Source organism: Chiloscyllium punctatum, chromosome 11, assembly GCF_047496795.1.
Source record: "Chiloscyllium punctatum isolate Juve2018m chromosome 11, sChiPun1.3, whole genome shotgun sequence".
NCBI lineage: Eukaryota > Metazoa > Chordata > Chondrichthyes > Orectolobiformes > Hemiscylliidae > Chiloscyllium > Chiloscyllium punctatum.
Window position 1 is genome coordinate 95,576,422 of NC_092749.1, and position 288,358 is coordinate 95,864,779.

At 42.5% G+C, this 288,358-nt stretch overlaps 4 protein-coding genes across 10 annotated transcripts in view; 2 read left to right on the forward strand and 2 right to left on the reverse strand.

Annotated features, from left to right (window-relative positions):
• Positions 1–54,364: 54,364 nt before the first annotated feature.
• On the reverse strand, positions 54,365–101,788 carry iyd (iodotyrosine deiodinase). Of its 4 annotated transcripts, XM_072581313.1 has the most exons (8): positions 101,660–101,788; positions 90,232–90,403; positions 89,098–89,365; positions 76,462–76,650; positions 73,126–73,285; positions 70,914–71,067; positions 63,999–64,223; positions 54,365–54,749 (listed from the first exon to the last, which is right to left on the reverse strand). In XM_072581313.1, the coding sequence occupies exons 3-7, from the start codon at positions 89,261–89,263 to the stop codon at positions 64,041–64,043; spliced, it is 852 nt and encodes a 283-aa protein (XP_072437414.1). In that variant the 5' UTR covers positions 89,264–89,365; positions 90,232–90,403; positions 101,660–101,788; the 3' UTR covers positions 54,365–54,749; positions 63,999–64,040. The 4 variants fall into 4 exon arrangements, with proteins under 4 accessions (XP_072437414.1, XP_072437413.1, XP_072437415.1 ...); XM_072581312.1 differs by lacking the exon at positions 54,365–54,749 and having other exon boundaries at positions 60,797–64,223; XM_072581314.1 differs by lacking the exons at positions 54,365–54,749; positions 101,660–101,788 and adding an exon at positions 91,576–91,591 and having other exon boundaries at positions 60,797–64,223.
• A 5,630-nt stretch (positions 101,789–107,418) lies between these two features.
• On the forward strand, positions 107,419–142,808 carry lrp11 (low density lipoprotein receptor-related protein 11). Of its 3 annotated transcripts, none has more exons than XR_011961920.1 (8): positions 107,419–108,286; positions 113,014–113,171; positions 124,607–124,748; positions 132,060–132,185; positions 132,315–132,488; positions 137,306–137,490; positions 140,790–140,891; positions 141,773–141,998. XR_011961920.1 is itself a non-coding variant. In XM_072581316.1 (8 exons), the coding sequence occupies exons 1-8, from the start codon at positions 107,767–107,769 to the stop codon at positions 141,925–141,927; spliced, it is 1,548 nt and encodes a 515-aa protein (XP_072437417.1). In that variant the 5' UTR covers positions 107,430–107,766; the 3' UTR covers positions 141,928–142,808. The 3 variants fall into 3 exon arrangements, 2 of the variants coding, with proteins under 2 accessions (XP_072437418.1, XP_072437417.1); XM_072581316.1 differs by having other exon boundaries at positions 107,430–108,286; positions 137,320–137,490; positions 141,773–142,808; XM_072581317.1 differs by lacking the exon at positions 137,306–137,490 and having other exon boundaries at positions 107,424–108,286; positions 141,773–142,808.
• Positions 142,809–149,803: 6,995 nt separating this feature from the next.
• Positions 149,804–206,137, reverse strand: pcmt (protein-L-isoaspartate (D-aspartate) O-methyltransferase). 2 transcript variants are annotated; one of them, XM_072581318.1, is made up of 9 exons: positions 206,089–206,137; positions 205,246–205,453; positions 191,870–191,974; positions 187,174–187,205; positions 177,542–177,646; positions 172,397–172,517; positions 172,062–172,147; positions 169,729–169,935; positions 149,804–150,583 (listed from the first exon to the last, which is right to left on the reverse strand). In XM_072581318.1, exons 1-8 carry the CDS (start codon positions 206,095–206,097, stop codon positions 169,756–169,758), a joined length of 846 nt encoding a protein of 281 aa, XP_072437419.1. In that variant the 5' UTR covers positions 206,098–206,137; the 3' UTR covers positions 149,804–150,583; positions 169,729–169,755. The 2 variants fall into 2 exon arrangements, with proteins under 2 accessions (XP_072437419.1, XP_072437420.1); XM_072581319.1 differs by lacking the exon at positions 149,804–150,583 and adding an exon at positions 150,599–151,199.
• Positions 206,138–241,922: 35,785 nt separating this feature from the next.
• Positions 241,923–288,358, forward strand: part of LOC140483397 (metabotropic glutamate receptor 1-like) — a 98,171-nt gene continuing 51,735 nt past the window's right edge. Inside the window, exons 1-2 of the mRNA XM_072581647.1 lie at positions 241,923–242,116; positions 242,843–243,642. Of these exons, the coding sequence (XP_072437748.1) occupies positions 242,067–242,116; positions 242,843–243,642 (850 nt within the window). The 5' untranslated portion in view covers positions 241,923–242,066. The remainder of the gene's footprint in view (positions 242,117–242,842; positions 243,643–288,358) is intronic.

A 288,358-nucleotide genomic window follows, 5' to 3' on the forward strand; every position in this document is an offset into this window, starting at 1 on the left:
CTGGCCTATTACCTGCCCTCGACCTCTTCATTTCCAACTGCCGCTGGGACATTAACCGCTTCAACCTGTCATCCCCCCTCCCCCACTCCAACCTCTCAACCTCACAACGCGCAGCCCTCCAATCCCTCTGCTCCAATCCCAACCTCACCATTAAGCCAGCAGATAAAGGGGGCGCAGTGGTAGTCTGGCGCACAGACCTCTACACCGCTGAAGCCAAACGCCAACTCGAGGACACCTCTTCCTACTGCTCCCTCGACCATGACCCCACCTCCCATCACCAAACCATCATCTCCCAGACCATACAGAACCTCATCACCTCAGGAGATCTCCCACCCACAGCTTCCAACCTCATAGTCCGGGAACCCCGCACTGCCCGGTTCTACCTCCTTCCCAAGATCCACAAGCCTGACCACCCTGGCCGACCCATTGTCTCAGCATGCTCCTGCCCCACTGAACTCATCTCTACCTACCTTGACACTGTCCTATCCCCCTAGTCCAGGAACCCCCCACATACGTTCGAGACACCACCCACGCCCTCCACCTCCTCCAAGACTTCCGTTTCCCCGGCCCCCAACGCCTTATCTTCACCATGGATAGCCAATCCCTCTACACCTCCATTCGCCATGACCAGGGCCTCCAAGCCCTCTGTTTTTTCCTCTCCAGACATCCCCAACAGTACCCTTCCACTGACACTCTCATTCGTTTGGCCGAACTGGTCCTCACCCTTAACAATTTCTCCTTTGAATCCTCCCACTTCCTCCAGACCAAAGGCGTAGCCATGGGCACACGTATGGGCCCCAGCTATGCCTGTCTCTTTGTTGGCTATGTAGAACAGTTGATCTTCCGTAATTACACCGGCACCACTCCCCACCTCTTCCTCCGCTACATTGATGACTGCATTGGCGCCACCTCGTGCTCCCGCGAGGAGGTTGAGCAACTCATCAACTTCACCAACACATTCCACCCTGACCTTAAATTTACCTGGACTATCTCTGACACCTCGCTCCCCTTCCTGGACCTCTCCATCTCCATTAGTGACGACCGACTTGACACTGACATTTTTTACAAACCCACCGACTCCCATAGCTACCTGGATTACACCTCTTCCCACCCTACCTCTTGCAAAAATGCCATCCCGTATTCCCAATTTCTCCGCCTCCGCCGTATCTGCTCCCAGGAGAACCAGTTCCACCATAGGACACACCAGATGGCCTCCTTCTTTAGAGACTGCAATTTCCCTTCCCACGTGGTTAAAGATGCCCTCCAACGCATCTCGTCCACATCCCGCACCTCCGCCCTCAGACCCCACCCCTCCAACCGTAACAAGGACAGAACGCCCCTGGTGCTCACCTTCCACCCTACAAACCTTCGCATCAACCAAATCATCCGCCACCTCCAAAAAGACCCCACCACCAGGGATATATTTCCCTCACCACCCCTTTCCGCCTTCCGCAAAGACCGTTCCCTCCGTGACTACCTGGTCAGGTCCACACTCCCCTATGACCCACCCTCCCATTCTGGCACTTTCCCCTGCCACCGCAGGAACTGTAAAACCTGCGCCCACACCTCCTCCCTCACCTCTATCCAAGGCCCTAAAGGAGCCTTCCACATCCATCAAAGTTTCACCTGCACATCCACTAATATCATTTATTGTATCCATTGCTCCCGATGTGGTCTCCTCTATATTGGGGAGACAGGGCGCCTCCTAGCAGAGCGCTTTAGGGAACATCTCCGAGACACCCGCACCAATCAACCAAACCGCCCTGTAGCCCAACATTTCAACTCCCCCTCCCACTCTGCCGAGGACATGGAGGTCCTGGGCCTCCTTCACCGCTGCTCCCTCACCACCAGACGCCTGGAGGAAGAACGCCTCATCTTCCGCCTCGGAACACTTCAACCCCAGGGCATCAATGTGGACTTCAACAGCTTCCTCATTTCCCCTTCCCCCACCTCATCCTAGTTTCAAACTTCCAGCTCAGTAACTGTCTCCTTGACTTGTCCGGACTTGTCCGACCTGCCTATCTTCTTTTCCACCTATCCACTCCACCCTCTCCTCCTTGAGCTATCACCTTCATCTCCTCCCCCACTCACCCATTGTACTCTATGCTACTTTCTCCCCACCCCCACCCTCCTCTAGCTTATCTCTCCACGCTTCAGGCTCACTGCCTTTATTCCTGATGAAGGGCTTTTGCCCGAAACGTCGATTTCGCTGCTCGTTGGATGCTGCCTGAACTGCTGTGCTCTTCCAGCACCACTAATCCAGTATTTGGTTTTCAGAATCTGCAGTCATTGTTTTTACCAACTTAATGGCAAGGTCCTAGGGAGTGTTGCTGAACAAAGAGACCTTGGAGTGCAGGTTCATAGCTCCTTGAAATTTGATTCTTAGATAGGATAGTGAAGAAGGTGTTTGGTATGCTTTCCTTTATTGGTCAGAGTGTTGAGTACAGGAGTTGGGAGGTCATGTTGTGGCTGTGCAGGACATTAGTTTGGCCACTGTTGGAATGTTGCATGCAATTCTGGTCTCCTTCCTATTCAAAAGATGTTGTGAAACTTAAAAGGGTTCAGAAAAGATTTACAAGGATTGCCCAGGGTTGGAGGATTTGAGCTATAGGGAGAGGCTGAACAGGCTGGGGCTGTTTTCCCTGGAGCGTTGGAGGCTGAGAGGTGACGTTATAGAGGTTTACAAAATTATGAGGGGCATGGATAAGATAAATAGACAAAGTCTTTTACCAGGGGTGTGGTAGTCCAGAACTAGAGAGCATAGGTTTAGGGTGAGAGGGGAAAGATATAAAAGAGACCTAAGGGGCAACTTTTTCACGCAGAGGGTGGTACGTGTATAGAATGAGCTGCCAGAGGAAGTGGTGGAGGCTGGTACAATTACAACATTTAAAAGGCATTTGGATGGGTATATGAATAGGAAGGGATTGGAGGGATTTGGGCTGGGTGGGACTAGACTGGGTTGGGATATCTGGGTTAGACTGAAGGGTCTGTTTCCATGCTGTATATCTCTATGATTCTATAACTGTATCTGCAAGGTGCAGAGAAAACCCATGGGTGAGGATTGACTTCACACACGACAGAATATCAGAGGAACAGACTCCGGAAGATGTTACACATTATCCTTTTGCTTTCAAGAATAACCCATTAACAAAGTGTTTTCAATTTTCTCTGCAGATAAATCTTTATTCTCTCTTTTTCTGAAATGTGTGTGTATATTTGTATGCGTTTTGGGAAGTTAATTGGATGGATAAGCATTTATACTTCCACATTACTGGCTGTGTTTGATAGCCAATTACTACAAGATAATTACATACATTCATTTTGGTAACAAATCCATAATTGTGTTTATTATGAAACTGGGTTGATAGATCATTTTATTCAAACCTGTGTCTGGTCAGTCATCTTGGTAATTGGAAAAAATCTTTTTGTTTGATGTTGTGACCCATCGAATGAAGGGTCTCCTTCAGCCTCAGTTGTAAGTGTTAAACAATAACTCGGTGACAGAAATTCAGTCTTTCTCTCCTGGAGAATTTGTGTCGTGAAGCTTCAGATTTGAGATTTGAGATGAGTAGAACAGAAAAGCCTTGTGTTTAGTGTCAATTGCACTGAATATGGTCATCAATGGAGGGCACAATTATTTCAAAGACCAACCAGGATCATCAATTTCATTAAATTTAACATTCCAGATTTAATCAATTAATATATTCTCAAGGACAGTGCAATTTCAAACTTTACTTTGCTAAAGGTTGAATATTCTTTTTTCAATTCATAAATACCCATGTATTCATAATAGGAATATTTTCTGAACACTATTCTTTATTTGGAATTATTTCATTTCAAACTGTGTAAATATATTGCCTAATTTCTGGCAACATTAATTGTCCATGTTTGTTCAAAGAGCTTGAACTAAGTCTGCTCCCTCTGCAAACAAAGAGAATCACAGGGGATTAATTGTTTTATATAAGAAACTGATACAAATGAAGAATGTCTGCTGCTTCAGGTCTATCTCACTGATTGGTTGCATCTTCCAGTTCCTTCCAAAATGGAGCTGATGGATCTATCAATAATTGAGCAGACAACTTTTATTTACTATCATTTTCTTGGAACATTTGGCGTTCCTGGTGAGAAACTGAAGCTGGGTATTTTGCATTTTGTCTAAAAATTCAAACTTTAATTTTGTTCTTGCTCTTGATGCATCAATCAAACATAGAATGTGAATTCTCTCTTAATGCTGCATCACGTTTAGGTCTTCCTTCATGTAGAACCCTTCCTACAATATGCAATGATGGCCTTCTTGCAAAAAACATCTTGGGATCAAGAAGATGAACAGATTTCAGCACTGATTTGTAAAAAAATGTCCCTTAGTTTAGAGGAACATGTGTTTGCAGCTCCCCTTCCCTTTGTGTTTTTCTTGTCTCATGTTTGGATCTGTTATGACTCATTTAGAGGTACTGATTGTTGTGGTTAGTCAACACCGAAAATCATCTATCTATCCTCTGGCTGCCAGGATTGTGGAATGAAACAACTTAGAGGATGTTTGTTCTTTGTCTCATTGTCATGCTGCCACATATTCTGGTTTGAGAGAAGAACTTTTCTCTTCATGATCAATACAGTGTTATCAAACCACACAGACTGTGTGAGCTTGTCAGATTGGGGAATTAATAAGAAAGAAGTGTGAGGAAAAGGGTAAATTATAATGGTGAGATGAAGTTAGATGAAGGAAGTGCATATGAAGCATGAGTAGTAACATAAAACTGTTGGAATGAATGGTTTCATTTTTACTGCAATTTCCAAATTAGACTTTGCAATTCATTTGGAGATTTGACTCTTTTCTTTGTAGCTAACTTCCTGACAAATGTCCTTCTGGTCCATAGAGGCTGTGGTCTATCCAAAGGCATCACTCTTTACTTGGTGGGCATGACGATAGTGGACTTGCTGGTCCTTATTTTCAATGTGTTAATCTATTACATACTTTATTACTATTTCCCATTTTCACTTTTACACTACACTTCCATAGTGAGTATCAATGAGGTGATCAACTATGTGCTTGTTGACTGCTCTGTCTGGCTGACAGTCGCTTTCACTGTCGATCACTTTGTCCTCATTTGTTGTCAAAAGCTCAGAGAGAGGTATTGCAGGGAGAAGACTGCGGCTGTGATTATAACAACCCTGTGTGTTGTATCGTGCATCAAAAATATTCCACTGTACTTTGCTTTTGAACCTGGCTATATAATTGACAATGTAGAATGGACTCTGAAAATGTGTTGCTGGAAAAGCGCAGCAGGTCAGGCAGCATCCAAGGAGCAGGAGAATCTATGTTTCGGGCATGAGCCCTTCTTCGGGAATGAGGAAAGTGTGCCACGCAGGCTAAGATAAAAGGTAGGGAGGAGGGACTTGGGGGAGTGGCGTTGGAAATGCGATAGGTGGAAGGAGGTTAAGGTGAGGGTGATAGGCCGGAGTGGAGGTGGGGGTGGAGAGGTCAGGAAGAAGATCGCAGGTTAGGAAGGTGGTGCTGAGTTCGAGGGTTGGGACTGAGACAAGGTGGGGGGAGGGAAAATGAGGAAACTGGAGAAATCTGAGTACATCCCTTGTGGTTGGAGGGTTCCTAGGCGGAAGATGAGGCACTCTTCCTCCAGCCGTCATGTTGCTATGGTCTGGCGATGGAGGAGTCCAAGGACCTGCATATCCTTGGTGGAGTGGGAGGGGGTGTTGAAGTGTTGAGCCACGGGGCGGTTGGGTTGGTTGGTCCGGGTGTCCCAGAGATGTTCTCTGAAACGTTCTGCAAGTAGCGGCCTGTCTCCCCAATATAGAGGAGACCACATCGGGTGCAGTGGATGCAGTAAATGATGTGTGTGGAGGTGCAGGTGAATTTGTGGTGGATATGAAAGGATCCCTTGGGGCCTTGAAGGAAGTAAGAGGGGAGGTATGGGCGCAAGTTTTGCATTTCTTGTGGTTGCAGGAGAAGGTGCCAGGAGTGGAGGTTGGGTTGGTGGGGGGGTGTGGACCTGACGAGGGAGTCACGGAGGGAGTGGTCTTTTCGGAATGCTGATAGGGGAGGGGAGGGAAATATATCCCTTGTGGTGGGGTCCATTTGGAGGTGGTGGAAATGACGACGGATGATACGATGTATATGGAGGTTGGTGGGGTTGTAGGTGAAGACCAGTGGGGTTCTGTCCTGGTGGCGATTGGAGGGGCGGGGTTCAAGGGCGGAGGAGCGGGAAGTGGAGGAGCACGGTGGAGAGCATCGTCGACCACGTCTGGGGGGGAAATTGCGGTATTTGAAGAAGGAGGCCATCTGGGTTGTTCAGTATTGGAACTGATCCTCCTGGGAGTAGATGCAGCGGAGACGAAGGAATTGGGAATATGGGTTGGAGTTTTTACAGGGGGCAGGGTGGGAGGAGGTGTGGTCTAGGTAGCTGTGGGAGTCGGTCGGTTTATAGTAAATGTCCGTGTTGATTCGGTCGCCCGAGATAGAAATGGAAAGGTCTAAGAAGGGGAGGGAGGAGTCTGAGACAGTCCAGGTAAATTTGAGTTCGGGGTGGAAGGTGTTAGTAATGTGGATGAACTGTTCAACCTACTCGTGGGAGCACGAGGCAAATACGATACAGTCATCGATGTAGCGGAGGAAAAGGTTGGGGGTGGTGCCAGTGTAGCTGCGGAAGATGGACTGTTCCATATATCCTACGAAGAGGCAGGCATAGCTGGGGCCCATGCGGTTGCCCATGGCTACTCCTTTGGTTTGGAGGAAGTGAGACTGTTGATTTCAAGCCAGTATATTTTACATGGCCCGGATGGGTAACCTTTGACTGGATTGATATAATATTAAACCCATTGTTACCGTACTTTCTCATTTTATTGCTCAACGCCCTGACTGTCCGATACATTGTGATGGCTAATCAAACCCGCAGAGCACTGCAAGGTCAACGCAACACCCAGAACAGCGACGATCCAGAGATGCAGAGCCGAAGGAAATCCATCATTTTACTGTTTGCCATTTCTGGCCCTTTCATCGTGTTGTGGATACCTGCTGTTGTATTTTTCCTCATTTCCAGGATTACAGATGGTCATTTTGAGCCGGATCAATACACGGATCCGTTACTTATCGCAGACTATAACCGCAGATATGTTTCAACTGCTGAGCTCCTGTACAAACACATGTATTTATGCATTGGCCCAGAGTAAATTCAGGGAGAAATTGAGAAAGTTAAGAAGGTATCCATTTATTGCAGTTATAAAACTCATCAAGTAACTGAAACAAACTGAAACAGATCAGCAAAACCTTCATCTTGTTTGATTGAACTTGGATTGAATGTTGTCCTCAAAATGGATAATTTATTCTCGAAGTGTCAGCCTCACTGCTGTGGTAACATTTCTCCTGTGTCAGCAAGTGATGTGTTCAGCACAGAACCAAAAACAGGTGTGTGTACAGTCAGATGCCATTTCAGATGATCAAATGATTTATAATGAATAACGCAGAGATATTAGTCGAATGCAGGAAACAAGTGCTGAAATCCCACCACAGCCTAATAGCTAGTGGTCAGCAGGAAACCGCTGCTCATTGTGTGGGTCACTAATGTCCTCTCGGAAAGGGAATCTGCTGTCCTTACCTGGTCTGGCCTACATCTGTCTTCAGACCCACAGCAATATGATAGATTCCATCAGCCCATAGGATACAGGAGCAGATGTAGCCCATTCAGCCCATCAACACAACTTCACCAATCAATGAGATCATTGCTTCTCTGAAAAGCCCCAATTCCACTTTCCTGCCCTGATTCCCTGACTGATTAAAAATCTCTCGGTCTCAGCCTGGAACATACTTCATGGCCTAGATTCAACACTCTGCCACAAGAAAGGATTCTTCAGATTCACTCGCCTCTTCAAAAAGAAATCACTCTTCTTCTGTCTTAAATGGTCAACCCCTTTGTAATGCGTCAGCAACACCAACTGGAAAAAAACATCTTTTACTGTTCAACACCAAATTAGAGCCACTATTTGTGGTGTAGATAGGCTAGTCCCAGCCTGGGACAGACAGATATCCCTAGGTCTGATTTTGATTTTATATCCAGGAATGATATCACACACAATTGGATGGTTTCTCTCCACCAGGATGTGAAGGGTTTTTTTTCCATCTATTACTCAACTGAGCCTGCTTTATATATGTTTTATGATCAGAGTCTGTTTTTTTTCCCCTCATCAACCCCTGTTTAGAGATGTTATTCCGCACCTGAGGAGCAAGTGAATTTTGAACCCAGGCTGCCTGGCTCAGAGGTAGGGGCACTATCAATATCCCACACAGCCCTGAATCCTACCAGAAGCTGTGACTGGATTTGAACACCTGCCTCTAAAGAATTAGCCTGGGTGACCAAGCCAATGGCATTATCCCTAGGCCACCACTTCCCTTCATTGGGTCTGCTTTATAATGGGCTCGGGTGATGATTTCTAGCGTGAGGCCATTGCCTGTTACCAAGGGAATACATTCTCTACAAGGTCTACAGGAAGATTAAATCTTGTTTCCCATGTGCCTTAAAGACATTCTCACATCCCTCCACCTCCAAGTCTGAGATTTCCACCCCCCTTGGTCCTGTGACAACAGGGCATCCTGTGTTGTTTTGCTCATGACCCCATTCCTGTTGCTTTCCAGGTCTGATCGAGAGGTGTATAATAAACAAGCTCCAGGTGGAGGTAGGTGTGGCCCATTTTCAATTGAGAAAATATGTGACTCCAAGCCAGACTTTCATACAAGTCTCTGATACATGGCATCGTGTATCTGACCAAGCAGGAATCTCCGTTGATTGTCAACTCGTAATCCCCTCAGAGTCGACATGTTTTACAACGCGGATTACTGGCATGGCCCATTCAACACACTGGGCATATAATACCCAGTTCCTCTCGACGTCCCGGTTCAGCCACCACTCTGCCTCATGAGGAACCGACCACGCCTTGAAGTAATTAGGTTGGGCTTCTGGGTCTAGATAGATCTTGACCCACGAGCCTTTTATCTTCTCTTGGAAAATTTTGGGATAGCGCCCAATGACTCGAAATAGATCACTGGTAGCCATCTCAAAATTCTGTTGCCAATGCAGGCAGACTTTGTGTAACCAGTTCCTTCCCAAACCATTGAGACCTAGCCCTTGTACTACCAGTGAGGGGAGTCTAATAGTCTGTTGCCTCCCTATATAACTGCGTTATAGTGGTCCCAGTAATACATAAGGTATCCTTAGTATAGTGACCAATCTAGCCTTGTGTCTTTCAAGGTTAAAGGCAAGATGTCCCATTGAAATTTCCTTTATTTATTCCCCAAAAATTGTTGCAGCAGTATCTGTGTCTCCCTCATGTCTAACGGCGTGGCCATTTACTTGACATTTTTTATTAATTGGCACCATTTTGGGAGTGGTGATGTGATTTAACAATATCAGTTCCTCATCCTTGGGCTGTTTTATTGACAAAACCCCATTTGGAGGTGACTTCACCCCTCACCCTGGGCGGTACGCATTTTTGGTAGCCTTGCCTGGGGTGAACTCTGTGACTACAAGTGTGGCATAGATTTTCCTGCTCCTCACTGTACTATGGAAAACTTCCCACCCAGTTCTGGAACCTTGCAGCCTCCGCTTCCAAACCCCCCTTCCTTGGAAACAAACAGGAGCCATGAATATTACCCACTGGGGACTTTATTCTGCAATATGGCCCTTTCCCAAGGTTGAGGACAGTACTGTCTATGGACCCCTGAATCTCCTGAGCTCCTTTTCCCACATTTTGGGGAAAAAGTCCAGTTCTATGGCTTTCCTGAGGTTCAGATCTGGATCAGTCAGTAGCTTCCTTTGGGTTGTAGTATTATTAATTCCACAAACTAAGTGATCCCTTACTATTTCCCAATGTTGTGGCTCATACTCACAGTGTTCTGGAAACTTCTACAGTGTCATTAAGAATTCAGTAACTGGTTCCCCAGGAAGTCTATTTGCTGTGTTAAACCTGTAATGCGACAGTATAACAGATGGGTTGGGGTCAGAGTGGTCCACTACCATGTCTATCAGTTCCTCAAAGGATTCTGACTCCAGGGCTGCTGGAGGGGTGGGGGGTGAAACTCTTTATGATGCTGTTAGAAGGGAATCCACAAACGCTCAGGAGAATGACTTTTTGTTGGTGATCTACCCCGTTTGCCTGAGAAAAATATCTCATTATTTCAGTGTACTGGGACAATCCTCCACCCCCGAATCAAAATGTTCCAGATTCCCAAACAGCAGAATGTTTAACATTTCCCTGACACGGTCTCACTGGGTTTGTTGAAAGGCAAGGCTGTCTGAAACTTGCCTTTCCTCTCAATGCCAAAATAATAACTCAGGAAGCCTGACTGGAAAGGAGCAATGTTTGTTGTTGAAAACAAAATACAGCGATTGCTCATGGCACACAGAGGCTAGTCCCAGCCCAGGACACACAGTTCTGCAGATCATCACCGGGACTTCATTTTTGTTTCTTTTTATTTAACGTTTTTTTAAATCAAACTGTCTAGAGATGTTATTACACCCCTCTGGAACAGGTGGGACCTGAACCTCCCGGTCCAGAGATAGGGATATCATCCCTCTGCCACAAGAGGGCCTCGGGTCTGCTGTATTTTTGTTTTTTTAACCAATTTTTCTCATCAACCTTTGCAGAGATGATATTACATACCCCTGGAGCAAGTGGAACTTGAACCCAGAACTAGGAATGCTACCACTGTGCCACAAGAGAGCACTGGGTCTGCTTTCATTTTTTGTTAAACTATTTTTCTAATCAACCTGGATCTGTTTTTGTTTTCAAACTTTCTGCATCTCCCCTGCCAAGCCTGTCAGAATCATTTGTGTTAATTAAGACTGCCTCTCATTTTTCTAAATTGCAATGTGTAATGGCCCAATCTACCCAAACCCACCTCATAATAAAACCTCTTCATCCACAGGGTCAACCAAGAAACTCTCTCAAGACTGCCACCAATCCCAATAGATCTTTACTTCGATAAGGGGAGCAAAATTATTCACAGAAATCTCGGTATTGCCTGGAATTAAAAAGATTTCTCATATTTTCTTTCCGGACTATTTCAAACAAACATCAAGACGCCAAAATACTGTCTGAAATGGACCAGCAAACCATCCAGTAAAAGGGCAATTAGGGACGGATAATCAATGCTGAGCTTGCCATGAAAGAATACCTTTATTCAAAATTCTCCCCTTTCAGATGGATGTAAACAATCCCAGTTCTGATGAAAAAGTAATGGAATCCTATCCAGCCCCCTGCTCAATAGTTTTTCCTCAACTCATACAACCACAATCCAATTTCCGGAATATACATTTGCTGCTATTTTGTCAGGCCCTGGTCTTGCTAACCCAATCTAGTCCAACCTGCTAGCACCCAGCCCACATCCCTCCAAACCCTTCCTATTCATATACCCATTCAAATGCCTTTTAAATGTTGCATTGTACCAGCCTCCACCACTTCCTCTGGAACCTCATTCCATACACTTCCCCCCTGTGCGTGAAAAGGTTGCCCCTTATGACTCTTTTATATCTTTCCCCTCTCACCCTAAACCCTCTAGTTCTGGACTCCCCGACCCCTGGGAAAAGACTTTGTCTATTTAGCCTATCCATGTCCCTCATAACTTTGTAAACCTCTATAATGTCACCCCTCAGCCTCCAACGCTCCAGGGAAAACAGCCCCAGCCTGTTCAGCCTCTCCCTATAGCTCAAGTCCTCCAACCCTGGCAACATCCTTGTAAATCTTTTCTGAACCCTTTCAGGCTTCACAACATCTTTCCGGTAGGAAGGAGACCAGAACTGCACGCAATATTGCAACAGTGGCCTAACCAATGTCCTGTACAGCCGCAACATGACCTCCCAACTCCTGTATTCAATACTCTGACCAATAAAAGGAAAGCATACCAAACACCTTCTTCACTATCCTGTCTACCTGAGAGTCAAATTTCAAGGAGTTTTGAACCTGCACTCCAAGGTCTCTTTGTTCAGCAACACTCCCTAGGACTTTACCATTAAGTGTATAAGTCCTGCTATGATTTGCTTTCCGAAAATGCACCACCTCACATTTATCTGAATTAAACTCCATCTGCCATTTCTCAGCCCATTGGCCCATCTGGTCCAGATCCTGTTGTAATCTGAGGTATCCCTCTTCGCTGTCCACTACACCTCCAATTTTGGTTGTCATCTGCAAACTTACTAACTGTACCTCTTATGCTCACATCCAAATCATTTCTGTAAATGATGAAAAGTAAAGGACCCAGCACCAATCCTTGTAGCTTAGATTAGATTTCCTACAGTGTTGAAACAGCCCTTCAGTAACTGCCATTCATCACATACCATTGCTGTTGCAAATTCCTCAATGCCTCTAATTGCCACGCCAACCAATCCATTCAATCTGATAGGATTCGCAACCAACAGCATTTATTGCAGATATAATTCACAGTAACCCTTAAACTCTCTTTAAACTCCCACATCTGACAAGAAGTGCATATCACTCCACTAAAGGCCATTTTTGCTCCTTTACAATTGACAGACCCAGAAATTAACACCTTCTTATTCCTCTACAAACCAATGCCCCAGGTTAAATTAATAGTTATGGCTTATATTTTAAGTTTAATCAAGAGACATATCTCAAAAAACTTATGATCAAGAAAGAACACACTCAACTCACTACTGCAGCCTTTCTGTAGGCCACATTTAAAACAATTCACTTATCTCTTTCTGTGCTGTTACTTCGCCCAAACAGTTCCTCCAAGATCAATTGGGAATTTCACTGTTTGTTAATGTTCCCAGACGCACTCCGATGTCCAGCGATAAATGAATTCAACAGCAAAGGCAGTAACTGTGCAGGTTCACTGTGATGTCAGTTTGTTTCCTTCCTTCCTTCTTTTTCTTTTTCTTTTTCTTTCTTTCTTTCTTTCTCTTTCTCTCTCTGTCCTGCAATGACCTCACCATGTGCTGCTTTTATGTGTTCTTCTCCCTTTTAAAACTGCTGTTGTTTTGACTTTTTTTTTCCAAAGTCCCAAAACAATGCAACAGCATAAAAAACAGTAATTGCTGCTCCTGGAATTCGAGGAAATCACCTCCAACACCTAAAGTACCTCAAAAAAGGAACAGCACTTACAGCCAGAAATTTTTCCTGTCCCCCATCTTGGATTACCCAGAATCCTTTGTGAAAGCTGGTGTAGAAATGCAGTTTGACTTGTCCTTTAAACTCTAATGAACTTGCCAATATAAGTAATTGTACAAATTAAAAACTACTTTCAGTTACGTGGTGTTCTGAATGTAAATGTAGTGCCAATAATAATCAACAACAGAAAGGTGAAGATAAATCACAAATGGAAAGACAAAGTGAGGGGAATCTTTCCGGACCTGAGAGAACAGTGTGGGCTTTGATGACTCTGTTGGAAAACATGACAGTAACAGAAAGGTGAGTTTTTAACTTCAAGAGAGAAAAGTTCATCGACCCACCACAGAGTTTAAGGCTGGATAAGAATTTCACAACTGAGTGGCAAGGGAACTGCTTGTACAAATAATCATCTCATTATTTGTATTTCTCACCTCATTTTACACAGTTTACAAGTTTCTGATCAGTGAGAAACCCCAGAATGTTGACGGTGGGGATTCAGAGAGGGCAATGCCTTTGTATATCAGAGGATGATGTTTCCATTCTTGTTGGAGATGACCACTTATCTGGTGAGAATCTTCCTTCTTACCATTTAACAGTCCATGCTAGAACCTTAAGCAGCTCTTGCTGTAAACATAAATGAACTGCTTCAGTGTAGGAGGAATGATGCTGAACATTGTGCAATCTCCAGAGAACATCCCCACTTCGAACGTTATGAACAAGAGTAGATCGTTGATCGAGTTGCTGAGAATGGTTGGGCCCAGGGCTCCACCCTGAGGAACAGGTAAGAGGCTTTGTAAGATTGGCCTCCTTGTGCGTTTTATTGAAATTTGTGGTTTCGAAGTGATTCAACCCAAGCAGGAAGGAGCATTAATAGAGAAACAGAGTCACTGGGAAAACATTTTCATGCTCAAGAACATTTGCACAATGAATCAAAACCAATAAAAAGACAGACTTGAAAAGCCAGACTTCATTTTGATGTCTAGTCAGAATTCTGGAGAAGTTCTAAAGGTAAAATTATCTGGAGATATCACGTGTGGAAATTAATGGGGCACCATAATTCAAAGCCATCTTCTAGAACTTTGGGAGAACTGCCTACCCTGTCCCAGCATGGGTCTTGAGGGGCTGAATGGCCTATTGCTGCTGCAATTTGCTTTAACAAGAAGGGACCCACCATGCCCACCATCAGACCAAACAGGGCATTCAGCTTAGAATGGGCATCTCCCAGCTGCTGTTAATTCTTATCAGTGGCAGATTAAAGCCCCTAAGTGGGTATTGATGGACTAGCTCCCCTGTCACTGGGAAAATTGTAGCAGGGATGGGTGGGTCTGATGCGGGCACAGTGCCAAGTGAATTTAATGTGTGTCCTTCAAAACTGCTGGTAGCATGACCCCCAACCTATGTCAGGGAGCACACAGATCAGAGTTTGATTGCTTTAGGAAATGTCCATTCAGGTTGTCTATAGCACTTGGTAACTTGAAAGGTGCATAATCGAGACACCAACAAACATGTATTAATAATAACTTTCTGTGAATTTTGGGGAACTGTGAAATATCTTTTGCTTTAATGCATTGTCAGATAAACTGTGTCCTTAGTTTTCCAAGAAACAGTCCGTCAGGAATCTGCAACTTAAGACACTCAAATTATCTCGTTGTCTGTTGTCATAAATCTTCTAATGCTGGTTGCCAGCAATGGCAACATATGAAGGACAAATACATATTAAGGACTTCATCTAGTTTCTTCTGGTATTAACCAGACATCTGTCATGTTAACATAAGGGATAGCAACAGATTATTTCTCCTGCTTGGTTTCACCATGAATGTAGCAAGCCCAATGAAATCTTCTACTAGTCGTCACTTGACCCTTTGTTTAATCAATGTTTGTTCCTGAACCTTTTCTCTGATGAGCTTATCTCTGGACAGTCTTGTTATGGCCTCTTTAAGAGCCACAGAGTCACACAGTCTGGAAGCAGACCCTTTGGCCCAACTCCTTCATGTTGAATTCATTGCCTGAACTGAACTAGTCCCATTTGCCTGCATTTGGACTGTATCCCTCTCAACCCTTCCCTTCCACATACCTGTCCAAACATCTTGCAAATGCTGTACTAGAACTCACCTCTACCACTTCTTCTGGCACCTCAATTCATATATTTACTATCCTATGTGTGAAAACGTAGTTTCTCAGATCCCTTTTAAATCTTTCCCTTTTCAGCTTAAACCTATGCCTCTGTTTTTGGACTCCCCTACCCTGGGGAAAAAACTTTGGCTATAAACCTTATCTGTATCCCTCATGATTTTATAAACCTCTTTAAGGTCACCCCTCAGCCTCCTGTACTCCAGAGAAAAAACTCCCAGCCTATCCAGCCTCTCCTTATAACTCAAGCCCTCCAGTTTCGGGAACATCCTTGTGAATCTTTTTACAAGCTTTCTAACTTGCTAATTCCTTGCACAAATGACACAAAAAGGTACCTTGCTGTCAGCAGCCATCTTTGAAGAGCAGTGTTTACTTTTTAGCGTCAATTTAAAAATGTTAATGTTACATAAAGTCTGTGTCTTGAAAGTTAGGAATATGACCCACTTACCGGTGAAGAACCAGGTACATTAATAATAATGGAGTAAGTTATAGTGACACTTTCAAGTAACAATTGCTTAAAGGATTTACGGCTGGAATGCTTAGGGAGAAAGAATTTTATTTTGAGTTTTGCTAACATACCTGGAGTTCTTTCTTCATCAGAGGTCAGTGAATGTTCACTATGGACATTGGAGATTCCTCCAAACAAAGATTTCTAGAAAAACATGACTTGATGAAATTGCTTACTTTGCTGCAGTTCCTTCTTGGGGTTGTTTTAAACAGTGGCTGGCTTGGAGAGGCTCTTAATTTATCTGGTTCAGTTGGAGGAAAGCCTGCTAAGGACAAGTTAGGTTTGAGGAAAGCATGTTATGTACAAGCTGCCTAGCTGTTTTTTATCTAAAAAGGGAACTCTCCGTATCAGCCCTGGACAGAGGGCTGTTTTTTCTCTCAGAAGAGTGATTGAAAGAACATCTGAACATTGTATTTCCTGAGTGAGCTGTATCTGCAAGACTTAGAGACATTATTAGTGACCTGATCACACATGACTGACATCAGTGGAACAGACTCTGGAACAGGCTGCACTTTATCCTACTGCCTTCAAAAATAACCCAATGGCTAAAATGTTTTAATTTTCATAAACTTGATCCCTATGGAGCAATCCTTTTTTCCCTGTTTTTCTTAAATATGTGTGCTTTTGTGTGTGTTTCAGGAGTTACTGAGAGGGATAAGCATTTATCCTTCTGTCTGATCAGGTGTGGTTGTTCGCCAATGTTTGCATGTTTATTAAATACGTTTATTTTGATGATAAACCCATAACTGTGTTTATTAAGATACTTGATTGATGGATTTTTTTTGTTTAAAACTATTTGATTTGATTTGATTTCAATTATTAGAATCACATGTACCTAGGTACAGTGAAATGTTTTGTATGTGCATTCAGTATGGGCAGATCAATCTATAAAAAGTGCTTTAGGTTAGAACAGGTGAAGAAAACAATGCACAAACAGCAAGATCAACATTCAATTTAAAATTAAGAAGTCTATTCAAAACAGTGGAAAGAAGCTGTTCTTGAGTCTGTCGATACATGTGTTTCAGATGTTTTTTTACCAGTTGCCTAACAGCAGTGGTATGAATAGATTATAACAGGGGTGAGAGGGATTTGATGATGTTGGCTGCCTTCCCAAGGCAGTGAGAAATATAGATATGGTCAATAGATGGAAGGTTGGTTTGTGTGATGGACTGGGCTGTGTTCATAACCTCTTAGTTTCTTACAGTCCAGGCTAGAGCAGTTGTCATAACAAGCCATATGCGTCCAGATAGAATGCTTTCTGTGGTACATCTGTAAATATTGGTAAGAGTCTTTATGAATGTGCTGAATTTCTTCAATCTCTTCAGGAAGTAGAGGCATTGTTGAGCTTTCTTGACTGTTACATGCATGTGAGTGGATCTTTGTTGGTGATCATCACACCGTGGAACTTGATGCCCTTGACCCTCTCCACCTCGGCACATTGATGTGGACAGGAACATGCCTTCCGCCTTGCTTCCTGAAGTGTGCCTACTTAGTCATTTTGGCAAATGGAAAAAGTCTCCCTATTTCATATTCTGACCTGTGGAATGAAGGGACAAGAAAATAGTACACACCTTCAACCTCAGTCATAACAAACGTTAAACAACAATTTGTTTCTCGAAATTCAATCTTTTCCTCATGGAGGACTTTTGACGTGAATCTTCAAATTTGAGATGAACCACTACATGAATGGAACAAAGAAAAGCTTATGTTTGGTATGAATTTCTCTGTATATTGTCATGAACACAGGACCTATCAGCAACATCGATTCCATTCAAACCTAAAATTCCTAATTTAATCAATTAATATATCCCACGGACAGTGCAATTTTAAACTATACTTTGCTAAAAGTTGAAAATTCTTAATTCAATTTATAAATATTCATTTAATAATGATCTGGATATTTTCAGTTGGAATTGTTACAATTCACCTGTGTAAATATATTGCCTAATTCTTGGCAACATTAATTATACATGTTTGTTCAAGGAGCTTGAACTAATTCTGCTCCCTCTGTAAATGAAGAGAATCACAAGCCGGTTAATTGTTTTATATAAGAAGCTGATATGAATGAAGAATGTCTGGTGCTTCACATCTGTTGTAACTGATTGGTTTCATCTTCTAGTTCCTTCCGAGATGGAGCTGATGGATCTGTCAATAATTGAGCAGACAACTTTCATTTACTATCATTTTCTTGGAATATTTGGAGTTCCTGGTAAGAAACTGAAGCTGAGCGTTTTGTATTTTTTCCTCAAATTCTGACTTTAATTCTGTTCTTGCTCTTGATGCATTGATCAAACATAAAACATCAAATTCTCTCTCTTAATGCTGCATCAAGTTTAGGTCTTCCTTCAATGTAGAACACTTCCTACAATATGCAATGATGACTTTCTTTCAGAAAACATCTTGCAATCCAAAAACTGAGAGATTTAAAGATTGATTTGGGGAAAATTTCCCATGTATTTTCAGATCGAAATTTCTCCTTCACTGGTTGATTCCCTTGCCTCATGTTTGGATCTGTGTTAGACTCATTTGAAAGTGTTGATTGCTGTGATCAGTTCATGAATAAAATCATCCTTCTATCCTTTGGCTGCCAGGACTGTGGAATGAGGCAAGCTAGAGGTGTATGCTCTTGGCTCATTATCATGCTGCTGTATATTCTAGTTTGAGAGAGAGAAAGACTTACCTCCTCATGATCTATACAGTATTATCAAACGACCACAGACTCTGTGAGTTGCCAGTTATGGGAATCTCAATAAGGAGGACAAAGGAATAGAATGATATTTTGATATGGTGAGCTGAAATAGGTGGGAGGAAGTCCGTATGGAGCATGAACAGTAACATAAAACTATTGGAATTAATGGTGTCATTTTTTTCTGCAATTCCCAGATTCTGCTCTGCATTTAATTTGGAGATTTGACTCTTTTCTTTGTAGCTAACTTCCTGACAATTGTCCTTCTGATACGAGGAGGCTGTGGTCTGTCCAAAGGGATCACTCTTTACTTGGTGGGTATGACGATAGTGGACTTGCTGGTCCTTATTTTCAATGTGATAATCTATTACATATTTTGTTACTATTTCCCATTTTCACTTTTACACTACACTTCCATAGCGAGCATCAATGAGGTAATCAACTATGTGCTTGTTGACTGCTCTGTCTGGCTGACAGTCGCTTTCACTGTCGATCGCTTTGTCCTCATTTGTTGTCAAAAGCTCAGAGAGAAGTATTGCAGGGAGAAGACTGCGGCTGTGATTATAACAACCCTGTGTGTTGTATCGTGCATCAAAAATATTCCGCTGTACTTTGCTTTTGAACCTGGCTATATAATTGACGATGTAGAGTGGGCTGTTGATTTCAAGCCAGTGTATTTTACACGGCCAGGATGGATAACCTTTGACTGGATTGATATAATTTTAAACCCATTGTTACCATATTTTCTCATTTTAATGCTCAATGCACTGACTGTTCGTCACATTGTGATGGTTAATCGAACCCGCAGAGCACTGCAAGGTCAACGCAACACCCAGAACAGCGACGATCCAGAGATGCAGAGCCGAAGGAAATCCATCATTTTACTGTTTGCTATTTCTGGTACTTTCATCGTGTTGTGGATGCCTTCTGTTGTATTCTTCCTCATCTCCAGAATTACAGACAGACATTATGAACCAGATGAGTACACAAACCCGTTTCTTATCGCAGACTACTCTGCAGATATGTTCCAACTGCTGAGCTCCTGTACAAACACATGTATTTATGCATTGGCCCAGACTAAATTCAGGGAGAAGTTGGGAAATGCAATAAGGTATCCATTTATTTCAATCATTAAACATGTCAAATGATCAATACAATCTGAAGCAAAACAGTACAAGCTTCATCATAGTTGACTGAACTCTGGCTGAAATGTTATGCACAAAATTGACACTTAATGACTCAAAATATCAGCTTCAGCTTGGTAGCACCATTCCCCTGTGTCAGCAAGTTTTATGTTCAAGCACATCGCCAAAGCAGACACTTGTACAGCCAGATGCCATTCCAAATGAGTGAATGGTTTCTGGAGTGGCAGGAACACCGTGGAAAAGTCACTGGATTGATAATGCAGAGGTTCAGGCTAATGTCTGGAAAAAAGGGGATCAAATCCCACCATTAATTTATAGCTAGTGGTGAGCATGAAACAACTGTTCATCAATTGGCTCACTAATATCCTTTAGTAAAGGAGTCTCAAGTGGAGTTTAATTTAGACAAATGTGAGGTGTTGGATTTGGTAAGGCAAACCAGGGCAGGGCTTATCCAGGTAATGGTAGAGTGCTGGGGTGTGTTGCTGAATAAAGACACTGAGGGGTGCAGGATCATAGTTCCTTGGAAGTGGAGTCACAGATAGGCAGGGTGGTGAAGAAGGCATTTGGTACACTTGCCTTTATTGGTCAGAGTTCGGATGTTATTTGGAATGATGTTGTTAAACATGAGAGGGTGCAAAAATGATTTACATGATTTAGGAGTGGTGGATATGAGTTATAGGGAGAGGTTAAATATGGGGGGATTTTTTTTCCCTAGAGATCTTATAGAGGTTGATAAAATTGTGCGGAGCATGGATAGAGTGAACCACCAAGGTCTTTTACCGAGGGTGGGGAATCCAAAACTAGATTTAAGGTGAGAGAGGAAAGATTTAAAAGGGATCTGAGAGGCAACTTTTCACACAGAGGACAGTGCGTGTATGGAATGAGCTGACAGAGGAAGCCCCATTTCCCAAATGCTGGGGCTAGGTTAGCTTGGGATATCTGGTCAGTGCGGGTGAGTTGGACTGAAGGGTCTGTTTCCATGCTGTATGACTCTAACTCTCAAGGAATACTGCTGTCTTTACCAGTCTGAACTACATCAGACTCTAGACCCACAGGCATATGATTGATTCCTTAAGACGTCAAGGCAGCAATAGGCCATTCAGCCCATCAACTCATTCTGCCATTCAATGAAATCAATTCTCCACTACACATTCCTGCCTTTTGTCCATAACCTTTGATTTCTTTATTGATTAAAAATCGAGCTCAGCCTTGAATAGACTGAATGACCCAGCTTCAACAGCCATCTGCAGGAAAGCATTCCGCAAATTCACTCCTCTCTGAGAAAACGGTGGCACAGTGGTTAGCACTGCTGCCTCACAGCGCCAGAGATCCGGGTTCAATTCCCGCCTCAGGCGACTGACTGTGTGGAGTTTGTACGTTCTCCCCGTGTCTGCATGGGTTTCCTCCGGGTGCTCCGGTTTCCTCCCACAGTCCAAAGATGTGCAGGTCAGGTGAATTGGCCATGCTAAATTGCCCGTAGTGTTAGGTAAGGGGTCGATGTCGATGTAGATGTAGGGGTATGGGTGGGTACGCTTCGGCGGGGCGGTGTGGACTTGTTGGGCCGAAGGGCCTGTTTCCACACTGTAAGTAATCTAATCTAATCTAATCTAAAAAGAAACTCCTCCTCATCTCTGTCTTCAATGAACAACTCCTTATTCCGAGATGATGCTGTCCACTCCGAGACTGACAAGGTGAAACAATCTTTCTACATCTAACCTGTCAAGCTCTTCTCAAATCTTTGATGATTAATAAGGTTGTCTCTCATTCCATTCAACTCTAATGTACAATGTCAAATTACTCAACCTGTCCTCATAATAAAACCCCTTCATACCTGGGATCAAATGAGTGACCCTTCTGCGGACTGTGACCAATGCCAGTATATCTTTGTTTGGAGAAGGGAACCAAAACTGTTCATGGTATTTCAGCTGTTGACTGACTCGTGTCCTGTCTAGTATTGACAAGACTTCCCAGCTACTCCCTGAAATGGACCAGCAAACCACCCAGTTAAAGGGCAATTAGGGATGGATAGCAAATGGTGAGCTTCCCGGTGATATCTGCATCCCATGAAGGAATACATTTCTTCAAAAGTCTGTGTCCCCTCTCTGATGGATGTGAAATAGCTCAGTTTTGATGACAAGCAATGGAATTCTCCTCAGTCTCCTGCTCACTATTTATCCCTCAAACAATACCACCAAAATCTCATTGCCTGAATATTTCTTTTATTGCTGTTTGGTCAGGCCTGGGCATGTCTATAATTGCTGTTCCATTTCCGAAACTAAAACAATGACAAAGTTTCAAAGTACTTAATTTGCTGTGTTGTGAAAGCTGGTATTTCAATACAGTTCAGCTTGCCCTTTAAACTCAAACAAAGTTCACGACATCAATAATTACACGCATTAAAAACTATTTTTACCTGTGTGCTATTCCCAAAGTAAACATCGTGCCAAGAATAACCAACAAAAATAAAATAGAGTAAGCCTCTGGATAATCTCTTTTAAGAAACACAATGAGATTGGCTCGGTCCAACTGCTTGTAGAAAGAGCCCATAAGCATGAACACACAAAAGACATCCTGCCCAGCTACTGTCCTGGGATAGACCACAAGTGGAACGGCGAAGGGTGTGGAATCTTTCCAGACCGGGCTATGATGAGTCAGTTGGGAAAATATGAGAGTGTTCGACAAAAAGAATGAAAAGAGTGTCTAATCACCTCCAAGGTTCCAGCTGTCTGTATCCTGAACTGGGTTCTGAAGAAGGGTCACCACACCCAAAATGTTCACTCTGATTTCTCTCTCCATGGATGCTGCCAAACCTGCTGAGCTTTTCCAGCAATTTCTGTTTTTGTTTCAGATTTCCATCATCTGCAGTTCTTTATTTTTCTTGTGTTCAGTATAATGTTGCCTCTTTCAACCTGTTTACTGTCATTGTAACGGGTTGAACTGCTTCTTCTTCAGGTCCAGGCATGAGAGCGTGCTGCTGTTTGAGATTTCTTGATTATGATTAATATGCATATTCAATATTATCTTAATCCCTTTGTGCTGCAGTATTGCTTGCAGCATACATTTAATCTAGAGACAGTTCAATCACTTGTCACTGGCTGCCATCCTGAGAAGGCCCTTTTTATCCCCACTCTCTGCTTTCTGCCAGACAGCCAGGCTTCTATCCATGCTAGTACACTGTCTCTGACACCATGGGCCCTTATCTTACTCAGTAACCTCCTGTGCGTCACCTTGTCAAAGACCTTCTTGAACTTCATGTCGATAGCATCCACTGGCTCACCTTGGATTAAACTGCTCACTCCTTCCTCAAGAAATTCTAGCAGATTTGTCAGGCATGACCTCCCCTTGATGAGACCATGTTGACTCTGCCCTATTTTAGAATACCCTTCCAACTATTCAGAAATTTCACCCTTCACAATGGATTCCAAGATCTTACTCTGTAATAAAGTGACTGACATTGACATAAACAGGTTAAACTCATGTTGGTCAGATTACCATTCTTTAAGACTGCATCAAATATCATTTTTAATGTCAGAGACTGTACCACATTAATAGTCATGTATCAGTAGTTATTTGATGTACTGCTGCTCTGTAACTGTGTCCAACTATGATGTGACCCATTGGAGCAATGTGCTGGAAACCAAGACCCACTATTCCCAGCCATCACAAAGGTCAAGTTTTTAAAAGAAATGGAAGATCCCCAAACCTACCTGATTTTCAGAGCCAGGTTGATAGAAAACCAGGTTCCTGTATTAAACAAGAAATCACTATTCATTACAGATCATCAGATTCTAGCAACTCAGAAACAACTGAAATAAATTAAGTAAACTGTACAAATTAAAACTCTAAATCCCCTATAAACTCTTCCTTACACACAGACAGACAGACAAACATAAACACAGGGAGAAAACATTTGGGCAGAGGGAGAACAATTCCATTGTCTTTGTTCACAAGATTAATCAGTTTGTTCCTTTCTGATCCAAAGGTCCTTATGCCAGATGCTTCCACTAGTTTGCAATAGACACAAGGTGGCTGATACACTTATGAAAGCCTTGGATTTATTCAATTCAAATTCATATCTTGCTGGATCTGCTGAATGAAAGATGAGCTCATTTTCTCAAGTTTAAAGTGGCTTCCTGCAGAGAACTGAGAGAGAGAGAGTGAGAGAGAGAAAGAGAGGTTTTGGATGCTGCAGATCTGCTGGATTCTCTTCTGGTCTGACAAAGCTCTCTGTCTGATTCACAATGCAAGCAGTTCAGCTCCCTGACAACCAATCACATGATAATGTTTTGAACAGTTCTGAGGAAGGGTCACCAGACCCAAAACATTCATTTTGATTTCTCTCCACAAATGTTGCCAGACCCACGGAGCTTTTCCAGCAACTTCTGTTTTCATTTCTGATTTACACCATCTGCAGTTCTTTCAATTTTTAACCAATCACATGGCTGTTGGCAGGAAGAGGACCTTTGTTCTTTGTCCACAGACCAATCAGTTTCACGTGAAAACAACCCCTTAGCTCCAGTTCACCTGCACACTGTTGGAACACACAGCTAGACAAACAGGATACACAATTGGTATCAATTTCCTTGCTTTCCAAATATGCAGTTGTTCAGGTAAATCCATGGGTTTCAATACAGTTCTTTCTCATTTCAGTTCACAATTTTAAAAAGTATAAAATTAAAGATATTGTATTTTTAAACTTCAAGAAATCTAATAGTCACAATTAGTGTAAAAGATTTCTGTGTGTGTGTGTTTTTTTAAGCATCTGAGCACTGCTTGTACCTGTGAGACTTCCTTGTTCTGAAGCACTGACAATGACTCTTAGTATTTGCTGTCAGGCCTGCTCTTTGTTGTGGCTTGTCGTGTGTGTCTTTAATGATTTAATACTTGATGAACTGAATGGTTTCTGACGCTCTCCTGTGATAAGGTTTTCCTTCCTCTCTCAGGATTTCTCTGTCATGCTTCCTGCGTTCTGCTCTGAGCACATTCTAAAGGGCTTGCTCCAAAGTTTCCTCTCCTTTATAATCTAATAAATCTGATCAACACCCATCAATGATTCCAATAAAAATCTTCCCTCTTATGGGTTCTGATTTCAAAGTTCCATAGCTACAGATTTCCACTAATCTGCAGAGATCATTCACTAAATTATGTTTGGATTCCCCTCAATGCTGAACTCTTCTGTTAAATGCTGATGTTTTGAGAGTTTAATTGTTTTCAAACTGAAGTAATTAAATAGTCTGTTAGTCAGAGACATTTGAGTATTGCTGGGAAAATGACACATTTTGTTGAAACGTTTCATCTTGCAGTTATCAAAATGATTCTCAAGAATATTAATTCAATGGGACACCAACATGAGAGAGAGGGTTGATTGGTTGGCGAGTGGACTCAGATTAAGAAGCCAGTTCAACTGCTACAACTACCGACTGACTGCAGAAGCAGGTCTTAAAGCTGTAAAGGCATTAAAGGTGTAAACATTGGTGCTGTTCCTGCATCTACAGAAATCAGTCAGTTTGGCCCGCAGAGGTGCTGCTGAGCCATTCTTGGTGATGGATGTTGATGTCCTCCATCCAGTGTTATAACTCCTGATTCATTAATCCCCAATCCACATTTTGCATTAATTTAGGTTTTTCCTTTTCTGTACAGCTCACTCCCAGATGACTCATGATGATCAATCTTCCTTAGTTCCATAATATTTTCCAGGTTTCCAAAATGTCCCTAACCTTGGCACATCAGAGCCACCCATAAGGTGATAAGAATCAGGAACTGGAGTAGGCCATTTGGTCCCTTGAGCCTAATCTGCCATTCAATAGGGTCATGGCTGATCTAGCATTCCTCATATCCACTTTCCTACTCTTTTCCCATCCTGATGAAGGGCTTATGCCCGAAATGTCAATTCTCCTGCTCCTTGGATGCTGCCTGACTGGCTGTGCTTTTCCAGCACCACATTTGCGACAGCATTCCATTAGCCTTCCTGATTACCTGCTGGACCTGTGTGCTGGCTTTCTGTGCTTCATGCACAAGAACCTCTGAACCCCTCTGTGTTGCAACTTTCTGCAGTGTTTCTCTGATGAAACAATGCTCTGTTCTTTTATTCTCCCTTCCAAAATGAACAAGTTCACAGTTTCCCACTTGCCAACTTTTTGTCCACTTACTTTACCTGTCAATATGTATCTGTGAACTGTCCATGTATTTTTGTGTCGTCTGCAAATTTAGCTTCAGTACATTACTTTCCTTCTTCCAAGTCATCAATATACATTACCAACAGTTACAGGCCCAACGCTGATCCCTGTGGAAACCCATTGGTCACAGGTCACCAACCTGCACAAGAACCCCTTATCCCCATTCACTGTTTCTTGCCCATTATCCAATTCTCTATCTATTCCAATATATTACCTCCAACATGCTTCTCTCCTTTATTATGACTTAACCTTTTGTGAAGTATCTTGTTCAATGCCTCCTGGAAGTCTAAATACAGCACATTTACCAGTTCCCCTTGATCTACTCTGGTTCAGACTTCTTCAGAAAACTCTAATAAATTAGGCAGACACGATTTCCCTTTCATGAAGCCATGTTGATGCCACTTGATTAGAATATGATTTTCCAAATGTGCTGGGTAAAAACAAGGACTGCAGATGCTGGAAACCAGAGTCTAGATTAGGGTGGTGCTGGAAAAGCACAGCAGGTCAGGCAGCATCCAAGGGGCAGGAAAATCGATGTTTCGGGCAAAAGCCCTTCATCAGGAATAGAGGCAGGGTGCCTGCAGAGTAGGGAGATAAATGGGAGGGGGGTGGGGTGGAAAGAAAGTAGCATAGAGTACAATAGGTGAATGGGTTGGGGATGAAGGTGATAGGTCAGAGAGGAGGATGGAGTGGATAGGTGGAAAAGAAGATAGGCAGGTAGGACAGGTCATGAGGGCAGTGTTGAGTTGGAAGGTTGGAGCTGGGGGGAGGTGGGGGGGGGGGGTGAGGAAACTGGTGAAATCCACATTGATGCCCTGGGGTTGAAGTGTTCCGAGGCGGAAGATGAGGCGTTCTTCCTCCAGGCATCGGGTGGTGAGGGAGCGGCGGTGGAAGAGGCCCAGGACCTCCATGTCCTCAGCAGAGTGGGAGGGGGAGTCGAAATGTTGGGCCACAGGGCTGTGTAATTGATTGGTGCGGGTGTCGCGGAGATGTTCCCTAAAGCGCTCTGCTAGGAGGCGTCCAGTCTCCCCAGTGTAGAGGAGACCGCATCGGGAGCAACGGACATAATAAATGATATTGGTGGATGTGCAGGTAAACTCTGATGGATGTGGAAGGCTCCTTTGGGGCCTTGGATGGAGGTGAGGGAGGAGGTGTGGGCGCAGGTTTTGCAATCCCTGCGGTGGCAGGGGAAGGTGCCAGGAAGGGAGGGTGGGTTGTTGGGGGGGGATGTGGACCTGACCAGATAGTCACGGAGGGAACGGTCTTTGCGGAAGGCAGAAATGGGTGGGGAGGGAAATATATCCCTGGTAGTGGGGTCCGTTTGGAGGTGGCAGAAATGTCTCCAATGCATCTTGTCCACATCCCACCTCACCACCCTCAAACCCCACCCCTCCAACCATAACAAGGACAGAACGCCCCTGGTGCTCACCTTCCACCCTACCAACCTTCGCTTAAACCACATCATCCAAATACATTTCCGAAACACCGATTTTCCTGCTCCTCGGATGCTGCCTGACCTGCTGTGCTTTTCCAGCACCACTCTAATCTTTTCCAAATGTGCTGCTATTACTTCCTTAATACTTGATTCCAATACTTTTTTTTACAATAGATATTCAGCTAATTGGCACATAGTTACTTGTTTTGTGCCTTTGTCTCTTTTTGAACTGGGTGTCACATTGGCAGCTTTCCAATCTCTGGTACTTCTCCAGAAACCAAAGGCTTTTGGCAAATTGCAGCCAATGCATTCAGCATCTCTGTAGCTACCTCTTTTAGATCCGAGGGTGTAAACCATCAGGGACAGGAGACTGATCTGCCTTTAGCCTCATTAGTTTATTGAAAACTTCTGCTCTCGTGATGATGGTGGTAGTTAATTCCTCCCCCGGGTACATTAGTATGAATGGGATGTTCAAAGTATCGCCCATCACCAAAATATCTGTTCAACTATTCTGCGTTTCTTTGTTTCCTGTACCACCTCCCCGATTCATTTTTTAGGGCCTATGTTCACTTTGACATCTCGCTTCCTTTTTATGTATTTAGTGAAGCGCTTATTGTCAGTTTAATATTCCTCACTAGTTTGCCCTCAGAGTTTAATTTCACTCTTCAGAGCTCAGTCATGATGATGACATCAGTGATGGTGAGTTTGAACAGTGCAGAATCGAGTGGGCCCAGTGTGGGATGGAGTGGGCCCAGTGTGAAATCTAGTGGGCTCAGTGTAGGATTTATATTTACATCCTTTACTGATCTGAAAATGTGTTGCTGGAAAAGCGCAGCAGGTCAGGCAGCATCCAAGGAACAGGAGAATCGACGTTTCGGGCATGAGCCCTTCTTCAGGAATCTCCTGATATCCAACATCTGCAGTCCTCACTTTCTCCTATTTACATCCTTTAGCCTGACCCAGGCTTATAATATTGTACTTCCAAATGATCATTAATCTTTCACTCTCATCTTTCTCATGTTTTTGGTTGTTTTATTGTCTATTTGATGGCCATGTGCAGGGACTTCATTGGTCTCACAGGAAGCCAATGACTCTTGCTGTAGACAGTCCCCCATTCATTTCTCTGACCTACAGGAAGCCAGCATTCTCTTACAGGAAGATGAGGGATATGCATCTTGAGCCTTTTCAGCCAATCAGTTGGATGATGGTTGTTCCTCAGCTTTAGAGGGATATGGAATGCAATCCAGTTACAGTTAATGTTAGAGTCACTGTTCCCAGTTGAGGAAGGATAGCTAGATTTGGAGAATGGAAATTATTCAGTTTGCTAACAAAACAAGAAAGTTCAGATTTTGATCAAGTTGAGTAATTGTGTAATGTACACTGTTCGAAGGGCTGTGATCCAAGGATTTAATTTGAAGATGATGAGATTATGTAGAACCACATAAAGGTACCCTACATGTTTTTTTAAAGAAGGACACTTTGCTGAGGAAAAAGGCCTAAGGACAGCACCACGACAATGTTGTATCCTGCACAGAGCAGGGAGCTTGGACTGAGTCATACAGTTTGGAGTAGAGACAACCCTGGTAAATATAGACCAGTGAGCCTTACTTCAGTGGGCGGTATGGTGGCACAGTGCCTCACAGCACCAGAGACCTGGGTTCAATTCCTGCCTCAGGCGACTGACTGTGTGGAGTTTGCACATTCTCCCCGTGTCTGCGTAGGTTTACTCTGGGTGCTCCGGTTTCCTCCCACAGTCCAAAGATGTGCAGGTCAGGTGAATTGGCCATGCTAAATTGCCCGTAGTGTTAAGTAAGGGGTAGATGTAGGGGTATGGGTGGGTTGCGCTTCGGCGGGGCGGTGTGGACTTGTTGGGCTGAAGGGCCTGTTTCCACACTGTAAGTAATCTAATCTAAAAAAAAGCATGGTGCAGATGTTAATGCACAAGAGAAACGGGACCTGATTCCTCTTCATAATGCAGCATCCTACGGGGTAAGCAACTGCTGCATTATCACTTCCCACTAAACTTTGCGAGCACCTTTTTCAATATTTTGATTCCTCAAGTGAAACCAGTCTCTGTACCTATCGGTAGTTTACACTCAGTGACTCTGGCTCTTGGAGCTCAATTATTATCTGAGATTATAGAGAGATTTCTTCTTTTTAAAATTGGCCTGTAAATGTTCCTCCCTCCCTTCCTAACAAGGAAATTGTGTGACTGTACGGCCTTGCCATCTTCTCCCCTCTCCTGCCTCCCCATTCCGCTACCAGTCTCCCCTGCCCGGCCTCTCCTGTCTGGTCTTTATCACCTCCCCTCAACTGCCTCACCTCACTCTCCAGCCTTGGCTCTCCCTCCCCTCCTCACTGCCTCTTCTTCTCTTTGCTATTGCCTCTCCACCTGAAGTCAGTCAGTGCAAGTAGTTCTGATGGATGCAGAATCCCCCAGAACGAATCACAGTATCAAAGGCAAAGAATTCAGGTTTGAGATGAGGTGAAATTCTTCACTCAGAGATTTGTGAATCTTTGGAATTCTCTCTCCCAGAGGGTTCAGGAAGCTCCGTCATTAAGTGCATTTAAGACAGAGATTGCTAGGTTTCTCGTTACTAATGACATTAAGGGATAAGGGGATAGTGCAGGAAGATGGTGTTGAGGTAGGCATTCAGCCCTGATTCAGAATGGTGAGAACAGCCTGTGCAGCTGAATGGCTTCCTCCTGGCTCCTGGGTTCAATGTCCAGCTGCTGCCTGCACTAACCAACCTCTGCCACCAGATGGAGACATAAGGTATCTTTTTTTAAATTCAAAATCACACAACACCAGATTATAGTCCATCAGGTTTAATTGGAAGCACTAGCTTTCGGAGCGACGCTCCTTCATCAGGTGATAGTGGAGGGCTCTATCCTAAAACACAGAATTTATAGCAAAAATTTACAGTGTGATGTAACTGAAATTATACATTGAAAAATACCTTGATTGTCTGTTGAGTCTTGCATCTGTTAGAATATCATGATAGTTTCACTTCTTTCATGTATAAATCACAAAACATTTTTTTAAAACTTGCATTCTCAAGTTAGCTGTAACAATCTGTGATAGCTAGACAATATGTTGAAGGCGTTTACCCCCTGTGTTCTCTGTCTATGCCATGATGTTTAGATTGATTCTAATCTAAACAGTGAGATAACAGAGTTTTACATGAATTCATTCAGTTTTTGAGCAAAGTACAATGTAACTCTGCAAGTACAAATTCACCCCACAAAATATATGTGTGCATTTGGGTCTTTGTCTGTCTGTGTGTGTGTCTGTCTGTCTGGGTTGGGGGTTGTTAGTGTGTGAGAGAGAGTGTATGTGTGTGTGTGTGCAGTAAGTGTAGAGTGTCTTAAGTCTGAGGGGGTGCACGTGTGAGTGTGGGAGCGTGTGTGTCTGTCTGGACTGGGGGTTGTGAGTGTGTGAGAGAAAGAGTGTATGTGTGTGTGCATGAATGTAGAGTGGTCTAAGTCTCTGAGAGGATGCCTGTGTGAGTGTGGGAGTGTGTGTGTGTCTGTAAGGGTGTGTGTGGATGTCTGTGTGCATGACTGTGTATATGTGTGTCCGTGTGTATGTGTGTATAGGGGTGCCTGTGCATGTGAGTGAGTGTCTAGGAGTGTCTGTGTGTGTGTGTATAGTGCAATGGTGGTCACCTGTAATGTGACATGAACCCAAGGTCTCGGTTGAGGCCCTCCCTACGGGTACCAAACTCAGCTATCAGCCTCTGTTCGGCCACCTTTCACTGCTGCCTGTCCCGAAGTCCGCCTTGGAGGATGGTCACCCGAAGGTCTGAGGTTGAATGTCCTGGACCATTGAAGTGTTCCCCAACTGGGAGGGAACACTCCTGTCTGTTGATTGTTGTTCGGTGCCCATTCATCCGTTGTTGTGGCCTTTGCTCGGTTTCCCCAATGTACCATGTCTCAGGGCATCCTTGCCTGCAACGTATAAGATAGACAACGTTGGCTGAGTCACATGAGTACCTGCCAGGTACAAGGTGGGAGGTGTTCCCACGCGTAATGGTGGTATCTATGTCCACACTCTGACACGTCTTGCAGCGCCTACAGTGACAGGGTTATATGGAGTTGTCCTGAGAGCTGGGCAGCTTGCTACGAACAACGATCTGTTTGAGGTTTGGCGGTAGTTTAAAGGCAAGTAGTGGAGGTGTGGGGAAGGTCTTGCTGAGGTGCTCATCCTCATTGATAATGTGTTGCAGGTCACAGAGAACATGGCGTAGTTTTTCAGTTCCTTGGAAATACTGAACAACGAAGGGTATCCTGTCGGCTGCAACACATGTGACTCAGCCAACGTTGTCTATCTTATATGTTGCAGGCAAGGATGCCCGGAGGCATGGTACATTGGGGAAACTGAGCAAAGGCCACAACAACGGATGAATGGGCACTGCACAGCAATCAACAGACAGGAGGGTTCCCTCCCAGTTGGGGAACACTTCAGTGGTCCAGGACATTCAACCTCAGACCTTTGGGTGACCATCCTCCAAGGCGGACTTCGGGACAGGCAGCAGCGGAAAGTGGCCGAGCAGAGGCTGATAGCTAAGTTTGGTACCCATAGGGAGGGCCTCAAACCGGGACCTTGGGTTCATGTCACATTACCGGTGACCACCATTGCACTATACACACACACAGACACTCCTACACACACATACACACACTCTCACACATACACAGGCACTCCTATACACACATGCACACAGACACGCACACAGACACCCACACACACCCTTACAGACACACACACTCCCACACTCACACAGGCATCCTCTCAGTGACTTAGACCACTCTACACTCATGCACACACATATACACTCTCTCTCACACACACTCACAACCACCCCCACACCAGACACGCACATACACTCCCACATTCACACGTGCACCCCCTCACAGACTTAAGACACTCTACACTCACTGCACACACACATACACTCTCTCTCACACTAACAACCCCCAACCAGACAGACAGACAGACACACACACAGACAGACAAAGACCCACATGCACACATATATTTTGTGGGGTGAATTTGTACTTGCAGGGTTACATTGTACTTTGCTCAAAAACTACATGAATTCATTTAAAACTCTGTTATCTCACTTTTTAGATGAGAATCAATCTAAACATCATGGCATAGATAGAGAACACAGGGGGCTAACACCTTCAACATATTGTCTAGCTATCACCCATTGTTAACAGCTAACCTGAGACTGCAAGTTTAAAAAAAAGTTTTATGATTTACACATGAAGGAAGTGAAACTATCATGGTAAATCAAACAGATGAAAGACTCAACAGACAATCAAGGTATTTTTCAATGTATAATCTCAGTTACATCACACTGTAAATTTTTGCTATAAATTCTGTGTGTTAGGATTGAGCCCTCCACTACCACCTGATGAAGGAGTGACGCTCCGAAAGCTTGTATGCTTCCAATTAAACCTGATGGACTATAACTTGGTGTTGTGTGATTTTTAACTTTGTACACCCCAGTCCAACACCAGCATCTCCAAATCACAATCTTTTTTTATAAAACATTGTGTGATGCATTTTGTTTTGTGAATTATTTCAGCTCAGAATGCAGCGCTGCACATATACAGTGAGTTATCTCAGTTTAGACTTTGCCCTTCTAGGGTGACAGATTTCGAAAGGATTCAAGTGTGTGGTGCTGGAAAAGCACATCAGGTCAGGCAGCATCCGTGGAGCAGGAGAGTCAGCATTTCAGGCAAAAGCCCTTCATCAGAAATGTCGATTCTCCTGCTCCTCGGATGCTGCCTGACCTGATGTGCTTTTCCAGCATCACACGCTCGACTCGAATCTCCAACATCTGCAGTCCTCACTTTCACCTAAATGTCAAAAGGAGCCCATTGACTCCTAAGGAACTCATGATTCACTTAAAATTGCTTCATGAAAGAGTGAATCTTCATGAATGCAGTCACAACTTTAAATGAGAAGTGTATGGGGAACATTACATTTCTAAGTCCTTATTTTGTTTTCCTTTCAGCACGTGGATATTACAGCACTTTTGATCCAAAACACCACCCGTGTCAATGTAACTGATAAACGGGCTGTCACTCCATTGCATGAAGCAGCACAGAGAGGAAGGACACAACTCGGTGCTCTGCTGCTGGCTCATGGGGCAGACCTTCCCATGAAGAACCAGGTAGGCCAGACGCCTTTGGATTTGGCTACAGTATGTTCAACATTCAAAGCAGTAAAGTCATAGAGATGTACAGCACAGAAGCAGACCCTTCGGTCCAACTCATCCATGCTGACCAGATATCCGAAGCTAATCTAGTCCCATTTACCAGCACTTGGCCCATATCCCTCTAAGGGGTAAAAGCAATGACTGCAGATGCTGGAAACCAGATTCTGGATTAGTGGTGCTGGAAGAGAACAGCAGTTCAGGCAGCATCCAAGGAGCAGCAAAATCGACGTTTTGGGCAAAAGCCCTTCATCAGGAATTTATGTACCTATCCAGATGCCTTTTAAATGTTATAATTTCACAAGCCTCCAACACTTCCTCTGGCAGCTCATTCCATATGTGCACCACCCTTTGCATGAAAAAGTTGCATCTTAAGTTCGCTTTTAAATCCTCCCACCTTATCCTAATCCTATGCCCTCTAGTTCTGAACTCCCCCACTGCAGGGAAAAGACCTTGTCTATATAACCTATCTATTCCCCCCAGGATTTTTGAAACCTCCATAAGGTCACCCCTCAGCCTCTGATGCTGCAGGGAAAACAGCCCCAGCCTATTCAGCCTCTCCCTATAGCTCAAATTCTCCAATCCTGGCAACATCCTTGTAAATCTTTTCTGAACCCTTTCAAGTATCATAGCATCTGAGCACAGTGGCTCCGTAATTAGCACTACTACCTCACAGTGCCAGGGACCTGGGTTCGATTCCAACCTCAGGTGAATGGCTGCATGGAGTTTGTACATTATCCCCATGTCTCTGTGGGATTCCTCCGGGTGCTCCTTTTTCCTCCCACAATCCAAAGAGGTGCAGGTTAGGTAAATTGTCTGTGCTAATTAGCCTGTAGTGTTCAGGGATGCATGAGTTAGGGGAATGAGTCTCGGTGGATTGCTTTTCATGGGCTGGTGTGGACTTGTCGGGCTGAAGGGCCTGTTTCCACACTGTAAGGATTCTATGACATTTCACAGAGACACCGGTTTATGAGTGAGAAATACGTGTGCACTTTAAACTCAGTAAGAAAGAATTTGACCTGCCTCAAGAGCTCCAGCACATCAACGTTCCCACTCAGGGCGGGTTTCTGGAGAGGATTGACTTGGAATCTGTTTTTTATTCTCCTATGGGATGTGGGTGTTGCTGGCTGTCTGGCCAGCATTTACTGCCTGTCCTTAGATGCCTTTGAGAAGGTGGGGGTGAGCTGCCTTTTTAAACTGCTGTAATCACATGCTGTATGTAGACCCACAATGCCCTTAGGGATTTTAACCCAAGGACAGTGAAGGAAGGGCAATACATTTCCAAATTAGGATGGTGGGTGGCTTGGAGGGAAATGGAAGGTTGTGGTATTCCCATGGATCTGCTGTCCTTGTCCTTCGAGAGGGAAGTGGTCATGGGTTTGGAAGGTGCTGTCTGAAGAGCTTCAGTGATTTTCTGCAGTGCATCTTGTAGATAGTACACACGGCTGCTACTGAGCATCGATGGTGAAGGGAGTGAGCGATTGTGGATGTGGTGCCAATCAAGTGGGCTGCTTTGTCCTGAATGGTGCCAAGCTTTTTGAGTGCTGTTGGGGTTACACTCATCCAGACACCTGGGGAGTAATCTATCATACTCCTAACTTGTGCCTTGTAGATGGAAGACAGGCTTTGGGGAGTCAGGAGGTGAGTTATTTCTGCAGTATTCCTCACCTGTGACCCATTGTAGCCAGTGTGTTTACGTGGTAAGTCCAGCTAAGTTTCTGGTCAATGGTAACCCCAGGAATGTGCTAGTGGGGGACTCAGTGTTGGTAACACCATTGAATATCAAGGGGCTCTGGTTAAATTGTCTCCTATTGTAGATGGCCATTGCTTGGCATTTGTAGTGTGAATGCTACTTGCTAGTTAGGCAAAATTCCTGATGAAGGGCTCCTGCTCAAAACGTCGATTTTCCTGCTTCTCGCATGCTGCCTGACCTGCTGTGCTTTTCCAGCATCATTCTAATCGTTACTTGCTATTTGTCAACCCAAGCCTGGAAATTCTCCAGATCTTGTTGCACTGGGAGACAGACTGCTTCAGTAACTGAGGAGTCGCAAATGGTGCTGAACATTGTGTAATCGTTGGTGAACATTCCCATTTCTGATTTCATGATGGAGGGAAAGTGATTGATGAAGCAGCTGAAGATTATGAGGCCTAGAAGATGTTTCTGAGGAACTCCTGCAGCAATGTCCTGGAGCTGAGAAGACTGACCTCCAACAACCACGATCATCGTCCAATGTGCCAGGTACAACTCCAACCACCGGAGAGTATGGTCCCTCATACCCATCGATTTCAGTTTTTCTGAGGTTGCTTGATGCCATCTTCAGTCAAATGGAACCTTCATGTCTAGGGATGTCACACTCAGCTCCCATCTGGAATTGAGCTCTTTCCTCTATGTTTGAACCAAGGCTGTGATGAGATTAAGAGCTGAGTGGTCCCGGCAGAATCCAAACTGGGCGCCAGTGAGCAGGTTATTGCTGAGCAGGTGCTGCTTGATCGTGTCATTGATGACACCTTCATCACTTTACTGATGATTGAGAATAGACCAATGGAGCGGTAATTAGCTGGGTTGGATGGGTCTGCTTTTTGTATCTAGGACATGCCTGGTCAATGTTCTACATTGTCGGCTCAATGCCAGTGTTGTAACTTTACTGGAAGAGTTTGGTAGGGTTCTAGAGCACACGTCTTCAGTGCCATGGCCGCAGTGCTGTCAGGGCCGATAGCCTTTGCCGTATCCAGTGCCTCCAACTGTTTCTAGACATCAGATGGAGTGAACCAAATTGGCTGAAGACTTTTATCTGTGAGGCTGGGGACCAATGGATGAGGTCGAAATGGATCATCCCCTCGTAATGTCTGGCTGAAGATTGCTGTGAATGCTTCAGCCTTGTCTTTTACATTGACGTGCTGGCGTCTTCCATCACTGAGGCTGGGTATATTTGAGGAGTGTCTGCTTCTATTGAGTTGTTTAATTGTCCACCAACATTCCTGACTGGATGTGGCAGGACTGCAGAGCTTCGACTGATCTGTTGCTTGGGGGATAACTTAGCTCTGTCTATCACTCACTGCTGATGATATTTGACATGCACGTAGTCCTGTTTGATAGCTTCAGAAGGTTGACATCGTATTTTGAGTTAAACCTAGTGCTGCTCCTGGCCAGCCCTCCTGCGCTCTCCATTGAATCAGGACTGATGACTGGGCTTATTGGTAATGGTTGAGTGAGGGATATGCTGGGCCAGGAGGTGCAGATTATGCTGGAATACAATTCTGCTGCTGCTGTTACCGATGACCACAGTGCCGCATAGAATCATAGAATCCCTACAGCGTGGAAACAGGCCCTTCCCCTAACAAGTTCACACCGACCCTCCAAAGGGTATCCCACCCAAACCATTTCCCATTACTCTACATTTGCCCCAGACTAATGCACCTAACCTACATATCCCTGAACGCTATGGGTAATTTAGCATGGCCAATTCACTTAAACTGCACATGTTTGGATTGTGGGAGGAAACCAGAGCACCCAGACTAAAGCTACACAGACACGGTGAGAATATGCAAACTCCACACAGATAGTCGCCCAAGGCTGGAATCAAACCCAGGTCCCTGGCGTTGTGAGGCAGCAGTGCTAACCACTGAGCCACTGTGTCACCCACAACATGGATGCCCAGTCTTGAGGTCCTAGATCTAATTGAAATGTGTTCCTTTTACCACAGTGATAGTGTCACACAACACGATGGATAATATTGTTAATGTGGTGGTGCTGCTATGGAGAGAATATTATCTAATGTTCCAGTAAGTTTAATAAGCATCAAGAAAGAGGCTTTAAGTCTTGCGGTTCGAAGTGTACGTAAAACTTAGTTTGGGGGAAGTACTAATCTATACAAACCACAGCCCACTTCTCGAAGTATTCAGGTGCATGTATGAGAAAATAGCAATGCAATTACTGATGTTTTATCTAAAGTTTAGTTTAGGAACATAAAAAGGTAAGAAGGTGCTGAGTTATGATAATTATGTCCGGTATTAATTTGTTTAATCCTAATTGTTTAATTTACTTTTAATGCTCATTTAAAAAAGCTCCAATACATTTCTTCTGTCATTAAAACTATTACTTTAATATATTAACATATTCTCAAGGATACATAGCATTTCACATCTGTCCAAGACTAAATCTTTCCATTTCAAATCATAAACCTCCCAATTATTAATGTGCAGGAAAACCCTTGGAAAGTAACCTCTTCTGAATTCATGTTTTTGGAAAAGTATTCTTCAGTAGAATATTTTTAGATTCAAACTTCTTATATGTGTTGAGATTGTGTTGCCTAATATTAGTTAAAATGATGTACAAATGTTTCTGCTCAGGGACCTTGAACTCATTCCACTCCCTCTGAACCCTAATTGAATCACAGGGGGGATGTAGTTGCTTTATACAAAGGGCTGTCATAAATGAAATACATTTGGTGCTTCAGGTCTATTTTCACGCTTGGTGTTGTCTCCACTCTCTAAAAATGGGACTGTCCACAATTGAACAGACAGCTTTCATTTACTATCATTTTCTTGCAGTTTTTGGAGTTCCTGGTAAGAAACTGAAGCCGGGTGATTATTTATTTCCTTGTTAACCGATCTTTAACTCGCTTCTTGTTCTACTTTTCACTCAGCCTCGGAAATCTCAGGTTTTGTCACTTTCAGCTTGAATCCAGTTACAGGTACTCATTTAATAAACAGAAAATTTTGCTATATATGAAGTTTAAATTCATCAGAAACTGTTTAGACATGCAGTACATGAGGATTTTACGTGCTGGTCCATGTTCGGGAGAAACAGATGTTTCCAGACCCATTGCTCCCGATGCTCTTCACTGCTGGGACTTTTCATTGTCCCATGTTTGTGTCTGTTATTGATTCATTGATTTCTATGATTAGTTCACAACTCAGTGATATCTGTCCCTTGTAAATACCAGGAGAGTGGAATGCAAACTGCAGGGAATGTGTTTTTCATTGTCTTAATTCCTAGGTCCTCAGTTTATTTCAGAATGTTTTCTGGATTGTGAGAGGAATATGATGGTTTTCCATCTGACCAGTAATATCTCATGTGCATAAACATATTGTGAAATTATCAGTCAGGGAAAACTCAATCAGGACATGAAGAAGTAAAGAGAAGGATATTTTGATATGCTAAACTGAAGTAAGGTGTGTGGAGGCCCTTGTGGATCATAAACAGCAGAATACACCTATTGGGAAGAATGACTTGAACCTTTTGCTGTAATTTTCAGCTAATAGTATGTCATTAACTTGGAAATGTTGCTCTTTTTGTTGTAGCTAACCTCCTGACAATTGTCCTCCTGTCTCGAGGAGGCTGTGGTCTATCAAAACGGGTCACTCTTTACTTGGTGGGTATGACAACAGCAGACCTTCTGGTCATCATTTTCAATGTGACCATCTATTACATACTTGGATACTATATACCATTTTCATTTCTGGACTACACTTCCATTTATAGCATCAACGAGGTTATCAATTATTCAATTATTGAATCCTCAATTTGGTTGACGGTCGCTTTTACTGTTGATCGCTTTGTCCTCATTTGTTGTCAACATTTCAGAGAAAAGTATTGCAGGAAGAAAACTGCAGCTGTGGTGATCGTGACTGTGTGTGTTGTGTTCTCACTCAAAAATATTCCCTTGTATTTTGCGTTTGAGCCAATCTATATAATTAACAATGTGGAGTGGGGCGCTCATTTCAAACCAATCTATTACACCTTGCCAGGATGGATCGTTTACGACTGGATTGGTACTATTTTGAAACCATTATTACCATATTGTATGATTTTGTTATTTAACGCACTGACTGTTCACCACATTGTGATGGCGAATCGAACCCGCAGAGCACTGCAAGGTCAATGCAACACCCAGAACAGCGACGATCCAGAGATGCAGAGCCGAAGGAAATCCATCATTTTACTCTTTGCCATTTCTGGCACTTTTATTGTGTTGTGGATGCCATATGTTGTGTTTTTCCTCATTTCCAGGATTACAAGAAATCTTTATGAACCAGATCATTATACGGATCCCCTCCTAATCGCAGATTACACTGCAGATATGTTTCAACTGCTGAGCACCTGTACAAACACATGTATTTACGCACTGGCCCAGACTAAATTCAGAGAAAGGTTGCGAGATGCCATAACATATCCATTCTGTGCACTTTTTAACTCTGTGAAGAAACTATCGTAACAAAAACCACAGCAGCTGCACTTTGGCAGCAATCTCCTGAATTGTAATTTGAATTCTTTCCTCAGACTGTGACCTGTCCTGTGTGAGCCTCAGCTCAGTAACTGTCCTCTCACTGCTTCTCAAGTACATGGGGAGCTGTTGTAATGTCTGTGATGTTCTTTCAGATGAGCAGATAACCCAGGGTCAGCCTCCCATCTGAGGTGAACAGAGTGGACATCAGAGCATCATTATGGAAAAGAACCAGAGAGCTCTTTCCATTCTCCTGTTTCTGCCTGAACCAACATCATCAGAATCAGACTGTGGGGATCTTTATCTTATTGTTGTTTGTGAAGCTCTGTGATGTATTTGTTTGTTGTTATGATTTCTACATTTTATCACAATGATTACAATAGTGAGAACACTTCAACATAATCTGATGAACGTGAAGTGAGTAGGAATGTACTAAGGTCAAAATACTTCCTTTCTAAATGTCAACTCGATCTTTCTTTAAACTTAAAAGGATTTATTATTAAAATCATTGTATTATTTAAAGCCATTTTCATTGAGTGTAATATTGAAAGTGCATGTGGCCACTACTAATAATTACAAATGTAGTCATGTAGTCTGTGAAAACTCTAAAACAGTTTGATGTAACTGTTGAAGGCGAGAGTATTCAGGATGAATACATGTGAAGTTCCATCCTGGGTTTGTAGGGGATGGATTCCAAAAGCCTCCTGGGAGTTTAGGGACCAGCCAGACACAGATCAACAAAAGCTCAGGGCTGTCACAGTCTGGCCACAGGATGACCCCATTGGCTCAGTGATACTTCATTGTGTGACCTCCTGCCAGGAGAGGGGGGGTTCTGTGAGGGTCTATCTACAACTGATGGCCCTAAAGGACCCACAAGGTGAACTACTGAGGGCTTGAAGGAAGTCTTGATGGAGGTGAGTGGCTGCAGGGTTCAACAATGAATGTGAATCCAACGCTGAAAGAGGGGGATGCCTGAACAGGAAGGAGAGGGCACAGACTGGTCGAAGGGTCTGGGCTAATGTGATCTGGCCCCAGGGGCGATGGTGACTCTGGAATGGGCTGGAGACAAGGCGACCATTCTATTTCTGAGGCAGGAATCGTAGTGACTGCTGTGGAAAGGGGGGACTGTTCAACATGACATGAGGTCACGTTGGAAAGGCTGAGCAATGTGCTCATGAATGGGAGTTGAGCATTCAGTATTACAAGAGCTAACTGCATGGAGACAGACCCTTCAGTGCAACCAGTCCACACTGACCATGTTCTCAAACTAAACCAGTCCCACATGCCTCTGCTTGGCCCATATCCCTCCAAACCTTTCCTCTTCATGAACTTATCAAAAAGTCTTTTAAACATTGTAACTGTGTCTACATCCACCACTTTCTCTTGCAGTTCATTCCACTCACGAACCACTCATTGTGGAAAAGGTTATTCCTCATTTCCTTTTTAAAACTTTCCCCTCTCACCTTAAAAATATGGCCCCTAGTTTTGATCTTGCCTAACCCGAGGGAAAAGACCCTTGCATTCTCCTTATTGATGATCCTCATGACATTATAAACCTCAGTAAGGTCACCCTTCAAACTCCTAAGCTACAGGGAAAAAGGTCCCAGTCATTCCAGTATTTTTATATCTCAAACCCTCCATTCCCAGCAACATCCTGGTGTATCCATTCTGAACCTTCTCCAGATTAATAATATCCTTCCAATAACAGAATGATGGACTGTCCTCCCCTTGGTCATCTCTCTCCCTCTCCCTTTAGAACATTTAAAGATTCTCCATCCACTGCCTTTTGTGGAGGAGAATTCCAAAGACTCAGAAAGTTCTGAGAAAAAAAATGCTTCCTCATTTCTATCTTAAATGGGCACCCCCTTATTTTTTAAACAATGACCATATGACGTAGGAGCAGAATTTGACTATTTTGCCCATTGAGTTTACTCTGCCATTGAATGAGATCACAGCCAAACTGATAATCCTCAACCCCATGTCCCTGCCTTTTCCCCATAACCTTGATTCCCTTCCTGATTAGAAATGTGTCTATCTCAGCCTTGAATATACTGAATGACCCAGCCTCGACAGCCCTGTGTGATAAAGAATCCCATCGATTCACTGCTCTCTGACAGTCAGACTATGAGATTGTGCCCTGTGCTTCTAGACCCTCCCACCGGAGAAACCCCCTCTCCATCGACCCTGTCAATCCCCCTAAGAATCGTGTACATTTCAATAAGGTAGTCTCTCATTCTTCAAATCTCCAATGAGCACAAGCCCAACATATTCAACCTCTTCTCCATACCTAGAATCAACCGAGTTTTTTATTCACTCACGGGATATGGGTGTTGCTGAATAGGCCAATACTCATTGTCCTTTTTTAAAATCAACAAAAGATGACCAAATGAAATAATAAGTTGGGATAATTAAGTTGAGGGAAAACTAACTAGTATCCTTGGAGGCAGTGTGAGCTCAGTACGGCTAAGCACTTAAAAAGACACTTGGACTTTTAACTTCATTTTTCTCCTTAATACTAAGAAGGACTGTAATGTTTAACTTTTAATGTTGTTTCTTTACTTTCTACCTAAGACTGTGTACCTAGGTGCCTTTGTACCTAAAAGGTGCTGAGAATAGTAACATTTGTACTCATGTACTCTTTACTTTAGTACACTTGACAATAAATTCTAATTCTAATTCTAATATGAAATGGGCAGTAGGAGCTTAGTGTCATAGAGTCTTACAGATGAACAGCAGGGGAACAGACACTTCGGTCCAACCCATCCATGCCGACCAGATATCCCAACCCAATCTAGTCCCACCTGCCAGTTCCTGGCCCATATCCCTCCAAACCCTTCCTATTCATATACCCATCCAAATGCCTCTTAAATGTTGCAATTGTACCAGCCTCCACCACATCTTCTGGCAGCTCATTCCATACACGTACCACCCTCTGTGTGAAAAGGTTGCCCCTTAGGTCTCTTTTATATCTTTCCTCTCTCACCCTAAACCTATGCCCTCTAGTTCTGGACTCCCTGAGCCCAGGGAAAAGACTTTGCCTTTTTATCCTATCCATGCCCCTCATAATTTGGTAAACCTCTATAAGGTCACCCCTCATCCTCCAATGCTCCAGGGAAAACAGCCACAGCCTGTTCAGCCTCTCCCTGTAGCTCAAATCCTTCAACCCTAGCAACATCCTTGTAAACATTTTCTGAACTCTTTCACGTTTCACAACATCTTTCCAATAGGAAGGAGACCAGAATTGCATGCAATATTCCAACAGTAGCCCAACTAATGTTCTGTTCAGCTGCAACATGACCTCCCAACTCCTGTACTCAATACTCTGACCAATAAAGGAAAACATACCAAATGCCTTCTTCACTATCCTATCTACCTGTGACTCCACTTTCAAGGAGCTGTGAACCTGCACTCCAAGGTCTCTTTGTTCAGCAACACTCCCTAGGACCTTACCATTAAGTGTATATGTCCTGCTAAGATTTGCTTTCCCAAAATGCAGCACCTCACATTTATCTGAATTAAACTCCATCTGCCACTTCTCAGCCCATTGGCCCATCTGGTCCAGATCCTATTGTAATCTGAGGTAACCCTCTTCGCTGTCCACTACACCTCCAATTTTGGTGTCATCTGCAAACTTACTAACTGTACCTCTTATGCTCGCATCCAAATCATTTATGTAAATGACAAAAAGTAGAAAGCCTAGCACCGATCCTTGTGGCACTCCACTGGTCACAGGCCTCCAGTCTGAAAAACAACTCTCCACCACCACCCTCTGTCTTCTACCTTTGAGCCAGTTCTGTATCCAAATGGCTAGTAGTCCCTATATTCCATGAGATCTAACCTTGCTAATCAGTCTCCCATGGGGAACCTTGTTGAACGCCTTACTGAAGTCCATATAGATCACATCTACTGCTCTGCCCTCATTAATCTTCTTTGTTACTTCATCAAAAAACTCAATCAAGTTTGTGAGACATGATTTCCCATGCACAAAACCATGTTGACTATCCCGAATCAGGTCTTGCCTTTCCAAATACATGTACATCCTGTCCCTCAGGATTCCCTCCAACAACTTGACCACCACCGAGGTCAGGCTCACTGGTGTATAGTTCCCTGGTTTGTCCTTACCACCCTTCTGAAACAGTAGCACCACGTTTGCCAATCTCCAGTCTTCCAGCACCTCACCTGTGACTATCGATGATACAAATATCACAGCAAGAGGCCCAGCAATCACTTCTCTAGCTTCCCACAGAGTTCTCGGGTACACCTGATCAGGTCCTGAGGAGTTATCCACCTTTAACCATTTCAAGACATCCAGCACTTCCTCCTCTGTAATCTGGACATTTTGTAAGATGTCGCCATCTATTTCCCTACAGACTATTTCTTCCATATCCTTTTCCACACCAAATACTGATGCAAAATATTCATTTAGTATCTCCCCCATTTTCTGTGGCTCCACACAAAGGCCGCTTTGCTGATCTTTGAGGGGCCCTATTCTCTCCCTAGTTACCCTTTTGTCCTTAACATATTTGTAAAACTCCTTTGGATTCTCCTTAATTCTATTTGCCAAAGCTATCTCGTGTCCCCGTTTTGCCCTCCTGATTTCCCTCTTAAGTATACTCCTACTTTCTTTATAGTCTTCTAAGGATTCACTCGATCTATCCTGTCTGTACCTGACATATGCTTCCTTCTTTTTCTTAACCAAACCCTCAATTTCTTTAGTCATCCAGCATTCCCTATAGCTACCAGCCTTCCCTTTCACCCTGACAGGAATATACTTTCTCTGGATTCTTGTTATCTCATTTCTGAAGGCTTCCCATTTTCCAGCCATCCCTTTACCTGCGAACATCTGCCTTCAATCAGCTTTTGAAAGTTCTTGCCTAATACCATCAAAATTGGCCTTTCTCCAATTTAGAACTTCAACTTTTAGATCTGGTCTATCCTTTTCCATCACTATTTTAAAACGAATAGAATTATGGTCGCTGGCCCCAAAGTGCTCTCCCACTGACACCTCAGTCACCTGCCCTGCCTTATTTCCCAAGAGTAGGTCTAGTTTTGCACCTTCTCTAGTTGGTTCATCCACACACTGAATCACAAAATTTGTACACACTTAAGAAATTCCTCTCCATCTAAACCTTTAACACTATGGCAGTCCCAGTCGATGTTTGGAAAGTTAAAATCCCCTACCATAACTACCCTATTATTCTTACAGATAGCTGAGATCTCCTTGCAAGTTTGTTTCTCAATTTCCCTCTGACTTTTAGGGGGATCTATAATACAATCCCACGAAGGTGATCATCCCTTTCTTATTTCTCAGTTCCACCCAAATAATTTCCCTGGATGTATTTCCAGGAATATCCTCCCTTCGAACAGCTGTAATGCTATCCCTTATCAAAAATGCCACTCCCTCTCCTCTTGTGCCTCCCTTTCTATCTTTCCTGTAGCATTTGTATCCTGGAACATTCAGCTGCCAGTTCTGCCCAACCCTGAGCCATGTTTCTGTAATTGCTATGATATCCCAGTCCCATGTTCCTAATCATGCCCTGAGTTCGTCTGCCTTCCCTGTTAGGCCCCTTGCATTGAAATAAATGCAGTTTAATTTATTAGTCCAACCTTATCCCTGCCTGCCCTGACTGTTTGACTCACTTCTGTTCTCAGCTGTACCCGTCTCAGATCGATCTCTTTCCTCACTATCTCCCTGGGTCCCACCACAAACCCACCCCCCCCCACCCCCTGCCCCCACCCCCCACCTTACTAGTTTAAATCCTCCCAAGCAGTTCTAGAAAATTTCCCTGCCAATTTAGGTGTAATCCGTCCTCCTTGTACAGGTCATTTCTACCCCAAAAGAGATTCCAATGATCCAAAAATGTGAATCCTTCTCCCATACACCAGCTCCTCAGCCATACATTCATCTGCTCTATCCTCCTATTCCTGCCCTCACTAGCTCGTAGCACTGGGAGTAATCCAGATATTACTACCCTTGAGGGCCTCCTTTTTAAATTTCTGCCTAACTCTCTCAAATCTCCCTTCAGAGTCTCAACCTTTTCCCTTCCAATGTCGTTGGAACCAATGTGGACAATGACCTCCTGCTGGCCCCTCTCCCCTGTGAGAACATTCTTCACCCTCTCTGAGACATCCTTGATCCTGGCACCAGGGAAACAACACACCATTCTGCTTTTTCTCTGCTGGCCACAGAAATGTCTGTCTGTACCTCTGACTACAGAATCCCCTAACACAATTGATTTCTTGGAAGCCGACGCACCCCTCGTTGCATTAGAGCCAGTCTCAATACCAGAAACTTGGCTGTTTGTGCTACATTCCTCTGAGAATCCATCACCCCCTACACTTTTCAAAACAGCATACCTGTTTGAAATGGGTATATCCACAAAAGACTCCTGCTCTAGTTGCCTACCTCTCTTACCCTTCCTGGAGTCAACCCATCTACGTGACTGTATCTGAGACTTTCCCCCCTTCCTATAACTGCCATTCATCACATACTGTTGCTGTTGCAAATTCCTCACCCCTTCTATCTGTCTCTCCAACTGATCCACTCGATCTGATAAGATTCGCATCCAACAGCATTTGTGGCAGATATAATCCACAGTAACCCTTAAACTCTCTTTACACTCCCACATCTGACAAGAATTACATATCACTGCAAAGGCCATTTTTGCTCCTTCACAATCTACAGACCCAGAAAATAACACCGTCTTATTCCTCTACAAACACTACCCCAGGTTAAATTAATATCTATGGTTTATATTTTAAGCTTAATTAAGAGACTTATCTCCAAAAACATATCATCAAGAAAGAATCCACTGTACCCACTACTGCAGGCTTTCTCTTGGACAGACTTAAAACAACGATTAATGTATCTAATTCTGTGCTGTGAACTTCACCCAACAGTTCTCTTTAAACACACAGAAAGGGAGAGAAGCCAAAGTGAACATCAGCCCCTTAGAGAACATCGAAAAGAGTTAAGTTCTATAAGTGAGAACCTGGCCAAATGCAATAACTTGGGTGAAGAGGTTAACAAGAAAATAAAACTAGAAAATAGACAGTACAAAAATAATATGCAAGTTTAATTTAAGGAAACCAGTTATCATTTTACACAACATAAATATTAGGCTTTTATTAATAGTCGGTGTAGGTTCTTGTCAAGAAAAAGAGGGTGAGATATACTGGAGGGTAAGGCTGGATGACCTAATGAGTACTTTGTATGAGTCTTTATTGAGGCAAAGTATTTTAATAAAACACCAGTATATTGAATATGGCAGAGGTAATGGGCAGGGTGAAAATTAAAAATTATTATGCGGTATGTAATGGAACGGCTAGGTATGGTTTGTGGATGGCTTATTTCCTGAGTTGCTTAAGGATACAGGGGAAGAAGTTAGCAGGAGAGAGTCTTCTAATCTACTCTAGGTACAGGGGATTAGAAAGTGGCAAAAATGACACCATTTTCCTCCAGTGGAGACACCAAATGGAATGGGAACATTCTAGAAGTTTAATAAATGTTTATAAAGGCTACATGGTAATTTTGGAATTTGCTCCTTCTTGGTAAGTTCTGTCTTAATAAAATTGGTGTGTTAATCAGTTAAAAGCAGACCCTGTTGTGCCTTAGTGGAATCATGAGGAGCAGCTTTCAGACATTTTATGAAGCACATCGATACTTCTATTGCATGGTGAGAGTAAGTAAATTAAAAGCAAGACATAAATGGGCAGAAAGCAAAATTCAGAATTGGAAGTTTGTTTTCTGGGGCTTATATGTACATTGGAGTGGAAATCAGGCAGAATGCCTCAAATGTCACTTGCTTCAACAATCTTATTTGAAACTGTCTGTGCTATTGCTACCTGTAAAAGGAGAGAGCTTCACAAAAAGATGCAGCAGTTTTCGAAACTGAAGTACCGGAGTGATGCCAGCTAGAATAGATTGTAAGCCTTGCCAAGCAACACCACTGACTTTTCAATATTACAAAATGTAAACATATGGATTAACCCAGAGTAATTCACTGCAACTTTTTTCTGAGCAATTTTTTTCAAATGGAATAGTTTGGCTTCAATCTCCCTGCATTCAGAAAACATGTATCACTCAAGAGGCACTAAAATTAATCACCCATATTTGTTCAAAAACCTTGAACTGATTCTACTCCTTTAGGTCCTTTGTATAAGGAGCTGTAACAACTGGGGAAAGGCTGATGTTTCAGGTCTGTCATCATTGTTCTCATTTTGTCTCCTTTCTCCAAAAATGGAACTGTCAACAATTGAACAGACAGCTTTCATTTACTATCATTTTCTTGTGACCTTTGGAGTGCCTGGTAAGAAATTGAAGTTGATTGTTCTTGTGTTTTTAATTATACTTTAATCCTGCCTTGCTGTTGATGTGTCTCTCACCATGTAAACCCTCAGTCTTTCCCTCTTCATACTGAATCCAGGTTGGTCTCCTCCCTAACCAGCACACTGCTATGGAAAGCATCATACTGGTTGGCTTCAGAGGGCAGCTCCTTGTAACCAACATTACAGATGCATTGAGGATACCTAACGCATTTCAGTGACCGTTCCTAGCCACAATAATTAGTTAGCTCCATTGAGTTTTCAGCAGAATCTCTACAAATTTGCCTTGGCATGATGCAGTTACCATCAAACAACATCCCAAACCCCACTTTTCTAGTCTGGTTTAGTTTTAGCTGGAGACCTAGAGAAGGAGCTACAGTGAAAAGAGGCTCCATGTTTCAACAGACGTCCTGCTGGAATGTTCTCTCTGAATCCTCTTCTGCCTGTAAGACCCTGTGTTTGAATTTACCTTTTTGTGAATGGGTGTTTATGGGGATGTTGCAGGAAATTGGAACAGCTTTGGTAAATTACAACAGAGTCGGTTAGATTTTCATATTGATGTCAATCTAAATTCTTTTCTCATTTGCTCGTGTTTCATTTGTTGGCGTGTAGATAAATTGTTTTACTTGAAGCCAAGTGGTTTGACCAGCTGCATCACTCCTTGGGATATCCACCCCTACATCTGAATAACTACTAAATAAGTTAGGGTTGGGCTACCTTCTTGAAATGTTTTGAGGGGTCTGGCCTGGTCCATAATGTCTTAGTTTTATCAAGAACCCCATACTTTTCCATCCCATTGCCTTTGAGATAAAGACCAACACTTTGATTGTCAGCTTTATCACTCATGAAGCTTGGATACTAGCTTTCTGTGATTCATGAACGAGGATCTCCGAATCCCTCTACACTGTGACTTACAGCTGTCTTTCCCCATTTAAATAATCTTCAGTTCTTATATCCTTCATACGTGAACTCACATTTTCCCACATTATGTTCCACTCGCTTAACTCATCTGTATTCCTCTGCAGACTCTTTGTGTGATTTGCATGAACTTGCCTTCTCACCTATTTTGTGTTGTCCTCAAACTTGGCTACAGCACATCCATCTTCTTCATCCAAGTCATTGATGCATATTTTAAATAACTGTGATCCCAGAACTGATCCACGTGGCACTGCACTAGTTACAGGTTCCCTCCTAAAATGTCTCCCTTATCCCAACTCTCCGTTATCTATTAGTTAGTCAATCCTTTATCAATGCTTCCACAGGCACTTCTCTTATCAAGTAGCATCTTTTTTTTACAGTTCATTCAGGGGATGTGGGCATCACTGGCTGGACCAGCATTTACTGACCATCCCTAGTTGCCCTTGAGAAGGTGATGATGAGCCACTTTCTTAAACCGCTGCAGTCCATTTGCTACATTTAGGCCATTAGGGAGGGAGTTGTAGGATTTGACTCAGTGACAGTGAAGGAACGGTGATATATTTCCAAGTCAAGATGGTAGGTGTTTAGGAGGGGATCTTGTAGGTGGTGGTGTTCCCATGTATCTGCTGTCCTTTTAGATGGCAGTGGTCATGGGTTTGGAAGGTGCTGTCTGAGGAACCTTGGAGAAATTCTGCACTTCATCTTCAAACTGGTGTACGTTACTGTTCCTGAGTCGGTGGTGGAGAGAGTGGATGCTTGTGGATGTTGTGCCAATTGAATGGGCTTCTCTGTACTGGATGGTATCAAGCTTCTGGAGCTGCAGTCATCAAGGCAAGAGGAGAGTGTTCCATCACACTCCTCACCTGTGTGTTGTAGATGGTGACCTGGCTTTGGGGAATCAGGAGGTGAATTACGAGCAGGAGAAACATGGGTCAGAAACAAATGTGTTAATGGGGATGTTTGTGGAGTCTCTTCCTCTGGTTATTGTATTAATGAGCATCACCAGTCCCCATTGGGCTTTATATGGGATGTGAAAACAAAAATGATAATTTTAAAATCAAGGCAGTGCTTGACTGGGGGCCGTTTTAGGTCAGTTCAGAGATGAATGGAACGTGGTGCAACATAAATATGGACCACAATGTTTTTGATGGCTGCAAGATTATGGAGGGAAGAATATGGGAAGCCAGCAAGCTGTACATTATTATAGTTAAGCCTAGAGGGAATGGAAACAAATGAGGGTTTCAGTAAGAGATGAGTCAGATATGACTCTATTTGCAGGAAGCCTGCTTTATTATTAAACAGTTGTCAGAGGGATAGAGTCAGAAGCTCAGGAACAGAGTTTGCTGCAGGAATCAAAACCAATGCTTCTGTCTCCCTCCGAGCATAACCTCCAAGCAGTGCCATGGGATCTTTTACAACAACTCGACAAGGTAGAGAGGGCCTTGTTTAAGGTTTCTTATTAAAAACTGAACCTCAAAAAGTGAAGTGCTCCTTCAATTCTACACTGGACATTTCTGCTCAAGCACAGAAACAGAAACTGGGAGAACGAGAACACTATTCAATATGACCATCCCTCATCCCCTATCCTAATGCCATATTCTTACTTTGTCCCCACACCTCTTCATATTCTTAATACCTGAAATGTGATCAATCTCTTTCTTGGTGATATTCAGTGACTTGGCCTCCACTACCTCCTGTGGGAGAGAATGACATTGGGTCACCAGCCTTTGAGTGAAGAATTGCTTCTTTATCACAGGGGACTGGAACCCAGAGTCTTGTGATTCAGACAGAGGGGATGCCAATTGAGCCACAGTTACATCTGTAAAGGAAATATTTACAGGGAATGAACAGGGGAGCGGGAATGATTGGATAATTCTTTCAGAAAAACAGCCCAAACCAAAATGGATTTCTTCCAATGAGTAAATGAAGATCAGGGAAAATCAGATCCTCAAATTGAAACTTCAGTCTAATTTCATGTTAGAATTCATTTTTATCAATTCAATTTCAGTGGAAATAACCTGAAAAAAATAAACAGTGCAAAAACAAAAGGTCTCAGATACATGCCTGATAATAGTATTAAACTGTATTGTAATAACATGACAGTAACCTCTATATCTATCATGGCATATGGAGAGTTCCTGGACTGATGCTGTAGATATGTGGTGAACAAATGGTTTTGGGGAACAGAAGTATCTCATTTCTCAGACTATTTATATTATTAGGAAACAGGAGATCCAAATGTCTGACAGGAACATCTATTCTTCATGACTTCTACATGTGGTGCACTCCTACATGTGCTTCCTCTTGCAGCCCCTCCCATTTATTTTCCTTCTGTCCTCCAAGTGTTAGTTCACAATGTCATTGACGTAGAAAAAGGTGTTTGGTGTGGTTTAGTACAAATCATCATTCTTTACCTTTGAGCTGATACAGGAAGTAGGAACCCCCTAGCCTGCTCTGCCATTTAATAAGATGATGGTTGATCTGTTTGTGTTTCTAATTCCACATTCCCATGTGTCCTCAGGAACCCTTTGATTCCATTGCTTCACAAAAATCTGTCCACCTTTATAAAAATATTCAATGACTCTCCTTCCACTGCCTTGTGAGGCAAGGTTCCAATTTGCTGAAGCCAACAAAAATCTCCTTATCGATCCAAAAATGGTGACTTCTAATTTTAAAACCTTATTATTTTTATTATGAGTATGAGCACTTTTGCTCTACCACAAATTATATCACAGGCAGACTTGATAGCTCATGGTGAATGCCAGAACTGTCCAATCATCAACAATCCAAAACATTAATCCAAATATCGTTGTGAGAGGTTAGAGAAAATTCAAAGAGGCCTTGAATTTTTTTAAAATTTCATTTTCCTTTAATACTTCTGTTTCTGGATTCTAAAGATAGTGGGGATGGGAGTAAAATTGGCTGTTTGACTGGCAATCAGGCAGAGAACTGGAACCAGTCAATATGCTGGAAATGGACCATGAAGGATTTATAGATGAGAAAGGAATATGAGGGGAGTGGGTGCTGTGGAAATAGTGGGATGGGACAGGGTGAGTCAGTATGTTTTTCCCATCCTGAGATTGTTCAGATCATTGAGTTCAGGAGTTGAGATGTCATGTTGAGTTTGGACAGAACATTGGTCAGGCAGCATCCAAGGAGCAGGAGAATCGGCGTTTCGGGCATGAGCCCTTCTTCAGAATGTTGGTGAGGCCACTTTTGCAGTATTGTGTTCCAGCCCTGCTATTGGAAGGATATTATTAAATTGGAGAGGGTGTAGAAAAGATGTCCATGGATGTGCCCAGGAATGGAAGGTTTGAGTTAGAAAGAGAGACTGAATAAACTGGGGCATCTTTCACTGGAGTGTAGGAGTTTGAAGGGTGACCTTATTGAAGTTTATAAAGGCATGAGTGGTATGGATATGGTGAATAGCTTGGGATTGACGAGTTCAAAACCAGAGGGTATAATTTTAAATTGAGAGGGGAAAGATTTACAAAGGACATGAGGGGCAACTTTGTCACACAGAGAGTGGCTCTTACGTGGAATGAACCGCCAGAGGAAGTGGCAGAGGCTGGTACAGTTACAATATTTTAAAGAGATTTGGACAGGAAATACGAAAGGTTTGGAAAGTTATGGGCCAAATGCAGGCAAATGGGATTAGTTTCATTTGGGAAATGTAGTCAGCATAGAGGAGTTGGACCAAAGTGTCTGCTTCCATGGTGCCTGACCCTGACTTTAGAAACTTGTGGCATGTATTAATAAAGTCCCAAGGTAGAAGAGATTTTAACCATTACTGTGCCAAAGACTGAACTATCTTGTTACAATTTGTAAATAGCAACCTTAAATTTAAATGTCCACTTTTCCTGTACTTATGTTTTTGGACCAAAATTCTTCAGCTGGAAATGTCATTTTCCAATCTTTCTGTGTGAATAAACATTATATTGCCTAATATCTGTTAAAATTAATTATACCTCAAACTAATTCTACTCTCTCTACCATTTAATTAAATCACTGGAGGATTTGATTGTTTTATTTAAGGAGCTGTCACAAATGAAGAACATCTGGTGATTTAGGTCCATCTTCAATGATTTTTGTCATCTCCTCTTCCGGAAAATGGATCTAATGGAACTGTCGATAATTGAACAGACAACTTTCATTTACTATCATTTTCTTGCTATCTTCGGAGTCCCTGGTAAGGAGCTCAATCTGATTATTCTTATCCTAATGACTTTTTAACTCTGTTCTTGCCCTTGATGTCCCTCTCAACATACAACACTTCAATTTCTCTCTCTCTGTGTTGAATTCACTTTCAGGGCATTCTTTCAATTAACAACGCTTTCTGCTATTTATTAAATTTATTCTCTTGCAAAAAAACATTTTGAGATTCAGCATAAGATGTTTGAGAGATGATTTATGGTAAATTAGCAATGCTTGAGAGGACTCTATCACTGATGGTTTTCCTTGCCACATATATAGTTGTAAAGATTGATTGCTATGATTAATCAACAACTCCATTATCCTGCAACAGGCAAATATCAGGATGGGCAAACTCAATAGACTTTGCTCTTTTCTATCTATAAATGCCTATGATTCAAGTCATGTTCCTAATTTTTTCCAGTTTAGGAGAGAAATTTACTTCATTTTAATCTGTGCAGTATTGCCACACCCATATAGATATGGTGATTATCAGTTAGGAGCTAGTCACTAAGTACATAAAGAAGAAAGTTACATTTTGATGTAAAAGCAAAATATTGTAGATGCTGGAAACCTGACGAAGTATTCTGAAGAACAGTCATGCTGGACTGGACTTGAAACATCAATGCTATTTCTTTCTCAACTAATGCCACCAGATCTACTGAGTTTCTCCAGCACCTTCTATTTTTATGTGACATTTTTATATCTGAGAGAAGTGACATTGGTGGAGATTCTTGTGGAGCACAAACACCCACACAGACATGTTGGAATAAATGACCTGATGCTGAGCTATAATTTCCAAGCAATGCTCTGTCATTAATTTGGAGATTTGACTCTTTTCTTTGTAGCTAACTTCCTGACAATTGTCCTTTTGTCCCAAGGAGGCTGTGGTCTGTCCAAAGGGATCACCCTATACTTGGTGGGTATGACAACAGCAGACCTACTGGTCATTATTTTTAATGTGATCATCTATTATATGCTTGGATATTACTTACCATTCTCATTTCTCGACTACACTCCCATCTACAGTATCAATGAGGTGATCAACTATGTGCTTGTTGACTGCTCTGTCTGGCTGACAGTTGCTTTCACTGTCGATCGCTTTGTCCTCATTTGTTGTCAAAAGTTCAGAGAGAAGTATTGTACGGAAAAGACTGCAGCTGTGGTTTTAGCAACTGTCTGTATTGCGTTCTGCTTCAAAAACTTGCCCTTGTATTTTGCTTTTGAACCTGTCTATGTAATTAACAACGTGGAGTGGGGTGCTCAGTTCAAACCAATTTATTACACATTAACAGGATGGGTGACTTTTGACTGGCTTGATACAATTTTAAACCCACTATTGCCATACATTCTCATATTACTGCTCAATGCACTGACTGTCCGACACATTATGATGGCGAATCGAACCCGCAGGGCACTGCAAGGTCAACGCAACACCCAGAACAGTGACGATCCAGAGATGCAGAGCCGAAGGAAATCCATCATTTTACTGTTCGCCATTTCTGGCACTTTCATCGTGTTGTGGATGCCATATGTTGTATTTTTCCTCATTTCCAGAATTACAGACAATCAATACAATCCTCATCAGTACACGGATCCCTTTCTTATTGCAGAATATTCTGCAGATATGTTTCAGCTGCTGAGCTCCTGTACAAACACATGTGTTTATGCATTGGCTCAAAGTAAATTCAGAAAAAAATTGATAAACACAATAATGTATCCATTGTCTTCAATTTTTAAATATGTCAAATAATGAAAACAATCTGAGACACAGCTATATAAAACACTTATAATGAAATCTGCCTTTAAAATTGATACATATTTGCATGTTAAGTCTTAGCTAACTGGGAATATTCTCATCTCTACATCAGGACGTGTTCAAAATGTTCTGTGATCAACTTCTTCGATAATAAAACAGCTCCTGTACACATGCAGCACGATCTTGACTGTATTTAAAGTTGCCTGAGAATAATTTTCTCTATATCAGTATTAGACAGTGACCAGGGTCTCTTGTAGTGTTCCTACCTCTGAAGCAGGAGGCATGGTCTCAAGTTCGACCTGCTCCAGAAGTGTACAACAACACACTTGAACAGGTTAGATAAAAAAATACAGGCAGTAACAATCCTGAATGAGAGAGAATCTCATCACCTCACATTGACGTCCAACAGGATTATCATTGGTGAATTCCCCACTTCAACTCATGGGATCTACATGGGGATCGACATAGTGGTGCTGGAGAAACACAGCAGGTCGGGCAGCTTTCAAGGAGCAGGAGAATTGACGTTTTGGGCAAAAGCTCTTCATCAGGAAAGATCGACATGGGAGCAAACGTACGTAAGGGGTGGAGGTATTCATAATTACCTGAAAACTAAGCGGCACCAGCAATTAGTGTACTGTGGAGACTGGAAAAGGTGGAAAGTTTGCTGCAAATAACCCATCCTTTGATGCCCCGGCAAAACCTGTTCCCTCTTTACAAGGTGCAGGGCAGGTGTCTGATGGAATACTCACCACTTACTTGGATGAACGCATCTCCAAAAACACTTCAATTCAATACCATCAAGAAGTACCCCGTCCACTAGTGTAAACGTACAGTTGTTCCACTGCTGGCATTCTGTGGAAGCAGCAATGGTGCACTTACAAAACACACTGCAGAGATTTGTGAATAATTCCCTCAGCACCACTTTACAAATCTGCAGCCTCAAACAAAAAGGAACAACTGATGTACGTTAACAAATGTGTGTCAACCTGACACGATCTAATGAATGAATTAAAAAGTAAACTCAAAGCAGAGGCTGGAGTTCCATAGTCAGAGCTCTACTTTTAGAAAGGGTATTGGCTCAGAGAGCTGTCTCCAAATCTTTGGTCAATTTCTGCTGTGCATCTTGTAGATAGTACACAGAGCTGCCACTAAGCTTTGGTGCTGTGAGAATGCTGCCTGTTAATGTGGTTCTGATCAAGTGGACTGCTTTATCCTGGATGGTGTCAATTGAGTGTTGTTGGAACTGCATCCATGCATCACATTCCTGGTTTGTGCCTTGTGGATGGTGGACAGGTTTTGGGAAGTCAGGAGATAAGTTCCTTGTCACTGACCTGCTCTTGTAGGCACTGTGTTTATGTGGGGAGTACAGTGAGTTCCTAAGTAGTAAAGTAACCATACAGTACTACGCTCACCTTTCTGTCCCTCTGTTGGTTTAATATCCATGATCCCACTTTCCATTTGCTCATATGGGCTTTCACCCTTCTAGCAAGTCTATAATGTGGAACATTGCAAAGTCCAATTGTACAATAAACACAGTATTACCCTCATCACCCCTGAACATTATTTTGTCACATTATTCAATCAAGTTCATTAATGATGATTTATTTTTAACAAATCTGAGTTTACTTTAATTTATGAGCTCAATTTTCAAAATAGGTATTAATTGTCTCCCAGATTATTTCCTCTAAAAGCTTCCCGAACACTGATTGTCATAGAGTCATAGTCATAGAGATGTACAGCATGGAAACACCCTTAGGTCCAACCCGTCCATGCCGACCAGATATCCCAACCCAATCTAGTCCCACCTGCCAGCACCCGGACCATATCCCTCCAAACCCTTCCTATTCACATACGCATCCAAATGCCTCTTAAATGTTGCAGTTATACCAGCCTCCACTACTTCCTCTGGCAGCTCATTCCATACACGTACCACACTCTCCGTGAAAAAGTTGCCCCTTAGGTCTCTTTTATAACTTTCCCCTCTCACCCTAAACCTATGCCCTCAAGTTCTGGACTCCCCGACTGCAGGGAAAAGACTTTGCTTATTTATCCTATCCATGCCCCTCATAATTTGGTAAATCTCTATAACCTCTCAGCCTCCGATGCTCCAGGGAAAACAGCCCCAGCCTGTTCAGCCTCTCCCTGTAGCTCAGATCCTCCAACCCTGGCAACATCCTTGTCAATCTTTTCTGAACCCTTTCAAGTTTCATAACATCTTTCCGATAGGAAGGAGACCAGAATTGCACACAATATTCCAACAGTGGCCTAACCAATGTCCTGTACAGCTGCAACATGACCTCCCAACTCCTGTACTCAAAACTCTGACCAATAAAGGAAAGCATACCAAATGCCTTCTTCACTATCCTATCTACCTGTGACTCCACTTTCAAGGAGCTATGACCCTGCACTCCAAGGTCTCTTTGTTCAGCAACACTCCCTAGGACCTTACCATTAAGTGTATACGTCCTGCTCAGATTTGCTTTCCCAAAATGCAGCACCTCGTATTTATCTGAATTAAACTTCATCTGCCACTTCTCAGCCCATTGGCCCATCTCGTCCAGAACCTGTTGTAATCTGAGGTAACCCTCTTCCCTGTCCACTACACCTCCAATTTTGGTGTCATCTGCAAACTTACTAATTGTACCTCTTATGCTCGCATCCAAATCATTTATGTAAGTGACCCTTTCCCCACAGTCCTGTACTAGAACTCCCACTGACTTTTCATTATTTTTATCATTATATCAATTTTGGTTTGGAGCTGCGAACTGTGAGACGAAAATGACCTTTGGATTGTGAGCAGGAACTTGTGCTGAAAAGAAAGGGACAAACAAGTCAGTCTTTGTTTGAAAGGTCAGGCCTGGAAATTAATTGCAAACTGGTTTTTGTTCAAAAGATTCTGCAGACTCTTGGACAATGGAGAAAAGCAGTATGTCTAACCAGATCGCAGATATTTGACCATTAATGAGGTCAAGTGGGCGAGATCATGATGGTCAAACAGAGGGAGAGTCCAAAGAGTTTGACCTGGGCTTTGGACTGTGTTTCTGAGGAGGAGGAGTTTGATATTGATGCTCCAGCATAGATTTGAAAGCTCCCTGCCTAGAGTAATAGCTCTGTGCCTGTCGGAGGGATGCATGCTGTCCCGTCTCTCTTGCAGACAGGTATTGCCACAACGGTGCTGAAATGTCTCCTTCAGACAGGCAGTTGGTAAACTGAGACAAAAGAATCATGAGTGGGTGGGGGTCAGGGTTCACACAGATGCAGAAAGGGGTTTATTATTGCTTTCAATTGGTGAGAGGATTTCTGTTGGGGCCTGAAAACTGCTAGACTGAAGTCTTAGACAATCAGCTTCCTCTTAAAAATCAAGAAAGGCACATTGTTCCTTTCTTCTGTTCCAGACAGCGACAGTGCATGAGTACAATAGTTTTTTTTGCTGAATTGCATTTTTGCCAAAGTATGTGTTTGCTGCCTATATTGGAACAATTGGTGATTAGTGGTTAAATAATATGTTATATTTTTAAGTAATTTAATAGAATAAAAGCCATGCCAATTCTTTTTTGTTTGTTTTTGTATTTTAACTGTGTTGGAAATAAAATGTGTTTTGGTTAAATCCTGGTGGTGGACCCATCTAATCACATCTAGAACACAGTACCTTATACAGTCTTTAAGTAACCATAAAAGTTTGGGTGTAGGCTATCCCCTTCCCATATTTTTGGGGTAGGAGGGTTGGTTTGACCTGGTCCATAATACTAACCATCCATTATCAGCTCTTGGAAGTTCAGAGAATAGAAACTAAATAATATGTTACTGAATCTTCCTCTGTGTGAACCGAAAAGGTGACACTGATTGATCACCTTCAGAAAATCAACCAAGAAACATTTATGTTTGTTTCTCATCTGTTGTACAAATCTTACATTTTTTATGTCTCCTTTATTTCTCTTATTTAACTGTTATAACTTTAGTCATCTGAAGAGCTGAATGCCTGGAAGGTTTTTTCCTTTCCTCCAGTGGTGAGTGTGGGATGCATGGGGGTGGAAGTGGCATCATGTGTGATGTAAGCGATGCTGTTGGCGGTGTTCAGGTGAGTGATGTCAGTGGAGGCGGAAGTGGTTGCGACGGCGGCAGCTATTGGGGTGGAAGTGACATCACAGTAGGTGATGTCAGTGGGGGTGGATGTGACTGTGGCAGTGATGTTCCGGTTAGATCTCGCGTTGGTTTCAGGCACGATGGATGTAGTAGTGGTTGCGGCGGTAGTTACCTGGTGGTCACGGTGGCAGCATAGTCAGCCGTGGCTGTGGGAACAGAAGTGACCTAATTGTTTGCCACGGTGGTGATGGCTGGATGGTGGCTGAGCAGTTCTGGAGGCTGGGGGGAAGCTTCTGGAATGTTCGAGGAATCCCAACTATTGAGGTAGGTACATGAAGGTTTGTGGCACTTACAGTTTTTGATGTCCGATATGGTGTAGAAAAAAGCATTTGTTGAGTGTGTGAATTCTTCTGAGGATGTAAAACAGCAGGGGTCCTTTGCAGTTCTGAGAGACTGTGGCCCTCAGCTGAGGTAGGGCTGACTGTAGAGAGGTTAGGTGGCGGTGCATGGCTGCGAGTGTGGAGCGGAGGATTCAGAAGGAGAACCGTTTCTGGAGGTTTTGAATTTGTAGTAGGTACTGGTTATCCTGGTCAAATCCAAATTGCGTTGGTCTGAATGTAGTCCAGAGTCCACACGGGATCAGTCAGTTTTGTAGGCAGGCACTGATGAAGGAGATGTGGCTGTGGTAGCGAGTCTGCTCCAGGACGTGGCTGAAGAGCTTCAGGGCAGAGGAGACAACATGGGGGTGCAGTGAGAGCGCAATTTCCCCTCCCACGTGTTGATGATGCTCTCCAGTGCATCTTATCCACTTTCTACATCTCTGCCCTCGAACCACAACCCTCCAACTGCAACGAGGACGGAACCCCCCCCAGGTCCTCATCTTTTACCCCACCAACCTCCAGATACATCAGATCATCCTCCGCTATTTCCGTCACCTAAAAGCAGACCCCACCACCAGGTATATATTTCCCTTTCCACCCCTATCTGAATTCCATAAAGACCATTCCCTTCACGACTCTCTTGTCAGGACCATGCCCCCTACCAACCCACGCTCCACTCTTGGCACCTTCCCCTACCACCGCAGGGATTGCAAAACCTGCACCCTACCTCTCCCCTCACCTCCATCCAAGGCCCCAAAGGAGCTTTCCACATCCATCAGAGATTTACCTGCACTTCCACACGTCATTTAATGTGTGCATTGTTCACGATGCAGTCCTCTCTACAATGGGGAGACAGGATGCCTACTTGCAGAATGTTTCAGAGAACATCTCTGGGACAAACTCACTAAATAATCCCACCACCCCATGGTCGAATACTTTGACTCCCCCTCCCACTCAGCCAGGGACATGCAGGTGCTGGGCCTCCTCCATTGCCAAGCCCTAACCTCCCGACGCCTGGAGGAAGAATGTATCATATTCCACCTTGAGACCCTCCAACCACACGGGATTCATTGGATTTCTCCAGTTTCCTCATTTCCCCTCCCCCAACCTCATCCCAGATCCAACCTTCCAACTCGGCACCGCCTTCATGACCTGTCCTACCTGTCCATCTTCCTTCCTACCTATCTGTTCCATCCTGATCTCCGACCTATCACCATTACCCCACTTTCATCTACCTATCGCACTCACAGCTAACTTCCCTCCACCCCCACCCCCCTCCCATTTATCTCTCTACCTCCTTGGCTCACAAACCTCATTCCTGATGAAGGGCTTATGCCCAAAACATCAATTCTCCTGCTCCTTGGATGCTGTCTGGCCTGCTGTGCTTTTCCAGCACCACACTTTCAACGCCAGTTTTTAATCCCAATCCACATGGAGCCAGGCCCCTTTTCAACTCAATGAATGTGCCCCTCTTCCACTTAATTATTTTTATGTATTATTGCTTTTTGAGCATGACATGACATGATGGTGACTTTTCCCCAAATATTCCCCCAAACTGAAAGACACTCCACTTGCACCACAGTATCTTCCAGAGCTACAACTGTCCCTACCTCGTTCACACACAGATCAAGAAAATACTCTTGTAGACATTTCAGGAATTCTATCCCTTCATGTTGTTACTATCCTAACTTACAATTATGGATGATTGAGGTCCCCAGTATCAACATTCTGTGGTTATTACATTCTGAAGAAATTGTTCTGCAACTTTGGCTCCTCCAATTCCCTCTCACTATATGATGACTTACACTGTACATACAGAAGTATAATAGGTATTCCTTAGTTTAAATCAAATAGATTCTATCTTTGAATTATATATCCTCCTCAGTGCTATGATAGATTTCTTGATCAATACTGTGCCTGCTTATTTCTTCCTTCCCTATCTGATTGGAACACCTTGTTCCTAAGAATATCAAGGTCTCAGTTGGTCAATTCTTTGAGCTAGGCCTCAGTCATTGCCACGACAACATTGTCCTTTCTGACTCTGCTTCTATCCTTATGTTTTATGACTTATGCCTGCAGCTCAGCAACCTAATTACCATCTACACATGAACTGCTAAATACATTTTGGGTTGAATTAGCCCACTGTTTGATTCCCACCATGATTAAGCTATTCTTTACTCTACGACAATGTATAAGCTGCTATTCCCTTCTTCATCCTGGTGCCCAACAACTTGCCAAGTTAGGTTAAATCCACCACCACAGTGCCAGTTATTCTTCCTTCACAGGCACTGGTTCTAGCTTCAAGATATAGTCTGTGAACCATGAACAAGTCTGTGATACTGTCGAAACTGGAAGCGCTCCGCCTACGCCATTTTTCAAGCCATGTGTTAACTAGCTTTATTGTACTATTCCTACAGATCCTAGCATGTGACAGAGGGAGTAATCGAAGATTTGCTAGCTTGGAGATCCTGCTCTTTAATTTCTTCAAGAGCTCCTGAAACTCTGACTGCAAGACTTTTGTCATTTACGTAAATTATTTAGACGTGAACATTGCGGGTACAATTAGTACATTTGCAGATGGCACCAAAATTGCAAGTGTGGTGGACAGCAAAGCACCTCAGGGTACATTGGGATCTTGATCAGATAGGCCAATGGGCTCAGAAGTGGCAGATGGAGCTTAATTTAGATAAATGTGAGGTGTTCCATTTTGCAAAGACAAATCAGAGTAGGACATATGCACTTAATGGTAAGGTCCTGGAGAATGTTGCTGAACAAAGAGACCTTGGAGTGCAGGTTCATAGTTCCTTGAAAATTGAGTCACAGGTAGATGGGATAGTGAAGAAGGCATTTAGTATGCATGCGTTTATTGGTCAGAGCATTGAGTATAGGAGTTGGGAAGTCATGCTGCAGCTGTACAGGACATTGGTTAGGTTACTTTTGGAATATTCTGGTCTCCTCCTATTGGAAGGATGTTGTGAAACTTGAAAGGGTTCAGAAAAGATTTACAAAGATGTTGCCAGGGTTGGAGCGTTTGAGCTATAGGGAGAGGCTAAATAGGGTGGGCCTGTTATCCCTGGAGGGTTTGGAGGCTAAGGGGTGACCTCATAGACGCTTATAAAATCATGAGGGGCATGAACAGGATAAATAGACAAAGTATTTTCCCCAGGGTTGGGGAGTCCAGAACTAGAGGGCATAGGCTTAAATATGGGAGGGGAAAGATAAAAGGGGCCTAAGGGGCAACCTTTTCACACAGAGATTGGTGCTTGTATGGAATGAGCTGCCAAAGGAAGTGGTGGAGGCTGGTACAATTACAACATTTAAAAGGCATCTGGATGGGTATATGAATTGGAAGGATTTAAAGGGTTGTGGGACAGGTGCTGGCAGGTGGGACTAGATTAATTTAGGATAGCTGTTTGGCATGAACAAGTTGGTCTGAAGGGTCTGCTTCCATGAAATACATCCCGATGACTCTATGACCAAAGCCCCTTCTTCTTCGTATAGAATTGATTCCCCCATGCACCATGACTTCTGGGTGTTCACCTTCGCTCCTCAAAATATTCTGTATCCTCTCAGTGATGTCCTTCACTGTGGCATCAGAGAGGTGAGACACTGTGCAGGACTCATGTCAGTGGTTACAGAAATACCTGCCTAGCCCTCTGAATAGTGTTTTCTTATGACCACTGCATTCCTGTGCACTGCTGCGCTCCGTAGTGCTGAGGAAGAGTTCCAGACTGCACTTCCCTGAGATATCATTCTCTTCTACAGCACTTCAATCTAGTTTGAGAACTACACTCTCAATGGTTTCCTTCTCTGATTACCTCTTCCTTTCCTGGTGATATTTAGGTAGGCCATCCATTTAGTATTCTCCTCAATACTTTGTAACCATGGGTGACCACTTCCTAAAATCTATTTTTCCAGAAATTGTCATCCTGTCTGCTTTGCAGTGACTCCTGCTGGTCTTCAATACTAGTAATCTTGAACTTGAGTAACGAGAGGCACTTCTCACACATGGTTATGCAGGTCACTTGATAACTTCCTGGTGTTTAAATGGCACAGGAATTGTAGATGACTGTCCTGATTACTTTGCTCACAAGTCTCTCCACTTATGACATCCTCCTTTTCATTTTAATTCCTATCCCTTTCTATCTAACTAATTCTGATTATTTATGATCCACTGAGTTGCGTCTTGGTTAAAGCCCTGTCTCTCCCTTTGGAGTGAACCCCCAGCTCAGCAATTCCCCGTTGGTCAGTCTGTGTTGTAACCACCCCATTTCCCAGATATTCCCAGTTTTGCTTTTCGTGGGAATCAGAACAAGCTTTGTCACATATCAGCGACAGTTTTGACAGTTTCAAGAAAGTTGCGCTATATTGCCATTATGGAGAGTTTGAACACTTTTGAAATATAGGGATTTCAGCTAGTTTCAAAATTTTGAGTATTTGGTATAGCCAATTGGATTTACAAGGTGTTATATATCCCCAAGGTCGGGAATTGGAACAAGATGCTCAATATTCCTAATCATGGTAATTAGATATGGTGTCTTCAATTCTCCATAATAGGTCCCTGGATGAAGTATCATAGATTTCCGACATCACGAGGTTGGTCAAGATGCAGTCCTGTCTTTAGAGACCTTATGGAGACACTCCGACTTCTAAACTGCTATAAACAATATTTACTTCAAGAACTTCCAGTCTGCAGACTTTCTGACATACTCCAAGTCACACAGACACCATAATCTCATCCAGTGGCTTGCGCTTAAAGTCTGGTACGGTAGCATCTTTCGCTGGGTAACCAACCGGCAGCAGCAGCAGCAACTTTTCATTCTCTGGGCGCCCAAGAAGAACACGCACCCGAGGACCACAATTCAGAGGTGTGGTAGTGACTGTCACAAGGCCAGCATTCTGTGAGAAGGGTGAAGAAATTAAACACTTCATTAACATTTCATTTCACAAATTCAACACTGGTCTGGGCTGAGCTAAGAACACTAAGTATATTAGAGAGAGATTGAGCCCTTGTGGGGAAAGCCCAGTTAGGACTGAGTGCAGGCCCAGATCTAAAGGAAGACTGTAATTTGGAACTTTTAACTTAATTATTTATTTAATACTCTATGCTGAGAAGAACAGTAATGATGAACTTCTAATTTATGTCTTCATTTTTCTCCTTTTTTCCTAAGATATTTTACCTAGGTACCTTGTACTAAGATGGTGCTGTTAATGGAGACATTGAAAATTGAGTTGCTGTTTCACTAGGAGCCACTCCTGCTGGGAATTGATACAACGCACTTGACGTTGTTTCGTCATCGAAACCAACTATCACAAATCTCCAACTTGCCATTTGCTAATGAGTCCAAAGGTTTACAGAGAGGAGGCTACTATATGATCTTGTCAGTCTACTGGTAGAGGTAGTGCTGTTGAAGTCTGGGTCCAAGCCCCACTGGCACAAAGGGTCATATCATAACATGTCCGAGCACACTGGTTAAAAATAAAAGCCTGCAATTATTTCCCCTCTGACCTGCGCTCGCCAACCTGCATTAGTTTGTGGACAGACAAGAATAACGTCACTGGACAAGTAAACAGAGACACAGGTTCAGGTCGTAGGTTTGCTCGCTGAACTGGAAGGTTTGTTTTCAGATGTTTTGTCACCATGCTAGGTAACATCATCAGTGAGCACCCAGTGAAGCGCTGTTGTTATGTCCCGCTTTCTACTTATGTGTTTTGGTTTCTTAAGGTAGGTGACATCATTTCTGGTTCTTTGTCTTAGAGGTAGGTAAATGGGGTCCAAATTGGTGAGTTTATTGATGGAGTTTCAGTTTGAATGCCAGGTCTCTGGGAATTCCCATGCGTGTCTCTGTTTAGCTTGTCCTAGGATGGATGTGTTGTCCCAGTCGAAGTGGTCTGTATGTAAGGATGTATGTAAGGATACTGAGTCACGCCTTTTAGTGGCTAGTTAGTGTTTGTGTGTTGTGGTAGCTAGTTTTCTGCCTGGCTGTCCGATGTAGTGTTTGTTACCGTCCTTGCAGTGTATTTTGTAAATGACATTCATTTTGCTGGTTGTCTGAAAACAAACCTTCCAGCTTAATGCGCAAACCTCAACCTGAGCTACAACTCTTCTCAAACATCGCAGGGACACAGGTTCATTTTTCACCGTGGTTGTTGCTGGAACTTAAGGGTGATTGTACCTGAATGCCTGCCTCTCTTTGGTGGTTATGCCTGTTCCTGAGGCCCGTGGAGGAGGATTTTACTCCATCTGCCAGCATCCTCCTGACCTTCCACAACAAGTGGAAAGGGATATAATATAATATGTAAATGTATAATATAATATGTATAACACAATATCCAAATAATATGTAAATTTGAGAAGTTTCCTTTGAAATTTTGATATGATTATAGTGCCACTAAGTGGCTGTCAATTCCAAGATTTGGCTATGACGTTCATTTAAAATAATAGAGGAGGATACTATACTCGGCACCTTGTAATGCAGTAATATTGTCTTGACTTCAGGGCCAAGGAGCTCCAGGTTCAAGCCTCACCTCAGGATGTAATGGCTGAGGAGGTGCGTCATAACATGTTAATGAAAAATAAATTACACTGGGTCCAGGTTCAAGTCCATCTGCTCTGGAGTTGTGTCATAACACGTTCGAACAGGTTAATTAGAAATAAATTACAGTAAATGTTTTATTTTCCAGCACTTATGGAACCAGGAATGTGCTATTTGATCAAATATTCTGGATAATTAAGAGGTCCATATAATCAATGTAAAAACACACATTAAACAAGAGAAACACAATGCAGGGGCTGTACACACTGTTATGCATTATTTACAGTATAAATCACTTCAATAATAATGCAACTTTGCCTTAAATAAGACTTACTGGCAGCGAGCCTTCTCACCCGCACCTTCAACTGACCACTCAGACATCGTGGTGGTTGGGATATTTGAAATTGAGTCAATTGTTGATACTTCATGTGGCCATTCAATTGAGCAACAAGTATATTTACATCAAGGTAAATATATTAAATAAATTGTAATAAATGGACAGATTAAGAGAGTAAACTTTGTGGTATTGAGGGACAGATTTTTGCTGGTTTATCAAAAGTGACAGTTCATTCAGGTGCCACTTAAGGTTTGCTGTACTTTGAGTCTGAAGGTTCATGTCCCAACTGTCCTGAAGGTGGTCATAACACACCTAAGCACAATCTTTTCTTTTTAGGAGGAGGCCACTACACAACAATGATGTTCTTGAAGATTGATGTATTTGTCCTTTCAAGCTGTGGCTCTTATTCATCCATGGAAAGTTAATGGAACTGGAAAGGCCAACATTTATTACCCATCCCTAATCCACACACTGTGCTGTTAGTGGTCCTTTTGGAACCCAAACTGAGCATAAGTGAACCAGTTATTGAGGAGTGGGTGCCACTTAAAAGCCAATGATACGTTCCATCATGTTGCCAATGATTGAGCTAAATGGTCAGACTGGATCTGTTCAGCCTTTTAGGGACAAGGTATACTTAGGCAACTTCCACATTTTTTTTGCGCTGCTCATGAGATGTCAGTCTCTCTGGCTATGTCAGCATTTTTTGGTCACCCCAAATTGCCCAAGTCAACCACATTGCTGTGGGTCTGGAGTCATTTACAGGCCAGACCAGGTATGTATGACAAATTTCCTTCCCAAAAGGCCATCAGTGATGCAGATGGGCTTTTACAATCATTGACAGTAGTTACATGGTCACCAGTAAAATAGCTTTTTCTTCCAGATTTTCCTATTTAAATTGAATTCAAGTGTCACATCTTTCACAATGACATTCAAACCTATAACTCCCCACCCTCCAAGAACATTAGCCTGGAGTTCTGAACCATTAATCAAGTGTCATTGTCAATACATGACTGCCTTCCTCCTTTGTTGGGTGAGTCCCAGTATTATTGCTGAGATGGAACAGTGCCACTGGTTACCTGCATGGCTGGTCCTGAAGCACGGGTTTCAGCACCACATTCCATTCGACAATGTGTGCCAAGCTGAACAGGAAATCATAGACCCTCCAGCTTTAGGGGAATAGAAAGTTGCAATACAAGGTCATTATCTCAGAGGGCACTTCAATATGGAGTCGTCCTTGAGGGAGTGAGTAGATGCAGTCTTTAACTGCATCCCTACCAATGCAGCCAGGGCAAATTGTGAACTGTGTGGAACACAGACACCCGGCCTGCTGCTGGCTACTTGCCTAGTGTTGTGTTGGGGGAACTGGAAAATCACAGCCTACTTTAACTGAGTCTAACAGAGCGCTTGCTGAGTCTAATTGGTACCTACCTCCTCGGTACTTGTAGGCCAGAGAGACCCTTTGCCCAGCTTGGTAAAAATGGTCAATGGAGGTAATGTCGTCAGAAAGCCAAAGCTGGTATTTTTAGATTCCCATCCATCCATGTTCCCAGTATCAACAGGCCTCAAAATTTCACTCCCAGAGGTTTCCATTAATAATGGCTTCTAACTTTCATGATTTTCTTTAATGGTGGAGTTTATGTCTTTCCATGTCTGTCTCATCATTTATAATGGGTTCCAGCTCCAAATCTTTCCACAATCAGAAGATTTTGATGGAATACAGCCCCTTTGTCTGAATGAATGAAGCACTAACAACACTGAAAAAACATGATCCACATGATTAACTCCCAGTCACTATCTTAAACCATCACTTCCTTCAACATTGGTATCTCATGGCAGAAATACAAGATCTACAAAATTTGCCAAGGTTCCTTTGACAGCATAGTGGACAGTGTAGAAGTTTATCGAAGATTGATCAACTGGGTCAATGGGCTAAAGAGTGGCAGATGGAGTTTAATTTGGATTTATGTGAGGAACTGCACTTTAGTAAAACAAACAAAGGCATTAAAAGTATGGCCTTGAGTAGTGTTGTAGAACAGAGAGACCTCGGAGTTCTTTGAAGTTTGCATCACATGTGGGTCAGGAGGTGTTTAGTGTGCTTGCCTTCGATGCTCAGACCTTACAGTAAAGTAGTTCGGACTTTATGTTGCGATTGTACAGGATGTTGGTGAGGCCTTTTCTAGAATACTGTCTCCTGTTAAAAGAAGGATGTTACTAAGCTGGAGAGGGTTCCAAAGCGATTTAGCAGAATGTCACTGGGAATGGAGGGAATGACTTATAAGGAGAGTCTGGCTAGGCTGGGACTTGCTTCACTAGAGCGGAGGAGGTTGAGGGGTGACCTTTGAGGTTTACAAAATCATGCAGGGTAAAGATAAGGTGAATGGCAGGTGTCTTTTCCCTAGGAAAGGGAATTTCAAGATAAGGAGGTAATGTTTTAAGGTAAGAGGAGAAAGATTTTTAAAAAAGACATGAGGTGCAATTGCTTTTTACACAGAAAATGGTTCATAGTGGAATGAATTTTTAGAGGAAATGGGTTGCGGACACATTTACAATGTTTAAAAGACACTTAGGGAAGTACATGAATAAGAAATATTTAGAGGGATATGGGCCAAGTGCAGGCAGGTAGGACTAGTTTAGTTTGGAATTATAGTCAGCATGGACTGGTTGAATTGAAGGTTCTGTTTCCGTAATATATGAATTCATAACTCTACCTATGAAACCCACAACCTCTGCCATCCAGAAAGACAAGGGTAGCAGGTGCATGGTACAGGTTTCCCTCCAAGTCACGTATCCCCTTGACCTGGAACTACAAGTTTCCTCATTGTTGCTGGTTCAAAAAGCTAGAGTTCTTCCCTGACATCACTGTGGGTGCACTCCGCATGGACAGTGACACTTCCAGAGACAGCTCACTTGCATTCATGGGCAATAAGATTGTCTGGAATGTGTGCAACTGGCACACATCACCCATTGTCCAAGTCTTGCTGCAAATGGCCACAGACTGCTCCAGTATGAGGTGTTGTAAAAGGCATGAAAAGCTGTGCAAGCAGTAGGGGCCATTCCACTTATGATGGAGAGAAGGTTCTTGAGGAAGCAGCTGAAGATGGCTAGGCCTAGGGATTCCTGAAGAAATGTTCTGGGCCGAAGATGATTGACCTCTAACACCAACCACCATCTTAATTTGTTCTAGACTTGCTTGCAATCAATGAAGAATTTTCCATGATTCATTGGACTTTATCTTTGCCAGAGTTCTTTGATGTCACACTGACGCCTTGACGTTAAGGGCAGTCACTCTCACCTCACCTCTGGAGTTCAGCTCTTTCACCTTTACTTGAACCAAGGCTGTTTTGACATTTACAGGGAGGATGTGTGTATGGGTAGCATAACTATATAGCTTTGATCTGACCCATCAGTTGAGAGGATTTCTTTAAATATGTCCATCAATCGCATGCTGCTTCCTCTACCTAGATTGCGAGCAGTCCTGTCTTTACTTTGACCAGGCTGACATCTAATTTTTGGTTTGACCTCTCTTGAAAAGCTCTTCCACAGCACTCGCTGAACCTTGGTTTATCCCCCAGTCTGGTGACAATGGTAGAGTTAAGGATATACTGGAACACAAGGTTACAGACTGTGGTTAACTACTATCCTGCTGTAGCTGCTAATGGCCCCTGGAGTTGATTGAGTGCCCAGTGTTTGAACTGCTAGGTTTACTCTGAAACTATCCCATTTAACATGATTGAAATACCACCCAACATGAAGGTAGGCATCCTTAATGTGAGCTGATATTTGGTCTGCACAAGGACTTTGTGGTGGTCACTCTCCTATCAATATTGTCATGGATCAGATGGATTAGTGAAGATGGGGTCAAGAAGGTGCTTCCTTTCATTCTTTCTTTTACCACCTGCCATGGGTCCAGTCTGCCATGGGTCCAGTCACTTCAAACCTCATCCAGCTTGGTCAATACTGGTCATACCAATGGAGCCAGTCTTGGTGATACACATCAAAGTTCTCCACCCAGAGTAGATTATATGCCTTGATTAGTATCCATACATCTTCCATGTAATATTCAACATGGAGGAGTATTGATTCCTCATATTGATGGAGGGTGGTGGTAACAATCAGCAGGACTTATTTTTTCCCGTGTTTACATGAGATTTCACTGGGTCTACAGTCAGTATTAAGGATTCCCAGGACAACTCCCAAGCGACTGTGTGCAGCATGCCAATGCCTCTGGTGGATCTGTCTTGCTCTGGATCAGGACAAACCCAAGGATGATGCTGAAAGAGTCTAGAATACTGGTTCTACTCGATTCAATCAGTATGACAATGGGAGGCTGTTGCTTAACTGGTCTGCAGAACAGGTTTGGCACAAATCTTTGAATATTAGTGAGGAAAAGTTTACAGGGCTGACTGGGATGAGTATGCTCAAGTTGAGGCTACAATTTGCAATTTGCAGGATGAGTTTTGGGAGTTATTTCCAAAGGAGATTGCTAGCACTTCTGTCTTGGTTTGCACTGGGAAGTGGCATCTATTAACTCTAATGTTCTCCAATTTTTCTCACATCTGTAGTCACACTTTAAACAAGTTCATGTTCCCTGTGAGATATATCAGCTGCTTAGAGGTAGCAGTAGCGAGTGCATTGGGAGGAGAGTCTGTTAAAATAATAATTAATTCTGTCGAACCTATTCACTTCAACCATAGTATGTTACATTATCAGGATTACCTGCAGAGCGGCCAGGAGAATACCACAGGAAATTGAAACACTGATCTCATTGTAATAATGGGTCTTCTTGCCAGTGGGTAGGATTCCATAAATTTGTTTAAATACAAGGATGAGATAGGGTGCAGTGTCAAGGTAGGGTTTAATCCAGTGTGTCCTACAAAAAGGAGAACAGTAATATGTACCTTATATAGCTTCAGTCACAAGCATCATCTGCAGCATTGACATTACCATAACACATAAGCCTGAGGGCTTAGACTTAATTTTATTTATACAGGAGAGACTCTTCCAATCAGTAACCGCAAACAAAATCAAACAGTACGAAAAGATTGCAAACCTCAAAACTTTACAATTCTTAAGAGTTCCTCGAAATCTGATTGCATTACAATCATCGAATCCCCCATTATCAATATTCTGGACTTTACCTTTGACCAGAAACTGAACTGGACTCACCACACGGTGACTCATTTGTGGGTACAAGAGTAGGTCAGGGACCAGGAATTCTGCACCTCTTGATTTCCCCAAACCTGTTCACCATTACCAAGGCACAAGTCAGAAGCGTGATGGAATACTTCCCACTTATGTGGATGAGTACAGCTCCAATGATACTCAAAAGACTTGAGACCAGCCCACCTGATTGGCACCACATTCACAAGCATCCAATCCCTCCACCATTGACACTCAATAGCAGCATTGTGTGCCATCTACAAGATGCACTGCAGAAATTCACAAGAAGATCCTCAGACAACATCCCCCAAACCCACTAACACCAAAAAGGGCAACAGACGCATGGGAACACTACCCCTCAAATTTCCCTCAAATCCACTCACAGTCCTGACTGGGAAATATATTGCCGTTCCTTAACTGTCACTGGATCAAAATCCTGGATTTCCCTCCCTGACAACATTGAGAGTTTACCTACAGCACATGGACTGCAGAGTTCAAGAAAGCAGCTCATCACCACTTTCTCAGGGGCAATAAACACTGAGCCAGACAATGACCCACATCTCACGAGTGTATTGAAAATAATCTGTCAAAGTTTTAAACTATTTTATGTCAGTCTACCAGATAGTTGTGACATTTTTAGAAAGCTGTTCCTGTGCTATCAGAACCAAACAGCACAGAAAGTAGTCATTCAATACATCTTGTTTGTTTGGTCTCTTTGAAATTTATCCTATTATTTCTACATTTTCCCTGATCTTTCCCCACAACCATGCAAATTTATTCATTCAGGTATGCCTTTTTTTAAAATTTGTTTATACCACATTTTCAAGATGACCATTCCCAGATTGTGTATAAAGAAATATCTTCCACTCCTACCACCAACCCAGCTTTTTCACTCATTTACTTGAGGATTTCTGTATGATCAATTCACAACTAATTTTATTGACTTTAACTGAAGGCTTAGGGGATTTATTTAAGTGTCATGGTATCAAAGCCACATTTCCACTAGATCTCGCTGCCACCCCAGCCTCAGAGGTAAAGGTAATCGCTTTTCGACATGTGCTCAAAATGTGAAGGGTGGAAATCTCTATTCAATTAGCGCAGGGGGAATCTCCTCAATTCCTGCTGGTACATCAGGTCCAGGCTCCTTTGGGCTCGAGTTTTGGGAAGGGGAGGCAAGTAAAGTCTTTTCATGGATCTGCTCCTCAATTTGGTCAAGATGTGGAACTATGGATCCAGTCATGAGGGGGACTGTGTAGCTCTGGTTGCCTGACTCTTTACTGCAGGGTTGTGAATGGCACTAAATGGAAGCATGCAGTACCAGCAGTGTACTCAGGGCAGGGAGTATCCATGACCAATGTGTCAACCAGCAATAATCAGCAAGGTGACATTTGGATTCTGTTGTTTCATCACTTTAAGCATGTTCTAGTTTAATCAGACCATCTGTTTAGATGCCATTAGTGGTATCCTTGAAGGGACAATGGACAGTATTGGTCCAACTCAATGCCTCCAAATTAGAAAAGTGTGGGTTGAAATATTATTTCAGCGATCTGAACGCAAATTGTAAATCAACACGGAGGAAAATCTGCACTTGTGGGTGTGCCATCTTTCTGTTGGGTCACTTAACTGAACATATTCCAACCAAGGCTTTTGCCAGAAATGTCGATTTCGCTGCTCCTTGGATGCTGCCTGAACTGCTGTGCTCTTCCAGCACCACTAATCCATATTCCAATCAATTATTGAACGGATCTCATCATGCGGTTGGACATACCTCATTTGTTTTAAGTCAGAGACCCATTTCTTCCCCATCCTCTTCTTATAGTTAACCTCTTCTTCCTCCTCAATGATTTCACGAATTTGATGTTTTGTTTCTGGGTCTTGTACGACTACAAAGGTCCAGGGCTCTGTATGTGCTCCACTTGGAGCAGTACCTTTAAGAAAGCAGGAAATTGCCTGATTTAATGAGGCCATTGTTAACCATGTCAACGTACCGTCACGGACTATTACAGCACAGGGAGCCATCATTTGGCCCACTGTAGTTGTGGCAGCTTTTTAAAGCCATCTGAACAATCTCACTTCCCTGCATTTTCTTCACAGCTTGCAAATGTCTCCTTTTCAAGTGTGTATCCAATTCTGCTTTCAAAGATATTCGTGATTATGCTTACATCATCCTTTCAGGGCAGTTTATTTCCCAGAATGATTCACTATGGGAAAAAAAATCTACTTTTGGCAGGTACTTTAATCAAGTTGGGGCGGCATGGTGACTCAGTGGTTAGCAATGCTGCCTCACAGCACCAGGAACAAGGGCTTGATTCCAGCTTCGGGCTACTATCTGTGTAGAGTTTGCACATTCTCCCAATGTCTGCATGGGTTTCCTCCAGGTACTCTGGGGTGCGGGGGGGGTTTCCGCCCACAGTCCAAAGATGTGCAGGTTAAGGGGACTGCCTATGCTAAAATGGCCATAGTGTTCAGGGATGTGCAGGGATTAGCTATGGAAAATGCAGGGTTAAAGAGATAGAGTGGAGGGATGGGTCTGGTGGGATGCTCTTTTGGGGGGAGTATGTGGACTTCATGGGCCAAATGGCCTGCTTCCATACTGTAGGCATTCTATGATTCTATGAAATCAAGTATCTTAGGTTTCAGCCCTTCTACCGACAATAAGGTTCTTCCGTACAATGTCTACAATAAATATTGTCACCAATCCAGGCACTGTAGCATTCTCCCCAACTATCAGAATGATTCTCTAGCTGTTTCCTGTAAATCAGGAGCTCCCTGGAAACAATTACAATTTACTCGCAACAAAAACTGAAGTTGCTGGAAAAGCTTAGTAGGTCTGGCAGCATCTGTGCAGAGTGTTCAGAGTTAATTTTTCAGGTCAAGGAAGCCTTCCTCAGAGTTGATGGTAGCTATGAAAATGTTAGTTTATATGAAGAAGACAGGATGGAGGGAGAGAGTAAGGTGTAAAACAGTAGGTGGCTATAGTGCCCACAGAAGGAGAAGAACAGTTGGACAGACAAAGAAGTGGATAATAATTGGGCTAGAAGGGTGCATTGCTATTAATGGACGCTGTTAGTGGCTAACAATGGGTTATGTGTAATAGTATGTGATAACAAGGCCTGGTGTGTGAATGTTGGGGTAAGGACTTGGGAGGGCTCAAGCTCTAAAGTTATTGAACTTGATAGAGTCCAGAAGGCTGGAGGGTTCTTTCAGCTTGACCGTAGCTTCGCTGGAGTACTACAGCAAGCCTGAGGTAAATCAATCTCTTAAAACTATATTTGCCAAGAATGTTTATATTCCGTGGAGAGGCTACTGTCCCTGTGCAGCCTTCACAAGGCCTTGAATTCCCTTGATGTTTAAAGGGTCTCGATAAACCAGTCTCCTGTAGATCCATACTGATGTACTCACCTCTGATCCACATTTGTGGCTCAGAGACCCTGTTCAGAAACTGGAGTACACTGTCCAGGATGACATAAGTGCAGCCATGTAAGACACAAACCTTTCAGAAGAGATATTAATTTGAAGTTCTGTCTGTTCTCTCAGGTAGACAAAAAAAGATATGCAGGTGATATTTTGAAGAAAAACAGGAGAGTTCTCCCTCTGTCCTAGCCAATCTGCATCACTCAACCAACACTGTTAAAACAGCATCCCCTTAGTTGTTAATGGAACCTTGACCAAATTGGCTGCTGTGTTTCCGACAGTCGTAACATTTCAAAAACATTTAATTGGCTGTAAAGCATTTTTGGGGTTTCTGTAATGTTTGTTTGGATTCACGTTGAACTGAGAAATAAAATCGATCATTGCATAGATACTTGCTGGCACTCGACACTTTGAAAACAAAAACTGATATTTTCCCTCAAAGCGTCTCATTGCTCCCTGTTGATCTGCAAATGGCCGACTAACACACAAGGTAGATAAGCAGAAGGCTGGAAGTACACAGCAAGCCGGGCAGCATCAGGAGGTGGAGAAGTCGACGTTTCGGGTGTGACCCTACTTCAGGATTGGGGTTGGGTGTAAGGGGAGTTGCAGGTCCTTACACCCACCCCCAGTCCTGAAGAAAGGTTACACCCAAAATATCAACTTCTCCACCTCCTGGTACTGCCTGGCTTGCTGTGATCTCCCAGTCTCCTGCTTGTCTACCTTGGATTCCAGCACCTGCAGGTTTTTTTTTGCCTAATAACAGACAAGGTCTAGTCTACAGAGATTGCCCAGCCAGCTTCCAACCCAACCCTGAGAGTAAGGTGATCCACAGCCTGTCTTTCAACCACATTAGAGTGATTGTAAAATTCCCTGGATCTGTTCACTCTTTGCTGGTGTAATTTGAATGGAAATTTATTTTACATGGCACTTCCAGCAGGGTAGTACCAACAAGATAGGAAAAGGTCTGAGCAATGTTGCAGCCAGTGAATTCTCAGAATAGCAGTGCACTTCATTTTAAATTCAGCATGTAAGAGAGTGAACATGCAAGTCCCAACAGTTGAGGAACAGGAAGGGAACGAGACCGTGGAACAGAAGGGAATGTGCAAAGAGGGAGAGAGGACAGAAAGGAAGGAAGGGCAGAGGGGTAGAAGAAAGAAGTGGGAGGTAAAGGAATGAAGGGGGGCAAGGGCAATGAAGGAAGTGGGGGGGGGGGGAAGAGAGAAAGAGAGAGAGTGAAAGAAAGAAAGGAAGGAAGGAAAGATGCAAGAAAGAAAAGCAGAAAGGAACAAGTCAGCTGAGAAAACAGAGAGAGGTAAAGAATGAAAAAGAAAGGACGGACAGAAAAGGATTGAAGTGGGTTGAGGCCAGATATCGGGGGAAAAGGATGGAGAGAGAGGTATCAAGGAAAGGAAAGAAGGCAGGAAACAGGATGGAAGGATAGGATAGAAAGCAGAGAGGCAGGAGAAACAGAAAGTAGCAATAGCCAGGAAGAATGGAGGAAAGAAGGTGAGAAGGAAGAAGAATAGAGGAAGGCCACATGATTTGTAGTAGGAAGTGAAGGGGAAGTGAACCTTACATCGTTGGGATGTCCAACAATGACAGGTAGCCAATTAATCATTTGAAACTCGCTGCTGTGGAATGCTGTTGAATTTCCAGCTTCTTGTTTTGTCAGAGCTGTAACTGGTCATACCTGCTGTCCTAATGATGCTGTCAATCACCTCCCTGGGCACTGCTTCCTCACTGATAAAGCGGACACTCCTTCGTGCATTCATCAGTTGGTAAAACTCATTGGCTCTGCGGATCATTTCATCCTCTGAATAACGCTGTGATGAATATGGAATATGCTGCACCTCAGGTTCATCATTAAGAAAACTCCCAGCTGGAAATGGAAGGATCAGAGTGAAATTTGGTGCATTACACGGAACCACATAGAACTAAACATTCAGTGAGGGACACAAAAAACAAAAATTCTGAATTAAAGTTGACGGCACAAAATATCCATGGACGTTTTGGCCAAGTGGGTACTTAAGGTTACATCACTGCTACTCCAGTTAGCAGACCTCATGTTGTCTGTCATCGTGGGTGTGACAGACTGAATCACTCAGTAAAATAATGAATCTGTTCAGAGATGTTATTACACACTTCTGGAGCATGTGGGACTTGTAACCAGACCTTCTGTCTCAGAGGCAGGAACACTACTGCTATGCCACAAAAGCCAAAACATGCTGAGGACTTGCTATCACGTGATTTGTATTATCATGCAGAGTCAAAATCCACCCAAACTTGTTAAATTAGCTGTCTGATCATTAGCTCAGCCTCTGTTTTAAAAGAAAAGTTCCACACCAGCTCTATTCAAACTCAAATGAGCCCCAAGATGTAATCCCTAGGGCCTCAGTAATTAACTGTTTTCAATCACATAGTGAAAGAGGGACCTGATTGTCACCTATATCAGGCAGTTTCAGTGAAGGGATCAGTTTACACAGGCCCAATTCCAGTCTGAGACACCAAAAGAAACTAGTGTCAGACAACTTTTAAATAGAAACAATGACTCACAGAAAACAAACAGGCACCTTGGTGGAGTTTATCATTCAAAGCTTGGTCAGCTCCAGCACCGACCTGGCCCACAGTTACATCCTTTAGTAATGGGAAGGGAAGAACAAACCTTCCATCCTCAGGATGTGCACAGTGACAGGTAGCTCATGAATAATTTGAAACTCACTGCTTCTGAAATGTTTCCAATGACATTTTCTTCTGTAAGAGTTGACAATGAGGTGGTCTGATCATGCTCTCCTAATCAGCCTGTCAATATAATGCTGCAAGGCAGCTTGTACCAAGGGATGGGGATGAGCTGGACCCACAATAAACTTCAGTACTTTGGTGGATGTACGGGATGCTTGTTCTGCCCATTTATGCATGGATTGTGCATCAATCACTCAAAATCAGTGCATGATACCACATTCTGTGGCATCAGGTAGGCGTTGCAAGTCAATTGTAGGGTCCCCTCCCCTTCTCACCACCTATGTTTCAGGTGCAAAACAGCTAAAAGGAATTTTCCCCCTAGTAATTGAAGTTGCAATTTCAAACAATGACTACTACAATCAGCTCAATCACACTAGCAACTCCTTATGCAATTTGACGAATCACACAATGCCTAGTGTAACTAGGTTAGTCAAACATAGAAAACAGATGCAGGAATGGGCCATGCGGCCCTTCCAGCCTGCACTGCCGTTCAGTATGATCATAACTGATTATGCGATTTCAGTATTGCATGCCTGCTTTCTCTTCATACCCCTTGATCCCTTTAGCTGCAAGGCTCATATCCAGCTCCCTCTTGAACAGATCTAATAAACTAGTCCCAGCAGCTTCTCGTGGTACAGACCTCCACAAGTTCACAGTTTTCTGCGTGAAGAAATTCTTCCACATCCTGGTCCTGAATGGCTTACCTGTTATTCTTAGACTGTGACCCCTAGTTCTAAGCTTTGGAGAAGAGTGAAAAAGACATGTATTCGAGTGGTACCAGTGATAAGCAATTTTAGATCTACAGCGAAACTGGGAATGTTCTATTTAATGCAAAGATAAGTTTTAATAAACTTGAGTGGTTTCAACATCATAAATAAGGAGAAACTATTCCAGTGATATAGAATCAGTAACCAGAGGACATATACTTAAGGCAATTGGGAAAACAACGAGAGGTGATGTATTGAAACATGGAATTAAAATTCTGTGCAGACACCACAGGCCCTGGAGCTGGAAGTGGCTGGTGACCCTACTTCAGTCAGGCAGTGGGACCAATGGAGTTATACTGCCAAATGCCCCTGGAGCCACCAGAGAAAGACAGCACCAAACACCCAAGAGCTGCCATCTTAATCAGAGTGGCCATTGCCAGGGCTGTAACTATAGTAAAATAATGTGTCCATCACCAGATGCCCTTGAAGAAAGGTAAGTTGATTTGGGGTATGGTGGGGGTCAGGGAGGCAGGCTGCAATGATTGGGCTGGTCAAGTGGTAACACTGGAGATTTAGAAGACATCAGGCACACCCTCACACTTTCCCACACCATTTTGCCAGTGTTTTTTGTCTCCCAGCCTCTCCTGAAAAGGGCCTGGAAAACCTTGGAAATTATTTTACAGTGAGTTGTTGTAAACTGGGTTACACTGATTGAAATGGATGGAGGAAGCAGATTCAATGGCATCATTCCAAACAAACTTGGATACTTGAGGGAGTTTGTTTATAGGGCTACAAGGAGAAAGCAGAGTTGTGTAACTAATTGGATAGCTCTTCTAGAGAGCCAGCACAGGTACAATGGGTCAAATGGCTGCTTTTGTGCTGCGTTATTCTGTGATTCTACATGAATGACCACCAATGCAACCAATTCTACTCCTGGTTTCTTCTTTTCTTCTCCATTAAGAAGTGTTTCCAAACGCTGGTTGAATAAGTGCTCACAATGTCAAGCAGCAACCATTCACTGAATGGAGTGTCCTTCACATTGAAGGGTCTATGGGTGAATGGAGATAAGTCTGAAAAGAACTGTCTTTGCCAAGCCTAAGCAATGTGTCTAAGTCAACATCAAGAAGCCAAGCAGTGAACTGAACATTGGGAGAAAAATCCTTTGAAAGCATCAATGAGTTGCTTATAGAACAATTAGAATGTGGACTGCACTAATAAATGGAAGAGTTGAGTAAAACAATACCTTCAGTGTAAGCTAGAAAAGTCAGTGAGAGACAAAGGAATAGAAAAGCAAGATAATAGGGTCAGAATAGGGTCAGAGGAGGCTAGAATGAAACTAAATATTGGCACAAATCATCCTATATTCATCCAATCAATTGGTTTCATAACCTTAAAGACCTCTCTCAGGTTAATGCATCAGACTTCACTCTTCTGTAGATAAAAACCTCAGTCAGTTCAGCTTTTCTTGATGGGTCCAATCTCTCAATTCCAGAATCAATCTGAATAAAACTAATGTTAAACAATAGTTACCAGACTCTGCCTTTTAAATGTGGTGAATGTCCTGATTGATATAATCACTTTAGATTGGGAGATGAAGATTAGGGATCAATTATAATGCCGTGACCAATAAATTCAACAGGGAATTCAGCAGAAACATCTTTATTCAGGCAATGGCTAAAATGTGAACCTCAGTATCACAAAGAGTAATTTGTTGAGAATGAAGTATTTAAGGTGAATCTAAATGGACATGTGAAAACAAAGGAAATAGAGGTTACAGTAATAACTTTGGATGAAGAGGGCTAAGAGGAGACTTGTACAGAGCATGAATAACCATTGAGCCAAATGGTCTGTTTTTATGCTGTGCTTTTTATCTATTTGTACATAAACATTTCAAGCCTAGTTCTGGTCTTGATATCAGTTGCCAAAGGTGCACACTGACGGTCAAATTAGTGAATTATCTTTTTATAATGTTAAAGGTTGGTTGATAATTCACTGAGTTAATAGCTAACAGGCATTTTCTTACATTCCACATCTAAGAACAATGAAAGTATGTGGTTTCTCTCACGTGACTTTTTCGTCTCTGCAGCAAAATCAATATTGATATCCTATTGCTGCCTGTATCACTTTTGAACAAAGCACTGGTTCTAGATACCTTACACACCTCTCATGCCAGAGGTCAAACTAGGGATGACGCAATGCCTCAGCAATGCTGTCCTGTCAATGGTACAACATTAAATAATAGCACCCAACTGCCCTCTTAGGCTAACATTTAAATTATCATGAAACTATTTGAATAGAAGAAGAGTTACTTATGTTATTTGATTAGATTCCCTACAGAGTGGAAACAGGCCCTTCGGCCCAACAAGTCCACATCAACCCTTCGAAGAGTAACCCACACAGATCCATCTCCCTCTGACTAATGCACCTAATACTATGGACAATTTAGCAAGGCCAATCCACCTGACCTGCACAGCTTTGGACTGTGGGAGGAAATCCACGCAGACATGGGGAGAATGTGCAAACTCCACACAGATAGTCAGTCAGTGAGTTATGCCTCACTAAGGTTGTATTTTGGAAATATTCCCAGAGTTATCACAAAAGTTAAAGATTTTTTTTAAAAAATAACATAGAATTCCTCCATTTACCAATCTTTTTAACCCAGGTTGACAGGGGCAGGAGTAAGCCATCTGCCTACTCAAGCCTGCCCCACCATTCAACAAGACTATCAATCAGTCCCACTTCTCAATTCCTGCTTCATGCTAGTTCAGTATACCTGTCCACTTCAGAAATCTGTCCACCCCTTCTTCAAATACATTCAGTTATCTAGGAACAGGTTTCTATGCTTAACCACAATAACTATTTATTACAAATAAATAGATTCCAACTACAGATAAACAATTATGAACCATTGTGATATATCTATTAGCTAAAACTTGACCGACCCCTAAACCTTCCCAGAATCAGAGGACAGTGGAGAATCATCACAGCAGAATTCTGGGAGACATCACCACAATTATCACAACTGTACAGCATGTCAGATAGAACTTGGTGTCAAGCTGGGGTTAAACTGGAAACGCTACATCGATGTTTTCCACCCTCCCTCCACCCACCTCTGTCCAAAAAAAAAGGGTCTGTGAAGAACACGACTGGCAAAGTAAAGGTGTACAAGGAGGCAGCAGTTAGGAGAGTGGGCCAGTTTTGGAGTGGAAGTGTTGAGGCCTTTGCTTGAGAGATTTTGGTGTGAGGATGCTGCACTGGCATACAGGTAAGAACGGATAAGGGCTCTTTACTTTTGTTCTGTTGAGACTGAAGGCAGTAGGCATGGCAGTGAGGGCAGTGGCATGTCCCTCTTGCAGGATGTGGGAGATCAGGGAGACGTCCAGTGTCAATGGTGGCTACACCTGCGAGATGTGCACCCGGCTGCAGTTCCTGACAGATCGCATTAGGGAACTGGAGCTGGATCTGGATGCACTCGGGATCATCCGTGGTGCAAAGAACATCACTGATAAAAACTATAGTGGTCACTCCTAAAGGTGTACGCTACAGGTAGCTGAGTCACCACCAGAAAAAGTAAAGTGGAGGTGGTTTTGGGGGGGGGGGGGGTTGATTCCCCTTTGACCTTTCAGGGGCCAACAGCAGGAGTCAGGTCAGTGCACTGTGACCAGCTCTGAGGCTCAGAGGGAAAGGGTGCGGTCAGACAGAGCAATACTGATAGGAGACTTAATTGTGAGAGTGACTGACAGGAGATTCTGTGGTTGCAAAAGAGATACCAGGGTGGTGTGTTGCCTCCCAGGTGCCAGGGTCAAGGATGTCTCTGAGCGGCTGAACATTCTGAAGGGGGAGGGTGAACAGACAGAAGTCATTGTGCACATCAGTACAAATGACATAGGTAGACAAAGGGATGGGGTTCTGCGAAATGAGTATAGGGAGTTAGGTAAGAAGGTAAAAAGCAGCACCTGAAGGGTAATGATCTCTGGATTACTTCCAGTGCCACCCAGCAGTGAGGATAGAAATAGAAAGCTAAGCCAGATGAATGCATGGCTGAGGAGACGGTGTAGATGACAGGATTTTCATTTCTTGGATCATTAGGATCTCTTCTGGGGTAGAGATGACCTGTACAAGAGGGACGGATTACACTTGATCTGCAGGAGGTATCAATATCCTTGCGGGGAGATTTGCTTGTATTACTTGGGAGTGTTTAAACTAGGGACTCTGAATAAGAGAGGGGCCATCTGGAAGTCAAGGGAAAGTACATTCACCACTGAGAGCAAGTTTATTATTCAGGGATGCCAGAGGCACAGTAAAGGGAGGACAGACCCTCTTGCTTGGCACCGCCCTCTTAAACGGTCCTACCTGTCCATCTTCCTTCCCACCTATCTGCTCCACCCTCCTCTCCCACCTATCACTTTCACTCCCACCTTCATCTACCTATCGCATTCCCAGTTACCTTCCCCCCAACCACACTCAACCCTTTCCCATTTATCTCTCAATCCCCTAGGCCCACAAGCCTCATTCCTGATGAAGGGCTTATGCCTGAAACGTCAATTCTCCTGCTCCTCAGATGCTGCCTGACCAGCACTACACTCTTTGACTCAAATCTCCAGGATCCACAGTTCTCACTTTTTCCAAGTGACTGAAGTGTCAGTCGGAGAGCACTTTGGGTCCAGTGACCATAACTCTCTTAGTTTTGGACATATGCCAGTGTTGGACTGGGATGGGCAAAGTTAAAAATCACACAACACCAGGTTATAGTCCAACAGGTTGATTTGGAGGTACAAGCTTTCGGAGAGCTGCTCCTTCATCAGGTAGCTAGTCAACCTAGTTACTTGACGAAGGAGCAGTACTCCAAAAGCTTGCACTTCCAAATAAAGCTGTTGGCTTATAACTTAGTGTTGTGAGATTTTTAACTTTGTCTCTTAGTGTTGACATAGTTTTGAATAAGGATAGGACAGGTTTATGGTTAAGGTACTAAACTGCAGCAGGGCCAGCTTTGGACCCATTAGGCAGGATCCTGCAGAGGTCAATTGGCTGAGTCTGTTCGAAGGAAAAGGAACGATTGGCAAATGAGAGGCTTGTAAAAGTGTGATATCACGAGTCCAAGACAGTATGTCCCTGTTAGGGTGAAGGGAAAAGCTGGCAGGTTCAGGGACCCCTGGCTGATGAGGAATTTTGAGGCTCTGGTCAGGAAAAAGAAGGCAGCATTTATTGGGTTTAAGCTATCGGGCTCAAGAGAATCCCTGGATGACTTTAAAAAGTATAGGAGCACATTTAAGAGGGAAATCAGAAGAGCTAAAAGAGGGTATGAGGTGGATCTGACAGATAAGGTTAAAGATAATCCCAAGAGGTTCTATAGCTATATTAAGAGGAATAGAATGGCTAGGGAGAGAATAGGTCTCCTTAAAGATCAGCTTGGCTGTCTATGTTTGGAGCCACAGGAGATGGAGGAGATTGTTAATAAATATTTCTCCTCATGATGCTAAGGAAATAAGGGTGACAAGTGAAGATGTTTTGAACCACATATACGTTACTAGAGAGGAGGTGTTTGCAGCCTTAAAGCACATTAAGACGGATAAATCCCCTGAGCCTGATCAAGTCCATCCTCAGACATTGTGGAAGGCTAAGGAAGAAATTGCAGAGGCCCTTGCAGAGATTTTTGGTTTACCTTTAGCCACTGGTGAAGTTCCAGAAGCCTGGAGGGTGGCTAATGTTGTTCCATTGTTTAAGAAAGGTAGCAAAGACAAGCCAGGGAACTACAGGCCATTTAGCCTGATATCAGTGGTAGGCAAGTTGTTGGAGGGGATACTGAGGGACAGGATCAACCAACATTTGGACAGTCAAGGTCTGATTAGGGATAGTCAGCATGGATTTGTATGTGGGAAGTCATGTCTGTCAAATCTTTTAAAGTTTTTTGAATAGGTCATCAAGATGATAGATGAGGATAGGGCAGTTAATGTTGTCTACATGGATTTTGGTAAGGCCTTTGACAAGGTCCCACATGGCAGGCTAGTCATGGGATCAAGGTAGAGCAAGCTAATTCACTCGATAATAGGAAGCAGAGGGTGATGGTTGAAGATTGAAGGCTGTTTCTTGGACTGGAGGCCTCTGACTAGTGGTGTGCCACAGGGGTCAGTGCTGGGACCTTTGTTATTTGTTACTTAAATCAATGATCTTGGATGTGAATATACAAGGCATGATTAGTAAGTTTGCAGATGTTACAGAATTAGGAGGGATCGTTGATAACAAGGAAGGTTATCAAATATTATAGAGGGATAATTGATCAGACAGGGAATTTGGCTGAAGATTGGGAAATGCAATTCAAAACAGATAAGTGGGAGGCGTTACATTTTGGAAAGTCAAACCAAAGTATGACTTATACAGTAAATGGTAAGGTCCTGAGGATTGTTTTGGAACAGAGGGACCAAGGGGTACAAGTACATAGTTCTTTGAAAGCAGCGTCACACGTAGACAGGGCAGTGAAAAGGCATTTAGCATGCTAGCCTTCATCAGTCAAGGCATTGACTACAGGAGTTGAGATGTTATGTTACAGTAGAAGTCATTGGTGAGGCCACACTTGGAGTATTGTGTACAGTTATGGCTACTCTGTTATACGAAAGGCAGAGTTAAACTGGTAAGAATGCAAAGAAGATTTTGCAAGAATGTCATCAGGACTGTTAGGCCTAAATTATAGGGATAGGACTTTATTCCTTGGATTGTAACCGAATGAGGGGGTGACCTTATTGAGGTATATAAAATCATGAGAGGCATAGATTGAATGAATGCATATAGTCTTTTTCCCAGGGATGGGAGGTTGAAAACTAAAGGGCAGGTTTACGGTGAGAGGAGAAGAATTTAAGAAGGACCTGAAGGGTAATTTCTTCACGCAGACGGTGGTGCATATATGGAATGGGCTGCCAGAGAAAGTGGTGAAGGCAGGTACAATAGCAACAATTAAAAAAACATTTTGATAGGTACATGGATGGGAAGGGCTTAGAGGGATAGGGTACAAATGTGGGCAATTGAAACTAGCTTAGTGGGCACCATGGTCAGCATGGACTGGTTTGGGCTGAAGGGTCTGTTTCCATGCTGTATTATTCTGACTCTATTAAACACATATATAGACAGAAACAAAAATGGGTGATATGGGCAGTGAAAGGCTGGAAAGGCAGTTTAGTGGTCCCTAACCACAGGGTTACTTGAGATGATTCTTTTGTTGATCAGAACAGTCCTTCTGCCAGTGATTTCACTTATTTGCAAAAAGCACAGGGTGATTGCTTCACATTTATGCAAGGTCTCTGACTTATTAATTCAAAAATACAGCTCAGAGAAACAGATGAGGTGAAATAAACTGGCTATCATGGTTGAGATGCTTTTTTACAGTAGAGCAGAAACACTTCCTTCTCTTCCAGAGGTCTGATAGCTTCTGACCTGATGACCTTTGAAGATGGTTGAGCCTAAGATACTATCTTGAGGAGCTCATGCAGCAATGTCTGAAGGTACAAGCTTCAACAGCCACACCATCTTACCACAGAATCATCGAGTTTTACAGCAGAGAACGAAGCCATTTGGCCCATCATGTCTGGATTGGCTCTTGAAAGAGCTATCCAGCTCGTCCCATTCTCCAGCCCTAACTCTCTAGCCCTCTAAATTTAATCACTTTCAAATATACATCTGGTTCTTTTTTGAAACCTCCTATGGAATCTGCCTCCATCATTCTCCCAGGCAGCACACTCAAAATCCTAACAATTCTCTAAAGAAAGAAGTTTCTCCTCATTTTACTCCTAGTTCTCCTGCTGGCAACCTTCAAATTGGGACCCCTGGTTACAGACATACCAACTTAATAGAAACAGAATATCCTTCTTCACTCTGTCAAAATTGTTCATAATTTTGAACACCTCAAGAAAGTCATCTTTTAACTGTCTTTGCTCCAAGACAATAACCCCAATTTCTCTAATCTTTCCTTCTATCCAAAAGTTACTGGTATGATTCTAGTAAATCTCCTTTGAACCCTATCCAGGGCTTTAACATCCTTCTTTAAGTGAGATGCCCAGAACTGAACACAAACAAGTGACTCACACCCACTGGACAGTTTTCACTTGATTGCCATTAACTCATTTTTCTCGGGCTCTAGGACACATGATCAAGTTCTATCTTAATTCAAGGGTAATCACAACTTTCATTGCACCTCCAGTTTAGCTCTTATGTCCATGTTTGCACCAAAGCTATAATGAGTTCAAGAATAAAAGACCTTTGGCAGAATACAAACTGAGCATTTGTGAGCAGGTTATTACTTTCTAAGTGCCACCTGATAGCACTGTCAACAACTTGTTGACGATCGAGAGAAAACAGACAGAACAGTAATTGACCATATTAGATTTGTCCTGCTTTATGTGGTCACGATGTACCTGGGTATTTTTTTCTTATTTGCTCAGGTAGATGCCAATATTACAGTTGCACAGTAACAGTTCAAACAGGGACACAGCTAGAATTAAAGAATCACACAGGTTGTGATTGTTACCAGATTCAACTACCAACATTGGATGAGAAATATTTTCCTCAAAACCCCTCTAAACTTTCTGACCCTACAACGCAAGGGAATAGCTACTTAACATCCATCTGTCTATGCCCCTCAAAATCTTCTACACTTGTATCAGGCCCTGCCCCTCAACATTCTCTGCTCCAAAACAAACGTCCGAGCTTAACCAACCCCCTATTCAAGCTGAAGTGCTCTATCTCAGGCAACACCTTGATGAATCTCATCTACATCCCATCCAGTGCAATCACATCTTTCCTATAGTGTGGTAACCAGAACTTCAACAGTGCTCTAGCTGAGACCTAACCAAACCTCTGAACAACTCTGTTACGACATGGGATAAACCCTCCTGCTTCATTTTAACCAGCAAATCCCGTGCAGTAATCTGTGAAAATTCAAGAGGCCAAGACTATTCCAAAGGTCTCTATTCAAAGTAAAAATTAACAACATTATTTCTTAAAGTATAAGAGGATAATTAACTAACAACTATTCACAACTCCTTTCTTTGATCTTTCTTTTACCTTCCCCTTCTACAATACTAGTCCAATAAAACCCCTGATTAAGATTTACCAAAAATTCAAATTTCAAAACCAGCCAGCTGTCGAATCTTCTCTTTATATCTCCCTCTGCCTTCTTTTCTTCTTAGGGATTTCTGTTTCACAGGTCACTGATCAACAAAGGTACCTTTAAAAGAGCTATTCTGCGGGCAGTCTGCATGTGTTGGTGGCTTGGCAGTTCTCCCTCAAATGTTCAAGTTTTTCCCAGTCTTATACACACAAAGCATCAGATTGTGTCATTGGCTTTTAATATTGTCAATGAACTAAATTAAGACTTGTTTGGAGTTTAGTATTTTTGGGGATAGAATTTAAACTGATTGGCTGCATTCAAATGCGTTTTTGTCTCCAGGCAACCAGCTACTCTAGTTGCTGGACTAAAAGGTTACATTGTACCTTATTCAGGTAATTCTGCTAGCTCTTAAAGGTACAGTATCCCTTACATCTTCATAACAACTCCAGCATAATCTCCTTGCTCTTATAACCTATGCCTCGCTGATATGGGTAAGCCTTCATTACTACCCTATTAATCTGTCCTGCCATCTTCAGTGAGGTATGGAAAGGAATCCAAGACCCCTCTGCTCCACTGAGCTTCTTAGCATCTTATTGTTCACTGAATATTCTGTTGTACTGTTACTTCTTTCAGTGTGCATCACCGGCTCCTTCATGAGTACAAGGTACTATTGCCAAAATGTTGTCAAGGCCCACAGCCTTTGCGGTATCCTTTGCCTTCAATTGTTTCTTGATATCAAATGGAGTGAATCAAATTGGCTACAGCATGACATTTATACTGCTCTGGGGCTCAGAGAAAGAAATGAATTATCCACTCTGCACTTTGGACTTGACACAGTTCCAAGTGCTGCTTTATTCAGGGCCAAAGACAAATTTCAACACAATAAATTTTCTCAGAAACAGAAGAGATAATTTTATCTTGAGGGAGCTGTAATACGAAAAGTGCAGAATTTGATTTGCATTCATGTGATCCACTGGTCAGACACAATTTGCAAAATCGTCAGAAACCTCTGGGACAGTACAGTGCAGGTACTATAGAACTAGAAAACAATAAATTATGAGGTCATATTGTGCAGATTTATGAACATAAAATATTACATAGAATCCTTACAGTGTGGAAGTAAGCCATTCAGCCAATTGGGTCCACACGAAGAGCACCCCACCAAGACTCACCTCTCTACCCTATGCCTGTAACCCTGCAGTTCCCATGGTTGACCCACCTAGTGTACATATCCCTGGACGGCTAATCCACCAAACCTGCACATCTTTGGGTAGTGGGAGCAAACTGGAGGAAACCCACACAGACACGGGGAGAATGTTATCCAAGCGTGGAATCAAACCCAGATCCCTAGCACTGTGAGGCAGCAGCGCTAACGTTGAGCCATCCTGCTGCACCTTACAATTAACATTTTTATATGTTTAAGAAAATAGATAGCTTTGTCTCCATCTACCCTGTTAACCCCATTTCCTCAGCTGGGGTGGTCCTGATTTTTTTTAAAAAGTTAAAGTTTGGCTGCTCAGAGATGATATTAGGATGTATTTCTTCACGATAGGGTTGGCGGAAATGTGGAACTCTCTTCCGCGAGATTGTTCAGCTTGAGTAAATTAAACATTTCAAAACAAAAATCGATGGGCACAAAATCAGGGAATTAAGGTGGGTTGTGATTTAGCAGAACAGGATCGATGAGACTTAAGTGAATGTTCCAATATTGTCTACTCAAATAAACTTCACCGCCATTTTCATGAACAGATTAACATCCAGTGCTAGTTTGTTTTAACCTTACCCTCGTCAACTCGCAAATCTTCATCCGCCCAGGGTTTGGAATTAACTCTGTCTTCGGTTCCCACTTTTCGATCTCTCCTTGCTTTTCGCTTACTGCTCCAGAGGGCAGCCAGACAAACGCACATCAGTGCAATAATAACGGGGGTCAGAGAAGAGAAGAGTACCATGGTGAGGCGCTGCGATACCTGTGGAAATCCGCCCCTGGGGACATTGGCTTCAACAGTTGAAGGACTGCTTCGCTCTTTCGCAACCGAGGCTGACTCGTCTCACTGCAAGCACCAATCACAAGAAAGCTGTAGGGTTATGTTCCCAAATGTCTGCAGTGCCAAACCCAAGGCGAATATTCACACCAATCGTTTGCCAAACACAATATTTCAATGTTTACGCATTTTGCAAATCGTAAGGAATAGCAAACGAGGCTCCATTGAAGCTCTCAAAGCCACTGGTCCGGCCTCTGCAGAACCCACCCCCTTTATAGAGTCCGAGAGAGAAAATAAAGTTTCGTTTTGAAGTAATACTTGGAAATGAATTACTGGCCAGGACATGCTGGAGCACTCCAGAGGCGTGCAAAAAAAAAACAAATTGGACCAGCATGTGTCTTTTTCAAGTTTTACTGGTTTTTCCTGAGTTTAAGAAGGGCACCCAGCCTATTATATTAATCAATGTGAAGGAACTACCCAATCAGACCCAGGTCCTCCGTTTCACTGCTGATCTATTCCAGGGTATACCCACTTGTTTCTTGGTTATTACAATCGAATCTGCTTCAACCACCTTTTCAGATAGCATACTTCAGAATACAGCTTTCACTGGGTGGGAGGGAGGAGGTGCTCCCTTTGTGTCCTTACAACTGAAGGACTCCTCCATCACCAGACCATAGCAACACGACGGTTGGAGGAAGAGCGCCTCATCTTCTGCCTAGGAACCCTCCAACCACAAGGGATGAACTCAGATTTCTCCAGTTTCCTCATTTCCCCTCCCCCCACCTTGTCTCAGTCAAATCCCTCGAACTCAGCACCACCTTCTTCCTGACCTCTCCGCCCCCACCCCCACCCCCACTCCGACTTATCACCCTCACCTTAACCTCCTTCCACCTATCGCATTTCCAACGCCCCTCCCCCAAGTCCGTCCTCCCTACCTTTTATCTTAGCCTGCTGGACACACTTTCATCATTCCTGAAGAAGGGCTCATGCCCGAAACGTCGATTCTCCTGTTCCTTGGATGCTGCCTGACCTGCTGTGCTTTTCCAGCAACACGTGATCAGCTCCTTACAACTGAAGTCAATCCGTGTCCCTTGGTTACTGAGCTTCCTGTCAGTGAGAAACAAAAAACATTCTAATCAGCCTGACCAGAGTTATTACACACTTCTGCAGTATGCCAGGCTTGAACCTAGGTCTTCTAGGCCAGAGGTAGGGGCACTACCACTGTACCATAAGAGGCCTCCTGCCACTGGAAAGACTTTTTTTTAAAAATCCCCGTTCAAAGATTGCAACAACTCTGGACTAAGTGGAACTTGAACCCAAGTCTGACTGCACTGTGCTACAACAGCTCCCCCTGTCAGTGGAAATGTTTTTTAATGTAGGTAAAAACAATGACTGCAGATGCTGGGAACCCGATTCTGGATTAGTGGTGCTGGAAGTGCACTGCAGTTCAGGCAGCAACCGAGGAGCAGTAAAATCGATGTTATCAACCTGTGCAGAAATACCACACATCTCTACAGCAGGTGAGATCACAACCCTGACCTTCTGGCTTAGAGGGAGGGACATTACCATGCACCAGAATGTCATTCCCCCTGCCCCACCAGTGGAAAAGTATTTTCTAACTAACGTGTTGAGAGATGTTATTACATATCTCTAGAATAGCTGGGACTTGAAGACCTCCACCTGGTTCAGAAGTGGAGACAATACCACTGTATCACAAGAGTCCCCCTGCCAGCAGAAGGTATTTACCTAAAGGTGATGCGCCTGTGTATTCAAGCTTCTCTTGAACCTCCTCCGTTCAAAGGAAAGCAATCCCAGCTTCTGCAGAGTTCCTAATACACCTCTAATAATGGAACTTAGTTACTGATATCATCAAGAGAAAAAAAAAGCATCCCTCTAAATACTAACAGTGAAAAGGCATAAAGGGTCTAGGTTACACATTAAGAATTAATACTAACCAGCTGTTCTACCTCAGTGACATAATTTACATGGATTCGTCTCTTGCCTCATCAAACTGAGTGATTAGACAACTTCTGAAGGATGGGAGATTAGGCTCTTTCCCGGAGAAAGGGGAAGATCATAGATGATGGAGCAAAAGTAGTTCATTGTGTTTCCCTTCTCCCCCACACATTCAACGCGGTCACGGTTGATCAGATAATCTTCAACTCCACTTTCTGTTATTTCCCCATAAACTTCAATTTCCTTACCAATTAAAAAATTGTCTATCTGAGCCTTGAGTATACTTAATATATACTTGGTAAAGAATTCCACAGATTCATTACCCTCTGTGTGACGAAATTTCTCCTCATCTCTGGCTACTGGTGCATTTAAGTCAAATATGTGTAGTGCTGGAAAAGCACAGCTGATCAGGCAGCATCAGAGGAGCAGGCGAGTCGATGTTTTGAGCTTAAGCTCTTCATCAAAAATGAGGGGTAGCCCAAGGGGTCTGAGAGATAAATGGGAGGGGGGTGGAAGTAGGGAGGGAAGGTAGCTGTGAATGCGATAGGTAGATAAAGGCGGGGATGAAAATGATAGGTTGGAGAGGAGGGTGGAGCTGGACCACAACTCCTCTCATCCTGCCTCCTGCAAAAACACTATCCCTTATTCCCAATTCCTCCAGCTCCACCACAGCTGCTCTCAGGAGGACCAATTCCATCATAGAACATCCCAGATGGCCTCCTTCTTCAAAGACCGCAACTTCCCCTCCCACATGTTCGACAATGCCCTCCAGCGCATCTCCTCCACTTCCCGCACCTCTGCTCTTGAACCTTACCCCTTCAATTGCAACAAGGATGGAACGCCCCTGGTGCTCACCTTCCACACCACTAACCTCCAGATACATTGCATCATTCTCCACCATTACCACCAACTACAAACAGACCCATCACCAATAATATATTTCCTTCTCCTCCCCTATGTGTTCCAAAGAGACCATTCCCTCCACGACCTCCCTTGTTAGGTGCATGCCCCCCACCAACCCACCCTCCACTTCCGGCACCTTCCACTGCCACCACAAAAAGTGCAAAACCTGTGCCTACACCTTCCTCCTCACCTCCGCCCAAGGTCCCCAAGGATCCTTCCACATTTGACAGAGATTTACCTGTCCTTCCACACGTCATCTAATGTGTTCATTACTCTGAATTTGGTCTCCTCTACATTGGGAAGACAGGACGTCAACTTGCAGAACATTTCAGAGAACATCTCTGGGACACACGCACTAAACAACTCCACTGCCCTGTGGCCGAACACTTTAACTCCCTCTCCCATTTCATCAAGGACATGCAATTCCTGGGCCTCTTCCACCACCAAACTCTAGCCACCCGATGCCTGGAAGAAGAATGCCTCATCTTCCACCTTGGGACCCTCAAACCACACGGAGTTAATGTGGATCTCACTAGTTTCCTCATTTCCCCTCCCCACCTCACCCCAGATCCAACCTTCCAACCCAGCACCACCTTCTTGAACTGTCATACCTGTCCATCTTCCTCCCCACCTATCCGCTCCACCCTCCTATCACTTTCACCCCCACCTTCAGCTACCTATCGCATTCCCAGCTACTTTCCCCAAAGCCCCACCCCCTCCCATTGATGTCTCAGCCCCTTCAGGCCACCCCTCATCCCTGATGAAGAGCTTATGCTGGAAAGATTGACTCTCTTGTTCCTCAGATCTTGCCTGTGCTTTCCCAGCACCTCACTTTTGACTCTAATCTCCAGCATCTGCAGTCTTCACTTTCTCCCATTGGTGTATTTAATCCTTATTCTGACATTGTCTCATCTGGTTTTAGCATCTCCCACAAGGGGAAAGAACATCTACACATCTATCCTGTCAAGCCTCCTAAGAATTTTGTTTGTTTCAATAATTCATTTGTATAAACTCAAATGACTACAAGCCCAATGTACTCAACCTCTCCTCAAGAATATCTCCTCAAATCCAGGATGAACCTTCTCAGGACTGCCTCCAATGCCAGCATATCTTTCCTTAGTTAAGGATATCACAACTATTCATAGCATTCTATAGCAGGTCTGGCTAGTGCTACAGGTAGTTTCCCTGTTTTTATATTTCATTCTCTTTGAAATACAGGCTAAAGTCTATTTGACTTCCCTACTAGCCATTGAACCTAATTGCTAACTTTTAGTGGTTCATGCAAGGGGACACAAAGGACATTACCTCTTACTGCAACCTTCTCTATTTAAATCACATTCAGTTCCTCTGCTCCTCCTGCAGTGCCTCACGTTTTCCCACATTATATTCCACCTACCAAGTCTTTGCCTGTCCAGAACCCTCCGTGAATACTTTGCATCATCCTCACCACTTGTTTTTGACATATTTGTGTGTCATCCACAAACTTGGCAATAGTATATTCACCTTCCTTATCCGAGTAATTAATATATATTGTAAATGACTACGATTGGAGCATTGATCCCTATGCCACTCCAATAGTAGGACCACCAGCCTGAAAATGTCCCTTTTCCTAATTTTCTGTCTTCTATGAGTCAGTCAGACCTTTATCCATGTTAATATACTACCCCCCGATGCCATGAGCTCTTATCTTGTTTGGTAGAGTTATGAGTGGTACCTTATTGAATGCCTTTTGGAAATCCAAATGTATTACATCCACTGGCTCTCCTTGTGACAATGCTATTGCTGTAAGAGTTTTTTTAAAGAGAGACTTTAATGTAGAGGTGGCAAGCAGTCTACTAGAACTACTAGAGTAAACAGTTTGTAAGGCCTTGGAATACTCTTTTTAAGTTGGATCAGCCTGAAGGGGTGTGGTCAAATTCATACAAAACCACGATCTTTTGCTTTGAGCAGAAGCTGCCGGGGTTGTGAAAAGATGCCACACCTCAGTTTGCTACAGCTGAAAGTTGGAGTTTTCTCTGTCTCAGTATTGTCTTTTGATGTTCTTTCCTCTTGAACTGGAGAACTGCATGTTTTCTGAATTTGCCTTTTGCCAAGAGTGTGTTAATAGAATGTTGCTATATTGAAACTGTTAATTAGTAACAGTTCCTGTATTTGTTATTCTGTTAAATTTTTCAGTGTTAAGTTATTCCAATTCTTTATTCATTTTGTTCTATTTTAACTACAGTGGATAAATAAATTGTGTTTTGCTTTAAATCAGGTAGTTTGACACATCAAATTGCATCTGGAACACAACACCTTACATTTACCTTTAAAATTAAGAAACACTAAGGTGTAGATGATCTTCTAAATAGTTTGAAGGGGGTTTAGTCTGGTCCATAACACCTTTTGTCTATTCTGCTTGTTACCTTGTCAAAGAATTCGAACAAAATTGTCAGGTATAATTTTACCTTCATGATACAACACTGCCTCTATTTAATTATATTATGCATTTCTAAATGTTCTGCTATTCTATCCTTTATAGTAGACCATAGCATTTTCCAAGGACAGATGTTAAACTAACTAGCCTACAGTCACATGTTTTTGTTTCTGTCCCTTTTTGAATAAGGTGTTACATTGGCTACTTTCCTTTCTATTGGGAATTTTCTAGAATCTAATTATTCTTGGAAGATTACAGCCAGTGCATCCTCTATCTCTGCAACTACTTCCTTTAAAATTCTAGAATGTAACCCATCAGGTCCGGGGACTTATTTGTTTTTAGCCTATTTGTTATGAAGTTGAAGGCATGTATGGTACATTTAAGAGAGAGTGAATGATGTTCTGCACTAAGAGCTTACAAGAGCAGTCCGAGAGTGTATGGGAAAATTGAACATATGTAACATTTGGCTGTGAAATAGATACCTGAATTGGTTGTTGTTTTGACAACAGTTCAAATTTAACCAATCAGTTTGGTATATGCCCCAGGATACTAAAACTCAATCGAATTTGAAATTATTGTTTTGCCAACATCGAACTAATGAGACAACCCCATGTTGGGAAAATTAAATTTGCAGGCATTTTGAAAATCAGACAGAACAACTGCAATTGAGGGCCAAGAAATTAGGAACACTCTCTATCAAAGGTACCTTTTCATATGAAACGTGTGGCTTGAAATTAAATTGGTGTAATTTTAATGTGTTTTATTGGAAAAGTATACTGTTATAGAGTTGGAGGCAGGTAATAGGCAGCTAAAAGAAAGGGGGGCTTTGAGTTGTGAATAATCATTGTTTAATGTTCACTTTTAGGGTTAAAGAATAAATTTAAATAGTGGAATTTAGAAGTTCTCTGTCACTCATATTTTAACTGCTCATGAGGCAAGGTGAGCTTTTCTGGGTGATTGGTATAATTAACAGAAGGGTTCACCAGCGTGTTGTAACATATTAGTTTCCCTAGTACTTTATCTCTCGTGATAATTATTGTGCTTACTTCCTTACCTTCCCCCCCCACCCCACCCCCCATCACACCCCATCCCCACTTCAGTGCCTTGATGATTTTGTATTGTTGAAATGCTATTAGTATACTCTACCATGGAGAGTAATGAAAATTTCTTATTCAGCTCTTCTGTTATTTATTATTTTCCCATTATTATTTCCCCAGCCTCATTCTTTAAGGGGCCTATATTCACTTTGTCCTCTCCCTTCCTTTTTAAAGAAGCTCTTACTGCTGTTTATATTCATTACTAGTTTGCCATCAGTTCATTTATGCATTTTGGACAGTTTTTTGTTGGATTTTGAAATTCTCCCAATCCCTTTGTTTACCACTAATCTTTGCAACATTCTATGTTTTAATGCCTTTCAATCTAACACTATCCTTTACTTCCTTGGTTAACCATGGTCAACTTATCTCCTTTCTAAAATCCCTTTTCCTCGTTGGAATATGTCTTTTTTGGGGCAGTTTGAATTCCTTTCTTAAATGTACCCCAACAATTCTAATCTCCTTTCTTAGTTCACTCCAGCTAACTCTGTCCTTATCCTTACATAATTACCTTTATTTAAGTTTAGCACAGCTGTTTACAACTCAAGTTTCTCACACTCAAACAGAATACTGAATTCTATGTTTCGATTACTGTTCCCTAGGGAATCCTTTATTCTGAGATAATGTCTTAAATCTACTTCATTACAAATTTCCTGATTCCAGATTAGATCTTCAATATTGTTCAAGGAAACTGTCCTGAATAAATTCCATGAATTTTTCCTCATGGTTACCTCTGTCAATTTGATTTTGCCAATCTATATGAAGGCTAAGCATATTAATCACTAATGCTCTGCCTTTTCTTGTTGCATGACCTCATCTTGTAATTTATTTTTTGTTTTACAGAACAATTAATGTTAAGGGTTAATAGATTGCATCCACCAGTATCATCATCTTTTTTCTCAACCTCAACCTATGATCATCTTCTGATCGAAAATAATTTTTAGCTATTTTACTTACTCCATCGCATCGCATATCAACAAAACTACTCCACCCTTCCTTTCCAGCCCCTTTTGACATCACATCCCCCTGAATATTTAATTCCCATTGTTTACTTCCTTGAAACCTTTGTCCCCACAATGACGATAAGATCACACCAATCATGGGGAGGTGACAGCTAAATGGCATGATTATTAGAATCTTAATCCGGAGACCAGGGAATGTTCTGAGGACCCAAGTTCAAGTCCTGCTGCAGCAGATGGTGGAATTTAAGTTCAATAAAAATCAGGAATTAAAGTCCAATGATGACCGTGAATCCACTGTTGATTGTTGGAGGAAACACAATTCAAGATAAGTGTTTACTTGTGTGAAGGTTGATATGGAGATGTTTTCACTTGTAAAACTAGTTACCAGCAAAACAAAATCATTGGGAATGAATCCAATAAGGAATTCAGGATACATTTCTCAATCCAGAATAAGTAAGAATGATTTGCTACCACACAGACAAATTAGGGCAAATAGCAGAGATCAAACATTTAGGAGAAAGTGAGGACTGCTGATGCTGAAGATTAGAGTCGAGAGTTTGGTGCTGGAAAAGCACAACAGGTCAGGCAGCATCCGAGGAGCAGGAGAATCGACGTTTCGGGCATAAACCCTTCATCAGGAATGAGGCTTTTGAGCAAAGAGGATAGAGAGATAAATGGGAGAGAGGTGGGTTGGGAGGAAGATAGCTGGGAGTGCGACAGGTAGGTGAAGGTGGGGATAATGGTGATTGGACAGAGAGGAGGGTGCAATGGATAGGTGGGAAGGAAGACGGACAGATAGGACAGGTGATGAGGCCGGTGCCAGTTGGAAGGTTGGATCTGAGATAAGATAAGATGGGGGGAGGGGAAATGAGGAAACTGGTGAAATCCACATTAATCCCATGTAGTTGGAGGGTCCCAAGACAGAAGATGAGGTGTGCTTCCTACAGGTGTCGGGTGGTTAGGGTTTGGCAATGGAGGTTTCTGCAGACATATCTGCTGCAAAGTCACCAGCTTGGAATATTGAGCAGAAAGCACTTAAAACTTGATCACCTCTGACATACCAGCCAGCGAACAGAAAATTAGTCACCAAAGCATGGTGACTGCTGACATGGAGTCATAGAGATGTACAGCATGGAAACAGACCCTTCGATCCAACCTGTCCATGCCAACCAGATATCCCAACCTAATCTACTCCCAACTGCCAGCACCTGGCCCATGTCCCTCAAAACCCTTCCTATTCATATACCCATCCAAAGCCTTTTAAATGTTGCAAATGTACTAGCCACCACCACATCCTCTGGCAGCTCATTCCATACACGTACCACCCTCCACATGAAAAAGTTGCCCCTTAGGTCTCTTTTACATCTTTCCCCTCTCACCCTAAACCTATGCCCTCTAGTTCTGGACTCCACACCCCAGGGAAAAGACTTTGTCTATTTATCCTATCCATGCCCTCCATAATTTTATAAACCTCTATAAGGTCACCCCTCAGCCTCCGACACTCCAGGGAAAACACCCCAAGGCTATTCAACCTCTCCCTATAGCTCAAATCCTCCAACCTTAGCAACATCCTTGTAAATCTTTTCTGAACCCTTTCAAGTTTGACAACATTTTTCCGATACGAAGGAGACCAGAATTGCATGCGATATTCCAACAGTAGCCCAACTAATGTTCTGTTCAACTGCAACATGACCTCCCAACTCCTGTACTCAATACTCTGACCAATAAAAGAAAGCATACCAAATGCCGTCTTCACTATCCTATCTACCTGTGACTCCACTATCAAGGAGCTATGAACCAGCACTCCAAGGTCTCTTTGTTCAGCAACACTCCTAAGGACCTTACCATTAAGTGTAAAAGTCCTGCTAAGTTTGCTTTCCAAAAATGCAGCACCTCACATTTATCTAAGTTAATCTTCATCTGCTACTTCTCAGCCCAATGGTCCATCTGATCAAGATCCTGTTGTAATCTGAGGAAACCTTCTTCGCTGTCCACTACACCTCCAATTTTGGTGTCGTCTGCAAAATTACTAACTGTACCTCTTATGCTCACATCCAAATCATTTATATAAATAATGAAAAGTAGAGGACCCAGTACCGATCTTTATGGTATTCCACTGGTCACAGGCCTCCAGTCTGAAAAACAACCCTCCTTCACCACCCTCTGTATTCTACCTTTGAGCCAGTTCTGTATCTAAATGGCTAGTTCACCCTGTATTCCATGAGATCTAACCTTGCTAACCAGTCTCGTATGGGGAACCTTGTTGAATGCTTTACTGAAGTCTATATAAATCACATCTACCGCTCTGCCCTCATCAATCCTCTTTGTTACTTCTTAAAAAAACTCAATCAAGTTTGTGGGACATGATTTCCCATGCACAAAGCCACGTTAACTATCAATAATCAGTCCTTGTCTTTCCAAATACATGTACATTCTGTCCCTCAGGATTCCCTTCAACAACTTGCCCACCACCGAGGTCAGGCTCACTGGTCTATAATTCCCTGGCTTTTCCTTACTACCTTTCTTAAACAGTGGCACCACGTTAGCCATCCTCCAGTCTTCCAGCACCTCACCTGTGACTATTGATGATACAAATATCTCAGCAAGAGGCCCAGCAATCATTTCCCTAGCCTCCCACAGAGTTCTAGGGTACACCTGATCAGACAAAAGTGAGGCCTGTAGATGCTGGAAATCAGAGTCTAGATTAGAGTGGTGCTGGAAAAGCACAGCAGGTCAGGCAGCATCCGAGGAGCTGGAAGATCGACGTTTCGGGCAAAAGCCCTTTATCAGGAATGAGGCAGGGAGCCTCCAGAATGAGATGGGGTGGGGCTGGGAAGAAGGTAGCCAAGCATACAACAGGTGGATAGAGGTGGGGATGAAGGTGATAGGTTGGAGAGGAGTATGGAGCTGATAGGTGGGAAGGAAGATTGTCAGGTAGGACAAGTCATGAGGATGGTGCTGAGCTGGAAGGTTGGAACTGGGGTAAGGTGGGGAAAGGGGAAATGAGGAAACTGGTGACATCCACATTGATGCCCTGGGGTTGAAGTGTTCCAGGCGGAAGATGAGGCGTTCTTCCTCCAGGCGTCAGGTGGTGAGGGAGCGGCGGTGAAGGAGGCCCAGGACCTGCATGTCCTCAGCAGAGTGGGAGGGGGAGTTGAAATGTTCGGCCATGTGGCGGTGGGTTTGATTGGTGCGGGTGTCCCAGAGATGTTCCCTGAAGCGCTCTGCAAGAAGGCATCCAGTCTCCCCAGTGTAAAGGAGGCTGCATCGGGAGCACAGGATACAATAAATCACATTGGTGGAAGTGCAGGTGAAATTTTGAAGGATATGAAAGGCTCCTTTGGGGCCTTGGATGGAGGTGAGGGGGAAGGTGTGAGCGCTGGTTTTTCAATTCCTGCGGTGACAGGTAAAGGTGCCAGGAGGGGAGGATGGACCTGACCATGTAGTCACGGAGGTCTTCACATGGACCATCTCTGACACCTCCCTCCCCATCTCCATCAATGACGACCGACTTAACACTGACATTTTTTACCCACTTACTCCCACAACTACCTGGATTACACTCTTCCCACCCTACCTCCTACAAAAATGCCATCCCATATTCCCAATTCCTCTGCCTCCGCCATATCTGCTCCCAGGAGGACCAGTTCCACCAGAGAACACACTAGATGGCCTCCTTCTTTAAAGACCGTAATTTCCCTTCCCATGTGGTTGAAGATGCCCTCCAATGCATCTCATCCACATCCCGCATTTCTGAAGGCTTCCCATTTTCCAGCTGTCCCTTTACCTGCAAACATCTGCGCCCAATCAGCTTTTGAAAGTTCTTGCCTAATACCAATTTAGAACTTCAACTTTTGATCTGGTCTATCCTTTTCCATCACTATTTTAAAACTAATAGAATTATGGTCGCTGGCCCCAAAGTGCTCTCCCACTAACACCTCAGTCACCTGCCCTGCCTTATTTCCCAAGAGTAGGTCAAGGTTTGCACCTTCTCTAGTAGGTACATCCACATACTGAATCAGAAAACTTTTTTGTGCCCACTTATCAAATTCCTCTCCACCTAAACCCTTAACACTATGGCAGTCCCAGTCTATGTTTGGAAAGTTAAAATCCCCTACCATAACCACCCTATTATTCTTATAGATAACTGAGATCTCCTCAAAAAAGCGTTTCTCAATTTCTCTCTGACTATTAGTGGGGGACTATAATACAATCCCAATAAGGTAATCATCCCTTTCTTATTTCTCAGTTCCACCCAAATAATTTCCCTGGATGTATTTCTGGGAATAACCTCCCTAAGTATAGCTGCAATGCTTTCCCTTATCAAAACCTTCACTCCCTCCTGCGCCCCACCTCCCCCCCCCTTGCCTCCCTTTCTGTCCTTCTTGTAGCATTTGTATCCTGAAACATTAATCTACCAGTCCTGTTCATTCCTGAGCCATGATATCCCAGTCCCATGTTCCTAACCATGCCCTGAGTTCATCTGTCTTCCCTGTTAAGACTCTTGCATTGAAATAACTGCAGTCTAACTTATAGGTCCTACCTTGTTCGCTGCTTTGTCCCTGCCTGCCCTGACTGTTTGACTTGTCTTCATTCTCAACTGTACCAGTCTCAGATTGATCACTTTCCTCAGTATCTCCCTGGGTCCCACCCCCTCCACCCCACCCCCCCAACTAGTTGAAATCCTCCTGAGCAGCTCCAGCAAATCTCCCTGCCAGTATATTAGTCCCCTTCCAATTTAGATGCAATCCATCCTTCTTGTACAGTTTGAGGTTATAACAGATCTGCCTTGATTGCTTCTGAGGATACCCACATAACTTATCAGTGCCAAGCAGATCTGTTCTGCGAGCAGTGGGTGCCCTTCCCCTTGGCAAACCTAAGTGATGGCACAAGATGATCAGGCGCACACTCAGAGATTTATGAAGTTGAAAGCAGTTTTCTACTTCACCGCTGTCACTTCGCTCAGGAAAGACACAGCCACACACATTGTCCCCTGCAACTCAAAACAATATCCATTTTACCAGCTGTTCACCTGGAGTGATCCAACCAGAAGTTATTGCCAGAAACCTAGGTCAGCACCACTTGCCATTTCATTCTCATCCCTCGCTCAATCAGGGCCATCGTAAGGCAAATAGTACATGGCAGAACCAACAAGCCACTCCTGGAAGAAAACAAAATCATCCAGTTATGGGCTTAAAAATCCAGAAAATTGAATAGGGGGAAATTATTAACGAAAGCAATTCCAGGACAGTATATACAGGGGGCAGCAGTCTCTCTCAGGCAGATCCCAAATCAAATTTAGTCAAAATTACTTTCAACCTTTGGCTAACCAGTTTATTTCACTTTATTGATTTTGTACTTGATCCATTTTTAATCAATCAATTTTCAGCTTTTTATCTTTTAAAAAACCTGATGATTTCTCTGATTCTTGACAGAGTTGTACAACACAGGCAATATTAATTAAAACAAAATTATAAATAAATGTCTAATTATATAACTAACTTTTACACAGAAAAATGCTTGCTCTGTGTTGTCGAGGGCCTTTGGATTTTCTACAGCCAGGTTAAGGGGGGGTCATCAAAAACAAAGATATTTAATCTTGGAGAGATAAACACTGGTCCCTCCTGTTCTCTCAGAAGTAGATCAAAATACCTCATGGTCTTTCAAATTTGATTCTTTAGTGCTCTTAAATTCTCAGGATTCAATGTTGATCCTTGTCTTTAATATTGAACCTGATGATTAACTTAGCATTGACCTCTGAGATTTGTTCATTGCACAGTGGCTCCGGGGTTAGCACTGCTTCCTCACAGTACCAAGGCCCCAGGTTCGATTTCACCCTCGGGCAAATGCCTGTGTGGAGTTTGCATGTTCTCTTCGTATCTGTGAGAGTTTCCTCTGGGTGTTCTGGTTTCCTCCCCCAATCCAAAGACGTGTACATCAAGTGAATCGTCCATGCTAAATTGCCAATAGTGTTAGGTGCATTAGTCAGCCGTAAATGTAGGGAAATGGGTCTGGATGGCCAGTGTGGACTTATTGAGCCAAAAGGCTTGTCTCCACATTGTAGGGAGTCTAATCTCATGGTTGAACCTTTGTCCAATTTCTTATCTCCTGTCTTAAAACTATGCCCCTTTTAATCAAATAAACACAGGATAAACTGGACAAACTGAGAAGGTTTGGCAGCATGCGTGGAGAGAGAAACAGAGTTAATGTCTTGATCCAGGAATGGCAGAAAAAGCAGGAGCTCTGAAAGGTGATAATTTGGGGGAAATTTTAACCTGCATATTGACTGGAAAAGACAAATGAGCAAAGATATTGTACATGAGAAGTTCATTAAATCTTTTGGGGATATTTTATTAAATCAGTATGTTCTGCAGCCAAGCAGAGATCAGGTAATACTAGACCTTGTGATGTGCTGCAAGATAGGATAAAACAATGGTGTCATTGAGAATGCCAACCTAACTAGCAGCAATTGCATTTATGGCTGAATTTTACATTCAATTTGAGGGAGAGAAGACCATGTTCAGGTCTACTGCTGTAAATTCAAATTAAGGGCAAATATGAGGTGCCGAAAGCAGAGCGAGCTGAAATGGTTAAGGTCAAAGGGTTGGTCAACAGAAATGCTATGTCAGGCTGAGAATAAATTTCAGTATATAACAGAAATAAACATTGTTATGAAGTTGAAAGCATGTACTGTACCTTTAAGATGGAGTGAAAGCTGGAAACTGGCAAGCACATGTCATGTGACTGACTAGCAGTCACAAAGTGTGGTTAAAAATTGAAAGATATAACATTTTGCTGTAACCTAGATACTTCAGTTGTTTTCACAGCATTCAGATTTAGCCAAACAGTTTAAATAATGCACCAAGATAGTAAAACCCAATTGAATTTCAATTTTACTGTTTTGACAACACCAAACCAATGAGACATTCTAATGTTTGGGCTATTAAAAAAACAGGCATTTTGGACAATTGACCAGAAAGAGCACCAACTGCCATTGAAAGACTGCTATTCACCACACTCTCTGTCATTTTTACAGCAGAAGACCAAAGACGGCACAGGGAGATCTACAAACAGAGAAAGATCCACACCAGAGATGACAGCCACTGTCCAGTTATGAAAATTAAGTTGCTGTAAATTTAATAAAGGCTTTATTGGATCAGTATATTGTTATAGAGTGGGAGGTAGATAACAAATCTTTAAGAGAAAGGAGGCTTAGAGTTGTAAATAGTTGTCATTTAATGTTACTTTTAGCATTAAATAATAAAATTGATATTTTTGTTAAACAGTAGAATTTGGGTAGTTCTCTGTCACTCATTCTTTAATAGATTACGAGGCAAGGTGAGCTTTTCTGTGTGTTTGGTTTCATTAGCAGAAAAGTCTACTGCCGTGTCTTAAACACATTCCAAGGAGAAGACCCTGCCCCCATCTATGATTAACAAAAAAAGTTAAAGAAAGTATCAACTTCAATAAAATACAGTTAATTGTACAAAAATAGTTGACTCGATTTAATATTTTTAAAAAGTAACCAGTGATTGAAGATGAAAGAAGAGAAAAAATTAGGGTATGAGAAAAATCCAGCTCGAAATATAAAAGTAGGTAGTAAGAGTTTTTAAATACTTTAAAATGAAGAGTTAACTAAGTGAATGTTAATCCTATAGAAAGTGAATCTGGGAAATTAATTATGAAAACAAAGATGGCAAATGAATTGAACAGATATTGTGCATTGGTCTTCACTATAGAGGATATAAGTAACATGCCAGAAATAGCTATAAATCAGGAAATATTGCATGCAATTTTGGTCTCCCTGCTATAGGAAGGATGTCGTGAGACAGAAAAGGGTTCAGAAAAGATTTGCAATGGTGTTGCCAGGGTTATAGGGAGAGGCTGAATAGGCTGGTTCTATTTTCCCCAGAACAAAAAAGATTGAGGGGTGACTTTATTGAGATTTATAAAATCTTTAAGGGCATGGATGGGTGAGTAGGTGGGGTCTTTTCCCCTGAGTGGGGTGAGCCCAAAACTAGAGGGTATAGTTTAAGGTTAGAGGAGAATGATTTAAAAGGGACTTAAGGGGCAACGTTTTCACATAGAGGGTGGTGCATGTATGAAATGAGCTGCCAGAGCAAGTGGTGAAGGCTGGTAAAATTACAGCATTTAAAAGGCATCTGGATGGGTATATGAATAGGAAGGGTTTAGAGGGATATGGGCCAAATGCTAGCAAATGGAACTAGATTAATTTAGGACATTTGGTCAGCATGGACAAGTTGGACCAAAGCGTTGGCTTCCATGCTGTACAACTCCATGACTCTTCACTTAAGGGATGGAGGAATTCAAGGAAAATTGCAATCACCAAGGAAGTGATACTGAGCAAATGGTTGGAACTGTGGGCTGATGAGTCATTCAATTTTCACTTGCAAATATCTTACTTATGTAAATTTAAATGTAAATTGAACAACAAAGGACCCAATACTGAGCTCTCAGAACTCCACTACAGTAAGCCTTCCAATCACAAGACCACTGGTACACCATCACAGTTTCCTTTTAAATACAACTTTCACTGTCCTTTGGATCCTTTCTCTCTCTCTCTCTCTATCCCCCACCCCTTTTCTCTCCCATTACTCTCCCCTCACTCCTCCCATTCCTTTCTTCCATTCTTCAGTCTCTCATGGCCCCCAAACCTCTTCCTCCATCTTTCTTTCTCTCCCCCTTTTTCCAATTTCCATCTGTCCTCTCTGTACCCCTCACTTCCTCCCTCCATCCTATCTACTCTCTTCCTCTATTCCCGATTCCTCAGTCCTTCCTTGCCAGCTCCCTTCATCCTCACCACCCCCCATCTATACATCCCATCCACACGTCACTCTTCACACACCTCAATCTTGACATGCTCCTCTTTACATACCCACCCACGTCACTCCACAACCCCACTCCCCTCACCCCATCCCTCATCTCCTACCCTTCACCCCACCCATCTCCATCCCCTCACCCTCTCCTCTCACCCACACACCCCTCCCTTCACATCTTCACCTCACCCCCTCCCTCACCCCTCACTCTCACTTCCCTCCTGCCCTCACCTCCCCTTACCTATCCACCACATCCCCTCCCCCTCCTCCCAAACACCCACCTATCGCCCTCCCCTCACCTCCTCCCATGCACCACCTCCTTTCTCTCACTCCCTCCTCCCCACTTCTCCTTTTCTCCCCTCCTCCACTGACCCTGTTTTCCCCTCCTGTCACCATCAAACCTTTCCCCTCCCCCTCAAACCCCCTCCCCTGCCATCAACCCCTTCCCCTTACCTTTCACACCTCTCACCTCACGCACCAATCTCTTCCCCTCCCCTACACCGCACCTACCCTCCCATCCCCTTCCCCCCCTCCCTTGCATATCCCCTTTCCCCCCTCCCCTGCATATCCCCTTCCCCTCGTCCCTCTAACCTCCCCTTCATCCCCCTCCCTTCTCCTCAAACTCATAAACCTCTCCCCCTCATCTCCCTTCCCTCACATCCCTTTGCCCTCCCCTCTCCCCTCTCCCTCATCCTGTCCTCTCCCCCTCGACTCACCTCCCTTCTCCTCTCCCCTTATCCCCCTCCCCCAATCCTCGTCCCCTCCTTCCCGTCCCCTCCCCACCCTGTCGTCCCCTCACCCTCTCCTCCCTCTTGTCCCCCTCCTCTACCCATCATCCCCTCCCCTCCACCTCCTCATCCACTTCCCCCTCCCCTCCCCTCCCCTCCCCTTGTCCTCCTCCCCTCCCCACTGTCTCATCATCCCCTCCCCTCCAATCGCCATCATCCCCCTCCCCCAACATCTCCTCCCCCTCACCCCCATCCCCTTCTACTCCCCCGTCATCCTCCCCTCCCCTCGTCCCCATCCCCTCCCCCAGTCCCCCTCCCCCTCGTGCCCCCCCTTATCCCCTCCACGCCATCCACCTTCCGTTCCCGTCTTCCCACTCCCCTCCACTCCCCTTTCCACTCCCCTTTCCCCCTCCCCTCTCCTCTCCTCTCTTCCCTCCTCTCTCTTCCCACTCACCCTTGCCCCCTCCCCTCCCCTCTCCTCTCTTCCCTCCTCTCTCTTCGCACTCACCCTTGCCCCCTCCCCTCCCCTCCCCTCATACCCCTCTCCTCCTAACCACCCCAACTCCACTCCTGTCCCCATCGTCACCCTCCCCTCTCCCTGACCCCAATCCCCCTCTCCTCCCGTCAACTCCTCCCCTCACCTCTCAAACCCCTCCCATCCTGTCAGCTCCCTCCCCTCCTCTCTGCCTCAACCCTCAACACCTTCCCCTCCCCCACCTATCCCTCCCTCTTCGCCTACCACTCATCCCCTTCCCCCTCAACTCCCTCTCCCCATCTCTCTCCCCCCTCCACATCCCCTACCCCTCCCCCCCTCGGCCTCTCTCACCCCCCTCTCGTCCCTTTGCCGTCCACTTCCCCTCATCCCTTCCCTTCTCCTCCCCCTCACCCACCTCACTCCCCTCCAATTCCCCTTTGCCCTCCCCTCCCCTCACTTCCCCCCCCTCACTTCCCCCCCCTCACCCCCCTCCAATCCCCCTTTGCCCTCCCCCCCATCCCCCTCACTTCCCCCCCCATCCCCCTCACTTCCCCCACATCTCTGTCCTCTCCCTCCTCATCCCGATCCCCTTGTTCCCTACCCACCCCGTCTCCCTCCGCCTCCCTCTCGTCACGCCCACCATCGTCCCCTCCCCTCACCACCCCATCCCCATTAACCTCACCCCCTTACAATCCCTCATCCCCGTCATCTCTTCCTTAACCCCCTCCCCTCCCCTCCCAGTCACCATCCTCCACTTCACTTCACTCCACTCCCCTACCCCTTGTCCCACTCCCCTCCTCCCACTGTCCCCCTTCCTTTTACTCCCCCGTCCTTTTTCCCCTCCCTTCCCCACCATCCACCCACACCCCCCACTATCACCCTTCCCCTCCCCTTTATCATAATGGGGGGGGGGGATCCTCCTCCCTCCCGGGTGTGCCTCTGGTCCCTCCCCTCCCCCGGGTGTGAGTGAGTGAGTGAGTGAGAGTCCCGGCGGTGACTGTGTGGGTGTGTGCGCGGAGCCTCCCCCTCAGGCCCACGGGGGTGGGCCCTGGGCCGGCCCATGAGCCGCTGAGTTGTTGCTCGGCCGCCGCTGGGAACCATGCCCGGGCCTTGGGCGCTGTCCTACCGGCTGCTGGCGGCCTGCGTGTGCCTGAGGGGGGCCGGAGCCGAGTCCGGGCAGCGGCAGCGGAGAGCCGGCGGAGGCTGGGGCCCTCAGCCCGAGGCCTGGGGCCGCTGTCAGTCCGAGCTGAGCCCGATGCAGGACTACATCATCCGGACCCGGGACTCGCTGAACGCCGGCGCCGCCTTCCTGAGCTCCCCGAGCGGTATCAGCAGCCCGGCGGAGTGCGTGCGGGCCTGCTGCCGCCTCCCCGGCTGCACGGCGGCGGTGGTGGAGCGGGAGCGGGAGCGGGCCCGAGCCCGGGGAGGAGGGGGAGGCCTGGACTGGGCCCGGGGCCTGAAGCCCAGCCACAACAGCGCGGCCGCCCTCAGCTGCTACCTCTTTAACTGCACGTACCGAGGCCGCGATGTGTGTCGCTTCTCCCCGCATCAGGGATACAGCAGCTTCACCCGGGGACACAGCGGCAACTGGCAGCCGGGGCCCGGTCACCATGGCAACCGTGAGGGCCCTTCATCCTACAGCACCTCTCCCCCCCCCCCCCCCCACATTCTCCCCCCCCCCACATTCTCCCCCCCCCCCACATTCTCCCCCCCCCCACCCCCACATTCTCCCCCCCCCACCCCCACATTCTCCCCCCCCCCACCCCCCACATTCGCCCCCCCCCACCCCCACATTCGCCTCCCCCCACCCCCACATTCTCCCCCCCCCACCCCCACATTCTCCCCCCCCACCCCCACATTCTCCCCCCCCACCCCCACATTCTCCCCCCCCACCCCCACATTCTCCCCCCCCCGACCCCCACATTCTCCCCCCCCCCGACCCCCACATTCTCCCCCCCCCACCCCCACATTCTCCCCCCCCCACCCCCACATTCTCCCCCCCCACCCCCACAGTCTCCCCCCCCACCCCCACAGTCTCCCCCCCCACCCCCACAGTCTCCCCCCCCCACCCCCACATTCTCCCCCCCCCACCCCCACATTCTCCCCCCCCACCCCCACATTCTCCCCCCCCCCACCCCCACATTCTCCCCCCCCCACCCCCACATTCTCCCCCCCCCACCCCCACATTCTCCCCCCCCCCACCCCCACCCCCACATTCTCCCCCCCCCACCCCCACATTCTCCCCCCCCCACCCCCACAATCTCCCCCCCCACCCCCACAATCTCCCCCCCCCACCCCCACAATCTCCCCCCCACCCCCACAATCTCCCCCCCCCCTCCACCCACTTCCCCCCCCCCACCTCCACCCACTTCCCCCCCCCCACCTCCACCCACTTCCCCCCCCCCCACCTCCACCCACTTCCCCCCCCCCACCTCCACCCACTTCCCCCCCCCCCCACCTCCACCCACTTCCCCCCCCCCCCACCTCCACCCACTTCCCCCCCCCCCCCTCCACCCACTTCCCCCCCCCCCACCTCCACCCACTTCCCCCCCCCCACCTCCACCCACTTCCCCCCCCCCACCTCCACCCACTTCCCCCCCCCACCTCCACCCACTTCCCCCCCCCCACCTCCACCCACTTCCCCCCCCCCCACCTCCACCCACTTCCCCCCCCCCACCACCTCCACCCACTTCCCCCCCCCCCCCCACCTCCACCCACTTCCCCCCCCCACCACCTCCACCCACTTCCCCCCCCACCACCTCCACCCACTTCCCCCCCCCCCACCACCTCCACCCACTTCCCCCCCCCACCACCTCCACCCACTTCCCCCCCCACCACCTCCACCCACTTCCCCCACCACCACCTCCACCCACTTCCCCCCCCCCACCACCTCCACCCACTTCCCCCCCCCCACCACCTCCACCCACTTCCCCCCCCCACCACCTCCACCCACTTCCCCCCCCCACCACCTCCACCCACTTCCCCCCCCCCACCTCCACCCACTTCCCCCCCCCCCCCACCTCCACCCACTTCCCCCCCCCCCCACCTCCACCTACTTCCCCCCCACCCCACCTACACCCTCTCTCCCCCCCACACACTCACACCCCCATTCCCACACTCACCCCCTAGCGGCTCACTCTCCCCCCCACATTCACCCCCCACACACACTCTTCCCCCCCCCCCCATTCACCCCCCACACACACTCTTCCCCACCCCCATATTCACCCCCCCCAACCCCATATTCACCCCCCCCAACCCCATATTCACCCCCCCCAACCCCATATTCACCCCCCCAACCCCATATTCACCCCCCCAACCCCATATTCACCCCCCCAACCCCATATTCACCCCCCCAACCCCACATTCATCCCCCCCACCGCCACATTCATCCCCCCCACCGCCACATTCATCCCCCCCACCGCCACATTCATCCCCCCCACCGCCACATTCATCCCCCCCACCGCCACATTCATCCCCCCCACCGCCACATTCATCCCCCCCCACCTCCATTCTCTTCCCCCCCCACCTCCACCCACTTCCCCCCATTCCCACACTCACCCCCCCATTCCCACACTCACCCCCCCATTCCCACACTCACCCCCCCCACTCTTTCCCCACCCCCCCCCCACTCTTTCCCCACCCCCCCCCACTCTTTCCCCACCCCCCCCCCACTCTTTCCCCACCCCCCCCCCACTCTTTCCCCACCCCCCCCCCACTCTTTCCCCACCCCCCCCCACTCTTTCCCCGCCCCCCCCCACTCTTTCCCCGCCCCCCCCACTCTTTCCCCGCCCCCCCCACTCTTTCCCCGCCCCCCCCCACTCTTTCCCCACCCCCCCCACTCTTTCCCCGCCCCCCCCCACTCTTTCCCCGCCCCCCCCCACTCTTTCCCCGCCCCCCCCCACTCTTTCCCCGCCCCCCCCCACTCTTTCCCCGCCCCCCCCCACTCTTTCCCCGCCCCCCCCCCACTCTTTCCCCGCCCCCCCCCCACTCTTTCCCCGCCCCCCCCCACTCTTTCCCCGCCCCCCCCACTCTTTCCCCGCCCCCCCCCCCACTCTTTCCCCGCCCCCCCCCACTCTTTCCCCGCCCCCCCCCCACTCTTTCCCCGCCCCCCCCCACTCTTTCCCCGCCCCCCCCCCACTCTTTCCCCGCCCCCCCCCACTCTTTCCCCGCCCCCCCCCACTCTTTCCCCGCCCCCCCCCACTCTTTCCCCGCCCCCCCCACTCTTTCCCCGCCCCCCCCCACTCTTTCCCCGCCCCCCCCCACTCTTTCCCCGCCCCCCCCCACTCTTTCCCCGCCCCCCCCCACTCTTTCCCCGCCCCCCCCCACTCTTTCCCCGCCCCCCCCCCACTCTTTCCCCGCCCCCCCCCACTCTTTCCCCGCCCCCCCCCCACTCTTTCCCCGCCCCCCCACTCTTTCCCCGCCCCCCCCCCCTCTTTCTCCGCCCCCCCCTCTTTCTCCGCCCCCCCCTCTTTCTCCGCCCCCCCCTCTTTCTCCGCCCCCCCCTCTTTCTCCGCCCCCCCCTCTTTCTCCGCCCCCCCCCTCTTTCTCCGCCCCCCCCCTCTTTCTCCGCCCCCCCCTCTTTCTCCGCCCCCCCCTCTTTCTCCGCCCCCCCCTCTTTCTCCGCCCCCCCCTCTTTCTCCGCCCCCCCCTCTTTCTCCGCCCCCCCCTCTTTCTCCGCCCCCCCCTCTTTCTCCGCCCCCCCCTCTTTCTCCGCCCCCCCCCTCTTTCTCCGCCCCCCCCCTCTTTCTCCGCCCCCCCCCTCTTTCTCCGCCCCCCCCCCTCTTTCTCCGCCCCCCCCCTCTTTCTCCGCCCCCCCCCTCTTTCTCCGCCCCCCCCCCTCTTTCTCCGCCCCCCCCTCTTTCTCCGCCCCCCCCTCTTTCTCCGCCCCCCCCTCTTTCTCCGCCCCCCCCTCTTTCTCCGCCCCCCCCTCTTTCTCCGCCCCCCCCTCTTTCTCCGCCCCCCCCTCTTTCTCCGCCCCCCCCTCTTTCTCCGCCCCCCCCTCTTTCTCCGCCCCCCCCTCTTTCTCCGCCCCCCCCTCTTTCTCCGCCCCCCCCTCTTTCTCCGCCCCCCCCTCTTTCTCCGCCCCCCCCTCTTTCTCCGCCCCCCCCTCTTTCTCCGCCCCCCCCTCTTTCTCCGCCCCCCCCTCTTTCTCCGCCCCCCCCTCTTTCTCCGCCCCCCCCTCTTTCTCCCCCCCCCCTCTTTTTCCCCCCCCTCTTTCTCCCCCCCCTCTTTCTCCCCCCCCTCTTTCTCCCCCCCCTCTTTCTCCCCCCCCCTCTTTCTCCCCCCCCCTCTTTCTCCCCCCCCCTCTTTCTCCCCCCCCCTCTTTCTCCCCCCCCCTCTTTCTCCCCCCCCCCCTTTCTCCCCCCCCCCCTTTCTCCCCCCCCCTCTTTCTCCCCCCCCTCTTTCTCCCCCCCCCCCTCTTTCTCCCCCCCCCCTCTTTCTCCCCCCCCCCTCTTTCTCCCCCCCCCCCTCTTTTCCCCCCCCCCTCTTTCCCCCCCCACCACTCTTCCCCACTCTTTTCCCCCCCCCACTCTTTTCCCCCCCCCACTCTTTTCCCCCCCCCACTCTTTTCCCCCCCCCACTCTTTTCCCCCCCCCACTCTTTCCCCCCCCCCCACTCTTTTCCCCCCCCCCACTCTTTTCCCCCCCCCCCACTCTTTTCCCCCCCCCCCACTCTTTTCCCCCCCCCCCACTCTTTCCCCCCCCCCACTCTTTCCCCCCCCCCCCCCCATCCTCATCCATTTGCCTCTTTGTGAATGAATCTTAAATAGGTTACGTTAGGCGGTCAGGTTGTCCACTCTGAAACCACAAAATGAAGGAGAGCTGGAAAGAAGTCAGAGTGCAGATAGAAACTACTTCTGTGAAACAAATCTTGACATTAGAAATTCTTGATCATTTGTTTCCCTTTACATAGAGGTCATTAACTGGTTGAACAAGGGATGACTAATCTGTATTAATTTTGCCCCCAACCTCCCTATGTGGATGAAATGATGAACGGAACATTTTCTGTCCACTTAAGAGCAGACAGGGTTTTGATTTACTGTCTTTGATGAAAGAAGTAATCTGAAACAGTGCAGTGCTATATGAGAGTTTTGGCTCAGATTTTGTGCTCATGCCTCTGGAGCAGGACTCAAACTTGGAAGCTGCTGATTCAGAGCACGAATATTACCAATAGAACAAGGCAGATCACCTTTCAACTTGTCATGCTTTTATAAATGATTCAAGAGACGAAAAAAAGTATTTTATAAGTGCTGAGTCAGTGCACTTTGCAGCTAAAGCACTGACTCCCTCGGGACCTTGACAAGGTGAGTTTAGATTTACCTTGTTGTTTGTTTGCTCTCCTGCAGGAAATGATGAAGCCCCCCACTGTGATGCAGGTCAGGATGTGGCCTTATTACTGCCCACTGACTGGGTGCTGCTGGACGGGAGAGGCAGTTCTGACGATCGGGGAATTGTCCGATATGAATGGACGTTACTGCAAGGAGATCCGTCAGTTGATATGAAGGTATTTGATTTCTAATGGAGTTTCTCCCTGCTGGTCTGTGCTGTGTTCTCCCTTTTTGGATGAAAAGGTCAAGGGGACAGATGCTATGACCAGAACTAACAATCTTAATAATCACCTTCAAATTGGACCTATTGTAGCCCAAATTACTATGATCTGTCTGCATATCAAACACTGTGAGAAGAAAACTGAAAATGCTGGTAATTATGGGTCAGGCAGCATTTTGGAGAGGGAAAGAATGTTTTAGGCCAATGATTTATCATTAGAATCTCGACAAGAAAGACTGAATGATTAAAATGTCCAAGAATTCAAGTCTGTATCTTCGACTGATAATGTTTATGAGAATGAGGCACTGAAGTCAGAATCCAGTTAATGGTTCTGCTGTGAATACTGTCCTGGGCCCATCGATAACATTCGTCTGGCACTTAAGTGCAATTGTGATAGAATCTTGGAATTGTAATTTTAGAAACTTATCATTCTCAGCCTGGAATTTATTGAACAAAGGTACATTTCCCCAGGAAGAGCTGAAAGTAAAACACAGCAATCTGCTTTACTGTGTCGGTAAATTAAGTGCCTCCTTATTTCTGGAGTTTTGCATTCAGATGGATATCTATTCAGCCTTTTTAGTGTTATCTGTTTCCTTGTTGCTTGTTATATAACCTGTACACCTGTGTTTGCATAGTACATGAAGGGCAAAGAAGTCAATAACAGAGCAGTAATGTTATGGTAATTGGAATAACCTACTGAAAGTCAAATGCTGCCAACTGGAGTTATCACAAAACTTAGATTTATTTTAAGTAAGTATGCAGAATTCCCATTTACTGGTCTTTTAGACCCAGGTTGACAGAAAGCACAAACCAGATGTTTGTACTTAACAGAAATTACTATTTCTTGCAAACAAATAGATTCTAGCTAAAGGTAAGGAGTTAATAATCACCGAATAACCATCTACCTGAAGTCTTAACACTGTACGTTACTACCACCTCTGGTTAAGAGGTGCCAGTCACTCTTGCAATTAGTTTCAGGATATTAACTTCCACTACTTATCATTTACCTGTAAAGCAATTAATGGCACATCGTTGGAGGTATAATGCAGGGAAAATGTGAGACTGAGCACTTTGGAAGGAAGAATATAGCAGCTGAATATTGTTTAAATTTTAAAAAAAGACTGCCGACAACAACAGCATGGAGGGATTTGGAAGTTCTCTTGCATGAGTTGCAACAAGCCAACATACATATTCAGCAGGTAATAGGGAAGGCAACTGGAATGTTGGCCTATGTCAGTGGGAATGGTGTATGAAAATAGGAAAGTGTGTCAGTGGGAATGGTGTATGAAAATAGGAAAGTGCTGATAAAACTTTACAAGACATGGGTCAGACACCACGTGGAGTTCTGTGAACAGTTCTGGATTTTTATCGAAGGAATGATATACTGGTATTTGAGGCAGTCCAGAGAAGCTTCACTAGGTTGATCTTGGTTTTGGAGGTATTTTCTTATGAGGGCAGGTTGAGTAGGTTGGGCCTGTAATCATTGGAGTTAAAAATAAGGGGTGATCTTACTGAAATGTACAAACTTCTTAGGGGACTTGATAGGATAGATGTAGAGGCATTGTTTTTCCATGTGGGAGAGTCTTGGACTGAGGTCATAATCTCAGAGTAAGGAGTCATGCAGTTAGGACAGGTGAGGGACGCTATTTTTCACTGAGGGTAGTGAATCTGTGGAATGCTTTACCACACAGGGTTGTAGAGGCTGGGTAGTTAATTATATTCAAAGTTAAAAATCACACAACACCAGCTTATAGTCGACCATGTTTATTTGAAAGTACTAGCTTTCAAAGCACTGCCCTTTCAACAGGTAACTAGTGGGGCAGGATCATAAGACACAGAATTTATAGCAAAAGGTGACAGTGTCATGCAATTAAAATGATATATCAAACCAACCTAGATTGCTGTTACCTCTTTCATTTTTTAGAATGGTTTTCAGGTTTTGGTTCATTAATATATAAATCCCAGAACTTCTTTTCAGTCACATGCTCGAGATAACTTAAGGCTTTATATTAAAAGAAAGTGACAGCTCAGTTCAGACAGTGTATTAAAGATATTAGTGTGTCTGCATCCTAATCTTCAGTTAGACTGGTTGTGTTTCCAAAATGCCAATTTTTTAAATGTTATATGGATTGACTGCCTGCAGATTGTGGTTTTTTTTGAGCAAAAATCCGCAAGTATAAATCTATGCGGTGAAATTGTATTTGCAGGTACATTCTATTTTTGCTCAAAAAGCACGCAATCTGCAGACAGTCAATCCATATAACATTCTATACATTCCGACTTTGGGAGTAGGATTGGATTGAGGGTGATTTAGCAGTTTGGATCAGAAATTGACTAGCTGAAAGGAGACAAGGTGGTGGTTGATGGGAAATGTTCATCTTGGAGTTCAGTTACTGGTGGTGTACTACAAGGATCTGTTTTGGGGCCACTGCTGTTTGTCATTTTTATAAATGGCTTGGATGAGGGTATTGAAGGATGAGTTAGTAAATTTGCAGATGACACTAAAGTCGGTGGAGTTGTGGACAGTGCAGAAGATGTTGCAGGTTACGGACAAATATAGTTAAACTGCAGAGCTGGGCTGAGAGATGGCAATGTGGAACAGTGTGAGGTGATTCACTTTGGAAGTAGTAATAGGAATACAGAGTACTGGGCTAATGATAAGATTCCTGGTAGTGTTGATGAACTGAGAGATCTCTGTGTCCATGTGCATAGATCCTTGAAAGTTGCCACCCAGGTTGATAAAGTTATTAAGAAGGTGTACGATGTGTTAGCTTTTATTGGTAGAGGGATTGAGTTTTGGAGCCATGAGGTCATGTTGCAGCTGTACACAATTCTGCAACCGCATTTGGAGTAGTGCATATAGTTCTAGTTGCCGCTTTATAGGAAGGATGTGGAAGCATTGGAAAGGGTGCAGAGGAAATTTATCAGGATGTTGGTATGGAGGGAGGGTCTTATGAGGAAAGGCTAATGGACTTGAGGCTGTTTTAACTAGAGAGAAAAAGGTTAAGAGGTGACTTAATAGAGACATACAAGATGATCAGAGGATTAGATAGGGTGGACAGTGAGAGCCTTTTTCCTCAGATGGTGATGGCTAGCATGAGGGACATAGCTTCAAATTGAGGGGTGATAGATAGAGGACAGATGTCAGAGGTAGATTCTTTACTCAGAGAGTAGTAAGAATGTGGAATGTCCTGCCTGCAACAGTTGTAGACTCGCCAACTTTAAGGGCATTTAAAGGATAATTGGATAAATATACGGAGGATAATGGAATAGTGTAGGTTAGATGGGCTTCAGATAGTTTCACAGGTCAGTGCAACATTGAGAACCGAAGGGCCTGTACAGCGCTATAATGTTCTATGGGTCTGGTGGCTTCTCACCCAAACATTCAAAGGCCCAGTCTGTTCAGCTCCTTGGGAGCCAATCGCATAATTGTAAGCAGTCAGGAGGCCTTTGTCATTCGATAACTAGTCACTTGTCCATAGACTGATCGGCTACTTATTGACAGTCAAATCTCCATCCATACACAGTTCCTTGGCTTTCCCCACTGTTTAAATATCATGAATGTCAGGTAACTTTTAAAAAGTGCATTTTTCTTTCATCAATCCTTAGCTTTTAAAAGTTTTTTTTTCTTTTCCCATTTCAGTCCACAATCAGACAAAAAAAAAGAACAATAAAAAGGTATGGTCTTTACATTAGGTCCAGTCAATAACTTGCTGGCAGCCTGCTGTGTGAGTTGAGAAGCTCTCAAACTTCCTTCTGACCATACTGAACAGCCATTCCTTTTTCTTGTCTAACTACATTATACTAACATGTCTGAATTTAAAGACAAATACTTAGATATAGTAGAATAATGGCTGATGCACAACAGTATAAAGTAATAATTCATTCTGAAACACACCATTGCTTTATTGTTCACCTTACTATCACCTGCCTCTTCTCTGCTGTGGCTTCACCCTTTGACCATCTTTCATTACTGTGCTCGATCTCAGATGGCTGTCTCTTTCATCTGCCAAGATCAGGTTTTCCCTTGCCTTTTTCTGCTGCTCTATAATAGTTTTCAACTCCCTCTGAAGTGTCCCCAAGCTTTGAATACTGCATCTAGGCAAGAAATGAGTTAAAGGATGTCATAGAGTTATACAGGATGGAAACAGACCCTTCAATCTGACCAGTCCGTGCCAAACATAATCCCAAATTAAATTAGTCTCACCTGCCTGCTTCTGGTCCATATCCCTCCAAACCATTCCTATTCATTTACTTATCTAAGTATCTTTTAAACATTGCAACTGTGCCCACATCCTCCTCCACTTCAAGAAGTTTGTTCCACATGCGAACTACTCTCGGTGTAAAATAAAATTGTCCCTCATGTCGTTTTTAAATCTGTCTCCTCTCACCTTAACAATATGCCCCCATACTTGAAATCCCCTATCTTAGAGAAAAGACACCTACCATTTTGTTCAAATATTTGACCCCCTCCCCCAACTCCCAGTCACAACCATTAGTTTATTGATTTCTGTTCCCGTCAGTACTTCTCTAAACCTGCCCTTGAAACACTCCCTTTTGAATTCCAAAATGTCATCCTACATACACTTCTCCTGTCACAATCTCTCACTCAGGGCTGTGATGCTACCCCTGTTAACTTGTTCTCTGTTGCTACGTTCTGCTGGTGTGCATTAGATGTATGTTGCATATTAAAACAAATGCTGATTTTTAACTCTATAATCTGGAGTATGTTTCGTGCTTTCACACTGTAAACAGAAGACCTCTGCATAGCTGTAACACAATAAACCTTCCTTGGGATATTCAGGTAACTTGAAAGAAATGCAAAATTTATGTAAAGTTTGTTTTCATGACTTCAATTCAGCTGTTAATCATTATAAACCTTGTCTATTGCACTGTTATTATCAGGGGAAAATGAATTGCATGCTAAGTGATAGCATTACAAAGCTGATGGAAAGTTATTTAGTGCATCTCTGAAATTAAGAAGTATGATGTTTTGTTTACCATTGCCAGTTTTAAGTGACAACTCTCTTAGCTTTGAATCAGAAGGTCATGGGTTCAAGTCCAGTTGTCGAAATATTATCACAAATGAAGACTTGGGCTCAGGAGTGTTGCACTTATGGCTATTTCAATTTTGTATCCAGATGTTCAATAGATCCTGTCTCCTTCCCCAGTTGAATGCAATGAGTAGAAGGATTTGAGAGGCGTTGAGACATTTTCTCACTTGAAGGGTGGTGGGAATCTGGGACACTCTGCCTGAGAGAATGGGAGAAGCAAAGCCCCTCATCCACAGTGTACACGAAAAGTGCTTGGAGTTCACTTGGAAGTGCTGAAAGCTGGAGAGCTACTCGCCAAGAGCTGCAAAAACGCAGTGGTGATGAATAGCATGTTTTTGGACAGCAAAAATACAGTCAGCCAAAGGTTTCCTCCTGTGCTGTTTTGTGCCTTTTCCTAAAACATTCAATATTTTCATATTTAGAAACATCAAAGGAAACTGCCCCAGTGCCCTGAACAACATTTATCCTTTAACTAACATCAGTGAAACAGCTTATCTGCTTGTTATCCCATTGGCTTTTTTGTGATCTTTGTGCACATAGCTCGCTCCATTTCCAGAATTACAGCAGTGACTGTGCTTTATAAAGTCCTTGGTGGTTGTAAGACATCTTGAGGTCATGAAAGGCATGAAGTAAATGTCAGTCTTTCTAACAATTGCAGTGAGTTAATTTCAATAATAATGCAATCCAGATGCTAATTACTATAATATTCTTATAACTGTGTTCAGTTGACTTGAGTCCTTTCTGTGAACATCTAAATTCGGAGCCCCTAGCATCTGCTTTGCCATTCAATAACATCACGGCTAATCCAATTACTCCACATGCCTGCCTACTCCTAATTACCTTATAACCTGTTACTCCTGCAGAATCAAGCTTACTTCTGCCATTCAAAGACAAGACTCTGCTTCCAGTGCCCCTTGAGGAAGACTGTCTCAAAAGAATCACAGTTTTTGTGAGAAAAGAATTTGCCACATCTCTGATTCAACTGAGTGCACCGTGATTTTTAAACAGTGACATCTCATTCTAGATTCTCCACAAGTGGAAATATTCTTTCCACATCCAACTTTTTGAGACCCTCAGGATTTTGTATGCTTCAATCAAATTGCCTATTACTTTTTTTAAGCCCCTCTGGATACATTCTTGGCTTGTCCAACTTTTCTTCATAAGGCAATTGCTCATTTTGGGTATTAATCTAGTAAACTTTCTCTGAACTGCTTCTAATAGGTTTACATCCTTTTTTTAAAATGAAGAACCCATGGCTGTCCCCTATTCTAGATGTAGTCTCACTTGTGCCCTGTTTAACTAACGCATAACCTGCCTACATTTGCATTCAATTTCCCTCATAATAGGCAATAACATTCCATTACCTTTCTTGATTACTTGCTGTCACTGGAGAATCATAGAATCATACACAAACAAAAAAAGAAATTGCTAGAAAAGCTCAGCTGGTCTGTCAGCGTCTGTAAAGAGAAATCAGGGTTAACATTTCTTGTCTGGTGACCCTTCCTCAGAATTAGAATTACAGAAGAACCTCGATTTATCCGAACAGGATCTGAAAGTCCCATAAAACTATTACAGCAAAGAAGTGCTGGGGACAATGGTGCAACGATCTTTGTCTTTTGTTTACAGGGTAAATGAGGATTACTTGCACTGAAGAAGATTAGATTAGATTACTTACAATGTGGCAACAGGCCCTTTGGCCCAACAAGTCCACATTGACTCTCTGAAGAGCAACCCACCCAGACCCATTCCCCAACATTTACCCCTTCACCTAATACTACGGGCAATATAGCATGGCCAATTCACCTAACCTGTGGGAGGAAACCCACGCAGACACGGTGAGAGTGTGCAAACTCCACACACAGTTGCCTGAGGTGGGAATTGAACCCGGGTCTCTGGCGCTGAGAGGCAGCAGTGCTAGCCACTGTGCTGCCCAATTGCAACAAAGAGGTGTTAATGACACTGGTGCAACAATCTCAGTCAGTCAATTGTAGCAATGTTGAAATAATTTTAACACACAGGAATGACTGACATGCTGAAGGATTTTAAATGCAGGTCAAAATCAGTGGGGTCTTCATTCCCTCTACAACATTGTTCCGAGTACATATCTGATATAACTGATCAAGCTTGTTGTACGTACTTACCATGTTTGTGAAGAGAAAATGGACAGCAGTGGCAATTGTACAGAAAAGCGAGATCCTACAATCTTGATTGTGGTGAAAAGGCACCAAAGATTGCACAAGAATACAACATTGGAATAGCAACAGTGTCTGACATCAGGAAAGCAAGACTGGTTATTGAGAAATTCATCAACCAAAGTGACACTTCAAATGCATTAAAAAGAAAATCCATGAAGCCAGCAAAAGATGAGCAACTTGACCAAGCTGTATTTTTGTGGTTTTCACATCAGCATGAAAAGGGGATTCCCGTATCTGGCCCGATGATACTAGAAAAAGCTGCCAGTTTCCACGAACGACTCCACGCCGGTGAGTCTGATCACAGATCATCGGGCTAGTTACAGCACCTCAAACATCATGGCATCGGGCAACTCGGCGTTCTTGGAAAGCAGAAGTCTATGGTTAACATCACCATACAGACTGAAACTACAATCCATCATTCATGAAGGAAAGTATGAACTTGAGCAATTGTACAATGCTGATGAAAGTGAATTGTTTTGGTGTGCACTCCTGGACAAATCACTTGAATCCAGCGTGGAAAAGCAGGTGTCAGGACTTGTAATGCAATGCTTCTGCACTTTAATTTTCCCTGTGTCAGCGCCACCAGCACTCATAAATATACCGCTAGTCTGCATTGGGTGATGTGCTAATCCATGTCGCTTCAAGAACTCACTTCCCGTGAAGCACAAAATAAGGCATGGATGACATATCCACGTTTTTCATCCTGGTTTCAGGAAGAATTTATACCTGATTACATTTGGCAAGCGCTGGACTCGAGCAATATGCCTCTCTGTTTGTTGACAAGGCAGGCATACACTATGAAAGGCAGCCAATTCGAATTACCAGATGGAGCTATCGAGTGTTTGTTTTTACCACCAAACATGACTTCAAGGTTACAGCTACTCGATCAGGATATCATCGCAATAATGAAAAATGTTGCGTGCTGTCCTTGGTGAAGGCAATGCAGACAAAGGAGTGCAGGAAATTATGAAGGCATTCACAGTCAAGGCTACTTTGTTCATAATTGCTGAGTGTTGGGACCGCATCGAGTCATTGACAATCGCTGAGTGTTGGTACAATGGCTTGCATGTTGTTAGCCATGACAGTGAAGAGGACCCCCTTTGAGATCAAAGGCTAACCACTGACATCACCAAGAACTGCAGACAGCTGGGATTAGGAGACTTTGTCGAAGCTGAGATCGATGCTCGGGTAAACTGACAACATCGGAACAGAGACACATCGGCAATGATTAGATAGTCAATGTAAGAACAGTTGGAAAGTACAGACACCATGGATGGTAAGGAATACCAGATACCAACACCACCTCCAGTACCCATTAATGAAGCTATCGACAGTTTGTGACTTTTCATGGAGTGGTCTGAAGCGCAAGATGAAGTCGATGCTGTTGATGCATCTTCATCAAATGTTCTCATTTGCAAAAGAAATGAGAGCAGATCCTCAAACAACAGTGGCTGGATATTTTATTTGAAAATAATAACCAACATCCACTCAATGAATTTTATTTACACAAATATCATTTTTTGTAAAATATCATTTTTTATGCGCTATCCAGTATTTGCAAATTTTAGCGATTGAGTGAAATAAAATCTCTGTAAACTTGCTTTTAACGCAATTACGTGCAGTAAGGCTTCCTTTAAGGTCAAATCAATTATCTGAATAATCAATTATCTGAACGAGAAACTGCCCATCGCCTTCGGATAATCGAGGTTCCTTGGTATACAGTTCAAGGATGCCCTGCTCACCTCTTGCAATTCATGCATAAGGACACCTGGATCCCTCTGTATCTTAGAAGTTTGCAGTCTCTTACTATTTAGATAATATTCCTCCTTTTTAACCTTCCTGTTAAAGTTGACAATTTTCATGTTTTCCTGCATTATATTCCATTTATCAGATATTTGTCCACTTAACCTCTCGCCATCCCTTTGTGGTTTCATTAAGCCCCCTTTGTAACCGACTTTCTTACCTATCTGTACCATCAGGAAATTTAGCAACCATACATTTTAACTCCTGTATCTGAGTCATTTATATAAATTGTAAAGACCTGAGGGCCTAATGCTCGTCCCTGTGATACACCACTCATTACATCTTGCCAACCAAATAAAGATCCATTAATGTCTGCTCTCTGTTTATTGTTTGCTCTTCAATTTTTATGTCTATGCTAATTTGTTACCCAGCACACCATGAGTTTTATTTTATGTAATAATCTTCAATGTGGCACCTCATCGAATACTACCTGGAAATCTAAGTACAATGCACATCAACCCATGCCCCTTTATTCACAGCATGTTACTTCCTCAAAGAATCCCAAAGAAAATTGGTTGAATATGATTTCCCTTTGACAAAAGTATGTTGATTTTGCCTGATTACATTAACTTTTCCACAGTGCCTTGCCAAAATATATTTAATATTAACTTCTAAAATTTTCCATGTGACAGATGTTAGACTTACTGATCTATAGTTGACAATTTTGTCTCTTTCCCCGTTGCTCTTTTTTCTTGAATAAGGGAGATATATTCACTATTTTCCAAACCATTCAAAGCTACCCCAATTTCTGTGTTTGCTCGGCAACAGCTCCCAAACCTGTGACCACCTCCATATGGAAACAGCATAGTTCCTCACAACTCGGCTGTATATCATGGTTTCTTCTTTATTGCTGGGTCTAAATCATTAAGCCCCATTCCTTATGGCTTTACAGGAGCACATTTTTCCTCAAGAGGTTGAAACAGTAGACAATTCACCCAAACCACCTCCAGGACAACAAGGGATCGGCAATGAGTGCTGCTCATTTCTTGGTGAAAACTGAGAGAATGTATAAATAGGGATTGTTATCCCACAGGTCTATGTCAGCTGAGACATGATATCTCAAAATTGAATCATCCTATTGTCTATGCATTACTGATCCCTTGGAACAGGCAGATAACTACAACTTTAAGCTAATATTACAAAATAGGCTTACACAGAAGCAAAAGATGTGGGTGCTTATAAAATTGTACGTAAGAGCAGGTAGAAATTAATCATAACATATTTTTAAAAATCATCGATGGATTTCTGGTGAAGACTTTTAGTCATGAAAGGAGTTAGTGCTTTTTCCTCTTCGATACATCACTATTCTGGCTTTGCACGGATTTAGAAGTTGGATTTGTATTGTTTGATGGCTATTGTGCTTTATCCAGGCAAACAATTAATTTTGTCAACCAATACAAATCCAACTCCAGGATGCACTGGTGTCAGTAGAGATTTTTTGCTTAAATCTCTAAAATGGCATAGCCAGTTGCAAAGAACAAAATACCACAAAAAACAGTGAATTGTATAAAATGATCCAAACAAAAAGCAGAAATTGCTGATAAAGCTCAGCAGTTCTGGCAGTAAATAGAGTTAACCTTTCAGTACCAGTGGCCCTCTTTCAGAACTGCTTTCTTCCACTTTGTCTCCACAGCTGCCGTCACACCTGTTTCGTCTTTGCATGCTGGAGATCAGAAACACAGTTCTCTGAGGATTTTTTTGTGTACGAGATCCAGTTGAATTATAATTGGAGTGGTAGGATTGAGGATGAATGTTGGCGGGGACTTTGGGAGAACTCTGCCAAGTCAATTTTCAATGGTAGAGAATCTTTTATACCAACCAGAGAGGACAAACAAGGATTTAATTTAATGTCTCATTTGAAAGACTGTACCTCCAATAAACAACCACTCCCTCGATACATGGGCAATCCCTCATGCTGTTTTGAACTGTAGTAGATAGCTAAAACACCAACATGAGATATACTATCCTGGCTAAAATTACCAGTCAGATTTGTTTGCATGTCCAGGTTGTTCTGTCACAACGTGTGTTTCATCAGTTACAAATTGGGGACACTGTATCTAAAATTACTGCACCAACACTTGAAATGCTGTACAAGAATGCAACCATTGTGTTATAGAAGAACTGACTGTAAGTCCAATACAGAGAAGTAAAGGTGTAATAAAAATGTCAATCTGGATTATATGTCTGTGCCTTGAACCTTGACTTTCTGATAAGGGTGCGAGTGTATTACCATTGAGCCACAGCTGACACGTTATAATCATTATATGTTTTGACATGTATATCTTACAAGCAAAGCTTTAAAAAAAGCTCCTGTGAATATTTTCTTGTCACTTTTTTAGTCTCCACAGCCTGGCATGTTGAGATTGAGTGGTTTACGAGAGGGCATGTATGTGATTCGGTTGTCGGTCACTGACACAATTGGACAAAAGAGCGATGACAATGTCACTGTGACTGTGACGCCACCAAAGCGCCAAACAACAGGTTAGTTCACCCATGAGTTCACATCAAGCTCATAGCATTGAATGCCATCTAGCCCAGTACTTGCTGCACTGTAAAGCGTTTAAGAACAGTTGTTAGCCAAACAACGTGCTTTTCCTCCTTCTGTCATCTAGATAGCCCTCTGCCGCACCACCACCTTCCCCCGTTCCACTGCTCTAAACCACCCGCCCCAACGCGATAAAGACAGTACCCCTTGTCCTCACCTACCATCACACCAGTTTCTGCATCCAATGCATCCTCCTTAAATACTTCCACCAACTCAGAGAACATCTTCCCCTCCCCACCCCTCTCTGCCTTCCACAGGGACCGTTATCTTTGCCAGTCCTTGGTTGGCGCCATTCTCCCCACTACCCCCTCCGAACACCCTGGTACCTTCCCCTGCAACCGGAAAAGATGCTAAGCCTCCCGGCACACCACTCCCATCACCTCCAACCAGGGCCCCAAACAGTCTCTCCAGGCGAGACAGAGGTTCACCTGCCTCTCTTCCAACCAAATTTACTGCATCAGGTGCTCCAGATGTGGTCTTCTCTACATCGGGGAGACCAAGCGTAAGCTTAGGGAATGGTTTGCAGAGCATCACAGCCGGGCCTGTGAGGGCCGACTGGACCCCCTAGTTAATGCCCATTTTAATTACCCTTCCCACTCTCTTTCCTACATGACCATCCTTGGCCACCTCCATTGCCCCAACGAACCACACTGCAAATTGGAGGAACAACACTGTATCTTCTGTCTGGGCAGCCTACAGCCCACAGGACTCAACATTGAGTTCCCAACTCCCTTCCCAGTTCCTCCTCCCAGCCACCAACAGGATTCACTCCTCCCATTAACTAACCAGGTCATACCCTCTGCCTGTGTTCACCTATACCCACTTCACCACCCTGCTCTCTCTCCTCCTTTTCCCCCCACCCCCCCCATCCCCTTTATCTGCAGCTCCCTGTACACCCACCCCCAGTCCTCAAGAAGGGTTACATCCAAATGTCGACTTCTCCACCTCCTGAAGCTGCTTGACTTGCTGTGTTCTTCCATCCTCCTGCCCGTCAACTTTGGATTCCAGCAGCTGCAGATATTTGGCTCTATCTGTCCCCTGAGGCTATTCTATAATTTAATAAAGAGCAATCTGTCTTCATTCAGTATTCACAACTTAGTTCCATATCCCCTCAGATCCACTGCCTTTGTACAAGAGAGAGTTCCATACTCCCACTACCTTTTTTGTGAAAAGGTACATGACCCTTGATTAACCTAATTAATTAAGCATCTTGTTCATGCTCTCCTGGTAGATAAAGTAATTTCTATCTACTGTGTCAACTACTGTTATTGTCTTTAACACTTCAGTTATTTCACCCTTAATGTTCTCTGCTAAAGGAATTGCAAGCTTTTCCTCTACAACCTTTCAACATAACTTAGCCCTTTCAATTCCAGTATCAGTCTTTTAAATCTGTAATGCAATTCCTGTAAGGCCAAAGTGCAGTACTTTAAAGAGTTCTTACAAAAACTTAGGAGCACATACCACAACCCTTTGTATTCCAGTCACTTTGAGATAAGGGGTTGTTTTCCATTAGCTTTATTAATTATTTTAGCACCTTCACAGGAATGTTTATGGAGCTATATGCAGTTGTTACACTGCAGAAAGGGAATAATTGTGAATTATACACTGATTCAAAAGCAACAGAAGTCTGCAGAACTACGAATGAAGTGTTCCAAAACTGGACCACCAACAGCCGCAAAAGTCATCTCTGTTCCAGTGCCTTTCTCAGTCTTTGCAAGGTACCATGCCCTGAAACTGCAAAGATTCAGGCTCCAGGGCAGGGTTTCTCACTCAGCCACACGTTGCTGGCTAAAGTCAAGCAAAGTCAGGACAGAATGAAAATCCTGCCATCATCTCTGGATGCTTATAAATTCACTTGTTATTAGAGTCCACCTTTTTCCTTAACACCAGAAGCATGGCAGGAATTGGAACAAATGTGAAAAGTGAAGGGTGAGCTTCTCACCCCTGGGCCTTGGTGTAACAGACGCCTAGTGATTGAAATACAGTGGTGTGTGTTTGGCTTATGGTTTCTTTACAGGTTTTCTGGCTGGTGTCTCACTGACTTTTTGTACCTCACTCCTTTGCAGACACCAAACAATAGTAGATTTTTCAGGAATCCTACTGATTTTATTTTTTTAAAAACTCATTAGCAACTGAGAGAGACAAATCCATAGATCCAATTTTTTAAAACAATTGTAAGCATAGGCAGAAAGGACTGTCGAGAATAATTTAATCGGGTAACAAGCAAACTCTGTTCCAGTGGCTGTGGAAGGTAATGCGATGATGGAGATTTCAGGTGGCAAAGGGCAAGCTGTCATGTGATAGCTCCCCTTAGTATTTCTGAACAAAGGTTCAGTTACCTTCAGGAGAGTAGAGTCGTGTATGGCAGCCCTTTGTGGTAATGGTGCAGGTGATGGAACAGACCATTCACTTCCTACTTCAAGTGGGGTGTGACAAATTAACGCTTGAGGTGCTTCTCACTTTATCCTGAATTCAAAGAGTTCCAGTTGTACTTTGTAACTTGAGATTGCTGCTGCAAGAAAGCTACATAGGACAACCATGAGGCAGAAGTCACTATCAATAAGATGGAGAGTTTCCTGGTAGACTCAACTCCTATCCTCCTCCATTAGCATATCTTTTGGTTTTTGATGGCTTTCCACATAAGAATGGTAGCTGTAAGCCAGATCAATTAAACCATTTCAGAATTTGAAATCCACCTTTTTGAATAGTGAGCTGCATGTTGCTCTCTTTCTGTTGCATGTGCACTTGTATATTTATGTTTGCTGCTGGTTTATGTATTGTGTGCTCTGCTTTGCAACATGGGCATAGGATCATAGAGATGTACAGTATGGAAACAGATTCTTTGGTCCACTCGTCCATGCTGACCACATAGCCTAGATTAATCTGGTCCCATTTGCCAGTATTTGGCCCATATCCCTTTAAACCCTTTCTATTCATATACCCAACTAGCTGCCTTTTGAATATTGTTATTGTGCCAGCCTCCATCACTTCCTCTGGCAGCTCATTTCATACGTGCGTCACCCTCTACGTGAAAAGGTTGCCCCTTGGGTCCCCTTTATATTTTTCCCCTCTCATCTTAAACCAATACTATGTTGTTTTGAACTCCTCTATCCTAGGAAAAAGACCTTGCTACTCTCACTATCCTTGCCCCTCATGATTTTATAAACTTCTATAAGGTCACCCCTTAGTCTCTGATGCTGCAGGTAAAACAGCCCCAGCCTATTCAGCCTCTCCCTATAACTCAAACCCTCCAACCGTGGCAACATTCCTTGTAAATCTTTTCTGAACCCTTTCAAGTTTCACAACATTTTTCCTATAGCAGGGAGACCTGAATTAAACACAGAATTGGAAAAGTGTGTTGAAGGTGAGAGGGGAAAGACATAAAGGGCACAACTACAACATAACCTCCCAACTCCTATACTCAATACACTGACCAATAAACGCTAGCATATCAAACCCCTCCTTCACGTTCTTGTATACTTTGTCATGCTGTGCATTTCCATACCTGCTCTGTGTTGTCACTTGTCATTTATCTAATACTGCATGCATTTGTGTTGGACTGTTAGTATTCCTGTATTTTATGTGCACTCTGTTACTTATGCATTTCTTTGTTTATTTATGTGTGCATCTGATTGTGTCATGTGTAGTTTAATCTGTGTTCTGATCTCGTTTAATTCTGCAGGATACAGCCAGCACATTCCATTACAATGAGCATTTCAAGTTTATTTTTAGTTGCTTTTACCTGGGAAGGCGACCTATTTCTTAAACGAATGGGCTGGGGTTGAGCCAATCCATTGTCAGCTTTACAATGCATGTATGTGTCTCAAGGTAATAGGCTCTTTCTCATACTGTCACCGCCTCTTATTATCCCCTCTCGTGTATTCAGATGTACTCCATCCTACACGCTTTCTCTCACACTTCCCCACTTCCACATGATTTCAGAAACATTCAACCTTCCTTAGACACAGCCTTTTCACACACTCACTCATATTTTGCACTCACTCATCCTCTCCCATCCTCATTCTAACCTTCTGTCAAGTATACACTCAGCATTTCACTGTCCCCACTTTTATACATTAGCTCTTTTTCAAAGCCATTCACCTTTTCTGGCATGCATGCACCTTTTCTCTCTTACTCTACTTGTACCAGATCTGTGTTGAAACTGTTGCACCAGATGTAGAAATCTGATGATGATGCAATCATGGAGTATTCAGCCAGTATGTTCAAAGGAACTTGTCTGCAATAGGTCCAGATGAGGTCTACCTCTATACGTCCTGGAAGTACTATCACCACAATGACTGTCGTGCTTTAAGGCGATGCAGCAAACTGGCAAAAGAATTTAACCATACAGGCCAGTTGCAGTTAGGGGGTAAAGTTACAGCTGCAAGCTTATAAAATCACATAATGCAGACCAGGTTATTTAGCCCATTACACCCATACTAACTCTTAAAGCTGTCCAACTAGCCTGCGAAGCCTTGTACTTTTTTTTTTAACCTTTAAGTCTATGTCCAATTCCTTTTTGGAAATTAGCTGTTGAATCTGTTTTGACCAATGTATTGTAGATCTGCCTCACTGAGTAAAGCCCCTGCTGATTCATTTGCAAGTTACCTTAAACCTGTGTTCTCTGGTGAATGATATTCCGACCAATGGAAACACTTTCTTTTTGTTTCGATCAATTCCCTTCAGAATTTAGAATACTTGTACTAACTCTCAACATAAACTTCTCTGCTTTAAGGGAAATCAGCCAGCTTCTCCCGTCTCTCCATCTAACCGGAGTCCTTCACCCATAGTATAATTCTGGTGAATCTCCTCTGCACTCTGTCCAATCCTTCCCACTGTGTTGCCAAGTATTTTATATTCTCAATGCATATCCAGGTCAGCTTCTCCATTGCTGACTGGTTTGTGAAGTTTCCTGATGCAGACCATAGATGGCGGGGGGTGGGTGTAGTGTTTCTCCCTGCAGGTTGATCAGGCCTCAATCTCGTCCCATCTTTCCTGACAGTGTCTCCCTTTGGGAATTCCCCTGTATTTTTGCTTTTCTTTTGGAGGAAGGAGAGCAGGAGCAAGAGATGGAGGCCAATCCAGGTCCAGCATTACTGGAGATACTTTCCACCCAACTCACCAGTGATCCCAGACCAGAACATATGGCACAGGACTCTTACACTCGCATTTGATTGGGAAGCAGTGCTTTGAAGATGCTGAGGTTTACAAGGTACGTTACAGCCAAACATACAAAAATGACAGACCAGGAATGTGCTGGTCCAATCAGCCTGACCCTCATGGTTGTGATGTCCAATTTATCAGAGTGCAGATACTCTTCACACCACCCAGTACCATGTAAGGTAAAAGATAAAGTTGCTGCAGTCCTAGAGGACAGTAGGGCTGCTCTTTCATCAGAGAGGGACAACTGGAAGTGAGTTTAGTCTGAGGATCTCCATGCCTCTGGCAAGTGGAGAGGTTCAGAAGGCAGGACCTTCATGGTGATCACTACTATGTAATCTTGTGGGGAAGGGCATTGAAGCTATTCTTTTAGGCAACTGAAACCTATACAGGATATCACTTCGGTGATTTATGTAACCCGTTACCACCTCTTGTTCTTGTGGTGATCTCCAGGCCAGTCAGAAACCAACCTGGTGCCTATTCGAATGAACTGAGCCAAAGCACCTTTCACGACGTGAGTTCCACAGGTTTATATTTTACTGGGGAAAGAACCATCAAACATCCAGCCTTTCTCTTTCCTTGCATAATTAGTAATAATTTGTCATTGAAGTTCTACTGTCTTCTCCATCATAAACAATCCATCGTCACTGGATGATAAAGACTCCACTGCCCTTCTGTGCTATTGAGTTAATGCAGGTACATCTTCAGAATGGACCATCAGCTAAAACTTCCATGCAAGCAGCTTTGGCAAGTGAAACACAATTAATCCTTCAGGTTGATAACCATCCTTCAGAATGGAAGAAATTAGGAACTTAAACAGTTCCAAGCAAGTGTTGAGTCAGGGGTATAGAGGAGGAATGGACAAAGAAGAAAGGTAATAGGGTGGAGGGCAGGGCAAAGGTGGAGGTAGTAATGGGACAATTAAAGAAACACAAGCTGATACACCATGAGGTGTAAATGGTTATTGCAGAGTCGTTGACAGTGCCTGAAGTTTGGTAAAAGGGACTAATGATTATGTAGGTGTGTAACCAGCAAATATCGTACCTCAAACGTCATTTAAACAGTGCAGGAAGCAGAGGGCAGACCTATCCAAGCAAGATTGAGTAAATCTTGTTTTTTTTTACTTTAGATGTTTAGTATCTGTAATATTTTTCTCTTGTCAGTGGAATTAGTGGAGCTGATTGGCTTCTACTAGAACAAAAGAAATCTTAACAGAAAGCCAAATACCTTTTCAGCTTCTTTCGCCTGGCAGGAAGGTGATAGTCTTGCAGACATGGACTATGAACAAATGCCAGTTCCAAACCCCACCCCAACCATAACTTGTCATAAATACGAAAATGCCAGAGAAGCTTGGCAGTATCCGTGGAAAGAGAAACAGAGTTAACATTTCAAATCTCCAGCAACTGCAGTGCTTTGCTTTTCATACATTTGACATCGGTGGGGGCAGTCATAGAGATGTACAACATCCGTCCAACCTGTCCATGCTGACCAGATATCCCAACCCAATCTAGTCCCACCTGCCAGCACCCAGCCCATATCCCTCCAAACCCTCCCTATTCGTATACCCATGCCAAATGCCTTTTAAATGTTACAATTGTTCTAGCTTCCACCACTTCTGGCAGCTTATTCCATACATGTACCACCCTTTGCGTGAAAAATGTTACCCCTTAGGTCTCTTTCATATCTTTCCCCTCTCACCCTAAATCTATGCCCTCTAGTTCTGGATTCCCCCACCCCAGGGAAAACACTTTGTCTATTTATCCTATCCATGCCCCTCATAATTTTGTAAGGTCACCCCTCAACCTCCGACGCTCCAGGGAAAGCAGCCCCAGCCTAATTAGCCTCTCCCTATGGTTCAAACCCTCCAATCCCGGCAACATCCTTGTAAATCTTTTCTGAACCCTTTCAAGTTTCACAACATCTTTCCGATAGGAAGGAGACCAGAATGAGTCAATGTGTGACTGTAAGTTGTCGCCATGTGGCAGCAGCAGTTGTGAGGTTGGTTTGACCCGTGTTTTAATGGCAGCTTCTACCTGAAGTAGCAGTGTTAGGGCATCTCCTGATTCACTATTATTTTTCTTTCATAGACTGTACAGGATTTTGTTCCCGATATCAGTTCATCTGTGATGACGGCTGCTGCATCGATATCACAATGGCTTGTGATGGGACAGCCCAGTGCCCTGACAAATCTGATGAAACCTTCTGCCAGAGCTGTAAGTACAATGCCTAAGCATGGGCCAAAGGTTTGGCCTTGCTCTCATTAACTGGAGAGTGGGAGGATGAGTTGGAGAGATGGAAAAATGATGATGTAAGCTGATGTTTTTTTTTCCTTTGTGCTAAAGTTAATGTAGGCCGTAAGTCAATTACACATTCAACACTTGCTGCTAGCTCAGACCAATATAGGGCCGTGTGGCCATCTTCTGACAGTTTCCACAAGACCTCAACAGTGAACCATAAACCAACACAGTCATCCAGAACGGAAGGGATGGACAAACCCAATCCTAGCCAGCTTCCAGGTATGTGAGATCAAGTGATTTTGAAGAGAAATTGGCTGGCATTTGGTCTCCCCAATGTAGCAGACACTGTATCAATACTGCTGTATTAAATGTATGAAACTTAAATAAGCACAAGCCTATCACGGCTTCATTTGGAACTTGTGTTGTCGGGGCCTTGGATGGTGAGGAGGTTAGAAGGACAGATATTGCTTCTTCTACATTTTCATGGGCAAGTGCTTTTAAAATAAGAAAGTAGGTTAGAAACTCAACAAGAGAAGAAAGCACACAGAATGAGGGCAAAGAGTAATGTTCTAAAATTGTTGAGCTCTGTAGAGCGCCAAGTTAAACTATCTGTGCTTTCCACTGAGCTTGCACTTTGCACTGGGAATGGTGGGTGTCTGCTTTACTGAACACTTACATTCAGGCCACATGCATGACCCTGAGCTTCCTACTGCTGATCATTCATATTTTCCACCTTGCTCACACTCTAATCTTTCTGATCTTGACCCTTATGCTGTTCCAGTGAAACATAATACAAGCTTGAGGAGTAGTATCTCAGCTTTCGACTTGGCACCCCTACAACCTTCTGGATTCAACATTTTAAGTTCAACATTTTAGATTACAACTATCCCTGTATCCCTGGTAAGACAACACTTCTCACTGTACTTCGGTACATGTGACAATAATAAATAAAATAAAATAAAATATCCCCATTTTATTTTGTGAGGCTTTGTTTCGGTAGTTCAGTCTTTCTTGATTTCCAACCATTAATCCCTCTTCTGGATGTCTGATCAGTGGTTCATGGTAATCACTACAATGTTATCTTGTGGGGAAAGGCCTTGAAACTATTCTTTAGATCCTTTGACCTTTTGAACTATGAAATCTTTTGACATTTCATCCCTCTTGCCCATTACCTTATCCCACACTTATCTTTTGTTTGTCTTTCCTATTCTCCCCTTGCTCAAAATGTACATTTCCAACTGATGAAAGGTCTCAGATGTGATATTTTCTTTTCCTCTCCACAAATGCACATGGTAGTGCCATGCTGAGGGCGTACTAATCCTTTAGCTGACACATTAAACTGAGACCCTTATTGCACTGCCTGTTACACTGGTCCAGTTAAATATTTGTGATACTATTGAAAACTAAGTAGGTATGCCCTTCCAGTAATCCTTCCTGAACAAACTGTTAGCAAATCCAGGCAAGTTGGTCATGAACTAGATTCAAGCTATGCACAAAATAAGTGTCATGTTTATCTACACAACTTGAGCCATGGTACTTAAAACAAACGTATTCCACATGAAATGCTTTATCCTGTTTCTGAGATTCTGTATATGTGCATTTCATATATAATTGTTAAACGTGCAGAAATAGCAACAAGATTCAGCCCTTCAAATCAGCTTTACCATTCAATATGATCATGACTGGTCACCTACGTTAACAAACATCTTGAACAATTCCCACATCTCTCGATTATGTCCTGACAAGTAATTTCCTAACCACAGATAGAAGGATAACTAGCCTGGTCACATGTGTAACCTTCCAATCTAAAGAACAGTTTCCAAGGTGAGAGAATTTTGGAAGATATAATTAGGGCACCAGAAATGTTTTCAGTTTCTTTTAAAACTATGAATAGTTTCTTTGGAATGTTGGCATACTCTATAAATACTATCGTGAAATACGTATTAAACATGTTAGCTAATATTCCCCAATCATTTTATTGGTAATTTAATAATTATCAGTATTTAAGGAGCTCTCTTTGCACCTGATCATTTTCTTTCCCAAAGCGATTGTAAAAGATTTGTGTTGATTTTGACATCCTTTGTCAGTTTCTTGTCATACTGCTTTTCTTTTGTAGCCTTTGCATGGCTCTCACTTACCAGAACCTACACATTGTTTTTGATTTTCGTCTGCTGCTTCTCTTAGTTTTTGCTGTCTCTGACCTTTCTAAATATCCATGGATTCCTTTATGGACTTTATCTTTCCCATAAGGTAGTTCTTCCTTAACGGTTGCATTCTTGTGTAGCCCCTACATTATAGAAAAATCATGCATTAGAAACAGCATTTCAAGTGTTGGCAATGTAATCGCGTTACAGCCAACACATGTTGTAAAAATTCACCCTTTAGAAACAGTGTCTCCAACTCACAATTGCATTACAGCAAATTCATGTTAACAAAATATGCATTATAGCAGAACGACCTGTAGACTGGTTCTGTAACATCTCCCACTGATGTGTTATTTTACTCATTAACAGATTTGCTCCATTCATAGAACAAGTCAGCGTTACTTAATTTTGGAATCTCAGTGGGTGCTGCACATTTCTACCTTTCAAACATTGAGTGGAACCTATGACTGTCACGTTACTTATTTCCTTGCTGTTTGTTTTGGATTATCATCGAAACGCTACAGTGTGGAAACAGGCCCTTTGACCCAATAAGTCCACACCGACCCTCCAAAGAGTAACCCACCTTAGACCCATTCTCCTACCCAATTACTCTACAGTTACCCCTGACTAATGCACCTCACGTACACACTCCTGAAACTATTGGGCAGTTTAGGTGGGCCAGTTTGCACATCTTCGGATTGTGGAAGGAAACCGGAGCACCCGGAGGAAATCCAACCAGACACTAGGAGAATGTGCAAACTCTACACAGACGGTCACCTGAGGCTGGAATTGAACCTGGGTCCCTCGTGTTGTGAGGCAGCGGTGCAAACCACTGAGCCACCATGGGTGTTGAGGGATAGGGGCTTGCAGTCCAGCAGAAAACAAAAAAAGCCCACTGACTCTCCCTCCACATCCACTGTCAGAACGGACAGGAGGTTCAGTCCTGGGGATGCCCCACAGCAGCGTCACTGGTGGAATCAGATTGTTTGGAGCTCTGGTGCCCCCACTGGAGCCTCCGCAAGTTGCAGGAAAGCGTGAACCTCCACCAGCACTCGGGGCAGGCGAATGGTCTCTCTCCGGTGTGGATCAGCTGGTGGGCCAGCAGGCAGGAGGAGCGGGTGAACCCCCTCCTGTACTCGGTGGGGGCTGAAGGGGCTCTCCCCAGTGTGAACCCACCGTGCCTCAGCAGGTCGGAGCAGGTGCTGAGGACCTTCCTGGACTTGAGGTATTTGAAGAGGTGGCATGGATAAAGCCCTTCCCACACTCGGAGCAGGAGAACAGCCTTTCCCTGGTGTGACTGCTCCGATGAGCCTCCAGGACAGACGGGAAACAGAAGCCTTTCCCACAGTCGTCCCACTTCCACGGTTTCTCAGGGGTTCTTCATGGGCGAAGCTTCAGCTGCATGCAGACATATGTACAACCCCTCCCTGCCGTGAATTCTCCTTTCCAGGCCGTATAACTGTTTTGTGCCCCCCATTCAGTGTGCTGTAACAGTAGGGTGTCTCATCCAGTCCCACTGATGCTGAAAATACTGCAATAACCTTTTCAGCTTAGCACCCACCTCCCGCTTACCAGTTTAAAGTCCTTGACAGTGCCCTGTTTATCCTTTCTGCTATGGCCCTGCTCCCAGCCTGGAGGTGGAGCTTATCCCAGTTATCTTGATCCTTGTGCTAGTATCCATAAAAAGGAACCCAGCTGTCCCAAACCATATCTTTAGTCACATGTTCACTTCCCTGATGTGTTTTCTCCCTAGTTCAGCTTGCGTGCTACTTGAGTAATGCTATATCCCTTGAGGCCTTCAATTTAGCGCCTTGTCCCTGGCTAATCCTTTATGTAGTTGGATCTAATAAAGATGGATTTTTCCACACACTCTCCAATACCTATTCAGTTCAGTTTGAGCTGTCCTTGGCACCATGAAGCCTCTAAACCATGTGTAACACTTTATCCTACTTACAAATGAAGCTATCTGTCCCTTTAAGTATCCATTTCCCATAATCACTACTTTAAGCTTTTCCCTTCCTCCCATTTTTATGGCTGCGTCCTGCTCCAGGTGCCATGGCCTACATTTACGCAGTCCCTCCAACAATCTGTCGATGATCTCTTTGCAGCAATTCTCGTTGACTTAGGTAATGCAAACCTCTGCTGCCCATATCGTACCTTTTACCAAGTCCTGCATCCCTGCATGCCCTGTGTTTGCTGATTTGCATTGAGTTCTCATCTATAAATATCTCATCCTTGATTTCAAATCTATCTCTATAACCTCCTCCAACCTACAATCCTCAAAGAACACTGTGTTCTTTCAATTGTGACACTTTTTTTAACCCCCAGTTTCTTTTGCCCTTTATTGATGGCCATATCTCTGCTGTCTAGGGCCTAAGCTCCCAAATTCCCTCCCTAAACCTCTTCATATTGATATATGAATGTCTCCTCCTTTACTAGCTACCTTTTTGATCAACATTTTACTCTTTTTTTTTAATTCATTCATGGGACATGGACATCACTGTTATTACCCATCCCTTATTGTCTAAATTGCTGTAGGCCTGGAGTCATATTTAGGCCAAACCAGGTAAGGGAAGGTGGTTTCCTTCCCTGATGGGCATTAGAACATAGAATAGTACAGCACAGTACAGGCCCTTCGTGTTGTGCCAGCCTTCTATCCTACTAGATGGGTTTGTCCAATAATGGATTCACAGTCATCATTAGCCTCTTAATTCCAAATTTTTTTGTAGATTCAAATTCCATCACCTGTTGCGGCGGGATTTGAACCCGGGTTCCCAGAATATTACCTGGATTAGCAGGCCAGCAATAATGCCAGTAATCGAGTACCTCCTCCCCACCCCTTAACCCTTTATTTACCTCTCCTTATGAGGCTCGGTGTCAGTTTTTATCTGATAAGGTGCATCTGTCAAGTGCTGTGGCTTTACCACATTAACTATGATACATCAATGCCAGGTTTTTTCTTGCAGAGTACTGCTTGGTTCCTCCTGCCCCAGGTCCGTGCGAGGGCCACTTCCCTCGCTGGTATTTTGATAGTGTCTCAAAGACCTGCAGACACTTCATCTATAGTGGGTGCCAGGGCAACCGGAATAACTTTCTGCAGGAGCTGGATTGTGAAAATGGATGCACAGGAGTCCAAGGTAAACACAGCAAACCCAAGTGCAGTTGTCATGATTTTATTCTTCAGAAATGATGGTGTGCGTGTAAACACTATAGGCGTTTGATTCCAGAAACAAGCTCAGTCGAAACACTGCCTTAGTGATGAATGAGAAAAGGGTTTTTGTTTCTATAGTGTCTTCTACAAACTAAGGACATCCCAAAGTGCCCCATAGTTGAACACTTTTTGAAGTGTAGTTACTGTTGTAATGCCAATTTTCACACAGCGAGCTCTGACAAGCAATAATGGCTAGGTGATCTAGGTTTGATGTTTTAGTGAGAGGTACATTAGTGGTCTTTAGATGGAGACAGCTCTCCTGCTCTTCTCAGAGTAATGCTGTGATTTTTCATCTCCACAAAACCGAATAGACAGGCCATAGCTTTAACCTCTCAAATAAAAGCCAAGTACCACAGATGCTGGTAAGCTGAAATAAATTTGAGAATCTCAGCAGGTCTGGCAGGATCTATAGAGAGAGAATGAGAGTTAATATTTTGAGTCCAGTGTGGACTGTAATAAGAATATAATTTATAACAGCAAAAGTTATACGGCCCATTGAGGGTCTGATGCCATTCAATAAAATCATAACTGATATTTGGCCTGGATTCCATTTGACCTTTACATTCATACACAGCTCAAAATGAGAACTGTATCTCTTTCTCCACAGGTGCTCTTAGACCTGCTGAGTTTCTATATCATTTGCTTATTCCTTGGTTTAGTTGCTCGTCTGAAAGTCTTCTCTCCCTCAGTACTGCACTGAAGTTCTAAGGTATGTGTGCTGCTCTCCAGAGGGGCAGTACAATCTACAGCTTTCTGAAACAGAGCCAAGAACTCTACCTCTGAGCCAGGGCTGACAGAGTTGAACCAGTAGGGTTTGTTTCAGTGTGTGATAGCTATTGAAGGACAAACTGAGGGCAGTGCACTATTGGAAGTCGAGGAACTCTCAGTAGAAATATGGGATACTCGCCTGTTAAATTCCACTCTGTCCTACACACTCTGCTATTACGTTAGTCTGCTCTGCACGTACGCCTGTTCAATTTTTTCACTGAGGATCATTCTTTTTTGTTTTGGTTGCCCTGGGGCCGGCCCGTGGGAGGCCAGGGCCCTGTATATCTCCATCCCCGCTCCATTTCGGGAGCCGGCAGCTGAAGGCGAGCCAGAACCCTTTCAGTCGGCTCAGAGCCCGGACCCATCAGTCGATGTCCAACATTGGAGAAGGTGCGGGACCCACGCAGTGTGACCATCTCAAGCTTGGAGGCAGCAGATGTGGAAGCAATAGCACTGGTGGAGGCAGGAAAGGAGCACATTGCTGGGATCCCGGGCACAACGTTGGACACCAGCAACTGGAGGAACAGCGAGGGTGAAATCTACGGAAAGGAGAGCTGTTTCAGTTTTAGTAATACCAATTTAATATGAATTTATTCGGTGTTTTACCATTCATACAATTTAATCAGTAATTTATTCTGTAATCCAAGATGGCGCCAGAACGTGGCGACATTATCCACTTTTCACTGTACCCTAGGTACAAATGACAATATATTAAATGAATAAATAAACCAGTCTATGGAATTTTCCAACTTCGAGGATTGTAGGTGCACAATTGTTGAACATATTCAAGGCTGAGATTGACTTCAAGGGAATGAAGGCTTTTAAAGTGAAGTCGAGACCAAATACCGGCTCAATGGCCCATTTGACTCTTGCTGTTATACATCACATTCTTGTATGTCTTTTTCCTGCTGACCTTCCCGATAACAGTTTGCTCTGCCCTATTCAGACTCCCAGTATTCCCTGGATATTGTTTCACTGACCCCATGGCCAAAGGAACCAATTCTACTCACTTGTTCCTCCTAAACAAACACCAAGGAACAAGTAACACTGCTTTTACTTCTCCTTACTAGAAGTTCACGGTGACAGCTCTAAATATAGGGACATCTTACCATCTCCTGATCAACCTTCCCTTTTCAATAACCATCATCAAAGATGGATGAACTGTTTATATGTTTGTACTTGGTTATTGGGACTTTGTTGCGTGCACATGATTGCTATGTGTTTGCCTGAAATACAATGGCTGCAGTTCTAAAAATATATTTCTCACATTTGTAGTCCTTTTGGATGACCAGTAGATCTGGAAAGTACGATATAAATTCACGTTATTTCTATTTTTCTACTATAAAACCATAAGATTTAAAAGCAGAAGTACACAGTTTGGCCCATCAAATCCACTACACCATTCAGTGAGATTGTGGCTAACGTGATCATCCTTAAGGCCACTTCCTTGCCTTGTCCCCATAATGATTAGAAATCTGTATGTCTCAGCCTTAGAATCCAGTTTCATCAGCCCTCGGCAGTAAAGAATTCCACAGATTCACAACCCCCGAGAGAAGAAATTCCTCTTCATCTGTATCTTAAATGGAGTAAGCCCTTACTCTGAGATTATTATCTGATCCTTGACTCTCCCACAAGGTGAAATCACCTTTCTGCATCTACCCTGTTGAGCTCCCTAAAGATTAATATGTTTTAGTAAAGCCATCCCTCATTCTTCTGAAGTCCAGTGAGTACAAATCCAATTACTTAACATCTCATTTAAAAATAAAATCCCTCTATACCCAGAATCAACCCAGTGAACCTTCTCTGGATTGCATACAATAACAGTGGATCTTTCCTTAAACAAAAGCTCTTCACAATATTCCAGCAGTAGTCTAACTAATGTTTGATGTAGTTTTAACAAGACTTTCTTATTTTTATACCCCTTTGAAATAAAAGCATTCATGCCATTTGCCTTTTTTTTTATTATCTGCTGAACATGGATGCTAGGTTTTTGTGATTTGTGCATGAGGACCCCCAAATCCCTTTCTGCTACAGCTTTCTGCAATTTTGCTCATTGAAGTAATATTCACCTCATCTACTCTTCCTGCCAAAGTGTGTCACTTCATATTTTCCCACATTGTATTCCATCTGCCAAATTTTGCTCACGAACTTAATCTATCTATATGACTCAGTAGACTCTATTTCTGCTTTCCATCTCTCTGCATTTCATTTCTTTTGTGTGCGAGTGCCTCTCTTTCTCCATCTCTTTAATTTCTATTTATTATATGAAGCACCTAAAGACTTGCCAACATGATGCCAGTCAGACCTCATATCAGAGTTTTATTATGTTTTTCACTCTTGCTAATACATTACCTGTTCTCCTCCTAATTGTTGTTTCAATCCAGCCAGCAGTTGCAAAGAGGGATCCTGTCTAGGTTGGCATGCCCTGTTTGAGTTTGTTTTTTAATGTTTGTTCAGGTGATAACCCTTTAGAGACAAGCACAGTGGAAACAAGTGAAGCTGATGTTCTGATGTCTAAGATCAGCCATGGAAGAGGAATTCACCCAGTTCCAGAGTCAGGTCAGTCATTTGTGTGTTTATTTTTACCAGGTGATTTATAGTGAAATCCAACCCCCAATGCAATTTTACAATCAACTGGAGTTCCCCATGAAGGCCAGCACCCCCAGTTCTCCAGGAAACACTAGCATTGAGTGAGATTTCCTTTCCTAAAGTCTCCTTTTGTTTAATAGTTGAAGGCTGAACACAGTCAAGAAATATTGAATGAGAGAGGAGCTTTGCACGGGGTGGAGATGGGATATGTGCATGTTGGGGTAGGGGTCATAGAATCATACAGCACGGGAACAGACCCATCAGTCCAACCAATCCGTGCCAAACATAATCCCAAACTAAGCTAGTCCCTCCTGCTCCTGGCCCATATCCTTCCAAACCTTTCCTATCTATGTACTTATCTGAATGTGTCTTAAACTGATGAATATGATTTCAAAATCATGTACAGTATTAATGGAGCAGAGTCTGACACGTTAGCATTTACAACACCATGTATTTCTACTAACTTTATTATCCCAAAGTCTTTTATAATAAGCAGACCTGAAATTCCAAAGGATACATGTGTCTTGGCATAAAGAATGGGCAGCAGTTTGAGCAGGAACGATGCAATTTAACTAAATAACCAGACAAAATCATAGAACTGCAGCATAATTTTATTTTACAACCACACTTACAAGCTTTTATTTACTGAAGCACATCATAAACATGGGCCTCAAAGCCCAGCAGTCACAGTTTCTGTCTGCCCCTGTGCACAAGATTGATTAGAAAATAATCTGACCTTTCATACCTTTTACCCCAACCTCTGTCTGTACTCCGTTCCCCCAGTCCCATGTTCCTAAAGCTGAGGCTGTGTAGGGTAGAGTGCTGACCATTTCACCGAACTTGCCTTACAGGTGCTGTGCTACCCCTGGCCCTGGGACTTGCTATCACTGCCTTGCTCCTGCTAATGATTGGCTGCCGGCTGCAGTTGGTGAGGCACAGACTGAAGAAGCTCCGCCCCATAACGTCGGAGGAGTCGGACTACCTGATAAATGGCATGTACCTGTGAGCCGGAAATGGTGCCTCTTAAATAACAATCACCGTAGCAGTGTGCTTCTCGATGTAAAACAATTCAATATGCTTGTGTGTGTTTGTCCGAATCAATATGTAGAGCGCAGTAGAACCCTTTGATCTTATTACTTCCCGGTCACACAGGTATATCTGGCAAGTCCTGGGCATACTTAAAAACAAAACACAGTTTTCAGACCAAGCCAGTACTGTTGCCATAATGATTGACTCCTACATGGCTGTCTCTAAGATTGGTGGTCGATCGAGAAATTTTAATTCTTCACCTTGCTGTGAAACATCTCAACAAGTCAACTTCTGCTGCAGACTCACATGCTGAATAAGGTTTGTGCTGTCTGACAGGAAGTCTGACTATCCTAATAAACTGTTCTGTGAGGTCCCCCTACTGTGTGATCCTGTGGTGGGTTGGCACTGGGTGAATTCTTGACCCCCTCGCTCCCTGAGGAAGCTGCATTTCCTCCCTGTCTTGGGACAGGTTTCTGTTTCCCCTTCATACTTGCCCTGTGAGCAGTTTCCACCTTCCCCCTGTCCAATAATTTCAATGTAAAGTTGTGCCAGTGTTTGTCCCACTCGCTGTGTGGTTTCTGGGTCTCTTATCCTGGAGACATTTAATAACAGTCAGAAAGTAAGCAGCAAAATTGCAGAATATCAGGGCTGAACTGATGATAAAATGCAGCACTGGAGAAATTCCTAGCCTAGAAGGACAGCACTCAGCCTATTGAGTGTGTTAGTTTAGTATAATATATTGTTGCAAACTGTTAAACTTTATAAAATTGGAAGAGTTGCCTTTTCAAAGATTCCACTAAATACCAACAGTTCTTGACTCCTGGTTCATCTCTAATAAATGGCATTTACCCAGTGTGACTCTGGATTTGATTATCCAACATTATTGCTTTATCTCATGCATTGTAATAATGACCACCCAAATAACCTGTTGTGATGATATTGATTGACGGATATGCATTGGTCAGGTCGCTGGGAAACACTTATACTGTTCTTTGAAATAGTCCAACTGGATCCTTTTACATCCGTTTGGAAAGGAAGGCTTCAATTTATTGCCTTATCAAAAAAAAACACTTTCAACCGTGCAGTATTTCATTGACTGTCCACTGAATTGCCAGCTTAGAGCATGTCCTAATGTCTTTGCATTGGGACGAAGGAAAGACAACACTGCATGCAGTTAGGATAGTGCCCAGAGGAGGAAGAATGAAGAGGTTGGGCATCATGAATGAGACAAGCAAGAAGGAATGTTAGAAGAAATTTTGCTCAATCTACATTCAAGGTACTTTACATTTATATGGTTTTGTTAACCCTCCGTGCCAAAATTATGTCTATTGTATGGAAGGAAAGATTTGAGTGAGTTCAGGGGTTTTAAAGCATTTCACGTTTAGCTGACCTTGAATCAGGTGGCACTGGTGTCACCCTACTGCTAATTGGGCCAGTGAGAGCGATATGCAGAGGTCACAGCAATGTCACATACAGAAGACGTTATGAACTCAGTGCCCTGAAAGGTTAGCACAATGGAGGAAAATAACCCTTCAACCATTTGTTCCTACTCAGCATCAGTAAGGCAAGAGATCTATGCAGTCTCTTTAAAATGTAAATGTTTCAGGCACTGCAGATAATATCAAAGGGTAAATCTTGTAGTGTGGACTGGAATCATTTATGGACTAAACTAGATATGGGGATCAGTTTCCCTTCCCTGAACGAATTTACTGTTCATTTTAACATGCAAAATTGACAAATTTCCAGGTAATTTTACCTGGTGCTAGCCCACAGATAACCATATCCAATTTACCAAGGGCTTTGAACTGTCAATCTCTATGGAGGAGCACTCCAAGACCATAATTACTACGATTTTAGAAGATTGAATGCCCAATAACAATAGCTGCAGAACAGATTACAGGTCAAGAAATAAGAGTAGTTTGTACGATAGGTACTGCGATAATCATGGCAATTTTGTATGCTTGTATCACTAAAGCCGGTTTGCGGGGTGGGTGGGGCTGGAGGCAGTAATGCTTCTAGCTTTATTTGAAATTCATTTATCTCAAAACCTAATGGAACAAATTTCCATGAAGCTTGGCACATTAATGTGCTGTGGCCTCAGGAAGAGCTGGTTTGTTGTGGGCAGGAATGTTTTTTTTAAAGGATTCTCTAGTATTGGGAGATGGGGCAAATTGACATGGTTTCAGAATTATGGATTGTCTTAGCTGAAATGGTGGAATTTGTTAGTAGTCAAAATATGTACAGATATTTCAGAGCAGGTCGTTTGATGTGGATTGGTCTGCAAGCTCCTGATAGAAATGTTTCTTGTTTTCAACTGTGTAGTTACAGAGCATCAACCGCAAGGAAAATCCTTAAGCCACTGTGTACTGCTTTGATGGCCCTACTTAAGAAAGGATATAATTGCAGTAGAAGCAGTTCAGAGAAGGTTGACACCATTTATTCCTGGGATGATTCTTATGAAGAAAGGCTGAATAGTGTTGGCTTATACCCGAGGAGAAAGTGAGGACTGCAGATGCTGGAGATCAGAGCTGAAAATGTGTTGCTGGAAAAGCGCAGCAGGTCAGGCAGCATCCAAGGAACAGGAGAATCGACGTTTCGGGCATAAGCCCTTCTTATGCCCGAAACGTCAATTCTGTTCCTTGGATGCTGCCTGACCTGCTGCGCGTGGCTTATACCCGTTCAGGTTCAGAAGAAACTTACGTATTTTAATAAGATCAAAAGAGTAAGATGGAATGGGGACTTGACAGAGTTATACAGCAAGGAAACAGACACTTCAGTCAAACTCATCCATGCCAACCACATATCCTAAACTGATCAAGCCCCATTTGCCAATATCCCTTTACATGGTGAACATGAAGAGGATTCCCTGTGGGGGGAGTTCTAGAACTATGAGATGTGGTTTAAAAATTATGGGTGTTCCCTTTTTAAGCCTGCTCTTATATTCAATGTTCTGACCAATAAAGGAAAGCATACTAAATACTTTCTTCAATATCCTATCTACCTGAGACTGCACTTTCAAGGAACTATGAACCTGCACTCCAAGGTCTCTTTGTTCAGCAACGCTCCCCAGGACCTTACCATTAAGTGTATAAGTCCTGCCCTTATTTACCTTTTCACAATGCAGCACCTCACATTTATCTAAATTAAACTCCACCTGCCATTCCTTGGCCCATCTGATCAAGATCCTGGTGTACTCTGAGGTGACCTTCTTCACTGTCCACTACACCCCCAATTTTGCTGTCATCTGCAAACTTACTAACTATACCTCCTATGTTCACATCCAAATCATTTATATAAATGACGAACAGCAGTAGATTCAGTGCCTAACCTTGTGGCAGACCACTGGTCACAGGCCTCCAGTCTGAAAAGCACCCTCTATCACCAACCTGTCTTCTAGGTTCAAGCCAGTTCTGTATCCAAATGGCTAGTTCTCTCTGTATTTCGTGTGATCTAACCTTGTTAACCAGTCTACCATGGGGAACCTTGTCGAACGTTGGCATATTCAGTTGTAGAGGACATTGGTTAACCGACTTTTGGAATATTGTGTGCAATTCTGTCTCCTTCCTGAAACTTGAAAGGGTTCAGAAAAGATTTACAAGGATGTTGCCAGGGTTGGAGGGTTTGAGCTATTGGAAGAGGCTGAATAGGGTGGGCTGTTTTCCCTGGAGTGTCAGAGGCTGAGGGGTGACCTCGTAGAGGTTTATAAAATTAGGAGGGACATGGATAGAGTAAATAGACAAAGTCTTTACCCTGGGTGAGGGAGTCCAGAACTAGAGCGCATGGGTTTAGGGTGAGAGGGAAAGATTTAAAAGGGACCTAAAAGGCAGCTTTTTCACACAGAGGATGGTGCATGTATGGAATGAGCTGCCAGAGCAAATGGTGGAGACTGGTACAATTACAACATTTAAAAGCTAGATAGGAAGGGTTTAAAGTGATAGGGGCTAAGTGCTGGCAAATGGGACTCTTTAATGTAGGATATCTGGTCAGCATGGACAAGTTGGACCGAAGGGCCTGTTTCCATGCTGTACTTCTCTATGACTCTGAGCAGGATGTTTTCATTAGGGTCCTTAGTTTGTGGAATTCACTTTACTAGAATGCAGCATAATTGAAATATTCAGGACTGAGTTAGATGAATTTTTGCTCAAAAAGACAATGGAGTATTTTGGGAAGCAAACAGGCAGGCAGAGTTTGAGACCACAATCGGATCAGCCATGATCTTTCTGAATGGCAGAGCAGGCTCAGGGTGCCAAATACTATTTTTATGTTTATTTTCGCAAAAGCTGCATAGTTGAAATGGCATTAAGTTACCACAGGGTGGCAGTTGTCTGCATCTGCTGAGTGCTGTTCTGTTTTTCACATCAACTTGGCAAATCCACTTTCAGATGGTTAACTTAACAATGAGTGTGCATCGGACAGTTTCTACGAACAATATGCTGTGAAACCAAGGGAACATAGTATAATAAAGACAGAAAATGTTGGAAAACCCCAGCTGGTCTGGCAATATAGATGGAAAGAGAATCAGTACATAATCATTCATCTGAACTAGGAAATACTAGAAATGCTAATTTTAAAGTGAGAGGAGCTGGGATGGTGATAAAGGACAAATGAAGATCTGTCATTGAGTCTGAGACAGGAGAGAGAAAATGGCAAAAAAGTTAGTTGTACCTTGTATGGGAAAATTGAAAGTGATAACAGAACAAAGTATTGTATCACATGCCTGTGAAAGATGTGAATAGCAGAATTGTAGCCAACATGGCAGTCTGTGCAGTAAGAAATGAGAGGAGGGTGTAGGGGTGGTATCAGATGCAATCATTAACAGGACAGGGGGCACAGGGTGGCATCAGCCCCTCAGCAGTGAGGCTGGGGCAAGGCCAGAAGGTTCATTGTAGTGCTGCGACATCATCTCAGCCATCTGTACAAGTGGCTGACAGCCATCTTTGGTGTTGGCAAGCAAACACTCCAGGGGGAGTTTTTAAAAAATGAGCAGAGAATAGAGTCTGAGATTGCCAAACTCAAGTTGAGTCTGGAAAGCTGTACAATGTTTAAATGAAAGATGGGAAGCAGCTCCTTGATCTTGGATTGAGGTTAATTAGAACCTTGCAACAGGCCAAGAACAGAGAATAAGATGGAAATTAAAATAAACAACCAGTCACTTGTGGTTCTGCTTGTGAACTGATCGGAGGTGTTCTACAAAACAGTCATCTACCTGTGTTTGACCTCTCCAATGTAGACACTCCCATAACCTGTAAATACAGTATATTAAACTGAAACAAGTAGATTTAAATTCCCATTGCACCTGCAAGCAGTGCTTGGAGTCTACATTCCCTTCAATTATTTTTTCTTCTCATGTGGACCTCCGAGGTCTGTGCCTGGCAGCAATTTCAGAGGTTCTGGTTTTTAAATTATTAACGGTGTAAAGGCTTATGGGGATAGTGTGGGTAAAAGGCATCAGACACTATCTTATTAAATCACTTCCTCAATTGGTTGCAAGTTTTTACTTGTTTGCAATCACTATAGACATTTTATAATAAGCAGAGGCTGGGAATCTTTTCACTGGTGTGTAGGAGCTTGAAGTGTGATCTTATAGAGATTTATAAAATCATGAGGGGCATAGATGAGGTGAATAGCAAAGGTCTTTTTCCTAGGTTAGGGGAGTTCAAAACTGCTGCAGTTGTGGGTACATTCAAAGTGATGGGAAGCTGATTTGCAGATATTTTGTCCCATCTAGGTCACGTCTTCAGAGCTTTGAAGCCTCCTGTGAAGCACTGCTGAACTATCTTTTCTGGAATTTATTTGGTTTTCTTCCTGCTGCTTCTGGTTGCTGGTTCCAGTTGTTCACTGTAATGGTTGGTATATTGGGTCTAGGTCTAAGTGTGTTGAGTCTGTGGTCGAATGCCATGCTTCGAGAAATTCTCCCGCTGTCCTCTATTTAGTTTGTCCTATGATCGTTGTGTTGTCCCAATCAAATTTGTGGTCCTTGTCATCTGTGTGTATGACTACCAGAGACAGTTAATTGTGGCATTTAGTGGCTAGTCGGTTTTCGTGAATACGAATTGCTAGTTGTCTGTCTGTTTATCCTAAATAGTGTTTCGTACAGTCTTTGCGTGGAATCTTGTAAATTAGTTAGTCTTGCACATGATGGGTACCGGGTCTTTTGTTCTGCTGAGTTGTTGTCTGAGTGCAGCTGTTGGTTTATGGGCTGTCACGGATCGCAGTGATCAGAGAAGTCTGGCTATTGGTTCTGAGACATTTTTTATATATGGTAGTGTGTTGGGTCATGGCATGTCCTCCTCATGTTGTTTTGTCTGCCAGGCATCTGTGAATGAAGTTGGAAGGATAACCATTCTTGGTCAATACTCTGTAGAAGTGTTCTTCTTTTCGCAGGTCAGGAGTGCTGCAGTGAGTTGTCACCCTTTTGAACAGAGTCCTGGTGCAGCTTCTCTTGTATGTGTTTGGGTGGTTGCTGTTGTAGCTCAGGATCTGGTCCATGTGTGTGGCTTTTCTGTACACTCTTATAGTGCATTCACTGTTGTGTTCTTTCTATCATCACATCCAGGAATAGCATTCTCCACTTGCGTAAATTTGATCCCTGTGAGCATGGTATTGATAATCTGTGGTGTTCTAGTTCAAAACTAGAGGGCATATTTTTAAGGTGAGATGAGAAAGATTTAAAAGGGACCTCAGGGGCAACCTTTTCCACAGAGAGGGTGGTTCGTATGTGGAATGAACTGCCCAGTTTCCACATGTTCCTAAGAGGCACAGCTGAGGTCTTCCTAATGGAGAAACTGTGTACTGAGGGTGAGTTTTTTTCACATTGCAACGCACCAGTGGTGTGAGATGAAAATGCCAAATAAACTAGACACACAAAAGCAGAAACTCTCGTCGCCATCCCCCCGGCCATATACTAGTTACACCACATTGGAGTTGGTAACCAGATTTAAGATAGTTGGTAAAGAACCATTAGAAAAAATTAAGACATTAAATATTTTATGATCTGGAATGCACTCCCTGATGATACAGTGGAAGCAGACTCATAGTAGCTCTGAAAGAGAATAGAATAAATAACTGAAGGGAAAGATTACTGGGCCATAAAGAGCTGAGGGGCTGAAATGGTAGTAAAACTCCAAAAACCAGTACAGGCATTATGAACCAAAGGAGTCACAAGATTTCACAATGATATTTTTGCAGTAAATACCTAAGAAGGAGATGAAAGGAACTTTTTCTGGAGGTTGTGAATTTTAATAATGCTATACTGCAGAAAGCTACAGCTGGGTTACTGAATATATTCAAGGCTGTGTTGGAAAGAGGTTTGAGGTATGAGGCAGTTAAGGGTACAGAGAGACTACTGGCCTCAACTGAGTACTGTTGAATGGCAGAGCATATTCAAGAGGCAGTATAGCCACAATCTTATCATTAAGGATTACTAGCACTGTATAACTACAATAAATGTAAGTAGTGCTGAATAACAGAAGTGCCCAAAACCTTTCATTTTGCATACGTTAGGACTGACTAAAGAAATCATTTATTTGCACTGCATGAGAAAAAGGGAACTAATTATTTAGAAAAATTGCTATAGGAAATGCACTAGGGAATAGTTAATCTCAAACTTTTGTTTAGTTGAAAATGGAGTAATACCAGGACATGTGCTTTAATTTGGAGAGGACAGTGTACAAATTTAGTTTCTACCAAGTAAGTGAGTCATATTGCAGGCCCAATTAATAATGTTAAATTGAATCACTAAACTGATCCCAGGTTAATGATTTTGAAGGAGAAAAACACTCCGACTTAGCCAATTCTGCCATATAGATTCTTACACAGTAGCTTAGTTGTAATAAAATACAAAACAACTCAACTGCTTTTAAAATTTATTTTGCAAAGCAAGAATGCATACACTGAAGAAATTTTAACTACGATCCATAGTGTGTTGTAAGCTTGTACAGCATAGGTTTAAATAATTTCTACTACATTCAACTGTGAAGCAACACAAAACAAAGGAATAGCAGCACAGAACTTAAAAAAAAACTATGTTTGAAAGCATCAATATGTTCAAATCTGTGTTTACAATCAACAATGCATTTGCCACCGTATTCATGTAGTGCTTGGCAGGGTTGATTCCAGGGACTAGTAAAACATGGCAATCTGGATGGCAACTCAAGGCACACTACAAACTTCAATGTTTAGTGCTTAGTTATACCTGCATACAGAAAGGTCTTGCATACATTATGTCATTGGTGCCATGGGTGCACAGGTTAAGTTTACGTTGTAATGGTGCAGGATTTGAACACCTATCAATTCAGATGAGGGAGAAAAAAAAACTAGCCACACCACACATCTGCTGGCACCTTGCTGCAGCTTCACACTTGCCAGTTAAAAATGAAACCAAGCCACATTAAAATTTCTTCCAAATCTGCACTTGATTCTGAAAATCCTTTATAACAGCTCTTCCCCAGGCAAGGTTTATTAAATTCATTGCAAGAATACTGCTCCACACCAGTTAAGTGTGTGGATGTTTTTTTTTTCCAGTCCAAAAACAAGCTGCAATGCTGTCATTTTCAAAGCATTTAGAACGGGAGATATGTACTCCACATTAACATCAGGTTCTGAGCACACAGATGAAGCTTCACATTTCATCCCTGTGGGTTTAAAGAGAGAGTTAGGAACTATAGCAGTATCAACTCAAGTGATCACAATAATAAAATAAAAAGTGGCTATTGCATTTAGCAGATCTTGTTAGTCATTGTTCTTGCAGCAGAGAACATGAGAGGGAGAAAAATAGGACTTTAAAAGGACAAAGGCTTTGAGAAAGGTGATTTAGAGAAACTTTCCACCAATAGGAGCATTGTCAATGAGAAGGAACAGATTCAAGCTAACTGGCAAAAGAACTACAGAAACGTCACTGTTTGATTTAAAAACGAATTACAACCATGTGGAATACATTCCTTGAAAAGGTAGTGGAAGGAGATTCAATAATAACTCAAAAGGGAATTGAACAAATGATTAAAAGGAAGAATTGCCTGGTTATGGGAAAGAACTGGTGGGGATGAAGATGGGAAAGCATTGGTATGGTAGGACTAACTGGAAAGCACTTTCTGAAAGCCAGCACAGGCACAATGGACCAGAGGAGTCACATGATAATACTATGATTTGTACACTGACCTACCTACCTCAGGGACTTACTTATTGGATTGTATTTTACCTCCACGTGGTTTTTATCTGCACTGCAAACACCCCACTGGATGAAAATGTTACCTACAAAAGAAACGGATTCCAATGTAGAAGTCCATCAATGGCAGTGGTCCTAAAACCTTCCATCTTAAATGTACTCACAAATAATTCGACATGGACAGGTTGAAAAGGACCAGGGAACAGAAGTATAAACGAGGTTAGCTGCTTCTCTTAAAGAGATCATACTCTTAGGAATAAGCTTCTCTCAGGAAGACCAAATTCATCTGGTTCAAATTCTGGAACGTGGGAAGTATGGTACACATGGGTAAGTTATTAATTCATACTTTACGAAACAAACAGAAAATGTTATCCAGTTCTTTGATGAAGCAACAGGTTGATAGGTGGTTGCTGGAAAAATGAATATTTGAAAAGCAACTGAAGAAATATCACAAATTAAACATCAATTTCACAACGTCTATGGGATTAAAGAAAGAATGCAGCATGGACATGGCTGAGGGACAAACAGTCAACAGCAATGGCAGACACTTATGGTTCAAATTAAAAGACAGATTAAGTATTGCTCCAAAAGGGGTTAGCCCAAGGATCACATCTCTTTAATACATTGAGGTCTTGATACAAAACTGGGAGATATAAAGAAAGTTAGGACAGAAGGAGACCTAGACTTCTGGGAAGTTTGGCACATAAAATTAAATTAAATGTGAAATTACACTTTTCATATAAAGAATAAGAACAGGCAACATAAACTAAATGGCATAATTATTAAGGTGGTGGAGGATCGTACAAATCTTTGCAGATTGCAGGACAAGTTGAGAAGGCTGTTATGACAACATAGCAGCTCCTTGTTTTTAATACAGGATAAGACTACAGAAGCAACCAAGTTATGTTTAACCGCTCTCTACACAAGTTCGGCCAACGCTTGAAACAAGAGTTCTATTCTGTGCACTACACTTTTTGGAGTTTGAACTGGGCTTACTGGAATGGTGCTTGGTATGGGAGACAGCAATTACATAGAGGTTGGAAAAGCTGGGATTGTTCAAACAGTGAAGGTTAAGAGGTGATTCAATAAGGCTGTTCAAAATCAAAAAGGCCTTTGACCAAGTAGTTAAGCCAAATCATTCCGAAGTCAGTAAGCTGTGACACAGATCTAAAACATGAGTAGCAAACAAGCCATAGGGGACATCAAATCAGTTCATTATTTTTACACACTTAGCTCCTGTGACCTGGACTGCACAGTCTCTAAAGGTGATGAAAGCAGCTCCAATAATACTACTCATAAGTGAGCTGGATAAATTATTCGGATGAAAACAAAACAGGACTATAGGATTATTTGGAGAGATGTACTTATGTGGAGGGGCAAAACAGAACGATGCACAATGTAAAAGCAATGTTACAAATGAATTATTTATAACAATTACAATTTGGAATCTAAATTTTAAAACATACAATAAATAAAAGAACACAGTCTGATAAGCCTGGGAGAATTACAGATCAAGGCGACTGCCATGTTAGTAAAGCCAATGGGTGAGTGAGCCAATGGGTGTCTCATTCGCTTTTGAGGATTCTGTTGTAGAGCATTTTGGGAGAGGGTTTGCAGATAATGTGAGGGAGTTTAAATTAATAACGCAATTTGCTCAGATCAGAGACATTTGCAGACAAGTAGTTAAAAAGGTCATAAAGTAACATATGCATACCAGCCAAGTTTCTCAAAGTGAACTAGTCCCACTGGCCTGCATTTGGCCAATTCTCTCTGAATCTTGCGTATTCATGTACCTGTCCAAATGTCTTATAAATGCCAAAGTTTATCTAAAAAACAGCTCTGTTGGGCATTAGACACCAGATGTTAAGGAGATTCCCCCCCACCCACCCCACCTCTCCACCCCAGTCAGCAGGCTGTTTGCCCTTGCTGATGCCTTTAGTCAATGGCAGCTGGCTCATCTGATTGCATTCCTTTCTTTGAGACTTTTCTCACAGCTGATCAACAGAATGACTTGGGAGGCCATTCACAGGGCAATTAAGAGTAAACCGCACTGCTCTGGGCCTGGATTTAAATGTAACCCTGACCATATTTTCTTCCCAATGGACATTTACAAGGCAGAAATCTTCTCTTCAAACAGCAATGGTTTCATGGTCATCATAACTGCATTCAAATTTCACCTTCTGGCCTGCTGGCATTTGAATCTAGGTCCTCAACTTTCTCAGACAAGTTACAACATTTAAAAGATATTTGGTAAACTATAAGTAGGGTTTAGTGGGATATGGACCAAACAAAGGCAAGTGGGACTGGTCTAGTTTAAGAAACTTGGTTGCCATGGATGTTTTGGACTGAAAGATCTATTTGCATGCTATGTGAATCTATCCATATAATTTTCAGATCAAAGGACAGGATTAAAGTTAAAAAGTAGCATTATTTTGCAGTTAGATCCGAAGAGGAGATTACTGGGGCCACATTGCCATTAGAGTTTCTGACTTTAGTGCTAACATCCAAACGCACACACAAGCCATAAAAATTTACCAGTTCAAATTATTTATAATTACAGGACAGCTCAATAACTAGGTCTACCAGAGATTTAAACAGACTCAACCATCACCAATAACATCAACACAGCTTGATGGTTACATGCAGCCTTGAATCCTGGTTTTATGACATTGTTCTTCATTTGCACATTCTTAGATTAATGCATGTGATGTAGGAAATGTTTTAAGAGTAATACTGAAGGAGACTGTGACAACTACTTATGCAGAAGGTAAACTCTTGAATGACAAACGGAGACTTAGGTGTCTGTGCAACATGAAGGTGGCCTCCTGATCCTCCCAGATCTTGTAACCTTCCTGAGAAATAGATTCATCACTTTGGTGTTCATGGCTTGTAGGTTTTTTGGCCTCTTGTGTAATATCAGAGTCCTAATTATGGTGGATCACCATGAAAACAATTCCACGTTCCAAGCATCTTGTGATATGGTCTGGATCATTTGGAATACTGGGTGTTATAGGCCTACAATTCCATTATTGGCTTGTTTCTCAATGTCATTCTATTCATGCTATGACATAAATTTCTCAAGACTCACTGCACACTTTATAGATAGCCATGCTAAATTGCCTGTGGTGTTAGGTGCATTAGTCATGGATGAATGTACAGGAATGGGTCTGGATGGGTTGCTCTTCGAAGGGTCGGTGTGGACTTGTTGGGCCGAAGGGCCTGTTTCCACGCTGTAGGGAATCTAATCTAATCTAATCTAATCTCCCTTGAAACATACAGACCAGGCACGTCTGCATTCTGTATGTTTTGGAGAGGTTTCTCTTGTATTCCTGAAAATTTGCGCAGGTGATGGCTTAACACATTTCACAAACACTGATAATGGTGAATGTGACACCCTCAAGTATGATATGGAGATCTGGTTTTGTTTTAGTGTACTTGATTAATGCTTGAAGTTGTATTGTCACAGAAACATTAGACATGTAGACATACAGCAAACCAGCCACACCAATTCAAAGAACCATTGCACCCTCCAGGTTCTATTACACCCTCAATGTACAATTACACAAATTCACTGTATACAGTTTTGGCTATTATTCTGATTCTTTCAAATTTTCAATCCTCAGAATTGAAGGAAGCTTTGAGTTGGTTAGTGGTGAATACATCTGAAAAGATTTTATGAAATAGTGGTTCACCATATCTCATTGTAGACATTTTTAAGGACATATGATGACTTTGTGTCCCAGATCCCATTGGGTGAATAATCTGGAGCATTTCAAGCATTAGGAGAAAGTGAGGACTACAGTTGCTGGAAAAGCGCAGCAGGTCAGGCAGCATCCAAGGAGCAGGAGAATCGAGATTTCGGCATAAGCCCTTCTTCAGGAATGAGGAGAGTGTGCCAAGCAGGCTAAGATAAAGGGTAGGGAGGAGGGACTATATACAGTGAATGTGTAATTGTACATTGAGGGTGTAATAGAACCTGGAGGGTGCAATGGTTCTTTGAATTGGTGTGGCTGGTTTGCTATATGTCTACATATCTAATGTTTCTGTGACAATACAACTTCAGGAAATAAACATCCAGTTTCCTTTAGCAACCTCAGCTCTTGAAATGCTGATCTCGTCTTCATAGGGTCAAAAAGATCTGTCTCTCACACTGTTTATCGTATCAGGCCAAACTTCCAAGATAACTCTCCATAATCTCTTCAACCTTTTTGCTGTTTTGTCCTAAAGTAGGCTGCACTTATGTTTACCAAAATTGAGTTGGAAGATGAAGTCAATGCACATCATCTACTTGCGCATGTAGCAAAACAGCTGTATCGTTTCAGTATTTGGTTATCTGATTAATGCATCTGAAGTAACCATCCTGCTATCCAGATTTATTACAGGAGCGAAAACATAAGAGCACACTTTTGAAGTTCCTGCAGTGTACTTGGTGCATTAGTCAGTACCTTATACCAAATCATTTTAATGGATTATAGTTAGTTTTCACAATTAATTATTTACCAAATAGGTTCACATTGAACTCATGCAGCTGAACAGTAGAACACATATCTTGTGCTCCATACTTCAGTATCTGCATTGCCTTCATGCTAAGATTTTTGGTTTAAATGCTGTTGGCTTCATCAAGCATTATACATGCTCCTAACACTGAAATATGCCAACTTGCAAAAGATGATCTCCTTTCTTGGATCTAATATTGCAAAATACATGATTCTTCAGAGAATGCCAGTTTGCTGATATCAAACAGTTAGCATGTTTCCTTAACAGCTCAAAGTGATAGACTATCAAAGTTGAATATGTATAGAACTAAAATACATTGCTGCAACACTGCTCTCTCCTGGTGTATGTCAGTACTTCAGGTTTGCTTGCATCCAGGTTTATTCACATCCAGGTTTATACAGGAACTCTATTTTTCGTGACTACATTTAATAACCTGGTCCACATGCACCTGGTATTTCCTGTTGTTGAAGATGAACTCTATAATGAGACGATGAGCGTACATTTCCAACCTGCTCTTATTCAGTTTTGCCCGTAAATATGATGGCACTGTTTATGTTCCTGGATGCAAACACCATGTGTAATTGTGTCCACATGCTACAGGCCTAAATCATGACTACTGGATAAGTTAAGGTAATTAAGTATCGGAAACAGTATCTTCTGAATGGTGTCCTGAAAATAGTAATGCCTTGAGGTTCGACCAAATGAAGCGACCAACACCACCGTTTGCTGTCCAACTTGATTAATTAAATCCCAAATTCACAACAGCAACATTGAAATTTTATGGAACCTCTCTTTACAGCAATACTTTCATCAAGCGCCAAATATTTTCAGTATATAGGTAACAGTTACATAAGTCATGCTGATACACATAACAATGCTTTTGTGCTCCACAGCATTGAATGACCTCCAACTTGACCCTAGGAGGGTCAAGTGACTGGGTTGGAGCCTGCCGTGTAGTACAGCCTTGCCTCTGAAATGTCCTATCCTATCAACCCTGTCTATCTGTTGTAGGTAGCAGATTGGCATGTGCTTATTTTTAGCCTCCTCTGTTGCAACTGCTACACTGGTGACCCTCATGTACGGTCAACGTTACATACATTAGTAACACTGCTAATGCTGCTGCACTTACATCCACCAGATTGAATATTTGTGACTTACATGCAGACTGGCTGTGGCTGCTTTTCAATATCATTGAGTCACTCACTCATAACAATAAAACACTGGATACAGTGAGCATGGCCACTGCAGATTTTGTCATAGACTCCCTGTGGTTCAGATATACATGCTTCAGGATTTTGACTTGGAAGATATTCACACACTTCTACGTCAACTTTGAGAGTGAGCTTTTTAAACTCAAGAATAAATCTACTCTGAGCTCTCCTCTAACGTGTATTAGTTCCAGTCTATTTACTTTTAAGATCACTGATTAAAGTCTTTTGCATCTTAGAGAGTTGACTGAAAAGCAGCGTTCCTTCAATTTTGTTACAGCAAGAATGGAGGTTAGGCAAAAGTACTGGTATATAAATTATGGCTTGGCTACAGGAGAGAAAATGACAAATGCCCACCTGCTCATTTAAAATGCAAGCCACAATCTCAATATAGAAATTCTCTTTGCCAAGGCAACCCTTATGCTCCAAATTAAGGTACTGAAACTAGTGATGCTAGACCATGAATTAAATTTAAACTAACTGGCTAGGTACATATTGACAACGGATTTTGACTTTCTACTTAGGGAAACATAGAACAAATAATTTAACTCAAAAAGGCTAACAGATACTGCTATATTAAGGTTTATCAATTAAACCTCCATCCTTACTCTATGAAGATACACATACACACTTCAATGGGCGAATCTGCATTCCTCCATTTATAACAGGAATACATCCCATTGTATCTTAAACTGAGAGTATAAATGCAATTCAGGACAAAGACTAATCCATGCATTCCAGTGCATTACCGGATTAATATAACCTCTCAGCAAAGTACAAGGCAAAAATGTTTCAATTCTCAAGACTTACAACACTGAAGGGTAAATTCAAAGTTAAAAAAGGCAGCCAGATCTTGACAAACACAAAGTGTTTCAAGCTAATCAGAATCATAGAAACCTTACAGTGTGGAAGCCCTCAGGGTCACACCAAGCCACTGAAGAGAATCTCACCTGGACTCAAACCCCCTATCCCATCCTTGCAACCCTGCATTCCCCAGGGATAATCCACCTAGTATGTACATCTCTGGACATTATGGGGCAATTTAGCATAGCCAAACCACCTACCCTACACATCATTGGACTGGGGGGAAACTGGAGAACCCAAAGGAAACTCACACAGACAGAGGGAGAATGTGCAAACTACAAAAATCACCTGTCTGAGAGTGAGAGTGAACCAGATCCCTGGCACTATGGCAGCAGTATTAACCACTGTGCCACCTTGTAGTACGAGTGAATTATATACATTGTTGACATATTTATAAAATCTTGGTTTTCTGGTTGATTTAACAGTAAAATGCCCATCTGTGCATTGCAGGAAAGAGGGGGTTTTATGAATATGTGGATGAGCCTCTCCCGGCATGCCATAACATAACTGTGACAGTCATGTAATAGACACTACAGGGCTAGAACGTGAACAGCTTAGTAGAACTTTAACAGCTGCTACATGATCATTGTGCATATAATCTAAATAAACACTGTTTGAAGAAGCACCTGGAAGAGTTAGATTCCCTAGATTAGATTAGATTCCCTAGTGTGGAAACAGGCCCTTCGGCCCAACAAGTCCACACCGACCCTCCAAAGAGCAACCCACTCAGACCCATTCCCCTATATTTACCCCTTCACCTAACATTACAGGCAATTTAGCATGGCCAATTCACCTGACCTGCACATTTTTTTTGGACTGTGGGAGGAAACCGGAGCACCCGGAGGAAACCCACGCAGACACAGGGAGAATGTGCAAACTCCACACAGACAGTTGCCTGAGGCGGGAATTGAACCTAGGTCTCTGGCGCTGTGAGGCAGCAGTGCCAACCACTGTGCCACCGTGCCGCCCAGGTTGTTATCTGAGCTTCTAAACAGATGATATCCAAACTGCAGATATGCTAAACATGATGGCAGAAAGACAAGGAGAGACTGAGGAACCACAAGATTAACAAAAAGAAAGTCCTGAGAACACTGTGAGCATCTCATCTCACTTCAGATAAGTCTTCAACTTAAAATGGGGTACACTCTGAATCAGCAGCATGCCTGCACCAGCCAGCATTATGTGGCCTTCCCACAGCTGTCTGATATCGGTGGACCAAAGCAGATATTTAGATGGAAGTTGTGGAAGTATACCTTCCACAAATTCAGAAGGGTCACAAAGCCACTGCTCAAAATGGGAACAGTTCCAGGTCAGTACAGGTAATAAATATCACTGCAGATGATACCCCTATTAGACAGTAGGTTGCCAAACCACAGCAGATTTTTAATCCTGGCAATACTTAATGTCCATCTCACACCAAAAAGAACTATGTTCCTGAATATGCCTTGTTCAACCACTGCTCTCAAGCGAGGGAAGAACAAACAGCTTCCTTTACTGATATGCTTCAGCAGACACCCTTTGCTAATGAGTCAGATAAACTAGTCAGTTTAAACAGTTATGACACTATAAGCTAATGTATGGTTTATACGAGATAGAATAGTGGTCAGGGTCCTCAGTGATAAATGGATTCTTTGCAGTCTAAAGAAGACCTACCATGACAGCAGGAGACCTGGATAAGAGGCAAACTCAGCTAAGAATCTAAAACTGGGACGCGATTCACGGCAGCTTGAGGCTTAGTCCAAGCCCATGATATGACTAAGTCCAAAGTTGTCCACCTCACCCAACATAAAAGGCAGCCAAGTCAGGGAAAAGGCAGGAAGCAGTATTTTGAACCGCTGGAATTGTGTGCAAGACAGCAACACAACTTTGCCTAACTAAGGGGTACACAGTTTTATTGCGGTAAAATCTATAATCTTCTATGGAAGAGACACATACAGATCAATAATTCTGGTCACTGCATTAAACTTTGATTTTAAATTTGGAATTTAAACTGGATTCAGGAGTGGCTGTCACAATGTTGGTGCACCATCTCAACAGGCCTCACATAATGCACCTCCAGTCACCTATAATCAAATTACAATCTCTGCCCTTAAAAAGGTCATTTCAAAGCAATTCTTGTCCACAACGGTCAACATATTAACAAAACTCTTTGGTTTGCAACCAGAGAATCTCATTCCTAAGTAGGCAAACGTATGACCAGTTAGGCCTTCCACAGTGCATACATCAAATCACCAGATAAAGGGTGTGCTGTCACTGTGACTAGAGTTCCCATCAGTCAGCCAAAGGCTGGGTAAGTTTAAAACCAAGCACCACATTACAATGTCACAAGATGTTCCCTGGAAGGGCCCTGCACCCACTATTGGCCAACAGTAAAGGAAGAGTTGGATAGGATTTTACGAAGGAGTCATTTCTTTTTCCCCCAATCACAGAGCCAACGCAATTGTGCTCTAGCCTGGTCAGTGTTCCAAATCCAAACTAATTAGCTCCGCCTCTTCATCAACTTAACACAATAAAGCGAGATGAGTTCCATGCCCTTGGATGGCAGCCTGGGAAAATCCACTAATAGTGCACTTCTTAGCTAACAGCAGCTTCTGGTAAAGTGCCAACAGAACAAGGGTCTAAACTGCTGACCTCACTAAACACATCCTTCAGACATTATTGTTTCAGTTAGGTCCCAGGTAAAATATTGTCACGTCCAGAGATATTTCAAAGCATTAAGCTCACAATTCTGAAAGGAAAGGGCTAAATGGAAGATATTTTGATCCATGCGGCTACGAGGGAACAGCACAACAATACAATTAGTGGAATTTTGATGTCTTTTCAGAAATTGGTCTCACATCAAGAAACAAAATGTGGATGTGCAAAAACAAAAATCGGCCAAATTGCTGGCTTGAATCATCCAAAAAAAGATTGACTATGATCTGCAAAAGGCAGACCATCATTGACATTAACAACCCAAGTGGTTTAAACATTCAGGTTTCCTGGTACAGTTAACCAAACAGGCAGCTTCATCTCCAACCTTGTCCCTGTCATTGAACCTTGAAGTTACCCGCCTAAGAGCCAACAATGGTACTGAATAAGTATTTCTAGGGATGAAGCAGAAACTTATCATCAAGTAGCTCTGGCCACTGATGACCCCAAATTACCTATTAAGGTCACAACAGACATCTCTCCACTGGCCTTGAAGTAGTCCTTATTCAACTCCAAGTGAACGAGAAAATCCATGTACTTTGCATCTAAACCTTGTCAGAAACAGAGCAACTGATAAAGAGCTCTTAGCTATCACATGAGTTGGTGACAAATTCTTCAGAAATCTAATGGGTCTACTTTCAGGTGAACACAGACCACAGGTCCTTAGTCATCCTCTTAACTTCAATGAGTGTGCCAAGATGCCCTTGAGAACTCAATGATTCAGTACTCATTTAATTCACTATTATAGAATTAACATTGCAGGCAAACACAAACTGTGGCAGATGCTCTAAGCAGGGTGATGGTCCATTCTATTACAGAATATGATCGACTTTTGTCTCTGAGCAACATTGCCCTCAGAACCTCTTTGCTTGCCTCAAAGAAGTTTCAAGCAATCAAAATGGTTTAACCAGCAGCTGATCAAGTCATATTTTACCAAGAAAGATAGTCTGACTACACTGACTAAAACTCAAGTGATATCTCAATGAAAACATCAACACCAGCTGTGGATGATCTATTAGCCTTCAATGATCATCTGGCCATACCAAATGGGAGCTCAGAAAGCATCATCCTGAAGACACTGATACCAAGTGGCCTCTGTGTAAGTGCAGGACCAAGCCCAGCAATTAATGGAGTGGTTGGTTATCTCCAAGTCCATGGAGGACCACATTTCCTCCTGCTGCACATTTAAAATTCACAAACCGCAATACAGCTATTATTCCCAGGCTGGCCATGGTAATGGTCATCAGACCTCTTCACTTTTAAAGAGAATGTTTACTGTATTGTCGTGGACTACTCTTTCAAACTGGTCAAGATCAGCCACAATGCAACTGTCCACACAGTCTTAAGTTTTTAAATATGTTTGTCATATCCATGGAATCACAAACGAGGCATTCTAATAAATGACAACTTGGGAATGAGGACTTCAAGAAAATATGCTATCTACAAGCTTCATTAAGTCATAAGCTCTGAATTGAACTGAATTTATTGCCACATGTACCAAGGCACGGTGAAAAGCTTTGTCTTGCGAGCAATACAGGCAGATCACATAGTTAAATCACATAGATTAATAAATAATTGGCAAACAGCAGCAAAAACAAAAACACAGGTACAGGTGAACATTAAGACTTTGAGTGTCCATTCAGTATTCTAACAAACAGTCAAGTGGAATAGAAACCAGTCGAAACCAGTGTGCGCTCAGGATTCTGTACCTTCTCCCTGATGGTAGAAGTCGAAGAAAAGCATTGCCAAGGTGGGATGGATCTTTGAGAATGCTGACGGCCTTACCTTGACAGCGGGCCTGGTAGATGGATTTGATAAGATGGGAGGTTGGCCTTTGTGATCGTCCAGGTCGAGTTCACCACTCTCTGTGACCGTCTCTGATCTTGAATGGGACAGTTGCCACACCAGGTAGCGTAACATCCAGATAGAATGCTCTCAATGGCACACCTATAAAAGTTGGCAAGGGTATTCGCCATCATGCCAAATGTCCTCAACTGCCTGAGGAAGAGACATAGTTGGGCCTTTGTAACCAGTGCATGCATGTGAAGAGTCCAAGAAAGCTTGTTGTAGATGACCACTCCCAGGAGCTTGACACTCTCCACTCATTCCAGCTCTGTGCTGTTAATGTGTAGAGGGACATGAGTAACATCCTGCTGAAGATGAAAATGAGTTCCTTGGTTTTGCCAGCACTGAGAGCTAGATTGTTCTCTCTGACCTCCGTACTCATGTAGATGGAGAGAGTAGAAGGATGCTGAAGCTGTTCTTGCTGAGAAATGCTGACTGGAGTTTAGCCTTGATCACCTACAGGTGCTTAAGTAATTGTTTCTCACCATCTGAGCTGATGGGCAGGTATTTGAAAATCCAAATTTCAGCAGGGAAACTGAGATCACATATCCTGCCAAGGGACCCGACAGGGAGAGTCTTTGAACAAGCATGTTGAACAGATTCCAAACCCATTATCCTGTAGCCTTTAGTAACTGAATATGATTGGCAAACTCCTTGGAGCTGGATTAAATCTGGAGAACAGAATGAACTTGGCCAGTGATCTCAGAGCTCATAAGAAATAGGAGTAGGTCACTAAACTCATCAAGCCTGTTCCATGATAACGAGATCAATTTTAACTAATGGGGGAAAATTAGATCAAGACGAGTTGAAGAAATCTCAGCGTGGAGAATGCATCGAGTCCAGCTGAAATAACGGTTTGAAAAGTTACTGAAACCCCCTCTGCCCCTTTGTTAGCCCCAGGCCAGAGAACCGCATTGCGCTTCTGGATTTTAACCCTCTGTAAACTGCAGGTCATCTAAAACTCATGTCGTTACTCTCAAAGTCAGACCAATGACCACTGTTGTCACTGACTTATCCTTGCTCCCAGTCAAGACACTCTTGAATGCATCGATTGAACCTGCCTCTACCATACTTCCAAGCAGCGCATTCCAGACTCTCGCTGAGTGGAAAAACTTTTTCCTTTGTTCTGCACTTTTCTTTTGCAACAGATTTTAAAACTGTGGCCTCTGGTTCTCAATGCTTTTGGGAGTAGGATCTTTCTCTGTATCCACACTGTCCAGACTCATGATATCTCCTCACCAAGGAAAACAGCCCCCAATCTTTCCTCTCAACTGAATTCTCTCATCCCTAGAACTATTCTGAAATGTCATCTGCCTTCATAACCTGTCTACAATAACACTCGGAACTGTATGCAATATTCCAGCTGAGATTTAACCATTGTCCTATATAAGTTCATCATGATCTCCCTGCACTTAAACTGAGTCATATACAGCATGGAAACAGATCCTTTGGTCCAATCCATCCACACCAACCAGATATCCCAAACCAATCTAGTCTCACCTGCCAGCACCCAGCCCATATGCCTCTAAACCTTTCCTATTCATATACCCATCCAAATGCCTCTTAAATGCTGCAATTCTACCAGCCTCCACCACTTCCTCTGGCAGCTCATTCCATACACGTACCATCTTCTGTGTGAAAAAGTTGCCCCCTCTCATCCCGATTTACAAAGCCTAAAATTCTGTATACTTTATTAACAGGTCTTTATCTATTTTGGCACCTTTAATAACTAATGTACATACTCACTCAGATCTCAGTGCTCCTGCACAGCCTTTGTTTTATACTGTCCCTCCATGCTCTATTAAAGTATATCACCGCACACGTCTCCACATAGGTAGCAGATGAAATTCAATCTGCCCAGTCTAATTTCTCAATGCCCTTTTGAAGTTTTACACTGTCCTCCTCTGAATTCACAATTCTCCCAAGTTCTGAATCATCTTCAAATTTTTGAACTGCCCCCTGCACACCAAGATCTAAACATTCAACAAACATCAGGAAAAGCAATAATCCAATACTAACCCCTGAAGAACTCCATTACAAATCACCTTTAAACTTGAAAACAGCCACTAACAATTAATCTGACAGCCTAAACCACGGTGAATTTTGTACCAATTTGCTACTGTCCGTTTTATTTCAGAACCTATAACTTTGTAAGTCTGTAATGTGGCACTGCCTTTTGGAAGTCTATGTACACCATATCAATAGTCTTGCCTTCATCAAACCTTTCTGTTACCTCTTCAAAAAGCCTTTTATTCCTTAATAAATCTTCATTAAAACTGACTTGCACTAGTTCTGAAGAGTCAAAGAAACCTCTTGACCTGAAATGTCAACTTTCTTCTCCACAGGTACTTTGGGTTGGTTTGCTTTTTATGACCGATTTATTTCCAAGTCCTTTAGTCTTTGGGAACACAATTATCACAAGTTCCCAACAAACTTCTAACTCTTTCATTGACATGTCTGCTTCGGAGAAAATATGGCCCATTTTATATTGATTACAGCACCTAGTCTCATCATTTGCCATCTACTTTGCAATACTTTTAAGGGCTGTTACACAAACAATGTAATAAATTTGTAATTTCAAATTAATTGGATCTTAGGGTGATTGAAGATGTACATAGTTTTCTTCAGTATAATAAGGAAGTTTAATAAGTCAAAAATTGGTACTTGAACTTCCTCACCCAAACTAATGTGAAAATGCTTTAAAATGTATAGGAAATAGCAGCATTTTATATTCTCATTCTGAGGCTCTCTGTTCAACAATTAGATTTTGTATCAATATTTGAACGTTGCATTCAATTTAAGGCTGCACATTCAAGTTTGTATACTGGAGAACATTTGGGGCTACTTTATTTCAATGTAATCATCCAAATCCACAGTTATGCAAAGAAATGATTATGCTTCGCTTATGCAGAGACTTGGTCAAACCCTATTTACATCAGTTTTAGGCATGGGACAAGACAAAATATCTTAGTTTCAGTGTTTGAGGGATGGTGGAGAAAGAGACACAACAGAATTATACAATGGTTTAAAGGATTAAATGGCACAGACAAATTCTACGAATGTCTTTTTAAGATTGAGGAGCGACGTCTAAATGAAGTACTTAATCCAGAACACGAAAATACAATCTTGAAAGTAGAGTAAGACTAATTAGAAATGAAATTGTAAAGTGCTTTTTCCATATTAAGGGCAGTGGAAAGTTGTTCCTAAAAAAAACTAAATCACTGAGTCAAGTGTACCAAATGCCAGAACTGCTTCAAGGGCTGAATGCCCCACTCATGATAAGGTACCAAAATGTTGCATCTGCGACAGTCTTCATGTTGCAAGGTCTTATGAATTTATTGCAGGGTGGAATGATCAGTGTCATTACTGATTGTCATTTGGAAGCACTCAGGACACTGCAAGCAATTTTTCTCAAAATAAAGCACTGAACTGTGGCTTCATTTCAGGTACTTGGCAGAAATTTTGATCAAGCTGTTTAATACACGTTACAACACATCTGAGGACAGACTTGAAGCCAGACCTTCTGGCCCAGCGGTTATAGACACTAACACCAGGAGACCCTCTCTGACAAAATTTGTGTACTATGTTTAAGCCTAACCGAAGAATTGGAGCTATGAGAGAAACACAGCAACACAGCTGAGTGGAGGAGTCTTAAACCTGGTGCCTGACGAATGTGTGTTGATCCAGTAAAGGTAGAGACTTCAGACCGCCAGTTTCCCTTCTCCCAAGTGAGGCCTCTTCCTCGATGCAATTCTTCATATTTTCACCAACTGCTTCCTATTCCAGTTCCTCCTGTGTCCCTCACACACTATGTTTAATCTCAGTGTCCAAACCTTGATGACTGGCAGAATAAGAGATAACATGATGGGTATTGTGCAGAACCTCAGGTCAAGTCCTCACTCTCCTAACTGGTGTTTTAGATGTGGAGGGAGATAAAACAACCCTCATTTGTTTGCAGAACATTCAAACTGACAACTCAGACAAAGCAGCCTGTTCAACTGGCACTCCTTGCACAGGTGTATCATCTACAACTAGCTGAAGCTCCTTTGATAATACATTTCAAACCAGTTGTATCTCTTACTTAGACAGACAATAAAAGGAGATTAGGATCCCCATCCATGATCAGCTCTTCTCCAAGTCAAATATTATCCTGACTTGAACACACACAACCATTCCTTACCTTCATACACAAGTGGCAATATGCCATCTTCAAACCCTGCAACACTGCTTTCATGCCAAGCTCCGTCCTAGGCAGTGCACCATTGCAAAGTATTTCTTCCACCAGGTATATGACCTCAGCTATAACACGCAACTCCTACTTGTAGATAGTTTAGGTCTCCAAAATGCCTTGTTGGAGTTGCTTGTCTGTCCTTTACTAGGATCTCATCTTGGTTTGGGAGGTGTTGGAGGATACCCCAATAACAGACATTGTTGCCTTTCCCCATCTAGACTGTAGCCAATGCAATCCATAGCTTCAAAACTGCAGCCCTCCCACGTCAAGACTTGGAGGCATGTGGTAGACCCCTGCTCGAGTTGACCCCAGGCCAGTTAGAGAATCACTAGAACTCATTCCACATATTCAGAGGCATGTCAGAGATTCAATCTGTGCCATTTCACTCAGCACAAAGGAATCTCTTGTACTGGCTGCCGCTGTATATCCTCCACTGTCTGCCCTCGTCAGCCGTCTGGACTCCCCATGACATTCCATCCTGTCATCCAGAGGTGGTGGTGGTGAATGCTCCTCTACAATTCAGGAATCAGGAGTAAAGGGTATTGCAGGCAGCGGTCCGGTGCAATAAAAGAGGTGAAAGATTGTTCACAGCCTCCAGGGTTTTGTGCAGCCTTGAGCAGACTGTATTGCAGCAGTTTGCAGCCCCTCAAGTTTGTTTGCACTTCAGCCCCACAATCATACTCCCTTTGGCCACCCAATGTGAAGGGGGATGAGATGACAGATAAGAGGACTCCCTCAAGGGTCTGCTCCTGGGCCTGGCCAAGGTAGTCATAACTATGTCCAGACAGCCAACAGGAGTTCACTGGCACACTTGAGGCCATCTACAGCTATGAACACTGCAGGAGCGGGAATGTTTTAGGAATTCACAAAGCATTTTCATTGGAATTTTAAATTTAGTTCTATGAATTATGTTACAGTGCCCCTTTAAGACCATAAAATAGACAGCAGAGTTAGGCTATTTGGCCCATTGAGTCTGCTCCACCATTTGATCATGGCCAATGTTTCTCAACCCTATTCTTTAATTTGGTTTTGGTTTAATAACACTTCACTGATTTTAAAAGAGCTATCACCATTCCTTCATCATCATTAGGTCAATATCATAGAAATCACCTACACCAAATATACAAGTTGAAAGCAACATCGCTTGCAGTTAGTGGTCAGGAATGAGTTGTTAGAAATAAGCAATAAATGCCTGGACATGGCAATATGCAAAAAGTCATGAACACATAATAAGGGTGTGGCTTCCTTTCCTAGCCATCCATAACAAACCCATTCACATACCGATCTCAGAGGCAGGCAGCAATATCTTTCTACATTTCCCAATTCATGTCATTTGTTGCATTTAGGACTAAAGGCTGTCTCTGCAGATTTTTCTTTCAAATACAACACTCAGTCCAGTGCAGTTGTACTGACTACATACCATAACAGAATTTTCCAATCTTTCATTACAAATATGGCTGCCCAATGGTAGAACATCATTCTAAGACCCCATCAGGAACAAGATTACTATCTTTCTTACCCACATGAAAAGGGATAGGTTAGCCTGTAGATGCTCTCTCATACTACCACTATCCACCAAATAGGAATGGTTATGCTCTGCCGACTCCCTAGGTGATGAGACCCTCCTCTTTCCCAAGTTTCTGCTACATCTATTTATTTCTTAAGGTCTCTGAGGAAGAATTTTCTTGCTATCGAGGGAGTGTAGCAAAGGTTTACCAAATTTACTCCTGGGATAGCAAGTGCGACTTTGAGGAGGGATCAAGTCAGATAGCATTGTATTCAATAGAGTTTAGTGAGAACCTTAAATCCATAAAGTTCTTGCAAATCTAAATAGGTTAGATGCAGAATCAGGGTCATAGTTTAATGATGGGGCAAACCTTTCAAGACTGAGATAAGGAGAAATTTATTTTCCCAGAGAAAGCGTTGAGTCTGTTGAAATCATTATCACAGTGATTGAGGCCAAGATAGGTGTTTCCAAGATGGAGGAGGATGCAACTCCTATGGCTAAAGTGATCAAGAGATATTTAGGGAGGGCAGGGGAATTAAGGTGATGATCAGCCCTGAGCGTATTTACTGGAGATGCAGGCTAGAGGGGTTGAATGGCCTATTCCTGCTCCTATCTTCTGTGTTTCTATGCTTCTCATACGCCCACTTTTCATCAAGTCCCACACTCAACATTGCAAGTTGCGCAAGTATTGCTCTTCCTTCATTATTACTGGATGAAAAACTTTCCACCAAACAGCAAGCACAGTGACAGCATCATAAGCAGAGTACAGTCTCACCAGTTCCCACAACCACCTCAGCCTCTACCCACCTCTGACAATTCTGTACTCCTTTCCTGCAGAATAACATTGTTTTCTCTCTCTCTCTCTCTGGTTGTACTGCATTTTCTGATCTCTTCGTCTCCCTTGCCTCCAAGTTTTGTACATCACCATTCAGTCAGAGTCTGCAAGACGTGCTGTGCTGCACAAGAATTTCCAAAAAGATCATCCGTTCCAGAAGTGATAATATTTGGGTTCCGATCAACCCTACAGCTGCAAATAATGGAAGGCTTTTGCAATGACAAGTGGGTCGATTATCTCCCTTATCCTGGTTGTTACCTGGATTCCTAAGACTTGGGTGATCTCTGTGCATGGAGAGGGAAGAAGGGATTGAAGAATGTGTATTCCATACCAGGCAAAGTTTGTCCATTTTCAGCATTAGGACTACTGGCTTCGTGCCAAACACATTGTAAGCACTTGGCAGGCCACCTTAGGCAAGCAGAACAATCCGAGGGCTTGGGATGTGGCAATGGGTTTCCTGCCACGTTAATCAGATTCTGTGGTACTATTTTGCAGATAGAAAATAGCCACCTCCCCACAGTGCTTTCAAACTATAACTAAAACATTACCTTTCTGATTCAGGAATCTGAAGCTAAAACAATGTGCTATGCAGGCAATTAAACAACTTCAGTTAAACATTTTAATTTAATTATGCAGCAATTATTGAACTGCTACAGTCAAAATATACAGTAGAAAACTAACTTCCAAAATGGTAGGTTAATGTTAAACCTACCATGCCTTGCCTTTGCCCACCCATGGAGTGATTCCTTGGAACTATTTAAAACAGCATTTCCAAAGCATGCAACACTCATTTTATTAACCCAAATCCTCATTCATTATTTTTGTAAACAATAAACATCTGAATTAGTCCATTTATTAGATGGAATGGAGTTACAAAAATATTAAAAGTAGCAGCCAGGCAAATCATTGCAGCGTGTTCCAATCCACACCACTTCACCTTGTTTCTGAGGAAGACTGTGCAGAGTCACTTCCACCTTGGCACTTGCTTATCTTGATCTGTTAAAGGCACGTAGATCACTCCCATCAGGGGTTTCGTGCTGATGCTGCCATTCGCTAGCTTGTCATGTTGCTCCAACATCTGGTTTCCTCCTGGAGGGCCGACTGGCAAAATCATCCTCCCACCTGGCTTCAACTGATCAAGCAACTGGAGAAAGCCAGAATGGTTTGGAGGCAGAGGGGGACAATAACAAGGAGAGGATAAAGCAAATGAGAGTAGAGACATGGAAGGGTGAGAAGAACAAGGAAAGGAGAGGGAGGGCGCGAGAAAGAAAAAAAAGATGGAGGTACACAGAGGGGTGGAAGGAGAAAAAGAGAGGGGAAATTAGAGAACATGGACGAATAAAATTTAATATCACTCAGAATTTCAATTAATCACGTGCTGACCAATGCTTTTGCTTCTATACCCATCACATTAGCCGAGCCCCTTAACGTCAGTTGCGACACAACATTTTCCCTCACTGAGTCAAGAGGTTGCCCAGTCGAGGTCTACTCTAGAGGCAACCACAAAATTTTAGGTTGACAGTGCAGTACTCAGGGATTAAGGCACTGTTGGAGGTGGCCGCCTTCTATCAAAACAAGACAGCAGCATCCTATCTATTGTCTCAAGTGAACAAGATCAATCCCCAGTCACTATGCAAAGACACAGAGTTATTCCAGTGTCCTGGTTAATACTAATCCTTCAAATCAGCATGAGACAGATCACCTTGGCTTTATCACATTGCTATTTGTGGATTCTTGCTGTGGGCATAAGTGGTGTGTTATATAAAAACAAGTTTATTTTGCGTGTTTTATTTAGTACGTATGCTTAACATTAACTTGCAAGGAGCAAGTAAAGTGCATAACATGGTTTTGACTCACCCACTAACTACAATACAATCTCACAATTCCGCCTGCCTCCTCACATCAGGCAGCAAACTGCATGCCTAAAACTGTAGCTGAATTTAAAATAGTAATTGATACCATCACAGTAAAACAAAACAGAGGTCTCACTTTGAACATGTTAAACAGTTTGTTCATGTGCACAAGCCCTCAGAAATTAAGCAAAACCTTCCATTTAGTTCGTGGCATTTGATTCCAGTGAAGTTGCCAAGTTTATAATGCTGACTCCAAATGTTTCAATGAACGATCCTCAGACAATACCTACAGTTTCTTGAAATGAATGTCACAGCATTAAATTACTGCCTACAAGTCAGCATACTATCCTGTGTGGAATTAATCCAGATTTAGCCATTTTGAGAGAATGCAAGAACATTCTGGGTACGTATCAGGTTACAAGTGCATCTTTATTAATCAACCCAATTCATCTCTGCACAGCTCTTAATTTTTAACCAAAAATTATCTTGAATGTGTCTCAAAAGTGGGAAATTTAGCTGAAACTAAAAGAACAAAACTGACTGTTTCTTAGCTACTATTTGGTGTCTACTTGTGGCACTGATCCAATTACAACAACAATACTAGCTTTTGGAGAGGAGAATGAATTTTAGAAATCCAACTTAGGTGTCAGGGGAGGACAGATTTGAACTACACTGTGGAACCTTCCATCAAACTAAAATATTCGGCCCAAGTCAGTGAAAGGATTAGTTTAGATTCCCAACAGTGTGAAAACAGGCTCTTCGACCCAACAAGTCCACGCTAACCCTCCGAACAGTAACCCACCCAGACCCATTTCCCTCTGACTAATGCACCTAACACTATGGGCAATTTAGCACGGCCAATTCACCTGACCTGCACATCTTTGGGCTGCGGGAGGAAACCAGAGGACCCGGAGGAAACCCACACAGACACTGGGAGAATATCTGTGTGGAGCTTGCACAGACGCCAGAGGCTGGAACCAAACTTGGGACTCTGGTTGCTGTGAGGCAGCAGTGCTAACCACTGAGTCACCGTGCTGCCCCAAGAAACTGAACTGAAAGAACCATGTGAAAATGTTTGCTTAAATCCAAGTATTTTTCACACATGTCGGTAGTATCGATAGTAGAACACAGCCCGAAAAAAAAATTCAGTCATATCAGGCTTGAAACTCAATCTCTTCATAGATGCTACCAGGTCTATTGGTTTTCTCCAACATTTTGTTTTCATTTCACTGTTTCAGCATGCAGCATTTTGCTTTTACTTTTAAAAGAATTAGTCTCTACTTTGGAGCACATGGTTCCGTACTTATTGCGATTTCAGTTCAGTCAACACAGAAAAAAAACAGAATAATGTAGAGACCTCATCCTGCAATGCACTGCATTTTTCTCCAGCTTACAGTATTGTTAGAAAATGACTTACTGCCTGTGGGACCATGCTTGCTGCTGCCCCCACATGGATGGCATCATAAGGAGATTCCTCTGGATATCCTTGTCTCCCATCGCCCACTATGAACAATAATTGAATACCAAACAATTAAAACTATGATTCCAAAAAGAACAAATCAATTTTCAAAAAAAGTATTTCTATTGTGTTCTATTTGCACCCATTAATCAGTTGCAGAGGACAGGTTTTACACACTATTTCAGACAAAACCAAAAAAGGTAGAAGCTGAACAGTTCAAACAGAAATTCAATTTTGTGGTACCACTTTCCAGTTAATCATCGATAGATATGCACACAAAGCTGCTCACTCACCTAAAAACTTTATTCTTCCTGATGACAGCAAGGTTGGATCATCTTTCTTAACATTATTTATGGAGTCATTTACCAGTTCCTTAATATGCTCAATTCCCACCACTCTTCCACTTGGACCAACCTGGATAAAAAGACATATCTGCATAATTTCTAAACTATTCCTTTCCCTTCCGTGGTAGGTTTGATCTAACGTTTGCATGATGCTTCACTGTAGATTTGAAAGGTACACAAGCTGGGTTCACAAAAGGAAAACAATTGTGAAAGGAAGAATGCAGTTACAGGAGGTGAAGGAGGCAAATGGTACAATGGCATTTCTAGTGAGAGAATTTGAATGCAGGGCTATCTTGCTGCAATTGTACAGGTCCTTGGTGTGATCAAACTTGGAGTATTTGGTTTTGGACTGAGGAAGGATATTCTCACTGGAAAGAGTACAACAAATATGTAACAGACGGATTCCTGAGACCAGACCCGAATAAAACATCATCCTGCCTGGTATCTAACAGCAAGAAAATAGGAGAAGGAGCCCATTCAGTTCTTCGAACTTACTCGATCATTCAACATGATCACAGCTGATCATCCAAATCCGTACTCTGGTTCCACTTTCTCCCCATACCCTTGGGCCCCTTGAGCCTAAGAACTAGATCTAATTCCTTTCTGAAAACATTCAATGTTTTGGCCTCAAACACAACCACTGGCAAAGGATCCCACAGGCTCACTAGTGGATGAAATGAAATTCTAATTGCAGTCCCAAAAGGCCTACACATATGCTTAGACTGTGACCACTAGCTTTGCACTCCCAGTCATCAGAATAATCCTTGCTGCATTTACCCAGACTAGTTCCTTTGGAATTCTATAGGATTCTATTAGATTACCTTCATTTTTTTTATATTCTCACTTATAAGATCAGTCCAGTACATATTCGTTGCACTCCTTCCATGGCCAGAATATCCTCGCTCAGATAAGGAGACCAAAACCAAATAGGTTATGTTGAACTCTTCTTCCTTCATTTCTTTGGGCAAGAGTCCTCTCCCCATCCCACAGACTCCTTCACCCACCTCAAAACTTTCCGTTCACTTGGACCCATCCCTCTGGCCTTTTACTGCACTCAAGATGTTGACAGTTCTTAATGCACATGACTTTGGTTGCCTCAATTTCCCTGACATACCCATTCTAATCTATCTCTTTCTAAACTGACTGCACTGTGCTCTCAGATACAACCCTGGCTTGATAACTGAGCCTGCCGACATTCTCTACCATAATGAAGAGTTCTACTATACAATGATAATTCTTACCTAAGGGACCTTGCACTGCTAGAATGCCAATTACAGACTTCCCAGTCTAGGATGGCTTGTTTTCTAGTTGTTTCCTCAATGTATTGATCCAGAAAAGAATCCCATGCATTTTCAAGGAATTCCTCATCTATGGAATTGTTACAGATTTGATTTGCGCAATCTAAATGCTGATTTACATCATTCATAATTACAGCTGTACCTTATCGCTCACATGAGTAAGTTTCTACTTAATGCCTCCTCCAACTTTACCACTACAGTTTTTGGAGAAATGTGTAGAACAGAAGTATGAATATTTCATGATTCTGGGTAATCCAAGATGGAGGACGGGAAAAAGTTCTGGCTGTAAGAGCTGCTCCTTTTTTTGAGGTACTTTAGGTGTTGGAGGTGATTTCCCAGAGTTCCAGGAGCAGCAATGACTGTTTTATATGCTGTTGCATTGTTTTGGAACTTTGGAACAAAACAGGTGCGTGTGTGCGCGCGTGCGTGCGTGAAAAAACCTGCACAGTTACTGCCTTTGCTGTTTTTCAATTCATGTATCGCTGGACATCGGAGTGCATCTGGGAAAATTAACAAACAGTGAATTTCACAACTAATCTTGGAGGAACCAGTTTGGGCGAAGTTCACAACACAGAATTGGATAAGTTAATTGTTGTTTTAAGTCTGTCCAAGAGAAAGGCTGCATTAGTGAGTACAGTGGGTTCTTTCTTGATTATATGTTTTTGGAGACAAATCTCCTGATTAAACTTAAAATATAAGCCATAGCTATTAATTTAACCTGGGGCAGTGTTTGTAGAGGAATACGACGGTGTTATTTTCTGGGTCTGTAGATTGTGAAGGAGCAAAAATGGCCTTTGCAGCGGTGTACTTCTTGTCAGATAGACAATAGACAATAGACAATAGATGCAGGAGTAGGCCATTCAGCCCTTCGAGCCTGCACCGCCATTCAATATGATCATGGCTGATCATTACCAATCAGTATCCTGTTCCAGCCTTATCTCCATAACCCTTGACTCCACTATCTTTAAGAGCTCTATCCAATTCTTTCTTAAATGAAACGTGGGAGTTTAAAGAGAGTTTAAGGGTTACTGCGGATTATATCTGCCATAAATGCTGTTGGATGCAAATCTTATCAGATGAAGTGGATCGGTTGGAGAGACAGATAGAAGCAATGAGGAATTTGCAACAGCAACAATGTGCGATGGATGGCAGTTATAGGAAGAGGGGAAAAGTCTCAGATACAGTCACATAGATGGGTTAACTCAAGGAAGGGCGAGAGAGGTCGGCACCTAGGGCAGGAGTCTTTTGTGGATATACCCATTTCAAATAAGTATGCTGTTTTGGAAAATGTAGGGGGTGATGGATTCTCAGGGGAACGTAGCACAAACAGCCAAGTTTCCAGTATTGAGACTGGCTCTAATGCAACAAGGGGTACGTCAGCTTCCAAGAGATCAATTGTGTTAGGGGATTCTGTAGCCAGTGGTACAGACAGACGTTTCTGTGGCCAGCAGAGAGAAAGCAGAATGGTGTGTTGTTTCCCTAGTGCCAGGATCAAGGATGTCTCAGAGAGGGTGAAGAATGTTCTCATGGGGGAGAGGGGCCAGCAAGAGGTCATTGTCCACAACGATATAGAAAAGGAAAAGGTGGAGATTCTGAAGGGAGATTACAGAGAATTAGGCAGAAATTTAAAAAGGAGGTCCTCAAGAGTAGTAATATCTGCATTACTCCCAGTGCTACGAGCGGGTGAGGGCAAGAATAAGAGGATAGAACAGATGAATGCATGGCTGAGGAGCTGGTGTGTGGGAGAAGGATTCACATTTTTGGATCATTGGAATCGCTTTTGGGGTAGAAGTGACCTGTATGAGGAGGACAGATTGCACCTAAATTGGAAGGGGATTAAAATACTGGCAGGGAAATTTGCTAGAACTGCTTGGGAGGTGCTGGAAGATTGGAGGTTGGTAAACGTGGTGCCACTGTTTAAGAAGGGCGGTAAACACAAGCCAGGGAACTATAGACCGATGAGCCTGACATCAGTGGTGGGCAAGTTGTTGGAGGGAATCCGGAGGGACAGGATGTACATGTATTTGGAAAGGCAAGGACTGATTAGGAATAGTCAACATGGCTTTGTGCATGGGAAATCATGTCTCACAAACTTGACTGAGTTTTTTGAAGAAGTAACAAAGAAGATTGATGAGGACAAAGGAGTAGATATGATCTATATAAACTTCAGTAAGGCGTTCGACAAGGTTCCCCATGGGAAACTGAATAGCAAGGTTAGATCTCATGGAATACAGGGAGAACTAGCCATTTGGATACAGAACTAGCTCAAAAGGTAGAAGACAGAGGGTGGTGGTGGATGGTTGTTTTTCAGACTGGAGGCCTGTGACCAGTGGAGTGCCACAAGGATCGGTGCTGGGCCCTCTACTTTTTGTCATTTACATAAATGATTTAGATGCGAGCATAAGAGGCACAGTTAGTAAGCTTGCAGATGAGACCAAAATTGGAGGTGTAGAGGACAGCGAAGAGGGCTACCTCAGATTACAACAGGATCTGGATCAGATGGGCCAGTGGGTTGAGAAGTGGCAGATGGAGTTTAATTCAGATAAATGCTGCATTTTGGGAAAGCAAATCTTAGCAGGACTTATATACTGAATGGTAAGGTCCTAGGGAGTGTTGCTGAACACAGAGACCTTGAAGTGCAGGTTCATAGCTCCTTGAAAGTGGAGTCGCAGGTAGATAGGATAGTGAAGGCAGCATTTGGTATGCTTTCCTTTATTGGTCAGAGTATTGAGTACAGGAGTTGGAAGGTCATGTTGCGGCCGTACAGGACATTGGTTAGGCCACTGTTGGAATATTGCGTGCAGTTCTAGTTTCCTTCCTATCGGAAAGATGTTGTGAAACTTGAAAGAGTTCAGAAAAGATTGACAAGGATGTTGCCAGGGTTGGAGGATTTGAGCTATAGGGAGAGGCTGAACAGGCTGGAGCTATTTTCCCTGGAGCGTCAGAGGCTGAGGGGTGACCTTATAGAGGTTTACAAAATTATGAGGGGCATGGATAGGATAAATAGACAAAGTCTTTTCCCTGGGATCAGGGAATCCAGAACTAGAGGGCATAGGTTTAGGGTGAGAGGGGAAAGATAGAAAAGAGACCCAAGGGGCAACTTTTTCATGCAGAGGGTAGTACGTGTATGGAATGATCTGCCAGAGGATGTGGTGGAGGCTGGTACAATTACAACATTTAACAGGCATTTGGATGGGTATAGGAATAGGAAGGAATATGAATATGAAGGGAAATGGGCCAGGTGCTGGCACATGGGACTAGATTGGGATGGGATATCTGGTCGGCGTGGATAGGTTGGACCAAAGGGTCTGTTTCCATGCTGTACATTTCTCTGACTCTAGCAGGGGTGGGGGGGGGGGGGGGGGGGGGGGGAGGAGGAGACCGAAGGTTAGAGAATTCTGTATAGAGTAACTCCATTCTCAATTATTTTCACTGAAACAATATTACTTTTGTGATGGAAATCATACTCTCTCGTGGCACTGTAATAATATGGATCAACGGCATACATTCCAGACAGCCTGCCAGGTGCTTGGACCAGAAAAAGAAACAATGATGTTGGCATTCATTCCACCATGGCAGAACTGGGTAACAAATGCAGGTAGGAGACATACTTCAGATTTCACAGTAATAGGTTATTTAATGTAAATAGCAGCGACCCGAAGGTAGTACAGTTCTCTTCAAGTGGGATCCTTAGTGCTGTTCACTTTCCCGCTCCTGAAAGCCTACTCAGTGAATGGGCCTAGAGATGGTCTGCAAAACCTACTTCAACTTGGCACCTCACAGAACAGCTACTTACCATCCGAGCAAAGCAGGAAGTGAGGATTCCACTGCCAGATCCCACATCAAGTGCTTTCGCCCCTTCATATAATTGATCATGTAGCAGTTCCAGGGCATATGCATGCTGCGGAGAACAACAGATCACAACATAAATATCAATTAGGTACATTCACAATGACTCTGTAGTTACATGATTTCAATCAAGGTGGTTTCCTTAATCAGTTTCAAATTACATCTTTTAGTTAGTTGGGGGTACAAGGTGCATCATCTTTCATTTGGTTAGAATATCGAACAACTTTAGCAAACCGATACATCATAACTCAACAGTATCTAGGTACCTTTACAAAATCTTGCCAAAACCTCACACTGAAAAGCAAACTTCACTCAAATTGACCTTTTTTTTAAAAACCAAGCACATTTGGCCACAGTTTAAAACATTCTATAAGTGCTGCAAGTAATCTTGAAGGAAGCCAGGAATGGTCATGGTGTTTCAGGAAATGCAGATGACAAAACCATACTGTAGCAGTAAGGCTAGGAAAACTGAGCATCTGGTTAGATTCGAGTCACCGTGCCATGTAGTACAGGCCAAAGAAACGATACCTCCTTCAAATGTCTGTTGTGCAACTTAAAACACAAAAAGAAATGACTAAAATAAAAACAACGAGCAGCATCTGCGGACATAGAGAAAGGGTTGATATTTCAAGTCCAATAGAGAAGGGAAGTAGAAATCTGATATGTTTTTACTGCTTTCCATGACCCACCCAAAAAAGACAGACTGGGGCAGATTAGAAAGCAGAAGGAATTAAATAATAATAAAAAAAAATCACAGAACACGAGGCGAAGTAAATGCCAATGGTGACAGCAAAGAAAAAAATACTGTTCCAGACTAAGTATTAATGGCAGAATAAAGGACAGCTCAGACAGAAAGCAGAACATGAAAAGAAGATACAGACTGGCATGACACAAAGAGAGTCTGAAGTTGTTGTACTCAGTGTTGACACCAGAGGCTAACAAGTGCCTCGGCCTGCACTGGACTTCAGCAGAACTTTGCAGCACAGAGGTCAGAAATGTGTTCAGAACATGTGCATACTAAATTGCTCAGTGTTCAGGGATGTGTAGGTTAGGTGCATTAGTTAGGGGAAAATGCAGATTAATAAGTGGAGGGGAATGGGTCTGAGTAGGATACTCGGAGGATCAGTGTGGACTTGTTGGGCCTAATGGCATGTCACCAAACAGTAGGAACTTGAATTCTAAAAATCATCAAGCTTCTTTCCTTTTTATATTCCACAAGTCATCCAAAAATATATGCCCAAATTTCATATCATAATACATACTAAGCATTGCTATTTAATATCAAATTTTACATCTTGGATATAGGATTTGACCCAACAAGTTTATGGTGCTCTTATTTCACAAATAAACTACCTTATATCATTGCACCATAATAGCACATTACCCTTTCTCCCAGACGTGCCTTAGTTATTCTTAGCAAGTTTGGGATTATAAAGACGACTTGAAATGTTAATGCTTTCTCTCTCCACAGATGCTTCCAATCCTGCTGAGTTGCTCTAGCATTGTCTATCTGTTTCAAGAGTTATATTGTTTTATAACAAAAAGCATATTGTTGCTACAGAACATAAATGCATCATCAGGTCTGATCTCCAATGACTGGATATATCCTATCGCCATTTGGGCTTCCTTTTCCTTAACACTGAGGCTGAAACCCAACTATTTTCCCATGAACATCTGCACCTTATTTTTATTTGTGATCAGCACTCATTTTTCTTCATTTTAAGGCACAGGATCAATACAAAATGAAGAATATTGAGTCATGTTAGAGGTGGCATGAGCATCCGTTAAACAAATCTGCTGCACAGAAGGAGGAAGTTGTCTCATGGTGTGGTGTCTCATTCTGCCTGAGCCAGAAGCTTCAAGCTCAAATTGCATTCCATGCTTTAAGGGCGAAGGAAGGGAGTGTGCATAATGCAATCAAACAGGTTAAGTGACAAATACCTCCAAAATATACCAATGGCAGGTACTAAGAGCCAGGCAGATTCCTGATCAGCTGTGATGGAAGTAACTGAAGCCACTATCCATAACTCCAGCCTACACCATACAGGATAAGAGTATGTTAACAGCAATTCTGAATCCTTGGGGACATGGTCAGTGGCTAGATGATCCATCTGGTTCAGAGTGGAGCCATATCACTGAGTTAATTTCCCGTTCTGGCTAGAATCTTGCATTTTCATTGCAAATGCAAGCGATGGAAACAGAAAGTTCATGACATTATCAAATTGCTACAAAAAAGCACTCTTCACATGTCCCCTAAATCTTGACAAAAAGAAAAATCTATTACCTTTCATTTTTACATCATCAACTAGTAAGAACAAATTTTGACTAACTTATCTAAACAGGTTGATTTCGTACACCATGATTACATCACCCCTTATTCTATTTTGCCTCTAGAAGAACAAAACCTCCTCTTCCGCCTGGGCAGCCTACAGCCTGAAGGACTCAACATTGAGTTCCCCAATTTTAAATAACCTCCCTTCCCTGGATTCCCTTCCCAGCACCTCCCCCTCCATCCCATTCCTCTCATTGACCCTTCCTTCTAGCTACTGACCGGATTCATTCCTCCCACCAACAAACCAGGTTGTACCCTCTAACTGTCTTCGCCTATCCTCACTGCATCACCCTGCACCCCCCCCACCCCTTTTATCTGCAGCTCCCCTTATACCCACCTCTAGTCCTGAAAAAAGGATTACATCTGAAACGTTGACTTCTCCACCTCCTGGTACTGCCTGGCTTGCTGTGTTCTTCCAGCCTCCTGCTGGTCTACCTTGGATTCCAGCATCTGTGGTGTTATTTGTCTCTAGGAGAAGAAAACCAGCTTTTCCAATGTAACCTTACACCCAAATTCTCACTCCTGAAATCACTCTCCTCAAATCTCATCGGCAACCCCTCAAGGACTTTCATGTCCTTCTTTAGGTATGTAATAGCGTAGTCACCAGAACTGAACAATAATCAGTAGGTGGGCTATAGACTCAGCATAACATCCCTGCTTTTGTGCTCAATATCATAACCTACAAATCCAAAAGGTCCCTCTGTCATTGCAATCTTTAGAATTGTACCATTAAGAACATGTTGTCCCTCCACATGCTTTCTACCAAAATATCCAATTGTTCCATTGTTTTCTGTCAATTGTTTACCATCCTGCAGTCTGTCCACTATTGCAATCAACGGATATCAAACTCACTGTTTATCACACTTTCAAGCCCAGTATCAAAGGCACATTTTGCTCTGTATTGCAACATCTACATCGAGGTGTGTGCCACAACAGAAGTGATGGACAATATCCCACATACTTGAAACACCCCAATTTATTTTCTTTGCTGAAAGGTCAAATGGAGTTATAACCAAGCATTGAGCTGAGGCGTAGGATAATTGGACAAGGCACTCAGACATAATTCAGTTCCAATTTTACACCTTTATATATTTTTTGTAATGGATACCAACCACCATTTATGCTCGACTAAAAGTCAGTGTAAAAGTTGTAGAGACATCCAAAAATTCTGAGATTTTCCTTATGTCTCTTGTAAAGGTCGATCCTTGTTCTTCAAAGATAACTGATTGACATTTGAGAGTCAAGATATTGTATGCAAGTGTTGTGATGAGGAAATTAATTTTTTCATGCTGTGTGTGTTGATGTAAATCACACCAACTTGGCGTAAAAAGGTCAAGTGACAACCAACTTTGTGGAATACAGTCACACACCTAGTTGAGGTTTTTAAATTTCATTAGTGTAAAAATGCCCTCCAGAGAAAACAAAAAAAAATTCAGCAGCATTCAAACTGAAAGTTATTGAAGTTGCAGAGAAGACAAATAACTACATAGCAGTAAGAGAATTGTGTGTTTTGGAGAACCTTGAGAGACACTGGAGAAAGATATCAAACCAACTTCAGATAATACTAAAACAAAAGGTAAACCTCGCAAGTGGCAACAATTCGAGATAAAAATTGCTGAGTGGATCCTTGAAAATCACCAAAATGAAAAATGTGTTAGGCGTAAAGCCATCCGAATCTATGCATGGTACAAATCAAAGGAGGATGGAATTTTAGATTTTAAGGCAACTGCTGAATGGTGCAAAAGGTTCATGAGACGACATGACTTAGTACTTTGGCAGAGAACTAAGAATGCATAAAAGCTGCCTACTGAACTAGAAGATATCACAGTTTCACCAGGTTGTATTCAGAAATCTGCAGAAGGTCGACTATCATGCATTAGAAACATGGACAAAACGCCTATTACTCTCGACATGCTGGAGAATCGAACTGTGAACCAAAAAAAGTGGAAAAAAAAGAGTATTGGTGAGAACCACTGGCCATGAGAAATGTAGGTTTACTTTAGTTCTTTCTTGTATGGCTGATAGCACTAAGTTAAAACCGATAGCAGTTTTTAAATGAAAAACTTTGCCAAGGATGAAATTCCCAGAGGGAACTGTTGTCCCTATGCATGCACAAGGCTGGACAGATGAAGATAGATGCAGAAAATGGATAAAGGAAGCTTGGAATTTACGACCTGGTGGACTATGCAAAGGAAGAGAGCACATTTGTCTGGGAATGCTTTAGATCACATTTAGTAAAGAATATTGTTGATAACATCCGATCACATAACACTGACGTAAATGTAATTTCCGGCAGACTTTTGCAAACAGTACATGTTGGTATTAATAAACCATTTAAGGACATGATGAGAATGAAGTGGAATAGCCGGATACGTGATGGAGAAAAAATATACACGAAAGGAGACAGTGTGGAGACTCCAATTACTGCCACTGATCTGTGAACGGATCATTGATTCATGGAATAAATAAAAGCTGTCACTATTTCAAATCATTCCAGAAATGTGGAATTGCGAATGCCCTGGACGGCACAGAAGATAATCATCTACGGGATGACAGAGAAGCAGCAGTCAATGATGTGCTACCGCTAACTACAGACAGTGAAGCTGAAGAGGATCCATACGATATCATTCATCCTGATGATTATAAATCCGATGCTGAAGATGTTAACAAGGTAATTTTGCAGATTTAAATGAACTTTCGTATTTGACATGTTTAAGGTGTAATATGTATTTGCGATTTAAAACCATATTGTATTTCTACTTTTTTTTTGAATGTACAAATAAAAGCTTACTAATTCATTTTTGTTTCTATTGTCTTTATCTGTTAATTACTGTTGTTCATTGTTTTCTTTCTTTGTTTCGAAATCAACTGGGCTTCTGCTAACAATATGGAATTTTGGACTGAAGCATGAATTTCAGCCCCTCAAGAGTAATATACATGTAATAGTCAACCCTATAAATTAATCTTAAAAAGGAGTCTAAAAAATGAGACATTTACCCAAGTATATATGGTACATGAATTGATCATATTGTAGTTGCATGTAATGATACTCTAGCATCTCCACTGAGAGGAAGTAATTGCAGTGTGACTGCTTATACAAAAAAAAAGGAGATGTCATTTGGACCCTCAGGCCTGCTCCACCACATAACAAGACGATGGCTAATCTAATCTACAGTTCCAGCTACTCTTGATAACCTTTCAAACAAGATGCATCCTAATCTAAACTCCAGCGAATACATGCTCAGCAAGTCCAACTGTGGCTCACAAGATGAAGCATCCTGTGTGTTCACACCCTGTTTCTAGGCATCAGTTTGGAAACCTTTGAACTCCATCCAACTGACTTACATCCTTCCTTAAATAAGGAGTCCAACAGTTGGTAAGCAGGACTTCCCTTTCATAAATAACGTGGAGTCTGCCTGATTATCTTGAACTTAACCAAGTGCCTAATTATAATTTCCTTACTAAAGCTTTCTAATGTTTTTCCTAATGATAGATGGTAAGTCTGTAGTTTCCTGCTTTTTGAATACATAGACATTAAATTTACTGTTTTCGAAACTAACAGGACTTTCCCTGAATATAGGAAACTTTAAATTAAAACTAATGCATCGATTATGTCACTGGCCATTTCTTTCAGGACCCTGACACTTTTTAGCCTATAGCATAGACAACTTAATGCATACCACTTTCCTTGTGATAAAGATTAGAGAAGCTTCGTCCCTTCGATTTCTTTCAACATAGCTGTTTCTGGGATGTAACTTGATCCTTTATAGTGAATGCAAAATACTTGTTCAACGCATCTGCCATCTCCTTACACTTCATGATTAATTCTCCAAACTCATTTCCTACTCAATGCTCACTTTTCTTTAGAATATTTAGAGAAACTCATTGTGTTCATATAGAAGATATATAAACAAAAACTTAATGGTAAAAGTTTACCACAAGCTGTTGGACTGTGGTTCAAAATCTGATTTACTCTCACCTACTCTCCGAAGTGCTCTGGCAAGTTCCTTGGGTCTGTTCAACCACACCATCTGTAAAACTCATCATCACCTCAAAGCAACTAAGGATAATCAGTCTTGAGTACATTCAAAAACCAAGAATCCACAGCCCTCAGTGGTGGAGAAGTCTAAACATTTGAAGAAATTCCTCCTTTTGAATCCTAAACAATCTACTCCTTTAACCTAAGATTATGCCTCCTAGTTCTAAATCTCTCCAGTCAGGGGATACACCCTTCAAAATCACCCAGTCGAGCTAAATTCTGAACACTTGTAGCCAGGTACTGAACAAGGCAAGAATAGTTTGGAAGTACATTACGACATCAGATCATAACTATTGTCTCAGGCATTAAAGTGCTCTGAGAACATCCCAACAGTTATTTAACTACACAGAATAATCAAGGGTTTAACAATAAGGCTACAGACACAAGCTGGACAGTCATGTCTTTTGCATGTTCTATTTTGTTTCTCAACAATTTCAAACAAAGATTCAAGAAACATTTGTAAATGGGGATCTGATTCGAAAGATCAAGCTTCTTTGCTTATTATAAATGACCATATGGAGCAAATATAACTTACTTCATTTTTAAATGACCTAATGCAATAAAGTAATGACTATGCTACATTGAATCAGTACACCCTATTTGAAAAAAAACAAGAATTCCCAACGATCCCTCTGCACAATCCTTTGCCTTGCATACCTATTAAAATTCACTCGGGCCTGTAAAAAGTGACTTTATGATCGGTTCACTATCAGGTAGTATTAAATGCAGCAATACTGTATTTATCCACCAGAGGGTGGGACAATGTTTCCTGCTTACTCAACTATGACTGTGGAGATCATAACATGATGCCCATCTCCAATATCCTGTTACCCTAAATAAACATCCATGTAATGGTACATGCTAAGTGAAACATAACTTTACTGAAACACAACTTTACAATATCAAGCTGTGACACAAACACTAAAAGAACCCTAGACAATTCTATTGTTTAATAATAACCTAAACAGTGCAGAGTTTTATGAAATGCATAAACTGCATCACCAAACCTGTTTCAACTTAAAAAATGAAGAGGTATTCTATATTCCAGAATCCATAAACTGAGACTAAACTGGTGCTGAACAGCATCATTTGCACCAGCAGTATCAGCGTACATTAGATGACACTAAAATGTTTGATTGACACGGTTTCTTATTGACAAACATTTGCTGTTGTTTAATAGGCAGTGGAAAAAGACACTACAGATTACTACACAACAGTTCTCAACTCTAACTTCTACCATAAATAACGATAACAGCAGTAATATTGCAGGAACACAAGCACCTCCAGGTTTCCCTGCAGCTCATTCATCATCTGTAATTGCACATATAATTCATATTCCTTCACTGCTGTTAGGCCAATACTATTAATTCATTGTGTAACAGAACAGGGGCATGATTGCCACAAAGACTAATAATTCAGGAGGGGACCATCTTCTTGCAGCAAGGAGAGCAGAGTCACGCTGTTTGCCACAACCCAAGGATAAAGTTTGGGTAACTTAGTGAAAAAACATCGTCTAATCAAAACATACTATCAGATATACTAACTGTGGCACTTTTAATTTCACAGCAAAATTTTTTTTTGAAAAAAGGATAGTTGTAAACATGAGAGTCTGCTCAGGTATTTATTCACTTGCAATCACAAAGAAATTCAACGCTATATTCAGTTTACACTGTGTAGAATAGATCAATTGTCCAAAAGCTCATTAGAAAGCATCAATGCTGGATTATCAATCGGGATGGCAATTTAAGGGGGAAACCTGGGAGGTGACAGAACTCAGAATATCATGCTGCTACTCTTTTACCTGACAAAGGGGCAGCACTCCAAAAACCTGTGATTTCAAACAAAGCTGTTGGACTATAAGCTAGAGTTGTGTAACTTCTGAACTTGTCCACTCCAAGCCAACACCAGCACCTCCACATCATGGCTCCTCTTTCCAACTATATCATCTGTCCAGGCACCAAGCTGTTCTCATACTCTGCCCCTTTAACACAACATTTGGTCACGTGCCATAATAATCAATGTTTACTTCAGTATCAAACATTTGTCTACTTATTTTTCTGTGAAGTGCCTTGGGTCATTTACCAAGTAAAAACCATAAAACAGAGGAATTCAAGCAGCACACATTCCAGGAAGGTGATAATCATAGTAAATTGCCGAGTAGATACCCAATAATGGAAGTCCACAGCAGGAACACCAATCAAGCCAACTGCTCCCTCATAATGGTTTTAGATTAGATTAGATTAGATTACTTACAGTGTGGAAACAGGCCCTTCGGCCCAACAAGTCCACACCACCCCGCCAAAGCTTAACCCACCCATACCCCTACATCTACCCCTTACCTAACACTACGGGCAATTTAGCATGGCCAATTCACCTGACCTGCACATCTTTGGACTGTGGGAGGAAACCGGAGCACCCGGAGGAAACCCACGCAGACACGGGGAGAACGTGCAAACTCCACACAGTCAGTCGCCTGAGGCGTGAATTGAACCCAGGTCTCTGGCGCTGTGAGGCAGCAGTGCTAACCACTGTGCCACCGTGCCGCCCATGCCCATGGTATTGAACTTGGAGCACTGATGTGACAACAACCCATTCAAATGAGTATCCCATCACAATTGAGATGTTCGCAAGGTTCAGAAGGCACTGTTAAAGCACTCAGCCTTTGTCTGTTCTTGAAACCACAGTAGTGACACAGCTGATCTAATTCAATTTCTAAGCAATGGTGTCATCTTCCCTCCTACTTCTAATATACAGAAGGTCTTAACAATGATGCTGCTGTACTCTGGAGGTCATAGGAAAATATCCTGGCTTTGAACTGGCTCAGGATTTTAAATGTCACAAGGTATGAGAGTTGCCATTTAATTTACTGGTAAACAGCTTGTCGATCTTATAAAGGGTCCAGGACACTTCTAAGGTACTTAAGGTGACTTCTTTGGGCCAGAGATGATTGTCTTCTGACATTTAAAACCATTTTCTTTTACTTCACACATGACTCCAACTATTAAAGGATTTTTTTATTTGACCACTGATTCTAGCTTTTCCAGCAAGCCGAGGTGTCAACGACAAAGACCATCAACTTTCTCTGGCATTCAGCTCTATTCACATTGAGTCAAAGGTGCAATGCAGTCTGCAGCATAGGCTCAACTAATACCTTGTAAACCTCACTAAAACATACACAGCCCTTTATCAAAAAATAACTTGCACTTACCATGTGTGGAGCACTGATTGTAGCTTGGAAACCTATAAAACAAAGCAAGTTCCATTTATTTATAAATGCAAAACATTTTTAAATCTTGCAATTAATGTGAGTAAATGCATAGCTGCAATGTGCAAATGATATCCTTGGCAACATTGTCAAAACAGAATTTTAAGTACAATGCATCATTATAACACAATGAATGGAGCACAACAAATGAAATAAGTCTCAGGATTCTCTGCCAAGGGTCAATTTTTGTTTTGAGGGCTACAAGTGGGCACTCAAGGACTATTTTCTCATATTCACTAACTCCTTTATTAGGCAATGCACTCATATACTAACATTACCTTTGTATGTGTGCTGAATCCTATCTTAAAATAAAGTTCTCTTTTAGAGCAATAGGACACCACAAGCACCAAAGTACATTTTAAGTTTTCAAACTTGGAATCTATAAACAAAGTGCGTGTTTTGAAAAGAGCAAAGAAAAACAAAGTGCGTGTTTTGAAAAGAGCAAAGAATGGCATTAAGTCAGGATGCTCATTTGGGCAGCTGTTGCAGACATGGTGGGCCGAATGGCCTCCTTCTGCACAATTATTTTATGACAACTAAAATCTCCCATAAATTGTGCAATGGTAGGACAGGGGCTGATTCTAACGTCCACTATGCTTTCCAAATCAACTGGTTGATCTATTGCAGAAACAATACCAATAAATAGAAGCTCCCTTAGCAGATAAATGTCGATCTTAAACTACCTGATGTCACTGTGGGTTTCTTCAGCCAGTTCCATTGATGGTTCAATACTGTGTGCTTCTGAAGTATCTCGTAGGCTTTTAGTTGAAGTCTATGCAGTACCAATATATTGTTGCTTTACAATGATAAATAGCCTTGTCTAGCACTGGAAGGCCATGTTTTGGAAGGAATTTGATTTCTTCACTCAAGTTAAATTTGAGCACCACATTCTTTGAAACACAACAGAAAGTTTGCTTGTTTGTAGGCAAATACGTAGAAATTCATTAAAGATCCTTAGACAGCACCTTCCAAGCTTGGAAATATATCACTGTTCCTTCACTGTCACTGCGTCAAAATCCTGGAATCCCCTCTCTAAGGACATTGTGGATCAACCTACAGCACATGGCCTACAGTGGTTCAAGAAGGCAGCTCACTACCACCATTTCAAGGGCAACAATGTTTAGACAATAATTGCTGGCCAGCTAGCGATGCCCATGTCCTACATGTGAATAAAAATAAGCATGATTGATGAGCATCCTCAACAGCTCTTTTTTCCGCAAAAGTTTACTTATCAGGAACAACCTATAGCTTGTTTTAGTGAGCTTCCTCATCGCCAGTCTAGCATTTGAATTCTGCACTCCCTTTCCCCAGCACATCCTTTCCACTGACACAAGCACTGCTCCCTACCCTTCCTCACTGATGCCCTAAAGCACACTTCCCTCTGAACAGCCACTGTTCTAGTCCCCTGAAACTTTGCTGCACAAACTCAGAGTTCAATCCTCCCTATCCTTACTACACCTTCAAACCACATAATTTTTCAAACTGGAGTAAGAACAACAGAAGCAAAATCTATGAATGGTGGAGCTGGAACAGGCAATGAGGGAGAGATGGTGTATCTCTTTTCTCCCAGCTTTTGGGAAGGGAGGTATGACTTTTTTTTTGAAGAATTACTCAATCACTCTTTTGATTTAATTTTTAAAGGAGCATTTTGGGATATCTGGGGCAATTTGCTTGCCCTCCCCATGTTGAGAAACCTGCTGCCTACAAGCCAAGACTGGAAATCAAAGACAGCAACAATACAGAGATGAGCAAGTGCTAGAAATGAATGATAATTGAAGGCAGAGGGTAGAAGAGTGGAGAAAGAAAAAACTGGCTAGCCAAACCCACCTGATAACAGGTAATGGAATTTGGTAGTGCTTGCGACTATTATCACAATCAGAATGTGTCATCAGATGCTCAACAGGTCAACAGCATTTGTATTTTCCTGCAGTTGCGTATAATTGAATGGATAGCCAATGAATGCGGTAAAGAAAGCTTAACCTCATGATTTGTTCCCTTTGGATCTGATTAATGTTTTCATAAAGGAGAGCAGGGAAAGTGGCAGCAGACAGGCTCTTATTAAGGAGGGAAGCTCTCTCCTGGTCAGTGCCAAGTTTCTTAAATATTGTTGAAGGTGCACTCATCTAGGTATGTGGGGAATATTTCATCAGTATCCTGACTTGCGCCTTGTCGGTGGGTGAACCCACTCTTCGGAGAAATTAGGTGCTGGGTTATTCACTGCAAGATTCCTAACCTCTGACCCACTTTAATAGCCAATGTATTTATATTACTAGAATGGAGAGTGGGGTGCTGGAAAAGCTGGAATTCCTGATGAAGGAGTTTTGCCCGAAACATCGATTCTCCTTCTCTTTGGATGCTGCCTGACCTGCTGTGCTTTCCAGCATCTCAACTCTAATCTCCAGCATCTGCAGTCCTCATTTTTGCCCGTTTGTTTCACTAGTCCAGTTTAGTTTCTAGTCAATGGTAACCCCCTTCACATTAACTTTATTTTGTGGGAGAGGGGAGACAGTGAGGTAATACCATTGCATGTCAATGGTCAATGCATTGATTCTTTTATTAGAGATGGTCATTACATGGCATTTGTCTGGCACGAATGACACTCATTCCTCTTTAGTCCAAGCCTGGATATTGTCCAGCTTTTGCTGAATTTGGACATGGGCTACTTCAGTATCTATGTTGTAGTGAATGGTTGTGAAATTTGTAATCATCTGCAAACATCCCACTTTATGTTATCATAGAGGGTCAGTCATTGATGGAGCAGCTCAAGATGGTTGGGCCTAGAACGCTACTGTGAGTGTTCCTACGCCAGGGTCACAATGTCTGGGTTCAAGACCCATCTGCTCCAGTCACGTGTAATAACATTTCTAAACAGGTTGATTAGGAGGTATCTGAGGAACTATACAGAGCGGCACACAAGTAGCATCCGTATCTTTGGGGCTACAAGATTTTGAATTCAAGGCCTATCTGTTCCAGAGGCGCATCATAACATATCTGAGCAAGCTGACTGAAATGCATTACCAGAGGAAGTCTTGCAGAGATGTTTGACCTCCAACAAACACAACCATCTTCTTTTCTGCTAGGTATGACTCCAGGACAACTCTCTCCTGACTGTGTACTACTGGCCCACCACCTTTGCTGGGTCTGTCATGGCAGTGAAACAAGACATATCCAGGGGCATTGATGGTGGTGAAAACAAAGTGTTGGAGATCATAGCAGGTCAGGCAGCATCCCCTGGAAAGAAAGCAAGCTAATGTATTGGGTCTAGATGACACTGTATGTCAGCTCGGGAGAAGGGTGATGTATGTCAGCTCTGATGAAGAGTCATCTCGACTCGAAACATTAGCTTGCTCTCTCCATGAATGCTGCCTAACCCGATGTGATCTCTGGCACTTTTCTGATTTCAGTACAGATTCCAGAATCTACAGTAATTTGCTACTATAAATGTTGGCGGTGGTATCTGGACATTGGCTGGAAAGTATGATTCCATGAGTATGACTATACAAGGTTGTTGCCTGACAGGTCTGTTAAACAATTCTCCCACTTTTGGTACTAGCCACCAAACGGAGGGCTCTGCAAAGTTGGCATTGCTCAGTTTGCCGTTGTCATTTCTGGGGCCGGAGCCAAGTGATCCATCTGGTTTCGCTTTGTTTTATCAATTTTTAGGAAGTCTCAAAAAGGAGTTTGCTACGCCACCTCCGAGGGCAGTTAAGTGTCAACCACATTGATCTAGGTCTACAGTCACTCATAGACTGGTTTCCTTCCCTAAAGGACATTAGTGTTTTTTTCCAGCAACTAACAATGGGTTTCATGTCATCATTAGACATTTAATACCAGATTTTTATTGAATTCCTGGTGGGATTCGAATGCAGGCATCCAGAACACCACCTGGGTCTCAGGCTAGTAAACCATCACTACTTCTCTAAATACGATTATTTCAAATAAACTAAAACAAATAGCGATTAAGATTCAGTACACCCAGCTTATGATCAAAAGTGTGTTTCCAGTCATAAACAACAATCCCTCACTCAAACAGAAGTAAAAAGATTAGAGGAGGAAATTGCAGTTTGGCTCTACTGGGGGGTGGGTGGGGGGGTGGGCAGCATGTGCTTAACATAATGTTTGGAAAACAAAACAAAAATTCTGCAGCTCCTCTGCTCAGGTACTTCCTACAAATAGTCTGGTTTTCAAAACAGACCACTTACAATGGAAGTCATCACTTAGTAGAAGGTGCACAATAAAATTTAGACAAAAATCACGGCAACTTACAAGTTATTATGGCTGTTTCACAAGTTTTCTCTGGTGAATAAGGTAAGTTGATTATACAAGTATTTTTTGAAAAGCATATTTATTTACCATGCTATGATATTCATATATGGTGTCTCGGAAATTTTAAAAATATAACAAAATATGATTTTATTCAAAAATATCTATTGAAATTACAAATTAAATGCAACCCATCCTAATTTCTAGAACGGATGTCAAGAGGTCAATAATTCAAATAGGCTAGCAATAATGTCTTGCAATATTCGAAGCCCATTGCATTGGAAATACAGATTAAGGCACAGCCAAACATGCATTAGGTAATGGGGTGGGATGATCAGGTTGTTGCTGAAAAGAGAAGTACTTTGGAAATGCTTACCTATAGACTGAGGGGAATCTGTATAAGGATTACTCTTTACATAGTGGCAACGATCTGTAGCCAACATTACATTATAAACTTTCTCTGTCTTGACTATTCCATTCTCTGTAAAAGACGAAAAATGAAAGTATTTATGAACTTCCCCATTTGGAACTGCAAATATTAAGAACAGTGACATTAGGAAACATATACATTAATTTTTTAAAAATCAACCTGTTATAACATTTCAGCAGCAGCTGGGATTTGAATCAGGGCATTTGGGCTCAAAGATAGGGATATTACCACAAGAGCCCCAAACATATATGTTAACCTGTCACAACTCAATTGGGAAAAGAGCACGAAATTTGAGACTCACTTTCCAAAAGCCATCGCAAATGTGTAACAAACTATTTACATCAGCAAGGTGATCAATTTCCCTGACTGTTTCAAAACCAGTGTAAATCATACCAGGCTTTATTATTTACAAGTTAAATTTATTGAAAACAAACTTATTGTTTCACAAATGGCAATAAGAAATGGATTACTTATTACTACCAAACAACTTAATGTCAGTTTAAAACAGATTAAAAGGTTCAGATTGATTATAAAAACAATGTCATTCAATAAACAGAATGAATTGTTTTGCATTCTTTATATTTTTTTTAAATTATGGTGACACAATGTTGTGGCAGTAATAGTTGATATTCTATTCAAGAGTTGATTAGGCGGACCTATGTTTTTTCACTCTCACAAGAACTCGTTCTTTTCAGAGAGTCTTCAAGCTCTGATTTTAAGTATTAAAACCCCATTTATTATCTCACCTCTCACTCCCCATGGAATTATTCTCATACCAAACAAACAACAGCTGCTCTCAGCCTCCAATGGGTTCTTTATTTCCTATTTTGCCAAGTGGCAACGGCCAGTGTTCGCTTACAGGTATTTTTCTTGCTGTTGTTTCTTAAAATCAATGACCAGCAAAACCAATTACAGCAATTCTTCAACCTGAATACACCAGAACAAATGTCCTGGCATGTGCCTATTTGACTGGAAACCAGATTAGCTCTTCATCCAACTGTGATAGCCTACAAAAATCAATCAGCCCTTCCCCTTTGTTGGCCATACAGAACCTTAGAGTCTGGTATTTATGAATGTACGGAAGCACAGATAACCCAATTTCAAGATTGCTTGTTTTTTCCCTGTGGCGAGATGATATATTAATATTTCTAACTAATAAGACTAATCAGCTAGCCTCAACCTCCACTCCCTTTCATCTTGGAAGTGGATCATTTAGAATCTGATACCTACAACTTTCCAGAACTTTGAGATCCATCCCATTGTAAATTCAGAGCATGTTAATATTGTCTCTGAACATAAATACCTTGCACCTTCTTCTCAATAAAACAATCTAAGTTGCTCTTTGATCGCTAATAGCTTAAAAATGAGATGGTTTGCTTATCAACAGAACAGGTGACATAACACCCTTTATTTACCCACTATTTTGGAACCGCCTTTAAAATTTAATACTAATAAAGCAGACAATTATGTTGCCACTAATTGGTTCCATATGAGAAATGATAACCTGCAGCCAAATTTGACATTAACTTCTTATATAAGAAAGTATTACATTAGCACATTAACTTATTAAAGAATTTAATACAATAGCCCACCTGTGGTAGAGACTGAAACTAAATTCAGGAGAAGGAATTTTACTCAATGGTAGGAATGTGAAACCCAATACAATTCCAAAACAGGTTAAGACATGGAGGGAAACTGTAGGAAATGGGGCTCCCAGGCACGTGATGCTATTAACCTAAGTAGTAGAAATCACAAATTTGGGGAAAAAAAACTGGCTTTGACAAGCTGTTGCATTCCATCTTGTAGATGACATACATTGCTGACACTGGAGAAGCAAGTCAATACTTAAAGTGGTGAAGATGCCAAATAAGCAGAATGCTTTTACCTTGAATGCTGTTGGAGCCAGCAAGAGGAGATCATTTCTTACTTGTGGCTGGATAGTAAATGGAAAGGCTTTAGGGAACAAAAAGGCAAACTATAATCTGTTATTGTAGCCACACCATTCATATGGCTCATCCAATAAGATTTCTGGTCATTGGTTACTCAGAATTTCAGTGAAGATAATGCTTTTAATGCTGGAGAAGTGTAGCATATCTATTGTTGGAGATTATCATTGCCTAACATGCACAGCAGAAATGTTTCCCATTAAAGTACATAATGGTGGAAGGAACAAAACAATTAAAGAACAAGATGGGTTGAGAAGACAACTAAACTGTACTGGTTGAGCCGTGCTTGTGGTACTTTTACAGTGAAGACCAAGAAACATAAAACTCAAAAAAAGCCCCTGCTTATTATCGCACCTCTCACTCCCCATGGAATTATTCCTATACCAAACAATGTTTGAACTTTTATCAACTATTTGACATATCCAAAGACAGATACTTTATTCCAAGACTTCCTAACTTAATCAAGTTCATAAATCTTCCAGAGGTGGTCATTATTTGATGGAGTCTACTCAAACAAAAGAAATGCAACTACTCCAATACATTTCAGAATAAAAAAAACCAAGCCATCATATTAGACATTTTACTTATTACACATGCTATATATGCTAATCAAATACAATAATATCCAATTCCTACAAAAAGTACCTCAAAATCTAGGTTGTTTGTTTTTAGTTTAATTAAAAATATTTTTATGAGCAGCTTCCTTGAATATTTCTGGTCATTAGGTCTCCATGAAACAGCAAAGAAAAGCAAAGCAGTGTTCACACACATCAGGCGCTGGCTGAATAAAAAAAAAATGGCCAAACAGACGGTTAATTAAATAAAATGCATTATTGAAGAATGTAGATAGGCACAAGTGTTAAGAACTGCAGCCTGGTACTGTGCCCAGCTTCTTCAGATGGAATGATCCTTGCTATTTCAGAAATTCAAGAGTCTCAAGTCTCAGAAACATACAGTGAAGAGTTCAAGTTATTCAGTACTTCCTTTATCTTCAGTCTTTTGATATTTTGTGCCAACACGTGGAGTGGTTTTACAATCCCTAACACTGTCCCTTATAGAAATGAAATGTATGCTCCACACCTGATCAGTTGTTATTACTTTAAATATGGATATACTAAACATTCAAATCCACCAGCTGCTCCCACTATAAATTTTTGGTTCAGTCATTAAAATTAAAAATGTCTAAAATTATAATTAAATATTACATCCAGTATTGGAACAGCCAGAGGATGTAGTTAAAACATGACAAACGTAGCCATAGGAATTTGAACAGGATAAAAATAAGGACAGATGAGCAACTTTAAAATAGTAACAGAAGTATGCCTGCATATACGATTATCCTCTTCCTGTCAATATAAAAACTAGCTCATGCACATTAATATGCACATTCATATCATTCGGGCCAAACAAGCACTGAGATGTAGTCCTGAAATGTGATCTTTAAAATATGCCTGTTAAGGGTTTTCCCATGGCACTGGGAAATATATCAGAGTATATCATTATGAGTCCATTGACGATGCAGCACAAGTATCCAGGCACTCAATTGCAAAGGAATTTTCGGAAATTTTACATCTTGTGCATCCTGACTTTTAGTCACAGAGACAAACAGTACGGAAACAGACCCTTTGATCCAACCCGTCCACGCTAACCAGATATCCCAACTTAATTCTAGCCCTATCTGCTAGACCTTGGCTCATATCCCTCTAAACCCTTCCTATTCATATCCCATCCAGATTCCTTTTATACGCTGTAATAGCACCAGCCTCCACCACTTCTTCTGACAGTTCATTCCATACGTGCATCGCCCTCCATTGAAAATGTTGCCCCTAAGGTCCTCTTTAAATCTTTTCCCTCTGACCTTAAACCTATGCCCTCCAGTTCGGAGTTCCCCCACCCCAGGGAAAAGACCTTGTCTAATTACAATATCCATGCCCCTCATGATTTTATAAACCTCTAAAGAGTCACCCCTCAGACTCCAAGGAAATTAGCCCCAGCCTATTCAGCCTCTCCCTATAGCTCAAACCCTCCAACCTTGGCAGCATCCTTGTAAATCTTTTCTGAACCCTTTCAAGTTTAATAACATCCTTCCAGTAGGAAAGAGACCAGAATTGCACACAGTATTCCGAAAAGTGGCCTAATCGATGTCTTGCATAGCTACAACATGACCACCAAACCACCTCTACTACAATTCCAACCGTCTCACTCTCTCCTCATATGTCAGCTCTGCAATCCCAGAAAGGAATCTGGTAAACATTCGCTGCGCTCCCTCGATACCAAGAGCATCCTTCCCCAGATAAGGCGACCAAAACTGCACACAATATTCCAGGTGTAGCCTCACCAAGGCCCCTGAAAAATGGCAGCAAGACATCCCTGCTCCTGCACTCCAACCTCTCGCTACGAAGGCCAGTGTACAGTCTGCCTTTTTAACTGCCTACTGCACCCTGCAGGTTTAGTTTCAGCCACTGGACAGTGCAGGCCAAGAGAATGAAAAGATCAAGACAAAGCAAACAATATGAGTCCTGTGGAGGGCAAAGTTCAAAATGGAAAAGGCAGCATGTTCAGTGCAGGGGGAAGTCTTGTTTTCACTGCAAGACACCAAACAACTTTGCACATTAGTATTTGGCTGTGTGGAAGCACAATAAGCAAACACCATCACCTGCTCGAATCTGGAAGCATAGAATCTCAGTGTGGAAGCAGGCCATTCAGCCCACTGAGTCCAAACTGGCTCTCTGCAGAGCATACCCAGACCTTTAACCTGTTCCATTCATTTCCCATGACTAATCCACCAAACCTGTGCATCCTTGGACACTATGGGGCAATCTTAGCATGGCCCATCTTTGAACTGCTCCACCATTTTAGATTATGTTTGATCATCAATCTCAATGCCATATCCTGCGCTATCCTTATATCCCTCACTATCTTAAATTCTATAAATGTATTGCTGTCTTGAACTTGCCCAACAACCTTTCACCTCTGGGGTAGAGAACTGCAAATTCCTCTTCCCCCTCAATCGTAATTAGTTTGTCTCTTATTCAGAGACAGTTGAAAACATAATCGCCAGTCCTTCGCTGCCACTGGGTGAAAATCCTTGAAGTCCCTCCTTACTGCATTGTGGGTCCATATATACCAAATGGATGCAGTGGTTGAAGGCAGCAGCGTAGCACCATCTTCTTCATGTGAACTAGTAATGAGCAATAAATTCTAGCCCAGCCAGTGATGCCCATATCCCATGAATGAATAAACAAAAACAACTTGTAAATCACAATAATCTACTGCATTAGCTGTACACCCAACTTACAGAAACTAGTCAGGGATATGTAACAAGATATTGCATTTTAAATGCAGAGTAGCACCTGGGGATTAGAAAAGGTGTTGTTGCTCCAAAAACCTGGGAGATGGTAGCGGGTTTTGAGAAGTGTTTTAGCTCGGGTTGAGGTTCTGGATGTAAGTTTGCTCGCTGAGCTGGAATGTTCACTTTCAGATGTTTCGTCACCATACTAGGTAACATTATCACTGAGCCTCCGGTGAAGCTCTGGTGTTACGTCCTGTGTTCTATTGCTGCTCGAGTTTCCTTGGTTGGTGACGTCATTTCCTGCTCTTTTTCTTAAAGGATGGTAGATGGGGTCCAAGCTGATTCGTTTTTGTACAGTTCCGGTTGGAATGCCATGCTTGTAAGAATTCTTGTGCACGTCGCTGTTTGGCTTGTCCTAGGATAGATATGGTGACCCAGTCAAAGTGGTATCCTTCCTCATCTGTATGTAAGGATATGAGTGAGAATGGGTCATGTCTTTTGTGGCTAGTTTATGTTCATGTTATCCTGGTGGATAGTTTTCTGCCTGTTTGTCCGATGTCATGGTTGTTACAGTTCTTGCAAAGTATTTTCTAAATGACATTCGTTTTGCTTGTTGTCCGTATAGGGTCTTTTAAGTTCATTAGCTGCTGTTTTAGTGTGTTGGTGGGTTTGTGGGCTACCATGATGCCAAGAGGTCTGAGTAGTCTGGCAGTCATTTCAGAGATGTCTTTGATGTCCGGGAGAGTGGCTAGAGTTTCTGGGCATGTTTTGGCTGCTTGTTTGGGTTTATTGCTGAGAAATCAGCAGACTGTGTTCATTATGCGTTCACTTAGCAGCATTAGAAACAACATTGAAAGTCAACAAACTCACAGAAGAAACCGACCAAACCAGACAGTCACACCAACATTAAGCAGGAAAAAAGAAGGAAACACACCCAATACACAAGAAAGGAAAGTACTATAAGGACTAAAAAAAGAGATAAAAACATTGTTATCCTACCTTCAAACAAAGGACACTCGGCAGACATTTTAAACCAAACAGACTACATTTAGAAACCGAACACACTGCCTGCAGATACCAACACTTAATAGATGGCAATAGACCAGACCCACAACTAGAGAATCTAATCACAGCCCTACTCAAAAAAACTTCAGAAATCTGGAGAATTAAACAAGACTGACTTCCAAAAAACCAGATGGATCCAACACACCACGCTTCTACAGATTACCCAAAATTCACAAACCAGATCCCCCCCACCGCCCCACAACAGACCCATAGTCTCACTATCTGGAACACCGACGTACAGATTAGCCTAGGAACTACACCAAAGACTAAAAGACTTAGTAGAATACTCACGTCACTCCACCCAAGAATTGCTGAACACAAAAGATACCAAGATAGAAGAGAATGAAATAATGGTTTTCCCATCAACATCAACCTGGCCAAAGGAACACTATTAGAAGAACCAAAGACAGCTACACCAAATACCACCAACTTCATCAGCAAGGACAGAATTGTCAAGTTAGTGGACCTATGCCTTACCACCCACTTCAATTTCAATAACAAATCCTACAGACAAACTAATGGAACATCCACGGAATCTCCGACATCAGGGTTCTTAGCAGAGGCAGTAATGCAGAACAAACAGTCCTGCCAACCATCCAACCCAAACTTTGGGTCCGCCACATGGATGACACCTTTATCACTAAATTAAGCATGTTAGAGGAAACTTTCAAGACATCAATAATATCCTTACTGGCATTAAATTCACAAAAGTGAAGGAAAACAACAACAAACTGCCATTCCTAGATGCCACAGTAGAGCAAACAATCAATGGAGAACTTCAAACCAGCATCTACAGGTAAACAATACATATGGACCAAATACTGAACGACAAAAGCAATCATCCCAACATCCACAAACGAAGCTGTATTAGAACATTATTTCAACATGCTACCACACACTGCAGCACAGAAGAACTACAAAAAGCAGAGGAAAATCACCTATACAGTGTATTCAAAAAGAACAGGTACCCCATGAACACAGTCCACTGATTTCTCAGCAACAAACCCAAATAAGCAGACAAAACACACCCAGAAACTCTAGCCACTCTCCCATACAAAGACATCTCTGAAATGACTGCCAGACTACTCAGACCTCTTGGCATCATGGCAGCCCACAAACCCAACACACTAAAACAGCAGCTAATGAACTTAAAAGACCCTATACGGACAACAAGCAAAGCAAACGTCATTTACAAAATACTTTGCAAGAACTGTAACAAACATGACATCGGACAAACAGACAGAAAACTAGCCACCAAGATACACGAACATCAACCAGCCACAAAAAGACGTGACCCTCTCTCACTAGTATCCTCACATACAGATGATGAAGGGCATCACTTTGACTGGGACAATACATCGAACCTAGGACAAGCCAAATAGAGACAAGCACAAGAATTCCTAGAAGCATGGTATTCCAACCAGATCTCTTATCAACAAACACACCGACTTAGACCCATCTACCACCCTCTGAGAAAAAGAGCAGGAAATTATATCACCAACCCAAGGAAACCCAAACACAAATAGATAGCACGGTATAACACTAGTGCTTCACCGGAGACTCAGTGATGCTATTACCTAGTATGGTGACAAAACGTCTGAAAATGAACCTTCCGGCTCAGCGAGCAAACTTCCATCTAGAACCTGGAAGATGGCTCCAAAGTCAGAACTGCAAAAGGATGTAGGATTGAACGTAACAGTAACAGGCAAGGCATCTTGCAAATTCAGGTGTCTTAATATCACAATTCTTAGTGTTAAAGCAGACTTTTTGGCCCATTGAGTCCACATCAACCCTCTGAAGAACATCACACCCAGACCTACTTCGCCTACTCAATCCCTGTAACTCTGCATTTTCCCAGGCTAATCCATCACCGGACACTACTGGCCATGCTAAACTGTCCATCCACCTAACCTACATGTCTCTGAAATATAGGAGGAAACCAGAGTACCAGAAGGAAACCCACACAGACATGTGGAGAATGTGCAAACTCCACACATTCAATCCCCCAAGGTGGAATTGAACCGGGGCTTCTGATGCTGTGAGTTAGCAGTGCTCACCACTGAGCCAACATGCTGCCATTGCAACCAGGATGTTCAGATGCATTAAAACGAGGATGAAGGCAATTTCTAGAGATTGCGTGTGGAGGCAACAACATGTAGATATCCAAAGTCATGTTGCAGAAGTGTGGAAATGGTGAGAAAAATTGGGTCAGAGCACCAAACAGATTACGGAGTGTATACAGAACCAACTGGCCTTTGAAATTGCTAAAGGTAGCAATCAATTTGGGATCAATGAAGAAGGTCCTCTGCATTACCAAGATCACTTGCAGACCTTTGGATTGAACAGAAAACATTAGTGCAGAGGAGTGAAAGTGAAGAAGAATAGGGACAGAGTGTGCGTGCAAACGAAAGGGAATTGAAGTTTAGTATTTTCTTCTTTAAGTCAAAGGGCAAAAAGAGACTTACAAGTTGAAAGAGTTCTTTGGGTCAAACATTATTTTTTTTAAAAAGAGGTAAATGAGAAGAACTGTCAATTTAATCATCAGTGATGATGGGTTCATTCTACTTAACATTTCTTCATGGGGGGGGGGGGGAAGAGAGGAGGAGGAGGGAGGGAGAAACTAAATTCAGTGAAACGTGTAGGAAACCGCATTTTAAAGGAGTTTAAAATGCTGCTTTTGGAATGCTAAACTGGGAATCAAGCTTTTGAAGATAGATAGATATAAATCAAAGCTTACATTTCTAAAGCACCTTTAGCATAGTAAAAATCTGCAACATAGTCATAGAGATGTACAGCATGGAAACAGACCCTACTGACCAACCTGTCCACGCCAACTCAATCTAATCCCACCTGCCAGCACCTGGCCCATATCTTTCTAAACCCTTCCTATTCATATACCCATGCAAATGCCTCTTAAGTGTTGCAATCGTACCACCCTCTGCATGAAAAAGTTGCCCCTCAGGTCTCTTTTATATCTTTCCCCTCTCGCCCTAACCTATGCCCTCTAGTTCAAGACTCCCCAATCCCAGGGAAAAGACTGTCTATTTATCCTATCCATGCCCCTCATTATTTTATAAACCTCTATAAGGACACCCCTCAGCCTCCGACACTCCAGGCAGCACTAAACTAAATAAGGACACTACACTCCTTCCACTGTGCACCAGCAGGAGTGAATCTTAAAAGGTGCATGGGGTACCATATCAAGCAACTGTACTGTCTTCGATGGTGTTGAAATCTTGGAGGGTCGTTGGAGCTGAACCCATCTGAGCAAGTGGCGTGTATTCTATCATCTTCCTGACATGTGCCTTGTAGATGGTGAGGGGGCCCTGGACAGTAATACTAATTGTAGGATTCAGCGTGTGACCTGCTCTTGTAAACATATTACTCATTTGGTTGGTCCAGTGAAGCTTGTATCAATGATAATTTCCAAGACATTTTTGGTGGATTCAGCAATGGTGTTGAACATCAAGGGGAGATAGTCAAATCCATTCTTCTTGGAAATGTCCATTGCCTGACACGTTTGGCACAGTTGCTTGCCACTTAAAAGCCCAAACCTCTAAACGTCATGTTGCAATTGGTAACAGATGGCTTTCCAAAAATATAACAAAATACTAGTTAGATTATCGAATTGCAAACAGTTCTGGTCATTGCATTCAAGAAAATTTATGATCACACTTCAGAAAGAGGTAAAGGTGTTGCCAGAACCAGAAACATATAGCTTTGACGAAGGCCTGGATAAGCTGGGGTTGCATTCTTTGGAATATCAGCAGTGAAGGGAGATTTTTAATTAAGGTGCGCTAAATTAATAGCAGTCTGCACAGTCGATAAGATTCACAGATGGATGGATTTTCCAGGGAGAGAAGCTGCCTTTTCACCCAGAGGGTCATGGGGGTCTGGAACAGTCTGCCTGAAATGGTGGTTCTTAAAAACAACTGGATAGACAATTGAAATGCTGCAATCTACAAAGTTATGAATCAAGGGCTGGAAATTGAGATTAGGCTGGATAGTTTTTATTTTAAACTTATTTTGTGTTATGTATTATTCCTTCTGTAGGAAGTTACTCATCTTAATTCTGTTTTCAACTTCAGTTTGGTAGTGCACACTCCTGCCAATCTAGTTAAACACTTGCAACTGCACTAGTGAACCTCAGTACAGACAGGGGCGTTCCCTCCCATTTGGAGAACACTTCAGTGGTCCAGGACCTTTGACCTCGGTGACGAGCCCCCAAGGCTGACTTCAGGACAAGCAACTACTCAAAGTGGTCGAGCAGAGACTGATAGCAAAGTTCAGTACTCATGGGGATGGCCTCAGCCATGACTTTGGGTTCATATCACACTACAGGTGACACCATGGTACCACACACTCCTACAGACCCACTCATAAAAAAGCTCTCTCTCATACACTCCCACACTCACATGCACCCCTCACAGACATATACCCCCTTACATTCTCACACAGCCTCACAGACAATCATACCCCCTGCGCACACACACCCACATGCACATACACACAAGTTTGTGGGGTGAATTTGTACTTGCAGAATTACATTTTATTTTGCTCAAAACTGCATGAATTCATGAAAGAATCTGTAAATCCTTTTTTAGATTAGAATCAGTCTGAACATTGGGGCACAGACAGCCTCACACAGGACACCTCACACATTCAATGCATTATCTGGGCCAACATGACACCAACTGTTAAAGTTCATTTGAGAATGTAACTTAAAGGAAGTCTTGGGATTTACATATGAAAGAACTGAAACCAACATGCCCATTCTAAGAGATGTGAAACTTAAACAACCCAGGTCTTTTTCAATATATAAGTTCAGTTACATTACACAGTAAGCTTTTGCTACAAATTCTGTGTCCTACGATCTTATACACCACAACTACCTGATGAAGGAGCAGCACTCCGAAAGCTCGTGCTTTCAAATAAACCTATTGAATTATAACCTGATGTTGAGACTTTTTTAAAACTCAGTATACCAGGGAACTGAGCCCAAATTGGCTGACAATCCAGTACAGTATTGAGGGAGTGTTGAACTGGTGAAGTAATCTATTGGCTGTAGACATTAAATGGAAATGATATTCCACCCTCTGCTGAGCTCAAGAGATTTATCTCACCATGGTATTTTTAATAGACCACAGGAGCCCTCCCTAGTTTCCAGAGTAGCGTTTATTCAGAATTAAAACCGCTGAAATACATTGTCCAGCCATTATTACACAGCTGATTTTAGGAGATTGCCATACACTCAGTTAGTTATTGGGATTTCTAGGTTTACTATAAAGCATTTCAGAAATTCCAGAGGTTGAGAAAGGGGCTTTATAAATGCCTTAACATTTTTCAAGGTACATCTGAACATAATAGTATGCTGTATTGGCTCTCCTATATTTTATTTCCACTGCCCCAACTCCTGGGATGAACCAATGATTACAGAAAGAATACATATTGCACTAACAGTGGTAGTTGTAAAAAATAAGAGGTACTTATTGGAATTCTATGATCTCTTCAATGTTAACATTGTAGAACCATCTTCTAAGTATTCTGAACATATCAACATTAATTACTCAGACAATTTCAGAGTCCAACAATTCTCTCCACTCTCCTCCATTCTGAATATCCCCTTCAGTTATTGTTCAGTATCCTGTTCCAGCCTTATCTCCATAACCCTTGACTCCACTATCTTTAAGAGCTCTATCCAATTCTTTCTTAAATGAATCCAGAGACTGGGCCTCCACTGCCCTCTGGGGCAGAGCATTCCACACAGCCACCACTCTCTGGGTGAAGTAGTTTCTCCTCAGCTCTGTCCTAAATGGTCTACCCCGTATTTTTAAGTTGTGTCCTCTGGTTCGGCACTCCCCCATCAGCGGAAATATGTTTCCTCCTGCCAGAGTGTCCAATCCTTTCATAATCCTATACGTTTCAATCAGATCCCTCTCAGTCTTCTAAACTCAAGGGTATACAAGCCCAGTCGCTTCAGTCTTTCCGTGTAAGGCAATCCTGCCATTCCAGGAATTGACCTCGTGAACCTACACTGCACTCCCTCAATAGCCAGAATTAAAGCATAGTCGAAAGCATAAATGACACAATTCTTTCAACATTACACTGGGATAACAGCAAAGACTACGCATTCAATTGAAATTTTGTTTATAAAGTCAACATAACAGAATTCAGCAATCTAAATAACTGAATAATAAATTATCAATTGGATTAATTTCTGAAAAGGTAAAATTGCAGGGCTAGCAAAACGGTTAGGGTCTTACAGTAGGTGGATTATCAGGTGAGCAGTTATTAAGGCACACCAGAGCTGGCCCTTGCAGCCTGCGACAGCATTCAGTAAGGTGAGAGCTGGCCTGGATTCCGGCATCAACTGTACTGACAAAGGGGTCACTGGACTGAACTGAACTGTTTTTTTTTCCTCTCTCTGAACTGATGATGCCAGCCCCGGTGAATTTAAACAGCACTTTCCGTTTTTGTTTCGGACTTGCCAGCATGTGCAGTTCCTTGTCTTTTTTTAATTTTATTTTAAAAAAAATACATCACTCGGCTTTCCCTCCCTGCTCCCCCACAACGGATGAAAATTCTGTCCACTTCAGCCTTGAAGACGGCCATCAAGCGAGAGAGTGAGCCAGCCCCTCTCCCCGCAGGGCTGTTTCTGATCACACGGTGAAGGCTGCTGTTGACATCTGACAGCTCGGCAGCCCTGCAGTGATCAGCGAATTTGCTTTTTTTTTTAAATATATACAGGGAAGGAGACCACTTTGATCTTAACCCCTCTCCCCCCGGTGCGTGTGTATGGGGGGACGGGAGCTGCCACCCACCTCCTGCCCGTCTCCCCGGGCGACGGCAGGGATCCTCGCCCTGCCCCCACCCCTGCCACCAGCCGGCCACCGCCCCCCTTCCCGGGACTGCCGCCCGGCAGGGAGCCAGCGCAGTGCTCCGGTGAGCTGGTGCCGGCCGAGGGTGGTGTGGTATCGCTTTCCCTCCCCCACCCCCGGGCCAGCAGGCAGGCCACTCACTCCGCAGGTTGTTGACGAGCTCCGCTTGGCTCTCTCCGCCGCACTTCCAGGCCATCCTCTGACACAGCGCGCGCAGCAGGTACAGGGCCACCGTCAGCAACACGCCTGCGCACACCGCTCTACCCACAATGCTGATCACCTCCAGCGCGTCGCCGCCGGCCTCCATGACGTCACGGCCCGCGAAGGCCCGCCCACTGCGCCTGAGGATCTGGGGTGGGAGAGGCAAGGATTAATTAAAATCACAGCGGGCGAGTGCACCGCCCAGCCCGCAGACTCTTCACTCGATCAGGGGGACGATGCAGCACTCTTCAAGCGGTCACCGCTCCGCGAGATTTAGAAGTCCCGAGATGCCATTTCGATGCAAAACCGAGACGCAAATCCCTCTTTAGTGATTAAGGAGGATTAGGCAGGGATCGTCTTTGGTACAGGCCAGCCATTGATGACAACAACCCCCACGTGATGGGGCTGGGAAGTGAGAGAGCAATGTGGCTCCTGTTCCCAAATCTAAATATAACCCCCTGTATAGATGCACGGCCCGATGTTGGCAACGACGGCCGCCAGTGGCATTGCACTAGAGCATATCATGGACATCAGTAGACCACCCGTGGCATTGCACTAGAGCACATCATTAACATCACCAGACTGACTGTGGCATTGCACTAGAGCATATCATTAACATCACCAGACTGACTGTGGCATTGCACTAGAGCATATCATTAACATCACCAGACTGACTGTGGCATTGCACTAGAGCATATCATTAACATCACCAGACTGACTGTGGCATTGCACTAGAGCATATCATTATCAACAGACTGCCTGTGGCATTGCACTAGAACTTACCACTAACATGAGCAGACCACCTATGGCATTGCATTAGGATATATCGATATCACCAGATCGCCTGTGACATTGAAGTAGAACATATTATTAACACCAGCAGACCACCTGTGGCACTGACATATAATTAACATCAGCCAGCCGCCCATGGCATTGCACTACAATATATCACTAACATTTGCAGACCACTCATGGCATTGCACAAGGGGTGTATCATTAATATCAGCAGACTGCACTTGGCATTATACCAGGAACATATTAGAGATCCACCCGTGGCATTGCACAAATGAGTTGTTCCTGTGAATTGACCTCCAGTGGCCTTCATATCAGCTGCCTTTTTTTGGCATGGTATCAAGTGCACAATATTAATATGCATAGACCACTTGTGGCATTGCAGTAGGAATATAATATGAATATCAACTGCCTTCCTCCAGCATTGCACTAGGTGCTTAATATTAATATCAAATTACTGTCTTGGCATCACAGCAGGCATATCATTTTAATTTAAGCTGACCACTGAGCATTTTGCTGTGCAAATGGCATGAATGCCAGCTGACTTCTTGTGCCTTGCTTCAGCCTCCTAATAGTAATAAGCTGACCTTCTATAGAAATGTGTAAAATATTAAAGCAAACTAACCTATTTTTGTCAAAAAGCGTGGTGTTGGAAAAGTACAGCTGGTCAGGCAGCAACCAAGGAGCAGGAGAGTCGATGTTTCAAGCATAAGCTCTTCATCAGGAATGACCTATTTTTCTGCATTGGAAGCAATGGGCCAAAATATGCTGTTACTGAAGCTCGTCATTTATTTGAATTGCCTTTATCCATTTAATTTCTACTACTGCAAGTTGCCTTAAGCCAGAGATTCAAATCTCAGTCTCAAGTATCCGGAACTTGCATGGCCAGAGAAAGCGACAGTTTGTCTGCTTAAACAAACAGATTAAAGTATTGTTATTGAATAATGCACTCCCAGGTCTCTTTGTTCAGCAACACTCCCCAGAACCTTCCCATTAAGTGTATAAGTCCTGCTCTGATTTGCCTTTCCAAAATGCATTTATCTAAATTGTACTCCATCTGACACTCTTCAGCCCATAGGTCTATGTGATGAAGATATTATTGTACTCTGAGGTAACCTTCTTCGCTGTCCAGTACACCTCCAATTTTCATGTCATCTGCATCTGCATCGCCTCCTACGTTCCCATCCAAATCATTTTATAAATGATGAAAAGCTGTGGACCCAGCAGTGAACATTAATTTAAACAATTTGATACAGGAATATTCTACATGTGAGTTAATTTTTAGTGATAGAGATTTTATAGTTTAGAACTAATTGCATTCTTACAGAAGTAGACAAGACCTCACAATTTTCTGAGGACTTTAGTCCACATCTATTGTGAGTTTTAGGTTATAATTTAAACTCAAATCCCAATATTAATTTGTTAATTTGAGACGTCAAGTCAATAGGGGACAGACTGGTGCAGTAACTCAGAAAACTTTACTTAAGTTAATTGTTATGAATCAACCCCTCAAAGAAAGTAGCCCAGACCCTAACTTTGCTAGTTGTCTTAAGCAAGTGCAATGCAAGTATTCCAGGAGGGTTGGAGTTGGTCAAACCATGTAGTTTAAAACAACCAGAATTTATTTACAAAATTACCAAATGAAACAGAAACAAAATAGAACAGAATACTGAATAACATAACCTATCCGAAAATCCAACAGATCATCCCAACTTAATGATGTTGTTCCAAATACTTGCAACAATCTCCAATAACACCCCTTGGCACAAAAGGAAATATCAAACACAGGGTCTTACGGGAGAGATGTTATACAGAGAGTACCAACATGGACCTGCTTCTTTGGATCCAGCAGCTTCAAAACACTACTGTTTGCCAAAACCAAACCAAACCAGAGAAAAGCTAAGCTGGGAGAACTGGCCACTCTCCTTTCATTGTGCAGATGTTTTTTAAACTCAAAAACCTTTTGCCTGAGGTAGTATCTGTTAGCTTTAATCAAATTAGCCCTAAAACCCTTCAAGCCCAGACTTTTTGGAGCCTGTTTCTCTTATGGCCTCTCTGAAAACACAACAACGACAATATAACCTTATTAAAGGAGCAGCAGCATCACATAATACACATCAAAGAAGGACAATTACTTTACATGTGTAATATGGATTCCTTAATTCCTTGTCATTATGCAAAGGGCTACCTTCCTTACTGACTAATTATTGTCTTCTTATGACATTTTGATCATTTGAAATGTTCTTTAAACCTTTGTTTAGAAAAAAAGAGGGCATATGCTGTAAGGATTAATACTTTTGGACACGTGTGAAACTTCACATAATCTTCATCATAAACTTCAAAATAATTCCTTGATAAGGACTAATGAACTGGGAGGATACCAATTCTGTCTTAACGAACCTTGGAAGTCTGAATGTTCACACACTTGTGAAATTGAAATAAGTTACACAGGTCTCATCCTTGTATTTGTAAATCTAAAGCAATAACATATTCTCTTCAGTCTGTTCACAACTCCACGGTGCATTCCTTTGTAAATTGAGGCTAAGCAGAATCCTGATGAAGGGCTTTTGCCCGAAACGTCGATTTTACTGCTCTTCGGATGCTGCCTGAACTGCTGTGCTTTTCTAGCACCACTCTAATCTAGAATCACATGATATTCAAGTTCTAAAATCTACATTGGTTATAGTGAAACAGAATCACGTAATATTAATTAATGGGCATTGTGTGATTACAACTAAACTAAGTCAAGCATAAGATGCTGACTTCCTCACTTTTTTTGTTGTGTTACCATTGTCTTATCAGATCATAGGGCTGCTCTGTCATGAGAGGAGACGACTGGTGGTGATTTAACCTGAGGCCCACCCAACCACAGGCAAGGGGAGAGGTTGAAAGGAGATTCCTTCATGATAATCTCAGCTAATAATGGAAGTTGAGTCCATGCTTTTGCCATCTCACTGCTTTGCAACCAATCATCCAACCAACTGGACTAAACCAACCCACAATTTCCCTACTAATCAAACACTATCATGCAAGTATACCAACATAATTTCATTCAATATACATGAACAAGCAAATCACGTCCACATAGTCTATGTGCCATGATATATTTCAGACACAAATATAGACATTTTTGTTTTTAATGCCCATCTGTGCTTACCTGAAATTTCTGTCTAATACATGCATCATAAGGAGGGGCATCATTAGGCTCACCATTATTTTTAACTGTAATTTTTGGCCTAATATTTTAAAGATGACAGATGGTAATTAAGTGCACGTTAAAAAGGGGAAATGAACTGAGCTATTGCCTAGTCACATGGTTCAGTGACACAAAGAAGGCAGAAATATCATGGAGGGAGTTGGTCAGTCAGTCTGTTTGTGGGTATGTGAAACAGTAGAAGCTGAAGTGTTAGACTCTCATGTCAGAATTCCTGGGAAAACTGCTGGAAATTGAGTTCAGGGAACTTGTGTGTTTGCTCTGAAGTTAAAGTGGTAATGAGAATAGGTGTCTCATGGAGAAATATTAGATGTAATACCAAATTACCTAGTGAATAGGATAAATAGATAAAGTCTTTTCCCTGGGGTGGGGGAGTCCAGAACTAGAGGGCATAGGTTTAGGGGGACAAAAAGATATAAAGGAGACCTAATGGCAACTTTTTCACACAGAGTGTGGTACGTGTATGGAATGAGCTGCCAGAGGAAGTTGTGAAGGCTGGTACAATTGCAACATTTAAAAGGCATTTGGATGGGTATATGAATAGGAAGGGTTGGAGGGATATGGGCCGGGTGCTGGCAGGTGGGACTAGATTGGGTTGGGATATCTGGTCAGCATGGACAGGTTGGACCAAAGGGTCTGTTTCCATGCTGTATATCTCTATGACTCTATGAATGCCCAGAAAGTTACCAAAAGCAAACCGATGGCTGTTGCATTGGCTAAGAAAGGAGTGTCAGTGGAGATCATGGAAACTCTTCTCTGAAGGTTAGTTAAGGATATTGCAAAGTACAAAAAAATGTAGTGAGATCTTAATCCATGCTCTTTTGGTTGTAATAAAATCTTTCCAGCGATTATGTCTGGTATAACATAGTTCATGCTTTTCATGTTCAATGTTTTATTCAATGCATTGAAGGTACACTAGTAGACTCTTGTGAATGAGCTAACAGGGTCATGGCTATATAAAAACAAGGTATGAGTCTAACAAGTCGTGTTTAGTCTGGGACCTGGCTTGCCCAGAATTAACATCAGCTGGTATCATAATGACATGGGGACACCTTCCAGCATCAAACATTCTTGAATTTAAGGGATCTGTGAATTCTCAAAAGTACAGCTATGTGGAGGTGCTGGGTATATGAATAGATGTTGCACTGAATTATATTACATGGGTTGGGATTATAAATGCCTTTGACTCTTCCCAAAACTTTTCTGAGTAGATGATATTTTGAAATATTTGATTATTGCTAACCGTAGAAAGTTAGCAGACAAATTTGGATAGATATAAAAGCAGGATTTCATAATGAAGATATGATTAAAGTGATTGCCCAGTCCTTACAGGTAAAGACAGAGAATTAGAGAGAAAGTGATAGAATTAGCTAAGATTCAGTTACAAATGAAAGAACCTGAATTGGAGGTAAAAGAAAGAAAATTTAAAAATCTTGAATTCAAGGAAAAGAGAAGAACAGAGAAGTGAAAAGCGGAGAGGCAAATGAAGGAAAATGGAAGAGAAATGGAAATAAGAAAGCTCGAATTAACAAAAAAAAAGAAGAAAGACAAGAAAGGAGCAATGGAAAGGGAAATGCCATCAAAAACGTGAACTCCAGCGAGGGAGTGTTTGGGTAACATAATGTAGCTGGAGAAAAGTTTAGAGTAGCAAAAGAAAGAAAACTTTGAACAGAATTCCCCTAATGTTTGAATGGTATGAGCAATGGTGAAAATTTGGGAGGATACAATAAAAAAAACTTGCATCTCGATATCAAGATATGAAAAGTCTGATTTCCCTCTTAAAGTTTCAATGTATAGATTATAATCATCAGTAAATAGAAAGAACGTTATTTCCACACATTTGCATCACATTACTAGGTAATCTCATCTCATTTCTTTGTAGTGTATAATTCCTCCAGGCACTGATGAGAAACCACATGGCAGGAATTTCCAACTTGAAGGTTAGAACAGTTACATGCAGCTCATTGCTTGCTTCTATGTTAACCTCTATTCACTAACATTTTATGACACACTGACTGGTCAGTGACTGCTTCCAATCTTCATCCACAGAAGTTGGTTTCAACAGAACTCCAGACTCATCACATCATTATGGCTAACCTTGGACGAACTCAGAAGACACGTAGCACTTCAATACAATGCTATGGATTAGTCCGAGACCTTACATTGCAATGCTCCTGCCAGGTCTCCCTGTGTGCAGGAACACAGTAATCTCATGTATCTGCGTAGGATGATCTAAGAGTTCTTAGCTTGCTTTCTTTGCTCTCACTCAATTGTATTTACTTGGATGCTCGTAGCTTGCCTTGCTTTTTAGCATACTGCCGCTTCATTCAAAACTTGCAGGTTTACACCGTTACTAGAACAAATAGCCAAGCAGCTTGTAATGATTTTCAGCACAGAATAGTCATGGGTATAAACATTTTGCTGCACAGCACTGTGCCATGTCAATGCATGCCATTTGTGTTAGTATCTTGTATATCAAACACACTGCATAACCTTCAACCAAATGGCCATGCCTAAAATCTAATGGGGGGCAGTGAATGGTGAGTATTCTATCACACGCCTGGCTTGTGCCTTGTAGGTGGTAGACAGGATTCAGGAAGTCAGGAGATGAGTTACTCACCACAGAAATCCTAAACTCTGACCTGCTTTTGCAGCCACTGTGTTTATATGTCGAGTCCAGTTAAGTTTCTGGTCAAAGGTAACCCCCAGGATTATAATGGTGGGAGATTATGTGATGGTAACACCAATGAATGTCAAGGGAAAATGGGTAGATTGTCTCTTAGTGAGGATGGACATTGCCTCGCATTTGTATGGAATGATTGTTACTTGTCACTTATCAGCCCAAGCCTGGACATTGACCAGGTCTTGTTGCATTTGAACATGGACCATTTCAGTAGGAGTTGTGAATGGTGCTGAACATTGAGTGATCATTGGCAAACATCCCCACCTCTGACCTCAATGTGTCGGGACCATCACTGAAGCAACTGAAGATGATTGGGCCTCAGAGACTACACTGAGGAACTCCTGCAGAGATGTTCTGGACAAGGCATGACTGACATCCAACAATCACAACAATCTTCCTATGTGCCAGGTATGACTCCAAACAACAAAGAGTTTTCCCCCTAATACCTATTGATTCCAGTTTTGCTACGGCACCATGATGTCACACTTGGTCAGAAGCATCCTTAATGTCAATGGCTCTCACCTCACCTCTGCGAATCACGTCTGCGATTTAGCTTTTTTGTCCAAGTTTGAACAAAGGTTGTAAAGAGATCAGGAGCTGAGCGGCCCTGGCGGAACCCAAACTGGGTATCACTAAGCAGGTTATTGCTGAGCTGGTGCTGCTTGATAACACTGTTGATGGCACCTTCCCAGATTTTACTGATGATTGAGGTTAGACTAATGGGACAGTAATTGGCAGGGTTATATTTGTCCCACCTGCGCTGCTGCTAACACACATACCTGGGCAACTTTCCACATTGTCAGGTAGATACCAGTGTTGCAGCCGAACTAAAACAGCTTGACTAGGGGTGTGGCAAGTTCTGGAGCACAAGTCTTTGGGACTATTACTGGAATACTGTTAGAGTCTATAGCCTTTGCAGTATCCAGTACATCCAATCATTTTTTGTGGAGTGAATGGAGTTGGCTGAAGATCAGTATCTGTAACACTTGGGACCACTGGAGGAGAGCAAGATGGATCATCCACTTGGCACTTCTTCTGAAGATTGAGGATGAGGGTATTTGTGCAGACTTCTCTTCCAGATGAGTTGCTTAATTGTCTATCACCATTCACTACTTGATGTGGCGAGACTTCAGAAGTTAGATCTATTTTTTTTATTCTGCAATCACTTAGCTTTATCTATTACTTGATGTTTATGCCATTTGGCACACAAGTAATCCTGTTTGGTAACTTCACCAGGTCGTCATCTCATTTTTAGGTGTTTCTGGTACTGCTCCTGGCATGCCTTTCTGCATTCATCATTGAACCAGGGCTGATCCCCTGACTTGGTAGCAATAGTTGAGTGAGGAATATGCCATGTCATGAGATTGCAGATTATGGTGGAGTAGAATTCTGCTGCTGTTGATGGCCCGTGGTGTCTCATGGTGTCCCTGTCTTTATTGCTAGATCTGTTCAAAGTCTTTCTAGGTTAACACAGTGAAAGTGCCACACAACACGATGGATGGTATTCTCAATGTGAAGGTGCTACTTTGTCTCCACAAGGACTGTGCTTTTGTAACTTTTACTGAAACTGTCATGGACAGATGCATTTGCAGCAGCCAAATTAGTGAAGATGAAACCAGTATGTTTTTTCCTTTTGTTGATTCCCTCATCGGCTGCTGCACACTAAGTCTAGCAGCTATGTCCTGTAGGGCTCAACCAGCTCAAACAGTAGTGCTGCAACTGAGCCATTCATTGTGGTTGGCATTGAAACCCTCCACTCAGAGTACATTTTGCACCCTTGCCACCCTCAGTGTTATGCAACATGGAAGAGTACTGATTTATCAGCCGAAGGAGGACAGTACATGGTAACCGGCAGGAGGTTTTCTTGCCCATGTTTAACCTGAAGCCATGAGACATCATTGGATGCGGAGTCAGTGTTGTGAATTCCCAAGGCAACTGCCTCCCAACTATATACCACTGTGCCACCAGTTCTGAGTGCCTGTCCTTCTTATGGCACAGGTCATATCCAGATATAACGGTGGTGGTGTCTGGGACATTGTCTAAGTATAAATTGTCAGGCTGTTGCTGGTAAGGCAGCTCTCCCAATTTTGGCATTGGCCTCCAGATGTTAGTCAGGAGAACTTTGCAGGTTGGACAGAATAGTTTTGCTGTTGTCATTTCCAGTGCCTAGGTCAATGCCAAGTGGTCCATCCAGTTTTATTCTTTTGTTGAGATTTTGTCGTGATTGATACAACTGGGTGGCTTACTTGGCCATTTCAAGGGTAGAGCAAAAGTGAGGACTGCAGATGTTAGAGATTAGAGTCGAGAGTGTGGTGCTGGAAAAGCACAGCAGGTCAGGCAGCATCCGAGGAGCAGGAAAATTTGACTTTTTGGGCAAAAGCCCTTCATCAGAGGGCAATTGTGAATCAACCACATTATTGTGAGTCTGGAGTCACATGTAAGCCAGACCAGGTGAGAATGGCAGATCTCCTTCCCTGAAGGGCATTAGTGAACCAGATGGGTTTTTCTGACAATTGGCAATGGTTTCATTGTCATTATTAGGGACTTAGCTCCAGACACCCTGTGACAGGATACAACTATGCCACCTTTGTGGCTTTAGAACATCAGTGAATTATAAACCCAAAAGGACTAGAAATTGAGTTTGGAAAATCTTTGTGTTTTCTCTGCAGTAAAAGTATTCTTGAGTTAATTTGAAGTTTGTTCCAGGTATCTCAGGGAGAGATTCCAGCTGGAGATACAAAGCATTGATGGAATTGTACAGGAAACTGGCGTAGCTGCTAAAAACCAGGTGTGAGGCCTTCAGGTCAGGAGACCAACTCAAATCTAAGGAACCCAAGTATGACCTCCGCCGAGACATTAAGACAACCAAGGACCAATACTGATCCAAACTAAAGACCCAGACAGAAACCTGGCAATTATGGCAAGGACTGAATGACATCACAAGGTCTAGAAAGAGACAGTGCAAGATAGCAAGCAAAGACACATCCCTCCCAGATTGTCTCAACGCCTTCTATGCTTGCTTTGAGCAGAATTTTGATGGAGAGGTAACACCTATTCTTACATGTCCTGACGAACCTATCCCAACAGTCACTGCATCAGAGGTCAGATCAGTTTTCCTTCGGGTGAGTCCAAGGAAAGCAATGGAACCAGATGGAGTACCAGGCCATACACTCAGACCATGCACAGATCAATTGGCAGAGGTCTTCACAGATATCTTCAAACTCTCCCTGCAGCAGGCCACTGCCTCAGCCTGTTTCAAGAGGGCCAACATCATCCCTGTGCCTAAGAAGGCTCATGCAGCATGTCTCAATGACTACCACCCAATGGCCCTAACTCCAGTTGTCATGAAGTGCTTTGAAAGGCTGATCATGGCATAAATCAACTCCAGCCTCCCCACTACTCTTGACCCACTCCAATTTGCCAATCGGACCAACAGATCCACATCAGATGCCATACCACTTGCCTTTCACTTCTCCCTAGAACAACTTGACACCAAAACAGCTACGTAAAAATCCTACTCATTGACTACAGTTCAGCCTTCAACACTATTATCCCCTTGAAATATATTACTAAACTTAGTGATCTTGGACTAAGCCCCACTCTCTGCAACTGGATCCTCCGTTTCCTGACCCACAGGCCACAATCAGTGAAGACTGAGGACAATATTTCATCCTCACTAACACTCAACACTGGACCCCCCCCCCCCCGGGATGCATACTCAGCCCCCTACTATACTCATTGAATGCCCATGACTGCGTCGCCAAATACCAGACTAATGCCATTTACAAGTTTGCTGATGACACCACCATAGTCAATCGAATCTCAGATGGTGACAAAACAGACTACAGACAGGATATAGAAGACCTGGAACAACCTATCTCTCAATGCTGGCAAAACCAAGGAACTCATTATTGACTTTCGGCTAGATGTTACTCATGCCCCCTACGCATTAACTGCACAAAGGTGGAATGAGTGGAGAGTGTCAAGCTCCTGGGAGTGGTTATCCACAACAAACTTTCTTGGACTCTTCATGTGGATGCACTGGTTACAAAGGCCCAACAACGTCTGTTCTTTCTCGGGCAGCTCAGAAAATTTGGCATAATGGCAAATATCCCTGCCAACTTTTATAGGTATGCCATCGAGAGCATTTTGTCTGGATGTATCATTACCTGGTATGGCAACTGTACCATTCAAGATTGGACATGGTTACAGGGAGTGGTGAACTCGGCCCAGCCAATCACAAAGGCCAACCTTCCATCCATAGAATCCATCTACCAGGCCAGCTGTCAAGGAAAGGCTGCCAGCATTCTCAAAGATCCATCCCACCCTGGCAACATTTTACAACAACTTTTACCACTGGGTTGCAAAACTTGCAAAACAAGCAAAACTAATGTCATTTACAAAATACCATGCAAGAACTGTAACAAACACTACATTGGACAAACAGGCAGAAAACTAGCCATCAGGATACATGAACATCAACTAGCCACAAAACAACATGACCCTCTCTCACTAGCATTCTTACATACAGATAAGGAAGGACATCACTTCGACTGGGATAACACATCCATCCTAGGACAAGCCAAATAGAGACACGCACGAGAATTCTTAGAAGCATGGCATTCCAACCGGAACTCTACCAACAAACACATCGAGTTAGACCCCATCTATTACCCCCTGAGAGAGAAAAAAAGGAAATGACATAATCACAGGAAATGACAGCACCACAGGAAACGATATCACCAACCCAAAGAAACCCAAACATATAAATAGAAAGCAGGAATTATTAGCAGTGCTTCACCCGGAGGCCCACTGAAGATATTACCAAGAAGGGCGATGAAACATCCAGAAAGAACCTTCCAGCTCAACAAGCAAACCTACATCCAGAGTTTCTACCCTACTCACAAATAGGATGGACTCACAAACTCTTAGCATTCGCCTGTATCCGTGTGTTTGTTTTTGCTGGTGTTTACCTATTATTTGCTTATCTATGCTATTTGACTATGTGATCTGCCTGTATTGCTCGCAAGACAATGCTTTTCACTGTGCCTTGGCACACGTGACCATTACTTAAATTCTAAGTTCTAATTCTAAATTCTAGCTGTGTCAGCTCGAGAAAGATGCCTTATTGTGGAGATAGTAGTGAATCTTCCCTGAGGTTTGTGTGTTTGAAAGGATATTATTGGTGAAAAATCCTTTTCTGCAGCTTGTAATGAAATCTTTCCAACATTTTTGTCTAGTGTATTAGTGTTTAAATTTTTATTTTTAATAGACATTTCATTATTTGTGAAAAGAGTACACTAGCAGATTCTTGTGAATGTATTCAGAGACAATCGTATACAGTTAGAAAGAACCATGTTAGGATCTAAAATCCCAAGTTCAGACTTGCTCAATACTAACCATTGGGATCATAACAGCCTGAACCTGAAAAGGCAAATAAGGCCTCAATTTAATCTCCCATAAAGTAATGATATTGTATTATGTGATGAAATATTCTGTTTGATTCCAATTTTGCACTGGGATAGCCATCAATCTATGACTGATAATATTAAAGGAATTGAGTGGCGACAAATGGAATGAATTTGGTTGATACTTAGGACAGTTTGGAGGGTCAGTGAAGAGGAGTTTTTAAAGAATACAGACGATGGGAGAAACAGCCAGAGAGAAATAAAGGTAGATTCTATGTTATCTAGTTGTTATGCCGCTGGCAGCTAGCTGAACTACACAAGTTCCACGTTAGGTACTCAGTGAGGCGTCAAGAGCAGCTGCACTGTTCTGTGCTGTTAGAATGCAAGAGGTAGGTCTAGGAATTATTAGACAGCTGTGTGTTGGAGTCAGGATGCAGTAGTAGTCCTAGGGAGCTGAGAAAGTGGGAAGATCACTGGCTCTGTGTTGAGGCACACCATGAGAGGCTCAGAAGAAGGCTGTAAGCATTAATACTTTAGTGCAGATGGGAGAATAGGTGTCGAAAGTGTAAAAATAGTATTTGTTTGATGCACCTGAGCAAGTGTGGGGAAGCTCAATGAAAAATCCATGGGCAGGACAGACTCAGTCAGGCTCAGTGGCGAACTGGAATCAAATTTGTGAATGAGTACTGGAAAATAGTTTTGGAGTCCAAGGATATATAGTTCCGGAAAAGTGGGTAATTATCTAGAACGGCTGCAGTCAATAATGCAGTTTGTGACAAAGTGATTCTTGGAAAGAAATTCCAAGGCAGAGTTGGCAAAAGTAAAGGATTACAATCCCTCTGCCTGCACCCCCCTCCCCACAGAGCCACAGAGGGCTACAGCATAGAAAAAGGGCCCTTTGTCCATTCAGTTTGCGCCAGTCAAGTATTAGCACCTATAGAGGTAAAAACAATGACTGCAGATGCTGGAAACCAGATTCTGGATTAGTGGTGCTGGAAGAGCACAGCAGTTCAGGCAGCATCCAAGTAGCTTTGAAATCGACGTTTCGGGCAAAAGCCCTTCATCAGGAATAAAGGATAACCAACTTGTGAAGTCTAACGAGATTTGATGACCCAATAATTCATCAATATCTTTTAAGTATGGCTGAGAAATCCATGAGATCCAGAATGAAAACCGAAAACACAAGAGAAACACAACTGTCATTTCTGTGGAGAAAGCAAGAGAGTTAACGTTTTGAGCACAGATTGATTCTTTCTGAACTTTTGCTAAGTTCCTGCAGCATTTTGCTTTTATTAATCCATGTGATCAATCATGATTGCCTTTGCTTTATAATATGCACTGTGAAGTATTTAGTCATAACCAATAACACATATTTACCAGGTGTTAATTTTGGGTATTGGAAATAAGTTGTGCTTGTATTGTGGCTAATATTATAATTTTAATGTTGTATTGTAAAGCTTGCTGTTATTTGTGGGATTCTCGGGGTTTATTCCTTTAGTAAGTCTTCTGGATCTCACACTTTGTCTCCTTTAAATGTAAATGTGAACTGGTCCTGAGCCAAATTGTAATATAAAAGTGGCAGTGTTGTCCAAAATCATAAGATAATTTCGAGGCCAATATTGTAGCATAATTTGGGGGCACATGCTGAAATCCATAAATAATTAGGAGGGTTAGAATTTGCCGAGGCTAAGACCGGTTAAGAGTTTCACAGTGAATGAAATGAAACTTACTGAATATCAAAATGGCTCTGTCAGTACTACAGCTTTTCTGGAAAGGGAAGATTTATCCCTGAATGGTTTGCAAAAATTAACTAAAGTTGATGAGCTGTCCAGAATTGTAACAATTTCTCTTTTGATTAGATGCCAGATGAGGTGCATTTGTGTTGTTACTCCAGTGCAAATACTGACTTTAATTTTCAGTGTTTTTATTGCAGTGATCTCCATATATCACATGTTTCAACCCAACAATGCGCTTAAAAGACTTATGAGGAGTTCTTACGTTCTGCAGAATCTACAGAAAAAAATATTATGCAGCCCATTTTCTACTGAATATGGTATGATACAGGAAGGATCCATTGGTTTAACCAACATCAATTTTAATGGAATATTTATTAAAAATGTCTCAGTTAGTCAAAGTTGACTGACTGAGGAATCAACATCCTTTTCTCATTTTGTATAAATTGTTGTGATTTTCTGAAAATTGGCATTCTTGCTTTATCCTGACGAGTGCAAGATGAGAATCTTCAGCATCACATTTCTTTTATCAGTAATATTCACGCTCTCTAATACCAAGCAACTGTTAGAAATACTTTTCATTCTGCCATCCTGTAATGATTGTGACTGGTATTAACTACAACAGAAGCAGTTAACACTCAAGTCAGTAGCTACATTGCCAACTCTAACTTTATATCTGGTGGAGTTATTAATGGTACATCAGTGTGATCCCAAAGACAGAGTAGTGGCAGGGAGTGTGTTTATGGAAAATAAAGAGCATGAAGACCACTAGCAACCTGTGTTCTGTGGAGGCAGGATGGGATAACCATAGTGGAACATTCTTACACCAATTAGCAGAGTAAGGTTAAGGCTGAAAGGTCACTATGGTGAGATGAGATAACACAAGTAATAAAGCAAGTTTCTCTGTTAAGTGTTTGTAATTATTTGGGACATGACATTAAAATATCTAATTAATTGTTAGTAGAATCAGCTTGAGACAGGAGACTATTGTAATAGATGGAACAGCTGAATATCTATCATGATAGGTTAGTCTGCAATGAAAGATTACTGTAGCAGAAGTGGTCATAAATATCCAACCATGACGTTAGAATAACATTAAGTAGAATGCACAACTAAAGAGATAAGGGGAACTAACATCACTGGTTTATTGTGTAGCTAGAGTGAGGTACTTTGATTACTATAGTTAGACATGCTGATAAGCTAACAGAAACATAATTTTTAAAAAATCCATGGACCCTGAGGTTCGTGGGCATTCGAGAATCAGCTTTTTCAGTGTCATGGTTTTTTGTTTGCAAATAAAAGATCTACTTCTTGAAGAACTCTCTACATCTCCTGGTGGTTCTCTATATTTTCTCCACAACATGATCCACCAAATATTGCAGAAAAAGAATCTGTAAATTCCACATGTAAAATCAGAGAATATTATTGGGACCTCAGAGCAGGTTGCACTCAAGGTTGAAGCCTGGAGACTTGGATGAGGGAAGCACACTGCACGCTTTCATCTAGATTACAAACCTGTGTGAAAGCACAGGCTGATCCCAGGCAGTTTGTGCCAGAGAAGGCTACAAACAAAGGGAAGGACAACTTCTCCTGCCTGATGAGCTGAGAAGGAATATCCTATCACTTAGGAGTGAACTACATTTTGAGATTTTGGCCTCATTTCATTTACCAGGTATATGTTGCAGCACATCATAGAGTCACAGTGTCTTCGGTCCAACTGGTCCATGCTGACCATGTTCCCAAACTAAACTAGTCCCACCTGCCTGCACTTGGCCCATATTTGTCCAAATCTTTCCCATTCATGTACTTATCCTGGCAGTTCATTCCATATACGAACCACTCTCTGTGTAAAAACATTGCCTCTTGTGTCCTTTTCAAATATTTCTCCTCCCACCTTGCAGATATGACCCCGAGCTTTGCGTTCCCCCAACTTAGAAAAAAGACCATTGCTATTCACTCTATCTATGCCTCCCACAATTTTATAAGCTTTTGTAAAGTCACCCTCAACCTCCTAGGCTCCAGGGGAAAAAGTCACAGCCTCTTTTTATAACTCAAATCCTCCATTCCAACATTCTCGTAAATCTTTACTAAAACTCTCAAATTAATAATATCCTTCCTATAACCGGGCAGTTATAACTGTACACAGTACTCCAGAAGAGTCCTCACCAATGTCCTGTACAATTTCAACATGACATCTCAACTCCTATTCTCAAAAGACTGAACAATGAAGACAAGCATGCTAAACGCCTTCTTAACTAACCAATCCATTTGTGATGCAAATTTCAAAGAATTATGTACCTGAACCCCTAGGTATCTCTGTTCTAGGGTACTATCATTAATTGTATAAATACTGTCTTTGTTTTATCAAAATGCAATGCCTTGCATTTATTCAAATTAAACTCCATCTGCCACACCTCAGCCTATTGACCCATTTGATCAAGATCTTAGAAAACTTTCTTCACTGTGCACTATACCACCAATTTTGGTGCCATCCACAAACTTAACTGTGCCACCTGTATTCTCATCCAATCATTTATATAAAAGACAAAGAAAAATGGACCCAGTACCAATCCCTGTGCAACACTGTTGGTCACAGGAAGATGATGTACCTCCACAGCTTTCTCAATCCTAGAGCAGCAGCCAGAATGCTATGTTGGAGGGTGGTGGGAGTGAATCATGTTCAGTTAAGTGGATCCCAGACTTGCAGTCACACATTGCTTCAGTGGGTCTTTGAGGGTCCTCTGGGTCCTAGCAAAGTAATTGAACAGTTTACTTTTTTTGGGACTCTTCCATCACACCTTCAACTGTTAGAAGTTGTACTACATATTCAATACCCGACTTAAGTCCTTGGACAGCAAGTTTTAATTAAAAGACCCGCCTTGCCAAAATCAGGCAGGAGTTGGATGTCTGGCAGTAGGCCCTTTCAAAATGGCTACCAACTTCATTCACCATGGCCATGCTGTTAAGATCATCCAAAAACAGTCAAAATCAACCCTGTGGGTCATCCATCAAATGGTCCAAATTTCCAAAGTTCTTTTCAAATTCATTCATGAGATGAGGAGATTGCTGCTTGGGCCAGTATTTATTTCCCATCCTTTATTGCCCAGAGGGCAGTTAAGAGTCAACCATATTGCTGTGGGTCTGGAGTTACGCATAGGCCAGACTGGGTAAGGCTGGCAGTTTCCTTCCCTAAAGGGCATTAGTACACTGGATGGGTTTTTCCTGACAATTGATTCATGGACATCATCCCTTAATTCCAGATATTTATTGAATTCAAATTCCACCATCTGCCATGGCAGATTCAAACCCGCGTCCCCAGGATATTATCTACATCTCTGAATTAATTGTCCAGAAATAATACCATTAGGCTATTGCCTCGCCTAATAAGATACTAATAGCTCATAGTACTTTCCTGCACCCTGTTTGGGGAAGCTTTGTATGATTTCAAGGATTTGATTATTTTGTAGGATTTGATTTATCTGGAGCACAAAAAGGTTTATTTGTAAGATGCGGAAAATTATTGAAGAAATCCCATAGATGGTGCTGTGGTATAATCTCCAACCACAAAAAAGCACTCAGTACAAAATGAGAATTGGGAAATTGCAGAGAAACATCCTTAGTCCGTAATTTGGAAATTACACATCACTGTCAAGAAAGAAAAGAAATAGAAATTAAGATGACAGACCAGGCAAAATGCTTTCTGAAATTTGAATAAATATTTTTAAGTGGTATCTCCCATTCTCTGACCTCACGGACCCTCTCCACTTCCTACCTATAGAATAATGGACTTTAATGAAACATGTCAAACATCCTGCAGGACTCTTTATTTCCCATAACTAAGAATTCCCTGCTTCCATGGACAACAAGGCCATTAGTCATGTCTGGCCCATCTCCCACATTCTGCTCTCATCCCTTCCCTTCTTTCCCACAGCCATAATAAGGACCCCTGGTCCCTACTTACCACCCCACCAGCCTCCGCATCCAAAGGATTGTAAGCTGCCATTTTTGTCACCTCCAATGGGTTGCCATAACCAGAAACATATTCCACATCTCTTCCTTGTCAGAATCCTGCAGAGACCATTCCATCTGGGACACTCTGGTCCAGTCCTCCTCCATTTCCAACACTACCCCAAACTCCAGCAACATGTTCCCATGCAATCACAGAAGGTGTAATATCTGCTTATTTACTTCCTCCCTGGACCAGACTTACATTCCAAGTGAAGCAACAGTTTTCCTGTACTTCACTCAATCTAGTCCACTGTATTTAATGTTTACAATGTGGTGTTCTCACAATAGCAAGTTGAAATGCAGACTAAGTGCACACCTACACATTCTCTTAGCAATAATGACTGTGAGCTACCAGTTGCCTACCACTTCAATACACCACCATATTCCCTGGCCATTGTTTCTGTCTCAGACCTGCTGCTGTGTTCCAGTGAGCCTTAGTGCAAGCTCGAAGAACGACATCGCATTTTCTGCTTGCACGCCCTGCAGCCTCTAGCACTCAACATCGAGTTGAATAATTTTAGAGTCTAATTGCATCCTTCCATGTTCTTGACCCATCCCCACCCCCTGGTCCTGTTATGACATGTTTAGTCTTTAGCACAGTCACCCATTCTGACATACACCTGGGCCCACTATCACATGAAATGAATTGTATTCAGTACAGCTCACCAATTTACTCATAATCTTATTGTCACTTATTGAGCTTTTCTTCAGTCCTGTCCTGTTATTCATAATCTCCTAGTTTACCTACTCCTCTCATATTTCTCTCTCTCTGGGCTCCATTTCCATCTTAACCACCCCCATTCCCTCAAACTTCAGTTTCAGCACAAATCCCATTTTCTCCTAACTGCTTACAGTTTTGATGAAGACTCACTGGACTTGAAATGTTAACTCTGCCATCTTCCCACAGATGCTGCCAGATCTGCTGAGTTTCTCCAGCAATGACAACAGTCAGCGAGTGACCCATGCTACAGTTCCCTGCATTGCACAATCTCCTGGTTCCAGAAGAATACCAATGAATGAAAGATAGAGTTTGGCAGTCCTGCAACTTACACTTGCTCAGTGTTCCTGTGAAAATACGATGAATTAGAAGCTTAACGCGTCTCTGCCAGACTGTGCAACAATCAACTTGGAAGGAAATGCCTAAAAAATCCAAATGCCCCTTCCCTTCAACCTGAGCGAATACTTTTAAAAGATTCTTTTCCTGTTTACAGGATTTCAAAGAACAAAGGAGATTTGAATGAATCTTGTGAAGAAAAATGTTTCAGTAATTAAAGTACATGCAGGCCAAAACCAGGGGAAGTCAGCCACTTGATATCGCAACCTGGAACATTCTTTTGCCGATAAATGTTCTGATTCTATACATGAATTCTGCTGACCATAAATCATTAATGTTTGTCCACATCAATGAAATAAATAATTGGGATTCATAAAGCCCCTTTTATGATCTCAGGACATTGCCAAATGCTTTATAGTGAATTTATTACTTTTATAAGGATTATCACTTTTGTAGGCAATGCAACAGGCAATTTGTACCATCAAGGTCTTATAAACATCAATGAACAGATAATCTCTTAATGTTGTCGGTTTAGATGAAACAGCATATTGGAGAGAAATCCCATTTACCTGCTTTAAAGAGGATTGTTTAGGCTCACTTGAGAGAGGAGGTAGGGCATTAGTGGAATATCTAAGTCAAAAGACAATACCTTTAAAAAGACAGAGCTCACTGAGTACCAACTCTAATTGGCACAAGCCTCAAATCTCTGAGGTGGGACTACAAACCTACAACCTCTGATAAAGAGGTAAGAGTACTACCAACCGAGCCACAGGTTACACACCATGGTGAAGTTCAACCTGCATGCTAATAATTCTGAGGGATTAAAGAAGCAAGAAATGTCTGTGTGTTGGAGACCAGTGTGCATTTGCATGGAAATGGAAATCCTTATGGGACAGAAATTTACAGAAAGGAAACTGACTATAAAAATAATTTTACATATTGGCTTTGAATGCCATCGTATTGGTCCTTCACCCAACCTGAAATTTGTCAAATCAACAATGTGGGAACGCTGTGGGAATTGACATGCTTATGAAACTGACAGGCTGGTGAATCCGTAAATATTAACTAGCGAAAGCTGTTTCCTTGCCAAAGTGAAAAGCTATTGTTTGCAGGACTCATTCCATGAATGGAGAAAGTGAGGACTGCAGATGCTGGAGATCAGAGCTGAAAATGTGTTGCTAGAAAAGCGCTGCAGGTCAGGCAGCATCCAAGGAACAGGAGAATCGACGTTTCGGGCATGAGCCTGATTCCTAAAGAAGGGCTTATGCCCGAAACGTCGATTCTCCTGTTTCTTGGATGCTGCCTGACCTGCTGCGCTTTTCCAGCAATACATTTTCAGCTCATTCCATGAATGTACTTTCTTCGTTTTAGCGATGATTTCAGAGGTCGGTTCTTCTATCTTGGACTTTCTTCCATTTGCTGTACTATTTGATGTCAGTCTTCGCTGCAGAACATAACCTTGCTTCTCTGCACAAGATGATCAGGAAGGAATGTCTTCCTTCTGTGCCAGTAAACTCTCCTGTAGGTCAACCAGCACTGGCCTCACCCACCTCGCACTCCCAAGCAAGCTCAGCTAATGCATCCTTGGAGATAAAAGGACCGTAATCACAGGATGTGGTTAAAGAGACTAGATGGCCTACCACTAAGCAAAGGAGGGGAGGGGTACAACTGAGGTCATGTGAGCAAGCAAGTGATAATGCAGTCAATAGTTTAAATGCTGAAAATATGGTTCAGCTGATCTGAGGCATCCTTCAACGTGCACTCCCAAGGACCATCCTGAATGTTATCCATATTGTATCTAAGACCTCTCACATCAGTAACCTGTCTTTCCTAAAGTATTTGATTAGTGTATTGTTATTCTCTTGCAGTTCAGTATTTAAAATAATAGCTAATTTTTTGTGTTCCGGTATGCACCAAATTTTGAAGGATACATTGAACTGCCTTAGAGGCACACAGTTTTGGTTCAGAATCAGATATTGTGATTTTCCAATCATCGTCCAATTAAATTAACAGTTGCGCATTATGACAGTGATTGCCAGAGAGGTTTTGTTACATATGTTATTATCATTCATACGCATTATCTTCCAAATCATCTTGCAGCATTCTGTTGATAATTTGTTTTAATGTAGACAAATCAATTAACAAAATAGTTCCAAAATACATTATTCAGAAATAATTGTTATGGATAGTTAAATTTCCTGGGGTGTTGCACATGGGATTTCAGCAGATGGACTGGTTTAAAATGTCAGTTACCTGCTGCTGGTCGCCACTCAACAGATTGTAATCAGTGTACTCATCTAAAACCATGCAATGTGAATGTCAAAAGGTACTCTGCTGCTTTTGCAGTTCCTCACACAGACACACACCCATTCAGATTGCACACATGCACCTGTACGCATGTATATATCCAACCATGTATACATACAAACACTCACACACACGGACACCTAATCCTCCAAGCAACCACTGACACATTCGCTGGTCCGACTTAGAGCTGACCTTGATCTGCATGAGAATACTCAGCTGGCCTAGATCCTTTGGCAGACCATTACAGGAAGTTGGCATGTACCAAATGGCAGGATGCCCTAGTGGGAGAAAGAGATTTTGACAGAGATGCAGTGTGTGTGCTTCTGGATGCCAGAGAAGTCCAATAACACACAGGTAGGTGAAAACTGTGTTGCAAATGGACTGTCAGGAGTTGACAAACATAATGAATATTGCTGTCACAGTACCAAGGTCATGGATCAGTGGAACAAAAAAATCAACAATCTTATCAGGAGCGATTATTGGTGAAGTTCACAACCATTTTCTCTCAGCTGTACAACAATTGTGGGCGACACGGTGGCACGGTGGTTAGCACTGCTGCTGCACAACGCCAGAGACCCGGGTTCAATTCCCACCTCAGGCGACTGACTGTGTGGAGTTTGCACATTGACTGTGTGGGTTTCCTCCGGGTGCTCCGGTTTCCTCCCACAATCCAAAGATGTGCAGGTCAGGTGAATTGGCCATGCTAAATTGCCCATAGTGTTAGGTGAAGGGGTAAATGTAGGGGAATGGGTCTGGGTGGGATGTGCTTCGGTGGGTCGGTGTGGACTTGTTGGGCTGAAGGGCCTGTTTCCACACTGTGTAAGTAATCTAATCTAATTAGCACTTGTATCACAAGTTTGTGTCCAGGATTTAAACTAAGATGAAATGGGACTTCACCAATTTTCATTTCAAAATGAAGTTGATGTGTTCTGATTTATAAAGAAAATAGAGCAACTTTAAAAATTATTTAAGCCTTCCAATTCATCACATATTTTCAAACAACAGAATGTATACCATATCAGTGATGGTACAAGAGTAAACATTTGAAATCTCATATGTCACAATCTTTGTGTCAAAAGTGGCTTCAGACCTCTGGACTGACTTAGACATCAGATGTGAATTCTGCATTAATGAGAAATAATAAAATTCTACCAACTTTTAAAATATTGATGTAAAATGTCAGAGAAAGAGAATATTTCTAAAAAAAACACAATGAAAAACAAATCAAACAAAACAAAGAGAGACAGATAAAATATAACAAGTAGTCCCTTAACTTATATTTGCTTAGAATTCTGAAACAATAATTGAAATATTTAAAAATGCAACAGTTGTAACGATATCCAGAGAATATTATCATTCAATCATACTATTTATAAATAAAAAGACATAAGCAACTGCAAATTTAAACATGTCTATGTGCTAAGTTAATAAATTAAATTTGTAAAATAAGTCCTATTTGTGAAGTAAGTCCTGTTTGGGAACAACATTTTTCTCGAAAGCGAATTAGAGACTCATGAGCTGAATTTTACCAGAAATCAGGTAAGCGTTATTTTTGTTGACTTTAATGGTGGCTTTCCCTCTGCAAGGCTGAGGAGTTTTACCTGTATCATCATCCCAACCTCACCTCATTAATTCTGTGCTATACCCTTTGGTGGCCCTTTTGTCCAATGCTAACTGGAATCTCCACTCACTGAGGATGGAGGCACTCAGCACTGTAGGGATATCTCAGGCTCACTGGCACCGACAGCATATTTAAATAGAGTCATAGAGTTATAGAGATGTACAGCATGGAAACAGATCCTTCAGTCCTACTCGTCCAAGCTGACCAGATATCCCAACTGAATCTAGTCCCACCTGTCAGCACCTGGCCCATATCCCTCCAAACCCTTCCTAATCATATACCAATCCAGATGCCTTTTAAATGTTGCAATTGTACTAGTCTCCAACACTTCCTCTGGCAGCTCATTCCATACACATACCACCCTCTGAGTGAAAAAGTCTCTTTTATATCTTTCCCCTCTCACCCTAAATCTATGCCCTCTAGTTCTGGAATCCCCAATCCCAGGGAAAAGACCTTGTCTATTTACCCTATCCATGCCCCTCATGATTTTATAAACCTCTATAAAGTCACTCCTCAGCCTCCAACGTTCCAGGGAAAACAGCCCCAGCCTATTCAACCTCTCCCTATAGCTCAAATCCTCCAACTCTGGCAACATCCTTGTAAATCTTTTCCGAACCCTTTCAAGTTTCACAACATCTTTCCGAAAGGAAGGAGACCAGAAATGCATGCAATATTCCAACTCTCCTGTACAGCCGCAACAGTCCTGTAACCAATGTCCTGTACAGCCGCAACATGACCTCCTAACTCCTGTACTCAATAGTCTGACCAATAAAGGAAAACATACCAAACGCCTCCTTCACTATCCTATCTACCTGCGACTCCACTTTCAAGGAGCTATGAACCTGCACTCCAAGGTCTCTTTGTTCAGCAACACTCCCTAGGACCTTACCATTAAGTGTATATGTCCTGCTAAGATTTGCTTTCCCAAAATGTAGCACCTCTCATTTATCTAAACTAAACTCCATCTGCCACTTCTCAGCCCATTGGCCTATCTGATCAAGATCCTGTTGTAATCTGAGGTAATCTTCTTTGCTGTCCATTACATCTCCAATTTTGGTGTCATCTGCAAACTTACTAACTATACCTCTTATGCTCACATCCAAATCATTTATATAAATGATAAGAAGTAGCGGACCCAGCACTGATGCTTGTGGCACTCCACTGGACACAGGCCTCCAGTCTGTTTACCTTTGAGCCAGTTCTGTATCCAAATGGCGACTTCCCCCCTGTATTCCATGAGATCTAACCTTGCTCACCAGTATCCTATGGGGAACCTTGTCAAACGCCTTACTGAAGTCCATATAGATCACATCTACCACTCTGCCCTAATCAATCCTCTTTGTTACTTCTTCAAAAAACTCAATCAAGTTTGTGAGACATGATTTCCCACACATAAAGCGATGTTGACTATCCCTAATCAGTCCTTGCCTTTCTAAATAGACATACCTCCTGTCCCTCAGGATTTCCTCCAATAACTTGCCCACCACCGACATCAGGCTCACTGGTCTATACTTCCTGGGCTTGTCCTTACCACGCTTCTTAAAGAGTGACCATTGTGTACCCAGTTAAACAATGGTAGATCAGAGTTGCTCTGCACAGTTGGAGACATTTGCCCTGGCCATGACGGACAAGGCAAATGTGGTGCCCTGTGCAGATAGGAACCAGGAAGGGGTGATACAGAGGGGACTATCCTCTTCACTGGAGTCACCATGTACCCACAAAAACATTCATGTGGGGAATTCTCAGCATCTGGTTTTGATGGGTAGTAGAATGAGAGATTGCATATTAATGAGTTTAGATTAGTTACTAAATAGGGTGATAATAGGGGCATGTACAAATGAGACAGTATGCACCTGAAGTACATTGGAACCAACACTCTTGCAGGTAGGGGGGAGGGACACAGGATATCGATGAAACAGAGACACAGCAAAGGAAGCAAGTCCCAGTGAGTTCAGTTATGTTGAGTCTCAAGAGAGTAAAGCAAGGCTGGATGATCTTCACTTTAATGATAGGAGTGTAAAAGGTAAGGCTGATGAGTTAATGACATGGATTGACACATGAAAGTATAATATTGTTGCCATCACAGAAACATGGTTGAAAGAAGGGCTGGACTAGTAACTCAACATTCCAGGGTGTAGGATCTTTAGGTGAGACAGAAGAAAGTGTAAAAAGGGTGGTAGTGTAGCACAATTAATTATAAATTTATTACTGTAATGTGGAAAGTTGATATCTTGGAACAATCCTCAAATGAGGCTTTGTGGTTGGAACTTAGGAATGTTAAGGGGGCAGCTACTTTACCAGGAATGTATTACAGGGAGTCAGTGGGAAGTAAAGGAGCAAATATGTTGACAGTTCACGGCGATGTGTAAGGATAATAATCAGATAACTATACTAGGGGATTTCAACTTTCCCAACATAAATTGGGATAATCTTAGTGTTAAAGGTGTAGAAGGGGCAGATGTCTTGAAATGTATCCAGCAAGTGTTTTGTATCAATATGTAGAAGGCCCAGCAAGGGACAGCACAATGCTGGATCTGCTTCTGGGGAGAGAAGCCAGACAAGTATTCAATGTGGCGGCGGGGGAACATTTAGGTTCTAACAACCACAACACGGTATGGTACAGTTTTAGACAGGGAAAAGATTGCCTGCAAAAGAAAGCTTTGGATTGGAGGAAGACAGATTTTATTAAAATAAAGCAGGATTCGCTTACAGTAGTCTGGGAACAGCTCCTTGTGGGTAAGTCTACAGCTGATCAATGGGAGGGCATTCTTTAAAGAGCTGGGGTGAGTCCAGGTCCAAAACTTATCCTTCAGAGGGACATGTAGGAGCAATAAGTTCACAGAACTCTGGATGTCTAGGACAATTCAGGACTGAATAAAGAAGAATAGAGCTTTTAATAAGCCCAAAGGGAGCAGTTCAGCTGCGGCCCTAGAGGCATAGAAGAGGGAACGAAAGAAGGAAAGTAAAGAGAAAAAGGGGACATGAAAAGGAGTTGCAACAGGATGAGGGAGAATCCAAAGATATTTTATAAATACATTAAAGTGAAGAAGATAACGAGGGAAGTGGTAGGGCCTATAAGTGACCAAGGAGTAACCTGTGTGTGAAGCTGCAGGATATTGGAAGGGTGTTGAATGAATGCTCCTCTTCAGTCTTTACTCCGGAAAAGGAGAACATAGGTTTGGAACTCAGGAAAAGGGACAGTGAAGAACTTGCACAGTTTGACAAAGAAAATGGAGAGGTATTGGAAGCTCTGTCCCAGCTTAAAAACAGACAAATCACCTGACTCTGATGAATTGCATCCCAGACTGTTGTGGGAGGTGAGGCAGGAAATTGCAGGGGCTCCGACATAAATTTTTAGTTCCTCTCTGATCACAGGGGATAAGTGCTAGAGGACTGGAGAAAGGCTAACGTGGTTCCACTTTTTAACAGGCAGGGTAGAGATGAACCAGGAGCTTACAGACCAATGAGTCTCTCATCAGTGGTAGGAAAACTACTGGAGCCAATTAATGCCCATTTGGAAAGGCATGGGTTAATTAGAGATAGTCAGAATGGCTTTGTCAGAGGGAAGTCATGCTTAACAAATTTGTTAGAATGTTTTGAGAATGTGATCAAGTATGTGGGTGAAGGAAGTTCAGTTGATGTAATTTAAACAAAGTTTTTATCAAGGTCCCACATGAGACACTGATTGATTGAGAAGGTTAAAGCACATGGAATTGAGGAAAACTCAGCAAGATGGGTCAGAAACTGGCCAAGTAATAAGACACAAAAGATAGTGGTAGAGTGACTGCAGGCCAGTGTCCATCAGTATACCACAAGGATCAGTACTAGGACCCTTATTGTTTGTTGTATACATAAATGATATAGATGAAAATGTGGGGGGATCGTTAAACAAATTTGCAGATAACACCAAGTTTGGTAGCGAGGTTAATGTGAAGAAGATGATTGTAGGTTACAGGAAGATATAGACAGGTTGGACAGATGGGCAGAGCAGTGGCAGATGGTATTTAACCCTGATATGTGCAAAGTGGTGCACTTTGGACGGAGAAACAAAAAGAGGGACTATTTAATGAATGGCAAGACACTGGGGTAGTTTAGAGGAACAGAGGGATCTTGGGGTAATTATTCACAGATCCCTAAAGTTTACAGAGCATGTGAATAGGATAGTTAAGAAGAGATAAAGGACACTGGCTTCATCAGTTGTGGCATAGAGTATAAGAGCAAGGAGGTAATGTTGGAATTGGCCCAACCACAACCAGAGTACTGTGTGCCATTCTGGTCACCTCACTACAAAAAGCATGTCATAGCACTAGAGGGAGTACAGAGGGGATTCACCAGGATGTTGCCTGGGATGGGGAAATTCAGTTATAAGGAGACACTAGATAGGCCTGGATTGTTTCCTCGAGAGCAGAGAGGACTGAGGAGGGGACATGATTGAGGTGCATAAGATTATGAGGGGTATGGGCAGAGTGAATAGACAGCAGCTGTTCCCCTTGGTTGAGGGGTTGTTCATGAGAGGACATAGATTTAGGGTCAGGGGCAGGGGATTCAGAGGGGATTTGGGAAAAACCTTTTCACTTAGCAGGTGATGGGAATTTAGAATTCACTGTCTGTGAAAGTAGTAGAAGGTGGAAAGCTTACAACATTTTAAAAAATATTTGGATGAATACTTCAAATTTTATAACATTCACGAATATGGGAGAAGTGCAGGAAGTCAGGTAGTGCACTTTTAGTGGTAGTTATGACAGTGCAAACTCAATGGACTGAAGGGCCTTTTTTGTGCTGAATGTATCGATGAACCCATGTTATTAGACCACTCACCATTCACTAGCGAGACTCTCATCTCAACATCCAAACTATGTTGAATAAAGCAATATTTTGGACTTGCTGAGTCATACAGCACAGAAACAGACCCTTTGGTCTTGGTATCAAGAACAGCCTTACTCGAAATCTCACTGATTTTCCCAAATTTCTTGCCATGACCCATGTCGTTCAGCAATTGGGAAGATGCTGCCATAGAGCCTTGCAGCACCAAACCAGATTATTCAACCACTTGTGTATACATCAGCTCTTTGAAAGAACTATCACTCACCTTTGTGCAGAGCCATGCACATTTTAGCTTCTCATAGTATTATAAAAAGATAAAGTGCACAAGACCATTCAGTCCATTGTGTCTGCGCTCGCCCTTTAAGAGCTATCAAATTAGCTGCACTCCTCTGTTCTTTCCCTGAAATCCTGCAACACGGTGGCACAGTGGTTAGCACTGCTGCCTCACAGCGCCAGAGACCTGGGTTCAATTCCCACCTCAGGCGACTGACTGTGTGGAGTTTGCACATTCTCCCCGTGTCTGTGTGGGTTTCCTCCGGGTGCTCCGGTTTCCTCCCACAGTCCAAAGATGTGCAGGTCAGGTGAATTAGCCATGCTAAGTTGCCCATAGTGTTAGGTGAAGGGGTAAATATAGGGGTATGGATGGGTTGCGGGTCGGTGTGGACTTGTTGGGCCGAAGGGCCTGTTTCCACACTATAAATAATCTAAAAAAAAAATCTAAAATTTTCTGTGATAAACATTCTTCCAATTTCCTTCTGAAATTTGATAATCAATCTGCTTCCACTGCTCATTCAAGCAATGTATTATGCATCATAACTATTCACAGCATTATTATTTTTTCTTCTTGCTTCTGATTATTTAACCTTAAGTTCCTTCTGCCACTGGAAACAATTTCACCGTTTGAATAATTTTTACTTTTTTAACATTTTCACTTAACCTTCTCAGCTTCAGAAAGAATAGTCAGAGTTTATTTAATCTCAGAGCATCACAAATGTCCTTCACTTCTTCTGCACTCTCTTCAAGCATTTGACATCCCTCCTGGAGTGTGGCTGACAGGGTCTCTTCTTATCAGACTTTTGAATGCATCCTGTTACCTTCAAAGATTTGTGTATATTTCAGTATATGTTCCTGCACCCCATAAAATCACGCCATGTTATTTACATTGCGTCTCCTCACTCAGAGGTGTATCACTCAGGGAATGGGTCTGGGTGGGTTACTCTTTGCAAGGTCAACGTGGATTTGTTGGGCCGAAAGGCCTGTTTCCACACTGTAAGGATTCTATATTTTAAAAATTTATGCTGGAGTAAAGGGTCAGCAGGTCAAAAGAAATGGGTGGCACGGTAGCACAGTGGTTAGCACTGCAGCTTCACAGTACCAGAGACCCAGGTTCAATTCCTGCTTCAGGTGACTCCCTGTGTGGAGTTTGCACATTCTCCCCATGTCTGCATGGGTTTCCTCTGGGTGCTCTGGTTTCCTCCCACAATTCAAAAAATGTGCAAGTTAGGTGAATTGGCCATGCTAAATTGCCCATAGTGTTAGGTGTAGGGGAATGGGTCTGGGTGGGGTTGTACTTCAGCGGGTCGGTGTGGACTTGTTGGGCCGAAGGGCCTGTTTCCACACTGTAATCTAATCTAAAAAAAAATCTAATCTTACCACAAATTTATTCGCATTGCCTTGCACTAAACTTCATCTGTCATGTGTTAGTCCATGTCATCAATCTGCCCATGCCCTCCTGCTGTATCTAATGGAATGCAGTTTGTGAGCAAATGTTATAAGCTAGGAACTTGGTGAGTAAGGGAGTGAATCTCAAGGGTTAATCTTGAGGTGTGCCTTGTTTGGTTGCAGTTAGCATTTAACTGAAACTTACTGCTTAAGTTTCTACTAGACTAGCATAAGGATCACCAAGTCCTCTGCTGGAGACCAGATGAAATCAGTTAATTAGGTCGCTGGTCTAATCTGGCTTCTATGACTGCAGGAGAGTTTATTCATCTGAGTTTCAGGTAAAGGAAGCTGGAGTTCAATTTGTTTTGGAATGCAACTTGTAGCAGAGCGTTGAGCGAGGGGTTTGGTGAGTGAGGGGGTTTACTGAGCAAGGCACCAGGAATTGAAAATCTGCACAAGAGGAGACACAGAGCCAGTTGGACTTTGACATTGTTAAAATGTAAGACTGTATTTCAAATAACATAAAGTGAAATCTCAGATGGTTAGTAAATATTTTGCTCACTTACCTTTTCAAGGACAGGGAACCAATGATTAATCATTATTAGTATCAGTAAAGCTTACAAGGAATAATAGGTTTATTAATTACAGAATAATGAATTAAAGCAAACTAATTAGGGCAAAAATATAGGTGGCAGGGCAGGATATCTGTTGTGATTGCAGAATGTGGGAGCTCCTGAATGCCAGTGCAATCCAGGGTAAACTCATCTGTTTACACTCCCGAAACTCACAGTTTCCACTCAGAGTTTACAAGCTGAGCTTCAAACACTGTGATACATCCCTCAGAGGAAAGGTTCTCTGGATGTTTATTCCAGGAGTCACACTTCTTTGGATAGTGTATTCAGATTTGATCAATGGGTAGGGACAGAAGGATATGACTGCAAATGAGACAATTATAGACCCAGAAGATGGTGGTGGAGCAGCCTCTGCCATTTCAATTGACCAACAAGTTTGAGGTCCACTGATTGTGGTGGCATGATGCAGGAAGCATTCAAGTGAGGGGAATTAATATATATGTCAAGATTATATTGGACACCATTATGGGGGGATAAATATAGGTCCCTGCAGCCAAGAGTGAGAATTCAGATGGGTGTGTTGCCTTTCCAAACTCACACTTTGGGCTCACTGCTCTGAGTCTCCATAACCCCATGAGACATAAGAGCAAAGGGGCCATTCAGCCCATCAAGTTTGCATTGAAATTTAATGTATTGCCTTGCACTAAACTTCATCTGTCATGTGTTAGTCCATGTCATCAATCTGCCCATGCCCTCCTGCTGTATCTAATGGAATGCAGCTTGTGAGCAAATGTTATAAGCTAGGAACTTGGTGAGTAAGGGAGTGAATCTCAAGGGTTAATCTTGAGGTGTGCCTTGTTTGGTTGCAGTTAGCATTTAACTGAAACTTACTGCTTAAGTTTCTACTAGACTAGCATAAGGATCACCAAGTCCTCTGCTGGAGACCAGATGAAATCAGTTAATTAGGTCTTACCTGATCGTCCTCAACTCCACTTTCCTACCTTTTCTCCATAATCCTTGATTCCCTTACTGATTAAACATTGGAGAGTTACTTGCAGTGAGGGGGAGGAAATAAAATTGTCATGGTCCATCTAGGCACCAACAATGTGGTTAAAGCGAGCAAGGACTTTCTGCTAAAGATGTAGGAGCAGCCAGAGGTTAAATTAAGAAGGAGAACATGTAAAAATGAACTCTGGATTATTACCTGAGCTACTAGAAAATAGATATCAGATAAATAAGATTAGAGAGATGAAGGCATGGTTCAAAGATTGATGTGGGGGAAATAGGCTTTGATTTCTGGGGGACACAACTACTGGATTGGGAAGAATGGAAGCTGTACCATTAGGACAGTCTTTACCTGAACCCCTGCTGGAATCAGTGTTTTGGTGAATCACATAATTTGGGTGGTTTAGAGGACCTAAAATTAAATAGTGGTGAAAAGAAAGTCTGGATATATTTATTAAATTAAGCAGAAAACACAAGGCAAGACAGCAAGGTAACAATAAGGGAAATGGTGATCAGAGTATGAGTGGAAAGAAGCAAGTGTAAAAAGCTAACAGTGCAACAATAGATAGCGCTATAGGTTACAAAAGTAGCAAAAAGACAGAACTATGGGCTCTGTAGCATTTATGACACAATAGGTGAATGACAGCACAAAGAAAAAGAAATATATATGATCTGACAGCCATAACAGAGACATGGTTGTAAGAAGGAATTGGAATATTCAAGGATACATAATATTAAAGAACTGGAGGAAGCTAGAAAGATGTGAAGAGCTAGCTTCATTAATTAAAGCTTGCATTGTTACAATAGTGAGTGATATCCTTAATTCTGAAGATCGGGAGATAAGAAATCATAAAGATAAGAAGTCACTTGAAGAAATAATATGTAGGCTCCCTAACTGAAGCCACTAGTATGGGGAGACAGGAAGAAATAACGGGGTTTGTGAGAAAGATAAAACAATCATAGGGGGTTGTTGGTAGAAAGTAAGATATTAAAAGAACTAAGGAGTCTCAAAAGGATAAATGTAGGTCCAGAAAATTGTCAAACGGAGATAATTTGAAAGAAATGTGAAGTTATCCACTTGGCAGGAGGAATACAAAAGCAGCATATTATTTAAATGAGAAGAGGTTATGGAATTCTGAAGTACAAGAGAGACTGGGTGTCCTGGCACATAAATCACAATTTTAGTATGCAGATACAGCAGTGATGAGTGAGGCCACCAGAAAGCTGTTACTGCAGGAAGAATGGAATCAAAAAAGTTGTGAAGCTTTGCTACAGCTTTATAGAGTGTTGGTGAAACTATATCTGTATCTGGACAATTTTGATTGTACTTAAGAAATGATGCTAAGCGAAGCAGTTCAGGGAAAGTTCAATTGACTTCTCACTGGGATTGAAGATTATTTATGAAGAAAGGTCCAACCTGTACAGGCTATTTCACTAGAGTTTAGAAGACTGGGAGGGGATCTTATTGACACATCAGATATTGAAGCAACTTGACAGGGTAGTAACTGGAATGATTTTTCTCTTCATGGGGAAGACTAGAACTAGGGGAAACCACTTAAAAGTCAAGGTGTCTTCCTTTAAATTCTGAGATGAGCAACTTGTTCTGTTCAGAGGGTCATGAGTCTTTGGAATACTCTTCCCCAGAGAGCATCAAAGTGGGGTCATTGAATATTTTTAAGGCTGAGGTAGATAGGCTCATGATCGACAAGGGAGCCAAATGTTATTGGAGTTAGGTGTGAATCTGGAGTTGAAGCCATAATTGGATCGTGCAGAATCCTGCTGAATGGTAGAGTAAACAAGAGAGGCTGAATGATCCGTTCATGCTCCTCATTCATAGTATGTATGTTACTATCCATCAGATTTACTATCTTTCAGACTTTTACATTATTTATAAACTTTGAATTTATGTTCTGTGCACCCAATTCCAAGTTATGAACCTATACAAAAAAAGGCCTTCTTGTGCTGAATACTTCCCTTCAGGAAAGCAGCGATTCATCACTGTATCTGTCCCTTTGCCAGTTTTTAGCCAATTTGAATCCATGGATTTCAATTTTATCAACAGGTTTACCGAGTGGTACTTCATCAAATACCTTCTGAATGTCCCCATACATAATATTAACTGCACAACCCTCATCATCCCTCTCTCATTCCATTGTCCAAGAACTGGTTAATTCATTCAAACATCATTTTTCTCTAACAAATTCATGCTAATTTTAATTTATTAACTCATATTTATTTCAAAGTTCCAGTTAACTTGTCCCCAGATGTTTGGTCCTGAATTTGTTACTGCTGATGTTTACCTGACTGATCTCTGATATGATTGAATATGGGTGTAACACCTGACATCCTCCAGTCTTCCTGCGTTATTACCAATCAAAAGGAGGATTATGACCAGAGTGTCTATAATATCCTTCCCCTTTTCACTATTCTCAATGATGCATCCCTCTTGAACATATTTTCAAGTATTAATTTCCTTTTTAAAAAAAAGTCAACCACTGAATTCCAAATTACAGAAAGTCACTTCCCAAACTAATTTTGCATTCAGCTCTGAATAGTTTGCAAAATGATCTTATGTCGGCGTTTTCTGGTTATCAACTCTTCTGCTATTGGAAACAACCTCCACTATCTGTTCTACAGTTTATACTTAGAATCATAGAATAGTTAAAGCACAGAATGTGGCCATTCACTCCATCATGTCTGCTGGCTCACTGCATGAGAAATTCAACCAATATCACCCCCTTACCCTTTCCTATTCCCTGCTCAACTGTGTTCATCAGGTGCTTATCCAACTCCTGTTGAAAGCCATGATGGAATCTATTGTCTCAGGCAGGGGCATCCATAGCTGAATGATTACCTGTGCAATAACATTTTCCCTCCAGTCACTTTTTGGGGATTCTTTTGCAAATTCCCTTTAAACTAAGGCTTCTGTTTTGTGATCCCGGAACAGCTTCTCTTTATCTCATCTGCTTAGACACTTGTGGTTTTAAATGCTAGCAAAATTTTCAAATTTCTCCTCTCCAGGGAGAGCAACCCCAGATTCTCTATCCACATAGCCTTTCAGAAAGATTCTCATAAATATTTTCAGTAATCTCTTTAAAATGTTCAAATTCCTCCCAAAGTATAGTACCAAGAATTGGACACACTGTTCCAGTTTGTGCTGAAGTGCTGTTCTTTAAAGCCTAGTCATAACTTCCTTGTTTGTGAACACTAAACCTCATTTATAAATGTATATGATTTGCCATTTTTAGCACTTTCTTACGTTTCTCTTCTATCATTAACAATTACTGCACATGTCCCCCAGGTCAGTGCTTCCCAAACATTTTTACCACTTTGGCTCCAATTCAGGATTTGTCAGTGAGAATTGTATCAGTGCGATGAGGCATTCCTGTGAGGATAATCTGTGTTGTTGGGTCACTCTGAAAGTTCGGGTGCAAGAGGGACAGAGCATTCTCAAAGATCCATCCCACCCTGGCAATGTTTTTCTACAGCCTCTACCATTGGGGAGAAGGTATAGAAGCCTGAACACATGCACCAGCCGGTTTCGAAACAGTTTCTACCCTACTGTTGTTAGAATACTGAATTGACTCTTAACATTCGCCTGTACCTGTGTTTTTGTTTTTGCCACAGTTTACCTATTATTTACTATCTATGCTACTTAACTCTGTCATCTGCCTGTATTGCTTGCAAAACAAAGCTTTTCACTGTGCTTCGGTACACATGACAATAAATATATTCATTTCAATTCAAGGTGGATTTTGAGATTGGGAGTTAAATAATGATGAATGTAAAATGGAAGATGGTGATTATTATTATAGGGCTGGAAAACAAGTCTAGCCAGTTAGCTCTTTTGGGAGCCAATAAAGGCATGACAGGTCAAATGGCCTCCTTCTATATTACAAATTCTATGATATGAGAGTGAGAATGCAGCTGTTATAACTCAGTCAGACCTCCACAGTGGGCATTGCTTTCTCAGAACACACAACCCAAAACTTCAACTCATGACCCCACTGGGGTCCTGAACCCCACTTTGGGAAGCCCTATTATTGGTCTCTGTATCTGCACCCCTTTAGAATTATATCCTTTATTCTGTATTCTCTCTATTTTAACTTCCAATCAAAATGTATCACTTCCTATTTCTCTGCATTAAATTTCATCACTGTGTCTGCCCAATCCACTAGTTATACCCATCTGTATCCACCTGAAGTCTCCTTCAAACCTCAGAGTTCACGGTACTTCACATTTTGTTTCATCTTCACATTTTGCAATTCTGCCCTGTACACCCAAATATATACATAAAAAAAGTAGGCCTCCATTCTGAGGAAGGGTCACTTCACTCCACAGTTGCTGCCAGACCTGCTGAGCTTATATAGAACCTTCTGTTTTTGTTTCTGATTCCACAGTTCTTTCAGGTTTTGTTTTAAGAAAAGCAGGCATTTCAGCACTGACCCTTGAGGACCCCACCAAATAGCAATCATTGTCCATTACTCTGTTCTCCAACACCCAACTCGGTATACATGCACCCACTACCCCTTTAATTCCATGAGCTTAAAGCAGTAGCGTTAGAATTTTGAACAGCTCTACTAAAACTTCTGTAAGTTTCTCTGTTCTAAGCAGAATAATCCTTGCTTGCCTAGTGTCTGCACATAAATTGAGGTCTGTCAGCCCTGATGCATTCTCGTAAACCCCTCTGCAAAACGTTGGCATCCTTCCGAGGATGTGGTGCCTAGAATTGGATAGTGATTTATGAAGGTTTCAAATAACCATCAGAATTTAGAATATGGGTTTCTTAATCTTATTCAGGCAAGAGTTTTGGCTAGGTCTAGCTGTACCCCCTGAGGACCTCTTACAAAACTGTTTTATTTTCTCTTGGCACAATAATCCATTCTTTTGGTCAACCAATCTAGCATTCTGAAGTGGCGGGGGGGGGGGGGGGGGGGGGAGTTCCTTTTGCACAGCGTATAGTCGCCATGCCGTCGAACTACGGTCGTAATAAGAAACTGGGACATTTCGAACAGTTGGGAACGGTTGCCATGAGAATCAAACTATTTAGTCTTCAGATTTTAATTTTAACTCAGATTGGCCCAGGAACATTAGATGAAATTAGTGCCAAAGCACTATTTCCCAATGCAAGTTTTCAGGAAAGTTGCTGGGAGGCTGGGGGTGAGGGGTGACAGATTTCCTTATGCAGGTCACGGACAGATCCTTTTAAAGGAAAATAGCTAGGAACACTTCGCCCAGTCTTATGTTAAGGAGGATGTAGACCCTTTTCTCATGCAGGAATTTCTGCTGCTGGCTGTCTCCTTTGGCTCCGTTTAATTCTGACGCTGGCGGGTGGAGATGCCCTGATTTTAGCTCTGTAGTAAAACTGAGCGGAAGAGAGAGGGCAGGAGTGTTCAGGCAAAGCGCTTTCTCGCGGTAAGCCTAGCCGACCGCAAATGAGAGCTGACAGAATAATTGGGTCCGCCAGGCTAGAGGGAGGACAGTGATCATCGCAATGATCACAGGTAAGTGTCGGATTTTAGCTTCTATTTCTGAGGGTGGGCAGTTCGGCTGTGAGAGGCACAATTTGTTGTCTCACTCGTGTAAATGCATCGACATTACAACACCCCCCCCCCCACACACACACACACACCCATGTTGTCTTGACTTGCTCTCGTCTTGTGTGGGCAAGTCTGCTCATTGCGTTTCTGTGCTGCACACCCGGGAAACATCAGCTGAGTCGCCGGTCTGAACTCCCGCCAGTGACCTGGCGAAAGCTCCGACTTGGACCCGCGCCTGGCGTTCACCATGTTTGAAGCAACCACGACGAACTTTAGTTAAGGAGTTCGCAAGCGCTTGAGCGCGGCTGGCAGAGTGGAAACGGTTTTTGGCGCTGACCATGGTGCTGAAACTATCCCTGTCTCTGGAAGATGTCTGGCCCAGAACCAGGTATTGAACTCTCAGAATCTATCAATAGGTGCAATACTGAAAAAGTGTGGTTAATACAGGGGCCGCGGGGAACTGAATAAATGTGAAATACGTATTAAATTGTAAATCTGCTTCTGCGGCAGATATGATTAGTCTTAACCTCGATCTTGGCCGTCTTCTGAGGAGGCTGCAGCGCCGAACTGCCTCATTCTTGTTCTCCCCGTGTAGATTAGCTGTGCATTGGAATTGGACCAGTTTTAAGGCGCATTTTATAGCCGGCAGCTTCCTTTATTGAGTTACTGATTTCGGGGATGTTCCTTTTACACAGTTGTCCCAACTGAAGGCAGCTGGAAAATAACGGTGACGCGCCTTGGCTATATCCAGGTGGAAAACAGCCAATGTGCGCGTTTTCTGGCCTGACTCAAGCTGAAGACAGTCTCCTGCGAGACTGTCTCCACACATCTTTAGTTTCTACAGATCTGTGTGCGCAGGGAGCCGGGATCTCATCCGCTCGAATTTAAGCAGCAATCACAGTATTTTTTTAGAAAAAATAGAGTGCACAAGTTTGATTTAATGTTTACATAGACTTTGGCTTTCGCTGTACATTAGGGTCGTTCTGACACCAACATTCTAGTTTGGTGGTAAAACAGCCAGTTCTCTTTTCACTGTAAGGTTTACCCATATTACCCAGATTTGTGTGTTTGGAGTTTGTGACCATCTGCCTTGTCTCTTATTCCCCTTCTCTAGTCGCACCTGTGGATCCGGACAGACTGAATGCCCCTTTCCATACCAAAAGGTTTATCTCAATACCTGCAGCGGAAGGATGGTTATAAAAAGAGCAGGAAGCTACAAGCAGCTTTGCATGGACATGCTGACCCTGTGGCTGCTCCTCATCCCGGCCACCCTGTGCGTTCAAGAGCCAGAGGTGGGCAAGAGAGTCTTGCTCTCCATGAATTCGGTTCAACGCTCGGTGGCGCGAATGGACGGCGACGTGATCATAGGGGCTCTGTTCTCAGTGCACCACCAGCCGCCTGCGGAGAAAGTACCCGAGAGGAAATGCGGGGAAATTCGCGAGCAGTACGGGATCCAGAGGGTGGAAGCTATGTTCCACACCCTGGACAAAATCAACGCCAACCACAACCTGCTGCCGAACATCACCCTGGGCTGCGAGATCCGCGATTCTTGCTGGCACTCGTCCGTGGCTCTGGAGCAGAGCATCGAGTTCATTCGAGATTCCCTCATCTCTATGAGGAACGAGAGGGATGGACTGACGCAATGTCTTGAAGGACCGGGCTCAGAGACCAAGACGCCCATAGCTGGGGTCATCGGACCAGGCTCCAGCTCGGTCGCCATCCAGGTCCAGAACCTTCTGCAACTTTTCAACATTCCCCAGATCGCCTACTCGGCCACAAGCATCGACCTGAGCGACAAGACCCTCTTTCAGTATTTCCTGCGGGTTGTTCCCTCCGACACTCTCCAAGCCAGGGCCATGCTGGACATTGTACAACGGTATAACTGGACCTATGTGTCTGCTGTTCACACTGAAGGTAAGGATTAACCCGGTTGTGTACTCTGTTGCGCGTTTGCATTTTGGCTTTGCACAGGTTTGACGGCGGAATCCGCGATTGGCAAGAGGATTGCAACTGCACCTAGCTCTAACTTCGCCCAGTTTCTCTCCCCAGGATAGTCTGCTTTCGTTTCAGATTTCCAGCATGGGCAGTCTCTGGGGCTGAGCTCACCAACACCAAATGGAAACAGTAGAAAATCCCACTTTAGGTCTTTCTTCATGGCTTGCTCCCAAAGAAAAAGCCTTAACTCTTCCAGTTTAGAAAATAAAGCGTTAGCTGTGCGTTTGTTGTGTGTAGGCCCGTGCGTTGAGCCTCACACTTTCCACATCGACTAGGTAACGGTGTAGAGTTTACAGTATATCTGGGTGCTGTTGACTTGAACCCTTTTGAGGTAGGTTGCAGCCTCTGCGGTATACGCAGGTGACTTCAGCTTTGAAAGTAGCACCACACTTCAAATTGAAGCCCCTCGCCTTGCATCAGAAAGTGGTGAATACAAGCCCAAACCAGGACCATAAACACATGAGCGACAGTGACACTCCAATTTGACCATAAGCGAGTATTACATTGTGCTGTCTTTTCATGGGAGACGCGAACCTTGGCTAAAGGGTACTCAAGGTTCTGGGGAAGCGCCCTTCAACAACCCCTTCCTGTTTAGTGTGAGGGAGGTCAGTAACCATGCAGCCACCACTGAAACCTACAAAGTGAAAGAGAAAAGCAGCAAGTCTGACAGCATCTCTGGATAGAGAGAGAGAGAGAGTCGCTCTTTCTCTCTCCACAGATGCTGCCAGACCTGATGAGTTTCTCCAAAACTTTGTGCCTCAGTTTCTGATTTCCAGCATCAGCCTATATCAAAGGGTATGCCACTATCCTGAGTACCTCACCCAGACTATGTTCTGGTCCTGGCCAAATTGAATAAAAGGACCAGACGTTCATTCCAGGCATCTGGCATTACTGTGATCTTTGGCACTCCTAATTAGTCCTAATTAGTTTAATTTAGAACTCAGGCCCTGAAAAAAATAATTGTGTCATTCTGTGACAAGTGCCCCAACCCAACTCTACTTATAGAGTCATACCACATGGAAACAGACCCTTCAGTCCAATTCATTCATGCCGACCAAATTTCCCAAACTAAACTAGTCCTACCTGCCTGTATTTGGCCAATATCCTTCTAAGCCTACCCATTAAATGTTGTAACTGTACCTGACTGTCCTAGGATAAGGGTATTGCTGGTGAGACCTGCATTCATTGCTCATCCCCAGTTGTTCTCTTCCAATCGCTGCATTCTATGGTGAAGGTGCTTCCCAAAATGGTGTCAGGTGGAGAGTTACATGCTTTTGAGTCAGTGGTGTGTAAAGAACAAGAGTAGGTCACTCCGTTCAGATTAGTATATGATGAAGCCAGCTTCAAGTGGTGGCCATTGGGGAGGGTGTGAAGGTGGCTGAACAGTACACCTGATAGTGTCATCATGCACTTGCTTCCCTTGACCTGCTAAAGTATGAGGCCACATATTCAAAGCACTTAGCTCCCTGCATGATCAAAGAGCTACCTAAAAAACAACCAATCATTTGATGTCAAGGTGGGGCTATTGGAGCTTGCAGGCTAAAGATAGTCTAGGCTTTTTGCCAGAGTAGGAAACCCGAGCCATTGTTTCCAACTATTAGCTTAGTCTAGTGCTTCCCAAATAATGTTCTAATGTGACCCCAATACTAACTTGAAAGTTAACACCTCCCTAGATGCCAACAAAAAAAGATACAAAGCAATAAAGTAACATAGTAACATTCATTAGATAATTATTAAAGCTAATATATTTTAATTCATTTTAGAAACATAAAAATCTGTTGTTTTAAATACTTTGCAAAACTTATAATTTTACGTACTCACTACTCCATTACTTTATCACGAGTCTTGGTCAGAAGCAGTGGACACAATTAGTGTTCATATTTACATTCATATTTACATTACTGATCTATAGCAAAGTCACAACGTCACATAAAGTTATCCAGCATGGAAACAGACCCTTCAGTCCAACTGCCAGCCAGGTGTCCTAAGCTGATCTAGTCCATTTGCCAGCACTTGACCCACATCCCTCTAAACCCTTCCTATTCATATTCCCATCCAGATGCCTTTTAAATGTTGTAATTGTACCAGCCTCCACCTGGCAGCTCATCCCATACACACACAACCCTCTGCATGAAAAAGTTGCCCCTTTTAAATATTTCTCCCCTCACCTTAAATCTATGCCATTTAGTTTTTTGACTCCACTCCTCTGGTGAAAAGACCTTGGCTATTCACCCTATCCATGCACTTATGATGTTATAAAATTCAATAAGATCACCCCTCAGCCTCTGATGCTCTAGGAAAAAAAGCCCCAACCTATTCGGGCTCGACCTATAGCTCAAACCCTCCAGTCCCAGCAATAATCTTGCAGATCTTGTCTGAACTTTTTCAGGTTTAACAACCTCTTTCCTGTAGCAGGGAGACCATCAAGGATTCTTAAAGACCATCTTGAAACCATTGACTTCAGTGTAAGACCAATAAAATAATCTTGTAATTTTCTACAGAGGCTTTCAAAATACATAAAACAGTATTCATAATCAGAGAGGCTGCAGTTTTATTGTGAATAGCAAGTCACTTACCTGAAGGTGGAGTTTCATGCCTCCCAGCCCAGGATCTGGCTTTAGGAGGAATATAGAGACTTCTGAACAGGCATCAAATATAATGTGTGATAGTCACTGACCACTGAGGGGTTCAGCCAATTTATCCATATTCCCCAATGACAGAAAGCTCAGTAAAGCTCATCTGCCCACCCACGCAGACTGAAATCACCCTGTCTCTATCTGCCGTGCCACCATTCCCCCTTCTCACACATTCATTAGACACACACACACACACAAACACACACACACACTATGTTGACCAGCAGAGGTACACCATTTTGAACTGATGTGTGGCCAAATGCAAGAAAAACACTCAAGACTGACAAGCACAATGACGGCAAGGATGACTGGCAGCTGGCCTTTGGTGTTGAAGTGCAGTTTCAGTGGTGAGGAAAAAAAAACATCAGTTCCTTTGTTTCTGTAACCCCCCCATGAGAGATTGCAGATTCCTAGAGTTTGGGGAGGATATCCTCAAACCAACCTGTTTAGAAACATTATTACACACCTCTGGAAGAGGTGGGACTGGAAGCTGAGCCTTCTTGCTGAAAGGTAGGATTACTATGTCTCCACAGAGTTTTGGAACGCTGCTGTAAGAAATCAGTATCAGCTGACTCATTACTCATGAATGATCAATGGGACCTCTTTATTCATCAGTCCAATGTCCACACTTGCATTCTTTGCATCATATATTCTACTGCACTTACCTCCTCAACCATTTTACTCAGCAGTTATCCATCCACTCATATCTCACATTGTAAAGCGAACTGGCGCTAAACTCTCCATACCTTTTATAAAACTGAACGTGAGCCAATAGCCCTGATTGCACAGTTCACAATCTGTTTAAAGATGTAATTTGTCCATAACCCACAATATTTTTAATGCCACAATTGTAACATCAATCTCGACTGTTTCTTTAATTTTTCTGTGGATATCATAACGGAAGGCTGACATTTATTGCTCATCCCTAGATTTGATGAAAAATCATGGTGAGCCTTCTTAAATAGGTTTTCTGCTGAAATTTATTTGAAGTAAAATTATATTACCATGCTCCAGTTTGATTTGAAAGTTTGACACTTGGCATAAACAATTGATGCAGACTGGAGAGTTTTGGTTCTCCAGATGTTTTGTAATAATTTCCAAGTGGGTTTTTCATCATTAGTGCAAACAATGATACAAGAATATCTAAAGAAAAAGAGTAGCTAAAGTAAACATTAGTCCCTTTAGAATTAGAGAGTGAAGAAATTATCAATAGCTTTGAGAAAATAACAATCACACAACACAAATATTTTGTCTGTCTTTTTTTAGAAGACATTAGTTTCATTCCAGTAATTTATTGTAACTTAATATCTGAAAAAAGATAAAATTAAGGAAATTAGTATCTATGGAGAAAAGGTATTGGAGAACCTATTAGGATTAAACTCTCTCAAATCCCTGCAACCAGATGGCCTACACCCAAGGGTTTTAAAAGAGAACACTATCAAGATCATGAACAGCTAGCTATAATTTTCTTAATTCCCTAAAGTTTGGGAATCGTCTCAACAAATTGGAAGTTAGCCAACTTTTTCAAGAAAGGAAGGACAGAGAAATCCACAGGCTACTTATCCTAATATTAATTGTTGGGAAAGTACTGAGATTTATTATTAAGGAAGACTTAACAATGCACTTTGAAAAAATATTGTATGAATAAAATAAGTCAATAATGGTTTTTGCCAAAATAAAGTCCTGTTTCACATTTATTGGAGCTTTTTGAGAATTTAAATGGTAAATTACGCTATGGAGAACCGGTAGATATTTCACACCTATGTTTTCAGAAGGCTTTTTATAAGATGCCACATAAAGGATTAAGGGCAACTTAAAGGCTAATTATGTTATGGCAAAGACATTAGCATGGACTGAGAATTGGTTCATAGATGGGAAACAGAGTGGGAATAAATGGGACATTTTTAAATTGGCAGGCAGTGAACACTAGAGTACATCTAATGACTAGTGAAGTAAGTGAGTGCTGGAAACTTAGCCATTTACAGTCCATGCTATTGATTTAGTTACATTATTTTCTGTCTCTTAATTTTGGTTTGCTGAAGACACAAAGCTAGTGGGGAAAGAGGAGACAAAAAGGCTACAGGGAGGTATAAACAGGTTAAAAGTGAGGGCAAAAGTGGCATATGATTATAATGAAGCAAATATAAAATTATTCACTTTAGTAATAAGAATAGTAAAACAGATTTTTAAACTAAAGTGTGAAATCTGTGTTGATGTTCAAAGACTGCACTTACAAGATATGCAGAAAGTTAACATCCACATCTAGTAAGCAATCGGGAAGGCCTTTATTGCAAGGGGACTGGTGAAAAAGAATAAAATTGACTTGTTACAATATTACAGAGTTTTGGTGAGACCCTATTTGAAGTACTGTGTGCAATTTTGGTCTCCACATTTCAGAAAATATATGTACTTGCATTGGAAGCTGTACAACAAATGTTTACTAAATTTGTCCCTGGAATGAAGGGATTGTCCCGAGATGAAAGGCTGTACACATTAGGTCTATCTCATTGAAACATAAAAGATTCTGAGGCGATTGATATAGTAGATGTTGGGAGAGTGTTTCTAATGGTTAGGGAAACTAAAACATAGGGACACAGACTCAGGAAAGAGGCAATTCATTTAGGACCAAGATTAGGAGAAATTTCTTCGCCCAAAGACCTGTGAGCCTTTGGAATTTTTTTTGTCCCATTGGGTTGTGGGGGCTCCATACGTATAAATTTGAAGCTGGGATAGACAGACTTTTATGATTGTTTAGGAAATATAGTGATATGGGGAGCAGGCAGGAAAGTGGAGTTTATGTCCACGATCATACTAAATGGCACAGCAGCCTTTACAAGACATGTGATGCACTATTGCTTCTACTTCCTTTGTATTCTTGATTTGCACATGGGTCTAAAAATTGGTATGGAGATATTAGGTACTTGATGGTCCTCACATGCAGTGGCAATTTTCTGTCTATTATTGTGTTCATTATTAACACAATTAATGCAGCTTAAAATTACAAAGGAATGTCTCAGAATGAGAACAATATTCAACTTCTAACATTGCAAACAACTGTTTCTCAACTTTCAAAGACTTTGCTCCAAAGATGCAATTCTAGCATGAAGTCTCATTCACCATAACTTTGTATGAACAAATTCAGGATCCTCTCTTTGTCACACTAATAATAAACGGAAATAATGGAAAATCATACTTTCAATGGATGAACTCAATACTGAGAATGCATATTTCAAACCTTGTTGAGCAAACAGACTTATACACATGCAATGCAATTGATTAGTTTTCCACACTGATATGAAGTGCACAGTGCTGTGAGTTTAAAATAAGTCCTTAAGTATTGCCAATCAATACTACAACTTAAATTATGAGTACCATGATGTGAATGCCGTTACTGCTTAGCATCAAAACAACATAAATCACCATCTGGTGGATTTTTTTAGAAACAAGTTTTCAAGGGTTGGATATTGTGTTTTAGTATTTACAACTAATTGATGAGACTTTACTTATAATAGGTTTGAATATTGTATGAGAGGAGAATTAGATATCTCATTCCATATTGCACCTTAGCGGGTAGCCGTTGTAGATTGGTGGACTCATTTGACTCACTAACACAGAACTCTATTCTAATCCAAATATTTCCTGAACCCTCATTGTATGTTGACATTAAATTTCAGGCTTGGAATTTATAAAATTGAGATCTTTACTTCGTTGGATTTTCATTTAATTCTGACCTCATTTCCAAAAGAACAACATATCAATAATATGAGAATATTTATTTGACATGACAACAACAGTAAAACAAAATTCAGAATTTCGATTAAACATAGGGATGTAAAACACAGAAACAGACCCTTTGATCCAACTCATCCATGCCAACCTGATATTCTACATTAATCTAGTCCCATTTGCCAGGATTTGGCCCATATCCCACTAAACCCTTCCTATTCATATATTCCTATTCTAGATGCCTTTGGGGATAAGTGGGTTAATTGCTATAGAACAATTAATGTCAATTTTGAAATGGTGAAGGGCTGCGGAGGGAATGGGGCACAGTGGACTTATTTGGCTGTATATTCCAGAGATGTTTGCATGATTAGAAAGCATAGGAATTAACTAAATAGACAATACAGTCAGTTCTGCTATAAGGCGCATTTCTTCAACATGAATTGGCTTTAAAGCGACTGAGCAAAATAGACCATTGGTGTAGAACATGAACTTTGTTTATCTGTATTGTCTATAACGTGATTCCAGCCCCATTAGATTAAATAGAGCTATTATTATGCAATTTTCTTATAAAGTGAAATTGCACGAGAACCAAACTTTCGCATTATTTTACAACTGACTGTACGTCATTGTTATGGCTCCCACATCAAAAGCAAATCTCAATCAGGATAGTAGTGTAAATGATTGATAGCTTAGAAAGGCAGTCATTTCTTAGAGAGCCAGAGAGGTGTCAGAGATTCAGCCTTTGCTCCCACGTCGTTACATTCATTAACAAAAACTACTTGTTGTGTCTGGGATGCGATATGGAAGTCTCACATTCTCAGGTCTGAGATTGCTGAATGGACTGAGGACAATTGCAAATGTGTGAAGTTGTATATTTAAATTTTCAAGCATGCTACATGAGAAATTAATTGCATTTTAGATCATAGAATCTCTACAGCGTGGAAGCAGGCTATTCAGACCATGCCAACTCTCTGAATAGAATACCACTCAATACTTACACCCCTACCCCATCCCTAGGAGAAAATGAGGACTGGAGATGCTGAAGATCAGAGTCGAAGAGTGCAGTGCTGGAAAAGCACAGCCAGTCAGGTCGCATCCGAGGAGCAGGAGAATTGATGTTTCGGGCATAAGCCTCATTCCTGATGAAGGGCTTATGCCTGAAGCGTCGATTTGCCTGCTCCTTGGATGTTGCCTGACTGGCTGTGCTCTTCCAGCGCCACACTCTTTGCCCCGTACCCTATCCCTGAATTTTCATGGCTAATCCACCTAAGCTACACATCCCTGGTCACTACGCAGTATGGCCAATTCACCTAATCGGCACATCTTCGGACTGTGGGAGGAAACCCGGAGGAAACCCACCCAGACACCAGGAGAATGTGCAAACTCCACACAGACAGTCGCCTGAGTCTGGAATTGAACTTGGGTTCTTGGTGTTGTGAGGCAGCAGTGCTAACCACAGAGCCACCATGTTCAAAGCTGTATCCTGTTCCGGTATTTTTTGTATGTAGCATTATCCTTCTTAGCTTCAAGTCATCCTCATCTGACTAGATTGCTTTCCAGTCCTATTCCTGAAAGGATATGAAAGCAGCTCTAGGAGCAGGAGTAAGCTATTTGGTCATGTGAGCCTTCACCACCATTCAGTAAGACCAATGTTCATCTTCCACCTCAATCCTACCTTACTGCAACATCCCCTTTAATTGTCTTAATTTTCAAAGGTCAGCTGACGTCTGTCTTGATTGCTTCAATAACTGAGCATCTACAAATGTGTGTGGCAGACAATTCCAATTTTCTTAACCCTTTAAGTGATTTCACCTCATCTCAGCACTATCCTAAGTCTGCAGTTTCATGTTTTAGATTCCTTAGCATTTTCAAAACTCTTCCAAGTGTCATGTTTCAATTAGATCACTTTCGTTCTTCTACTTTCCAGAGATTATTGGCATAGACTATTCATTCTCTTAGGACAATCCTTTCATCTGAGGAGCACAATAGTAAATCCATGTTGTACCCGCTTTGGAACAAGTATATGCTTCTTCGGGTAAGGATAGCAAAGCTGCATACCTTACTCTAGGTGTTAACTTGCCAATGGTCTTCAGCAGCACGGTGTTACAGTGGTTAGCACAGCACCAGGGACCTAGGTTCGATTTCAGCCTCAGGCAACTGTCTGTGTGGAGTTTGCATATTGTTCCTACGTGGGTTTCCTTTGGTGCTCCAGTTTCCTCCCACACTCCAAAGATGTGCAGGTTAGGTGAATTGGTCATGCTAAATTGTCCATAGTGTTCTGGCATGTGCAAGTTAGGTGCATCAGTCAGGGGAAATGTAAAGTTACAAGTTACGGAAATGAGTCTGGATGGGATACCCTTCGGAGGGTCAGTGTGGAGTTGTTGGGCCTAATGGCCTGGTTCTACACTGTAGGGATTCTATGATGGATTCTGTGATGACTCCAATAGTCTCACGCCTTTGTAACTAAAGCCATCACATTGTTTGACCACCTAAATTCTTTTATTTTGTTAATTGTCCACGATTCATGTATAATGCTACTTAGTCCCCTCTGAATGCAAACATTCTTCGGTCTTTCTTCATTCAATAAAAAGTTCTGCTTTTTCATTTATAGTCCAAACTGGATTATTTCGTAACTTGCCACATTATAGTCCATCTGCCATGTTCTTTCCCACTCAGTCACCTTGTCTGTATTCCTTTGCAAGCTCTTTTCATTTGTCTTACCAATTATCTTCCTAAACAACTTGGATATTTTACAATCAGTCCCTTCGGCTAAGTTATTAATATGGATTGTATATAGTTGAAATCCAATGACTAATCCTTCTGGTATGCTGCCAGTTACAGCCTGCCAACCTGAAAATGAGCCATTTATTCCTGCTTTCTGTTTTCAGTCTGTGAACCAATCCTCAAATCACTTGAGTATATTATTCCCAAACCCCACGAAATGCTATTAGAAAATTCAAATACTGGACATCCATCAGTTGCCCCTTATGTATATTGTAAATTGCATTCTCAAAAAATTCTAATTGATGTGTCAAACAATTTCTCTTTCATAAATCCCTCCTGACTCTGCCTAATTATATTATGATTTTCTAAATGTCCTGTTACCACATCCCAGAATAGATTCGAACATTTTTCCTTTGCTAATATCAGGCTAATCAGCCTAGTTCCTCCATTTACCTCTGTTACTCCTTTCACAAATAGAGTTATGTTTGTAACCTTCCCATTCTTGAGAACTGTTCTCAAACCCAAGCAATCCTAGCAGAGTAAGCCCAATGCATCTTATTATCCCTATGTCTGTCAGTTTTAGGTTACAAGACCAGCGGATTTATTGTCACTCTGTGCCATTGATCGGCTCAGGCTTGGAGTGCCGTAGGGCCTGTTCCTGGGCTGTAAATTTTCTTTGTTCTTTGTATTAGATTTTCTAGTGTTATTTATTTACCTATAAAGTTTCCTTTTCATTCTAACTAGTCCCTTGACTCCCAATTATTTCAGAACATATTTTTGTCTTTTCTGCTGTGAAAACAGATATAAAATATTTGCTTAGTGTCTCTGTCATTTCCTTATTCTTCTGTATAATTTCACCTCTCTCTGTCTTTAATGGAGTCATATTTACATTCATTAACCTATTCCTTTTCTCCATAAACTCATAGATATGCTGACAACTAGCCATTATGTATCCTTGCTGATCTATTCTTAATCCATTTTATCTTTTCTTAACAATTTCTTGATCTTCCCTTTGCTGAATTCTAAAGTTTTCAAAATTTTCAGGTTTTCCAAACTTTTGGCAATATTATAGGCCTTTTCTCATATTATTTCTAACTTCTCTTGCAGCCATGATAAGATAATTTTTTTTCTTCTATGGAGTATTTATGCCTTAAAGGGATATTTGTTGGAAATTGTGTATTAATTTTTAAACACTTGCTATTAGTTGTCTGCCAGCATGTCTCTTAATGTCAACCTTTTCCAACTTGTCCTTCATACATAGGTAGTTTATCTTGCTTGGATATAAGATCCAATTTTCTGACTTAAGTAAACCATTTGCAAACTGACATTAATGTATTTTATATATACAATAGTTAGCGTTCCCCAGAAACCCTTTTCACTACAGGGATGTTAATTAATCCTTTCATATTGTACAATGCTAGATCCAAAATAGCCTGTCCCTAGTTGAGCCATCAAGATACTCATCCAGAACTATATCCTCCATACTTTCCTTAAATGTGCTGTATAAACTACTACGACTAAATCAGTTTGTCCAGTCTATATGCATCCATCATGCCATATAATGTCATTCTGTAATTTGGGATTATTCAGATTTTCGTGGAGAAAGCAAAGTCAAGAACTATTTTCAGGCTTAGTTTTCAAGGTTACACTATTCATTATTTTCAAACTAAACATTACTGTAAGTGATCATATATCAGACTGTAATCTATAGTTACATTAGGTGAAGACTGATCTATCATCTTTGTGTTCACGCCTGTGTTCTCAACGTGTCTTCTGGAGAGTCTCACAATCTAGTGTGTTTCAGATTGTTGTAACTCCACCTACACTGTGGTATTTATACCTGTGTGTGCAGCTCAGTGACATCATTGCAAGGTTGTTGCAGGGTCCTAATGCCATTACACAACAGCTTTCCACGAGCTGTTTCCCTCAGTCATAAACATTTAGAGTCACAGAGATGTACAGCACAAAACAGACCCTTTGGTCCAACCCATCCATGCTGACCAGATATCCCAACCTAATCTAGTCCCACCTGCCAGCACCCAGCCCATATCCCTCCAAACCCTTCCTATTCATATACCCATCTAGATGCCTTTTAAATGTTGCAATTATACGAGCCTCTACCACTTCCTCTGGCAACTCATTCCATTCATGACCCACCCTCTGTGTGAAAGAGTTGCCCCGTAGGTCTCTATTATATCTTTCCCCTCTTGCCCTAAACCTATGCCCCCTAGTTCTGGACTCCCTCACCCCAGGGAAAAGATCTTGTCTATTTATCTTATCCATGCCCCTCATGATTTTATAAACCTCTATTAGGTCACCCCTCAGCCTCCAACGTTCCAGGGAAAACAGCCCCAGCCTATTCAACCTTTCTCAAATCCTCCAACCCTGGCAACATCCTTGTAAACCTTTTCTGAATCCTTTCAAGTTTCACAACATCCTCCCAATAGGAAGGAGACCAGAATTGCACAGAATATTCCACAAGTGCCCTATTCCTGAATGAGGTACCTAGTTTGTAATTTTTTAATGACATTTACTGTACATTTTCCTTTCATACTCCTACCATTCTAAGTCTTTGAATAGAATATCTTTGACAGAAGGTGAATCAGGAAAGCCTATTACCAGGTTTGGAAGCACCTAAGGTAAAATTGTGAGCTTGCATTTTCTGTGCTGGCTTTGATCAGATTAATATTACTTGCTGAAGGACCTTGAGCTGATGCAACTGCAGGAACATATGGGATGTTGTATAAGCCCTTCTTCTCAATCATTAATGTCTGGATCAAGTGACATTGTTTCTTGTGAGAAAAGAATTATGTTATTCATCTATAGGTAGTTGTTCTTCACTCTACAGATGCTCCTGAGAGTTGTTCTCTGCTATTGAAGAATGTGTTTGCTAGCATTCTGTTTGTCTTTGAAGTGAAATATTGAACAAAAGCTTTAGGAGGTAATGAAATAATATTTGCTTCTCATTGATTTGTTGTTTGTTTAACAAATGATCTGGAATTCTTCCCATGTAGACAAGAAGTGTGATCACCTGTCCTGCACCCGATTTGGTGCCCAATCCAGAATAGCTCAAAGTTTCAGGAATGGTGCTTCACTAGTTTGCCAATATCTATCAATTGGATCTGATAACTTGGACTTTTGTGGTAGGAAGACTGGTACAGGCAAATTTTGTTGGTTTTGGTTAACTATTCAACTCCCCCTCACACTCCCCCAAGGACATGCAAAACCTGGGCCTCTTCCACTGCCAAATCAAAGCCACCATCAACTGGAGGAAGGACGCCTCATCTTCCACCTTGGGACCCTACAACCACACGGCATCAACATTGACTTCACCAATTTCCAAATCTCTCCTCCCCCCACCTCATCCCATATTCATCCCTCCAACTTGGCATTGCCCTCATGACCTGTCCTACCTATCCATCTTCCTTTCCACCTATCCACTCCACCCTCCCCGCCGACCTATCACAATTAGCTCCCACCTGCATCCACCTATCACCATCCCATCTACCTTCCCCCCCAGCCCCACCCCATACCCCTATTTATCTCACAGCCCCCTTCCCCCTCCACATTCCTGGTGAAGGGCTTATGTGTGCAGCGTCGCCTCCCCTGCTCCTCTGATGCTGCCTGACCTGCTGTGCTATCCACCTCCACACTTTTTGACTTGAATTGTTTTGTTGATTCTGAAGATTATTGTTAGGATTTTGATCTCCTGCACTGCACTCTTTTTTAAAATTGTCTTCTTATCTTCATAGTTAATTAAAGTCGTTGATTTTTTATTATTGTTCATTGTCTTCATACTAAAACTGAAAGCTGTTAAAGCTTCTAAAATGCCATTTTTAAAACCACGTTTAATTTACCTTTACCAATATGGCACTATCATGGAGATAATAGACAATAGACAATAGATGCAGGAGTAGGCCATTCTGCCCTTCGAGCCTGCACCGCCATTCAATATGATCATGGCTGATCATTCCTAATCAGTATCCTGTTCCAGCCTTATCTCCATACCCCTTGACTCCACTATCTTTAAGAGCTCTATCCAATTCTTTCTTAAATGAATCCAGAGACTGGGCCTCCACTGCCCTCTGGGGCAGAGCATTCCACACAGCCACCACTCTCTGGGTGAAGTAGTTTCTCCTCATCTCTGTCCTAAATGGTCTACCCCGTATTTTTAAGTTGTGTCCTCTGGTTGGGCACTCCCCCATCAACGGAAATATGTTCCCTCCTGCCAGAGTGTCCAGTCCTTTCATAATCCTATACGTTTCAATCAGATCCCCTCTCAGTCTTCTAAACTCAAGGGTATACAAGCCCAGTCGCTTCAGTCTTTCCGTGTAAGGCAATCCTGCCATTCCAGGAATTGACCTCGTGAACCTACGCTGCACTCCCTCAATAGCCAGAATGTCTTTCCTCAAATTTGGAGACCAGAACTGTACACAGTGCTCCAGGTGTGGTCTCACCAGGGCCCTGTACAGCTGCAGAAGCACCTCTTTGCTTCTATACTCAATCCCTCTTGTTATGAAGGCCAGCATGCTATTTGCCTTCTTCACGACCTGCTGTACCTGCATGCTTGCCTTCATTGACTGGTGGACAAGAACACCCAGATCTCTCTGAACAGCCCCTTTACCTAATTTGATACCATTGAGGTAGTAATCTGCCTTCCTGTTCTTGCCACCAAAGTGGATAACCAGACATTTATCCATATTAAACTGCATCTGCCATGCATCTGCCCACTCACCTAACTTGTCCAGGTCACCCTGTAATCTCCTAACATCCTCATCACATTTCACCCTACCACCTAGCTTTGTGTCATCAGCAAATTTGCTAATGTTATTGCTGATACCATCTTCTATATCATTTACATATATTGTAAAAAGCTGCGGTCCCAGCACGGATCCCTGCGGTACCCCACTGATGAATGATGATATTCCTATTCCAAGGTGGATAAAGGCAGCCCATTGTAATCCCTCATCAGGATGATGGCTGTATTATCTGATCTCACTACTGTTCAGCTAGTTAGTTGATGCAAGGTTCCAGTTGTGGCACTGCGGATAGGATATATTGACCACTAGGCGATGTGCACGGTAGGGTTTATAGTTCGAAGTTTGAGTTAAAAGAGTTAAATAATGTGGACAAGTTGCGTAGATCAAATTTATATTCCTGCTGAACACAGCAGATTAATAGGCAAGTTAATTGAACGATGATTAAAAGAGCTGCCAGAATATATTAGAGAACTGACGTCCACTGTAGGAGAATCCAGATCCAGGACCTTAAGATTAGAACCAGGCAGATCAATGCCAGGAGATACCTTTACAAGCAGAGCAGGAAAAATGTAAAATGCTTTTTCCCCAAAAAGTTGTTGAGGCCAACACAATTAAAAATGTTAATAACGCGGGAGTTTTGTTTTTACAAAAGCAAGATGCATTGGCTACTTAAAATCTGAAATATAGCCTGAAAAATGCCAGAAATATTTGGGTCGGGTGGTATCTGTGGAGAAGGGGATATTTAATATTTGAGGCCTTTTATCAGGTTGATTTTTAATAGGTAAAGCTATTTCTATAATGGAGCCAAAATGGACTGGTGGAAAAAAAGATGCAAATGACCCATGATCTAACGGAACTGTTGAACAGGTTTGAGGGGATGAACAGTCTGCTTTTATTCCAATGTTCCTCTGATATTGGGTAGTAAGGTAATGTTGATTTCATTTGGCTGTAACATTCACTTACATCTGATACTGAACCTGAGAGATTATCCGATGTGATGTTCAAATTAATTATCTGTCAGTTAAGTTTCACACCAAAAACTGAAGGGCTGTTTTAATGAAAGCATGAATACACGAGTCAAATGATAGAAAACTTCAAAATGGTGAAGCAGATGCTATGGAAACATTTTTGAATGCAACACTTTTCAATTCAACATTCCAACAACAGCTTAACTGGTCAGCAATGATAACCTTGTTTCTTTCGATCAGTAGTTTATAGTAAATTTAAAGGTAAACAGGCAGGAGGCTGGAAGCACACAGCAAGGCAAGCAGCATCAAAAGGTGGAGAAGTTGATGTTTCGGATGTAACCCTTCTTCAGGACTGGGGGTGGGTGTAAGGAGAGCAGATAAAGGGAGTGGAGAGGGCAGAGTGCTGAGGTAGGGACAGGTGGAGACAGGTCGAGGGTACAACCTGTTTGGTCGATGGGCGGGATGAATCCGGTATGTGGCTGAGAGGAATGGAAGGGAGAGGAAGGGGCTGGGAAGGGAGTCGGGGGAAGGGAAGGGAAGGGATGTTATTTGAAATTAGAGAACCCAATGTTGAGTCCTCCAGACTATAAGCTGCCCAGCGAAATGGAATGTGTTGTTCCTCCGATTTGCAGTTTGGTTTGTTGTGGCAATGGAGGAGGCCAAGGGAGGCCATGTCGGAGAGGGATTGGGATGGGGAATTAAAATGAGCAGTGATTGGGAGGTCTGGTCAGTCCCTGCGGGCCCGGTTGTGATGCTTGGTGAAACATTCCCTTAATTTACATTTGGTGTCCCTGATGTGGTCTTCTCTACATTGGGAGCTCTGGTTGTCTACCTTGGATTCCAGCAACTGCAGTTTTTTTTTGTCTCATAGCAAATTTGAAGGCTGATTTGTAAAGCTATACATGTTCAACTGGACACAAGCTGTTGAAGAACCAGATGAGCTATTACTGAACCCATTCAGATATACCACACAAAAGCCTTCTAATATTATTTGTCCAAGGAGAACTAATTAGAAATCCATTAACATACTTTCAGCAAAGAATTCTTAAGTAATTTACTGGTAATGTTGTATTCAAGTTGTGAATAAAATTTGGATTAACGACTAATCTTAATTGGCGGGGAAGAAAATCTTGAAATCTGGAGCATTGAGATAAATGTCTTGAGATATTATGCCACTCTAAATTCTAGCAGTTGCATTGTGGTTGATGTCTCATTATTTGGGAATAAAATTGCAGTTGAGGCATCTACAGCAAACACTTGTTATTTTGCAGATTTATTAATCATGAGCAAGAATTAGCTGAATCTGTGCAAGTTTCAAAACATGGGATTCACATTTGAGTAAGAAATGAAGGTCGTGGGTCTTTCAAACTGTTTTCCACAGCAGACAGTCAGGAGGATTGTTGAATATTTTTAAGGCCGACATAGATTCTTGACTAACAAAGGAAGCAAAAGTTGTTGCATAGGCAGGAAAGTAGAGCTAAGGCCACCATCATATCAATTCTTTTTAAATGGGGTGTAGGTCTGAGAGGCTGAATAGCATACACTTGCTAGGCAGAAGTGGGTACTGCAAATGTTGAAGATTAGAGTCAAGATTAGAGTGGTGCTGGAAAAGCACAGCAGGTCAGGCAGCATCCGAGGAGCAGGAAAATTGATGTTTTGGTCAAAAGCTCTTCATCAGGAATGAGGCTGGTTGCCTCGGGGGTGGAGTTGGGGAGAAGGTAGCTGAGATTGCAATAGGTGGATGGAGGAAGGGGTAAAGGTGATAGGTCGGAGAGGAGGGTAAAGCAGATAGGTGGGACAGGTCATGAGGACGGTGCTGAGCCAGAAGGTTGGAACTGGGGTAATGTGGGGGGAGGGGAAATGAGGAAACTGGTGAAGTCCACATTGATGCCACGGGGTTGAAGGGTCTTGAGGCTCCTAAATTGAATGCTTGTACAAAGGTAAAGTCACTATAGGGCTGCTGTCTTATTAGAGAAAAACTGGTGGTGGTTTAACCTGTGGGTCAGAACAACTCAGGCGAAGGTAGAGGTGGAGAAGAAAGTCATTCAGAGTAACCTCAGCCACTTCAGGAATTGAGTGCATGCTGTTCGCATCACCAACCAGATGTCCAGCCAACTGAGCTAATCAGACCCAATATGTATGCTCATAGAAAATGTATCCAATTCTTAACTACGGTCACAGAATCAATGGGACAACCCAATAACAATTGGCACTCAAAATGTAGCAAGAGCCATGGAGCACCAGTGACCAAGCAGGACTCATATAAACAAACAAACCAGCCATGGCCAAATATCAAGCTTCAGTATGTTGGGGTAGTAAGATGTAGAGGTCAAGAATGGTCTCAGGTCAAAGATAAAGATCCGTAGCAACCATGGGATCAATGACCACCCCTGTCGAAATGTCTTCCATAAATAACTGAGATGTCTAGACTTCACTGGAATAGCATTAATGAGACTACACCAGAAATGTTGGAGTAGTAGAACTGGACTCTCTAGCACTTTGGCTTGAAACTGAGCAAGATCGCTATGAGAGATGATGGAAAATTCAGCAAGTGTGACCAAGCAATGTTGCATGCTCCTTCTCACTCTCCATTACACCCCCTAATAATCTATTACAATCTCAGATCTGCTCAGAATGTTGCTGCTTCTGCATGTCAGTAGGGCCTGTATTCCAACTGGATTTTCCTTTTATTTCCCCTGTCACACCATATGGAAAATGGTGATAGACTCCACGTAGTAGCGGGAACAGTCCCAAGATCCCTTCCACAAGTCTTCAAAGTTCTTCTGTCCTTTAACCAGCTGGCGGTCCCACTGGGCCATGCCCTGAGGGCACCCTCTTGGCAGTAATTATCCTGGCAGGGTTCTGCTGTGGAAAGCTGGGAAGTGCTACTCGGAACAATATGGACATCCTGCCAATGAGAGGAATTCCCTGCCCACTGTATCAATTTCCAGAGCCAGAGCTGAATCATCTGAGATGTGAGCCAGAATGACAACTTGACATCAGCAACATTTGGCAATGTCACCCAAAATTTACACACGTTGTGCATCATAGTAATATATACCTGCCATCCCACCTGAAAACCATTTATTTCTTGGAGAGAAAACAGCACAGATAAAAATCGTAGTCATGTTGGGGGAAAATGTCTCCAGAAGCAGGCGACTCAGATAAGGCAAGTGGCAAAAATCAGAATTGAGTATGGGGGGGGGGGGGGGGGGCATGATGATGGTTAATATTTTTGCAAAATTACATGTTATGATCTGGAAAGTCCTATTTGAACAGGTGATAGATTTTTAGTTATACCTTTTCATAAAGGAATTGAAAAATGTAATGAAAGAGATGTGCTATCTGGAAAGAGTGCAGGATTATTTGGAAGCTCTTTCAGAGAACTGGCACAGCCGAATGGGCTGAATAGCTGCCTCTGTGTCATTGTATGATTCTACATAATGCCTTCATGACATCAAAACTAGTTTAGCAAATCTCTTTGGCACCTACATGTATCTACGTGTACTGCCCATAGAGCTGGAAAAGTGAGATCTTAAAATTTATTTGTAAAAGAAGACCATAAGACCATAAATCATAGGAGCAGAAGTTAGGCCATTCAGCCCATTGAGTCTGCTCTGCCATTTAATCAAGGCTGAAAAGTTTCTCAACCCCATTCTCCCCCTTCCTCCCATAATCCCCGATCCCCTTGACAATCAAGAACCTACCTATCTCCATCTTAAATACACTCAATGACCTGGCCTCCACAGCCTTCTGTGGCAATGAATTCCATAGATTCACCACTCTCTTGATGAAGAAGTTTTTTAGATTAGATTACAGTGTGGAAACAGGCCCTTCGACCCAACAAGTCCACACCGACCCGCCAAAGTGCAACCCACCCATACCCCTACCCCTACATTTACCCCTTACCTAAGACTACAGGCAATTTAGCATGGCCAATTCACCTGACCTGCACATCTTTGGACTGTGGGAGGAAACCGGAGCACCCGGAGGAAACCCACACAGACAACGTGCAAACTCCACACAGTCAGTCACCTGAGGCGAGAATTGAACTCAGGTCTCAGGCGCTGTGAGGCAGCAGTGCTAACCACTGTGCCACCATTTCTACCTATCTCTGTTCTAAAAGGTCTTCCCTTTACACTAAGGCTTTGCCCTCGGATCCTAGTTGTTACCAAAGGAAACATTTTCCCATCAGCACCGTCAGTGAGAGAATCCAATTGGTGGGCCATTTAACTAACGTGTTTCCTTCGGTCAGGGAAATGGCTGCTCACAGTCAATTCCTGTGAATAGCTGTCAGCAATTTAGCTAACATGGCTCCACAATCAAAACCTTCTCCCATACATTGTTTCAGCCTCTTACAAAGAAGAAATTGCACTGGAGATGTCCTCCATGAAGGAAATCCAAGGGATGAACAGGCCTTCTGTTGAAAGAGGCCTGCTGTTCGACCCCAACCCTGGAGGGTTGTGTGGGTATCAATAATAACACTTGTACAACTGGACTTTGAGTTCACGACTTTATTTAACACTTCCCAAATCTGCTGATCTGCTACATAAAAATATATTACCCACTACTGAAGAGGGACACTGCCCCATTCATCTTGCATGGTTCTGTCACTTCATCTCATTTGAAGGGCACACCTCTTGACTTGTAGGTTGGTCTCTGGAGTTTACGCTGCCAAAGTTCTGAACATTGCTGATATTTATATGATTTTTAGCATGGTCAACCATATCTTCCAAAGAGACTGGATTTTGCTGCAGTGACCTGACGTTGAACCAATGGGCTGACTTCCATCATTACGTATTTTTACTTTGGATGTAAGAATCAAGGCCCAATGCTTCCTCCTTTGTCTCCTACCTGCATCAGCAGTCTTTGTGGTTAGTCATGTCAGTAGTTCTTGTGGGGCCCTTTTTTTCTTCGAACTTGTTGACTTGTTGTTCGACCACATGACTGGTCCAACACTGCAGACCTTAGACTGTCAGGAAGAGAATCAAAGTCAACTATCTCCAACCCAGCAAAAGTCCAATCTTTCGAGTCTGAAGAGAATGTGTTTTGGGAGAATAGTGAATCTGTAAAAGTCAGATATTTCGAGATAGGGGAGTGGTGAATGTAATGAAATACACCAATGTATAATATGTAAGTGAAAAAATGGAGATGTTGGTCTGAAAGAGTCTAATGTGGTTAATTCTGAGGAGTGACATAAGCACTACCCGCTACAATAATGTCAAATGGACCTTGGGACAGAACAGATCTGAAATGAGCAAGATCTAGCATTTGGTGATGCTCAAAGTCTCAACGTAACAACGTCTATTATATCAACGTGACCCACCATTGATTGCAAACATGTGATAAACTGTATCTAACTAACTTTCAGAGACGCTTCTAGTTAGACCAGAAAATGGTCTAGGTAAGCAGGCCCTTGTAGTTTCTGATACTTAAGTAAGTTGGTGTCAGCAACCTTTTCATAATAAGCACTAGCTCATCTTTATTCTATCCTGAGGTCATTCCTTGAGACCACAAATGACTTTTTCCACTCTGAATTTTAATGTCCTGAAGTGATTCAGTAATCTGCTCATCCAGCTCCTGGCGGTGTTTGAAGAGGCAGGTAGTTGGGATTGCTTGGGTTTTTACATGCTGTTTGTGCTGGGTCTCCATTTGGCCTGTTGGAGATGCTCAAGCAGGTGGCAGACCCCTATATCATAACCCAGATATTTACATCATCTGAGACTCTGATGTCTAGTTCTGCTTAACCAAGTTAAGATAAAACAATATGCCAAACACAATCTACTTCCTTCCAATGTGACCCGTTGGCTGTCCAAATGCAGTTAACCCTTTTTTAAATGTCTCTCATGTGAAAAGCCAACATCAGGGAATGGGGAAGATGCAAATGACATGATCTGCCAGTATAAGTGTACATCATTGTGCAGTCTCACAGTGCCTCATTTAAAATTCTCATCCACATGTTTTTTTTCCTGGGTCTCTCCACTCCTATGATGACCTTCTCCATTTCATCTCTATAAGTCTTCTCTCCTTCCTCTTACTGTGGGCCTCTATTTACAACTGTAGCTTCTGACCTCTCCTTCTGCAATTTTCTCCATAAACCTTTCCCTCCCCTCCTTTCAAGATGCTCCTGGAAAACCAGCTCCTTAACCATTTGTTTGTCATTCTGTCTTCCTGTCTGCTGAGGCACCACATTTTGAGTTGGGCCTCTGAAACTTTCCTATGTTACAAGTGCTGGATGAATGAAAGGGGTTTAGGCTAGATACAACTCAAATCTGAAGAAGTATTATGCTGGGCATGTTAATAAACCTATCTATTGATGTTGTATCAAATTTAAACCTCTTCAACAATTCACCAGTAAGGAAAGAATTATAGAATTCCTACAGTATGGAAACAGGCCATTCGGCCCCATCTCTCCAAAGAGCATCCAACTCAGGCTCACCCCCTCTACCCTATTCCTGTATTTCCCATGGTTAATCCACCTAATTTACACATCCTTGGATACCATGGGTAATTTAACATGGTTAATCCAGCTATCACCTGTGGGAGGAAACCAGAGCATCCAGAGAAAAACCATGCAGACACAGGGAGAATGTGTAAACTCCACACAGACAGTTGCCTGAGGCTGGAGTTGAACCCGGGTCCTTGGTGCTGGAAGGCCATAGTGCTAACTGGTGAGCTATTGTGCCACCCCAAAGCAATAGCACTTAAATAATGTTTCTGACAACTTCAAATTGCTTTACAGTCAATTGAATGTTCTTTAAAGTATAATTATTGTTACAGTGTTGGAAGTGTGGCAACAAATGCATGCAAAGCATGATCCCACAGAGACTAATATTACAGCTCTGATCAGAGGAATGCACAAGTAATCATGTGACATGACTCCTCAGGTCCCACTAAAATTGTATGTATTTATTTAATCCACAAAAGGGTCAATTTGTTTCCCTTTCTAACTCAAACACCAGGTTTCACTAGATTTTCTTCATTAAATTCATAATTAACTTGCTTATCAAAACATCATCGCTCTGCAGAGATGATATCAGAATTTTAACAAAGGGCAAAGAGAAAACACACCAATGGGATCAAGGATCTAAACTGAGAGGATCACAACTTCTCATGATCCAGTTCACTTCCTGGATGCTTGAGATGACAGTTGTAGAAACGATGCGAAGTGCAAACAACTCTTCACTGCATGGAAGTTAATTAAGAATATTTGCCTTTGCCAAATTCTAACAATATTTCAGATGAGGGAGTGTTTTCTTTTTAGTTGATTCTACTCTGGAGTTTTATGGTGTTCTTTTCCTCGCAAGAGTCAGAGATTGGCCTTTCCAGCTTGAAAGTTTTTCACCAGCTAAAACAATGCAGATTACTGGAAAACACAACAACTGTGATCCACAGGCTTTGGCTGGGCACCCTGCAGTGCTGGTCTCTTTCACCAATTTGTCTCGTGATTAAAGTAGTTAAACCCACCTCTCATCTCTCTTAAAAACTTTGCTTCTCGAAAGCCATTTGACGTTTTGTAATCTGCAAGTAAAGAAAGTTCTCTTGGATTTTTTTTAACTTTTCAGTTCCAAGAAATAGCAAGGTAAAGCCTTTTCAACCAGAAATGACAAAATAGTTCAATTTTCCAATTTCTCACCACTGATAAATATTCCAAACCACCTCTATCCTTTGGAGATGAAGTGTTATTTCCAAATGCATTTCATTGCAACGTAGCCCTGAGACATAAATAACAAATAAGAAAACTTCATTCATTCTTTTTCATTAATCATTACAGAAAATTGCAATTTCTTGATACCTTTTTTAACCTCCAACTATTCCAGTGTTGCTGCATTCTTGATAGGGCATCTGCAATTATGTTATTTTTTCTAGCCATATGAATAATTCTTATAAAACTGAATTAATACACCCCATCAAAAAAAACCGAGCATTTTAAGTTTTATGTCTCTCTACAAATACCATAGGTTTGAAATAATCCCACGAAGGCTGTTATTCCACCACCAAGTCACCCCTTATTTACATGTGTATAGTACATGACTTCAATCTTAGAACCAGCACCTAGAGTGAGCAGAACCCCTGACACTCCAATTTATATCTGTCAGCAAGAACTCCTCAGTTGGACCAGGTTAGCAACCCCAATCAGGAAACCCCTATTCTATGAGATTCCCCCTGGCCAACACCTTTGCAATCAGCACGGGATTATAATCAATGTGAATTAGTGTTCCTTTACAGTTGTGATGGACATCAACATTGAAATGTAAACATTTAAAACGGGTATAATTTTAAACATACCCACTACAGAAGGGATCTTTCTTTAAATTAAACTTCCCAAAACAACAGCCAATTAGTAAGGACATTTAAGAATGATATCCTTCCTTGAAGTATAAGAATACCTTGTCTAACTGTCTGAATATTTCAGTATTGACCAATAGAAGGTTCACAATTTGAGTTGACTATTCCTCCTTCAACCCACTATGTCATTCTCTATTATTCTTACCCTATAATATATTTGTTCCTTTATACCTTCCTTGCCACAATGAGATCGTTTTAAATGTTTGCATGATATAAGCAATTTGTTTTTCTGGAGTATCAAACAGATAATTCACTTCACTAACCATCTTCATTACCTTATATGGGCCACTGAATCCTGCTTTCAGACATTCCCCTTATAAAGGCAATAACGCTAACATTTTATATCCTGTTTGATGTGTTCTGGTTTCAGCACAGCTTTCTGTACATCTTTTCATCATTGCCTGTGAAGTTTTTAGATGTTCCTGTGCTTTCGTTTTTACATTCTCCTATAAGTCTGTCTAGGAACATGGGCACATTGTCCAACATTGAGAATTTAACTTTCTGCTTTAAATATCTTACCTTGATTGATTTTAGTCGGTTCTTTTTTCCTGGACAAAGCAACTAAATCCAGTAGATTAATTGTGGAACCTCTGTGGCAAATAACAGAAAATGCAAAGCTTTGTCCCAGTCATGAGGGTGTTAATGGCGATATGCTTTCATCATTGTTTTGAGAATCTAATGATATCTCTTTAACTTTCCCGTGTTTGCAGCTGATGTGTTGTAGACATCAACTGTTTTATACCCAAGTTATTTGTTATGTTTTGAAAATTTTCAGATTTGTGGGCAGCACGGTGGCACAGTGGTTAGCACTGCTGCCTCACAACGCCAGAGACCTGGGTTCAATTCCTGCCTCAGGTGACTGACTGTGTGGAGTTTGCACGTTCTCCCTGTGTCTGCGTGGGTTTCCTCCCACAGTCCAAAGATGTGCAGGTCAGGTGAATTGGCCATGCTAAATTGCCTGTAGTGTTAGGTTAGGGGTATGGGTGGGTTGCGCTTTGGCGGGTTGGTGTGGACTGGTTGGGCCGAAGGGCCTGTTTCCACACTGTAATCTAATCTAAAAAAAAAGGGCAAACAGTCCATAATGAGTAGAAAATTGAGTTAATTTTTCCACCACTGTTTTAGATGTAACTAGCCTTAAAGGGGAAGTAACATCTGGAAATCAGGATGTTATATCCAACTTTAAGGATGTGTTGGTGCTGCACTTTGTTTTTGGTGATAGTTTGACAAAGTCTGCTAGTGCATGACTGAATGGGTCTGCAAAAACCGGCATGGCTATTAAAACTCTGAATATATGTTGAGGTAATCCCACTAGCTGACAAGTGTGACCTGTTTTATGGAACTGAATTATGTCCATATAGGAACATAGACACATAGAAAATAGGAGCAGGAGCAGGCCATTCAACACAGATACAGTAGATGACATTGGTGGAGGTGCAGGTAAATTTCTGTTAGATGTGGAAGGATCCTTTGAGATCTTTGGGGAAGGCGAGGGAGGAGGTGTGGGTGCAGGTTTTGCACTTCCTGTGGTGGAAGGGGAAGGTGCTGGGTGTGGGATGTGGGCTGGTGGGGGGGCGTGAATCTAACGAGGGAGTTGCGGAGGGAATGGTCTCTCTGGAATGCTGATAGGGTGGGGAAGGAAATATATCCCTTGTGGTGGGGTCTGTTTATAGGTGGCAGCGAAAATGGTGGAGGATGATGCGATGTATATGGTTTGGTGAGGTGGAAGGTGAGGACCCCTTGTTGCCTTGGGATTGGTGGGGTTCAAGGGTAGACATGCGGGAAATAGAGGAGATGTGCTAGAAGGCATCATCAACCATGTGGGAGGGGAAATTGCGATCTTTAAAAAAGGAGGTCATCTGGGATTTTTAAAGGTGGAATTCCTGCAATAGGACTTTCACGTGCTCTCTGCAGTATCTTTTTATGAAACCTGGGTGGTATCCTATCTGATGGGAAAGCATCCATCTGTAGGTCAGTGAGGATGGCTCGACTTTCCCATCAAAGTTCCATTTTTATTAAATCTATTTTCTAATCAACCTGTTCAGGGATGGAGCAGGTGAGACTTGAACCTGGTCCTCCTGATCTAGGGATGGGGACACTACCTTTGTGCCACAAGATTTAACATGATAACATGCCAGATATCCTTCAGCCTCAGTTTCTGTGTAGGGTAATTGTGCTAACTTGCTTAATTCCAGGTCTTCTTGTCAAGCCTCAATTAAACACATCACAGTAAACACTTCTCTTGAATTATCCTAATTGTTTAGAATTAAATTGAACTTATTAAGTGAAGAGAGTTTTTGCCACTCTAACATCTGCATGTAGTATTACTTTGACCTCTGGTGGTAGACTTTTTTTATTATCGTTCTAGTCACCACACATGGCTGTAAAACAGCTAAAACTTGTTGTTGAAGAATCCCTGCAGTGTAGAAGAAGGCCATTCAGCCCAAACTGACCCTATCCCAGTATTTCCTTTATTTAATCTGCCTAGTTTGCACATCTTTGGATTGTGGGAGCAAACCTGAGCACATGGAGGAAACCCCCACAGACATGGGGAGAATGTGTAAACCCCACATAGACCATCACCCAAGGGTGGGATTGAACCCAGGTCCCTGGTGCTATGAGACAGCAGTGCTAACCACTGAGCCGCCATGCTACCCTTTGTGCTGGTGGCTATTTCATCTCTTTAATCTCACTCAGACTTTCTGTGATAATGGCTGATCGACCACTTTTGCTCCAACCAAATCATTACCTCGGAGCAATTCAACACAATCCACAGGTAATTTCTAAATGACTGCACCTGTCACTATTCCAGACATTAAGTTTTATTTTAATGTACTTTATACAAAGGTATGGTTCTGTACTCTCCACTGATTCCAATGATTAAAACATTGACTTCCAATACGTTCTCTAGAGGAAATATTTGATCCTTCACCAGTAAGAGTTTATGCAGCTCATGTATCCTTTAATGTAGTTATGGATTAAACTGCTTAATTTGAAGAAAAATCTTCCCTTTTGACAGCAACCCTATGCATCTCTCTTTTGCCTTATTCACTTTCTCACCTTCACAACAGTAATTTCCTTCGGTCTCAAACCTACTATTTGATCTGAAGTAATTTCCCTCTGAACTCATTCTTACATACCCCAATAAAATCCATGGGTTTCCTCATCCAACTTTCATTGTTCAAAATGGTGTCCTGGCTTGCTACAATGGAAACTCTTTGATTTTCACTTCCACCCTCAGTATCTTCCTTTCCAATGCCTTCGACATTTCCACCTGCCCACACACCTTTTTTTTCCCTTAACCAGCTTTTATCCTTCTTGGGGTTGTAGGGGTTATCAGAAGAAAAGGTTTAATTCTATGGATCAGCTGAGAACTATCAACCATCACCCTTGCCTATTTAGCTGCTGCAATCCTTCATTTTGAAAGAATTCTCTAATCACTGAAGCCAGAAATTAATATTCCTTAGAGTTTTATATGCAGTATTAACCACTAATTACTTGATCTTCCTTTATTTACTCTTCATTTGCAATTTCAATTCCAATTTCTGAAATGTTCTCTCTTTATTTTCTTTATGCTCTCTTTCTGAAGTATCTAACGTGCTGTACCTAGGTACCCTTTTATCTAAGATGGTGCCATAAGTGGCAACTTGCACATTTTTCACTGTAATCCTGTGAGTACATGTGTCAAGCAACTTAATTCAATCCAATTCAAGTTCTATCTCTTTTTCTTTCCCCTCAAGATCAAATATTTTAAGTTTTACTTTCTTTTCCATTTCAAGCTGGTTTAACTGACTCTGTATTTGGTATGGAGAAAGTGAGGACTGCAAATACTGGAGATCAGTCAAAAGGTGTGGTGCTGGAAAAGCACAGCCAGTCAGGCAACATCCGAGGAGCAGGAGAGTTGACGTTTCGGGCATAAATTTCCCGATGAGGAGCTTATGCTCAAAACGTCGACTCTTCTTCTCCTCGGATGCTGCCTGACCGGCTGTGCTTTTCCAGCACCACACCTTTTGACTGAGTATTTGGTATACCGAATCTCTCTTGTGTTTCTGCCAATCACAAGTGCTGTGCTAGTACACCAATTATCTCTGCCTTCCTGGCTTTTGGGGAGCTTCTACCTTTATCTGTTTTACCAATTCTATCAGCTTAACCCGAATTTTATCCTGTAAACCTGTCAGGGATAAGAAATATGTTGTGATAAGAAACTTCCAGTGCCATCTCAATAAAATAACATGAGAAGCCTGTTATTTATCCCTTTATCCTTTACTAATCATGATTATTTCACATCAAATCTCATGTTGTCTGCATCCAATGATCCTACACTGAGCTCCATTGCTCCAAGCTCCAGCAGTCTATGAGCTGTGCCTGAGGTGTGAAAGTTGTACTTAATCAGCAAAATGGTCAATTTGTTTCTCTTTATTGCTGTTTACTTCGAGTAAGGGAGGCTTTTTAGATTAGGTTACTTACAGTGTGGAAACCGGCCCTTCGGTGGAACAAGTCCACACCGACCCTCCGAAGAGCAACCCACCCAGACCCATTCACCTACACCTAACACTATGGGCAATTTAGCATGGCCAATTCACCTAACCTGCACATCTTTTGGACTGTGGGAGGAAACCGGAGCACCCGGAGGAAACCCACACAGACATGGGGAGCATGTACAAATTCCACACAGACAAGGTGGGAACTGAACCCAGGTCTCTAGCACTGTGAGGCAGCAGTGCTAACCACTGAGCCACCGTGCCGCCCACTAAGGGAGATTTTTCAATTAGATTACTTAATGTGGAAACATGCCTTTGGCCCAACAAGTCCACACCAACCAACCGAAGAGCAACCCACCCAGACCCATTCCCCAGTTTTCTTCAATAAACTCAAAGCTAACTCATTTATTGAAATAAACTTGGTCTTTCAACAACTGGCAAGCTATTATTCAGAATTAAACTATATCCTCCTCATCCTAAGACACATAGCCTAACTACAAAATAAGATAATGCAGGAAAATAGACACTTCAGACCACGTTCATACATGACAAGACAGGACAACACAGTTCTGCAGAGATGATATGACATTTTCAAAAATAGGCAGATGGTAAAATACCCTAGTGGGGCCAAGTCTCCCAACTGACAGAATTTAAAAATAATTCTCACGTCCAATTGACATCTTCTCATCAAGATAACAATGCTAATACTTCCAGAAATTGTGACATTTCAAATCAGACTTCAGTTCGGACAGGAATCAGCAAGAAATCCTGATTTTGACTTCTCCAAAGGTTTTGCAATATTTCAGCCAAGAGATTTTTGTTTTTTGATAGCTGATTCTGTTTTAGGGTTGTCTGCATTTTGCTTTGAGAGGAGACTGACCTTTTCAGCTTGGAGGTCTTTCATCAACTGTGCCAACACAGCTGATGGGAAAACACAGTAGCTCTGGTCCAGAGGCTGTTGCTAGGCAACCTTCAGCATCACCCCTCCCCCCACCCTCACCAATTCGTCTAGCAATTAAAGTAATAAAACACGTTTTAACTCTCTTCAAAGATTTGGTTTTCCAAAGTCACTTGACTTTTTATTAACAACGGGTAAACATTAGTTCCATGACAAAGCCTCTTCCAAAGGAAATTTCCAAACAGATCCATATTCCAATTTTCAAAGTCATAAATATAAATAAGAGACACAGGTTCAAGGTGAGAGGGGGAAAGTATAAGAGAAATGTGCAAGGCAAGTCTTTCACACAGGAAGCGGTAGGAGCCTGAAAAGCACTGTCAGAAGAAATGGTGGAAGCAGGCATTTTGCAACATTTCAGAGTTGGTGAATGACTAGGGAAGCAATAGAGCGATATGGACTGAATTCCTTTATTTAAAAATGTGTTGCTGGAAAAGCGCAGCAGGTCAGGTAGCATCAAAGGAGGAGGAGAATCGATGTTTCAGGCATAAGCCCTTCTTCAGGAATCCTGAAGAAGGGCTTATGCCCAAAACGTCGATTCTCCTTCTCCTTTGATGCTGCCTGATCTGCTGCGCTTTTCCAGCAACACATTTTTAAGCCCTGATCCCCAGCATCTGCAGTCCTCACTTCCTCCTAGCTGAATTCCTTTATTCCCAACACCAAGTTCCTTTTTTTTAATCATGATAAATATTCACCAGATCATCAGCCAGAACTCCACCACTCTTCTGCAAAATAGTATCAAAGGGTGATTTATATTCACCTGGAGATGGCAATCAGAAGATGGCACCACTGATTGTGCGGCAGTTCCAGATGTACTATAATGGAGTGTCAGCCCAGATTTTGTGCTATGGTCTTGGAGTTTGAGTTCTGACTCAGAGCCGAATAATCTTAGCAATCAAAAGTCATGCAAGCAGGGGAGGGAAAAGTATAAAGTGTGACACTCAGTGGTGTTCCACAGGGATCAGTCTTAGGTCCTCTGTTGTTTGTAGTACATATGAATGATCCAGAGGAAAGTGAGGGTAGCCGGACTAGAAAGTTTGCAGATGACACCAAGATTGGTGGAGTTGCTAATAGTGTCGACGATTGTGAAAGGGTACAACACAATATGGATAGATTGACAACTTGGGCACAGAAATGGCAGGTGGAGTTTAATCCAGACAAATGTGAGTTGATGCATTTTGGAGCATCAAATTTTCATGTGAGTTATTCTGTAAATGGCAGAATCCTTAGGAACATTAATATACAGAGGGATCTGGGCAGGCAGGTCCACAGTTCCCTAAAAGTGTTAACACAGGTGGCCAAGGTGATTAGGAAGGCATATGGCATGCTTGCCTTCATCGGCCAGGATGTGGAGTACAAGAGTTGGTAAACCATGTTGCAACTATATAAAACCCTTGCTAGGCCACATTTGGAGTACTGTATGTAGGTTTGGTCACCACACTACCAGATGGAAGCTTTGGAGAGAGGGCAGAGAAAGTTCACCAGGATGTTGCCTGGTCTCAAGGGCATTGGCTATGAGGAAAGGTTAAAAAGACTGGGATTGTTTTCACTAGAATGATGGCAGCTGAGAGAGGAGACCTGATAGAGGTCTACAAAATTATGAGAGGCATAAATAGGATGGACAGTCAGAGTCTTTTTCCCAGGTTTGAAGTTTCAATTACGAGGGGGCACAGGTTCAAAAGTGAGAGGGGGAATGTTTAAGTGAGATGTGCGAGGCAAGCTGTTCACACAGAGTGGTCGGAGCCTACAACGCACTGCCATAAGAGGTGGTGGAACCTGGCATTTTGGTGACATTCAACAAGCATCTGGATGGTTACATGAATAGGGAGGGAATAGAGGGATACAGACTGAATAACAGCAGAAGATTTGTTTTTTAGTTTAGTTAGGGCATGATGATCAGCACAGGCTTGGAGGGCCTGTTTATGTGTTACACTTCTCTTTTGTTCATTTTGTTCTTTGTGATTTCAGAGATTCAGACAAAGTTAAAACCTCCAAGCCATGTATGCTACATAAGACTATAACCATACAAGACGCATTAGCTAATAACAAAATAAAATTAATTCAAAAAAATATAGACTTCGGACCACAAGCATCTAAAGAAATCTCACTGGCAGAGGGACTGAAAGTAGAAAGAAAACTTCAAAACTGATGAGCAAACAATCGAGCCAAGTAATTAATAGAACACAAGCAGAGGGACAGTCACAGGAAAGATACAATCACTGTTATTTCCTGAATGTTATAATGGGAGATATCAAATATAGAATCATAGAAGGTTCACAGCACAGGAGGCAATTTGGCTCATCATGTCTATGTTGACCCTCTGCAGAAGCAATTCACCTCCTGCCATTCCATTGCCTTTTTCCTATTGAGCGGCAAAGATTTCACTTTAGATAATAGTCCAATTCCCTTCTGAATCTGCTTCTACTTGACTCTTAGGTGATGCATTCTGGATCCTAACCATTTGCGATGTAAAAATGTTTTTCCTCGTGTTGTCACTGCCCCTTTTGCCAATTACTTTAAATCTCTGCTCTATCCTTCTAACCAACAGGAACAGTTTCTCCCTATCTACTCTGTCAGGAACCCCCACTGATGCTGAATATCTATAAAACCACTAATATCTATAAGACCATTAATATCTATAAGATCATTAATATCTATAAGATCATTAATATCTAAGGCCATTTAGGGACTTGATATCTGTTCTTAGAAAGTGCCTTGGGAGATCTGTGCATTTAATAATTTGGTTGCTAAATTAAGTTAGAGCTGATTAAACAGTAGCTTACTCTTTGGCACATTCAGGTGCATTTCAATAGTGAGTTTTCCACCTTCCAAAAATAGAGCTTTGTGTGAGATGTACTTTGTACTCACAGCTTTTTGAGTTCATTACTGGTTTGTCAGAAAATCTCCAACCGTGAACAGAAATTGCCATGATAGTAAGAAATGTTCCAGTGAATAATTGATGTAAATGCGATACATTTTGCAGTAGCTATAATAAAGTCAGTTGAGAGTTCTCACATATGCTTTGAAAGATTGTAGTTATATGTGTTCTACATCCTAAAGTGCATTACCTTTATCATTGCAACTTAGAAACATAGAAAATAGGAGCTGGAGGAGGACATTCAACCCTTTGAGCCTGCTCTGCCATTCAATATGATCATGGCTGATCATCCAACTCAGAACAACATTCCCATGTCACCCCAGACCCTTTGATCCCTTTAGCCTTAAGAACTATATCTAATGCCTTTTTGAAAACATTCAATGGTTTGCCCTTAACCACTTTTTGTGGAAGTGAACTCCCTAGATTCACCACTTGCTGGGTGAAGAAATTTCTCCGCCTTTCGGTTCTAATTGGCCTACCCCATATCCTTAGGGGCACAGCGGTAGTGTCCATAACTCTGAACCAGGAGACCCATATTCAAGACCTCCGCTAAAGAGATGTGTAATCACATGTCTAAGCGGGTTGATTATAAAATATCTCGACTGTGACCCCTGGTTCTGGACTCCGCTGTCTTTGGGACCATCTTTCCTGTCGGGGAAGGCAAGGCTGTAATAGTTTTGAAGGTGGAGATATTGTTCCACAATGAGTACCTCTGAGTCAGGTACTCCAGGTGTGAGGACCACTTCAGGACTGGGGTGGCCAAGAACATATCAATGCACGATGCCTTTTGATGGACCAGTGGCTGGTGCTAAAAGTAAGCAAGTCTCCTGGTCAGCCATATTTACTGTGGGATGACATGCCACAAGTGCATTATCTACTGACAGACTCTTAGCCTGATCCAGAAAAAAAATCTAGCTGTGGAAACAGATGTTCGTATGTACCAGTAAGCATGAGAAGAGGAATAGCATACAAGATAGTGGAAACAAAGAATAGTTATAGTTCAGAGGAGGCAAATCAGCCTCTCTACAGACGAACTTAGCTAGCTCCAGTCAGCGTCCTTTATCCCACAGCTCTATAAACCTTTTGAAGTCCTTATCCAGCTTTCTTAAGAAAACTGTGATTGAATCTGCCTCCTCACAGACATTGCTTTGCAGATCCTAAACACTTGTTGCATGGAAGTGTTTTTCTCGTGTTGTCTTAGAGTTTTGGCCAATCATTTAAAATGTGGATCCGCTGCTTCTCCAATATTCTACCACTGAAATGTAGATCTCCCATGATTTTCAGCACCTCAGTCAAATATCCTCACAGCACCCCCTTCCTAAAGAGGATTGCCTCAGCTTCTCCAATCGACCCAGGTGACAGAATTGGTCAGTGACCTCGAAGTGAAGGAGCCATTGGGAAGTAGTGACCATAATACAATAAGCTTCAATCTGCAATTTGAGAGGGAGTGGGTACAATCTGAAGTGACAATATTTCAGTTGAATAAAGGGAAATATGGAGCTATGAGGGAGCAACTGGCCAAAGTTCAATGGTTTAATACCTTAACAGGGAAGACCGTGGAGGAACAATGGCAGATATTTCTGTGTATAATGCAGAAGATGCAGGATCAGTTCATTCCTAAAAGGAAGAAAGATCCCAGGAGGAGACATGGGCGGCCGTGGCTGACAAGGGAAGTAAAGAAACATATAAGGTTAAAAGAGAAAAAGTATAACTTAGCGAAGATAAGCGGGAAAACGGAGGACTGGGAAGCTTTTAAAGAACAACAGAGGATTAGTAAGAAGGAAATACGCAGAGAAAAAATGAGGTACGAAGGTAAACTGGCCAAGAATATAAAGGAGGATAGTAAAAGCTTTTTTAGGTATGTCCAAGGCAAAAAAATGGTTAGGACAAAAATTGGGCCCTTGAAGACAGAAGCAGGGGAATATATTACTGGGAACGAAGAAATGGCAGAGGAATTAAATGGGTACTTCAGATCTGTGTTCACTGGGGAAGACACAAGCAATCTCCCTGAGGTAACAGTGGCTGAAGGACCTGAACTTAAGGGAATTTCTATTTGCCAGGATTTGGTGTTGGAGAGACTGTTAGGTCTGAAGGTTGATAAGTCTCCGGGACCTGATGGCCTGCATCCCAGGGTACTGAAGGAGGTGGCTCGGGAAATCGTGGATGCGCTGGTGATTATTTTCCAGAGTTCAATAGAATCGGGGTTGGTTCCTGAGGATTGGAGGGCGGCTAATGTTGTGCCACTTTTTAAGAAGGGTGGGCGGGAGAAAGCAGGAAATTATAGACCAGTTAGTCTGACCTCAGTGGTGGGAAAGATGCTGGAGTCTATTATAAAGGATGAAATTACGGCACATCTGGATAATAGTAACAGGATAGGACAGAGTCAGCATGGATTTATGAAGGGGAAATCATGCTTGACTAATCTTCTTGAATTTTTTGAGGATGTAACTCGGAAGATGGACGAGGGAGATCCAGTGGATGTAGTGTACCTGGACTTTCAGAAAGCTTTTGATAAAGTCCCACACAAGAGGTTAGTGAGTAAAATTAGGGCGCACGGGATTGGGGGCAAAGTACTAGATTGGATAGAGAATTGGTTGGCTAATAGGAAACAAAGGGTAGTGATTAACGGCTCCATTTCGAAATGGCAGGCAGTGACCAGTGGGGTACCGCAGGGATCCGTGCTGGGACCGCAGCTTTTTACAATATATGTAAATGATATAGAAGATGGTATCAGCAATAACATTAGCAAATTTGCTGATGACACAAAGCTAGGTGGTAGGGTGAAATGTGATGAGGATGTTAGGGGATTACAGGGTGACCTGGACAAGTTAGGTGAGTGGGCAGATGCATGGCAGATGCAGTTTAATGTGGATAAATGTCTGGTTATCCACTTTGGTGGCAAGAACAGGAAGGCAGATTACTACCTCAATGGTATCAAATTAGGTAAAGGGGCTGTTCAGAGAGATCTGGGTGTTCTTGTACACCAGTCAATGAAGGCAAGCATGCAGGTACAGCAGGTCGTGAAGAAGGCTAATAGCATGCTGGCCTTCATAACAAGAGGGATTGAGTATAGAAGCAAAGAGGTGCTTCTGCAGCTGTACAGGGCCCTGGTGAGACCACACCTGGAGTACTGTGTACAGTTCTGGTCTCCAAATTTGAGGAAAGACATTCTGGCTATTGAGGGAGTGCAGCGTAGGTTCACGAGGTCAATTCCTGGAATGGCAGGATTGCCTTACACGGAAAGACTGAAGCGACTGGGCTTGTATACCCTTGAGTTTAGAAGACTGAGAGGGGATCTGATTGAAACGTATAGGCTTATGAAAGGATTGGACACTCTGGCAGGAGGGAACATATTTCCGTTGATGGGGGAGTGCCGAACCAGAGGACACAACTTAAAAATACGGGGTAGACCATTTAGGACAGAGATGAGGAGAAACTACTTCACACAGAGAGTGGTGGCTGTGTGGAATGCTCTGCCCCAGAGGGCAGTGGAGGCCCAGTCTCTGGATTCTTTTAAGAAAGAATTGGATAGAGCTCTTAAAGATAGTGGAGTCAAGGGGTATGGAGATAAGGCTGGAACAGGATACTAATTAGGAATGATCAGCCATGATCATATTGAATGGCGGTGCAGGCTCGAAGGGCAGAATGGCCTACTCCTGCATCTATTGTCTATTGTCTATTGTCTATTCTCAAACCATTCTTATAAAATCTTTTCTGCACCATCAATAATAAAGATATCATAGTTTTCCAAAAGTGGAATGTCAATAATTGGATGCAATACTCCAGCTGAGGCTGAAACAGTGCTTTGTAAGGTTTCACTGTAACATCCTTATTTTTGTGTTCTGTACCCCTATTTATCAAAATGTATCGTATATGTTTTTAAACAGCTTTCTCAAAACTGCCCCGTTACCTTCAATGGTTCGTGTACATATACATTCAATCTTCTCGGAAGCAGCACCTTTCTTTTAAGAATTGTTACTTTTTATTTTATATTGTTTCTCCTTATTATTCTACCAAAATGTGTCACTTTGCTCCTTTTACTAGTTTGCTTATTTTCTCTTGAAGTCTATCCTCTCATGTTCACCATAACTATAACTTTTGCATTGTCAGCAAATTTTGTATTAAATCATGCTCTGCATATGAAATCTAAGAGATAATTACTTATCAGAAAAAGCAGTGGTTCTAGTAATGAGGAATACCCCCTTGTGCTTTCCTTCAATCCGAAACAAATCCCTCATCATACTTTGTTTCCAGGAGAGGCCGAATAGGCTGGGGCTGTTTTCTCTGGAATATCGGAGGCTAAGGCTGTCGAGTTTTATAAAATCATGAGGGGCTTGGATAGGATAAATAGACAAAGTGTCTTCCCTGGGGTGGGGGAGTAAGGCCTGGAGGGCATAGGTTGAGGGTGAGAGGGGAAAGATATAAGCAACTTTTTCATGCAGGGGGTGGTGCGTGTGTGGAGTGAGCTGCCAGGGGAAGTGATGGAGGCTTGTACAATTGCAACATTTAAAAGGCATCTGGATGGGTATATGAATGGGAAGGGTTTGGAGGGATATGGGCCGGTTGCTGGCAGGTGGGACTAGATTGTGTTGGGATATCTGGTCGGCATGGACGAGTTGGACTAAAGGCTCTATTTCCGTGCTATACATCTCTATGACTCAATGACTCAGTCAACTTCATACAAATATCATATAAAATGAGCATCATTTTATTCAATGGCTTTAAAATTATTATGTGGCCTTTTAACAATACCCTATGTTAATCCATGCACACCACATCAGCCATATTATCCTCATCAACCTACTCTCTCACAAAAAGAACTCAACAAAGTCGGTTAAACTTGATTGTCCTCAATAAGTCTATGCTGGATTTCCTTAATTAATCCACACTGGTCAAAGTGGCAGCTAATTGTGTCCCAGATAATCATTTCCCATCACTAAAGCTAAACTGACTTGTCAGTGGTTGCTGGGTTTATCTTTGCACTCTTTTTGAACAGAGTACAACATTTATTGTTTTCTAAGCCACTGTATCCACACAACTGAGGAGGATAGAAAGATCATGATCTGCATAATTTTCAATCTTATTATTCCAGCATTCTTGAATACATCTCTTTGAGAGTTAGCAACTTCATACACAGCATGCCTTTCTAGTGCTTCCTCAATCAATTTTTAGTCATCCACTGTTTCAACTACCTCCTTTTTCTATATGGGTTTGACACTATCACCTTCCTTGGAAAGACTGAAACGTATACATTTAGCAGAGGTAAAAACAATGACTTGCAGATGCTGGAAACCAGATTCTGGATTAGTGGTGCTGGAAGAGCACAGCAGTTCAGGCAGCATCCAAGTAGCTTCGAAATCGACGTTTCGGGCAAAAGCGAAAGGCTTTTGCCCGAAACGTCGATTTCGAAGCTACTTGGATGCTGCCTGAACTGCTGTGCTCTTCCAGCACCACTAATCCAGAGTATACATTTAGCACTTTAGTACTGTCTGCCTCTCTGTGGTCTACTGGTCTCCTACCAGTCTTGCCCTTTATTTTACTGCACTTTTACTATTTGTATTTACTATATATATACACACACACATATTTATGAATGCTTAAAAGTTTTATAGAACTATATACCAGTTCCTGATTGGGACCATTCTCAATCCATTGAAACTAGTCCTCCAACAACAAATATTTCTATTCAAATTGCTTCTTGCCCTTTTTGATACCTAACGCAAATCTTATGATTCTATGATCACTATTCCCTACATGTTCCACGGATGATAATTAATCCATTTGATCCATCTTATTCCTCAGACCCAGATCCAGCAAGGTTTCCTTGCACATTTTTATATTTCCTTGCAATTTTGGTCCTTGATACGTTTTTTCCATAGATGGTGGCAAATAGAATACATAAACATAAACTAAATGGATTCTGTCCTGACCTTTTCAGGACATCTCTCTCTCTGCAAAGCTGTAACATTCTCCTTAATCGACACTGCCTCTTTCTTTCCTTTCCTAACTTTCCTGCCAGTCTTGACTGTATCCAGTCATAATCTTTTCCAGGCCAGATCTCCATATCACCACATATCATATTCTTATGTGATTAGCTATATCTGTGGCTCCAGTAGAACTCACTGGGGTAGTGCATTAAGAATCACGCTCCACTTTTCCCAGAGTTGTAGCAAATATGAAACTTTGCCTGAACTACCAAATTAGCCAGTTCTACCTAACTGTATAATTCAGAATAGAATATGCCCACCAGGCGTTTTCTCCCCCCCATTAACAAGTAATTAATTATTTTTTGCCAATAAATTCTTTTGACCAGTGGCAAAAAGGAAACCGGAATTGCTGACTTTTGCATTTATAACATAAACTCTGCCCTTTCCTTAAAATTGCCATGCACTTACAAATAGATACTCAAAGGGACAGGACAAGACACTAATATTCTGAATGGGGGGGAAAAAAATCAGAAGCACAGTACTGGTACTGCCCAGATCACAAATATTGATCTGGCCCCTTTCAATTCTGTGTGACTCCTTGCTGAGGATGAGAGATAGTAGATAACCTGATTTTTAATCTTTCATTTACTGGTTGCAAATTCACCTTTACATTGCCTCTAAATGTGGGTTTTCCCCATTCATGTTTCACAGGGAATTTGCAGAGGGCCGAGTTAGTTTCGAGGAATTTTCTTTCACTTCTTCAGAAAGAGAGAAATGTCACAGGCTGAATGCTCTTGTGTATAGTTCACACATAGTGTTGCAGTATCTAACCTGGTTGTTACTATGCTGTGCCCTCTTGAGCCCACGTATCCCTAGTACCAATTGAAAAACCAATCAAAAGACTGTCACTAAGCACATTTGCCCAGAACATACACAAGTCCCTGTAGACACCCATTCATCTGTTGTATCCTATTTCTATACTGTCTTGTGCATGGTACTTGGGATAATCTGGAGATTGCTGCTATTCAGGTCCTGATTATTAATCTCTCACCTTATCCCTCTTTCTACAAATAATTGTACATACCACTCTTCTGTCTTAGAATATTCAACAGCCACTCTGTGACATCCTGAACTCTGGTACAAGGCAGGAAACATGCCATTCAGAATTAATATCCACAACTGCAGAAATACCAATCATTTTCCTAATTATCGGATCTCCTAACATTGTGGCTTTCACAATAATTGTCATTCCCTCCTCCTTTAATATTGTGCCTGAGCTAATCATAGTGATATGGACCTGGTTCTAGCTGCTCTCCCCAAGAAAGCTCACACTCTTCTCAGTATTCCGATTGAGAGCATGATGCCCTCTGGTGGCTGTTTAGTACCTGCCTGGTCCTGTTTAGTGATCATTCAAGCCCTGTTTGCCTGCACATCATTCAGCTATGGGATGGTCAGCTCCAGAAACATGCAGTCCAAAGCACACTCAGACACCTCATGCATCATGATGACTGCAGATGCTGCTCAAACTCCAAAACCCAGAACTCGAGCTTCTGTCACTTGCTGCACATGTGGTTAACAGGACACAAGAATGCACATGTCATGTGACAGAGGGACCCTGCCATGCCTTTGTGTATTAGACCACAAACCTAACAGAAATAACCTTGAAACTGAGAAAGAACACTCACCAGCTATTTACTAATAAGCTCCTTCACCTTGCACTAACAAGTCACTGGGTATTATCTTTCTTTGCTCCCTTATCTCTGGGCTCCTTAATTCAACTTAATGTGTTTTAGATTTTAAACTAATAGTGATTGGAACAAGGTCAGTCAGGTGAATCACATAGAATATGAGTTCCCTGATTTGGGCAGTTAAACTGGTCCAATCAGGAAGCCCTGGCTGACAGATATAACCAGGAGGATTGAAGCTCCTTCTCACTCTTCGAGCCAGCTCTGAGCTAGCTGGATCAGTGTCATGTACTATGCAAGTGTAAATAAAGGGTGACTTGGTGACGGGATACTGGCCTTTGTGGAGTTATTTCAAAACTAAGTTCTTGATTTAGTTTGGGTGATAAGTAGGTTAGCTGAAATAAATTTTCATAATTTATTATCTGAATATTAGATTATAGTCTGATTAAAATTTAGAATCATTTACTGTTAATATCTCTCTTTGTTCAATCTTATTTTTATCTACCACTGCCTGATTAGATAAGGATTGATTGTATAATTTATCATATAAATACAAATGTATAAAATTTGTTAAGATTATTTGTTAAATCCAAATGACCAATGTTCAGTTTTTGAACAACTTAGTTGATCCAGTTTAGATTTCAGATTTGTGTATATTTATCCTGTAAGCACCTTGTGCTCAGAACATTTTGTACCAATCTGCTCCTGGTATTGATCTTTATATACTGCTCTCTCAGCCTTCCTCTTTATGCTGCTCAGTACTTGACCTCACCATTTATGCTGTTCTGTTCTCAGTCTCTCTCTTAATCAAGGAGGAAGAAGGTCAGCCAGCATTCACAATACAAAGTACTGTTTCCCAGGTGTGTGTAACACTTTGAACAAGTCATTGAAAATAAGCTCATTTAAATCACGGCAGGATTTGTACCAGGGGTGAAATCGCATGACTGACATTGGCCAGAAAGTCTGCCTTTCATTCAAGCAGCAACTTACATTTTTCATACAAGAAGAAACTTTGTTTTATGCAGTGAGCAAAAATATTGATGCTTAACAGGACAAAAAAAAAGTCATGTAACAGAAAGGAGCCAAGTGAAAGATTAAGACAAAGAATATTCTCTATCTGCTTTTTGAAAGTAAAGGAGATGCAATGACAGTGAGATTAGGAAAGATCCCATTTCTTCAACCTATTAGACCAAGTATGCAAAAAAGCACTCCCACTTTAAATCACAAAATCTCATTTTATAACCAGTTGTGTTTATATAGCACCCTTTAAATTTTAAGAACACACCAAATATCTCCATTGATATAATCAAAGTAAACTTGAATGATCAGCCAAAGAAAAAGTACATTGGAGGAGGAGTAATCAAAAGCTTTTATTTTGGATTGATAGGTTTAAGGACACTCTAAAAGGAAAGAGTTAGAAAGATTTGGTAAATCCAGAGCTTTGGTACCGAGCTGGTCAAAGATACATGTGTCCCTAGCCGGGTGAATAAAGGGCAGGCTTTAGTAACCAAATTTAGCAACAAAATTAAGGTACAATTTCCATGGAGATTTCAGATGAAAAAGGAAGATTAAAAAGTTGATGGACGCAAATATGAGGAGAAGAATTTTCAATTAGAAGTCTTGGGGTAACAGGAGTTAAAGCAGGTCACGAGGACAGGATTGAAGGGTAAGAGGAGGAAAAGGAAATTCTAAATAAGCTGAAGTTCACAGGGGCTTAGAGACCAACCAAGAATGGACTTGAACAGTCAAGAGTGAAGCTGACAACAGGTAAGCTCAGGGGATGGAGGGTCAAACAGAGGTACATGTTAAAGACATGGTATCAGGTGTTGTTTGTGATTGACTGAATGTAGGGCCAGAAACTTTGCAACAGGCCAGCAGGACAACAAGACAGCAAAAAGTCTGAATCCACCTCAAACAGTGGCTTGGAAGGGAATGAAATTTTGGCAAGATACGGAGTTCGTGTGAGTGTCAAAGATGTAGGTTTTGGTCTTTCCAATGTTTAGTTCAAGAAAAATGATTTCTATCAGACACACTGGTTGAATAATGACCTGACACCACAGGGGATGTGGCAATGTCAGGAAAGATACTGGAGTTCAAATCGGGCATGACCAATGTATGTGTTGTCCCCATTTATCTTGCTCAAAATATAGGGCCAAATAAGAATCATCGAGGATACTGCAGGAGTATAATGGGAGTGTCAGTGAGGTTGATGCTGAGGAAGCATTTGAAGTGCAAGTGCTTTCGATATTTCAACCCACGATGGGAATTGTACAGTACAACCCAATTGGGGATGCACGTAAAATATGTGCCCGACAAAGTCTGAAAATTCTGTCTACCGTGCAATTCACTGGTTCTTTATTTTGAGATGCACCTTATGTAATTCTGCAAGTTTCTCGAAGTTCTTGAATGAGCCTTTAACAACAACAATTTGCATTTTGCCTTAATGTTGTAAAATGTCCCAATGTGTTTGAAATAAAACTTGATGCCAAATCGCATAACGATGTGTTAGGAAAGGTGCCTGAGATCTTGGTTAAGGATAAACAGCAGAGAGCCCCCAGAGTGAAATTCTGGAAAGTCGGGAAGCAGACAACTGAAAGCACCGTTGCCCATTGTAGAGAGGAGGAAATTTGGAATGCACAAGAACACACTGGGGCATAGAAACTGAGGCTTGAAAAGCCAAGACTGGGATAGGAAAAGAGAAACAGATCAAAACAAGAGTGAGAGTAGTTTTAAATCAAGGTGTTGAGAGACTAGAAGCTGATGTAAGGCAGTGAATGGAGAGGTGATGGGTAAATGGGATTTCATGTCAGATTGCATATAGTTTGCAGGAAAGAATGTCTCCATACAAGCTCATCCAAGGTCAGAACAGAATAAGATGAACTAGAAGGGAGGCAGATAAGGTTTGATTTCAATTAAAACTTAAACACAATTGCTCCAAATTCATGCCACATGCAAATGTCTATATGCCTGTGCATGTGAATGTGTACCTGCATTGTCTATGTATGTGTGTGTGTGTCTCTGTGTATATATAAGTGTGTATCTTTGTATGTGTGCATACATTTATATGTGTTTGTGGCTGATGTTGTGTGTGTCTCTATTTGTGCATGTGTGTCTGTGAATGTATGTGCCTGACTGCGTGTTTGCAGGTTTGTGTGCAAGTGTGTTTCGGTGTATGTGCATCTGTGTGAGTGTCAAGTGTGTGCGTCTGTGTATGTGTCTGTGTGTGTGTATGTGTAGGAGAAAGTGAGGACTGCAGATGCTGGAGGTCAGAGTCAAAGAGTGTGGTGCTGGAAAAGCACAGCCAGTCAGGTAGCATCCAAGCAGCATCCACATCTACTCTCCTGCTCCTCGGATGCTGCCTGACCGACTGTGCTTTTCCAGCACCTCACTCTTTAACTGTGTGCGTATGTCTGTGTGAGTGTCTGTGTGCACGTGTCTTTGAGAGTGTGCAGTCCATATCCAAAGGATTGAATCAGCCAGATTTGTTTATTATTCCTCTCCACAGACACTAGATGACGTGGGCTGCTTCACAGATAGTTTTAGTAACTGAACTGTGATTCAGAACCTGAACTTCAAAGAGAGGATTCTATCATTTCAAATGGAACAGAAAACCATATCAAGTGGAATGCCTTTGAATTATTATGAGCTTTTGTTGTAATGATGTGTGCCAACATTTAAAGTGGTGCAAATTATAGTGTGATAGCTTTATTCAAATTCTGCGGTCTAGTGAATGATGCTTTTATAAATTGGTTCCAGCACTGGTTGGGGTATATGTTGATGAAATGTTTATATTCTTCATCTTGCATTCTACATGTGGGAGATTAAGAGAAACTTTGCTTGACTTTTGTAAACTCTTTAGAAAGAAATCTGTGGGTTTAAGATAGAGGGTCTATCATCTCCAGAAATGACTCCTTTCCCTTTAATGTGATCCTTTGTTGAGCTCGCATTCTGAATAGATCATAACGCCAAATAAACAGAATGGCTCAGAGTCAATTGGATTTAAAACTAAAACCTCAGGCAATCTTTTGTTTCTCATGGCAACCATTCTCAAAGGTTAGAAATATCTAAACTTCTCACTGAGACCATGACTTACTGGAGTTGAGCTCCAGGAAAGAAAGACTCCCAGAAACAGAATTCTTGTTTCCTGCAGAACAATCATACCAGACTCGAAACTTCGACTCAAATTCGGCGTCCACAGATAATGTTAAGTTTTCCAGCATTACGTGTTTGTTATAGTGTCATAGAGATGTACAGCACGGAAACAGACCCTTTGGTCAACTCATCCATGCCAACCAAATATTCTAAATTAATCTCATCCCATTTGCCAGTATTTGGCTCATATCCCTCTTAAATCTTTCCTGTTCCTATACCCATCCAGATGCCTTTTAAATGTAATACCACCTCCTTTGCAGCTCATTTTATACACAAACAACCCTCTGTGTGAAAACCCTTAGGTCCCTTTTAAATGTTTCCCCTCTCACCTTAAACCTATGCCTTCTGGTTTTGGACTCCTCTGCACTGGGAAAAAGACTTTGGCAATTCACCCTATCCTTGCCCCTCATCATTTTATAAACCTCTATAATGTCACCCCTTAATCTCTGATGCTCCAGGGAAAACAGCCCCGGTATGTCGGCCTCTCTCTATAGCTCAAACCATTAACTGTCCAATAGAAATTGTCTTTGCAAATACCTGATGTTTATCAAACTAATAGAAAGAAATGTGTATTACCATGGGGTTCTCGTGTTCCTTGATTATTGATACCTTGCCCTTCTTTGTAACTGTTAATATATGTTAATATATTATTACATAACACATGATGTTACAGAGCAAGAGGCTCAGAGCTGTACAAGATGCTCCTTACTGGAACTTTAGCACATGACCACTGAGGTCATAGTGCTTACCTTGGAGATTATTATTAAACCTTATCACCATTTTCCCCCAACTCCACTCCTTTTCCAATTCTCAATAGGCATAGCTATAGTTGCAATGTCACCATCTCCTCCAACAGTCTGTTTTTCACTGTTTCAAATGTTGAGGAAATCTCACAATTCTCCCTGAACTGATCATTCAAAATAGGGTCAAAGATACAAGAAGGCTGTCTTTGAACCGTGTTTTCAGCAGCTGATGCAAGTATAAAAGGGTGAGTAGCAATGACCCTAAGTTCATAGCACTGAAAGGACGGTGGCAGTGGGTCACTGTTTCAGATTGATGACAAGTGGGGGCTCCTCAAGAAGGCACCACTTCTAATGGTTACTTTCATCTCTTCCACCATACTCTAGTGAAAAGAGATCTGACAATGAAAGATTACTGTAATGATGAAGTCGTACCACTGAAGAAGCACTGAGGAGTATAGAAACATAGGAACATCAAAAATAGGAACAGTAGTAGGCCATTCAGCCCTTTGAGTCTGCACCACCATTCAGTATATCATGGTTGATCATCCAATTCAGTACCCTGTTCCCACTTTTACCCCAGACCATTTGATCTATTTATCCTTAAGAGTTATATCTATCACCTTCTTGAAGACATTAGAAGTTCTGGCCATGTAA

What these genes read in the sequence shown, in the direction of transcription:
- iyd (XM_072581313.1), bottom strand. Translation starts at nt 89,263, where the DNA reads ATGGTACTCTTCTCTTCTCTGACCCCCGTTATTATTGCACTGATGTGC. An exon ending in CAGCATCATTAGGACAGCAG is followed by an intron (nt 73,286 to 76,461) that starts GTATGACCAGTT and finishes GCTTTCTTAAAG; the next exon opens with GTACTGCTCCAAGTGGAGCA. An exon ending in TTCTCCTGGCCGCTCTGCAG is followed by an intron (nt 64,224 to 70,913) that starts GTAATCCTGATA and finishes CCCTTCTCACAG; the next exon opens with AATGCTGGCCTTGTGACAGT.
- lrp11 (XM_072581316.1), top strand. Translation starts at nt 107,767, where the DNA reads ATGCCCGGGCCTTGGGCGCTGTCCTACCGGCTGCTGGCGGCCTGCGTG. An exon ending in ACCAAAGCGCCAAACAACAG is followed by an intron (nt 124,749 to 132,059) that starts GTTAGTTCACCC and finishes TTTCTTTCATAG; the next exon opens with ACTGTACAGGATTTTGTTCC. An exon ending in CAATCCTAGCCAGCTTCCAG is followed by an intron (nt 132,489 to 137,319) that starts GTATGTGAGATC and finishes TTTTTCTTGCAG; the next exon opens with AGTACTGCTTGGTTCCTCCT.
- pcmt (XM_072581318.1), bottom strand. An exon ending in AGATTCCCCTCAGTCTATAG is followed by an intron (nt 187,206 to 191,869) that starts GTAAGCATTTCC and finishes TTTGTTTTATAG; the next exon opens with GTTTCCAAGCTACAATCAGT. An exon ending in CAATCAGTGCTCCACACATG is followed by an intron (nt 177,647 to 187,173) that starts GTAAGTGCAAGT and finishes TGTTCTCCGCAG; the next exon opens with CATGCATATGCCCTGGAACT.